At 43.5% G+C, this 254,688-nt stretch overlaps 4 protein-coding genes across 8 annotated transcripts; 3 read left to right on the forward strand and 1 right to left on the reverse strand.

Annotated features, from left to right (window-relative positions):
- The first annotated feature begins 2,638 nt into the window (after positions 1-2,638).
- On the forward strand, positions 2,639-18,745 carry C9 (complement C9). The gene is made up of 12 exons (XM_081929781.1): positions 2,639-2,790; positions 3,411-3,501; positions 5,087-5,231; positions 6,065-6,212; positions 6,791-6,929; positions 9,443-9,667; positions 12,340-12,580; positions 13,530-13,655; positions 14,406-14,587; positions 15,777-16,005; positions 17,132-17,320; positions 18,616-18,745. Exons 1-11 carry the CDS (start codon positions 2,714-2,716, stop codon positions 17,296-17,298), a joined length of 1,770 nt encoding a protein of 589 aa, XP_081785907.1. The 5' UTR covers positions 2,639-2,713; the 3' UTR covers positions 17,299-17,320; positions 18,616-18,745.
- An 8,626-nt stretch (positions 18,746-27,371) lies between these two features.
- FYB1 (FYN binding protein 1) lies at positions 27,372-87,964 on the forward strand. Of its 3 annotated transcripts, none has more exons than XM_081929658.1 (19): positions 27,372-27,470; positions 37,492-38,623; positions 43,677-43,833; positions 53,754-53,791; positions 55,345-55,364; positions 56,786-56,832; positions 57,602-57,713; positions 60,800-60,956; positions 61,336-61,480; positions 62,146-62,168; positions 62,947-63,016; positions 64,850-64,993; positions 65,780-65,811; positions 67,415-67,484; positions 74,252-74,357; positions 77,889-78,051; positions 84,987-85,020; positions 86,410-86,444; positions 86,588-87,964. In XM_081929658.1, the coding sequence occupies exons 1-19, from the start codon at positions 27,468-27,470 to the stop codon at positions 86,608-86,610; spliced, it is 2,511 nt and encodes an 836-aa protein (XP_081785784.1). In that variant the 5' UTR covers positions 27,372-27,467; the 3' UTR covers positions 86,611-87,964. The 3 variants fall into 3 exon arrangements, with proteins under 3 accessions (XP_081785784.1, XP_081785785.1, XP_081785786.1); XM_081929659.1 differs by having other exon boundaries at positions 65,783-65,811; XM_081929660.1 differs by lacking the exon at positions 64,850-64,993.
- A 9,499-nt stretch (positions 87,965-97,463) lies between these two features.
- RICTOR (RPTOR independent companion of MTOR complex 2) lies at positions 97,464-160,791 on the forward strand. 3 transcript variants are annotated; one of them, XM_081929542.1, is made up of 39 exons: positions 97,464-97,572; positions 97,773-97,820; positions 107,888-107,985; positions 111,750-111,814; positions 114,033-114,164; positions 114,929-114,992; positions 117,396-117,522; positions 117,914-118,083; positions 118,584-118,651; positions 119,058-119,125; positions 120,803-120,885; positions 122,645-122,732; positions 125,117-125,207; positions 125,313-125,379; positions 125,493-125,573; positions 127,338-127,438; positions 130,149-130,311; positions 130,661-130,762; positions 130,854-130,900; positions 132,266-132,401; positions 133,795-133,842; positions 134,402-134,604; positions 135,650-135,776; positions 136,328-136,492; positions 136,970-137,046; positions 137,151-137,229; positions 139,063-139,172; positions 139,756-139,843; positions 141,649-141,741; positions 144,060-144,166; positions 144,840-145,069; positions 146,836-147,865; positions 149,319-149,499; positions 150,363-150,447; positions 150,674-150,913; positions 151,215-151,373; positions 151,940-152,063; positions 154,469-154,607; positions 154,705-160,791. In XM_081929542.1, the coding sequence occupies exons 1-39, from the start codon at positions 97,524-97,526 to the stop codon at positions 154,771-154,773; spliced, it is 5,202 nt and encodes a 1,733-aa protein (XP_081785668.1). In that variant the 5' UTR covers positions 97,464-97,523; the 3' UTR covers positions 154,774-160,791. The 3 variants fall into 3 exon arrangements, with proteins under 3 accessions (XP_081785668.1, XP_081785669.1, XP_081785670.1); XM_081929543.1 differs by having other exon boundaries at positions 134,405-134,604; XM_081929544.1 differs by lacking the exon at positions 133,795-133,842 and having other exon boundaries at positions 134,405-134,604.
- A 1,160-nt stretch (positions 160,792-161,951) lies between these two features.
- On the reverse strand, positions 161,952-212,347 carry OSMR (oncostatin M receptor). Its single transcript, XM_081930097.1, has 19 exons — positions 211,921-212,347; positions 207,319-207,436; positions 196,315-196,393; positions 192,877-193,082; positions 188,921-189,080; positions 186,041-186,295; positions 185,065-185,197; positions 183,701-183,840; positions 178,978-179,117; positions 176,669-176,834; positions 175,175-175,251; positions 173,270-173,492; positions 171,738-171,923; positions 170,156-170,257; positions 168,827-168,988; positions 166,919-167,086; positions 166,284-166,368; positions 164,266-164,314; positions 161,952-162,901 (listed from the first exon to the last, which is right to left on the reverse strand). Exons 3-19 carry the CDS (start codon positions 196,382-196,384, stop codon positions 162,467-162,469), a joined length of 2,757 nt encoding a protein of 918 aa, XP_081786223.1. The 5' UTR covers positions 196,385-196,393; positions 207,319-207,436; positions 211,921-212,347; the 3' UTR covers positions 161,952-162,466.
- Between the last annotated feature and the right edge of the window lie 42,341 nt (positions 212,348-254,688).

Consider the following 254,688-nt stretch of genomic DNA (forward strand, 5'->3'; position numbering starts at 1 on the left):
GCATTATTTTTAGCTCTCCTACCCCGCTATTGGGGTCCAAAGAACATTGGATGCAGTCCACAGGATGCGGGCTTAACTGACAACAGCAGTATGCTTCTATTGAAAATACGGCTCTCAGCTAGGTTCTCGCTGCTGCCTCAAACTTGGCGTAAAGGCTTGCAACATAGCTGGTGGTACAACAATTAATATTTGGCTTAGACATCCATATTGCTGTGGGAATCACAAGGTTCTCTTTTTGAAGCATGTTTCCTGAGTACTCTGCACTGCTGGGGATTCCCTCCTCACCTTCCCTTTCGGCCCCAAAAGCTTCGCTCTAAGCTACAAAAAAAATTGTTCGAAGTTGCTTCCCCAGCTACCGAGTTCAGGATGAAGTAAGTGTCATAAACAACCAGCTAGTAAATGTTTAATTTTTCTTTTGATTGGACGTGATTGCTGAAGAATCGAATGTCCCTCTGTATCTCTGAAAAGTAAACAATCTTGCTCCAAACAAGGGCATATTTAAAAGGGACTTTGTCAAACCTTCTGTACAATCAAGTTAAGCTTAAAAAGGTAAAGGGACCCCTGACCATTAGGTCCAGTCGTGACCGACTCTGGGGCTGCGGCACTCATCTCGCTTTATTAGCTGAGGGAGCCGGCGTACAGCTTCTGGGTCATGTGGCCAGCATGACTAAGCCACTTCTGGTGAACCAGAGCAGCGCATGGATATGCCGTTTACCTTCCCGCCAGAGCGGTACCTATTTATCTACTTGCACTTTGATGTGCTTTCGAACTGCTAGGTTGGTAGGAGCAAGGACCGAGCAACGGGAGGTCACCCCGCCGTGGGGATTCGAACCGCCGACCTTCTGATTGGCAAGTCCTAGGCTCTGTGGTTTAATGCACAGTGCCACCCGCGTCCCTTAATCTTAAGATTAGTACAGAACTATTCCTGCAGAAGTATGCAGGTATGGCACAGTGACTCAGAAGGGAAGCCAGATCTTGCAGTGCCTTGAACTCACTCTGATACTCTGTGGTGGATTTATGGCAGGCTTCCTCAGACTTGGCCCTCCAGATGTTTTTGGACTACAACTCCCATGATCCCTAGCTAGCCAGACCAGTGGTCAGGGATGATGGGAATTGTAGTCTCAAAACATCTGGAGGGCCAAGGTTGAGGAAGCCTGATTTATAGCATCTCAAATGTGTTTTCATTGGCCTCTGTGCCACGTACAACTCCCTCTTGAATCAAGCAAATGCATGGATCCTGCTCAGCGATGCTCCAAGCCCCACCAATCTAACCTGCCCACCCTCTTTGGGGTGGTGAATATTCCACTAACTGTGGCACATTCTAATGTCTGGTTTCAGCATTTGTGTAACTCTGGAAGTGTATACTCAATTCTGACCAAACTAAGCCTCCTGATACTGTATGTATATTGCTCTAGGAGACTGACTTTGGTTAGAATCAAGTATACACTTCCAGAGTTAAATATATTACTTCTGATAAGTGAGCCTCCATGGTAGCTAGAGGGCTGTGAAAATTTGCATCCCCAGCTTTTTAGACTCTTCTCCCCATGTATTAAAGGTAAAGGACCCCTGGATGGTTAAGTCCAGTCAAAGGCGACTATGGGGTTGCAGTGCTCATCTCACATTCAGGCTGAGGGAGCCAGCGTTTGTCCACAGACAGGCTTCCAGGTCATGTGGCCAGCATGACTAAACCGCTTATGGTGCAAGAGAACACCATGACGGAAACCAGAGCACACGGAAACGCCTTTTATCTTCCCGCCGCAGCGGTATCTATTTATCTACTTGCACTGGCATGCTTTCGAACTGCTAGGTTGGCGAGAGCTGGGACAGAGCAATGGGAGTTCATGCCGTTGTGGGGATTTGAACTGCCAACCTTCTGATTGGCAAGTCCAAGAGGCTCAGTGGTTTAGACCACAGCGCTACCTGCGTCCCCATGTACTGTCTGAAACCAAAGGGGTGCATCAGTTGGCTGGTGTGATTCCCACTTTCCCTCCAGCTTTCTTACCCCACTATAACTAGCAAAAGGTTTTGGGCTGGCTCATTGAAGATCCTCTCCTTGTTTTGTCTTAGGTGCCCAGGGTGGTCAGAACTTAATGGTAACTGATAATCCTGGTGCCGCACTAGGGACTTGTGAAATGCTCCAGTTAAGTGGTCTAACTTGTTTTTGGGTGTGCCTACTGCGTTCTTTTTTTCCGCATTCTTGCAGAGGTTCCTGATGTGCTTTGCTTTGTTCTCTCCCCCCCCCCACTTTGTGCATAAGAACGTAGGGGGCTGCCTTACATCAGTTCCCCCCAGCTCCAAATTGTCCAGGCTGACTTACAGGCAGTGGGTCTGCAGGTTTTCGGATGCAGGGGATTCCCAGCCCTACCTGGAGATGCCAGGAACTGAACCCAGGACCCTCTGTATGCAAAGCACACACTCTGACCCTGAGCTACCGCCTTATTGTGTAATGCATGGAATTGGAGAAAGGAAGGGCAGGTGCCTGGGCTTTCTCTTCTACCCTTCTCTCTGCCTGGGGAATGCCCAGACCAGCTGATTTTCCAAATTCTTCAGTGTCAACAAACTCCAGGGTGCTTCCCGAAAGTCAGCAGCAGGCTCTGCCTCCTTTTGGCAGGGGTTTTTGTTAGTTTTTCTGCTAATCAATAACAAAAAGGAAAAGACAAAAAGCTTCCCGTTTGGGTGCTACGGTTTTGGTGTCGCAGTCGACAGCAGCACCATGAAAACTTTACTGCCTCTTATAGCGGCACTGTGCATCTTAGAAGCAAATGGCTTTGTCTCACCAGGGAGGAAAAGGTAAGTGGACTTTAAAATGAATACGTAAATTAAATAAACCTGTGTCGCATTTCCCACAGCAAATGTAGAATTTGCTCTGATTACTCTTTGGAGCCTGAAGTTAGCGAATCTGAATGATTTCCAATTTCAGCATCAAGGTAGTATATGAGACCGCAGTTCTGCATATGCTTAGATTGTAATCAGCACCAATGAATTTAGTGGGAGTGGCTTCCAGTTCAAACATGAAAGGAAGATCCACTGTAAGGTTTCCCAGGAAGGAACATGGCTCTTGGGATGAAAAAAAAAAGTCCTGCATTTTGGACTGCCCAGTCTAGTTTTGAAGATAGAAGCATCATAAGAAAGAAGAGCAAGTTCTCCATCAGTGGTGAGTGCCTGGAGAGCAGACTGAGAAGGCGTCAAGTCAAGTCACCTTGTGGTCGCAGGCTTCCCCACTATAGCAAAATGGGCTGCACATATTTCTGCCTTTGCTTCTGTGTCCATAAAAATCAGCATATGCAAATATATGTCCCTTTTCTCTTCTCTTTTGGGGCTTATTTCCCCCCCTCCCCCAATAACATTGCTTCTGATTTTTAGTTTACTGAATAGTACTGCATAAAAGCATCTTCTTGTTCTATACTAAGAGAGCGAAGAGAAGTGGACGTCAGGCCCATCGATTGCTTGCTGAGCCGCTGGAGCGAATGGGGACCGTGCAATGCATGTGCGAAGGAAAGAGTAAGTCATGGGTTTGTGACTGATAGCTCAGGAGGCTTTTGTTTGAAACAATGTGTTTTAGGGATAAGAATGTAAGATTAGCCTGAGGATCAGTGGCCCACCCAGTACGGCATCCTATTCTCACAGTGGCCACTCAGATGCCTGCAGGAAACCCCTCAAGCAGCACCCCGGCACAACAGCAATTTCCTCCTGCAATTTCCAGCCTCTGGGATTCAGAATAAATGGCAACTAGTGCTTTCCATTGATAGCCTTATCCTCCATGAATCTGAATTTGTCCAGACCTCTAGCAATGGCACACTTTAGTTTAGCTTGTTTTGTTATCTGACTGTGTAGAGCCACTGGATAATAATGAACTTAGTGGTACCAACCATAATCCGAATTGGAGCAACAATAAGGTACAAATTATTAGGGCTGTTGATATTTTTACCTCAACACAGGGGTTAGACTCTGTGATGCATGCGCCTTTTCCAAACCCAATGTTCCAGTCCTATCCTCAAATTATCTGGCAATGTAGTCAGCGTATATTTGGTGGATTGTAGCACAAAGAGTGCCACCTACTGGTGCACTGCACTATACTTGTAGAAGGTTTCTGTGTACAACAGTCTGCATACTGGATGTTTCTACAGCCCTACCGTTAGGCGAGGTGAGGCAGCCACCTCAGGCAGCAAATACTGGGTGACAGGTAGTGATAGGGAAGTTTGCCTTGTGCTCCTTGAGCTGGTCTGCTGCCTTCAAGTATGCCAAAGGACACTGTCCCTTTGCCACTGTTGAAGTAAAATTCAACTCCCAGTCCAGTAATAATAATAATAATAATAATTTATTTTTATTGTTTTTTATTGTTTTTTTATTTTATTTTTTATTACCCTACCCATCTGGCTGGGTTTCCCCTGCTACTCTGGGCGGCTCTCAACAGAATATTAAAAACACAATAAAACATCAAACATTAAAAGCTTCCCTAAACAGGGCTGCCTTCAGATGTCTTCTAAAAGTCAGGTAGTTGTCTATTTCCTTGACATCTGATGGGAGGGTGTTCCACAGGGCGGGCGCCACCACCAAGAAGGCCCTCTGCCTGGTTCCCTATAACCTCACTTCTCGCGGTGAGGGAACTGCCAGAAGGCCCTCAGAGCTGGACCTCAGTGTCCAGGCTGAACAATAGGGGTGGAGACGCTCCTTCAGGTATACTGAGCTGAGGCTGTTTAGGGCTTTAAAGGTCAGCACCAACACTTTGAATTGTGCTCGGAAATGTAGTGGCCTTCTGAATGTGGAATATGAGGGCAAGGTTCCATCTTGTCCTTTGCTTTAAGCAGCAAAATGTCTTCAGGCATTAGCATTGCAGAAAAAGTAGTCATTGGTATTTTCTAACCAGGCATGCCTATTGATCAAAGCACCAAAGAATGGAGACTCCATTGTGGAGATGCGATGAGTAGGCCTCCCTTTAATTTTGTGCATAATCTGCCCCCTAACCTCCCGCTTAGTTTCTGCCAGAGTTATTTGGCATGTACAAAGAATGTACATCATTTCCTGGCTGCTCAGCCACACTAGTCCTTTTGAGCACCTGTAATTCTTCTTCCTTTCTTTTCTAAAGTATCGCTCGAGGAGTGTTGTGAGGTTCGGACAATATGGAGGGAAGCCATGTATTGAAGCTCTGGGAGACAAACAGTTCTGCCAGCCAGACACCCCCTGCCCTGAAGAGCTACCAGATTGTGGCAATGACTTCATGTGTGAAAATGGTATGCAGTTCTTTTGCATTATTCTTTGAAACTGATTCCCACGGTGGATTATATTGGAGGTCATTAGTTGCCCATCACAAGGCACCATCTTGCCATGATTTAGCAGCTCTCAGAAATACTCTTACGGAAGTCCCTTCTCATACGCATTCACCTGGTGCGTATTTCACCTGGAAATGTTGAGCTCGTTTTCCTGATTGTAATGCCAGCGCTTCTGTTCTGTTTTCTAACATTCCTCTCACCCCTAGAGTGTTGTGTAATTGTGGCTTTTTGGCCAATGTTGCCCTAATTTTCATTCACACCAGAGGTCATAGTGCCACACAACAGTCTATGTTTTTATTGATTTTCCAAATTTTAGCAAATCCACCCCAAATGATCCCCACCCCCATGCAAACAGCAGAAAAGAATTGTATGTTGGTATACCACCCCAAATGTTGTCACTTCACTCCCACAAATAGGGTTTTTTGTTTTTTTCTGGAATCAAGTGACATGAAAATTAGCTCATAGTTCCTTGAATTGGTATTGTACCTTTTTTCTGCTTTGGTTGTCACTCCTAATCAAGATATCATCATCATCATCATCATCTATGCCACTCTTCATCCTCAAAGGACAATTATACATGTGTGTGTGTGGTTGTATTTGTTTAATGTCTACATTTTCACAGTGACAATTTTTTAAATGTTGAAAGGGTAAATCAGGTTTCCATTTCCTTTATGGTCAAAAAATCCACCAGTGGCACTGGGGGAAAACCCAACTAGGTTTGGTTCAAGCCAAAAGACTGAAAGCAATAAGAACTGTTTAACAGCTAGAGATACTGTTCCTCATTCTACACTTAGGACACTGTATAAAGAAAAGGTTGGTGTGTAATACGGAAGACGATTGTGGAGACTTCTCCGACGAAGACAATTGTGAAGGTAATCCTCGTGCACCCTGTCGTGACCGTATAATTGATGTATCAGAGGTTGGAAGAACAGCTGGCCGTGGGTAAGTTCTGGGAAGTTATTGGGAGAATAATGGGAGACGTAGCAAATCTATTGGCAGGGCCGACCCTACCATTAGGCAATTTGAGATGCCTACCTCTGGTGTTAGCTTATGAGGAGCAGTGGCAGCAGGTCCCTTGCCTGTTCCTCATGAGTCCCGTGGTCATTCTGCTCTGTTAGAGGGCAGGTCTCTGTGTGCCATGGCACGTGCCCAGCACTCCCTATGATAGCTAGCTTGCCCTCAGTTGTGATAAGGATGAATTACAGCTGTAACTCAGAAGTTGAACGGAATCCACTCCAGAAGTCTGTTCGACTTCCAAAACGTTCGGAAACCAAGGCACGGCTTCCGATTGGCTGCAGGAAGCTCCTGAAGCCAATTGGAAGCCGCGTCAGGCATTTGGGTTCCAAAGAACGTTCACAAACTGGAACAGTTACTTCTGGGTTTGCGGCGTTTGGGAGTCAAAACATTCAAGTTACAAGGCGTTTGTCAACCAAGGTGCAGCTGTATATTTGAATGGTATAGCAGGTTTTAAGTGACAAAGATCCTGGAAGACCCTAGTTTGTTGTGCGATGTTGTTACAGTGTCAACATTCTGGGCATGGAACCGAAGGAAAGCCCGTTTTACAATGAGTTTTACAACGGAGTCTGCGACAGAGTCCGCGATGGGAATACTGGAATATACTATCGCAAGCCATGGAATGTTGCTGTGCTCAATTATGACGTAAGCCCCTTTGTGCAAAGTGGAGAGAGTGCATTTGATTCCATGCTCGCATAGCTTTATCCAAAATGCATATGCCTCCTGTACACTGTTGTAAAATGCTACAATCTGATGCTTCACACTGACTGGAGTCCTACAGGCAATGCTAATTTGTTTCCGGCCAGGGTTTTTATTTTTTAAAAAGTTGTTGTTGTTTACCAATAATATTGCTGCTTTATTGTTTTAGTAAACTGCTTTGAGGTTTTCCATAATCAAGCGGTAAACATACATTTAATGAAATGAAATTTAAACAAAGGGGTGAGACCTTTGCATAAGGTAAAGACATCCCTGCCCCGTCAACCACCCTCCTGGTGCATACACAAACAGAAATGAATCTGACACTAATAAAGCTGTGCTGATGTGAACAGCTGGGGGAAAGAGCTGTGCAACACACCCAGGGGGTGGGAACAAATTTGCCGAGCTCTAAGGCTGTGATAGGGACGCAGGTGGCACTGTGGGTTAAACCACAGAGCCTAGGACTTGCTGATCAGAAGGGCGGCAGTTTGAATCACCTCAACGGGGTGAGCTCCCATTGCTCGGTCCCAGCTCCTGCCAACCTAGCAGTTCAAAAGCATGTCAAAGTGCAAATAGATAAATAGGTACCACTCCGACAGGAAGGTAAACGGCATTTCCGTGCACTGCTCTGGTTCGCCAGAAGCGGCTTAGTCATGCTGGCCACATGACCCAGAAGCTGTATGCCGGCTCCCTTGGCCAATAAAGTGCGATGAGCGCCGCAACCCCAGAGTCGGTCACGACTGGACCTAATGGCCAGGGGTCCCTTTACCTTTACCTTTTAAGGCTGTGATAACCACACTCTTGCACACACAACTCTGCAACGGTATCAAAATGGTTTACAAACTCTGAAGGGTCGCTTTCACATGAAATGAGACCTCCAAACATCATTAATTCTTTTGTGTTTTGAGTTGATACCCTAATCTCCAATCACTGCCACACTAATAATGATAATCATAATTTTTTATTTATACCCCGACCTTCCTGGTTCAAGAAACCGGGCTCAGGACGGCTAAGAACAAATTTAAAACACTTAATTGATGCTACCAAAAAAACAGGATAAAATACGGTATAAAGCGTAAATAACAATAAAATCAAAAATCAATTTAGGGGGGAGATCCATCCAATAAACGTTACATGATCACCAGGGCTAGCTGGCTAAATTAGTCCTACTTGCCAGTGAGGAGACCAGGGGAGAACCAGCTGTGGGATTCCAGAGCGGGCAATCCTCACAAAATGGGGAGGGGGAGGGAAGGAAGGGGAACAAAAGATCTGGATACTAAAGCTCTGGATAGGTGTATTGTTTTCTGTGAGGCTTCTCCAGAACAGAAAAGCAGCACAAAAGGCTTAAAAGCGAATCAAAAAGTTGTAGACAATGGGTGTTTCGCTCTCGTCTTCTTTTGGTCCAATGAGCTAGACGTCAGTCATTGCTATGGCTAAAAGGTAAAGCACTGAAGGAGGCTAATTTCTCACAAAACAATTGAGAATAGCATCTGCACATTTTGTATTATATCTCAGGTATTACAGATGCTGGAATCTAGGGGGTTATGGCTGATCTGAGGGCAACCAACCTATTATTCCCACCACTGGGGGGATGCCCATGATTCTACAGATATATTTTAGTTTTAAATATTTTATTAAAACTCGTACAGACTGATAACTCATGTTTTTAACTTGTCGGTGGCAGGAATTGTTTATTTGTTTATTTATCAGTTCTCCCCCACTCTGCCCCATCTTTCCCCCCTGTTTTGTTTTGGATCTTCTATGTTTTTGTTTTTACTTTGGGAATATGCTGGCCTTTGCTTATATTTGCTTTTGCAGGCAGATAAATGGGTCATTACAACAAGTGTCCAATTGTTAGGGTTTAAGCCTCGTTTTAAATGTATTTGGCTTTTCAGTGTGTTTTAAACTGTTTTTAACTATTCTATGTGCAAACTGCCTTGAGAGAGTGGTTTAGAAAGCTATTAATAAATTAATAAGAATAACAAATAAGCAATAAAGTTGGTGTGAAATAATATAGATAGATAGGTATAGTTAGATTAGAGATAGATGATAGATAGATGATAGATAGATGATAGATAGATAGATAGATAGATAGATAGATAGATAGATAGATAGATAGATGATAGATAGATAGATAGATAGATAGATAGATAGATGATAGATAGATAGATAGATAGATAGATAGATAGATAGATAGATAGATGATAGATAGATAGATAGATAGATAGATGATAGAACTTTCAGAGGAAATGTGGGGACAAAATGAACAAATGAATGCACTTTATTTTAATTAATGCGCTTTTCTCTCTGTCCTGAATCTGCTGCTGTACATTTTCAATTATTGGCTCTAAATTTCCAATGTTATAACAGAGAGTGAAAACCATTCCTTCCATTGGGCTGCATATATTCCAGGCAGATTGCCTACTAAATTGCCTGCTATATATTTTTTTTCTCTTTCTAAGACAAAAGGAGACAAAAGATTTAGAAATGAAGTCTACGAGGACCAGGTGTCGGCAGTAAAGGAAATGTTCAGCGAAAGGCATAGGTCTGCTCACTCTAGCTTTTCTCTCAAATTGACGCCTACAGAGGTAGAAAATGCCACATCCGTCGGCTTCAGTTTGAGCACGAACACAGATTCATCCTCCAATGAAACTCTACATAAATTCTTAAAGGATTCTAAAGGAAAGGTAAGCTATCCTAAACAAACAAACAAACAAACCCAAAATGGAGAGCCCTTCTGTGTTATTTGGGGGACTTGATATTAGCTGTTAGGAGTGTTTTATTTATTTATTTAGCAAAACTTGTACAGTGGTACCTCAGTTTTTGAATGTAATCCATTCCGGAAGACCGTTCCGAAATGTTCGAAAACCGAAATCTCAATAACCGACAGCTAGGCCTCAGGATCTTGCACTCAGCGGAAGCCACATGGCATGTTCGACTTCCGAGGCATGTTCGAAAACTGAAGCATTTACTTCCAGGTTTATGGCATTTGAAAACCGAAATGTTCGTCAACTGAGACGTTCGAAAACTGTGGTACCACTGTATACGGCTTAAGATACGTTTCTGCGTGTTTTCCTTAACAGTATAAAATATTTATTCAAAAAGCAATAAAAACAGACTTTCTTTAAAAAGGAGACACAATGAAACAATCAAAATATAGATGAAATCAACAGGTTTTTTTGAAGGGATACATGTGAAACTGACCACAGATCTATCCCTAGCTTAAAAAGTCCCAGGAAACAGAGCTGGGTAGAATATAGTACCTACATTTTACCATTAAAATGGTACTGGTGGCCTTGCCCCTTTTCCTGCTTTTTAATACAGATTTTATATTAAACTTTTATATAAAATTAATATTCTTTTTTTAAAAAAAATTGTTTTAGGTTATTGTGTGACCTATTTACTTTACTATCTCATTCCTCCCGATCAGAGAGAGTAGGTTTCATAGGAGACAACTCCTCAGAGCCGAGGTTCCTTCAAGCTCCTCCATTAAAATATTTGAGGGGGCTGGGCACCCCCAAAGTTGATGGGCACTGCCATTCAAATGCACTGCATCTTGTCATCAATTATGTGCACAGGGCTTGCCTGGGCTCTCCCAATATTTTATTCAAGTTAGTATTTCAGTAGGTTCCAAGTCCCTCCAACCTATGGTGTGGCTGCTAATCTCCCCTAATAGTTTGAGGGGCCCAAAAAGGTTTCAAGGGGTGAGCTGTTTCCACATTCATTTTTGTTTCATCCTCCTTGGATATGTATGCAGAGTTTTTTGAGTCAGTCCACGTGGTTCCTAATCCCCTAGTTGAGGGGGTCCATTGAAACTAAGTTTTGTTTTGGGGAGTGTAAGACCGTCCCTTCCACCCTGATGCTTAGGAATATGTTTGGAGCCCTTTCCAGAAGCGTGTTTGTATATATACCAATGAATCTTGAATGAGGAATAATGTGAAAGCTGTGGAGGTTTCCATCAACCTCAGCAAAATTGTCTAATGAAAACAAATTCCCTGCCACTTTGGGCCTTTGATAACTGTAAAGCAGGTGGGAATTCACCGGTGAAGCTTCACCAGGCAATATTTAATTTCTATAAAACCCTTCATCCAAAGATCACAGGGTGATTTACAATATAAAAATACAAACCATAATAAGACATGAAAACAATAACCCATACCAGGGTGGGGGGCCGGACTATATTTTAAAGGAAAAAAATGAACGAATTCCTATGCCCCAGAGAATTACCCAGAGATGCATTTTAAATAAAAGGAAACATTGTACTCATGTGAAAACACAGTGATTCCTGGACTGTCCATGGGCTGGATTGAGAAGGCAATTGGGCTGGATCTGGCCCCCAGGTCTTAGTTTGCCTACCCATGCCATATACGCATAGTTTAAAGGACCATAGTTTATTTAATTGGCCAAAGGCCTGGGGAAAAAGGAACGTTTTCACTTGGCACCTAAAGATATGTCAAGAAGGCACCAGGTAAGCCTCCCTGGGGAGAACATTCCACAAGTGGGAAGCCACCACAGAAAAGGCCTGCTCTCGTGTTGCTGTGCTCTGGACCTCTCACAGAGGAGGCACATGAAGAAGGGCCTCTGATGGTGATTGCAGGGCCCAGGTCAGTTTATATGGGGAGGCAGTAGAAGCTTCAACCATTCTGCTTTAAAGAGGAAAGTCGAAGAGGGATGGTTGGTAGATGTGACTTCTGGGGCAGCATTCTAACATGCTACCTGTGATGGGGAAAGGGGGCTGCTTGTGCGTAAGCGTTTAAAGCCTCCAAGCTTTACCATCAGTTCCTAAACTTTCCCAGTCCGAGGAGCCATGGATGCGTGGCTACCTCAATCGCTGGCAGAATCCGTCAGTGGGCGTTTCCGGAATTTACTCCAACATAAGAGTTCCTTGACGGAGACTCTTCTTCTAGATTCTCTGCGTGACAGTTTCCTCCGTGGAGTGGGCGTCCCCAGCGGAGGTCCTGAGCCCTCCCCGCTATTCTCACTGGAAACATCTTGGAGCCCTTCCTCTGATGGAGTTTCTGCAGGAACTCTCCCTCTCCCCCTACTGGTTCCTTCCTCCGCATCCAAGGCTCTCCTAGCCTCCTTGAGCCCTTCCACCACCTGACTCTTCGATGGCAGTTCCCTGGCACTACCCTTATTGAGCACTGCAGGTTTTAATTTTGACAAGGAGTCAAGCCCCCAACAAGTTAACCCACTTGCGGAACAATAGTGCTTGAAATCCTTTCCAAAGGGAGGGTGTCATCAAACGGAAGACTTCCCTCCATAATGTCGGACACATTGTCACCCTAGAGATGGGAGAACATCTGGTCCTCTCGTTTTCCCAATGTCAGACGGTTAACCCCATCGTTCTGCATTACAGCATCAAATATTTTTTCACGTGAAAGGAAACATCGAACTGGGAACCTTTCAAATGCGAAGGCGTGACGTCCGCCTGACCGACACATTTCTTGAAGATGTAAAATATCTGCCCAGTGCATATGACAAGGGAGAATATTTTAAATTTTTGGAAATGCACGGAACTCATTTTGCACAGAAGGGAACGGTTGGTGGGAAATATGAACTACTGTATGTACTGGACAACCAAACAATGAGAAGTGAAGGTAGGAACTGTTTCATTAATTTCAGAGGCTATACTCCGATCCAATTCAGGCTGGGTGCTACCCTATCTGATAATAATACTGAACTATGGACAAAAAAACCAAACAAACTAGCAAACATACTTTGACATAACCAATATCTATGGCAATAAACTATCACAAAAGGAATAATCCAAAACCGATAAGTGATCATTGGTCTGTTTGTGCAGCCTAAAGCAATGTCACTTCTTGTAGAGAAACCAGCAAACCAATCAGCTGGTGTTACCTTTGATGTATTAGCAAAGCTGGAATTTCCATCACAAGAGCTGAAAACTCTTATATTAGACTAGTCCTTAATTGCAAAATTGTGACTAATGTAATATAAAGACAGGAGGAGAGAAAAACATAAAAAATGTGGCATTAGTCATTATGACAGGGACGCGGGTGGCGCTGTGGGTTAAACCACAGAGCCTAGGGCTTGCCAATCAGAAGGTTGGCGGTTCGAATCCCCGCGATGGGGTGAGCTCCCGTTGCTCTGCCCCAGCTCCTGCCAACCTAGCAGTTCGAAAGCACGTCAAAGTGCAAGTAGATAAATAGGTACCGCTCCGGCAGGAAGGTAAATGGCGTTTCCGTGTGCTGCTCTGGTTCACCAGAAGCGGCTTAGTCATGCTGGCCACATGACCCGGAAGCTGTACGCCGGCTCCCTCAGTCAATAAAGCGACATGAGCACCGCAACCCCAGAGTTGGCCACAACTGGACCTAATGGTCAGGGGTCCCTTTACCTTTACCTTTAGTCATTATGACATGACTGGATATCACCCATAAATGAAAACGAAAAGGTCTTTGCTGCTTTTTCTTATGAGTACAACTTGATTGCCTTTCCAAATATAATTTAATGGTTCAAGAAATTTGTTAATGAGCCTTTCCCTCCTTCCATCTTTTATTGAATGTCTGTTTTTAACTCTGTTTGCAGGAGTCACCGTTGAAGACATAAAAGCTTGCCTGGGTTACAATACAGATTTTGGTTTAACAGCTGGCACATTTGACGTCAAGCATACCAACAAAGGGAAAGACTGCAAAAGTAGTAAGATTAGAAATGGTAAATATATCTATATATTTAAAGGTTTATGTTCAAAATACACAAAAAAGGGGACTATATATTTGGGGACACCCACTTCTGAAAATTTCATGTCCAAGCTGGCAATGATGGTGGCAAATGTGCCCCTGTTGCAAAGGTGGCCCTGTGGCAAGGAGGTGCACTTTCAACACTCATTTATCTTGACATCATCCATTCCAAAAGAAATTTAAAAGATGAGTAAGTAAAGTGATGGACTATGCTGAATCAGCAAAGTTAACAGCTAAAATAAGAGAACTTAACAATGACTGTTTTATGGAACAATGGAAGCCTTTTTTGGATTATTTAAAGAAATAATATAATATGATGAATTCACGAGCAGGATTTGAACTATTTATTGCATTATGGTTATGATATAAAAGGGCGCAGCAAAGGAGTGGAATAGAAAAAAACAACACCATGGAAAATGGGATGGGAAGTCAATAAAACCAAATAAAAATTTATAATGTAGTGAAACAATGTGAAATTTGTGGAAATTTAATCAAATACATTTTTTTTAAAAAAAAGACATTTTAAAAAGGAGATTGCACAGTAGCACAGATTTGAGTGTCCCACAGTACATATGTTGTCATGAATTTGGCAAAAAGGGGGGGGGGATTTTTTTGCTGTTCTGGGCCCTTCCAGATGTTTGTCTGCATAAGAAAGTCAGAATGATGGTGAGACAACATCCCGAGGGACCTTGGTCCATCCTTGTCCTGTTTCTTTCCTCTGCAGAGGACAACACCAATAGCAACGGAATTATCCACAATGTGATATCTCTCGTTCATGGAGGGAAGACTGAAGTTCTGGTTAGGCTGAAGGAAAAGCTGTCGCGAGGTCACAGCGTCGTTGATGTGGAAGACTATGTCCAGTGGGCAGCGACCCTCCCTGATGCTCCCACAGTGATACAATACGAAGTAAGAGGGTTTTCCTCCTAAACTGATGCGCATATTGGTATGTGGGAGAGCAGACATGGCTCATCCCTGGATGCGCATCGCCCTTCCCTTCTCCTCAGATCTATTATTTTATGAGCAGGGAGGGGTAATAAACGCCATTCCTCCTCATCTTGACTCTGCTGCAGTTGGTGACCAAGTGCCTTGGTTTGTGTGCAATGTGCTGGGTGCACAAGTAAAAGTGTGTGTGTGGCAACATCTGCTTTTGACCACAAGCACCACTGGCATGCGCATCTTCAGACGGTTGGCCAAGAGCGGCTAAGGTCCTTAGGCCAAAATATCAGTCACCCCTGCTGTAAATGCTGCCCCCTTGAAATAATAATAATAATAAAATTTATTTGTATTCCACTCTCCCGAGCCAAAGCCAGGCTCAGAGCGGCTAACATCATATAAATAAGACAATATGCATAATACAATATACAATAAGCAAATAAAATAACATTCAGCATTCATTAAAACAATATAGAATAATATTAAATATCAGCATTTCAAAATTAAACAGAAATCCACTCTACAGTTACAATAAGTAATTTCTAAACTCCAATCAATAAAACAACAGCAAACCACAGTGCACAACATAATATAATACAAAATGAGAAGCAGAGATTGGAGGGTGGGGCAAGGCAGGTGGAAAGAGGCCTTGCCTGGTGGAGTCTCTCCCCTCACAGTTATTCCTCCAGGAACAGCTTCCTTATAAGGAGACCCAGGGCCAGAGGGTGGGGCAAGGCAGGTGGAAATAATAATAATAATAGTAATTTATTATTTGTACCCCATCCATCTGGCTGGGTTTCCCCAGCCAGTCTGGGCGGCTTCCAACAAAGATTAAAAATACATTAAAATGTATCACCTTTACTTATTGCTGAACCATGGCGAGTGAATAGGCGCGTGTTATGTTTCCAAGGTAAGCACAATTTTCACCTGAATATAAGAGCTAAGGAATTTTAGGTACTTTCCGTGCTAGGGTATTGTGAAGGAATTGGACTTTGCTGTCCGAGACTCTGTTTTACCTGAGAACACCCTTTCCTCACATGGTAGAGAACTCAGAGTAGCTAAGAGGAGGCTATCACAAATGTCAGAGAAGCTTTGATCGTGCTTGTGCAAAGAGTACCGCTGCTGTAACAAGTTGGATTAAGGTATTTGCATTTCTTTGCAGCCGTACCCAATTTCTACTCTCATACCGGTGACGATACCCAACTCCACCGTAAAGAAGCAGAATCTCGACAGAGCTGTGGAGGACTACGTTGCTGAATATAGTGTTTGCAAATGCCAGCCCTGTCAAAATGGTGGCACTGTCATGCTGTTGAACGGAAGGTGTGAATGCGGATGCACCCCTTACTTCAAGGGAGAAGCCTGCCAGATACCCACAGAGTTTTTTTCACCAGGTCAGCAATAGATCAAGAATTGAGGGTTCATTTCTGTATTCTATTCAGGACAAGTGAGCTGCGATGATAAAGCCATTATCCCACCTAACCCTGTACTAGGCTTCTGCTCATACAAACAGTGATAGAATTTTTCCTGGACGATGCCACTTAAAATGCAGGGTAGTGGAATTGCATAGTTTAATACACCTGCAAAAACCCCTTTGCACAGAAAAGCAGGCGTTATGAAGAAAATAGCTTCCTCCAAGATATTCTCTGGGCCTTCACATCTCTAAACCTGGAACCAAGAAACTCTACCAAACTGGTGGAAAGCAGAAGGGTTGGGACACAAGGCTTAGGGCCCTCGTATTTACGGGACCACCTCTCCTTGTATGCCCCGCAGAGGACCTTAAGGTCCATGAACAACCATAGTTTAGAGGTCCCGGGCCCTAAGGAAGCCAGACAATCCTTCACCAGGGCCAGGGCCTTTTCAGTTATGGCTCCGACCTGGTGGAATGCTCTGTCTCATGAGACTAGGGTCCCCTGGCCTCCTCGCTGGCCCAAGTAGGACCAATTCAGCCAGCTAGCTCTGGGGATTATCTAATGCTTATTTTCCCTAAATTGATTTCTGAATTTTGAATTTGTTATTCATGTTTTTATACTGTATTTTATGCTGCTTTTACAATTAAGTGTTTTAAATTTATTGTTAGCTGCCTGAGCCCGGTTTTTGAACCGGGAAGCGCAGGGTATAAATAAATTATTATTATTATTATTATTATTATTATTATTATTATAGCGGAGAAGTTGGGGTTCCAGAGGCATTGGCCATTGTGTCACGTAGAAAAGTGCCCTGGGGGAGGAGTTGTGAGGGAAAGGAGCAAGTGGTGGGATGGGTGCAGCATTCCTCTCCTGCCCAGCCCTTCACTTAAAACGACACCCTGTCCTATTGCTTTGTAGCTGTTCTGCGGAAGCAGAGATCCCCTATCCACCTAAGAAACACCCCTATCCCAAATTGCACGCTGAATGACCATTTGGGCTTACAGACACGAAGGCAGTTACTTCAATATCGAAGTAACTGCAATGCAAGTTGGTTTGTTTATTGTTTTGATGTTAAGACTCAAAATATTTTCCACTCCAATCTTTAATTCAGTCGCAACTGGCACCGATGGGGGCTGGAGCTGCTGGTCTACCTGGTCGGCTTGTGTGCAAGGAGAACGCACTCGGAGAAGGCTGTGTAATAATCCTGAGGTTCATGGGGGCAAGGACTGCGCAGGAGCTGACTCGGAATCAGGCTACTGTGCTGCTGACATTAAATAATGGTGTAGAAGACGCAAAGCAGGTTTGTAGTTACGGTACTTAGTGGGTGTAATAAATAGAAGTCCAACTTGGGTGGGGCAGGAAAATCCCCCAGATCAGTATGCAAGAGGAGAAGATTGTTCCACTGGGCAAGCAGAAATGCTTGTGTTGACAGAACATCTGTGTTACCACAATGTTGAATTTTTATTGTGGTTATTACAGGGCAACCACAAATTACCTTCTAGGTCATGAGTGGGGTACCTTGAGCCCATAGGCCTCTCTCATGAAGCCAGGGGCAGACTTGGGTCTTTCACATTTCAGCAGAGTTCCATGCAAGGCCAAGCTCTGCGCCCAGTGTGGAGAAACCAGTAAAAGGTAAAGGGATCCCAACCATTAGATCCAGTCGTGACCGACTCTGGGGTTGCGGCGCTCATCTCCCTTTATTGGCTGAGGGAGCCAGCGTACAGCTTCTGGGTCATGTGGCCAGCCTGACTAAGCCACTTCTGGCGAACCAGCGCAGCGCACGGAAACACCGTTTACCTTCCCGCCGCAGTGGTACCTATTTATCTACTTGCACTTTGATGTACTTTCGAACTCCTAGGTTGGCAGGAGCTGGGACCGAGCAACAGGAGCTCACCCCGTCGCGGGGATTCAAACTGCTGACCTTCTGATCGGCAAGTCCTAGGCTCTGTGGTTTAACCCACAGCGCCATCCGCGTCCCTGTGGAGAAACTGGTAGCACTGCCCTAAACCTGCCCCTAGCAAAACCTCCCAGGCGTTCCCATTTGGCTCTCAAAGCCATTTCAGCCAAGCCACTTGCCCCTTACCTGATATCATGTAATGTAGGCTTTTAAAAATAAAATACCACATGCAGGAGGGAGGGATGGCAGCCAACAGCACCCCCTTTTGGAGCCATCCACTCTGCACACAAAGAGCCCTTGCAAGTTTTGCCCATTGACTACATAGGTTGCATCGAAACCGTACATTTAAAGCACATTCAACACACATGGTTTCCCCAAAATTCTGGAAACTGTAGATTTCCCTTTGTGGAGCCGTAATTCCCAGCACCTGTACCAAGCTACAGTTTCGGGGGTTCTTTGGGGAAAGTCATGTATTTTAAATGTGCACTGAATGTATTTTAAATGTGTGGAGTGGATGTGACCTTTGCAGCAACTTACATGTGTAGAATTTTGACTATGGTGTCAAACTCAAGTTATCTGGAAGCCACCAGCCTGCTTTGACATTGCAAACGTAGGGGATCTCTGTGCATTATACCGGCCACTCCTGCACTGAAGATTCTCCAGTTAGTTGATCTAGCTGACTGTGTGTCTTTTCACAGGTGTTTGATAGGAACACGACACAACTGGAATGACCCTTGGATCTCCACAGCAAAGTTCAAGCTGCCAAACAGATTTGAAAGATAAGCCAGAAAACCTTGGAACCTGGTGTTAATTTGTTTTCCTTCCTTCCTTCCTTCCTTCCTTCCTTCCTTCCTTCCTTCCTTCCTTTCTTTCTTTCTTTCTTTCTTTCTTTCTTTCTTTCTTTCTTTAAAGAGTTGAAAATAAATTTCAGCTGATGACTGGCTCAGCACAATACATTTGTATTATTTATTGCTGACACTTTTGTATTAAATTTGCTCCAAGTTGCTCAGTGCAGGGCTTTGATACATTTGTAAAATCATTTATATTCTACTTTTGGGGCCCCTCAAACAGTTCTCATCCAAGCAAAAAAGTAATACAACAGAAACCAATGAAAATACAATAAAACTGAGAACAGAATAAAACAGTGAAGCATAATCACCAAGGAGAGACCATGGATTTAATTGTTATTACTATTCTTTTTCGCTGACTAAATACTAGGTGGAAGTCTGAACAGCTCGTTTAAAAGGAGGGAAGCCTGACAAACCTCTTTAGTAGGGGTAGGGAAGCTTTTCCAAATTGAGGGCCACATTCCTTTCCTGGACACCTCTTGAGGGCCACATACTAGTGGTGAGAGTGGTCAGAAGGAAAAACAAGTGCAGCAATAAATGCCAGTTTTACCTTTTTGGTGCTCTCTCGCACACCCCTTTCTATCTTCCATCAGCCCAAGCAAGAGACATTACCAGAGTGCAAGGACACATTCCAGCAAGGCAAAAACACTGAGGTACAAAGCAGGAGAGTTCCATGGGCCGGACTGAGCGTTCTGTAGGGGCTACATTGCTTTCCCGGTCCTGTTCCCCACTCCTGCTCTTTAGAGAGGGAGTCCTATAACCTGAGTGCTGCAGTAGAGAAGTCCTACCTCGTGTCCCAACCAAGTGTGCCTGCAAGTGAAGTGTTTTCTTCCTCAAACTTCTGCAAACTTTGGGGTTCTTTCAACCCTTCTGTTGCCTCCCTCTCTTGTCTGAGCAGCACCTTTTTTTGCCATATAAGGACAGGCACTCAAAGAACAAATTTGCTATTGGTATATCAGATGCTATCTAGTTGGGCCTTTGAAATGGTTCATTGTTGGGAGGAAGAGGAAATAAGAATCTACAAACAGGGAAAGAACCTCTCAGCCTGCCTGAGAAATTGCAATGGAGGATGTTTGGGAGAGAAGTTTTAGGTCAGAGAGGAACAGAGAACCTGTGGCTCTTCCGATGTTGATGGACCACAACTCCCATCACCCTTGACCATTGGCCATGGTGACTGCAGGTGATGGGAGCTGGAGTCCAGCAGCCTCTTGAAGGGCAACAGCTTAACTATCCCTGCTTTAACATAGCAAAAGCCAACTTTCAGTTGCTTCGTTTTTATCCAACTTCTGTGTTTTTTCCCATCGCTAAGTTTAGGCAGGCATTTTGCCAGCGTGGAAGATGTTTTCTGCCCACTTCCTGGTGCCATACAGACGGCAGCTCATTAAAACACCATTCCCACCAATGAAGTCCCTGAAAAATCCCACTGAAATTTGCAAAGTTATTTAACAGTAATGGGTTTGTGAATTGTTCAGCTTAGCTGAACAATGCTGACATTGGGCAAACTGGGGAGGGGGGAGTAGGGTGGGGAAGCAACCCATTCAGTAAGAAGACTGTAGCATCATCTACATCAAACGTTGGACATGAGTCACACTCACTGACATGCTTGTTGAATGTCTTTCTTATTTTATTTGGCTTTTGTTTCCTTAAAAAAGCCTTAGTGACCAGAAGTACTGTCCAGCTGGGATTAAAAATCTGGCATCTTCTTTCTCTTAACAAAGTAGCACTTTGTTTTTCAAATACACTTGTGAGGGTGTGGGTCTCTTAGGACGAGTCAGTGTGTTGAATGACTTTGCAGAGTTAGAATTTAAATTAAAAGTTGGCTGCCTATGAAAAAAACACACAACATTGACAGGGTTTTGTTTGTTTTGTTGCCGACTTCCAACTTTCCAGAGTTCCAGAGGTGGTGCTGGGCAAATATGGCTTCCATTGGAAAAGAGAATCCCACAGAAGACTTAAGGATTTTTAAAAATCTGCCTGATTTGCAAATTTTTACAGATGGTGCACAAATGCAAACATAGGCAGCTGCCTTATAGTGAGAAGGGATGTAAGATGGCAGCGATTTTCATTGTGATATGTATTCATCACAATGAGTGCTGTTTCCTTTCTGCTGCAATTCGGTTTCCGCCAAATACTACGTTATCTACAACCCAAGCTTAGGGTATTCAGGAGCAGGTTTGGGACATCAAACTGGATATCGGAGATTTTATTATCCTCCCATGTTTAGCTGTTTGTTCTTTGTAATATTTATTTGAAGAATTCAGAAATAACACTTGTTTGCACATATACTTTCTTAAGAACTGTCAGGGAGCCCAGGTCCCCCAGCCTCACTTTGTATTAAACACTGCTTTAAGTATCTGAGGCAAATGAGTTTTGCCTGCAAGTGACCAGGCAAAAGTTGTACTTCTTTCAGTTTATTGCTTTTTACAAAAAGCGTCTCAAAGTGACTCCAAATACATCAATGCAGACAATAACAAACATTAAAGGGGTTTATCCGAAGTAATCTATTACCGGTTTTAAAAAATGTCTTTTCCATTTGCAACATGAGCCACCAGATACAATCAAAATTGCTTCAAAATCACATTAATGTCCAAATGCCAGGAAAAATGAAAATGTATTTGATTGGCAAAGAAATTTGTCAAATCAGGTGCCATTCTGTGGGAAGAGTGCTCCAAAAACAGGGGGCTGGCACTAAAAAAAAAATTAACTCTCTTTATCTAATTTGATTCGATTACAGGTAACTAGCAACACATTTAACTTCTGCACATTCAACTTTACACACTTGGCCAAAAAAAAGAGAAGGTGGAAGGTACATGCATCCAGAAAAAAAGATTTTGGCAATCCCACCTGCCATTGAAAATTGTGTTATTTGCAAAGCTGTGTTGATTATATATATGTTGCAGATCTTTTCCTGCCCTAGGACTAGCAATTGCTTAAGGAACATAGACCCTGTCCCATAAGATAAGCTTTTCCCATCTTTCAGAGTCACCACACATTCCTCAATGGAAAGATGTGCCCCCATCTATTCCCCCCAGCTATTCCCCCATAGAACCTTCAGACAACAAATAAATGCATCACAGCGATGTGCATAGTGTTAAACTTTGTGCAATGCATTGTGAGATTTTTGCTCCATAGTCAGTGCACTCGTGGCAGGTGTCAAAGAGAGAGAGAGGAACACTTGAGGAATGTGATCTTGTGAATTCTGATAAGAAATGTTCTGATCCAAACCTCCCAGACTAACATGTGGGTCTAGACTTCAGCTGTCACACTTTCTGAATGTTTTGACACCAGTCTTCAGCTCAAAAGAAACACCAGAATACATTTAAAGTCTGTGTGCATCTAGAAATGCATCTAAGAACTGCATATTTTTGAGAGCAAAGATTTGTGTGCATTTTTTTAAAGTGTAGATTAATGAATAAACGGGACTAAATGAAAGTGTGTCAAGCCCTGGAAATAAAACTGATTTGCCATCTTCCAAGGTTTTGAGCCCCTCTACCTAGATCTTCTAACCCATAGCTTAGTAAGAACCCACTGGAAAAATGGGGCTGGGGAGATGTTAGAACAGCTAAATTGGGAAAGCAGAAGCTTGTAGAAAGAAGAAGGGAAGGTATCTGAGATGCATTTGTGGTCTGGGGAGGAAGAGGGAGGAGAAAGGGGAGCTGCCTTCAACAAGAAGCTCTGGTTCAGCAAAATGCTTATAAATTTTCATGATCACTTAAAAAACAACACATGCACAGACTGATGTAGAAATGTAGAGAATTAACTTAAGGTTAGGGTGGGAAGCTGGGAGAAACCAAAATTAACAGATCCACCCATTCCTCCATCAGGATACTATGGACTAGTTAGAAAAGACTATCTTAATGCAACCTCTTGTTTCTTTTACTTCCTCTGTCTTGAAAACCCCCCAAAGAAGTCTTGAACTAGAAACTCTGAAGGTGGCTCTGTATTTTGCTAAGGAAGGGTAACCACTTCTGCATGCCCCAAGCTTAAAGGGGAAGTAAGCGGGAAGTTCAAATTTTGGTCCCTTTGCTAGCAAGACCAGAGGGCTTGGTAATAGTATGTCTCAACCCTCAGTTCAATATCTGAAGCTCTTAGCCAAGGGTCAGTGTTAAGTTGTGGGTGAACATATCAGACGACACAGTGATTCTTCAAACAGCTCTTGTTTATTCACAGGCCAGGACAGAACTGAACTGAAGAGTTCAGTAAGCCTGCTTATGTAGAGCTCCAGTACAATGTAACTGTAACAATTTTCTAAAACTATCCAATCATTGAACGTTACTTTCGATCCCTTATTTGCATAACTATCTACAGTATTCCCCTGCTGGCCCAGGGTGAGAACTTCAGAACATAACAGTCAGCAAACTTTTTCAGCAGGGGGCCGGTCCATTGTCCCTCAAACCTTGTGGGGGGCTGGACTACATTTTGGGGAAAACATATGAACGAATTCCTATGCTCCACAAATAACCCAGAGATGCATTTTAAATAAAAGCACACATTCTATTCATGTAAAAACACCAGGCAGGCCCCACAAATAAGGGAGATGCATTTTAAATAAAAGGACACATTCTACTCATGTAAAAACATGGTCTGTATTTAGAAGGCAATTGGGCTAGATCCGGCCCCCGGGCCTTAGTTTGCCTACCAATGCATCTAGCAGATGGGGAGCAAAGGAATTAAATGGGAGGTGATGGAAGTCTGTTAATGAAGTCTGTTAATTGAGGATGTGTGGGGCTCCCAGCCTCTTTACCTTGCAGAGAAGTGATGGGAGTGAAATCCCCTTTTGTTACAAGGTGTGTGTCAAACAGTTGGGAAAGCACCTACTCCCAAGATTACCTTTGCAGGAACTCCGGGGTGTGTTCAGTTCACAGCAAGTGTGTTCCTCCCTGCTTTGTCAGTTATCCATCTTCCTGACCAACATGGAAGATTCAGACAGGACAGCAGCATAGCTGTCAAGCGTCCCTTATTTGGCGGGACAGTCCCTTATCCCAGGGCCATGTCCCGCTGCTGTCCCTTATTGATGATGTCGCTTAAATAAGCTACTGAATGTAATGGGGCCCTTTCTATGTCCAGCTGTCCTTTGTCAATAACAAATTGTTGCTTTTTTTGTGTTGAATATATGCTAGATGGTAATTTATAGGACCTAATAGTTATCTAAAGGCATTTGCACGCAACAAAATATGTATTTTATCAAAGTAATTGTTGATCCCTTATTTCGGCTGCTGATCCCTTATTTTCGAGGCTGCTGGTCCCTTATTTTCAAATCTGTAAGTTGACAGCTATGGACAGCAGGCAGATATGACCTTCCTTTTGCATGGGACCAGCTGAGTTACAATCCTCTTTCCTTTTTGCCTTAACCGCATCTGTGTCCAGTCCCAGAAAGGGGACAGACAGTTTGGCAAAACAAACAAACAAAACCCCTGGCCCTCCAGATGTTCCTGGACTACAATTCCCATCATCCCTGGCAATCGGGCAGACTTGCCAGGGCTGATGTGCGTTGTAGTTCAGCAACAACTGAAGGGCCCAAAGTTCCCCATTCCCACAACAGAAGATGCCTCAAATAGATGATCTTTGAGAATCTAGGGCATTTTTATTTTTTTACCTTTATCTGCTCATCTGAAAACGAACCAGCATACAAAAACCTTCTCAGTCACTCAGCAACCAGTTCTTCCTGGAATTGCTTGCAAACTGAGGTGGTTATGTTTCTTTCTAAAACTTTTCCCTTTGATACTAAACTAAAATAGCAGCTGCTGCTTTCCTCTCAGAATTCAGACTCTGGCTCACTACAGAGACCTGTTTCTGTAGCTGTCTGATAAATCTGCAGTATTTACCCGCACGCATACAAATCAAACTGTTAGGCCGTGATTTACCTCACTTAGAAGTCCCCAAATTGAATGCAAAATATGATGCACTTCCACTTTGAAGTCCAGAGATTTTGACTAAATATGCAGTGAAATCCAAATCACGGTAAGCTTGGCAGGGAAAGGGGATGTTTGCGCCACACAGCAAAATGCTACTGAAGTGGGAAATAACTTTGTGGGGGGAAAGCATTTTAAGACTGCTTTTCCAGGAAAGAAAAACCTCCAAAAGAAATCTCACAATCTTGTGATATCTGGCCTAAAGGGAGTTCTCTTGCACCTCTTTTATTCCAAGTGAGCGCTTGCAGAGAAATGTCTTCGGGATCCTCCAGATTGGAAAGGTGTTGTGTGTGTGTGTGTGTGTGTGTGTGTGTGTGTGTGTGGATGTTCTCTGCAGCATGTCTCGACAAATCATACCTTAATTGTAAATTTATACTGCACCATATACAAGGGGTGGGGAGTGGGGGTGGGGAATGAGTCAGTTCACATTTAAGTGCGAACTGACCTGATTCCCACTTTTGAAAACAAATATGCAAAATTTTCTTTTCTTTTCTTTTTTAGTTTTTATTGTTAAAATAATTCAGCATTAATACACACATATTGCAAATATACAAGCCTCATTGCAAGAAGTGAGGCTACAGGGAACCAGACAGAGGGCCTTCTCGATAGTGGCGCCCGCCCTGTGGAACGCCCTCCCATCAGATGTCAAAGAGATAAAGAATTACCTGACATTCAGAAGGCATCTTAAGGCAGCCCTGTTCAGGGAAGTTTTTAATATGTAATGCTGTACTGTTTTTAACACTGATTGGGAGCCGCATACAAACATACATTTTATACAATCCTTAAAAATGTTCAAACATACCTACACTCAATCCCACAGATAATTCCTTTTCCCATCACCATCCACCACCCCTCACCCTTTGTGTTAGACTTCCAATCTACTCAATCTACTCAATTGCAATTTCTTTCCACTTCTTTTACTTTCTTTCACACACCTTTAACCTAATTTCATGCTTCTTTTTCTATTACACATTGTTATCCATCTTATTTAGTATTTCAGTATTTTAAATGGAACTTGTTTATTATAATAAGAGTTCTGATTTTTCGATATGGTTTTGCAAGTATCATTTAAACACCTTCCAGTCCCTGTCTATCCTCTCTTTTGAGATCCTTCCAATTTCTCCCATTGTTTTGGATATATTGTAGTACTCCAATAATTTGGCAAGCCACTCTATTTTTGTTGGTATAATACCACTTTTCCAATTTTTCACAACTGATAGCCTTGCGGCTACTGTTGCATATAAATATAATGTCTTGTCTTCCCCATATACAAGGGATGGGGAGTGGGGGTGGGGAATGAGTCAGTTCACATTTAAGTGAAAACCAACCTGATTCCCACTTTACAAAACAATATGCGAAATTTTCACTTCTCCAAATTTTGCAGTGCAAATAATGTGTACAAAATTGCATATACTGGTGTGCATAGATTAGTGAAAATATCATAAAAGATGCATTATGCTATAGAAAATTGCTTTGCAGAAAAGTATATACAGTGGTACCTCGTGTTACATACTTAATCCATTCCGGAGGTCTGTTCGTAACCGGAAACTGCTCATAACATGAGGTGCGCTTCCGCTAATGACGCCTCCTACTGCTGCCAGAGCGTGACTTCCGCATCCCGGGTCAAAGTTCGCAACAAGGGGCATCTACTTCCGGGTTAGCGGAGCACGTAACCTGAAGCATTTGTGAAGGGGGTGGTACGTAACACAAGGTACCACTGTATTAGGAAAGACAAATGTGTATATTAGGAGAAATGCACATTAAAATGGATGAATTTTCATAAGATTTTTTTTTTAAAAAAAATGCAAATTGATGTGGAAATGTGGAGAACCAAGCTTACAGTAAGCCTGGAAAAATGAGAAACTGAGAGCAATCACAAATGCCAGACTGTCCACACATCCTTCTGCTTCATTAGTTGCTCTATTGGGCTGGTGATTGACAGCTGCTGGTGGTGAGCAGCAGATGATTTTCAGTAATTCCCCCCCAAAAAGCTCAACAACTCTGGGCCATCTCCCCCCTGTTTTCTGCATTTGGAGTCCCCCGAAATAGGGGTTCTCTTATACACGGAGGGGGGGTGTTATACACGGGAAAATATGGTAAATCAACTATCCTGTTGCAACTCCTAGAAAAGCAAGACAGAATAAACAAAAAACGGGAAACATGTGCATTAATATAGTGCTGGAGATTTTCTAGTTATTCGTGTATTCTCCCACCCATCATGGCTGGGGCAACCCAGTCAGATGGACAGGGTACAAATAAAATAAAATAATTACTATTACAGTGGTACCTCGGGTTAAGAACTTCATTCGTTCTTAACCTGAAACTGTTCTTAACCTGAAGCACCACTTTAGCTAATGGGGCCTCCCACTGCCGCCGCGCCGCCGGAGCATGATTTCTGTTCTCATCCTGAAGCAAAGTTCTTAACCCGAGGCACTATTTCTGGGTTTGCGGAGTCTGTAACCTGAAGCGTCTGTAACCTGAAGTGTATGTAACCCAAGGTACCACTGTATTTGTTTGTTTATTTATTTCCCAGTTCCTTTGCCCCTCCAGCACTACAGGGCATTTTCAGGTTACTGCTACAAGCCGTGCTAGTTGCCGGATCAAAATATGCAAACTAAGGATTGCACTTGTTTGGTTTTTCCTACGAAGGCTGGATTAGAAAAGAAAAAAACAAGCCCACTTCCTATTTTCAAAGTGTTAACCGTTCCAGGCAAAAGGACAAAGAAAAATTTCCTCTTCTAACACTACGTTCTTCAGCAGGCTTGTGATCCCACAAAGAACTTTGTTGTCATGGTAAGTGCAGACTTTTCTAATTTTCATCAGTTTCGCTGAAATAGTTATTAAAAACTAAAGTGATAAGACAGCTGTAAGACTGTTTTGCAGCAGCGGTCATGAGTGGCTGATGTATGCGTTTTCGTTTCATATCTTTGAAAGGGCAGCTGTGTAGCATTCTAAGAAACTCTTTTAGCAAGACCAGCCGATCAGGCTACACGCAGCTTGTGATCTATTGAGCCAAATGCCGTCCGTCAGCCACAACCTGGTGCCTCACCTGCAGAAGGTCCATGGCTCAGTGGCTGAGTGCATGTTTTTCATTCAAAAGGTCCGAGTTACAGTGTCCAGCATCTATAGGCATGGCGGACAGAGACTGCTATCTCTGAAACCCTGGAGAGCTGTCGCCGTTCAGGGTAGAAAATACTGAACTAGGTGGGCCAATGGTCAGAGTTGCTGCATGGCAGTTTCCTATGTTCCTATGACAATGCCTTTCCTTTTCTTTCTGCAGTTTGAGACAGGCTGCACAAATGCATTTCTCAAGAGCCTGGTGGTCCACCATGCTTACGTAGCTGGTGGGCTGCACTCGTCTCCATAGATCACAAGTTGTAGATAAAACTGAGTTGTGTTGTGGTTGGAGGAGGGGCAGTAAATGTGCCCTGTAGATGTCCTGGACTGGAACTCCTATCAGCCCCAGTCAGGATGGCCAATGGTCAGGGACGATGGGAGATAAGGTCTACAACATCTGCAAGACACCATGTAGGCTACCCATGGGTTAGTGTTGGGCTAGGAGTATGGAGTTCCAGGTTCAAATTCCTACCTAACCATGAAGCTCATGGGGCAATCCATATCCTCCAATTGTCCCTATTTTCCAGGGCCAGTCTCAGAATTACAAGAGCCTTCCCAGCTTCTGATTCGATACTGGAATGTTCTATTTCCCCCACCAGTGCTGCCGCTGCTGAGCTCAGGGCAGAAGATGTCCTGAGCAGTGGCAGCTGCGAGGGAGCACCCTGTTGCCTCTCCTTGGCCTCCCCATGACTGCCACTGTCAGCCTCCTCCCTTGCGCATCTCGCAGCAGCTGCTGGAGAGCAGGCAAGGAGGAGGAAAGGCTATGGTTGCCGAGGCCTGGCACTGGCCCCGAGGTGCAGGCAGAGGACAGGGTCTGGGTGGAAAGAAAGAGCGAGCAGAGCAAAGTACAAGGAGTCTAGATTTTTTAAAAAAATGCTTTGTGCGTCTGCATCTAATCTTGCCCCTTTCTAAAATGAACTTATTAGTGTGCATGGTTTTTTCTTTTCTTTTTGCAAATCTACCAAATAATTAAATAAAATAAAATTGAGATTAAGAGGTTTTCTCAGGCTGGTAGAAGGTGTGTGTGCCCGTGTAGTGGTGAAAGAAACGCTCTGCAGGGGTTGGGACGACAAAACTGGGAGGTCGAGGAGGGTCAGTTGTGAGGAATGCTGGAGGGTCTGGGTGATTGTGGACTAGGATCTCTCTTCCAGCCTAACTCACCTCCCAGGGTTGATGCTGAGGTAAATGATCTAGAGCAGGCGTGTCCAAAGTCTGGTTCCGCCCGCCCCCCCATTGATTTAATCCGGCCCCCATGGCAGTATATGTCCTAGGGTAAAATCACAACAACTTTGGTCAGGCCTCCCACAGCCGTCTCCAGTACAGTACTGTTTTATGTACGGATTGTTCTTTTCTGGGGTTGAGGCTTTGACTGGATCGAGAAATTGTCTGTGGACCTGCGGTCTTCAGACCTTCCCCTGAAGATCCTAATCAGCTCTGCATCTCTTCCACCTAACTCTGGAAGTTGAGAAAGAGTGATGTAACTTCATGCAGTGACTTCATGCAGTGATTCCCTCTGTGTGTGTGTGTCCTTGAGTGTGTGAGAGAGACTCTTATCAGTGTCCACCATAGTCTGTGCTTAGCAGAGCATTATAGAGAACCGCCAACGGCCAACCATTGAACCAGCATATTGTAGGAAGGATTGCAACATGGGCACGCATCTTGCTCATAGCCAAAGTGGCCTGCTTATGCACCATACATTCAAAGCACATTCCCAGCTCCTCCCTCCAAACCCTGGGCACTGTAAAGGATGCTGAGAATCATAGTTCTGCAAGTGGTGAACTATAGTTCCCATGTTTCTTCCCAACGTGCTAGAAATGTGCTTTAAACGTATGGTGTGTGTACACCTGTGGACATTAGGTAGGAGATGCATGAACATCTCTTTTAAGGAATCAAACTGCAATTTATGTCTCCCCTTCCCTAAGAAGGGGAAGAATGGTCTTCCCTCATCCACAAGAATAGCCAGCTTTGATAAGTAGGGAAATACTTTTTTTAAAAAAATAAATGATAAGGACTTTCTTGCCAAAATTGTTGTATTTGATCTCTACTGGCCCTTGAACTTCAGCAGCAATCTTGCTTTTACAGTGAAATAGCATCAGATAAGAACAGCCAGGGAGATCTCAGGTGTGGCGAAGCCCCTGTTTCCAAGTTGTTTGCAGCCTGCAGTTGGGTTTCATCAGGTTCTCAGAGCCCCCTCCTGCCTATCAGCTGCACAGCAGGGAGCAATTAAGAGGTCAAGGGGGCTTTGATATTCTGCAGTGTGTGCAGTTTAGACATCTTCCTCTGCAGGTTTTTAAGCCTTGCTTCAGAAGAAGATCAAAGCAGGAGGGAAAGCATTTCAGCAGAGAGGTAGTCTTGGGTTCCTTACAAATATGCAAAAAGTGCTCATGCATTTTGCAATTGTATGCATGCAATTTTCAGGACGAAATTGCACTTTGAAACGTGAGGCTTTCTATAGATGAAAGGAGAGTGGGCACTGATGTCTTTTGCACTCTGCTGCTGGGATCCCTGAGCTCTTTTTGCATTTATTTATTTATTTATTTATTTATTTCAGTCAGTGCAGGGAAAGAGTATTGGAAAACATTTTTGACAAACTTTGTTTTAAAAGAAAAACTACTTTCACATTTTTAAAAATTCCATTAATTCAATGTATTTAAATGTATTCAATGTATTTAAATACATATTTAAATAAATATTTTCTCTAAAATACTATTTAAATGCTTGCTGTACTTCAGAAGGCATATTTAAATATGTGTTCAAATATGTACGTGCTCTAAAAATAAAATAAAAAATTAGATTATTTTTGTAAACCACTTGAAGTTTTTCTTACAATCAATGGGCACTTACATTTCGTTAAATAAATTAATACATAAGTATTTTCTCTCAAAATACACATGCATAGTTTGGGATATTTAAACTGCTAAGGATTCTTGACCATATGTAGATTTGTCCCTTAACCTGAAAGGTGAGGGTGAGGTCATATCACAGAGAAAATCAGAGACAAAATTACCCATGTATCCCTGTGAGTCACCACATTTGAAAAGATGCCTTTTTAATGTGAAGGGGCATTTTTGTTAATATTTACTGAGGTTGAAAATTGAAAGATAACACTTAAACCAATAGGAAGATCAAGCAGGTGACACTACAACAGCACATTAATAGGTTTGCGTCATTGGGTAGAATAAACTCCTAAAACATTCAACTCAGTAGGTTGTATCCAACTCAATTGTACTCAGAGCAGACCTGTTGAAACTAATAGACCTAATTTCAGTCCTGTCTATTCATTTCAATGGGTACTCTTGAGTAGGACTAACATTGCACACAACCTTCTGCGTTGTAAACCAGTATGGCATAGTGGTTAAGAGTGCCAGACTAGGATTTGTGAAACCAGGGTTCAAATTCCCACTCAGCCACGATGCTTATATGATATAGAAGTGCCCCACTGGAGGTTTACGTGATACTTCAGGCAGTTTGTTTAAATCTACTTTGCATTTGCTCAGAGCAGGAAGCGGATTAGCTGTGTGAATTCATGGCCATGGGCAAATGTATTGCACAAATAACTGCACAGATATTTTACATATGCAAATTTAAGATGGAATAGAAGGTACAGCCTTGTTCTGGAATGAATGGGCTTCTTAACAACATGTCAGGCAGAGGACTCTGGAGGTAATAATACTTAATATCTGTGTAGCACTTTTTTCCTTGAGTGATCAAAATAATGCACATGCACATAATCTCAGGAATCATTACAACCGTTTAGCAATGCAGGCCAGCTCTGTTTCCTCTGGAGATTACAGATGGGGAACTGAGGTGAAGGCCATCATCGCTTACCTAAGGCCACCTGGTTAATTCATGACTGAGGAGAGTTCATGTACACTGGATAATCCTACATAAGTTTCCCTGTGTATTATTCTCCTCAATTACTTTTACATCTTGATATCCAGCTAAATTAAACGCGATAAAGTAGAGTGTGATCATATCACATTAGTACCTGTTATCCAGCTATCCCTATCCTGTAGCAACAAGTCCTATTTTCTGGAAGCTCCTTCAGATAAATCATGGTTCTGGGTTTTACCTTGGTGGGGCAGGGAATGCCTTCTTAAAAAAAAAATGTTAGCATGTTAGAGAAAAGGTGGGATGTATATAAGGTAAAGGGACCCCTGACCATTAGGTCCAGTTGTGGCCAACTCTGGGGTTGCGGGGCTCATCTCGCTTTATTGGCCGAGGGAGCCAGCGTACAGCTTCCGGGTCATGTGGCCAGCATGACTAAGTCACTTCTGGCAAACCAGAGCAGCACACGGAAACGCTGTTTACCTTCCCGCTGGAGCAGTACCTATTTATCTACTTGCCCTGGTGTGCTTTCGAACAGCTAGGTTGGCAGGAGCAGGGACCGAACAACAGGAGCTCACCCCGTTGCGTGGATTCGAACCACCAACCTTCTGATCAGCAAGTCCTAGGCTCTGTGGTTTAACCCACAGTGCCACCCGCGTCCCTTGGGATGTATATAAACCACCTTTATATATGGACAGTAACTAAAGATTCTGCCGTTTTTCACTCCTTGGGATGGGTGCCCCTTGGATTCCACTGCCTGAGCTAGCTGCTTCCGTTTGCCTCCTGGATGGGCCGGCCCTGCCCCCAGGCCACATCACTCGCCAGCCCTGCTTCACACCCTCCTTGAACTCTGATTTACATTTGTTGCTCTCCTCACTTTGGTCTCTGACCCCAGCCACCACTGGCATGTGGCCCTTGGAAGGTTTCCAGAAAAGAATGCGGCCCTTGAGCCAAAATGGATTCCCCACCCCTTCCTAACAGTAGGGTTAGCCCTGGTTGCAGCACATAATAGGGAGGGGGGCTTGAGACTGGAAGTGGGTAGGGGGAAGCCAGTCCCTAAGTGTGTAGCCTTTTGAAAGTTTAGCCAATGAATGCTAATAAAAATGTAACTTCTTCTGTTGGGTATCTCCTAGGTTCAAGCTATACCACACTCCTAATCTAGATTTAGGCCCTTCAGTTACTCCTCAGCAAATAAAAAATACAGAGCTGTAGAAACATATCACATTTAATTTGACCCCTATTATGTGGGAGAAAATGGCAACTATCATTTGCCAAGCTCTTTTCCATTCATACAGTTTGTTGTAGTCAGTAACAGAAACATCTCAAGAAGTTCAAGGCAAGGTGAGGAGAAGGTTGTCCCAACAGTTCTCTCCTGCCATCTCCAGGAGCTGATGGTTACTGTGCTCTTGGCCAAAGTGGCCTGCTTACGCACCATACCTCTTCCTTCTCTCAAGGTGCCCCAAGAATTGTCTCGTGAGTAGACATGGTGGCAAAAGTAGACTTGCTTCAGCCAAGCTTCATCCGATTGTCGTTGAAAGCTACGAGGAAGTATAGCCTTGGGACATCCCAGTTTGAAGGATGGAGGCCCAAATCACACACTTGTAGAGAGTCCTTTACAAGTGTTAGCTCCAGAACTTTAGCTGGTTTGTAAATAAATGTACCCCTAGTCCTCCTGGCAAGGAAACCGCAAGGCTTGCTTAACTGTTAGCACACACTGAATATTTTTGTACGTTCTCCTTCTGTGACAGTAAAACAGAGGTTGAGAAAAGAGAGAGAAGTTCGGCAGTGTTGGCTAATGTTTCATCTTCCTCTTTCCTTGCCCTTTATTCTCTCTCTTTCATGTCAGCTGATGTAGGGCTTGAAGGGGAAATAACAGTGTGTGAAAAGCCTTAATTTGACTAGTAAAGGACAAAGAGAATGATTCAGGGTGGCAGAAAGTATTGCAACAGCTTCGCATTCTTTGGAGAATGGAGTGGTCTAGGGTAGCTTTTGCCAAGCGGGGGCCCTTCTGTATGATCTTGTCCTTAGGTTATTTTACAAAGAAATGGCTTTTTGGAAACTGAACGTGCGAACTCCTCTCCAACTGTCTTGTGTTTGGTCTGTAGCTTTTTAGTAATCTGTTGATTCCGTTTGTCTGAATCATACACACAGAGAGAAAAAGGACCTTAGTTTTCTCCAAAGGCAAACAGCTCTTATTTCTCTTTTCAGGCCATCATAGCCAAATAATGAAACCATATGCAAAACCCAGTAGCAAGACAATGGTATGTTGTCTTAGCTGTAAAGCAAGCCAAGGCATGCAAAGTATAGCAGAAAAGAAACATCTAAGAAGATATCTGTACATAATGGTAGAAATGACAAAGTTTCTCATAACTGGAAAAAGAATGAAGAGCATGCAGATCTATTATTATTATTATTATTATTATTATTATTATTATTATTATTATTGAGCCCCATCTGGAAGCAGTTAAGCTAATATCTGGCAGTTGTATTGGGCAGCTATATAGGTTCTTCCATTCAAAGGGCAGACAGTTAATCAAGCCAGCTATTAAGATATTTGCTTCTAAAAACATCGCCCAAATGCTCTACGGGGCTGAGATATGTGGAATTGGCTTCAAATCTGAACTAGAGGTTCTACAAAATAATTTTTTGAAGCAAATTTTGGGGCTTTCCTTGTGGGACACCAGCTGCCCACCTCAAAGCTGAGTTGGGCCTTGCGTTGCTAGCAGCCAGAATTGATTTAGCCCATCTGAGATACGGGCACAGGCTAAATGCCTTCGAGGATCATACTTTAACTAAGCTCTGCTTCCAAGGAACCCTGAACAGAAGTATTCCATGCTGCAACATTTTGTTGCAGGCCTCCCTTGGTTGTCCCTACTGCAGGAACAGTGTGTGTGCTAAAAAGGAACAGTGTGTGTGCTAAACAGGAACAGTGTGTGTGCTAAGCAGTCCTGCGGGGACATATCTCTACCACCTTGAAATGCTCAAAATTAACTCGTGGCTCTAAAAATACCAACACATTATGAAATAAATAAATAATCCTAGGATCTAGCCCTAAATGAAGCCCTAAATACTGTAAATGAAGAACTGCAGCCTTTTCTTGTTCCAGAAATCACATGGACTTCGCCTTTCTTTCTGAAGGCACATGAATTCACATACCAGTTCCTTCTTCTGTTCCCGCTTAAATATCATGCTCAGCACTCTGCCTCAGTTTGGAGACATTTTTTAAAAGCTTTTTTCATGAAAACTCACCAGTATTTAAGTATGCATTTATTTTAATATATGCATATGGGTATGCAGTTTTGCATAATAGAATGCATTTGATGTTATTTTCACTAATACATGCATTTGTATGTGTATTTCCCCCTAAATTATATGCATTTTTGCATGCATTTTGATTGGTTGGAGAACTGCATCGCAAAATTCGGAGAACTGCAAATGTTGAAGATGGCTGTGTTTCAGTTCATGCACTGCTTCGGGAAGTGCGAATTAAGTAAAACCGAACTGAATTCTCCCCCAGTACAGTGGTACCTCGGGTTACATATGCTTCAGGTTACAGACTCCGCTAACCAAGAAATAGTGCTTCAGGTTAAGAACTTTGCTTCAGGATGAGAACAGAAATCGTGCTCCGGTGGCGCGGCAGCAGCGGGAGGCCCCATTAGCTAAAGTGGTGCTTCAGGTTAAGAACAGTTTCAGGTTAAGAACGGACCTCCGGAACGAATTAAGTATGTAACCAGAGGTACCACTGTACTAGCTGCTGCTGCTGCTGCTACTACTACTTTTACTACAAACAAGAGCCAGTGTGGTCAGTGCTTAGAGTATCGGATTATGACCTCACTCAACCATGAAGCTCACTGCCAGTCACTGCCTCTCAGCCTAACCCTGTGAGGATAAAATAGGGAGGAGGATAAGTATGTATGCCACCTTGAGTCCTTGGACTAAAGATAGGATTAAAATGGAATTTTAAAAAATTATAATCGGAATAATAATCTAGCAAACAAAGCTATAGCTATACTTACCTGGCAAGGGAGATAATCACGAAGGTTGGTTTTCCCAGGGTGACGCTCACTCAGTGCAATCCAGATGTGCTCACCTCTCCAATGCAGGAAACCTGATGGCATAATCTGCAAATAAAAACAGAAAGTAATGTAAAATCCTAAAGTAGGAAAGGCATTGCGTCAGAAAGTGCCAGTAAAAGTGTTGCAGGGCAGAGCTGGCTATGGTGGTGAAGACGATGGTGATGGGTGGAGGGATGCCAGCAGTTTCCAAGGTGAGAAATGAAAATGCAACAAGAATGCCCCTTAGCACCATAGCTATAGATTGTTGCATGCTCCCCACTTCCCCTAGTGTTAAGGAGGTCCAATTGCAGCACTGTTGAGTTCAGTGTTCCTCCCTTCGGATGAGGGAGTCCTTGAGCTTAACAGCACGTTTGTAATGTAGGCTTTTTTCAATCACAGATATACAGATAGAGCAGGTTTGGTCTGCTACTCAGTTCCTCTGCTCTGCCATACTGTACTTTGCTGCTGCTTACAGACAGACATCCATCTGCCCACCACCTGGTAACTCCTCTTCTTGTCACTTTAAAATTTCCTATAAATCCAGTACCATTTCCTCAGTCTGTCTGAAATTTCAGAGCTCTGATACCTTTGAGGAACAGGAAACTGTTCAGATAGAAAACACCAATGTTACAAGCAACAGAAGCCTACCTGGGTCACCTATCAGTGGCATGGGATTTATGGAAATAAATGAACTAGCTCCAAAACAATAATAAAATGAGTGCAATTGTGATAAAGAAGGGCAGCATTCATCTAGGTTTCAGAGTGGACCTGTTGAGACTAATGGACCTTAGCTAGCCATGTTCATTAATTTCAATGGGTATGCTATGAGTAAAAAAATTAGTTGAATAAATTAAATGAATTACACTTTTAATAGTGGAAATGAAAGGTGTAGTGAAATGATTTCTTTCCCCCTCGCAAACTCCTGTTTACTTTCTCATAAATAAGTGAATGGTTGTGGCAAAAGTCAATCGCCCATGATTCATTGTCATGTTCCAACATTTACATGATTTCTAGACTGGTATAAATAGAAACCTCGCAGGTCTTAATGTCTCATCCTTATGAGGTCAGCCTGATTTGATAACTCTTCAGTTGGCACATTCTCTTGTGCTTCATGGATCACTCTGCCTTGAAAATCGACAGGTCCGTGTTTCAAAACGGGATGAGTGTGTGGCACATGCTGACCTGCACATTCATCGCCCCACAGGGCTTTTATGTCAAGCCTCTGACTTCATGCTTCTTAGACTGGTTCATGTTTCAGTCTACAGTGCCAGTTTACAGCTTGCGACAACCTACAAGCATAAGAAAGTCAAAAACTCTCTGCTGCAATCAGCATGTGTGCAGGGTTTGTGTTGTTGGGTAGCATGAAATGTGAGGTAAGGAAGGCTTGAACTCACCTCACAAGGCTGTAAGGATGCCAACAACACATGCACTATGAGAGGACAGAACTGCTGGGTTTAGCAGTATCACTTGCTACATACATTTTAGGTCATAATATCACTTCTTTGTTCCGCAAATACGTTGGGAAGGGGGAAATTTCAGCAGACATAGCAAGGCCAGATCCAGTCAGCAAAACTGCTCGTCTGCAGTAAACGCCTTGAAATAATACTTTAACCACAACGAGTATGTAGCAAAATGTTGAACGTCTTTAGCCATACAGGAAGTTGAATGCTGAGATATCTCTAACCAATCAGGAGCCTCACAAGCCTCAGACCAGGAAACCCTTTCCAAGTACAGTATATGCGAACGTTGCTGCAAAGAACTTCTCACTCGGCTTCTTCATCTTTTTTTTTTTAATCTTCTTTGTGCATTTGTAGGATGGCAAGACGAATGTGAAGTCCATCATGGCAAAGTTTAGCAACAACCCAGCCGGGGAGGTTGACAGCCGGCAAGGCAGAGTAGCAGGACAGCCGTCTTTGGTAGCGAGGGCTGCATTCGAGAAATTTAACCACCTGGAAAATGCCGCTGCACCTCCCAGACCCAGCAACATCCACAAATCTCCATCTTTTAAACCACCTTTGGGCACCAAACCTTCTGTTCCTGACACATCGGACAAAGACCCAAAGCCACCCCATTTGAAGAGCAATGCAGTGGCCAGCAAGGTTGCTGCCCTGGCGCAGGCAGCTAACAGGGAAACGAATGAAAAACCTGGATTTCCTAGGCCTTTGGGTCCCAAACCTACTGACGGACTGAAAGCTGAATCCAAGCCATTGTTCCCAAAGCCTCCTGACAACAGATTGCCTGGTTCCACCGCACCAAAAAATGAACTCAGGCCGCCGGGGCTACCCAGGTCGAATTTTAAACCTGAACCTCAAGGAAATGAGACAAAGCCTGTGTCTCAAATGGCGGCTGGATTTAAAGAAAAAATAATCGCGGCCTCGCAGGAGAATGACTCCAAACCTCCTTTTCTGAAGCCAGCCCTTGGGAAGAAACCAGGTCTACATCCTGTCCCCAATGAAGAGGCTCCCAAGAAATATCCCTCCTTGAATCCGACTTCTCCAAGCCCACTAGGCCTCAAACCCAAACCCAACTCATTTCTAATGGCCAAGGATGCCGAAGGAAAGAGAGACAATGGGGTGGATTCCACAGCCAGCCCTTTCCCTGGTGTAGCCTTGAGACACGTCGCTGACAAGAGCAGCCTGTCTCCGGCCCTCCCAAAATCTTATGAGCAGCCGGGCAACGAAGAAGCAAGGCCAAGTGTGGCCAAGAATATTTTCAAAGTCTCTCAAGAGGATTCTGGGTCAACTTCTGGAGCACCTAAATTCACTGGTCTGCCCAGGGCGACCACGACAGGACCTTGGGATAGTAACTCTGAAAAAGAAGAGAAGGACAAGAATTTGCCGAGACGGAAGGCAATCCCTCCACCAGTCAAATTAGGTCTGGCCCCGCAGAAACCCAGCAGACCTCCAACGGTGAACCTTGAAAAATTCAGGAAATACGCCGAAGAAAGTGAGTTATTCACCCCCTGTTTGCTATTGGTTTTATGCAAGGTGGGAAAAAGCTCCTCTATGCCTGGGGGTGGCATAATAATAATAATGAGCCATGTAAAAATATTTCCCCAATACATCTTGTACTCAATTGTGTTTTATTACGTAGTAGGGAATGTTCCATTGTCACTGATTCTCTCACTCTGTTGATTACCTGGAGCTTTTGACTGGGCTATGCTAGATATTTATTTCATTTGTTTACCAAAATGCATATACTTCTTGAATTGTAGTAAAGGAGATGGGTGCAATTCTACCCTGATTGCACTTTTTAAACAGGGGAAACAGCATCCACAGAGCTGATTGGGAGAGGAATGTGTTACCCTTTCCCCATTTGCCCTTTCCCACTCCAAGCTGCCCCCGGGGACTCTCTCACCTTGTGAAATCCCTTCTTAATGTGTGTTCGCCTGCACTGGGAACTTCATGAAGGAGGAAACCCTGCTAGACATGGCGATTTGGAAGGATGGAACAGTAACAAGAGAAAAGGTTAAGCCCCTACTCACTCTATGCCAACACCCCCTCTGACTTTCTGATGCCAAATCATCACTCTGGATATTGCTTTTCCTGATTAGAAAGCAGTTTTGAGGAAAAGTTATATGCATTCAATGATTTTTTTTCAGGCAGAAAGGGGCTAAGTAGAACAGTGAAAGGTGGGGGACACAGCCTAGTTTCTCACAAAAATGGAGAATAGTATGCATACATTTAGACTCATATCTCAAGTTCTACGAACGCAAAAAAACTCTGAAAAATGGGGCTTCTGGTCCATGTGGGGGTGGAGGGTGCAACTGTCCCTCTCCTGCACTTGTGGATGCCCATGTATGCCTCTGCGTGTAATATATAGCCTAGACCACCAGCAGGAAGGCTAGAGGTAGATATGAAAAGTCCAGTTATGTTCATTCATCCTAAGGGTCAGCAGGGTGGGGGCAGAGGGGAAATCAGTATACAGTGGTACCTCTGGTTATGTACTTAATTCGTTCTGGAGGTCCGTACTTAACCTGAAACTGTTCTTAACCTGAAGCACCACTTTAGCTAATGGGGCCTCCTGCTGCTGCCACGCTGCTACCATGTGATTTCTGTTCTCATCCTGAGGTAAAGTTCTTAACCCGAGATACTGTTTCTGGGTTAGCGGAGTCCGTAACCTGAAGCGTATGTAATCTGAAGCGTATGTAACCCGAGGTACCACTGTACAGCCTTTCTGAACCTGCCCCTTTTTGGAATTAAAACAGGAAAGTCTCAAAGCTTTCTCATGTAGAAAGCTTCCTTCATGTTGAAAACAAAAGTAAACTAGCACATCAGAAAGAATTTTAGGGAAGGTTGCCACAGGGATTTTGGATGTGTGGAAACATTTAAATAATGCCACCCCCCATCTATGTTCTGAACTGGTGCAGTTCCAGAAGGATCAACCATCTGCCTTTTCCAAATTTGTGAACCCCTATTTTACTGCTTCGGACTTACAGCAGTCTAGGTGGCCACAATATTAGAACTGAAACCAGGACAGAGCTCCTGTCCCAGCGATAGCTGAATGGCAAGTAGAAAGCTGGCCAGTTTAACATTCCCCCATCGTTGCACCTCCATAATCAGGAACACCTGTTGAATGCCGTATAAATGCAAGCTACTCCTTATGCTAACTGTCACTTTAAGCTTCCTATTATTTTATGCTGCATCATTATCTCAAATTGAATGCACGGAACTTGTTGTGTTCCTCCCTAAACTTTCACTTTCAACTTCTTGTTCTTAGTTTTATTTTATTTTTACTTTTTTCGGACACTTATTACATAACTTGCTAGGCTTCCTGTTGAATCGCTTTCTATAATATTTCTTAAAGATTGTTCTTTTTGTCTATTGAGGGGGAAACATACAAATTCACTTTACCAAAAAGTGCGTTCCTGGATGCTATTCGCCCCAGGAAGGGGGGGGAAATGGGCACTATAATTATTTTTAAACATCCATCACCATGAAAGATGCATAGCCTCACTTTTGTTTTCACCATTATAACACTTTTCTGCTGGTTTTAATGCATGTGCTGTATAAGTCGCTTTTGAGTTAAGAAAAAAAAAGCAACATATACATGCAATTATGAATAATTTAAATATCTATTTATAAGTGTACTGTATTTCTACATGTGTAGCGTATATATGTTGCTGGGTTGCTATTTTTCTTTTTTAAAAAAAATGCTAGAACTAAGTCTTCCTGTATTTAAATAATTTTTATTAACTATTTGTAAGAATCTGTTTTTAAAAATATGGTTATTAATTGATTGGAGTTAACTTTGTATGCACATTAATTTTGCAGGTAAATATATTTAAATAAAAGATGAGGGAAGTGGGTGGATTTTGTGTTTTAATTGTGTGAGACGACTGCTCTTCCCTTGCTTCTTCTGTTGTCATGTATTAAGTTTGAAATTGTTTTAACTTTACTGTTTGTCTTGCCCCTGTCTCTTATGTATCTCTATTGCTTTCTCTCAGCTCTCCACCTTAGTCTTACCACACATTAAATACTAATCTCACTTACTAAACCCCTTATGTATGGATCTTTGGCACTTTAAATACTCAGCTGTCTCCTTTTCGTCCGGTTTTAAGGAAAGCTTATCTCTGTCCCTTGGCATTTCCTCCTTGATGTACGATTTGATTGCTTTTCATTTTACATTGATATTGTATATAGTCTTTGCCGTGCTCCATCCCAGACACCAGGTCTGACAACAGCTTATGGGATCAAGCTGAAAAAGAACAGGGAAGGGTTGAACGTCATTGCGTGTCGAGGTCCCCAAAACACCCCAAATAAGAACAAAATGACACTTGATTTTTGTTTAAGGTTTTTGGCATAATTTTGGCCACAACTTTATTAAAAATACAGCAATGTGAGTGGTTGCTTAGGCATTGGTAGCGACTAACTGACCCCGCACGGTGACAGCTCTGACATTCGCACCCCCCCCCGTGAAGTCAGAAAGGGTAAGTCACCTGGGGAGAGAGACGGGACTGGGAACCATGCCCTCATCTCTCCCCAAATGCTCCCAGGGGCTCTTGTGTGGCCCTAGCCCCTTGCCAGGGGGTTCGGACAAAAGCATGGCGAGCCCCTGGGTTCCTTTAATGGAAAACCCTTGCAGCAGCAGCATTTGGAGGGGCAGGCACAGCCAAAGTCATACCCCTCCACCAACCAATTCCCAAACCAATGCCTAACTGCAACCTTACGAGTTGTGACGATTTGCTACGCGGTAGGCAAAAACCAAATGGCACCAGCCAATCAGCCAAATGGACAAAATTCCTACCAGGCCCCTGCCCCAAAGCAGACGACCCCATGACACGTCAAGCAAACAGCCTAACATTAGGGAGGGAGGGAGGGAGGGCGGGTGATCCGAAGCACGCAACGAAAGAGGAAGCTTGTCACTGCGTGCAGTGTATTTAACAAACAGGGCTGTCAATCAATTTTTTTAAATGATATTTATTGAGATTTCAAAAAAGGTTACAAAAATAAGAAAAAAATAGGAAAAAGAGGCAAGCAAAAAGAAAATACAAAATACAGAAAAAATAAAAACAATAAAAAAAATCCATCTTTCTATAATTTATCCTTCATTTGCTTATTTCCCTGACCTCCCCACACCTCCCTTTTTTGTATTCCAGTTCAATTGGTTAATTCAGCAAATCCTTTCCCTCTTCATTTTTATCTTAATCCTTTATCTTAATATATTATAACTTTACTTTCTCGCCTATTAACGATCCATTTTCACATGCTCCTTAGCATTACTGCTAAAAACCACTTAATTTGATTCCAACAACATTCTAACATTCTTTAATTTTACAATATTTCTGTAAGTAGTCTTTAAATTTCTTCCAGTCTTCTTCCACCGACTCTTCTCCCTGGTCTCGGATTCTGCCAGTCATTTCCGCCAGTTCCATATAGTCCATCAGGGCTGTCAATCAATAAATGGCAACATATAAATCTCCCCAGTAACAGCCCGCCCCTGCTTAAAGATGGCCAAACTCTTTTGCCCAGCAACAGTGAGGTGTCTTGTCAGCCCCCACCGCAACACGTGCTCTCCATGAGGGAGAACACGCTTTGCTCTATTCAAAGTCCCCTACAACTGTATTAAAGTAAAAAATAAAAATGCAGGGAGATCCAAATCATTGCTCTTTCTATGGCACATGCTCACACTTATATATAAGAGTCGCAACAGATGCCAGTTACCAGCACTGAAAGACCTACATCTAGCAAGATGGCAACGAAATACAGGCGTCTGTGTTTTAAGTAGCATGCAAGAAAAAGGAAACTTCTGCAGATGCAGTAGGAAGTGGATGTTGTTACAATTAAGCAATTTGGGAACTTTTTTATTTTTTAACAAACACCGATGTCAAACATGCACCTACTAAATTTCCCATGGTAAGCTGCTGTTGTTTTAAAATCAAACTGCAAATCGCTGTGGGAATGATTAGACAACTGGAAGAAAAAGAGAAAGCGGGAGAAACTGAAATGGATAGATTCGACCTTCCCTATCTATCCTTCATGCAAATTGCAATGCTAGGTTCCTCCTGTGTTTAAAAATGGAGCTCCCTGTGATTTCCCCCTTAAATATTACAATGGTAACTCGGGTTAAGAACTTAATTCGTTCCAGAGGTCTGCTCTTAACATGAAACTGTTCTTAACCTGAGGTACCACTTTGGCTAATGGGGCCACCCGTTGCCTCTGCACGATTTCTGTTCTCATCCTGAAGCAAAGTTCTTAACCCGAGCTACTGTTTCTGGGTTAGTGGAGTCTGTAACCTGAAGCATCTGTAACCCGAGGTACCACTGCATAGTGGTACCTCGGCTTAAGTACTTAATTCGTTCCAGAGGTCCGTTCTTAACCTGAAGCACCACTTTAGCTTATGGAGCCACCTGCTGCTGCCGTGCCGCCGGAGCATGATTTTTGTTCTCATCCTGAAGCAAAGTTCTTAACCTGAGGTACTGTTTCTGGGTTAGTGGAGTCTGTAACCTGAAGTGTCTGTAACCCAAGGTACCACTGTATAACTTTTTCTTCCCTTGCAGGCTCCAGCAAACCCCATGCGGCAGGCTTACCCCCTGTACTTCCACTGCCTGTTTCGACCCTGCATACCGCCACCCAGCTGCCTCCACCGCCTCCTCCATCCGCTTCCCATCCATCAGCACAAGCTCCGGTACTTCCCCCAAGAAACATCAAGCCCAGGTATGTCTCTGTGTAATGAATGTGAAATCTGCGTGGGGGCAGGGAGGAGGTTACATTCTGCTCTCATTTCACAGGGAACGAGATTGCTTCTGATCTCACATCTATTGAAGTTTCTTCCCCATACAGTCATCCTGAAGTACCTTGTCTTTGGCACTCATCATGTCCCTTGTTTTCTTTCGCTGCTTTGTGATGAGGATGCTATCCTTGACATGGTCAAGGGACACGGGTGGTGCTCTTGGGCTTGCCGATCAGAAGGTCAGCAGTTCGAATCCCCATGACGGGGTGAGCTCCCATTGCTGTGTCCCAGCTCCTGCCAACCTAGCAGTTTGAAAGCACACCAGTGCAAGTAGATAAATAGGTATCACTGTGGCAGTAAGGTAAACAGCATATCCTTGAACCCTAGAGGCCATGCAAAAGCCAAACTAGACATAATGCACCAGTAGCCGCCACATTTCTTTAATCATCCACCTCTGGACCCCAGATGTTTTTGGACTACAACTCCCATCATCCTCAGCCAGCTAATGTATTTGTGACTATATTAAAAAAATGGGCATAAGTGATTTTTATGCAAATGATCACCCTCTTTCCCCTCTTCTATAGTGATGCTTAAGCAGCCTCCCTATTCATGCCAAAGATGGGTGTGTGTGTCTTTCCCCCCCCCCACATGAAAATGTAAAGCTAAACATTTCTCTGCCTTATCTCCCCATAGTTTGTCACCTGAACTTACTGGCAGTGAGCAAGGCCAGGAGAAAAATAAATTCACTGGGCAAGTGAGGACAATGCACAGAGGAAGGAGAAAGTGTTATGCCCCCTCGTTCACATCACATTTCGTGTTAATATACTAACAATGGAGTCAGGTGCAGAGTAATGATGGCTTTGTAGCCAAAACATGGCTACTGGAAAACAAAAGGGAAAGATCAGCATGATCAGCATAATGCCAAGGTTTGCAGAAGTGAAAAGGGTTAGGGAGGGGAAACACTAGGAGGCAAAAACCTTTAAAAATCAGCCCAGAGCACTTCAAACTGCAACATTTTATTGCAGGTCTCCCTTTGGTTAAAATAAGAACCACAACCCCCTCTCCTTTACATGTGAATATGTGATTCTAGAAGAAACACATGATCAAATTAAGGTGGGCACCATTTTTGTCTAGTTTGGCCCTAGGGAGAGATGTTCTCAGTCGGTATTCTAAGTACAGTGGTACCTCGGGTTAAGTACTTAATTCGTTCCAGAGGTCCATACTTAACCTGAAACTGTTCTTAACCTGAAGCACCACTTTAGCTGCCGTGCCGCCAGAGCCCGATTCTTGTTCTCATCCTGAAGCAAAGTTCTTAACCTGAAGCACTATTTCTGGGTTAGTGGAGTCTGTGACCTGAAGCGTCTGTAACCTGAGGTACCACTGTAAGGGTCAAAGATAAGGCTATGAGGCCAAAGTTTTCTCCAATCGCAGAAGAACATCCAGCCAGGAAATATGAGTTTTGAGAAGGCATTTGAAGGGAGAGAGAGAGACTAAGAGAGACACAATCTAGTGCCTGGCTTTTTATCAATAATCCTCAGGCCTGCTTCACGCATGCGAGATCTGAAATGGTAGCTACTTGAGAATGCAGATGTGCATACTTTATGGCAAGCAAGTCCTGTGATATATAGCTGCTGATCAGGTGATTTTTACTTTGCAATAGTGTCAGGGTTTCTGGGAGAGAGGAGGAGATGACAGAGGAGACGGAGAGCGAGTGGGAGGAGGGGCAGAAGGATGAGGAAGAAGATGACGGAATTCTAAGGGAATCCACGAGTCTGAGCAGCGAGTCAGAGGATTCTCAAAAGGGGGTTACCTTAATCAAGCAAAAGGGAGGAGAAGGGAGAAGCGGAGAGGAGCCCAGTGGAAGACAGACGCAGCAAGAGGCGTCTCAGCTGGAACGGAGTAAAGGGGGTGGAGTCGTCAGCCTCTCGGAGGGAGCAGGATTAGGAGAGAACAGAGAAAGGGGGTTGGAGCAAGGTGTTCAGCCGGAAAGGGTGGAGAGCAGAACAAAGGGTGGTGTAGCGGTCGAAAGAAAGGTCAGGAGCAACGTACGCGCGCCAAGTTCAAACGTAGAGGCGCGCGGAAGTGGAGAGAGCTCAGGGGAGGAGCCCGGCCCCAAAGCCAGAAGGAGGGGGGAAGAGGCGGCAGAGGATTCAGCCTCAGGCGAGTCACGGAGAGAGGGAACCCAGGGGGGCAGGAAGACCCTGCGGAAAAGAAAGGAGAGGAAGAGGTGGTCTAGAGCCAGGCTATTAAGTTGGTGTGGAAGAGGGGAGGAGTCAGAGGGGACTTCAGCGGTCTAACGTGACAGACGTACGGCCACGATGCTGAACTGTACGAGAAGCAGAAATCTTCAATAAACTTTTCCTGTAAATAAACTGCAACGGAGTGAGGTCTCTTGTGAGCTGGGACCCGTCCTGGGTGGCCGTGACAGTAAGTCCCCTCTCAGAAAGCAAAAAATTTTTTTTTGCGAAGCTCACGAACGGGAGCAGCCATGAGCGCTGAGGAGCAGCTGGTTGCACTGCGGGATCAGGTTACCGCTCTCACATCGGCAGTCATTGCTTCGCAGAAGAAGAATGACGACTTGGAGAAGACGTGCCAGGATTTGCAGGCAAGGTGGGAACACGCGGACAGGGCGGGGGCCCCAGGTTCCAGAGCGGAGGGCATTGCGCTTGGACGGAGGGGGGGTGCCCTGGTTCCGCATTTTAATGGCAACTTGCAAGACTATCCCAATTTCAGAGCGGACGTCGTATATGCACTGCATTTACTCCGTCACGATTTTAAAGATGAGGAGGAGAAAGTGGGGTTCATTGTTTCGCACCTGCATGGGGAGGCCAGGGCTTGGCTACGCAATCTGTGGCGCGAAGATGGACCGGCCCGTCGCAATTCAACTGCGTTCATCAAAGCGATGGATTCTTGTTTTCAATCCTCTGTGGATGTGGACATTGCGCGCCGTCAAATGCACGGGCTGAGGCAGGGGAAAGCGACTGTGCGCCAATACCACTCTAAATTTTTTGCATTGCTCACCGCCTTAGATTGGCCAAAGGACAGTAAGCCGGTCAGAGATCTTTTTTGGGAGGGATTGAGCCCCCCCATCAAGGATGAGATCGCTAGGGGGGACAGACCCCAGACCCTAGAAGACGTGGTGCACCGGGCTTTAGCTATTGGAATTCGACATGAGGGACGTCCGTGGCACGAGGAGGACGGGCCCCAAGCGCGTGCGCAAGCGAGGACTCTCCCTTTTGTGCACAGGGATTTCAGCCGTGCGCACCCCTCGCCAATGGGGAAGGACAGCGAGGAGCCAATGGAGATTGGTGGTGCTAGGGCTCAGAAGCCATCCCAGAGCCCTGTCCCTGGTGCAGCCAAAGCGAAGCCTCCTAGAGGAACCAGGAAGTGTTACATCTGTGACAGTGCGCACCATATGGCGAAAGAGTGCCCCCAGAGGCTCCAGAAGCACACTGCAGCACTGGCAACTGTAACAGCAGAGGTGCAACCAGGGGAGCAGCTTCAGGGAAACGACAGTGCCTGGCTGGAAGCAGAGCTACTGGGGCTCAGCCAGGCGGATCTGTAGACAAGCCCCCAGCATCACTGCAGAGCGTGGACCCTTTGCCTCCCAGACCGGCAGTTCTGCTCACAGCAACACTCCAGTTGCCTGATGGGGGACTCCTCGAGGTTCCAATAACGATCGATTCGGGAAGCAACGCCGACTTCGTGGGACTGCAGTTCGTTAAGCAGCACAACATGGCGCTCCTGCCTGCAACGACGCCTCTAAACGTGGTCACGGTAGACGGCAGGAAGTTGCTGGGGGGGCAAGTGGTGCAGCAAACCCCTCCCATGATGATGCAGATTGGCAACCATCGAGAACTTATTAGTTTCAATGTCACCCACTTATCGGACACACCCATCGTGTTAGGCATGAGTTGGCTGGAGAGGCACAGTCCCGCGGTTGCGTGGTACCAGCGGCAGATCACCTTTTGTTCATCGTATTGTGCTCAGCATTGCTTTCAGACCGATCAGGGAGGAGAAGCCGAGCAGCAGTTGCATCTGGGTATGGTGCAAACAGTGCCTCACAAGTACCAGGACTTCTTGGAGGTTTTCTGTGAGAAGGAAGCTGACAAGTTGCCGCCTCACAGACCTTACGACTGCGCGATTGATTTAGTGCCAGGGGCGCAACTGCCTGCTGCCAAGCTGTACTCCATGTCGGAAGACGAGATGCAAGAGCTTCGGGAGTTCATAGACCATAACCTCAAGCGAGGTTTCATCCAGGAATCTAAAGCAGCGGGTGGCAGCCCTGTGTTCTTTGTGAAGAAGAAAAACACGCCCCAAAAAAGGCTTATAGTGGATTACAGGTTCATAAACAGCTTGACTAAGCCCAAAGCTTTCCCCATGCCCAAGATTGACGACCTTTTAGCGACCGTCAGGAGGGGCAAGATTTTCACCAAGCTGGACCTACGTGGAGCTTACAATCTCATCCGCATCCGGAAAGGAGATGAGTGGAAGACCGCCATGTTCACCCCTCTGGGCACATACGAATACAGAGTCATGCCTTTCGGTCTCCAAAATGGCAGCCACGTTTTTCAAGCATTTATGCACCACGTGCTAGCAGGTCTCCTCTACAAGAAGTGTGTCTGCTTTCTCGACGATATCCTGATTTTCTCGGAATCGCCGGAGGATCACGATAAGGACGTGAGGGAGGTCCTGCAGAGGCTGAAGGACCACAGGCTGTACGCCAAGTTGGAAAAATGCCAGTTTGATGTCAGAGAGGTTGATTTCCTTGGCTACAAGTTGTCCGACGAGGGACTGGCCATGGACAGGGCTAAGGTTCAAGCGCTGTTGGACTGGAAAAGCCCTCGAAATCGGAAAGAGGTCCAGAGGTTCATCGGCTTTGCCAATTTTTACCGCAAGTTTATTAAAGGTTTTGCGAACGCGACGGCGGCTATCACTGACACCCTCAGTTCCAAGAAGAAGAAGTTCGTCTGGACCGAACAAGCGGAGCGGTCCTTCCGGACGCTTAAAGGTCTTTTCGCCTCCGAAGAGCAGCTGCTCCACGTGAATCCCGGCAGACCCATGCGGGTAGAGACCGATGCGTCAGACAGAGCGGTTGGGGCCGTTCTTTTGCAAGAGGATTCACAAGGCAACTGGAGACCGGGTGCGTTCTACTCCCGGAAGCTCAGCAAGACGGAGCGCAATTATACCATATGGGACAGGGAGTTGTTGGCCATTCATGCAGCTTTCAAAGCGTGGCGACACTTCTTAATAGGAGCCAAGCACACGGTGCAAGTCCGCACGGATCACAAGAACTTAGAGTATTGGCGGACGGCTAAGTTACAGACCCAGCGACACATGCGCTGGGCGGAGTTCTTTGCGGATTTCGACTTCAAAATAGAATACATCCCAGGAGACTCCAATGTTATTGCAGACGCGCTGTCCCGAAAGCCGCAATACTTGGAGGAAGCAGCTCCAATCGCAGCAAAGCACATTTTCGCACCGCAGGCGTGGACGTGCGCTACCATCGCAGTCGACCTGGACGCGGTGCGACGCGCGTTGCAAAGGGATCAGTTTGCACAGTCCAAGATGGAGGAGCTACGCGGAGGGTCGCGAGACAACGATGAGTTTCAATTGCAAGATGGACTTTTGACTCGTAAGGGTGCCCTTTACGTGCCCACCGACGAGCTTCGAGCCAAGGTTCTGCAACAATTGCATGACGCCCCTAGTGCAGGCCATTTCGGCAAAGAGAAGACGATGGAGTTGGTGGCTAGAGACTTTTGGTGGCCCCAGATGAGAGGAGAGGTGGCGGACTACGTCGCCAGGTGTGATATCTGCCAGAGGTCCAAACCAGTGCACCAGAAGCAGGCGGGATTGCTAGAACCGCTGGAGACACCGCAGCAACCGTGGGAGAGGGTAGCGTTGGACTTTGTTACAGACCTGCCCAGCTCCAGAGGTAAGACGGCGGTGTTAGTGGTGGTGGACTTGTTCACCAAGATGGCGCACTTCATCCCTTGTGCCAAGGTGGCGACGGCAGAACAGACCGCAAAGCTCTTCATCGATCACGTCTTCAGAGTGCATGGACTTCCGCAGTCCGTCTTGTCCGACAGGGGGCGCCAGTTTGTTTCCACTTTCTGGCGAAAGCTTCTGGGCATCTTGCACGTCAAAATCAACCTGACATCGGCGAGGCATCCACAAACCAACGGTCAAGCGGAGAGGGTCAACGCGATCATGCAGCAGTACCTGCGGTGCTACGCCAACCAGCGACCTGCGGCGTGGGTGGACTATCTGCCGATGGCTGAATTCGCCTACAACAACACGAAACACGCATCCACCGGGGTGACGCCTTTCTTCGCGAACAATGGCCGTCATCCCAGGACCTTCCCGAGATTTGCGGCACCAGGAGGGGGGGGGCCTCAAGATGCCGACCAGTTTGCAGCGGAGTTGCAAGAGGTGCACGAGGAGCTGCGGAGACATTTGGAGCTGGCAAAACAGGCGTATAAGGTGCAGGCCGATAAGCACAGGAGGGCGGGAGAGGACATCCAGGTTGGGGACTGGGTGTGGTTAGCAGCCCACGCGATGCCGGCCAGGTCATTGGCCAAGAAGAAGTTAGGACACAGGCAGCTAGGGCCATATCAAGTTGAGGCTAAGATCAATCCGGTGGCTTTTCGTCTAGCCCTTCCGGAGGGTTCCAGGGTGCACCCGGTCTTTCATAGGTCAGTGCTCACTCCCTACAAAACCCCACACAGGTTTCAAGAGTCAGGAGCACCCCCAGAGCCACGTAGGAGGGCGCCTGAGAGGGGGGAATCGCCAAGACCAGAACCTCTTAACGAGGTCACAGAGATACTGGACTCGAGATGGGGGGAGGAGGGAGTTGAATATTTTCTCGCCAGGGAAGGCACTCCGGCCTCTGCCAATAGCTGGGTGCCGGGTTACGCGTTGGACGAACCCCTGTTGAAGGAGGAGTTCCATGCACTTTTTCCGCACAAGCCCATGCCCGAGGAGTATTTTGATGATTGGCTTTTCACGCCCACTTTGTCGGACAGCACGTTCGAGGGTTTCTCCTCGCCCGAGGGCCATACGCCCGAAACAAGCCCGACCAGGGATCCGAGACTGGGGGGGGAGGAGACAGGCCCTTGTTGGTGGGTGGATCAGCCAAGGGAGGCATGGAGTCAGAGATGGATGGTAGGTCCTTGGCAGGCAGCGCCAGGAGAAACAGTGATGGAGGAAGAGACTGTGATGTCTTTGGGTGGGGAACCCGAGTTCGAACACACATATACGGAGCTGCCAGAGGAGAACGTTGAAGTGGACAACCTGTATCCTGAACCGACCCCGGAAGAACCACGTTTTCCTCAACCTGCACCCGGCGAGCGGGAGGGGGGAAGGGGGGGCTTCGAGGGGGGGATGGATGTCAGGGTTTCTGGGAGAGAGGAGGAGATGACAGAGGAGACGGAGAGCGAGTGGGAGGAGGGGCAGAAGGATGAGGAAGAAGATGACGGAATTCTAAGGGAATCCACGAGTCTGAGCAGCGAGTCAGAGGATTCTCAAAAGGGGGTTACCTTAATCAAGCAAAAGGGAGGAGAAGGGAGAAGCGGAGAGGAGCCCAGTGGAAGACAGACGCAGCAAGAGGCGTCTCAGCTGGAACGGAGTAAAGGGGGTGGAGTCGTCAGCCTCTCGGAGGGAGCAGGATTAGGAGAGAACAGAGAAAGGGGGTTGGAGCAAGGTGTTCAGCCGGAAAGGGTGGAGAGCAGAACAAAGGGTGGTGTAGCGGTCGAAAGAAAGGTCAGGAGCAACGTACGCGCGCCAAGTTCAAACGTAGAGGCGCGCGGAAGTGGAGAGAGCTCAGGGGAGGAGCCCGGCCCCAAAGCCAGAAGGAGGGGGGAAGAGGCGGCAGAGGATTCAGCCTCAGGCGAGTCACGGAGAGAGGGAACCCAGGGGGGCAGGAAGACCCTGCGGAAAAGAAAGGAGAGGAAGAGGTGGTCTAGAGCCAGGCTATTAAGTTGGTGTGGAAGAGGGGAGGAGTCAGAGGGGACTTCAGCGGTCTAACGTGACAGACGTACGGCCACGATGCTGAACTGTACGAGAAGCAGAAATCTTCAATAAACTTTTCCTGTAAATAAACTGCAACGGAGTGAGGTCTCTTGTGAGCTGGGACCCGTCCTGGGTGGCCGTGACAAATAGCAAATTAGAAAAAGGAAGGGCTGCGATGACGTTGCAGAACATTTCTGAAAACACATGAAAAGCTTCTCTCATAGACACATACATCATTTTATTTGCCTGCTGTCTTTCCATAGTTCAAACCATGCTCAAGGCGACTTACAACATGGAAAAATGCAAACATAACAAAAGTAGTCATAAACCATAAATAAAACATCAAGAAATACACAACCAAACAGAACAATTTCTGCATAAATTATGATAAGATCTTAAATAAAGATACAAAAAAATAATATAAATAACAGCAACAACCCGCTCCCCCCCCCAAAAAAAAACCCCATAATTGGTTATCCAGCCTAAGAATCTTTTCAGCAATTTCAGCTTTTGTAGCTGGAGTCAGTCCGGACCACGCCATCCCATGCCAAGTCTGCAAGACAGGGAGCGAATCTTCCTGGACTCACAGCCAAGGACTCTCACACATTTTGATTGCAGGGGAGCACAACTGGGGAGAATGTTATTGCACTTGTAGGCTTCCCACTGGCATCTGGTTGGCCACTGTGGAACAAGATGCTAGACTTGGTGGACCTTTGGCCTGATCCACCAGGCTCTTGTTATATACTTACACACATGCAGTCACTCACATATGCCTTGCTATATGATGCTATCTGGATGCATGGAAGAGCAGGATTGCATGTTGCTGAATGGCCTCAATGGATTCAGTATATGAAGTCCAGCACCGAGGGCCTTCTGGCGGTTCCCTCCCTGCGAGAAGTGAGATTACAGGGAACCAAGCAGAAGGCCTTCTCGGTAGTGGCGCCTGCTCTGTGGAATACCCTCCCATCAGATGTCAAGGAAGTAAACAACTACAGTGGTACCTCGATCTAAGAACAGTCCTGTTAATGAAGGATTCGGGCAACGCACTCCGCAAAACTGGAAGTAGGTGTTCTGGCTAGCTAACTTTGTCCCAGAAGAGAAACGGAAGCCAGAATAGGCCAGAAGGAGCCTGGGTTTCACTTTCTGTTCCTCCTTCTGGTGTGGTGGTCAGTACAGTGGCACCTTGGTTCTCAATCGTAATCTTTTCCAGAAACCGGTTCAGCTCCCAAACCTGTTCAAAAACCAAGGCATGGCTTCCAATTGGCTGCAGGAGTTTCCTGCACCCAAGTGGAAGCCGTGTTGGATGTTCGGCTTCCGAAAAAACATTCACAAACTGGAACTCTTACTTCCGGATTTGCGACGTTCGGGAGCCGGTTTGTTCGGGAGCCGAGCTGCTCAAGTACCAAGATACCACTGTACATAGTATGCTTAAGTGCTAAGGTTTTGTCTTATTGTAAGTTTAAGTTAAGTCTGCTGCAGCTGGATTTCTTGTGGACTGTACCAATCCTGAAGATGTTGGATTGTGACTGTAAAGCTCATTTGCCTTCAGTAGTAAAACAAAAAACAAAAAACCAATCTGCTGAATGAAGTTAATTGCTGAATAAAGTTATTATTAGGAATCCTGCATCGTGTTTTATGTTTTTACTCTGCTAACAATATGTTGGGGTCTGCTCTGGATCAATATGGAGCAGAATTCATTGCATGGAGGAATGGGGAAACCCAATTTCATTAGAGGGTGTTCTTGTCCCAGCTTCTGTCAACTGAACCAGCTGAATCTGGCCCATAGGCTTCATAAACCTTCTCTGATGGGTTGGCTTTCAGTCAAAAGAGTGTTACGGGAATTGCAGCTGCATCTTTTTTCTCTTTGAACCTGTTCACCTTTTTCTTTTCATAGGGACAATGAAGAAAGCTATGATGATGTTGAGTTTGGAGGTAAGGCTAATCCATTTTTGTTAAGACAGGCATTAGAAAATTTATAAGTGGGAATTGCAAGAAAGCGTTAGAATGTGGAGTGCTCCTGTTTGGGTGCCAGCCACCCCCATTTCCACTATACTCCATTCCCTTCCACTGTTTTCCATCCATGCCCCCCATCCATGCTCAGTCCTTATCAGACTGGTTTTTGGGAGAGGCTTTTCCCCTAGTACTTCTGAGAACCCAGGAGTTCTTGGCCAATACCTCCTGTTTGTGTGTGGATGGTGCCATTTTGGCTATATAAGGATAACTTATCTCCCTCAGCCCCCACCCACCTGTCAATCCCCTGGTGGTGTCAGGTGACCCAATTTTGCCTGCATGGCATGAAATTAAACTATGTGAACAAAGTCACAGCCCACAAAGTGCCAACAAACAGCTGGTTGTTGGGGCTGGCAAACTCTAGTACACAGACATTGGCACAGGGCTTTGCTGGCACCACTGATTGGCAGTCATATATGACATGAGGTGCAGTGAACGTGGGCATAACTGACCTAAATGACTTTATGGCCCAAATGCCACAAGATGGGCCTGGTTTTCCCACTGCTACTATATAGGATGACGGTGATGGCTGCTGCAATATGGCCTTATGAATCAGGATGTCCTATAGACCTATATCATTACTCCCTCCTCCCAGGTAACCCTAATAACACTGTATTTCTGTGAGGAAGAGCTGGGGATCTCCTAACAGAAAATCCTGAATATTCATACACCTTGCCCAACTACAATGCCTAGAATTCCTTGCAAAAAGCCATAGCTGTTAAAGTCTAATAATAATAATAATAATAATAATAATAATAATAATAATAATAATAATATAGCAGTCAAAGTGATATAAATGTATTGATAAAATACAGATATTGAGAAAGTTAAACAAATAGTATTTATACAGAGTATAATTTATAATGGTATAGCATGTATATATAAACCTTATGCCATGTATTTAATACATAACATAATATATAGTTGGTTTTCAGTATGTAGTCAGAAGGGGGGAATTAAAATCATGTTGTGGTGTTTGAGGTGCATACTATAGCACAGGCTTCCTCAACCTGGGCCCTCCAGATGTTTTTGGCCTACATCTCCCATGATCCCTAGCTAGCAGGACCAGTGATCAGGGATGATGGGAATTGTAGTCTCAAAACATCTGGAGGGCCAAGGCTGAGGAAGCCTGTGCTATAGCAGATAAGCAGCGGGCACGAGGTATATTTATCTGCTACAATTTCATTTCAGTTTTGATCAAATATAGATTATGCCATATATTTAGTTTTATGTGGAAAGATACTGAGCACTATAAATATATGGCATAATCTGTATTTGAATTAGACAAAAATTCTCACAAGTCAAAATACCCAACTTTGTCCTAGGCAACGCTATCCTTTGCCCAACATGTTTTGTTTAGAGGGCAATCTATAGATTTTCTACCCTCTTATTATATACGGATATGATTATATTATATACAAAATCTTCCCTGCAACAGAAAATTAACAATCAATGTTTGCCTTTTGATTCTTCAGGAAATGGGGATGCAGATGAGGTCAGTATCACCATTCACAACATATATACATGCAGCACAAGTCTCTTTCATTAACACCCACTTTCATGAATGCAGTGGGGTGCCGTGGGAGGTTCTGTTACCGGTGTGTCTGTGGAAAGGAGGGAAAGGGAGAGAGATTGTTTCATTTGGATATCTGCATTGGGTTTTAATATCTTAATGTTTTGCATTATTTAATTATTATTTTGATTTGGACGTTTCATGCCCTGGGACCTTAATGTCGAAGGTGGGTGTGGCAATCACACAGGGTCCCTGGACGTTTGATGGTCTATTGATCCCTGTGCCACCACTGTGATTGCTTTCCCGCTGCCACCAACCCGTTTCTCTTGGGTACACACGGAGTCCAGACAGTTGTTAACATTAAATCAAATAAGCAAGTTTATTTTATGAGCATTAACAAGGTTATGGTTTCAGGTAATTTTTCTTGTCAGTTTCTTAATCTTAGTTTCTTTACTGACCTATACCTTCCTAATAACTTCTGATTATCCCATCTGTCTATCTGACTCCTCCTAACAGTTTCACTCACTCTCACATCAAAACTAGACCAACCCACAGACTTATCCTCCCTCTTCCTTCTCCAACTCCCAACTAACTTCCAAATAACACCAACTCTAACTCTAACTCCTCCCCTTGGGTTCCCACTCATTTAACCCTTTCCTTATGACCCACCTAGGAGGGCAAACGCCACAGTGGGTTATAAATCAAAGAAGTGATCATTAATAGTAATAAGCAGTGAGAACATTCATTTGTCACTGGATCAACACATCTTAATTTGGGTACACAACTTGTGACCCATAAGCCAAGCAAGGGCCGCAGGACATGGGCTATGGTCTTCCACAGGGTTGAGGAACACAGGTGGTCTTCCACAGGGTTGGAGAACTACAGAGTTCTCCAGATGTTACTGGACAGCAACTCCCATCAGCCACAGCCAGCATTGCCAGTGGCCGGAGATGATGGGACTTGTAGTCCAGCAACATTTGGAGTGCCACAGGTTCTCCCTAACCCCTACCCCAGTCTACAAAGAGTGCCTGATGGCCTTGCTCTGTTTGTAGTCTCTGGAAGGGCTTAGCTGAAAGGAGATTGTAAAGGACTACAATGAATGGCTCAGGGTGAGTGAGAAGTTGTTGTGGCAGTAGATGCAACTCAGTGACATTCATGTGTTCATTATAGCCAGAATGAACACTTGGAAATGGCTACGGTCTGGGCAATATTTGATATTCCTAAATAGCTAAATGGTCAAGCTCTAAAGAAGACCTTATTTCATACAACAAATTGGATTTGAAATAATGAAATGCCACATACAATTTGCTGTCCTAGTACTAGTCTTAAAAAGAAATTGTGGCACTTGAACTACGTTATAATTTCCCCTTTCTCATTCATTCTTGTCACTTTTTTCTTTGTAGAGTCTCAACAGTGAAGGGGAGACATATGAAGATATAAACGAAATGAGGTAAGAAATATGCAGCTCTCCAGATATGGTGGTTCTCTGATTATCAGGATCCCATAACTGAAGTGACAGAGACAAAGTGACAAAACATAAACAGAGTAAGAGGACCTGAGAGTAAATAGCAGATAACACCATTGCATAACCGTGGACAAAAGATCCAAAACCTGAATTTGCAGCTTTATCATCTTCTAGGCCAGGCCAGAGCTAGCCAACATGTTGTCCATCAGAAGTTTTGACCACAGTTCCCATCAGCCAATATCGTCAAACAGGGATGATAGAAGTTGCTGTCCTGCAACATCTGGGCTAGATTGAGAAGGTATTGGCTTGGATCCAGACTTCGCTTCCAGCAGCAGAAGAAGAAGGAAGAAGAAAAGTGGCTTTGACTTTATCTCCCTTGTAGCTTCTAAAACTCTTCTCCTAAGGGTTTGTGGGCACTCTGGAACGGTGTAGGAGGGCACCAGCAAAAATTGATCTTCCTATGCTGGGCAAAAGATTCCTGCATTACAGAGGGGCTGGTGGACTAGGTGACTCCCATCGTCCTTCCAACTCTACCATTCTATGATTCCAGCAGGCTCTAAAGGTTGGGTCAAAGGCCTTCTGTACATGGAAGGAGCTCTTCCATTTGTGGACAGCTAAGCTTAGATCCAACCCAACGGCAACCACTGAGCACATGGCTCCTGATATGGTCATCTTTCAAGAGAAGTGAAAGAGGCCCAGATGTTTGTCCTCTGCTGTTTCTTGAGTTAAGTATCAATCACTTTTTATTTCACAGACCTACATCTAGAGAGGATGAAAGGAAAAAGGAGAAGGAAGAAAGGAAGAAATCAGAGAAAGAACAAAAAGAGAAAGAGAAAAAAGAGCAGGAGATCAGGAAGAAGTTCAAAGTAAGGCTTAAACTAGCAATTTATTTTTAAAAAAACTTTAATGAAAACAAATACATTATCCTTTAGCATTGTTAAAGATACTCAGTTTGTAGAGATGGGGGATAAATTTACAGGCGAACCTATTTAATTTGCACTTCCTGAAACAGCAAGCAAACTGAGACAGCCTCCCTTCAAAATTTGAACTTCTCTAAATCTTGCAGTGTAATTCTCCAGAAGACTAATGTGTGAAAAAAATCTACGGTATATACTACAGTAAAGAGAAGATATAAATGCATGCACTAGTGAAATGAACATTAAAAATGCATTTTATTAGGGAAAATTGCTTTGCAAAAATGCATACATTAGGGCAAAATTACATACAAAAAGGTGAGCATTAGGATAAATTTGTACTAAAATGCAGGTGAACTTCCATGGGACTATAATAATAATTGCAAACTGATATGGAAATGTGGAAAACTGAATTTAATATTAGAAAAAAATAAACAGGTTTTGCCTATCCCTATCTATTTGACCCTTTTGCTATTTTATTTGAGTGCAAACCTTTAATAATAATAATAATAATAATAATAATAATAATAATAATAATTTACTGTTTATACCCCACCCATCTGGCGGGGATTCCCCAGCCACTCTGGGCGGCTTCCAACAAAATATTAAAATACAGTAATCCATCAAACATTAAAAGCTTTGCTAAACAGGGCTGCCTTCAGATGTCTTCTAAAAGTCTGGTAATTGTTGTTCTCTTTAACATCTAATGGGCAGGCGTTCCACAGGGCGGGTGCCACCACCAAGAAGGCCCTCTGCCTGGTTCCCTATAACTTGGCTTCTTGCAGTGAGGGAACCGCCAGAAGGCCCTCGGCGCTGGACCTCAGTGTCCTGGCTGAATGATGGGGGTGGAGACGCTCCTTCACGTATACTGGACCAAGGCCGTTTAGGGCTTTAAAGGTCAGCACCAACACTTTGAATTGTGCTCGGAAACATCTGAATGAAAGATTTGGAGCTGAGCATTCATGTCAAGAAATTTAAAGCATGTAGTTGGAACTAGCAATCCTGAATTGCAACCCACTTCAGTGGCAAACAAGTTGTAACTGGTGCCTGTGAAGGCACTCACACACCCTGATGCTTTGCAGTTCTGCTCAGATGTAAAGCCCATTGACGTCAACAGTAGTCTTAATCAATAAAAGGTAAAGGTAAAGGACCCTGGGATGGTTAAGTCCCTTCAAAGGTGACTATGGGGTTGCGGCACTCATCTCACTTTCAGTCCAAGGGAGCCGGCATTTGTCCACAGACAGCTTTCCGGGTTATGTGGCCAGCATGACTAAACTGCTTCTGGTGCAACAGAACACCGTGACGGAAACCAGAGCGCACAGAAATGCCGTTTATCTTCCCGCCACAGCGGTACCTATTTTTCTCCTTGCCCTGGCATGCTTTTGAATTGCTAGGTAGGCAGGAGCTGGGACAGAGCAACAAGAGCTCACCCCGTTGTGTGGATTTGAACCACCTACCTTCTGATCGGCAAGCCCAAGAGACTCAGTGGTTTAGACCACAGCACCACCCATGTCCCCTCATCTTAATAAGCAAGTGTGTCTAGGAGCTATGCTTTGACTGCTGTTTATTTTAAGTTCTATGTCTATAACAATCAAATGTGTATTGAAAGCTTAACAATTAGCTACAAGCAAATTATCAATGACTGGTTAGACAATTCTCAGAAAATTAATTCAGATGCATATAAGTTCTGTAGCTTCTTAAAGAGGTATTACATGGGAAATATTGGCATCACCAATTCAATTAGTAGAACTCATATTACAAAACCCCTAAGTAGAACTTGCCATAGCATTGATCTGATGTGTTCCCTTCTCCATTGCAAGTTGATTTCAGATATCTTTCATACCATTTCTCATTAATGATCAATGAGGAACACTTCCGTTTTCCAGCCAAGGTTGTTTTTGCAGACTTGTGTAACAAGAAGATAATGCTATGCATTAAAAATAATAGACAATTGCCAATCTTTAATTTTAAAGAATCAAATACTGAGTCCTTAAAGGTAAAGGGACCCCTGATCATTAGGTCCAGTCGCAGACAACTCTGGGGTTGCAGCGCTCATCTCACTTTATTGGCCGAGGGAGCCGATGTACAGCTTCCAGGTCATATGGCCAGCATGACTAAGCGAACCAGAGCAGTGCACGGAAACGCCGTTTACCTTCCCGCCGGAGTGGTACCTATTTATCTACTTGCACTTTGATGTGCTTTCGAACTGCTAGGTGGGCAGGAGCAGGGACCGAGCAATGGGAGCTCACCCCGTTGCAGGAATAGGAACCACCAACCTTCTGATTGGCAAGTCCTAGGCTCTGTGGTTTAGACCACAGCACCACCTGGGTCCCACTGAGTCCTTAGTGTCTTTATAATTCCATTGCAAAAATGTCTGAAACAGTGATGGGGAATGGTTACGGATAGGTAGCCGTGTTGGTCTGCCATAGTCAAAACAAAAAAAAATCCTTCCTGTAGCACCTTAAAGACCAACTAAGTTAGTTCTTGGTATGAGCTTTCGTGTGCATGCACACTTCTTCAGATATCTGAAGAAGTGTGCATGCACACGAAAGCTCATACCAAGAACTAACTTAGTTGGTCTTTAAGGTGCTACAGGAAGGATTTTTTTTGTAGTGATGGGGAATAGCAGAGGTTGAATGTGGATCTCCAGTCCTCTCTACTTAGCATCAAGACTCAAATCTGCTCAGGATACATGTTGTTTCCCTGACTGACACTTCTTTGTGCCCTCAAATAGACGTGATTGTGATAATGCCTCTTGCTTGCCTCTGACTTCTGTGCATCTGGAATCAAACCCACTATTTGATTCTGGTCCTGCCTACCATGGACACATGGGAACCAGAAGGTTGGCAGTGAGGAAATGCAACCCTTAGGCTGAAAAAGGTTCCTCACCCGAGGTCCCAACTCCAATTTGTCAGTTGTTGTGGTTTGTCCATGCCCATTTCCCTCTCTCTCTCCCCCTCTTTCTCTTGTACAGTATTAATCCTGACCATATCTGTAATGCTGAATTTGCACCCATTTCTTATCCTACTTCTGTGTAGCTCGTGGGCCCCATTGAAGTCATTCACCAGGCCCGAGCTTGCACAGACTTCAAAGGAGGGAAGAATGACCTGACGTTCAAGCAAGGAGATAAAATCGAAATCATCCGCATCACTGACAATCCAGAGGGGAAGTGGCTGGGAAGGTCAAGAGGCTCCTGTAGGTATAAATTATGCAAATTTAAGTGAACTTATTTTAATATGTTTAATCAGAGTAATTTATTCTGATCAGAAAATTTGGGTTCACTCACCATTTGGAGTATTTGAAATGTCGCTAGTCTACAATTCTTGACCCTTGAAGACGTATCAGTATATTCGTTAAAATACTTGAAACCTGCACAACAAAGAAACGAATGGCAATTTGATTTTTAAAAATTGCACACCATGCAATGAACACCATTGTATATTGCACAGTGGTTTTTAAAGTGTGTGTGTGTGTTGTTGTTGTTTTAATGCAGCCCTTATGATGTCTTGTTACAAAGTTTAAAAGAAAACAGCTGCATCTTAGTCATGAAATGTGTTGGGCTTTTGCTTTCTAGATGGCTACATTAAAACAACCATGGTAGAAATAGACTATGATTCGTTAAAGCGAAAGCCACGGCCTTCTGTCAACATTCAACTGAGGCAACCAGACAGTGACCAGGAAGTGTATGATGATGTCGGGGAACAGGATAGCGTCAGCAGGTATGTCAAAAGGGATGGCCACACCTGTGTCCAGTTCTAGTGTGGCTTGCAGTGCAATCTAGCCCACCCTTCATCAGAACAGGAAGTGATGAGGAAATGGTTGTTTAGCATTAGTAAGGTGAACGTTTATTGTAATTTCTTAAAATGAAGTTAATCTTACATTATTTTTAGATTAGTAGTGGTCTATAGGACAAGGTGGTACAGGGAAAGGAACCCTGAACAGTTAAGTTCAGTCCTCGATATATTTCTGGACTACAACTCCCATCAGCCCCAGTCCGCATAGCTAACTGGAAAGGATGGTGTGAGTCCCAGCAAGAGCTGGAGGACACCATATTGGCAACCCCTGACAACAGGCCTGATCCAGCAAAGCAATTGTTACCTTATTTATTTATTCATGGATTATCAGTTTGAATCACCTTTGCCATTTTCTAGGCAGTTACCTGGCTTTATGTGGGTTATAGAATATTGCAGACATTTGGGTGTGGGGGGAAAACATGGACTTTTCAGTGCATTCGTTTATGTGTGTATGTTCTTTGGATGTAAGTCCCACCATGTTCAATGGGGCTTACTTCCAAGCAAGTATGTTAAGAACTGCATTATTTATTGCACTGTCTTCTCCTTTGACTTCAACCATTTCCCCTCCTTTTGTTTTCTCATGGCCAAAGTGGAAGTCAAAGTACTGCAGGAGGTAAGTTCTGCTGTTCCTATCTATCCAGATTTTGAGGTTTGTGGGTCATGGGGCCCATCTTTTAGCTACTTCCTAAGGTATCAGTTGGGGTATGACCAGGGTTTGTGATATCTACCAGCAATCAGCAGACAAGCCATATATAGTCAAAGAAAAATAACAATCCCCAAGCCTTCATACTTCCTCCTTCAATATTCATTTCTAAACCAATCCTGTAAGCACCAAGGTCAATGCCACTTTCAAGATTAGCAAATCAAAGATACAACTTTTTGAGAATCTTCCCCTCCATCCCTGGTCCCTCCTCAGCACCAAGATGATCCAGAAAGGCTTGTCCTCCTGATAAAGCAAGAATGGTAAAGCCATGCTCTCCAGAGGTTGTTGGACTCCAAATCCCACCAGCACCAGCCAGCATGGTCAATTCTCAGATATGAGGGAAGCTGTAATTGAAATAGTGCAAACAATATCTCCTGGTTTTTTTCAGTAGAAGCAGTACATACCATTGAGGGTTGTTGTTATTATTGACATAGCTGTCAACGTTTCCCTTTTTTTAAGGGAAATTCCCTTATTCCGAATAGGATTCCTCGCAAGAAAAGGGAAAAGTTGACAGCTATGATTACTGATAATTTCAGTATTAATGTTTTATTTTACTTTATGTGCATTTTGGAGGTAAGTAGCCTAGAGACAGTTTGCATTCGGCGACATAAACTGAAAGAATAATAATCGAAGTAGTAGTGATAATACTACTGTACTCTGCTTTTGCCTTTTTAAAATTTTTAAACAGGATTCCCTCCTCCTCCTCCCTCTGACGACGTTTATGATGGGATCGAGGGCGATGATGATGCACAAACAAGGTAAGCATTAAAAGCCAACAAAATAATGAAAAGCAGATGGAGAATTCTTGTTTAGTTCTTGTTTAAAAGATTATCTCATAATAAAAATATTAGCCCTTGATTAATGCATGATAAAATGGTATCAGCTGGGTAAGGAGTGTGTCTTACAAGGGTGTGGAGATAATGTTTTTACCATGGAATTAATTGCTTTGGGTGTTGTTTTAATGAGTCTTTACTGTTTTCATCTCCTTCACATGGATTCTATTAAGGCATAGCCTTTTTCAACTTCTTTAATTCTCAAGCAGAAGCCAGTAAGCCAGAATCTGAAGCATGGACAGATGTTTGTGTGGCATCAAAACAACGGCACATCCGACTTTTTAGATCCTAGTTATCCATTCATTATATATTCACCCTCCATAGAAATCCACACTGATGCTGGTGAATTGTTCTGATCCTGGGATCACAGATTAGAGCCATAGGACAGATCGGGAGGTCCATGTACTAAGAACTTGGTCCAGCTGTGTTTGTATGAGGCTCACACTTCATGCTGTTGCAAAATTTGGGTGCCTCCCCCTCTCTCTGCTGAGTGGTGACAAAGAGCCCAAGGGGTTCCATGCACTCACCCAGGGTCTGTGGCCCTTTGGAGAACTGAGACACGGTGGAGACAGTCGTAGCTTTAATAAATATTATTTATTCGCCTATTTACACCTTCGGAAGGGGAAGGGTAGTGCTGTGGATTAAACCACAGAGCCTAGGACTTGCCAATCAGAAGGTCAGTGGTTCGAATCCCCGCGATGGGGTGAGCTCCCATTGCTCGGTCCCTGCTCCTCCCAACCTAGCAGTTCGAAAGCATGTCAAAGAGCAAGTAGATAAATAGGTACTACTCCGGCGGGAAGGTAAACAGCGTTTCCGTGCGCTGCTCTGGTTTGCCAGAAGCGGCTTAGTCATGCTGGCCACATGACCCGGAAACTGTATGCCGGCTCCCTTGGCCAATAAAGCAAGATGAGCGCTGCAACCCCAGAGACGGCCACGACTGGACCTAACGGTCAGGGGTCCCTTTACCTTACCTTTATTTACACCTTCAGTCTGCAAGGAGGAATTCCAGATCTTACAGCATGTTCCTTTCAAGAGGGGCTTGTACCCCACAGCAGTGCTTGTACCCCACAGCCAACCACCCTCCTTCCTCCTCCTTCCTCCCATCAGCCCTTGCTCCCAGACTCCCTTTTCCTGTCACCTCAAATGTACAGTTTCCTGGCAACCTTTCAAATCCCTATATCCTTCACACCTCAAGGCAGGGGGAAGGAGTTCTCTTGTATTGCAAATGGACCTCTATTGTTCTTTGATGGCCCCAGCTCAGTCAGGTTGTTCTGCATAAGCTAGCTCAGGAATTCCTCTGCAGCTTGTATTCTCCCTCCATATCCCAAACAATCAAAATCCTAGCCTTTATCTAGGATTTAGGGGGCTTAGCATTTAAATTTATAACAATACGTTTGTTGCAGCAAATACTGGTGTGGTTGTGTGTGCTGTGGTGGTGGTGCCCTGAGATGTTCTCCTAAAGAACATCTTTGCCATCCTGGTGTTTTCTGGACATTTGGGACTACACTCCCCATCAGTCCCAGCCAGCACTGGCATACTGGCTGGGACTGATGGGATTAGTAGTCCAAACCAGTCAGAGGGCACCCGATTGGCAAAGGCTGTCCTAAAGAATGCAAGTATGAATGGACTTGAAGGTCCTTTTTAATTTTTTGGGCTGTTGTTGTTGCTGCTGATGTGAATCCAATGCCCCAACCCAAAGTCATTTCAAATATCTTGTGTTTCAATCTGCAATGTGATAATTGCATGCATACTCCAAAGGTCTGTGCCACATGGTGAAGATAAGAGTGACTCCTGGCCCCGTGGGCTTTTGAAGAATCTGTTGAAGGGAAAAGATTTCCCCAAGAGAAGTATACGAGAGGCAGCAACTAAAATCAATGTGACAGAAGATAATGGAGGTTCCTCGTAAGAGACTGCTGTGAAAGAAAGAAAAATAACCGGTTCACTAAAACTAATAGCTAATATACGTGTTGATCATGCGCTACTAACAGCTTCTCACAGCAGCCTAACCAGCCACATAATCGTACCACACAGCAAATAACCAAAGCTATGAAACCACCACATCCCTTTTCAAAATTGGGCCATGCTCTGTCCTTGAATACCTCTTAGCTTAAGTCATAGGTACCTGTTTGCAGAAACAGCTTCACCATGAAGCGAGTTAAGATGGCCAACTCAGGTGGCATTACGGGTGGCAGAGTTGGAAGTAGGCAGATCTGGCCCATGGAACAAAATCTGTTGGCTTCGTGCGTCTCCTATTTATTTCAGTAGGATCTGCAGAAAGAAACTTTCTGGTAGAGCATGACGCATGATCATCAATGGAAAGTGGGGATTTCTCAGGATTCTACCTCAGGGACCTAAATGTTTTCGGCTGAAGCTATGTCTGAAAAGCTAGGTCATGGCCCAACATCTGTTCCATTGCTGGCAATTTTGTTGATGTGATCCAGTCTTACCCATGACAAACAATTTATAATTTCACATATTTAAGGGACAACAAATTAGTTGCAGTTGAATATGTGAAGGAAAGCACACCCACACCCCCTTTCCTTTTGTTATCCAAGATAAAGTGGCTTCAACAATTCTTCCTTTTGTTGTGATGTACACAGCCTTATCCCATAATTGTTTATATCCTGGGATAGGAACTGATCATCTGATTGCAGTGCTTAATGAAAGTTATTATTTGTTTGTTTCTAGCAGGACTTCTTCAGCAAAGCAAATAGGAAAGGGTAAGTAATAAGATCAAAAACATGAATCAATTATTAAGCTGTGTTTGAGTTCCTATAATCCTCAAACAGAAGCTTCCTTCTACACAAAGGCCTGTTTCACACATGTTGTGGTAAACCAGAATATAGGACAAATGTGAAGATTAGGATTAGGATCATGAACCATGATCCTATGTTTGGATGACAAAACAAGTCAAACCTTGGTTTAGTTGCTAAGGATGCAGGAAACATTTGATCCCGTTTGCATTTGAAGACAAACCTACCCAAAGTGTACTTTCCAAAACAATATGTAAACTGAACTACGGCCATCTTTGAAATTTGCATTCTCCTGAGCTTTGCAATGCATTTCTGCACCCAAGTAATGAAAAATGCAATTTCCGAGGTAAAGTATGAAAAAATGCATATATTGAGGGAGATAACATACGCAAATGCATTATATTAGGCAACATTATTATTAATCAGTGTTGTTGTTAATGCCCTTCATCCTAAAGTCCTAGGGCGGATTACAACAATTTAAAAAACTGCTTGTAAGAGTTTAAAAACTTAGAATAAAAAATACACTCACAAAAATAGGGTGGCCTTAAACATATTCATCGCAGGTATCAAAGGACAGGGTAAAGAGGTGAGTCTTTAACGTTCGCCAAAAACTGTATACAGTGGTACCTCGGGTTAAGTACTTAATTCGTTCTGGAGGTCCGTTCTTAACCTGAAACTGTTCTTAATCTGAAGCACCACTTTAGCTAATGGGGCCTCCTGCTGCTGCTGCGCCACCGGAGCACAATTTGTGTTCTCATCCTGAAGCAAAGTTCTTAACCTGAAGCACTATTTCTGGGTTAGCGGAGTCTGTAACCTGAAGCGTATGTAACCTGAAACGTATGTAACCCGAGGTACCACTCTAATGAAGTTGGCCAGATGCACCTCCGTGATGAATAGGAGTTCCACAACTTAGGGGCTGCTGCAAAAAATGCTTTGGGAGCCATCCGTCTGAGGGTGGGAGACAAATCCAGAGGCTCCCCTATTCTAATCCAGATCCTGAGAGGCTATGTAGGGAACGAAGTTTTATTTGGTGGTCTATATATTTGGGGCTTCCCAGTAGTGATGTATGGAAGTGAGAGCTGGACCATAAAGGAGGCTGATCGCTGAAGAATTGATGCTTTTGAATTATGGTGCTGGAGGAGACTCTTGAGAGTCCCATGGACTGCAAGAAGATCAAACCTATCCATTCTGAAGGAAATCAGCCCTGAGTGCTCACTGGAAGGACAGATCATGAAGCTGAGGCTCCAATACTTTGGCCACCTCATGAGAAGAGAAGACTCCCTGGAAAAGACCCTGATGTTGGGAAAGATGGAGGGCACAAGGAGAAGGGGATGACAGAGGATGAGATGGTTGGACAGTGTTCTCGAAGCTACTAACATGAGTTTGATCAAACTGCGGGAGGCAGTGGAAGACAGGAATGCCTGGCGTGCTCTGGTCCATGGGGTCACGAAGAGTCGGACACGACTAAACAACTAAACAACAACAATATTTGGGGCCTGAGTTGCAATGATGATATATTATTTTTCATTTAAAAAAAACAAACAAACAACCCACCGCTTTCCGATTTCAGATTCTGGAGACAGTGATGTCTATGATGATGTAGAGCCAACTGACTTCCCTCCCCCGCCAAAAGAACTTAGGTGAGTAAACGTATAAAACAAGGATGTGTGCAATGGCCTACTGAGGGATGGGGAGACGCTGATCTGTTTGCTGCTACTCAAGGGCTTCATGACACGTGTTATAAGTGACAGGATTCACAGCTATGGTGCGGGTTTCTAGAACGGGTCAACAAAATTTTTCACCAGGGAAAAAGTCCACTGTCCCTCAGACCTTGTGGGGGGACCAGACTATATTTTGAAAAGAAAAAAAAATGAAAGAATTCCTATGCCCCACAAATAACCCAGAGATGCATTTTAAATGAAAGCACACCTTCTACTCATGTAAAAACACGTTGATTCCCAGACTGTCTGCGGGCCGGATTTAGAAGGCGATTGGGCTGGATCCGGCCCCCAGACCTTAGTTTGCCTACCCATGTTCTAGAACTTTAAATACTAGATACAGCCTAGGATGAAGAGAGGAGATTGAAACTTCTCTTTGCAACTCTGCAACCCCTGACACTTAGAAAGTTTAATTTGCTTTAGTTTATCCTATTGTGGTTTTATCTTTTTATTTTTGTACGCTTTAAATTGTAATTGTGGATTTTTAGTGATGATTTTATTGTCTTGTGGTTTTTTGGAAAGCACATTGAGGGTTCTCCCCCCTTACAATCAAGCAGTATGTAAATTTTATGAAATAAACAAACAAATAAACAAATTTTATGAAACAAATAAATAAACAATACAAAGTATTAACCGCTCTCAATCTTAACCTGATAACTGCCATTTGTCCAGATTTTAATTTGTCTGAATTAATTTTAAGATGTATTTTAATTAATAGATGCCTGTTTTTATGTATACTGTGTTATTTATATGATCTTAGCTGCACTGAGCCTGGCTCCGGTCAGGGAAAAAATAAAATTTATTATTATTAAACTGCGATCTTGGTAAAACATGCCCTCTGCCACTTCGCTGTGATTTATCATTAGAAAATCGCCTTCTGTTGGGTCAGTGAAAGTTCCTGGCCCATAATACTAATTGCCTTGAAGGGGAGGGAAAATTTAAATATCTGTTCCATGCTGTCAGGGAACTGCCATCTAAAGCGCCGGGGGCGCAAAGGCTCACTGAGGTTGAGAGAGGAGTAGCAGCGGAAGAGGGAACCAGTAGAGGGCGAGCAAGAACTCCAAGGGAAAGTGAGTCGGAGGGATGGCTCAGAGACACTTCCAGCGAAAACAGTGGGGAGGTCTCAGGACCTCCTATAGGGACACCCACACCTCGCCGGAAACTGTCACGCCGAGAGGCCAGACGACGTGTTTCCGTTAAAGAGCTTTTATGTTGGAAAAGATTCCGAAAGCAGCCACTTTCGGATTCTACTAGTGATTGACGCAGCCATGCTGGAGGGGCTCCGTCACAGGCAGAGGTTTGAAAACCTGATCAAACTCTGAGGGACTTGCATTTTACGCACAAGCAGCTCATCGTCCCATCACAGCAATCCGAAAGTCACCGAAAGCCAGCTTGTGCAGGGAGAAGCATCATGAGCAACCCAGCCGGAACCGGAGGAGCAGGAGCAGCTGGAGGGGGTCCAAGCCTGGAAGAAAGGTACAGGGCGTTGGAGATCCAGTTGGCGCTGCAAACGGCGAGGCTTGAGGAGAGGAGGGCTCAGGATGCAGAAAAGGGAAAGGAGAAAACCACCCCGCTCGCCAGAAAGGTACCAGGATTGGTGCAGAAATTCGGGGGGGATCCCAGGAACTATCATGCCTTTAGAACAGAGATGCAATACGCTCTAAACTTGCAGTTTGATGACTTCCCCGACGAGGAATCGCGAGTGGCTTTTGTGATTGGCCATCTCGAATCCGGGGCGAAAGATTGGGTTAGACCCCTGATGGCAGCGAATAATGAGATCCTAAAGGACACGAGGAAGTTTTTTCGTGCCATGGACCTGATGTTTTCCAGCGATATTGAGCAGGGGGTGGTGCGAAGGCAGTTAATGGCTTGCCAGCAAGGAAGCAGATCTGTCCGTGAGTACTGGACTGAATTTACTATGCTGATTCACAAATTGGGGTGGGACCTATCGGCGGAGCCCATCCAAATGCTTTTCGAAGAGGGGCTTTCTTCAACCGTCAAAGATGAGCTTTCCCGGGGGCCCAGGGCGGAGTCTATGGATCAGTTAACCAAATCTGCGCTGTCCATAGGAGCGCGCCAGGAGGCGAGGGCTTTGGAAAAGCGGGAAGGGAAAGGAGACCGTTGGAGGGAGTTCCGCATTCCAGACATTCCAGAGCCACCTTTCCCGCCGGCAGAGCCGATGGAAGTTGGAACAGCGCGGGCGCGCGCAGTTTCAAATCCCAGTGAAGGGCGGAAGAAGGAGGGAAAGAGCGCCAAGAGATGTTATCTCTGCCAACAGCCAGGGCACTTTGCCAGAGTCTGCCCACAAAGAAAGGAATGGCAAGGGATGGCAGGAGCTGTTGGGGGAAAGGAAGAGGAAGGCAAGGAGCAAGTAAAAGCCAACGCCTGGCTGCCACCGTCGGGGCACAGCAGCCAGGCCAAAGAGCAGTGAAAGTGCCCACGCCGGAACCTCCCAGACCCGCTTTAGTGATAGAGGTGTTACTAGAACTGCCAAACGGACACCCACTAAAGATCAAGGCGCTTTTGGATTCAGGCAGCTCCTGTAATTTCATGAGTAAGGAGTTTGCAGCTGAGCATCAGATACAGGCCATCCCTTTAAGTAACCCCTTGCAGGTGACTACGATTGACGGCAGAGAGCTGTTGGGGGGAGAAGTTAGCCAACAGACTGTCCCGATGATAATGAGGGTGGCAAGGCACACCGAACAGATAGCGTTTAATGTGGCCATCCTGGGAGGAGCGCCCATCATTTTGGGGATGAGCTGGCTGGCGCTACACGATCCGCTAGTGGGCTGGCATCAGAGGGTGGTCTCCTTTGGGTCAGCGCATTGCCTAGAACACTGCAAGGAGGGGAAGGTTTCGGGAGGAGACAGAGTCACCCTAGCCGGGATGGAAGTAATGGACAAAGGGAAGGTGCCCCCGCAATACGCAGATCTGAGCAACGTATTCAGCGAAAGGGAAGCAGACAAACTGCCACCGCATAGACCCTTTGACTGTCAAATCAACCTACTCCCTGGGGCCCAACTCCCAGTAGGCAAGCTGTACGCCATGTCAGACAGGGAGATGCAGGAGCTGAGGGAGTTCATTGACAAAAACCTGAAGCGAGGTTTCATCAGAGAGTCCCGAGCGGTGGGGGGCAGCCCAGTGTTTTTTGTGGACAAAAAGAACACAGACAAACCGAGACTGGTGTGTGACTTTAGGGCCCTCAATGCAGTGTCGGAGCCCCTGGCTTTCCCTATGCCCTGAATTGATGACATTTTGACCAGAGTAAGGAAGGGAAAGATTTTTACAAAGCTGGACCTGCGGGGGGCGTACAATCTGATACGCATAAGGAAGGGAGATGAATGGAAGACCACCATGTTTACCCCTTTGGGAGCCTTTGAATACCTCGTTATGCCCTTCGGTCTACAAGGGGGCTCCGCGTGTTTTCAAGCTTTTATAAACCACGTTCTGGGACCTTTGCTCTACAAGAATTGTGTGGCCTTTTTAGACGACGTGTTGGTGTATTCGGAAGATGAGGAACAGCATGTGAGGGACGTTCGAGAAGTGTTGGGCAGGCTGCAAGCCAACCAGCTGTGGGTGAAACTGGAGAAGTGCCAGTTTCATACCAAGGAGGTGGAATTCCTGGGGTACCGCTTGTCAGACAAGGGATTGGCCATGGATCCAGGCAAGGTCCAAGCGGTACTGGAATGGAAGACACCGAAGACCAAGAAGGACGTGCAAAGATTCTTGGGGTTTGGGAACTTTTATCGGAAGTTCATCAAGAACTTTGCCCACTTGACGGCGCCCATCACCGACTGCCTCAGCAGCAAGAAGAAATTTGTTTGGATGGTAGAGGCGGATCGAGCCTTTGAAGAACTGAAAAGGGCTTTCGCCTCGGAAGAACAACTTCTGCATGTGGATTTACGAAAACCCATGAGAGTGGAAACCGATGCATCCGACCGGGCGGTAGGGGCGGTCCTTCTTCAACCGGGGAGGAGTGCGTCGGAGTGGAGACCGTGTGCCTTCTTCTCGCGGAAGCTGAATAAATCCGAGAGGAATTACACGGTGTATGACAGTGAACTACTTGCCATTCACGAAGCATTCCGGAGGTGGAGACATTTATTAATTGGGGCACAACACAAGGTGCAAGTGTGCACCGACCACAAGAATTTAGAGTATTGGAGAACAGCTCGAGTGCTCAACCAACGACAAGTGAGATGGGCACAGGAATTCTCCAAATTCAACTTTGAAATTTGTTATGTGCCAGGCCCAGAAAACGTCAGGGCGGACGCGCTCTCACGCAAACCAGAGTATTGGGAAGGGGAGGGGGTGATCGAAGAGAGACATGTCATCCCTGAGGACCGCTGGGTGTGTGGGGCGGCGCTGGTGGGGCAACGAGAACTGGTAGAGGAAACGGAAAATGATGAATATGCCCAGGATAAGCTCAGAGGTCTCAGGGGGGAGGGCGAGAGTCCCGGAGGTTTTGAGGAAAGAAATGGGGCATTGTATTACAAAGGGGCACTGTATATACCCGAAGGTGAATTGAGGGGGAGAGTACTCAAGCAGTTGCATGATAGCCCCACGGCGGGACATTTTGGACAACACAAGACCATGTGGTTGGTTACCAGGGAATTTTGGTGGCCTAAGGTGAGGGAAGATGTAAGGGAGTATGTAAGAGGGTGTGACCAATGTCAGCGAGCCAAAGGGGAAAGAAGGGCGCCGGCAGGGTTATTAGAACCATTACCCACACCAGAACGGCCTTGGGAAGCGATATCAATAGATTTTATGACGGATCTGCCAAAGTCCAAGGGGAAAACAGCCATCATGGTAGTAGTAGACCTGTTAACTAAGATGTGCCACTTTGTAGCATGCTCACATGCAGTCACAGCGGAAGAAACAGCGAAGTTGTTTGTAGAACACATCTTTAGGTTGCACGGGGCTCCCTTGAGGGTGATCTCAGATCGCGGCAAACAATTTACTTCCAGGTTCTGGAGGAAGCTCATGAGCTTGCTGCACGTGGAAGTCAATTTTTCAACTGCCCGGCACCCTGAAACCAACGGGCAGGCGGAAAGAGCAAATGGCATTCTTCAACAATATCTGAGGTGTTATGTCAATGACAGAGAGAACGATTGGGTCGAAAAGTTGGCGTTGGCAGAATTTGCCTACAATAATGCGGAGAATGTGTCCACAGGGATGAGTCCCTTTTTGGGTAATTACGGGTGTCACCCCAGGGCATTTCCAGGGGAAGGAGGGGAGAGATGGAGCGTCCCAGCGGCTGAACATTTTGTAGAAGAGATGGAAGCGATCCATCATCAGCTCCAGCTCAACTTAGAAAGGGCTAAGGCACAATATAAGAAGCAGGCAGACAAGAACAGAAGGGAAGGTGAAACCATAAGGGTGGGGGATCAAGTGTGGTTGTCAACCCAAGGGTTGCCGTTCAAAGGGGGTTGTAAGAAATTGAGGCCCAGAAGATTGGGACCCTTTGAGGTCATTCAGCAGGTCAACCCGGTAGCTTTCAAACTCCGATTACCCAACCACATGAAATTGCACCCAGTGTTCCACAGGTCGTTACTGTCACCATACAGGGGGGGACGTGAAGGGGAGTACGTCAGGGGACCAGCCCTGGAAGAGAGGGAACGCCGCAACCATGTAGCGGAAATCCTCGATTCCAGGTGGAAGGGAAATCAGGTGGAGTATTTGGTGGCGTGGGAAGGGGAACCGGAGTCAGAAAACACCTGGGTAAGTGCAGAGGAAGTCAATGACGAGGTTTTAACAGAAACGTTCCACCAAAGGTTCCCGAGGAAACCTCAGCCGATAGCAAGGTTTAGGAGGGAGTATTTCGGCACCACCGATGAGGAAGAGGAAATGGAAGGGTTCGCGGAGTCGGAGTTGGAAGAGGGAGTGGACTCCGATGACGAAGATTACCGAGAGAGTAGGAACAGCAACAAGTGGAGGGAAGTGTTCGCGACGTCGGAAGATGAGGGAGGTTCTTTCAGGGGTTTTACCTCCTCACCGCCAGTAGGGGAGGAGACGGGAGGGGGTGAAGGGGGCCCTGGAGGGGAGGTGGATGTCAGGGAACTGCCATCTAAAGCGCCGGGGGCGCAAAGGCTCACTGAGGTTGAGAGAGGAGTAGCAGCGGAAGAGGGAACCAGTAGAGGGCGAGCAAGAACTCCAAGGGAAAGTGAGTCGGAGGGATGGCTCAGAGACACTTCCAGCGAAAACAGTGGGGAGGTCTCAGGACCTCCTATAGGGACACCCACACCTCGCCGGAAACTGTCACGCCGAGAGGCCAGACGACGTGTTTCCGTTAAAGAGCTTTTATGTTGGAAAAGATTCCGAAAGCAGCCACTTTCGGATTCTACTAGTGATTGACGCAGCCATGCTGGAGGGGCTCCGTCACAGGCAGAGGTTTGAAAACCTGATCAAACTCTGAGGGACTTGCATTTTACGCACAAGCAGCTCATCGTCCCATCACACATGCATACTGCATTCTTGATGAAATCCTCCGCCACATTTGGTGCTTAATTTTTTTTCAAAAAACCTAACCATGTCATTAACAAAAGGTTAATTCATTATTTAATTAATTAGCTTGTCCTTTGGCTAGGCTTTAATTGACAACCAGTAAAATAAAAACGTACCTAATCTTTATATTGGCGATCTTGATTTTTCTTCTTCTTCTTCTCCTTCTGTTTTGCAACCTGACGCTTTAGCATAGCGAAGTCCCTGAGCATTGCGAGAGCCAGATCAGATGACCGTGATTCGCAGAAACTCAAGAAGATGGAGAAAGAAGAGAAAGAGTTCCGAAAGAAGTTTAAAGTAAGACCTTGTTTTCATAAAATTGTTTCTTAAGGCAGCGGAGCTAATGGCATAAACCAGAGCAATAAAACTATGCGAAACACTAAAACAGCATAAAACACCAATCAAAATGAGAAACATGTCCAATTTTGTGAAATTGCCAAAGCCACAAATCACATTACAAGCCTTAATGAGGTTTACCAAATAAAAAATAAAAAAAATTCTAGGTTTTAGCTCACCTGCCTAAAATTAATTTGGCAGCTGCCTGTCTTGATAGACAAGGGAATTGTGCCTCTGGGGGTGAAGTCAAACTGGACCGAAGTGACCTCCCCGGGGTGCAAGCCTGGGCGGTGTATACGGAGGTGTATGTAAACAACAAAAAGTAAACAACAACAAAACCAAGGCGTCATCCGGATGACCTGTTTATATAGAATTTATCCTGACTTTAAATTCTGGATTTTTAACTCTTTTAAATTCTGGATTTTAAACTGCTGGAACCCGCTTTGGGACCTGCTAGTATAATAAATCCAACGAAAACAAAAGCAACGCCAAATGAGGCGGCTTTCTGAATTTAAAAAGGTTGAGCTTCTGCCATTAGGTTATGGCCATAAATATTCAGTGTGCACCCCGTCAAACTCAGTGTGTTTTACTTCCTTGTGGACTAGATTTTTAATTTAAAATGTTACACAATGACAAGAAAGCTTTTATGAAAATCTGTTTGGGAGAATGAGCATTTATCTTCACTTCCCCTGGGGGAAAATGTGTGAAAGTGGTGCACTTCCCCATTCTAAATACTATCAATGAAGCTCATTATGACTACGAGGGGAAGTTATTGGTTGTCTCAGGAGAGCATTTGAGGGCTGGATCCAGAGGAAGTGCAAACCGTACTGTTTAGATGGTTGCATGTCATTCATGTAGCACCCTCCTGTGAACAAAACCAGGTACAGTATCCATAAGTGTAGGTCTTGCATTCCTGTAGGCCATACCTTTTCACTGGGTGACCACTTGTGGACCTAAAATAGGCATACCTGTGCAGCGGCGTAGCGTGGGTTGTCAGCACCCGGGGCAAGGCAAGTAATTTGCACCCCCTAACCCCTAACCTGCCGCAGCTGCCAGCTTCTTCTTGCTGCTGCCTGGTCTGGTCTGGTGTGGTTCTCTCCTGCGCTCAGTGCTGCCCTGGGCGGCCGCTGCGCTGTCCCTCCCCCAGATAGTCCCTCCCCCTCTCTCCGCACCGCACGCCTGGCACCCACCCCCTCCACAGTGGGCGGCGATCCGGCGGCTCGGATTGGATTCGCACAGCCAGCACTGCAGTGAGAGAGAGTGAGTGAGCCAGGTAGGGGCAGAGAGCTGCGAGTGCGGGCGCCCCCCCAGATGTTGCGCCCAGTGCGGCCGGCCCCCCCTGCACCCCCCACGCTATGCCACTGTACCTGTGTAAAATCCAATGCATGTGGGACTGTATTGTGCGGTCAATTGAAGACCCTCACTGGATTTAGCCTCCTCTTTCCACAGTAGCCAACTAGGGGATTCCACAAGCTGGGTGAGTGGGCAATAACCCTCTCCCAGGAACTGCTATCCCAGAGACAAAACACCTCTGGCATACCCTCCAACATTTCTCTGATGAAAATAGGGACGTCCCATCCACAATGATAATGTTAATATTTATACGCCACACATCTTACTGGGTTTCCCCAGTGTAACGATCACACAGGGTCTCTGGACGTTTGATTGTCTATTGATCCCTGTGCCACCACTGTAATTGCTTCCCCGCTGCCACCAACCCGTTTCTCTCGGGTACACATGGAGTCCAGACAGTTGTTAACATTAAACCAAATAAACAAGTTTATTTTATAAGGATTAACAAGTTTATGGTTTCCGATAATTTTTCTTGTCAGTTTCTTAATCTTAGTTGCCTTACCAGCCTGTACCTTCCTAATAACTTCTAACTAATTATCCCAACTGTCTATCTGACTCCTCTTAACAGATTCTCTCACATCAAACTATCCCAACCCACAGACTTATCCTCCTTCTTTCTCCTCTAACACCTGACTGACTCCTTAACAACACTAACTCTAACTCTAACTCCTCCCCTTGGGTTCCCACTTGCCAATCACTCCACACTCATTTAACCCTTTCCTTATGACCCAGCATGATGTCACCTAGGAGGGCAAATGCCACACCCAGCCACTCTGGGCAGCTCCCAACAGAACACTAAGATTAAATCTTCAAACATTAAAAAACCTTCCCTAAACAGGGCTGCCTTCAGATATCTTCTAAAAGTCAGCTTTCAACATATATAAAAGCACAATAAAGCATTAAACGTTAAAGAAAACTTCCCTGTACAGGATTGCCTTCAGACGGGGTTGGATAACTCCATAAAGGTAAAGGTAAAGGTACCCCTGCCCGTACGGGCCAGTCTTGCCAGACTCTAGGGTTGTGCGCCCATCTCACCCAAGAGGCCGGGGGCCAGCGCTGTCCGGAGACACTTCCGGGTCACGTGGCCAGAGTGACGAAGCTGCTCTGGCGAGCCAGCACCAGCGCAGCACATGGAAATTTGTCTAATCCCTTTCTAAAACCAGCTAAGTTGGTCGTCATCCCTACCTGTTTTGGTAGTGAGTTTCCATAGCTTAACTATGCACTGTGTGAAGTAGTATTTCCTTTTGCCTGTCCTGAATCTCTTCACCATTCGGCTTCCTTTGATGGCCCTGAGTTCTATTACGATGAGACAAATGGGGAAACTTATCTCCATGCACTTTCTTGGCACCATGCATAACTTTCCACCCCTTTGCCATTTTTCTAAGCTAAACAGTCCTAAACCTCGAGGTGTTGCTCCATCTCCATGTTCATTTCAGTTGCCCTTTTCTGTACTCCCCCCCCCAGCTGTTCCACATGCTATTTAATATGTGGCAAACCCCTTGCTATTTTGTGACTGTTAAACACTTGCACTTTTAAGAGCATTATGACCCAACGATGGGACAGGCCTGCTTTGTGAATGAGGACAGAAGTCATATTCTTTCACTTCCTACCAGGCATAAGGGCATTAACAACCATGGAATCCTCTCTTAAAGCCATCCAGGTTGTCTTCTTTCCCAGCTCTGTCCTTTGAGCATCAGATTTCTATAGACTCCAAGCCAGCCCACTGGGTTTTGTTCTGGCTCACCTACACCAACAATGCCAATGAGCTCAGTTTCCTTGAGATTTAAAACATAGCTTGAGCGTGTCTTGTGGGAGCCAATGTGGTGTAGTGGTTAAGAGCGGTAGACTCGTAATCTGGTGAACAGGGTTCGCGCCTCTGCTCCTCCACATGCAGCTGCTGGGTGACCTTGGGCCGGTCACACTTCTCTGAAGTCTCTCAGCCCCACTCACCTCACAGAGTGTTTGTTGTGGGGGAGGAAGGGAAAGGAGAATGTTAGCCGCTTTGAGACTCCTTCAGGTAGTGATAAAGCGGGATATCAAATCCAAACTCTTCTTGTTTGTAAGAAGAAAGTGTGGTTTTAACTTTGCGCGTAATGCTTTTTTTGTGTGTGCAATCAAATTTTATTTTGATTTTCACAGTATGAAGGTGATATCCGAGTTCTGTATACTACAACCATATCCCGAGCACCATCTGCTAAGAAGAGAGGCTCAAAAGACTTACAAGTGAAGCCAGGAGATTCGGTTGAGGTTATAAAGAACGTGGATGATACTAAAGTCCTGTGTAGGAATGAAGAGGGGAAATGTAAGTACCAAAACATAAGGACAACTTGCTTTATGGTACACAGATAGCAAGGTGCAGGGGCTCTTTATGTGTCCCAGAACACTGGGATCTAGATAAACATTACAAGCGATTGCCCCAAATCATGTTCAGATTAGTCATAGAACTTACTCTGAGCAACTGCTAACAGAACCCTAATTTCCCCTATTATTTTTTATATATCCTTGCAAAAATCCTGCATATTTTCTTCTATCCAGGGCATGCCTTTGAAAGCAGGTTCAAGTAATTCACTGTAGAATTAAATAAAACACTAGCTTCTGAAATTAAAGCCACAAAATACTGTTTAATGCACTTTAGTGCTGTTGATTTTACTCAGTCCACCTTGACTGAAACCATGTTGCCTAAGTGACCTGCTAATAGTTTCAGTGGGTGCATAAATAACTGCACAATTAATATATCATGCATGTGCATCATAGCTGAGGGAGTAAGCAAGAAGAGACAAACATAAGCTTTCTCTAATGAGAGATTATTTCTGGGCTGCAAGGCTGGAAAACCATTGGATTCTAGAGGGCTGCAACCAGCCTTAATAGGGCTCTGATCTGATCGTCGTGTTAGCAATAGTAGTTGTGTTGCTGGCTAGATCACATCCAGAACTATCAATAAAGACAGTTTGCCAGGATCTTTGTGCATAGAAAAGCCAGGTTCCAACATTTTGTCAGGTTTCAGTGTCTCTAAGAAATGACCGTATGAGTGAAGCTGTGCAGGTGAGAAGGAACAGGACTACAGATAAAGGCTTATACTTAACTCTCAGTGGATGGGGTCACTAAGAGCAGAGAATAGGCTTAGTCTCCAATGTCAATGTCCAATGTCGGGGTGCGGGTAGCACTGTGGGTTAAACCACAGAGCCTAGGACTTGCCGATCAAAAGGTTGGCAGTTTGAATCCCCGCGACAGGGTGAGCTTCCGTTTCTTGGTCCCTGCTCCTGCCAACCTAGCAGTTCGAAAGCACATCAAAGTGCAAGTAGATAAATAGGTACCACTCCGGCGGGAAGGTAAATGGCGTTTACATGCACTGCTCTGGTTCACCAGAAGCGGCTTAGTCCTGCTGGCCACATGACCCGGAAGCTGTACGCAGGCTCCCTCGGCCAATAAAGCGAGATGAGCGCCACAACCCCAGAGTGGTCCACGACTGGACCTAATAGTCAGGGGTCCCTTTACCTTTACCAATGTCATTAAATGCCAAATTAAAGTGCTAATCTGTTGCAGTGGAAAGTGTTGGATAGCATTTGCTTGATGCAACACAAGTTGCATCCGCACTATACATTTAAAGCTTATTTATACCACTTTAACCGTCATGCCTCCACCCCCCGAAAAATCCTACAGCTCTCAGGTGCCTTAAACTATGTTTCCCAGGATCCTTTGATAGAAGCCACAACTGTTGGAAGTGGTATAAGGCACATAAATAAGAATGAGTTATCAATAAATACCTAACGTTTTTTCTAACTTTCCAGCAAACCCTGTGCAAACATGTCTGAATGAATAATCAATAAACAGCCCACAAGACCTCTTCTTCTTCTCTCTCCCCTTCTCCTCAGTGAGAGTATGGGTTGTGGAATGACAGGAATGTGGAGTGGGGCTTCTGACCTTTCACTTTATCTGCCTACAAATGTCTTAGAAAGGGGGAAGAGGTAGCATTCCCCTGAGGACTCACAAAGGATGTCCGGTCGCTTCTGCCAACAACAGGATATTTTGTGAAGAAGGATAAGGAGTTCCTCCCAGTGTCTTCCTGGGCAAAGATTCCTCTAATGCAGATTATAAAATAAAGGCAAATTTCCTTTATTTTTCTATATATCCAAGAATATATATATCCAGGCACGTTCAATTTCCATGCAAATTATTGAGACTCTCTTCCCGCAATGCACAAACCCCACATTTATGTCCAAATGTGTATAATGAAACTGTGGCAATTCTCATAATTGCTGTAACCTAGATTTTTATGAATTTATATATATTTAAAATATGAGGTGCTGCTATTGGATTTTGCCCTTCTTTTCGTTCCCTTCAAAGCAGAGCAGCCATACGAGAGCAGAAAACTATTTAAAATCCCCCCCCAACCAGACATTCTTCGCATTTTTTTTGATAGTGAAACTAATGACAGATGATGTGGCTTGGCTATCTTCAGAACAACTGAGCAAACTCCACCCTCTCTCACAAGGCCTGAACATCTGCCTTGTCAGCTTCCACAGAAATTGTCAGCAGCTGAGGGGGTTCATTATTATTTCTGGTTTCGTATCCCACCCTTTCCCAGAGGCTCAGGGTAAAATACAGCATTTGAAATCTTTTAAAAAATAGTAATGATAACCATAACCAATCCCTGAGCCATCGCTCAGCCAGTAAAATAGCTAGGAAATAAGGTTGCAATTTCCAGCTTTTTTGCCCGGCCCTATTGTTAGGCAGTGTGTAGTGCCTGCCTCAGGCCACAGATACTGGGAGATGGGGAACAGCAGGGATGTGATGGAGGGCAGAGCTGAGTGTGCAACATGTGGCCTGCCCTGTGACTCCTAAAATCCCCTCCAAGCCCGCTGCACCCAAATGTAACCAAGGATGTTGTCCTGTTATGTGTGTGTCGAAGTAAGACCCAGCTTCTGTCCATGAAATTCTCAGGGAGGTCGCCATTTTGTTCCTTCCTCTTGGGTAGCAAAATGCCTTGGGAGCAGCTGTACTGAAATATACTCTGAGTCGAGTGTGGATTTCATGGTTTTTATTCAGCTCATAGTAGTGATGAATGAAAGTTTCCCCAAAATATCTGCTTTATATACATTAGTTACACAATGGGCTGCACATGATTGGCTAATTCCGGGATTCTCCTGTAGGCCAATCAGGTTGCAGATTCACTTCCACCTGGAGCTGGATTGGGTGGCTCCTGCAGACCAATCATACTGCTGCATTGTTCTAGGACCAATTGGACTGCTGCATTCTGAATCCTATTGTTCTAGGACCAACCAGACTGCTGCATTTTGGATCCTATTCAACTCAGTACATAACATGTGCTTTGCTTGGGCCAAACTAAACCTCATGTTAAATGTGCACTTGCATTTAATGTGAGCTTCTCCTTCTAACTAATAGGCATGAGGCAATCAGGATTTGGACAACAACACCCAGAGAAGGAGATTTAACCTTTTAAAAAAAATATTTTATTTTTTACCAACCACCAAAACACAAACAGTGAACACCCCCTCCCAGGCAGCTGATACATTGGGTATACAATATTCAATAATATACATATTCAATAGAGCCAGTGTGGTGTAGAGAGCCAGTGTGGTGTAGTGGTTAAGAGCGGTTGTCTCGTAATCTGGGGAACCGGGTTCGCGTCTCCGCTCCTCCACATGCAGCTGCTGGGTGACCTTGGGCCAGTCACACTTCTTTGAAGTCTCTCAGCCCCACTCACCTCACTCACCTCACAGAGTGTTTGTTGTGGGGGAGGAAGGGAAAGGAGAATGTTAGCCGCTTTGAGACTCCTTCAGGTAGTGATAAAGCGGGATATCAAATCCAAACTCTTCTTCTTCTTCATTCAATAATAAGATATTCAAATCAACCATATGTACACTTCTATATACCTTAACACTCCTCCTTCCCCATGTTTTATTTAACTTTTAACATTTTAATTGCCCGAAATTGTTCACACCTACTCAAATAATTCAATATCTTCTCAAACCAATCCTCCTCTTTCTCACTGACCTTAAACCCTTTCATTCTATGTAGCTTCACAGTTAGGTATTCTAAAATTATAATATCATTCAGTTTTTTCCTCCATTGGTTCACCCCTAGCTCTTCTGCATTTTTCCAGTTACTCACTATAACCTGTCTGGCTGCAATTACCATCAATTTTACCCATTTGCATTCCTCTTTAGTTTTTAACACGGTACTACTCAGGGTAATAAGAACCATTAATTTAGTTATTTCCACGTTCCTTTCCACAATTCCCGATATTTCTATACCAATCTGTTTCCAAAATTCATTAACTAATGAACAATCCCACCACATATGACTGCACGTTCCCAGGAGGTTTAACCTTTTATCCCAGCTCTTTCCCCGGTGAAATATTCCACACAAACGGAAGCAGCTTATAAGCTGTGGGAGGGAGCAAATGCAGGCTGCGAGGCTATCCCAGAAGCCAGAACAGCAAGAGGGAGCGGAGGCTTTGCGCAGCTATCCCTGGCTTTTGTAGGAGGTGGGGGAAGGGACAGAGCACCACCTCCCAGAAAAGCCCCCAAGAGCCACGCTCCCTTTAAAGAGCGTGCGGCTCTTGCAGGATGTGGGGGGAAAGCCAGGAGGCTTGCTTTCGCTGAAGCCAGGAGGGCAAGAGGGATCGGTGCGCACCGATCCTGCTTGCTCTCCTGGCTTCAGGGATAGCCCCGCAAGATGGAGGAGCGCTCCCTCTTAGCTCAGGATGCTTTGCATTGCTTTCTTATTTCTTGTTTTCCTCCCCTAAAAACTAGGTGCGTCTTATGGTCCGGTGCATCTAATAGAGCGAAAAATACGGTAGTTCCACTGGGGCACATTTGACTGCACATCCCTCTCTTCTCCCCATGAATGCCCCTTGTTCTGTGGGCTGCCTGTCCCCTTTGGAATAGATGGAGGGGGGCATAGGGAGAGGAGAGGGCGGGGAAGTTGCATAAGCGGAAAATCCTTATGCTAGAAGAACTACTCTTTTGGATACTTTCCCCCATGACAATCCAGTTTATAACCCCCTGGAAAAAAACTTGCACCATACTTTGTACTCTGTTGCATTGTAAAGACTCATATGTAGAGTTCTGGATTTCAGGGTTTGCTAATGTGGGTGGGAAGCAGGCATTACTCATGCAAACCTCAAACAACACAAACATCCCAGGGAGCGGGGCATGTTTAGCCTGGAGAAGAGGAGGTTAAGGGGTGATATGATAGCCATGTTCAAATATATAAAAGGATGTCACATAGAGGAGGGAGAAAGGTTGTTTTCTGCTGCTCCAGAGAAGTGGACATGGAGCAATGGTTCCAAACTACAAGATAGAAGATTCCACCTAAACATTAGGAAGAACTTCCTGACAGTAAGAGCTGTTTGACAGTGGAATTTGCTGCCAAGGAGTGTGGTGGAGTCTCCTTCTTTGGAGGTCTTTAAGCAGAGGCTTGACAACCATATGTCAGGAGTGCTCTGATGGTGTTTCCTGCTTGGCAGGGGGTTGGACTCGATGGCCCTTGTGGTCTCTTCCAACTCTATGATTCTATGATCCCAGTGGCTTTTGGTTCTTTGGGTAGTGACAATATTGCAATAACCACTTCACACAAAAAAACAAACTAACATGGGTTGTCTTTCAGGGACTTGCCAGCTCACACTCAAGAAAGACATCCTCCCTAAACAACACAATGTGATTTATATATTTTGTGCGGCCTTGACACTAAAAATCGATGATTTGCTCTGAAAGGCTTGCTAATGGCAAAGATTATCTTGATGCGAGACCGGAAAGGAGAATAGAATACATTCGTTATGAGCTCATTTCCCCAAGGGAGTTGTCCTGAAGTTGTGGTATTGTCCCTCCTTTAAGGGGAAGTCTTCCTGTCTTGAAATGAATGACAGGAACTCAGGTTTCAAAGGCCACCGAGGGAGTTCCATTATCAGGTTCAGAATGTTTGCCTTGCTGTTTTCAACTGCTGCTGTGGAGGAAAGAAAGTACAGTATCATTCATTCTTCCTATTTTTTCCAGATGGGAAACTGAGTCACAAAGGCTGCAATGTGCAAGGCAAGCATAGTCCTTTGAAAAGTCACTCTGAAAGTTCTGAAGGAAACAGGCCGTGGAATTCTGCCAAGGCCCTTAGCACAGTAGGAACATGACAGACAGATTTTATTTTTGTACCACAGCAGTGACAGCAGTGCAATTGCTGATTCTCACTTCCATGCAGGAGAAAGCAGCCTTGCTGCAGGGCACAGAATCCTGTCCCCCGTTTTTAAAAATCATTCTAGCGCTGTGGATGACGAGAACGCAGCCTGCAGAGCAACCAAAGATTGGGGAGGAGAAGGGTTTTTTTAAAAAAATTACTCAGCGTTTATTAAGGTTTATGATAGCAAGTTAAAATATTTCCAAGCTCAATAGGTGATGGTATAGAATACCCTTGATGTACATTTCTGAAAATGCCTGTCGCATCCATTCAAACTTGTCCTGTTCTAGACAGTTTTTGCTCTGGCAGACAGATGCATGAGTCTTCAGTACACTTATCAGCACTGAATGTGCATTTTCCTTTCCAAGTTTGCAAAACCATCAAAAGAAAGAGGTCAAAGAAAGTGCAATGCATTGCTGTGGGGATGGAGGAACATCTTCTGTCCCTTTTTGCAATGAGAATCATTGCGCAGCATCACTTTTTCACTTTGAAGGGCTGTATCCGGGGCTTTAGGCTGCTCGCATGTAGAATTGTGAGTCACTGGTAAGTTGTCAGTTACGAAATGCAGCGGAGGCTAGTCCATCAGGTTGCTGCCCCACCAAACTTGGTCTGCTTGCGTCTTGCCAGGGGTGGCTATGCCTGTCATTAGCGCCACCTACTGTTGGTCTCCCTGCCTTCCACCCTATCAGACCCGACGGCAGCAGCCATCACTGAGAACAGCCCTTTGAGTGATCTCGGGACAACGATGGTAAAATATAGAAACAAGCTTCTGAATGGGTGGTGGTGAGGTATTCGCCAATTTTTATTTCACAAACCAGTGCTTTATACCTCCTATAATATGCACCTACGATCTTCCTTTCAGATAGCAGGGTGTCAGTTCCAGCTAAATGACAACACATTTCACAGGGTAGGGGTAAAATCCTAGATGGCACATGTCCTTTCTGCATTATCGTTTTCACCTTCCTGCCTCGTGGTTTTCTTTCAGCTCAGAAGAGTGATACCAGCTTCAGCTGATAATAACTATGTACCTATTATTTGATTTTACAGATGGTTATGTCCGGAGAAGCTGCATAGTGGATGAGTAAGTGCAATGTTTTCATCTTGAAACTTTTTATAATACAGTATTGTCAAAGCTAGTGAAACAGTTTTGCTTCCCAAACAAGGAACACACACACACTCCGGCAACACTATGTAAATGAAGACTTTCCCATAGAATATTGCTAAGTTGTTCCTCTGGAAAATTTCACAGAAACAAAAGAAATTATCAGAATTGAAAGCCAGGTGTTTTTCCTGTTGATTTTTTTTTTTAATAGGGATAGTGTTAATCATCACTTTCATTGTTTATTGGCATAATGTATTGGGTAAAATCCACTCAGAATTTATCCTGTATTGAAATGAACAGCATATTCAATGCAATAGCTCAGTTGGTAGAGCATGAGGCTCTTAATCTCAAGGTTGTAGGTTTGAGCCCCATGTTGGGTGAAAGATTCCTGCATTGAGGACGCTTGGGCTAAGTGACCTTCATGGTCCCTTCCAACTCTACATTTCCATATTCAGTATGTCTTGCCCTGCACCTGTTGACCTGTTGCCCAATTCCTCCTCCTCCTCCTCCTCCTCCTCCTCCTTCTTCTTCTTTTCTTCTTCCTCCTCCTCTTCTTCTTCTTTTTCATATGCTTTGTCTTAAAACCATTTAAATGGTTTATAAAACAAATTAATACCTTTTTAATATATACCATACTTTTCCGTGTATATGACTAGGTTTTTTACTCTAAAATAATGTTTAAAAAATGGGGGTCGTCTTATACACGGGGGTTATCTTCCCCCATTTTTATAAATTTGCGTCCCCCAAAATAGTTGTCATGTTATACACAGGGGCATGTTATACACAGAAAAATATGGTAAGTTGAGTTGCAGTGGGATCTGATTCTAAGGGTTCATCCTTTTTGAGGTTTAATGTTTAACTATGTTTTTATACATGCTGGAAGTTGCCCAGGGTGGCTAGGGCAACCCAGTCAGATGGGCGGGGTGCAAATTATTATTATTATTATTATTATTATTATTATTATTATTATTATTATTATTATTATTATTTATCCACACTTCCACTTGACCTGCATTTTGATTCTTTTGTGTACCAATTAATTTCCCCCCGGGTCTGAGAGCTTTCCTCATTGTTCCATGGCTGTGCCTTTTGAAAATATGATCTTACCCATTGTGTAGGATCTTATCAGATGCACAGAAAAGCCAGAAAAGAGAGGCTTTGCTTACCTGAGCTTCAATTCAGGTAAGCTTAGATTTTCTCAAGGCTCAGCCATGGAACAATGAGAGAATGGACCGTGGTCAAATGGTCCAGTCTCCATGGAATATAGTCGAATGAGCCGTGCTTTTCTATAAGGCAGCTTCCTCTGTTCCTAATATATGTGAAAGTGACTAAACCATATGATTTCCTTTTTTCTTTCTAAACTTACAGTGATGAAGAAATATATGATGATATCGCTGATGAGGGTACGTTACACATGTCCAACAGAATTGTAGTCATTTGGGATTGAGTAAACAGAAGTATTTTATTTTGGTTGTGTTCTTTTTATAACAAGGGTAGGCATTTTTCATACTGTATTTACATTTACATTTCTCCCCCGCTCCCACAGGCTGCATATATGACAACGATTAGCTGTGGATTTCCCTTCAGCCTGAGCTTCATCTACTCTGAATCACCAAGTGGTTGATGCAAGAGTGAAATGTATTCCTCACATTGGTTGTTGTCTGCATAGGTACAAAGATTTGGTTAGGCTATCTCGCCAGCTTCTGGACTGTAAAGCAGGTCTCACAATGAAGGCATTGCAATGTTGGTGGGACTATTTTCCTTGATCAGGTTGAGAAAGCAAATCTCCAAACCACTTCCCTCTTCCACCAGTATGGTGAATATTGAATTATTCAGGCAACCACCCAGTTCTCATTTTGCAAACTTATTTTGTTTGTTTCCTCAAAGCATACACTTCTAAAACATTTCACAGATGAAATTAGTCACACTTCTGTGTACTTGCTATACCCTGTTCTCACACCTGAAGCATCCTGGGCCTATTACAGCTCTTCTCTATCCATTATACATTGTGTTCATTTGCTCACCAGTACCGTACTTTTCCGTGTATAAGACAAGGATGTTTTTACTTGAAAGTAATGTCCCTGCAGATGATGACAGCAGTCACAAAATTAAAAGACACCTGTTTCTTAGGAGAAAAGCGATGGCAAACCTAGACAGCATCTTAAAAAGCAGAGACATTACCTTGCCGACAAAGGTCCATATAGTTAAAACTATGGTTTTCCCAGTAGGGATGTGTGGAATTGAGAGCTGGACCATAAAAAAGGCTGATTGCCAAAGAATTGATGCTTTTGAATTATGGTGCTGGAGGAGACTCTTGAGAGTCCCATGGACTGCAAAAAGATCAAACCTATCCATTCTTAAGGAAATCAGACCTGAGTGCTCACTGGAAGGACAGATCGTGAAGCTGAGGCTCCAATACTTTGGCCACCTCATGAGAAGAGAAGACTCCCTGGAAAAGACCCTGATGTTGGGAAAGATTGAGGGCACAAGGAGAAGGGGACTACAGAAGACAAGATGGTTGGACAGTGTTCTCGAAGCTACTAACATGAGTTTGACCAAGCTGCGGGAGGCAGTGGAAGACAGGAGTGCCTGGCGTGCTCTGGTCCATGGGGTCAGGAAGAGTCGGACAAGACAAAACGACTAAACAACAACATTGTTTAAAAATTTTGGCTTGTCTTATACACGGGTAGTGCTGAGGGGGGATGAGTGATTGTTTGGTGCCACAAGCCAAAGATTGTCAACGGAGGTAGTGCGAGTGATTGGTGGCTGTGGAAATGGCTTTTTTTGATTTGCTGTTGCAGTGGCAATTGGGTGGGCGATAGGCGGCTGTCACTGGCGAGCGGTCAGACATTTGGTGACTTTTGCGTTGCATGTGATAGGAAGCATTGTTCAGGCAGGTGAGTGATTCTCAGCAACCCCCCCCCCCAAAAGAAGCTCAACAACTCTGGACAATCTTCCCCCATTCAGTCGCTAGCAGAATCCGTCAGTGGGTGTTTCTTGAACCTCTTCCAGCAAAGAAGTTCTTTGACGCCAAGTCTCCGCCTACTCTCCCTGCGCGGAAGTCTTCTGCGCAGGGTGGGTGTGGGCAGCGGAGGACCCGTGCTCTCCCCGCTGGTCTCCGGCGAGGAGTCCTGGAGCCCCCGCGCTGATTCCCCCATCTGCCCCCCTTTATTCCTGGTGTTATGCTGATTTCCTTCCCCAGCCGATGAGCTGCCTCTCTCCCTGCTGGGCCCTTCTCTAGCATCGCCTAGGAGCCTTGCCTCCGCCTCTAGCTCCGATGGCAGTTCCCTGACACTGCCCATGATAATTTGGTTTGTAACAAGAACTGAACAATCTTGCAACAAGTTCTCTCCGAGTGCACTTAACCCCCACCCACTCTTGCCTTGCTAGCTGTCTTGTTGCATGAAACAAAGCAGTGTGATGGCTTTTTGCATGCATGCATATTAATTTGCATCACACACATAAAATGCTCTGGCATTCTAGGCTCTAGAGATAGGGACTAAAGCCTGAAGAATTTTAATGCGGTTCAAACTGATACAAATCTTAAAACACATCCCCAATATCTCTCCAAAAGGTTTCAAAATAAGGACAAAATAGAGACAGTTTTTTCACCTCCTCCCACAAGAGCAGACAGGTAGTGGAGAAGTAGGGGCTGTTCTGCTAAATATTGTTGGAGAATATGCAAATATTCCTCTGTGAAGGTCTGCATGGCCCCACGTCCTCTTACTTGCTTTGATCTACCTCTCCCCCCCCCCCAAAAAATGAACACTTTGAGATGGACCATTGGCTTTTTCAACTTCTAATGCACTTTGCGGGGTGACTGGGATGGAGGAAGGACCTGGGCACTGTATTGTTTATTTGAACTGTTTATATCAGTCGTGCTGCAGAATATGTGAGAAAATACTTCATACACAGTTCAGTCTCCATCATAAGAGATTAGTCTCATATCAAAACATGCCTGTGGCTTTGCTAGTTGACAGAAAAGACTGGGCAGCAATACTTGTTCAGCAGACAAAGACCACACTACTTTGAGTGACAATGAACGTCAAAGTCTGCACAACGGAAATTACAGGTTTTTAGTAGTAAAGGTTGCAAGGTGATAGGGGTGCGTTTGCATCCATATGCATAAGTGGGTGCCATAATTAGCAGTAATGCTGATCAGGAGAGAAGGGAACAGGGGGGGAGTAGGCATCATGTATTTAGCCCACAGCTTCCCTACCAACAGCCGATAAACCGTTTTGCCTTTCATGGGACTGGGAATACCTGTTCAGAACTGGCGTCTGGGTCAGATGACAAACCACACAACACGCAAACACACACGGAACACAACTGCATGCAGTTTCTCAGTGTAGAGATACATGCGCTGAAGTTCCTTGCTGACTCAGAGTGACAGAGGAAATGTGCCACCCTCACAGATAACCAAGGGATATATTTTCTAAAATTAACTTATTGTGCTTGGTACAAAACAAAACTTCTGTGGGGTGTTTTCATTGAACAATCATGAATGTAATTTATGTCGTTTTCAATCCTTTATTTTATGCTGCGTTCTGAGATTCCAGCCTTGGCACCCATCACTTAATTATAGTAGCATCTTGTTATGCTAATATATATTAATCTTGTGTTTTTATACTCTACATATTTTGTTTTACATTTTCTCATGCTTTGGGAAACATTAAAGATTTTATGGCTTTTCTAAACTCCAGCATTCTCCTTGTGCATTTCTTCACTCTGTGCTCACCCATAGTTAAGGCATCTTATTCGTTTGTTTTGATTATGAAACGTATTTCTAACCCGTCCTCCTTCTGCACGGATACTAGGGTGTGGCACTACACATAATATCAACAAGCTGCACAATTAAAATTATGACACAGAAAAGAAAAACCCCACATCGCAATAAACAGAGATAGCTAAAAACAAAACAGCCGCAGAGTGGGTCGAACAGTAAAACCCTTCCAATAGCTTAGCCATACAGTGGTACCTCGGGTTAAGTACTTAATTTGTTCCGGAGGTCTGTTCTTAACCTGAAGCACCACTTTAGCTAACGAGGCCTCCTGCTGCCGCCGCGCCACTGGAGCACAACTTCTGTTCTCATCCTGAAGCAAAGTTCTTAACCTGAAGCACTATTTCTGAGTTAGCGGAGTCTGTAACCTGAATCGTATGTAACTTGAAGCGTATGTAACCCGAGGTACCACTGTATTTGTCAATACTTCTGGAACATCTGGCAAAGCCATCCTGAAGAAGAAAAAGTAGAAGACAGAAGTTCAATAAGTATGGCTGGCTTGCCCGCTAAAGGAAAGCACTATTTGGAATGGAAACATGGCCGGGAATGTGGAGTGATATTGCTGTCTTGTTCCATCACAGCTTGAGGCTCACAAGGGGAAGGTGACAGCAGCAGAGCCATGCTTGGTCCAGGCATAGCCTGTCAGAACCCTGGACAGAGCACAGTTGAAGGTGGTGCCTGGAGCATTCGCACCCACACAAGGGAGAGCTGTGCCCTTAGCACAGGGGAGGGGAACCTCAGACCCCGAGGGACAAATGCAGCCTACCTCTGCACACCACTCACGTTCCTCCCCAGGTCACATTCACCCTCTGCTGCATCCCTCAATGGCCCAGTTTCATTGGGCCCAGTCCTGGTGAATTAGCTATGGACGTTTTTAATACTCATCCGACTGCAAGTGCACCAGGATGCAAGGACCAGGCCAAGTCATCTCTCCTTCGATTTAGAATAGGGTTTGATTTAACTCTGTGGGTTTTTCCAAACAGTTAAAAAGAGCAGTTATTTCCAAGCCCAATTGTGAGCTCATAATGATGAAGGTCCCATTGCATTTTCAACAACATCACTGGGAATGCAACAGGGTCCCGCCCTCTGTGAAACCAGCTAATGTCACTGAGCTTTCTGGCTCCTGCAATTTCCTGGCCACCGTATTTCCGTACGTTGCAAGGTTGGAAAGGATTTTAAATGAAAGCCAGTCAACAAACAGCCTAACGACACTGTAATAGATTAATAAGAACATCAGTAATGTTAATGTTTATTGATGCAGAGAAAGCCTTTGATAATGTTTCTTGCAGTTTTATGAAACAGAACTTGTGTAATATGGGGGTCGGTCAAATTTTTTTAAAATGGTATTAATGCAATTTACTTTGAGCAGAAAGCAAAACTTATAATTAACAATGTGGTCTCAGAAGAAACTAGGATTGAGAAGGGAACCAGGCAAGGGTGCCCACTTTCCCCCCTGCTTTTTATTTCTGTCCTAGAGGTGCTGTTGAATGTGATAAGGAAAGATGAGGAAGTTAAAAAACATGAGAAGGGTCCTCCTGAATTGGGCCAAAGGCAAATCTAGTCCAACATCCTGTAGCCATCCAGATGCTTATAGGAAGCCACAAAACAGGACCCTCAAAAGCATTCTCTCCACTTGCGGTACCCAGCAATTGGCATTCAGAAGCTATGGCAGTAGAAATTAGCCACAGATATACTTATCCTCCAGGGGACGCGGGTGACACTGTGGGTAAAACCTCAGCGCCTAGGACTTGCCGATCGCATGGTCGGCGGTTCGAATCCCCGCGGCGGGGTGAGCTCCCATCGTTCGGTCCCAGCTCCTGCCCACCTAGCAGTTCGAAAGCACCCTTAAGTGCAAGTAGATAAATAGGTACCGCTTTATAGCGGGAAGGTAAACAGCGTTTCCGTGTGCTGCTCTGGTGCTGTTTCGCCGGAGCAGCTTCGTCACGCTGGCCACGTGACCCGGAAGTGTCTGCGGACAGCGCTGGCTCCCGGCCTCTAGAGTGAGATGAGCGCACAACCCTAGAGTCGGACACGACTGGCCCGTACGGGCAGGGGTACCTTTACCTATACTTATCCTCCATGAATTGCTCCAATCCTTTTGTCAAGCCATCCAAGAGAATGGTCATCTAGCAGAAGCAAACTGCATGGTTTAACTATGCTCTGTGTGAATGAATTCTTTCCATCTTTTTTTCAAAGTGGCAGATACAAGGCAGATCTCCGTGTCTGAACTAACTTCCATGGGAAGCGAGTCTGAGAAGCAGGCAAATAGTGGTGGGAAGAGACAAAGTTCTAGGACTAGGTCTTGTTGATAAAATAAAAATGGACAAATCAACAGGTCTAGATGGCATACAGCGGAGAGTTTTTAACCCAATTATTTTTCCTGATCTAATAGAAAACATGTATGTTTTTTTCTTAAGATCAGTCTGCATACTTGAGGCCTGGAAAGTGTAACAACAATTTTTAAAAAAGAGATCTAGAGGGTATCTGGGAAATTACAGATCAGTTATCTTAACATTGCTCCAGGAAACCCAGTGGGATGCATCATTAAAGATAGGATGTAGACGAACAAGTCTTGCTGAAACAAAATCATTTGTAAGAACTCAAATCATTTAGGGTGGCACCACCTGAACTTTGGAACTGACTGCCTATTGAGGTCAAGCAGTCACCTTCACTGTACTCTTTTTGGGATCTGCTAAAAACATTTTTGTTTAGACAAGCCTACCCAGATCCCTAGAAAGTTGAGGTAATTTTAATGTTTTAGTATTTTAACTTCTGTATGTTTTAAAGTACGCCTATGATTTCCCCCCCTTGATTTTCTTGTTGATTTCCGTGCCTTTTTGCAAACCACTTTGAGGTTTCTTACAATCAAGCAGTGTATAAATGTTATGAAACAAACAAGCAAACAAATGTGTTTACACAAACTGCACCAGTGGCATCAAATGGGTCAGGTATATGTTTCAGCCAATAATGTTTGGTGATGTTGAGAAGTCCACATGGATTTTGTGAAAGCTTGAAAATTAGACCCGTTACCTGATTAGGGATTAAAGAAATGTTAGTTGATTATTTTATACAAGCTGTATATTAATTTATCAGTTAAATTCGCATATGCATCAAAACAATATTTCTGAAATGAGAAAGGTCCAAGCAAGTTAAGACTAAACTAATGATCTTAAACTAAACTTTTCCATTATTTTGTAGTGGCTCCTTCTTGTGTGGGTTTGGAGAAAGACTTAACTTTCCATTAGGGATCCACTCAGTGCTTTTTTTTCCTGGGGGGGGGGATGCATACCCTTAAACATTTTGTGAATCTTTGTACTTTTGTCCATTTATTGTATTTATTTTCCCGATTTGAACGATAAAATGGTGTTCAGTCAAAATGAGAGTACCCATAAACATTTTTTTAAGAAAAAAAATTGCTGGATCCACTTATTTCCTTTGTCCAACTTTGTACACCGTGTCTAAACATGCAAACACTTAGCAAAGCTGCTGTGGGAGTGCATTCACTGCAGTTCTCCCCAGAGTCCAATTTGCAGACAAGTGTCATGTGAGTTTGGGGCAGAAGCTGGCTATGCATTGCACTGCTTGGCTTGTGACATCGCAAGCCCACAGTGGCAAGTCTCCTCCCCACCCCCTGTTGAGTTTTGCAAAATGCAACAAGCAAACGGTGAATTGGCTAAGCTTGCATGTGGTTTAAAGAAACAAAAAGGCCGCCAACACATATGACCTATGGGACAGATATGAGTTTTCATTCAGTGTTCAATTCATTGACAGATACAGCTATCAAAACAATGGTAAAGGACAACTAGGCGTTAGGCTTTCTCCATGGGAAGTGGGATAGGGGTGGGGAATTCCCCCTTTTAAGTAACATCAGTATGGACATGTGTCACTCTGGCCAAACAGATTTTTGCAAGTTTCTGAAACAATATTAAAACTCTTGGAACATTTTTACTAGAGGCAAAAGTGGAATAAGCAGAGATATATTTTTCCAACAACTTCCAGCTCTTGGGGGGAGAAAAAAGCATTTTAGCTGCCTTAAATCTCTGTGTTGGAAAGTAGAAAAACAGTTTCAATACTGTAGTCAGGCACAATTATTCTGAGTGTCAACAGGAAGCAGATAGTCATTTTTTCAAAGAAAAACCAGTGACTTTTCAGAGTAAAACCACACACCCCATAAAGTGTGAAACTGCACACACTATTTGTTAAAAGTTGTGAATTGAATTTAGTGCTTTTCATCTGGGGTTTTTAAAATGCTATTGGCACAGCACATAGGGCACATTACACTTCACACAGCCTTTAAAATGTAAATTTAAAATGCTTTTAAAAGCAGACTAACCATTTGTCATGTATGATAATGACTTAAGATGCAATGCTGTGCGCAGGTTGTTACTTGCACTCCTTGTCATGGATCCCCTGCAGGTGGCATGGATCCAGTATTTAATCCATATTTTATGAATGTCCCCTTAAGACTGTGGTGCCTTGAGAACATGTTCAAAGAAGCCGGAGACTACCAGTGTGGATACTCCCGCAGGGGTATTAAAAAAAACCCTCTACTCACTTCAGGGGCATAGGAAAAGGGGGTGGGGCGGCGGTTCGCCCCAGGTGCCATCATGGAGGAGGGGTGACAAATTATCAAGGAACAATTATTGCCCTACTAGGGCGGTTCATAGGGATGTGGGCGGTTCACAGAGCCTAGGGCTTGCCGATCAGAAGGTTGGTGGTCCGAATCCCCGTAATGGGGTGAGCTCCCATTGCTTGGTCCCTGCTCCTGCCCACCTAGCAGTTCGAAAGCACGTCAATGTGTAAATAGATAAATAGGTACCCCTCTGGCGAGAAGGTAAACAGCATTTCCATGCGCTGCTCTGGTTCACCAGAAGCAGCTTAGTCATGCTGACCACATGACCCGGAAGCTGTACGCTGGCTCCCTCAGCCAATAAAGCGAGATGAGCGCTGTAACCCCAGAGTCGTCTACAACGACTTAACGGTCAGGGGTCCTTTACCTTTACGGTGGTTCATAAAAAACTTTTTTTTTAAAATGCCTGCTCCAAAGGTCATATCTTACTGCACTGGGGATTATATAGCTACATATGAAATTTCATGCATATCAGTTAATATCTTGACCCTCCACGAAAATAGCTGTTTACTTGGCTGTTTTCCTATGTCGTGAAGACTGAAATTTCAACAAAGCATGTGCCTTTGCTAGACTCTTTTCAGGCACCTGCTAAAAGCATTCTTCTTTATGCAAGCATACCTAGATGCTTAGGAAGTTGAAGTAATTTTAATCTTAATATTTTAGCTTTTGTATGTTTTAAAGTAGGATTGTTGATTTTTCTTGATTTTTACTGCTGTGGTGTTTTTTTGTTTTGGTAAACCACTTTGAAGGTTTTAAAAATAAATAAATGATAAATATATATAAAATAACACAAGCCAAAGCACAATCATCCTGTAGATTTAAGTATCTGTCCATAGTCACCTACTTGTTATCAGAGGCTCAGAATCCACATTCCTTTCTAAGAAAATATGAAATAACATAAAACCATTTTTGCAGGCAAAAAAAATTTAAAATCAATGTGGGGGGGAGGGTGATAAGAAATTTTCCGCACCGGGTACCACCTGACCGTCCTAAGCCTCTGACTCACTTATCCTTTGTCTGAGAGAGGGTCATATGGATATCATTCCTGCATATATGTTGGGCAGTGGCCATTTAGATCTTCAAGCGTGTTGTAGGAATCATCTCTTTGAACAAATAGCACAAAATACAGAGATGCAGTGGAGTGTTATTCCCTCACCATGAAGTCACTGTCCGCAGCCAATCACCAGCGTCTGTTTACAGCAGGGATGTGGAATCCAGGGCAAAATGTGGCCCTTGACATTTCTCTTTCTGGCCCTCAGAGCTCTCCGCAGGCCATACCCCACACTGCCCTAAAGCCACTGGGAAACCGACACAGGGAAGGCATTAGAGGCACCACACCCACTTGAATATTTTTTGTAAAGGCCTTTCACAGCAAAGAGCTGTTGTTTTCCTTTTATCATTTCTGCCATGGTGAAATTTATTTGCGTCATTCCTTAATTTGACATAGCCGCCCAGAAATATTCCCTGGGTGGCTTAGCAGAAGCAAAACAATGTTTAACAGAAGTATAGTATTAAATCCAACATTTTTGTTCCTGGATAAAAATGTGCGGCTCTGCCTGTTTTTGGATGCCAAGTGTACAGTGGGACGGTGGAAGAGCATTCTTTGTAGGGGATACGACATGCCCACAACCTGTACTTTCCTGAAACAACTGAAAGGCATTCTTCTCCCCTTTTGTTTTGATGAGCTTTTTCAAGTGGGTTTTAGGTGTTCATTTTTGTACCAAACAGCTCTGCCCTAGGGGTTCATTGTGTATCGCTTTTAAACCATTTTCCAGCACCGTTTATAAAGCTGATTTTAACGTACAGCCACAAATAGCCTCAAGAAATTATTAATTTATTTATACCCCACCCTTTCCCCTGACAGGGACTCAAGGTGGCTTACAGTTAAAAACATAAAGTGATATTTAGACATGTTTAGAGGGCAGTTCATAAACAACTAACAAGAGCAGACATTTAATATGAGTTTTGTTGGGGGAGGTATGCGAGAACCTTCTAACCCCTGGAACTAGTGAGTGTTAAAATAGAAACCAGGCAAGCTTCCCATGTCAGGCTGATCGCCTGGGTCATTAAGCAAAAAAAGAAAAGGGGTTAGTCGTTAGAAGGATAAGGTCATACCCAACAACATTTCTGAGATGAAAATAGGGACATCCTACCATACCCTCCAATATTTATCTGATGAAAACAGCGGCATCTTAAGGAAATTGGAACATTCCGGGATCAAATCAGAAACCAGGACAAGTTCTGTAAATACAGGATTGTCCCTGGAAAATAGGGACACCTGGAGGGCCTGCAAAGCCAGAATTCAAGGTTATGTTGCAGTGATGTGACCTAGAAGGAAAGCAGCAAACTGTAGGAAAAGTCAGACCAACAGTTTGGGAGCAACGTTTGATTTCTGTTGGAATCCAAGACTGCAACTATCGGGGGCGAAAAAGCCACTTATGCGTTGATGATGTGAACCCCTCCATCGCAGCCTGGGGTTGTGTAAATCAGTGTTTCCCAAAGTTGGGTCTCCAACTGCTTTGGGACTACAATTCCCATCAACCCTAGCCAGCAGAAGCAGTCGTCAGGAACGATGGGAATTGTAGTCCCCACAAATAAGCAAGAGCCCCAACTTTGGGAAACCTTGGTGTAAATAAACCAGGCATCCAAAGGACACCACAGTCTCCGCTGCGCCTCATTCCCCAAAGGAAACGGGAGTCTGTGGTGGGGAGGCGCCAGGATCAATTGGAATCTCGCAGCAAATAGGTTCCCACAAGGAGCAAGCCGAGGGGGCACAGCCGCCTGCCCCGAGGAGAATACAAAGGCGGCGGCGGCGGCGGCACCCCACCCCAGGGCCTCAACAACGGCCTCACGGGCTGCCTGGCACCGGGAGTGTGCCGCCCGCCCTTCCCTTCCCACGGCTCCCTATTCCTCGAGCGAGAGCGCGCGGCTGCTGACTACTCGTGAGGGAGGGCGGCCAGGGCCGGCCTCCCGCGCGCGGGCAGTAACTAGGCAAGCCGAGCGAGGCGGCTTCCTCCGCTCTCTCGCGAGATCGGGCGAGGTTTCCGGTGTTGTGACTGCGGGGCCGTAAACATGGCGGTGAGTCTCCGCGCCCGCTCGCTGAGGCACCTCCGCATTCGAGGTGAGGAGGAACCCCCGGGGGGTGGGGGGCTCGGCCTGCGCTTCGGCGGGGCGGCGGGTGGGTCGGTGCCCGGCTCCTGCCTCCCCCTCCCCGGTCTCAGCATCCCGCTCCCTCCGGCCGCCGGGCTCAGCCTCTTCTCTCCTCCTCCCATCAATGACCGAATCTCGTTTTCTTTTCTCCCCCTCTTCCCCACCGCCCAGGCCGGAACGACAGCGGCGAGGAAAACGTCCCCCTCGATCTCAGCCGAGGTAATGGAGCGGGAGGGGGGCAAAGCGGGGTGGGCACCCTGGTGGCCAGCGCCTCCCACCATCCCGCCCCCCACAAACTCCACATTCTGGGGGGTGTTTTCAGAATGGGAGCGAATGGAGTCGGGGGCTCAGCGGGGAGAGGGGAGTCCTTTCCTGACATCAGGGTGGGGGGTCCCCTGAGCTAAGGGGGGGGGAATATGTCTTCCTCCCAGCAGCCGGTCCCCAGCAGGAGGGAGCTGGGAGAATACTTGCTCCAGGATGCGAACATTCCTCCCATGCCCAAAGCAATGCACATTTATTTAGGGGATTAAGCCCCATGGAGCTCAGGTGGGGGTGTTAGATTGGGAATGAAACCCCTTTCTGTTCTGCGGGTCTTCCTGGCAAGCATGGGCTGCAAGGGCTAAATGATTAGATCTTGTTTTCATTTAAGATAATAGTAATAAACAGGATGATAGGCTGCTAGCTGAAGCATGGTTGTGGAGCATCTTATGCAAGGTTGGTCTTGAAGACTGTCAGGGTCCCTTCCATGCTCCTCTGATTCTTCCTCCTTGAAATGGGGCTTTCCTCTTTTTTAAAAATGTGTATTACAGGCTTAAGTGCTGCACTTCTCTTTCTAACTAGAGAGGGTGAGAGTGAGAAAGCAGCATCCGTTGTCTCTTCTCGCTTTCACCCTCGTTTTTTTATCACTTTGGCCAGGAGGAGGAGAGGTGTTCCGTTTCTGTTAGCAGAAATAATTTGACTTTGTGTTCAAATCGTGAGAGTGGAAAAGAGAATTTGAGGAAATGGTGAAAAGCAAGTAGTTGGCTTTGGAAAACCACAGGGCCCACCGGGCAAGCACTGGAATCTCACCCTTCATGTGTTATGGGAAGAAGAGAAATCTTAAGTCACAAGGGGAGATGGCGAAGTCTCACTCTGGTGAGCTGTTTCCTGACACATGGGGGAAGGGGAGGGGGGGCAGGAAAACAACAAGCAGCTGATGGATTATTGGCAGGTATGTTGCTCTCTCCACCCCCTAGACTTGTTTTGTACAGCTTGCTGTGCTGCAGGTTCATTATTTCCCGTCTGCTGGCTGCAGATGGGGCTGTTAGCAGCGTTTGAGCTTTTCAGAGCTTGGGCATTGATGTAGCCAGCAGTATGTAAATTCCAGTGGTCTTTCCAAATCCGGTTCTCTCCTACATTCTGCTTGCAAATTGATTCTGTGTTGTCAGTGATCTGCTTGGAAATAGTCCACCACTAGCCAGAGTTTGTAGATACTTAGGGTTGAACTCATGACTGCCTGTCCCTATAGGCAAGCTGACTTCTATTATACAGTGGTACCTCGCAAGACGAATGCCTCGCAAGACAAAAAACTCGCTAGACGAAAGGTTTTTCCGTTTTCGATTTGCCTCGCAAGACGAATTTCCCCTATGGGCTTGCTTCGCAAGACGAAAACGTCTCGCGACGTCTAAAAACAAAGACATGTTTTGTTTATAAAGTTAATTTATTTTCCCTTCAGTTTTTGAACTGCTCTTTACAGTATGTGTGACTTTAAAGAGCAGTTAATAAACTGTTGTTGTACCAAATTTGGCTTTGTTTAGACCTTTTTTGACCATAGGAACGCATTAATTGATTTTCAATGCATTCCTATGGGATTTCGTGCTTCGCAAGACGAAAAATTCGCTAGACGACAAAAATTGTGGAACGAATTAATTTCGTCTTGCGGGGCACCACTGTACTTGGATATAGATCTTAAGACAAGGTGGCAGTTAGAATTCTTATCACAGTGAAATTTTTGAAAAACAATTTGGATGCTTTGTATATTTCCCATAGGGGTTTTGTTTTTTTACTTCAATTACAGGCATATACAGAATAAATCTGTACAGAGGTGTAGCATAATATGCTGCATATATTAACTGTTAGTGCACTGTGTAAAGAGAAAACAAATACCAACAAACTTTTCATTGCTGCATTTTAACAAAAATATGTTAAAATATTAAGTTTATGTTTTTGATGAAACAGTGAGTAGATATATTCGGAAGTATTAAGAGTGCTGCATGTTATGGATTCCAGATAATTTGTACTGCAAAATAGAAATATATGACACCATATATAAGTAGACTGGGTATGGTACTTATAGAAGTATGTAATTGGTGCTTTTCCACATGAAAATAAGGTAGCATTGAAATAACTGACAAAATAGTGTGTGGTAAACATCAGGCCGAAAGCACATTTTGAAATCTATAATGTTTCAGTGTCATATTCAAGGCCCACTGGAGGCCAGAAGTCCCCCAGTAGGAAGATACCACACTATTCATTTGATTCATGTGTTTTCTCTATTTGAATGTAACTAGAATAATGTGAGACTGGAGTACAGTACTGCTGTGGTAATATCTGAATTAGCACTAGAGTGAATTGGAAAATAGGTGTTGAAGAATTGTAAGAGTTAAAATTCAGTGTTGAAATTCAAAAGAAGATTGTTTTTAAAAAGCTTGTTCTTACATTGCAGTTTGGTGTTTGCCCAATAAGCATATTTTTTAAAAAAACAACAACACTGTTTTGTGCTATGCTGGTTACTGTGTGCCCATTTTCTACATTACTGGGAAAATACATATTTACATATTTATTTATGAAGGTCCTAAGATGCAAGTAGCATCTAGGGCAGTCTTTGAGCTTTCACTTCAATATTGTTTTTGTGTTACTTTGGTTTGTTGCATTAGGAAATTCAGCCCATGGCATCGGCATGTTGTAGTTGCCAGTTCCGGGGACACTAAGAATTCCTTTTTTATCAATGGCTTTTTGTTTTTCTTGTGCCCATGCAGGCCTGCTTGCTCCCATATTATGTTAGATCTCCTCTTGCCACAAACAGATAGGTACATCAGTTTAACTGTATGTGATATAGAATTGTAGAAATTCACATATTTTTGTTATCTTGTCTATTTCTTCAAACTCATTTGAGAAGATTAATCTGAATATGCATCCCCTGGGAAATAGATGAATTTATTAAGCATCCTGTGATGCCATACCAGTTCTAAAGCCAACCTATGGCTAGTTAGCATTAATGTTGTCCCTTGATATTTGAAAGTGAACTCTGCTACTACCTGTGTTTATACAGTCAGCTCAGTGATCCTTGGATAACAGCCCCTAAACTCATTCCCAACCTCTGATCTGTTTTTACTTTCAAGAGGTGAATGAGAGGTTGAAGTAAGCTAAAAATGATTCAGTGGCACGTGGCAGGATGAAAAGCTTTCGGCTTGTCTCTTCTCCTTAATCTCTGGATAAGTAATCCATGTAAACAATAGCCAACTTGTAGCTCTCCTAGATGGATAGAACTGAGTTACGACACTCACGCTCTGGAAATGGTGGTAGCACATCCACAAGTGACCTGAGCCTTTTGCTATGCTTCTATGGTTTTGTTGCTCAAAAGGAGAAAAAACATCTTTATTCTGTAGTCATTTATTGACTTTATTCTGGGTGGGCTCCCCTTTCAGTAACTTATTTAGATGAGACTCCAAAACAGGAAAAAGGATGCGAGTTACTTACACATTTTCTTTCTACTATTGCATGCCATGTGAAAAGTCATCTCCAATTTCCTGCATAACTTTGACGCGCATAGCTGAATGCAAGTCATGACCAATGCAGTGTGGTCTCCCAAGTCCCAAAGCAATCAGTGTTTATTGAGCCCCTGGTTAGCTGACATGCCTGATTGGTGGCCTACAATTGTCTTTGTGGATCAAACGTTTTCCAGCCCTGCTTGAAAGAAACACAATAACTTTTGAATGACTGAGAAATAGTCAAGGGCAGGCATAGGCAAACTCGGCCCTCCAACTGTTTTGGGTCTGCAACTGCCATCATCCTTAGCTAACAGGACCAGTGATCAGGGATGATGGGAATTGTAGTCCCAAAACAACTGGAGGGCCGAGTTTGCCTATGCCTGGTCAAGGGGAAAGTTTGGGATAACCACCTCTGAATACTGAATGTGTAAGCAAGCTCCAAACTGCCCATTTTTATTCAACATCCCAAAAGCTTAAACAGTTTATAGAAGAATTGAGGATCCCTGCTCTTAAGCAAAAAAACATCACAGTTTAAATGGATAATTGTATCAATGCTGAAATAACATGTTTTTTAATTAGACAAACATACTGAACCAAAATACCTATTTGTTTACAACAGATGATAAATAACATAGATGAACCTGGTAATATATATATAAAAAGATACCAAATGTTTCAAGACATTTCAACCTCAAAATGTCATTAGTGGGAAATTGTACAATTTAAAAATAAATCTCTACATGCAGGATATTATAGAACCCAAACATTTTGATTAGGTATGGATACTTATTTCAAAAGTAGGAAATATGGGGCCCTTGAGATGTTGTTGGACTCCAACTCTCATCAGCTCCAGCCCGCATGGCCAGCTGTTAGGGATGGTTACAGATATGGAGTGCCACAGGTCCCCCACCATTAATTTAGTTTATTAAATCACATGTTATTGTATACTTTTTAATTTAACGTCTTGGATTGGTTTAGTTTGGTTTATGGTTAACACTAGATCATATTTTTGTTTTGTTGAATTTATCAAGCAACATCCTTGATGTGAACATGGATGATTGCTACTGAAATATGTAGGATTTCACAATTTGTGTATATAAATTTGATCACTTGGATATCTGTCACATCAGAACATTAGTAGGTACCTTGTCCAAATATAATCATGAATATATACAGTCTGGCATCATAAGTTAAAATCCTGTTAGTTGCAGTGTGGGTTGAATGCTTCTTAAGCCTCTCAAAGTTCAGAACTTTCATGATGGATTACATTAAGAGTATGCTATGTTGCAAATGAACTATTGTTTTATGTTGTGAAATATCCTGTTAGAAACAAAAATCCAAAGAAACTGTGGGAAAGATTCTACAAATGTGGTTGCCTTCAGAGTCTTGGAATCTCTTTCTGACAACAGACTGAAATATCTCTCTTCCTTCCAGTTCTTTGTGCCTCACAGAAAACTGGGGTGAATAGGGATGTGTATCTTACTTTATGTGGTCTGCTACCGTCTGGAATCCTGTGTGCATGTTGGGAAACCTGGAGAATGTTCTCAGCAAGCCAGAATATGTGAACTGATAACTATAGTGATATAATTTTGAATATCTTAGACTTTTTCAAGTTTGGGAAACCTGGAGAATGTCCTCAGCAAGCCAGAATATGTGAACTGATGACTAGAGTGATATACGGTAATTTTGAATATCTGAGACTATTTCAAGTGTTATTGATCTCAGTTTAATATTTAGTAGCATTGGTTGTCAAATTCTTTATTAGAGAAGACATATTATGATGTGGAAGACTTCGCCTTTTCCATTCCTTTCTACTCCTTTCACCTGAAGCAAACAACATGTCAGCTTTACTGGGTCTTTGGCCAGCATTTTAAAATAAGTGTTTTCCATTATACAGTTCGCATTTTTTAACACTGATATGAAGATTACTCTTGTTGAGGGCAGAGAATTTAAATGCTACCAAAGAAAATAATCTTCATATTTGTAGACAGTCCTTCCTATGAAAAGCTCATTGGGGTAGTCAAATATCATCTGTACAACAGTCCTCTGAGGTAAGCTAGGTGGGTAAAAGGTAATATTATGTCTGATTTGGTATTTGAACCAAAGTTCTATTCCAAGTTGACTACTCTGCTCAAAGAGTAATCTTTGAATATAATGTGTTACAATGGAATACATGCACACACACGAGTTGGATGTGGACAAGTAAATTAAAGCTGAATCCTGAGATGTGTTCTGAGTTATTGAGTCTAGGAAGTGGGAAGACATCATGTTCTGGCTGTGTTTGCACTGGGAGGAAGGAGCAGGTCTGTAGTTTTAGGGTTTTCTTGGATCCAAAGCTGTCACTGGAGGCTCAAGGAGGCTTGGTAGCTAGCAGTGTTTATTTCCAGCTTTGGCTGGTTCGCCAGCTGTGGCTTATTTTGAAGAGAGATGCCTTGGCCATTGTATTCCACATTCTGGTAACTTCCAGACAGGTCTATTGCCATGTGATCTACGTGGGACTACCCTTGAGGACTATTGGGAAACTTCAACTGGTCCAAAGTGCAGCAGCCAGATCACTGGCCAGGGTTCTATTTTGAATTCTTATAACCTCCATTTTAAAATACCTGCACTGGTTGCCAGCTTGTTTCTGGGCCCAGTTCATGATTCTCACATTAGTGTTTAAAGACCTAAGCTATTTAGGCCCAAGTATCTGAAAGACTTCCCAGAAGAGCTGAAAATGGTTCTCCACTTCTGGCTTAGAACTTTTGGCTCCATTGCATTCCATAAATATCTACGCCATTGGGTAGCTAAGCTGGTAAGTGTGCAATTGCCTATTTTGTGAGGGAGTTGTCTGTTGGAAGAGGCAACACCAATTCTCTTCACATGCCCTCAGTATACACACCAGAGTAGTTTGAAAGGAGTCTACACCCCCCCTAGCAATTGGTTAGCATCTCCAAGACCCGCCGCTCTTTCTCTTAGATGTTAGAAGCTTGAATTCCATACTTAACCAAATTAATGATGTAAAATAATAAATGGAATACAGTGGTACCTTGGGTTACATATGCTTCAGGTTACATACGCTTCAGGTTACATACTCCGCTAACCCAGAAATAGTGCTTCAGGTTAAGAACTTTGCTTCAGGATAAGAACAGAAATTGGGCTCCAGCGGTGCAGCGGCAGCAGGAGGCCCCATTAGCTAAAGTGGTGCTTCAGGTTAAGAGCAGTTTCGGGTTAAGAATGGACCTCCAGAATGAATTAAGTACTTAACCCGAGGTACCACTGTATAGACTTATTATTTATAAACATCCATTGTTAATTACTAGATATGTGCTACTTATATGAATTTCAGCATAAATGTCCAAGTAATTTTGAATTCCACCAGAAGGAGTTTGCAGATAAGTGCTACTCTGACTCCCAACTTGATTTTATACAGCTTCACCTTTCTTTAAAATTTAGGCATATTTAACTTGAAAGCTTATTTAAAATTCAATGGTGGTTTCCCTAATTGATACAGTAGTGGTTTTGCTCAATACCAAATATTTTTCAAGCTCCTTTTCTCACCACTTCTCAACCTTTAATGCTTTCACACAGTATAAATGGCCTGTTCTGGTTTTCTTCTAAGTTGTGTAACTTTTGTGGCATAGCAGGACTGATAATGAGATTAAGCAGGCATACAAATATTTAATACTGTGTAACTCTTACTTTGGTTGCTGTTGAAAGATTCTGGATTTTCAGACCTTGTGGAGAAAATTTCGAAAATATAACTGCATTCTTTTTTGTGTAACTTTTGAAATACAACCAGTGCGTGTTTCAGGATTCTTTGCAATCTGAAATAGATTATATATTTTAAAAAGCAGGATGTGAATTACAAGGAAGAGTGAATAGCAGTTTACAGCTGGAGACTATGATTAATCACAGGAGTATTTGCTCACATAAGTGTGTTGAAGTGGCCAGTCCTGGCTCAGCACAAACTGAAACCAGGAATCCAGGTCCATTTCATAACAGGCTTTAAAAATCAAATATACGCATTCTTTCTCTTCTGTATGCATCCTCATATACATATTGATGATACATGTTACACACTTGCACTATACCACTGTCTGGAAGATGTTGGAATACAAGAGAGTAGCAACCTATAATTGGAATTTATTAATGAAAGAAGAAGAGGGCATTGTGGGATGGAAAAATAGCGATAGTGTTTGATAGGAATCTGGGGAGGTTGTACTACTGCAGCAAAATAAAAAAGTTTATTCTGCATGGGAAAGCTCTTTTATTAAATACAAATATATTTGTGTTTAATATCTTTAATAGTTCTAGTTTATGAGAAAATTGCTTCAAGAACCACAAGTTCTGTGCTTATTGCAAAATGTAACTGAAAAGCATGTATAGTGCCTTGGTTATTTAAAAAAATGTGTATAGAGGATATCATTGGAACAGCCTTTCTCAACCTTGAGTCCCCAGATGTTGTTGGACTACAACTCCCATCTTCCCTGACCTCAGGCTTAAGAACTCCACTCTCCATCCTGCTGCAATCATGAGGAGGAGATTAGTAGTTTTCACTTCCTTTTTCAACTAACTGCTGTTTAGGACATAAAACTGTGGTTAGTCTACACTTAACTGTGGTTTAGGGCAGTGGTATGGACCTTCTGAGTTTTTTGGACTCCAAGTCCCATCAGCTAATGATTATTCCTAAAGAAGTGATAAATAGCCATATTACCTGCCCATCAGCTCTCAGATGCCACAACAGTTCTCCTTGGCAAGTGGTTCTCCAGGATCTTCGGATAAAGTCTTTCCATATGCTTGACCCTTTTGACTGGAAATAACAGTCTTGGGGCCTTCTGTGTGGAAGGTATGTGCTCTGTCCTTTCTAGTTATGAGCCTTTGATAATGAAAGGGAGTAACGTACAAGCATTAACATTCTCGTACGAATTTGATTTGCCCCATCTCTTCAGGTTAGAATTGGAAAATAACGCTTTGCTTTTACATGCAAGCTGGAATTTGTTTTTCTCCAGGATGTGCTCATGGTGGGATATGAATTTGCTGTGATTGGTTTTTCTTTTTCCCCCCCTTTCTCTGCAAAAGCTGTGGGGGCAGACTTCATTACTGAGGTATGCCAGACCTCACCATAACATGCCACATACACTTTGAAAGGTTTCTCCCCAGTGATTTTTGTGTCAAGAGTGTTTATTACTTACCCAGAGAAGGAGAACATCCTTAGTTTTTGCTTGACATTCTCATTTGACCACGTTAGACCAGGTTTCTTTTCAGGAACCTTATTGAGGAAGTATCTTGTTTTTTTAATTCATGAAATCAAACATTCTAGAGAAATCTTTGAGACACTATGATTTGGTACTTGAGATGCAATACGAAATCACTTGTACAGCTCAAAGCTTTGAAAGCTAGGGTAGCTGTCACCAATATTATGCTGAAAGCGCAAAACAAAGGAATAGGAATCAGTCAAATTACATTTTCAGCGATGCTAAATTATAGGGAAGCAGTTTGTTCCCATCTATTATATGCCCTTGAAATTAAAGGTTATAACAAACTGTTAGTGGTACTTATATGCCAACACTATTCTCTTTAATCTTGTGCTTGTGGTTTGTACTACTTGATCTTGAAACGGGATGAAATGTTCTCTAGAATGGTCCCCCCTGGTAATCCTGAGCTTCTCAAATGGGATATGTGACAATCTATTCCTTCTCCACAGTATGATTTCCTCCACCACCATATTCCGGTATGCTGTTGAAGAAATTTCAACTACAGTAGTGGCATTTGATGGCCTTTGCTACAACACTTCCTGAAGGTGATATCCAACTTTAGGCATAACTACTAAAACCAGTTGACACAAGTCCGTTGATTTTAATGAGTCTGAGCTGAGTATGACAAAGGTTGGATATCACCCTGAATACTTCCACTAAAATACCTGCTGCTCCATAGTAATTGACCCCTTTCATGCAAAAAACACTGTGTAAAATCATAAAACAAAGAATAGCTCCCCTAAAGTTGGATAAACTCCCTAATCCAAAACTGGCGCCAAACATTCACAAAGGTGCATGTTGAGATATGTTAGAAAATAGACCCCAGCATTCTTCACTAAGTAGGTATAATCTTCAGCAGAACCTTAGGCTGCTTCATGAAATTTTCAACCAAATTGAAAAAAAGCTTCATTTGACACTTTCAGTAGTGAAGCCTGTTTAACATATTGGGTAGTCCATGTTTGTTACTTACAATTACATTGCTAGTAAATGCCCAAATGGTGGGTCTTCCAGCTTTGGAGAGCTCTAGCTGGAATTCACCCTTTGGGTATGATCCAGACACTTTATGCAAATTAGGTTTGGGTACGTCCTCATTTGGGCCAGGAAACAGAGACCTGTATTTTTTGAGAAAGAAATCTCAATTAGCCTTCGCTTCCCTCCTGGTCTTTAAACTATTAGCCTGCTGCTATCAAAATGTTTACAACTTCCTTAGAAGCAGAAATTGATTAAAGAAAGACAGGATAGGTAGTATAGTAGTTGCTTCTCTAATCTGTGCCTACCAATACTTTTTTCTTTCTTGTAGACCCTTCTGATAACCTGAGAGAGATTCTCCAAAATGTGGCCAAATTGCAAGGGGTTTCAAATATGAGAAAGCTAGGCCACTTGAATAACTTTACTAAGGTAAGAATTTTTATAATAGTTAAAGCATTTGTTTTGTTTTTTTTTTTGCTTTTGTTTTTTTGCATCATGCCAAAACAATTGATTCAGTTGGAAAACTTGTGAGTGAATGATGTAGCGATGGGATGATAAAAGTGATGAAGGGAAAGTGCTTAAAAATCACTGTATCCGTTCATTAATGTTTTGCTGAATATTACTTACTTGGTCATCACAAGCTTTGTGCTACAGGAACTTGAGCCAGAACTTTAATGCAGTGGGTGGTATTCAGCTACATTTTACTCTGACAAGGTCCATTGAAAGTCATGGACCTATCTTTTTAAATTTCAGAGGGTCTGCTCTGATTACAATTTAGTTGAGTAGACTTCTATGCAGTGAAAGAAATGGTTGAAGTATCTTTGATAGAAAAAGTATTCGTCATTTTGGATATGGATGGAAATAGGGAAAGACGTGTATGGAAAGACATGTAACAAAAGAACCAAAAGAAAAGCATATTGAAAAATATGTACAGTACATCAGAAGTACATGATCTTAGGAATACTATTTTGGATAGAGAGATTGTATAAATGAACTGCCATTGATATCTATTTTATTTCATTGGTTGTAAACTGCTTTGAGTTCTGTTATGTTGTTTTACCTGCCAAAGTCCTTTCTTTTCCATCAAACCTTTTAAGTGGACATTTTAATTCTAGTCTGTACCTGCACTGAATTTGAGTTGCATATACATATGATCGTACCTTGGATCTCAAACACCTTGGCTCCCGCACGATCAAAACCCGGAAGTCAGTGTTCCGGTTTGCGAACTATTTTTGGAAGCCGAATGTCCAACTGGGCTTCTGCGGCTTCCGATTTGCTGCAGGAGCTTCCTGCAGCCAATCAGAAGCCACGCTTTGGTTTCCAAATGTTTTGGAAGTCAAATGGACTTCCAGAACGGATTCCATTCGAGTTCCAAGGTACGACTGTATTGTATATGCCTTGTTAATGCTTTGAGATGTTTCATGGGAAGAGATTCATAAATGGAATTAAATAAAGTAATGTGCACCACATTAAGACCAGAAATATTGAAGTTTGGCACTCAAGTGTAATTGTGCTAGCTGCATTTTTGGAAATTACGTTTAAATAGTGGAAAGGGAAAAGTTTGAAGTTTTATCCTTTTAAGCAGTAATCTCCTCAGACACTTTCACTGAATGCAGACCACTACCTTTTTAGAGTTTCTGTGTGATGCAGTGGTTTGACATATATCCCAATAACTAAATCTTCTATTTAGGGGAAAGACAGAGGGAACTAGTGATATGATCGCTAAACCATGTGAGTGTCACACACTTGTGTCTCTCACTTGTCATGATTTCACTGGATCAAGTAACAGGCATAGCTGACTGCTGACCAACAGAACTTAAATAATATTTGTAGAATTGCTTTAGCTCATTTTGACAACATACCTAGCAAGCAGTTGAGTACCTAAAAATAAAATTAAAAAATGTTTGGTCCCTTTCTCCCAAAATGATCATGGGATGGGGGGGAAATGGACGTAATGGCAGAAAGCTGGAGGTCATTTCCATGCTATGAAGGGTCATGAGGAGATGGGGAGCTTCCCTAATTCTTCATGCAGTTTGGGGGAGTCATTTCGTGTACTTTTGTGCTGGCGGGGATACATTAATTCCTTATTGTTTATTGTATTCTCGTTATGGATGGCCAGGCAATTTACATTAAAAGCAGAGTTGTTTCCCCCCCAAAATGCCCGTTGTCAGAAAAAGGAAACCACAACAAACCACCTTCATTAGGAAGGTTTTTTCAGTTTCTTTGTGGCTGTGTTTTAGTTTTTTATTTGCAAAAAAATAATAATAATCTGTGCACATGCTGAGTCCTTCAAGAAACCTGTTACCTTGTCTGTGGGTGGCCCTGTTTTGCTATTCTGCTGTTTGGCAGGGGATCAGGAACTGCAGTTGGAAGGAATGATAACTTTTCTCCTTTTTCTTTTCACGGTGGCAGCAGCAGTAACGCCTGATAGTTCTAACTGTAAGCCACTGTTTATGTGATGACTCAGCCCTGTAGCTTGAACCATGGCTAGGTGCTATCCTGGAAATTTTCACACTTAAAATGTAGCTTCAGTATTAGTGTGGCGAAATGGTAGAGTGTTGGACTAGCACTTGGGAGAGCAGGGTTCGGATCCCCACTCAGCCCTGAAGCTCACTGGGTGACCTAGGGCCAGTCACCATCTCTGAGCCTCATCTACCTCCTAGGGTTATTGTGAGGATGCAATGGGGAGAGGGAGAACCATATGCACTACCTTGAGCTCACTGGAATATAAATGTAACAAAATAGAAAAAAATATACAGTGGTACCTCAGGTTACATATGCTTCAGGTTACATACTCCGCTAACCCAGAAATAGTGCTTCAGATTAAGAACTTTGCTTCAGGATAAGAACAGAAATCGTGCTCTGGCGGCACGGCGGCCGCAGGAGACCCCATTAGCTAAAGTGGTGCTTCAGGTTAAGAACAGTTTCAGGTTAAGTACAGACCTCCGGAACGAATTAAGTACTTAACCCGAGGTACCACTGTATCTCTACACTAAAGGTAATATTTTTTGTATTTCCAACAACTACTCAGAATGCGTTGTACATGCTAAGCATTGTCAATAAGTAACAGTGAGTTCACCATATAGGTTTTTAAGATACCATACTGCCTTTTTGGTTATTTACTGGTTGTAAACTATAGAGATGGGGAACCTCATGCCTGGGAGTGGAAGGTGGCATTCCTGGCCTCTGTTTGACCCTTGGGATTCTCCTCAGTCTTATGCTCCCATCCCCTTGCCAGATGCCTCACCTTCAAGGAGTGCATTTCCCTGGCAGGAATGTGTCATTGAACTGTGATAATGCCTCTGGCTTGCCTTGATGGAGGGGTGTCTGTAGAAACCTCTGACTTTTATATGGCAGGAATGTAGATTACCACAGAAAGGTAAGACTTAACATCTGTTATTCTGCCCACATTTTCCCCTCTGACCTGCCCACCATTGGCACTATAGAATTCAACCCTCAGGCTGAAGAAGCCCCCCCGCTGCCACCCACTGTTGTAAAACAACATCCCACTTCCCCTTTTCCAAGTGTTTATAGTAGGATGACACATTCCGGTGCCCCATGAAAAAATGTTTTCTTAAAGAGTACTTGCAGGTTAAAGTTTGTTTAGTGGTGTATAACCCAACCCGGATTTTTGCAGAGCTGAAAAAATGCTTTCCACTTGAATTTCACTTTTCTAGTTTCTATCCCTTTAAGATATTCTGCCACTTACCTGGAAACCTTTCTGTTAGAAGGTGACCTGCTTATCTGTGTTTTTAACAGCTGAATCATATAAAGCAATCTTTATCCCCTTGCCAGCATATGTTTATAGATGTATAAACTAACGTGGCAGCAGTGAATTTGCACTTTTGCAAATGTCGAGAGTGGCAGAGGTTGGCTCCATGCACTTCAGAATGAATAGTGCCGCAGAAATAGATTGGACAAAGATGTGAAACTATTGTCATGAAACTAATTTCAGTCATTTGAATTATCAGCATATTTTATTTAAAGTACTTATTTGTTTTTTAAAAAATAAAGGTTTGCTAAAATGCAATAAGATCATAACACATCTTTCTCTTTCGGCAATACCTTGAAAAGAATTGCTTAGTTTGGTTATAACACCAGAAAGAGTTTTTAGTAGCTGTGGATAAAAGTGTGTTTGACTTGTTACAGAACTCCTTACCCTGCCAGTTGACATACACATTTTTTACTTGCAGCTTCTTTGTAATGCTGGTCATACTGAAGAAAAGCTAGGTTTTACTTATGAAAACATCATCATATGGTAAGTCTCTCTCTTTTTATTTTGGAGCATTATTTGGACCATTCATGAATGATAAGCTAGTGTTTCTGTGACTGTTGTTTCAATTGTAAGCTAAACAGCATTTTGGATGCCAATGTGTTGAGGTCATGATACAGATTGTTCTGAGTATGTGGCAGGTGCTCTATCCATTGCAGAGTTCTTGATTCTGATAATGCATTAGAAGCTGAAGACCAGAAACATCTCAGCCATGATCAGTTCTTGTGTTGGAGGAAGGAGGTACTAGTCTAGGCTCTGTGCCCCTTTTGTCATTTCTTGTCCCTTAACTTCTACCCAGTAGCATTTTTTCTACGCAGACTTTGGTCATAGGGATGACCTGTAGAAATGCTTAGTGTGAGCCTGGTAGCTTGTCTCAGATGGCACAGACAGGCTGCTGTTTGCCAGGTTTTCTATTGAGTCCATCGCGTAGAAAATCTGTGAGCAATTTATCAACTGAGAAGTCTGATTTTACAAAGTTAGCTAAAGACCTGCAGGATTTCTTAAAACTATTGCATTGAAATTGTGTTAAAGTAATATGCTTAATATTTTATAAGCACAAATATGAAAGGTGTTTTTTTGTAGTGGTAGGGGAAAATGTCTGTAAAAATCTCTTACCCAGTGAAGAATCTTGAGATTCACAATACTATGGTGTTCTCTGTTAAGTTTGTGTATCAGAAAATATTATTTATTTTACTATTAGCATGGGCAGCAGTCCACATCTCATTTACTGCTAAATTCAGTAGAACCTGTACAGAATAACCCTGCTCCATTAAAATCAGTGAGAATTTAGCACTTGTTGTCTATAGCAGTTAAGTGGTATACAGTTGTACCTTGGTTCTCGAACGCCTTGTGACTCAAATGTTTTGGCTCCTGAACACTGCAAACCTGGAAGTAAGTGTTCTAGTTTGCGAACTTTTTGGGGAAGCCAAACATCCGACGCAGCTTCTGATTGAGTGCAGGAAGCTCCTGCAGCCAATTAGAAGCCACACCTTGGTTTTTGAGCGTTTTTGGAACTCAAATGGACTTCCGGAATGGATGCCATTCAAGAACCAAGGTATGACTGTATTGTAAACAAATAAAGTCATATATTACTTTCATGGGCAATGAAACCACCCAAAAGGTTATGGATCACTTCTGTGTGATCAACTTTCTGTTACCAATCACTACTTCAAATCTGAGTGCAGAATTATTTTTATTTTTGGGGGGGTTGTAGATGTGACATTGCAGCAGCTTGTGATAATTCTCGTGATAATTCCTAATATTTTAGCAATTATTTAATTTCTACTTTAGGTAGGGAAGTGGCTAGTGGACTGGATCCAGTTCCTACCCTACCTTTAATTATAATTTTCTAAAAGTGCAAATGAATCCAGAGAAGAGAAACTAGCACCTCCTATCTAATTATTGGTATTAAAGAATCATTACATTAACAGATTGCTAGAGCTATTATCTGTCTTTGAACTTCTCAACTAAAAATCCAGTTAATGTGTGCCAGCCGTAGAAAGAATGGATTCCACAGTCAAAGGGCCTAAGGCAGATAATTCCCTGAAATAGCTACAGAGGTAAGCAAAAACAGTCTGTCACTAAGCAGTGTGATCAGAATAGCTTCCCTAACCCTGAAAGTGGTGAACAATTGGCCTCTGTTTGTGCAAGCGGGACCATCCAGCTGAGCTTTTGAGAGCATAAGCTCTTTAGCATTGATTTTTTTTTAACCAAAGAAGCTTCAGAACAGGAAGTATTGGGCCACACACATTCCACACACCCTAGCCCAAATAATGACATCACAGGCTGAGATGGTAAGTATTGTTTAATATTCTCTCCACTGTTGGTTGGATTTTACAAATTGGCATTGGTGGGAGCGTCCGGCCAGCTTTGAAGTGGAAACCAAATTACTTATTACTAAGCTGTTGAAAACTTGGTGTTCACAGTTGTGTAACTATTTAAAATGAGGACATGCTCTTCATGGAAACAGGCAGTCTTAACTTACTTTCATTATTAATATTGTTTTCAGCAAGGAGAAGAAAATGCGAAGCAGTGGAGAGTTTTGCTTACATCTTGGGTGTTAAAATGTCTAACATGAATAGCTGCGTACTTAAGCATGGATCTGTTCCTGTCTCGCAGAAAGGAAGAGGGAGTCTGTTTTTAGCAAAAGGGACACACTTAATTATTTAAAGCCTGAGTGATTTTCTTATCATTTGCATTGTAGTTTGCGATTAGCTTTACTGAATGAAGCAAAAGAGGTGCGAGCGGCAGGGCTGCGAGCCCTTCGATACCTTATCCGAGACTCCAGTATTCTGCAGAAGGTGTTAAAATTAAAAGTGGATTACTTGATAGCCAGGTAATAATAATTTGATACTGTATTTGAAATCTTTTTCCTGATTTGGATAATGAATCACCATTTATATGACTCTTTGAACCTTTTCGTTTGAGCAGATCGCAACCTGTTACATTTAATAGATGCCTGCTTTGAGTGACGTGAAACAATAAGGGTTGTATGCAGCAGCGTCACTCAGCCGATGGTCAGGCTTTCTTTGACGGAATGAGGAGAAAAGAAATATTTAGCAGTTCCCCGCCCACCCTGCAGCCTCCTGTGTCTCCCTGCATTGCTCTGGAGGGGCTCCCCAGCTCTCTGGAACAGTTTTAGGAGGGGCAAGGGGCTTTAAGGTGAAGACAGAACCACTGAAAATTATTTTACTCCCTGTTCATTGATAGAAGCCTCACCACTAGCTGAGTGACCCCTGCTGGGTACAATCCCAAATGCACAACTTTTCAAAATAAACTTATTTTGAAATTGGAAATGGGAGAAACACGACTAATCTCTAAATATTGATTGCATAGCCTGGTTTTATTGAAAGATTGCCTCAAATATATTGTTGCATTGGGTTTAGCTGGTTGCACAGAATTGTAAATTGAGGGGCTTTGGTGCAAGTGGCTGTCTGGACTGTTTTGCACCAGTCATCTCAAGAACTTGAACCTTGCCGCTATATGTTCAAAAGTAAAAAACGAATATATCTGGGAAATGCACTGCTGTTTTAAAATACGCTACATTCTGCCACCTTGAACCCTAATTAAAGTATTTCCTCCTCATTTTTATGCTTTTAGGTGCATTGACATACAGCAGAGTAATGAAGTAGAAAGGACACAAGCACTTCGTTTAGTCAGGAAGGTATGGTCGGTAACAATAGTATAGTGCAATTTTCCACTGAATAACCCAAAACCAAATTGTGTATGACTGTGGAAGAAGCAGTGTTGGAAACACCGTGTTGCTATAATGTGTGAAATGGCTGGAGTATTGCAACTGTGTTGCAAATAGAGTTGTAAAAATAGAAACAGAGTGTACAAATGCAACAGCTACTTAGTATCCATAAGTTCCATGAAGACTGCCCGTGAGTAGGGCAGTTTACTGTCTCTTCTTCCCACTGTTGTATAGCCCAGTATGCTTTCCCATACAGGTAAGCCCTCGCTCTGTAAGACGCACCAGACCACAAGTTTTTGGAGGAGGAAAACAAGAAAAAATATATTCTGAATCTCAGAAGCCAGAACAGCAAGAGGGATCGCTGCACAGTTCAAGCAGCAATCCCTCTTGCTGTTCTGGTTTCTGGGATAGCTGCTCAGCCTGTGTTCGCTCCATAAGACGCACACATATTTCCCCTTACTTTTTAGGAGGGAAAAAGTGAGTCTTATAGAGCAAAAAATACGGTACATTCAAAACTACTTCTGTCAGTTCGATTTCCTTTTCACACTCAGTTACTGCAGTTATGTATTGAGCTATTAGCAGGTATTTTATCAGATAATAAGTTGTAAATTTGAACCTATAAGCCAAATCACTTAAAAATATTTCATAAGATGGAATTTTATTTCTATTATAGTTTTAGCATGCCAAATGATAAACTAATAAGCAATCTTCCTTTTTCAATTGTGTAATACAGACAAAATTTGTTAGTAAAAGAACCCAAGCTACAATAAGTGGTCACTTGTTTGTACTTTCCTGCCACCCATGATGAGCATAAGTTTGTTCGTGCCTTCAGTGCAAGAACATAAGTTCTTGTATTTGTGAAAGAGATTGCTACTCCGTTTCTAGTGTAATGGTACAAAATACAAATTAATTAAATGAAAATTTATCTTGTTGGTGGGAGAAGGGTGTAGCTTTTCCTTTGAAGTCTAGTCTGAAGGAGCTTCCTGTTACATGGTATCAGATGATGATTTACAAAGCAAGAGTTTCTGAAAAATTGTAAATCTTCCATTGTTGAAAGACACCTTGCAAATAAAGGAGATTCCTCCCTCCCATTCTGTCATAAGTAGGAAAGGAAGAAATTTGATGAGTTCCTATAACTGGATTATATAAAGGGCCACATAGTTCATTGCATTATAGTAGCTGTTCCAACATTTCCCATAGTAACTGGAAATTTCTTTGCTAGAGCAAAGCCAAAGTCTTACACCAGGCATAGGCAAACTCGGCCCTCCAGGTGTTTTGAGACTACAGTTCCCATCATCCCTGACCACTGGTCCTATTAGCTAGGGATGATGGGAGTTGTAGTCCCAAAACATCGGGGGGGGCAGTTTTTGCCTATGCCTGTCTTATACTAACCTTTCCCTAATTTAGAAAGCTGGGAAAACAGTGATTGGAGTATGCAGTGCTCAGCCTCTCCCTCTTTCCGGACAGTTATTTGTGTGATGTATATTCTACTCCACCTTCCTCCGAAAGGTTCTTGTTTTCCTTTGGGGGACTTCCCACAGTACTTTTGAAAAGTATTGGAGGTCCCTGAGACCTATGCCGATGTTGTATTTAAGGGGGAGAAACACCATGTGGTGGGGAATCATGCCTGCCCTGACTCGCTTCTGGTGCGCTTGCTGATGCCTGACATTCATGCACTTGAATGGGGTTGCATAGGAGGCCACACACGTAGGTCTAATGGGTGCAATCTTGATATTCTGTTTTCGTAGTGTATAAATTACATGGATTAGGCTTTTGCACATTGTGCTGTATGTGTGGAGGCCCTGATGCAAACATGACATCCATTGTGCCGATGTCATGCGGAGGCAGTATGGATCTGCATGATCCTTCCCAAATACAATGGCTGCATAGAGGTATGGAGACCCTGGAATTATTTGCCTTTCTAAGAAAATGCATGAGCCCTGCGCTGCTGTTTCGTTTCCAGCTTTGCCCCACAATTTATCTGCTGTGAATACTTCAGGACAGAAGGGGCCATTCTTGGTGAACACCATTTAGCCTTGCATTAGAAACAGCTTCTTGAGTGCATATCTGTTACTCCCTAGTTTAATTGAACCAGAAGGCCCTGAAGAGAAATCTGCATGGTCGTGCAGTAGATCCTTTATCTTAGTATGGCTTCTAACCTTTTACAGTACATAGCCATCTTTATGTGTTTGTCAAAGAAACTGTTTAAAAAGAATGTGGAAGCAAAAGAGCAGAATACTGAGCCCAAATGTGCAGGTGGGAGAAAGAGTTTGATACAAACATATAGCAGAACCATTAGCGTTGTTCAGTAATCCTGCTGTAATGTTGCAGTGACAAACCCATCTCTCCATTTCTTTTTGCATTTCTTTGCAGATGATCACTGTGAATGCTTCATTATTTCCTAGTTCGGTTACCAATTCCTTGATAGCCGTTGGAAATGACGGCCTTCAGGAGAGGGACAGGATGGTTCGAGCATGTATTGCAATTATCTGTGAACTAGGTAAGAAAGTTGAAAAGTATTATACTTTTGTTGCATATTTTAATTATGGACATTTATATGTCAGTGTTTTAATGGGTTTGTTTTATTGTGTACTTTAAGTATGGTGCATTTTTAATTATTTTGAATTTTAATAATGATGTACAATTGGTTTTGTATCTTTTATAAATGGATTAGAAGCCTATTTTGGCATTAATTGGTGAATAAGTAATTAATGATCCCCCCCCCGAGTATCCAAGAAAAGGAATTTACAATATATTTTGACTTTAAACAAAAAAGGTTTTAAGCTGAAATCTGAACATTTTCTTGATATGAAGCTTAACATAAACATAGAAATAAGATTAGATGAGAAATACGGTTAATTGGATCAGTTAATATCTTTCTCTTCTTTCAGCAATTCAGAATCCAGAAGTAGTTGCACTTCGAGGTGGTCTAAGTACCATTTTGAAAAATGTGATTGACTGCCAGTTAAGCCGTATAAATGAAGCTCTCATAACGACCGTCTTGCATCTTCTCAATCATCCAAAGACTCGACAGTATGTGCGTGCAGATGTAGAATTAGAGGTAGGAACTTCCTTTTCTTATACAGTCTTAGTGTATCAACACTGGTTGCATTCCAAACCCCACTTAACTGGGATTAAGCCCCACAGAATTCAGTAGAATTTACTGAACAGACATGCTTTGGGTTGTTGCCTCAATCCAGTAATCTGTATTATCCATATTTTCTTTTTAAACACACCCTTAAAAATAAGCCCTTGATTTTTAGTACTTTCTGCCAGGTCTGTCAACAAGTAAAAGTTGAAAACATGCAAAAAGATGCTGCATATATTCTTTTTCAAAGGTAAGGAATAATAGGTCGTTCTAATTGGATGTCTTCACTTTACTCTGCTTCTTGGTAATTTTGCTGGATGTATCTTTGTTAACGTCAGAAGCAAATTCTATTTTCTATATCACTTAAGAAATAACTACTTATGTTGGACTAGATAGTATTTAAAGGGTGGATAATAATAAAGATGTTATGGTGATAATGAGAATGACTCCAAACTTTTGTTTCCATACTGCAGCGGATATTAGCGCCCTACACAGACTTTCACTACAGGCACAATCCAGATACTGCAGAAGGACAGCAGAAGTAAGTCTCCATCAGCTGCTACTTGATAACACTGATATTCAAGTACTTGAACTTTCTATCCTGGACGAGGGCTTTTGCAAGCCATTCTCTGACTTTTGAGGGCACACTTTCATGAGTGATGCTACTCCCTGCCCCTCCAATATTGAGCACTCCATGTACCATTAAGCCATCTGTCCCATGCATGGCAATTTTCATTTTGACAATGAAAGAGAAAATGGGGGGGGGGGAGAGAGAAACCCATAATTTTCATATTGTAATTTTACCATACCATACCATATTGTATTCTTAACATTTAACAATTTAAAATTTAAAAATTGTCACAAATCAGAGATACCAATTTGAGTGTTTCATAAACACAACTCAGTTTAACATGGATAATTATTCTCAGCATTGTTTTTTATGGCAGGGAGGACCGAGAAGCACGGCTGTCTGCTAGTAAAATGGGAATTGTTGCAGCATTTCGATCGTGGGCAGGTAAGAACTTGGTTCAACCTTTAGAATGATGGCATAATTGGAGTGTGGAAAAAAGGTATATGTTACTGGAGGTGTATGTGTGCCTCGCGTGAAAATGGGTGGTTTACAATATTGGGAGATCTGCTTTTCGGGGGCCACATTTGTGGAGGGTGGCTGTAATTGTTCTGAATAACCATTTCAAGTAGATGCAACAAGAGGTGAAGTTTGAGAACTGATTGGCAAATTAAAAATGAATGAATTATCTGGTCAATTAAGTTATCAGGGCAGCTTGCAGTGAAATAAACATATTTAGGTCAATTTTAAAATAAAACAGCTGCAACTGCAAAGTTGAATCAACCAATACTGAATTGGGAGAAAAAGTAACAAACTCAGCCGATACAATAAAACCACTTCAGCTAACATTTAAAAGGCCTATGAAAATAGATATCCGGGGGGGGGGATTGAAAAGGCCATTTAGACACTAGACAAGCCTCCCCAAAGAGAACATTTCATAGATAGGGCACCATGATGGAAAAGTCACCTGCATTGGTAATCCCAGAAGGCTGTGGAGTTTGGAAAAGGGTTTTCATCTGTTTTAGTGCATGAGCCAGTATTGGGGGAAGCAGACAGTATATACAACTTGCTGCTGAAATTGGCCTTCTTATCACTGGATTGAAAGACAGTCAGTGTATTGCGACTTTTAAAAAAGATTCAGGAGGAGCTAGCATTACTAAACATATACAGAAGAAAAAATACTGCTGAGGAAGAACAAGTATCCGAATCAGTGCTATCTTGTTGATCTTTTAGAACTAAAACATGACAAAGTAGCTGCTAAAATATGAGCAAAATAAATTGTAGCAAGGGCATTAACAGGAAGGTTTTCGCAGCAACACAAAACCATCAGGGAGGTTTTGTGTGAGATGAATTCTAGGGAGAGAATTCCACAACCCAGAGGTAGCCTTAAAAAAGCCTCTCGTTCCTGACAAACACAACTCTGAAATTGTCTGGACACAGAAGATACTTCTGTAGAAGTTCTGATGGGAGGCTAAAGCTTTGTCGTTGGCAAGAAGACAAAAACAAAGGGAGATGTGGTAGAGGTTTATAAAGTACTTCACCTCACGACTGTGCAGTTCATTGCCATAAGATGTGGTTGTGACCATTATCTTAGGTGGCTTTGGAAAAGAGTTAGGTGCATTCATGGAAGTTCTAGGTCTATCAACAACTATTAGCCATGATATCCAAATGTTGTTTCTGTGTTCAGAGGCAGTGAACCCCTGAATACCAGGGGCTGGGAATTGACCATTGTCCTGCTTGGAAGCTATCATCTGGCTGCACTCTTGAGAACAAGGTGTTTGAGTAGAGAAGTTCCTTATTTGAACTTGCAGGATTCTTAAGTTTCAATAATTATCTAGTATGATTCCCATTTTTCGGTAGCATCACTATGGGCAAGATTATTATTTTCTTTTATTTCGTTGCTTCCTGGCAAAGGGAATCTGTTGCTCTCTTTGAGCTGTATTATGATGATGATTCCATGATAAAAGAAAGACATTTTGTTCATGGTCCTAGAAATCCTGTGAAGTTTATGCTGTGTTATTTTTAGACCAACTGTCTGTTGTTCAGCCTGTGGCAGACGTTTCCCACTGGGTGTTTGCACATGAGTTTGCCATCATATAATTATGCATTTTATTTTGTTTTTAGGCATTATTAGTTTATGCAAGCCTGGAAATTCCGGGATCCAGTCTCTCATTGGAGTGCTGTGTATACCTAATATGGAAATAAGGGTATGTGTTTGACTTCTACAAGATGGATTCCGAGGGCTTGTACAGTGGTGCCTCGCAAGACGAAATTAATTCGTTCCGCAAGTTTTTTCTTCTTGCGAGTTTTTCGTCTTGCGAAGCACGGTTTCCCATAGGAATGCATTGAAAATCAATCAATGCGTTCCTATAGAAACCGCCTTCAGACCAGGTCCGGGGACAGTCTGTCTCCTGACCTCTTCTGAAGGCTGGGGGGGGGGGACAAGGGCTTTTCTTCCCACCCCCAGCATTTTAAAAAACCCCGGGACAGCGGAGGACTTCTCCGCTGTCCGGGGCGATCTTAAAATGCTGGCAGGCGGCATTTTAAAAAACCCCGGGACCTCTTCTGAAGGCCGCCGGGGGGCGAAAGTCTTTGCTCCCCCCCGCCTGCCTTCAAAAGCCGTCCGGGATAGCAGAGAAACACGCTGCGTTTCTCCACTCTCCCGGGAAGGGCGGCAGGGGAGAGCAAAGACTTGCCCCCCGCCGGCCTTCAGAAGAGGTCCAGGACCTCTTCTGAAGGCCGGCGGGGGGCAAAAGTCTTTGCTCCCCGCGGCTGCCTTCAAAAGCCGTCCGGGATAGCGGGAAGCGCTTCCCGGCTATCCCGGACTGCTTTTAAAATGCTGGCGGTGGGGAGCAAAGCCTTTCGGCCCCCGCCGGCCTTCCTGAACCTCTTCTGAAGGCCGGAGGGGGGGAAAGGCTTTGCTCCCCACCGCCAGCATTTAAAAGAGGTCCCCGGAGATTTCCCTAAGCAAGCCCATAGGGAAATTAGTCTTGCGAAGCAACTCGCAAACGGAAAACCCTTTCGTCTTGTGGGTTTTCCGTCTTGCGAGGCATTCGTCTTGCGGAGCACCACTGTATGTTTGCTCTTTTCGTGTAGACAGATGTACAAATTCTGTTTTCTCAGAAATCACTCTGTGTGTATATATCTGTATTATTGGAGGTTGTGCACACATTGGCCCTCTGACTCCATGGCATGGCTGGAAGTAACTGTGGCTGGAAGTGTCACAAAGCTACTAATGTTCCAGTGCAGTCCTCAGAGGCTACAGAACCTCTCTCAAGAATGAGTTGGGGAGCTGTAAGTTGAGGAAGACAGTCACTTGGAAATAAGGGCAGGAGAGTCGGGATTAATCCTTCTTGGCTGCCTGAAGCTACAGTGTTGGAGCAGAGAGGGTAGGGTCTCTGACACAAGGAGAGTGACAGCTGACTATGGGTCAGATCTCTCTGAAGTGGCATCATCTGACCCAAATAATCATGAAACGAGAGCACGAGATAGGTTCTAGAGCAAGACAGTTAACAAACAAAACCAGTTGAGGGGTTTTTATACTGTTGGGATAACAGCTGGAAGCGTAAAGAGTGAATCTATATATACCCCTTAGTCATCTCATATTATTTGTAATATGTTCACTAGGCATCTGTGACTTGCAACAAGCCTTATTGCTCACTACAAGATATTAAATGCTAAAGCTGTATGAATGAGCAATGTTATTTTATTATGGTCATGCTTCCAAAAGGCAGAAGCTTAGGATGTGTCTGTAATGTTAAATTATTTTTGACAAGCTGTTGAATGCAACTCATGCTATGGAAGACTATTTTGCTTATTCCTCCTGTGCCCTCTGTGCCACTATGGGAAGAGGAGTGGACAGCTGTAGGGGAAAATGGTATCAGCAAAGGTCACCCCTCACACCCCAGTGTAAATTCATTAAATTTCTACTGGTTTTTAAAATTCTGTTCCTTTTTATGTTTATAGCGAGGACTGCTTGAAGTTCTTTATGATATATTTCGCCTTCCTCTTCCTATCGTGACAGAAGAATTTATAGAAGCACTTCTCAGTGTAGGTTAGTATTAAACTTGCGTGTTACTCTTCATTCATTGGGAAAGCTTATCACGTCCATTCTTGTAATGGCTTCTGCACACTAGAGTCCAGCAGCTCATTGCAGGACTTAGTCATTGGTACCTTACTTTAGAATTGCAGTAACCAGAAGCTTCTTCTCCGTCTAAACAGCAGAAATATGTCTGCCACTTAGCAACAAGGATTTTTGTCAAATCTCTGATGGAATACCCTTTCTCAGCACGGGTCTGGCAACACTAAATGCTTAACTTGTAGTTGAAGCCTGAGTGGCTTCTGAAACACCCCCATTCTCTTCCAGTTAAAAGGCAGTGCTAATCCAGATGATCTCAGTGCTGGGGCTGGGTTATATGTGCTCAGGTATCTGGGATCCAGGTTGTTCACTCAACATAATTTTAAACAGTTGCACAGGCTGCCATATGCTACAAGTTTTAGCAGAAGTGCTGCATGCTGTCAGAGAGCTGCCCCCACCAACAGTCTAGCTGCTGCTTTCCTCACTTTCTGGTGCTTCTGGACCAGACCCACGAGCAGCCCCACATAGAGCACATTGCAGTAATCCAGCTTCAAGTTTGCCACTGCCTTGGCCAGGCTATCCTAATCCATATATAGTCGTAGCTGGCATGCCAGATAAAGCTTATAAAAGACACTCGTAAACACAGATATCACTTGGATGTCTAATGATAAAGGTGTATCCAGGAGTACCCCCAGGCTCCTTCAGAGGGAGTACACCTCCATTCAGAACAGGCAGTTGACCTATCTTACGGAGCAATCCTACTCACTGAGCCTCCATCTTCCCATGTCTCCCACCCAGTTTATTGTTCCTCAGCCAGTCCACAATTGCATTCAGGCACTGGTTCTGGGCTTAAACAACTACTGCTGATGCAGGTGTTGTGGAGAAATAGAGCTGTGTGTCATCAGCATATTGATGACCCTGTGCTCCAGATCTTCTACTGACAGCTTCATATAGATGTCATTCATAGCATATTGTGGACTCCCTCTATTGATGAAGATTCCACTTCCAGGTTTAGTTATCAGAAAATTTAAAGTTAAAGAGGGTTTAACTTCCTTGCAAGGTTCCTCATGATTTCTCCCTGCAAGTATGCTTTATCAGCCTGGCTATCTCCTCGACACCAACAGGCTTCTTTTACATTGTGACTGATCTGTTGTTGCTTTTTGTGCATCTGCAGGTCATGTGTACACATGAACAATCAGCGGTAGCTGGCAAATGAGGGGAAAAGGGATGCCATAAAGCCAAGCAGCAGCTTGAAGTGCTTGCTGATTAATTCATCTGTTGCTTGGCCTTCATGGAATCCCTTTCCCCCCTCTCCATTAATGATTCCTGCAGTGTGCCCTTGAACATATGAAATGCAGATGGTGCAAACAGCAGAGAAAAATAAGAGCATAAACAATAGTATAATGAAGTTAAATAAGAGGTGGCAAGGGGCAGTGGTGCAGACAGATGCTAAGATTTTGTTTTGCAACAAGGCTGAATGTGTCATGCCTCTGCTCTGATATGCTCAGGCAGTCCCCACACTTCCCTGCACCACCTTTCCACTCTTATGAAGATGTACTGCTAAGAGCTGGGCTTTTTCTGGGTATTTCACTAGACCCCCTTTATTCCTGCCACCACCACAGATGCTATTTATCTGAATACTTACCCCTAATGTAGCCAAGAATGAGGCATGTGGTGTAATGAAACTAATTTGTTAAGCATAAATAAAAAGGTTTCAACATGACTTGCGTACATAAACACACGGCTTCAGTTTTCTTGCATTTACAAGAATGGCTGTTATAAGGTGGTTCCTATACAGTAAGCCTGCAACTTGTGTGCATTCAGCGTTTCACGCGTGGTAAAATTAAAGGGGAAAAAATGGAAAGGGGGCAGGGCTAGAAGGGGTGTAAGAAATCCACATCATCCCTCATATACATAGTCTCTCATCAGGGATGTTGCATTAAAAGAGAACCTTTCAGGTTCCTTCCAGCTCTCTGGTTCTGAAACCTGAAACATGTAAAGTTTTATTAAGGTGTGGGAAAAGTACATTTTACTTGCCTTTAGAATAGGTCCACCTTGTGTACTTTCATATGTCACTGACTTGTATGTCTTTCTGAGATAAATGTGAGACTATTAGTGCCTACTGTAATTTAAACCTGATACCATTTATTATATGATTAACTAAATGGTAGCTTATGTGTATTTATGTAGCTATAAAGCACACACGCTAGCATAGAAATCAAGAGGAACAAGCAGGAGACAAGGAGAGCGAAATAATAATACCAAATCAAAATGAAAGGTGACTAGGGATTATGGTACTGACATACTCCATTGCTCTTGTTAATTAAACTCAGAATTTTCACTCGATGGCTTTCTTGTAGATCCAAGCAGGTTTCAAGATAGTTGGAGACTTTCTGATGGTTTTGTAGCTGCAGAAGCTAAAGTTATATTACCTCACCGAGCCAGATCAAGGTATTTTGTTATCAAAAGCATTAATGCCATTTCTGTCTGCTTCACTTAGATAATATGAAAGAGAACATGAAGCTGATCTCTATTTTCTTTTGCACATTTATCTAGGCCTGACCTCATGGACAACTACTTGGCGCTGGTTCTCTCTGCTTTCATTAGAAATGGACTCTTAGAAGTACGTTCAGACTTTCATTTAAATGACAATTAATTAACTCTGTTGTAATAGGTTCTGGGCAAAGCAGAACAGTGAGATGGTTACAATAGAGTTTCACTTCTTACTTACTCCAGGGTCTAGTTGAAGTAATCACAAGCAGCGATGACCATGTATCCGTCAGAGCAACAATCTTACTTGGGGAACTTTTGCATATGGTAAGGAAGACTTTATTTCATGTACTGATTGTTAAATTCTTTACTTTGGGAATCTTCCAAGGATGGAAGAAAACAAAATAATTTTAAAACAAACATTTTACTTAAGGAAGAAGGTATAGTTACCAAATACAAAGAATACTCTGGTTCCCTGAAAAGTGTGTCCTTGCCCCAGTAAAAGATGCAGTAGGTCATAAAAAGGTCATAGGATCGTAGAATTGTAGAGTTGGAAGGTACCCCGAGGGTCATCTAGTCCAACCCCCTTAAATGCAGGAATATCAACTAGATCATACATGACAGATGGTCACCCAACCTTTGCTTAAAAACCTCCAATGAAGGAGAGTCCACTGCTTATCATGGGAGTCTGTTCCACTGCCAACAAGTTCTTACTGTGAGAAAATTATTTCATCTCCTTTCTTTTAACTTGAATCCATTGGTTTGGGTCCTATCCTCCAGAGCAGGAGAAAACAAACTTGCTCTATCCTCCATGTGACAGCCCTTTAGATATTTGAAGATGGCTATCATATCTCCTCTGAGTCTCCTCTTTAACAGGCTAAACATACCCAACTCCCTCCACTGTTCCTCTTAAGGCTTGGTTTTCAGAGCCTTGATCATCTTGGTTGCCCTCCTCTGCACACATTTCAGCTTGTCAATATCCTCCTTGTGTTGCCTAGAACTGGACACAGTACTCCAGCTGTGATCCGACCAAGGCAGAATAGAGTGGTTCTGTGACTTTTCTTGATTGGAACACTATACTTCTGTTGTTGCAGCCTAGAATAACATTAGCTTCTTTTGCTGCTGCATCACACCGTTGACCCGTGTGAAGCTTGTAGTCTACTAAAACCCCTAGATCCTTTTCACAAGTACTACTAGCAATCCAGGTGTTCCCCATCTTGAATTTGTGCAGCTGGATCTTTCACTTCCTTCCTGCTGCTATGATTCAAAACCCTTCTGCCTTGCTGAGAACTACCAGAAGGACTAGGGACTGTGTAAGCATGGCTCCTGCCCAGTCAAGTTTCCTGTAGACTTGTCTCAGCTATGGAAACTCGGCTAGTTCACTGATGGATCCTCACTTTCTTCAGTGCATTACTGGCCATCCCTGGATGGCTATTTAATGCTAGCTCAAGAGAGCACAGTCAGCTCTCATATTGGTTTACAAGCTCCATGTTCATCATTCATTATTTCTGCAGGTTGTTAATTTTGTACTTTTAGAATTAAGAGCCCCAGCTATAAAAGTCATTCTCCAGAAAAGCAGCTGAGTTAGTTTTTTGCAGCAAAAACAAGACTCTAAAGATTAATATTTTTTATAGCATAAGCTATAATAAATAGCTTACATTCAACTTCATTAGATGCATGAATCCACTGCTTGTTGGCTCCTTTAATGCGGTTTGCTAACTGATAATATCTCAAGGAAGTGGGTTTTCCAAGAGAATTGTTAGAAATCTTGTCTAAGCCTGCAACATATACAAGCAGTTAGCAAATGCTTTTTCTACAGTTGTCAAATTCAGTTGTTTGGAACAAACTTAGTTGGTCTCTAAGGTGCTACTGGACAATTTTTTAAGTTTTTTAATTTATGTCAAGTTCAGTATTTACTTTAAAAAAAATCTGTATTAGCTCAATTGTATCTGAAGTGGAAAGAGAAGGGAAAAGCAATTTCCTTTTGGCAGAGTTCTCTTTGTATACCATTCAAGTTAAATAGGTATTCATTGGGTGGGACCTGGGCTGTATATGAAAATGAAAATCTGTGATGTTTCTTCTCTCTTTCAGGCAAACACCATTCTTCCTCATTGTCATAGCCATCACTTACACTGCTTACCAACTTTAATGAACATGGCAGCTTCTTTTGACATCGCAAAGGAGAAGAGACAGTAAGTATACATTTTAGTAACCTGCTGAAGTTACCCTAAATTGGCATATCCAATTCAGTATAGCTGCACTTCTTCCGGTTTTCTAAATGGGTGGCTTTAGTGATTTTATATATTTGAAATTAAAAGCCATATTATCCAAAGAATACAGAGCAGTGGGCATGATAGTAAAAACATTTATCAATGGGTACCATGTCTGAAAGGCTTTCAAGATAATAAAAAAACCCCAGCAGAAACAGGACGAAGAGCAGGAAGAAACAAAAGCCATGAAAACAAGGACACAAGTTTCTCTTCTTCTTTTGGCTAATAAACTAAGCTATCTAATATGTACATTGTATGTACATAAAGTCCACCTTCCATAAAGTGGGGAAATTAAGAATTTTTCTTCACCCTGTGTTTTCTGTATTACTGATAATTAATCTCACTGACCTAGTTTACATGTAATGCCAAGCCAAGCCATTTAGGTTCCTGGAGTGAAGATTGTAGCCACTGACCTCCTCCCCCAGTTTGCTGCTTCTGTGCTACCCAGGGCTAAGCCATGGGACTAAGCCATGGTTTGGTGCTCCAGATGAACCACAAGCTATAATCAGGGGTAGTATTAAATTAATTCAAAGTAGGTGCATTGAAAATAATGGCATGGTCAGTTTAGGTCCATTCATTTCAGTGGGTCTACGTAAAAGTTAGTTGGATACAACCCCAGGGTTTGTCCGTGGTTTACTGCTTGTGGTACAGGGGAGACAGTCCACAAGCCCACATTTGGATGTAATGCTTAGGTTGAGAGGAGCACTGCAGCCATAACCTACACTTTGGGATCCTGCACATTTGTTCATTTGCGCTAAGCCATGGTTTAGCTTTGCATGACGTGCTCTCTGGGCCAGTGATTTGTGCCCAGTGTTACATGCAGAGACTTCTGTCGCGGAGCAGATTTGAGGGGACATATAGGTTGCTGAAAAGGAGAGGAAGGGGAAGTTTTGTTGCAGAAGAGCAAGTCCATTCCTTGTGTATGGGCAGTTTTGGATTCGACCCATGGTCTTCCTTACCAAGTGTGTTGACCTAGGCTTGGAAACAAACAAGCAAACATCCCAGAAAATTCAACAGTTAGCAGGTATCTGAAGAATTCAGGAATTCAGGCTGCAATGCCTGTATCACTAGAGGAGCTCTACCATTGATTTCCAAATTAGGATTTTACCCAAAATTACTAGCTGACAAATTTACTCAGGGATTTTGCTTCCTGTAAAACCTGAATATTTGTCTTGCCAAAACAGCTCTTGATTAAGACAGATTGTGCTTGTTTAAAATGAAAACAATAAGCACGGCTTTCTAGTTTTCTTGTTCTGAAGTTTTCATTTGTTTTCAAGTGTGTTGATATTTCTGTTTGGACTTTATGTGCAAGTCCTCAGAAACTCAGTACAGTTTAGAATATGTTCTGTGAAGCAACGTCCTGTACCCGCCAAAATTACAAGCCATTCACAAATTTTATTGGACACCCTATACAAAAACCATTCATGCAATGAGTGATTATGCCAGCTGCACTGGTTCAGTAAATTCGTAAGCCCTTTGGTATCTTTATTTCCTTTTAAATATATATAGAGAGAGAAAGAGAGGAAGAATTGTGATTCATAGTGTAAGGGAGATTTTGATATATTCAAGACTATTTAATCTGGTGTTTTTTATCATCTTTACCACTCATTTACATCTTCATAAGTTTTTCCCATTTAAATATATGTACTGAGAAAATACCTATTAGGAATCTATTGCAGTGTTCATGTAATTGATTTAAATGTTTCCCCAGTTGACCCCATTTTTAAAAAAACCTTTTCTTCATCAATACAAAAAAGAACTACTGCCATCTGACATGGTTACATAAAATCACTTTAAACTGTGGCCTAATCAATCTGTACCAAATTATAACTGATTTGGAACAATTGTAGAAAGAACAATTGAATGAATAGTTATTCTGACAAGTGTCAGGTAACATCTTGTAAAATACAAATCGCATGAGAAAGCTCATTTTATCATATACCTTGGGGTGTGGGGGTGGAATTCCAAATCTGTATGTAACAGAATGTTCCGAGTGCAATCACTATTTAATCCAGTTAATAATCTGATTTCAACTGTTTTTCCCCATTGAAATAAAGGTTGCATCTTGCTCAGATCAGTAGCAAACCTCTCAGTGGTTTTCATGGTTCTAAGTTATCTCTAGTCAGGTTCAAATTCTAAATTTTCCTTCTTCTTAAAGCCTGTGATCACGAACCAAGAAATGAAGTGATTACGCTTTAATGAATGAGTTGTGGTTTGCTCCAGAATGCCTGTGATAAACTTTTACAGCAACCAGTTAAGTAGTCAAATGGAATGTTTTCCTGTCCTAATTTAAAATTGGGAGCGCTCCTAAAAGGAACAAATTTAGGTTCAGTTTATATCTGCCTCAGATTAGTTTCTGTAAAAGGTCATCTCTGTCCAAGGTTGAGGCTTGGTCATGCAACCAGGAGCATACTGGCTCCTGGATGGCTACCCACCATTCTTCCTGTAGCTGTGACAGGCAGGTGCAAAGTGTGGGGCTGTGCTGTTCAGGCCATTGTTAGACTTTGAAGCCATCTTCTAGTGCAAAGATCCCTGGGAAATGCAGTTTAACTATATTTCACATCCTTTCGGATCCTTACTAAAGGCAGTAATCTTATAGAAAATTTTGACTGTCAACTTTTCCCCTTGGTAGACGGGCCAGCGCTGCACTAAATTGTCTAAAACGCTTTCATGAAATGAAGAAACGAGGACCGAAACCTTATAGCCTTCATCTAGATCACATTGTTCAGAAAGCCATGTCAACACATCAGCGAAGGGATCAGTATCGTGTGCAGAAAGACATCTTTATTCTAAAGGTAGTTATTTTACTTCAATGTCTGTGATTTTCCTTATTATTTTTGTAAACAGCAAATAATCTTTATTGATTTAAGCTGAATTTCCAAAATAAGAGTTGCTAGGAATTGCGAGTTTAAATGAAAACCTTTCATGGGGGGGGGGGGTAGGGTGGGGAAACTGTTGCACTAGAAATCTGTCATGGCTTCTGAGTGCAGAGAGAGAGAAAATGTGGGCACACATTTTGGTGGTGGTCTGTCTACAGTTCAATATATTTTAATAAACTGCAAACTTGTATATTACTTTCTAATGTCGATGCAAGTGTTGCAGCAGTTTGAACTTTGATTTCTCTTCTTCCTTCTGCTATTCAAGGATACTGATGAAGCACTGTTAATTAATCTAAGAGACAGCCAAGTTCTTCATCACAAAGAGAATCTTGAGTGGAATTGGAATCTGATAGGGACCATACTAAAGGTAAGCCGTTAAATGGCTCCCTAATTAATGTCTGAGGATTAAATTGAAATGAAAGGAAGTGGTCTTACAAAACTCTCTATCTATTTTGCAGTGGCCAAATATCAGCGTAAAGTTCAACAAAGATGAACAGTGGAACAGGTATTCATATTTATTAATGGAGGGCAGTTCCATTCTGCCTTGGCAGCTTGCTTTTCCTCCTACAACTGCTTCTGGGTGTTCTTGACACTTGTAAATTGTGGGGCACATTGTCTGTACAGTCGTATCTTGGAAGTAGAACACAATCCATTCTGGAAGTCTGTTCAGCTTCCGAAACGTTCGGAAACCAAAGCGTGGCTTCTGATTGGCTGCAAGAAGCCACAGAACCCGTGTCGGATGTTCGGGTTCCAAAAGAAAGTTTGAAAACCGGAACACTCACTTCCGGGTTTCGATTGTTCAGGGGCCAATTTGTTCTGGAGCCAAGGCATTTGAGTTCCAAGGTATGACTGTACTTAAGACTAGGATCCTCAGTCTCCTAGGTCTTAGTCCCACACTGTAACCACTACATCACACTGGCTTCTATTTGCTGGGTGTGTTTTTTCAAAGGTGAACTCATTCATTATTTGCTTTATGTTTTTTACCATCACTTGCTAAGAAATGTGACACATTTCCTGAAAAGGTGCTTGCATTTCTGTCTTTTCCCCAGTTACAGTTTTGAATAACCTGGCCTTTTGTGTGTTACGAATTAGAAAAGGCAATTCACTGAATTGAATTAACTCTCTTGGGGAAAAAGGACAGGGATGCCGATCTCAAGTTTCCCCTGCCTAATTGAGTAAGATGGATGGTTACAAAGAATATGACCTTTCTCCTGATGGCACCCTATTTATTGACTGCCTCAGCAAGAGTTGCTTCCCTGACACCAGTTTTTTTTCCTTTTAAGCACCAGGTCAAGACCCTTCTTGTTTTCATAGGTTTTAAAAAATTGTACTGGGTGCATCTCTCTGGTTCATGACATCTTTGGACCAAGTTTCCCAGTTACTAGTTTTATATTGGTTTTAGCTTCTGTGCATGAGCTGATTTTAGATTTGGCTACTGGAATTTTTATAATTGTTTTTAAAGTTTTTGTGTGTAAAGTTTTGAATTGTAGCTATATATTTTGAATGTTTCCATATATTGCACATAGAACTTAGTTAAATGGTAGCGTGCAAATAGAATGAACAAATAAATTAATAAATGCACATTGCTTGGGTTTTTTTGTATTAGGAAACTAATCTGCTCTTCCATCAGTAAACCAGTACAATCACAAGCAATACATAAGCTAGCAGCAGGGAGCAGGCAGGCTAGTATGGGAAGCGAATGTATTGACTTCACTATGACCCTATAATAGCATTTGCATTTAAGTACAGGTGCTAACATTTGAAAACATAAAGCCTCTTCGCCATCTCGTAGATGAAACAGTGTGGTATACACATTTGCCTGAAGCTTGCAACAAACTTTTCAGCACCTCATATGTCTGTTTAATGTTAGATTTATACGGCGACTGATGTATTTTTACAAGCCCAGCAGCAAATTGTATGCCAACCTGGATCTGGATTACGCAAAGGCCAAACAGCTCACAGTTGTAGGTTGCCAGTTAACTGAGTATCTCCTTGAATCTGAAGAGGTAAGATTCATTTTGTTTAGCTCTAAGTAACTACTAGCAGCTTCTTGTATTGTTGGCATTACCTTTTGGCGAGTTATTACCTTTATTGCATATTCTAAAAAATATTAGAAGATTCATTAGACCACGTTTGCCAGGTCTAAAGGAAGTGCAATTGGAACATTTAATTCAGGCTGGGAAATATGAGTATTTGCTGGTCAAAATCTTAGAAGAAGAATGGAGTTTATAAAAATGTATGGCTTATCCTGTTGATATATAAAGTTGGGGGAATGTAACACATTAGTAAGAGCCCTAAACTGTAGCAGTTCATTAATAAAATAAAAATGGCTTGATATCCCTGGAGTCCTTCATAGTCTTTACCCTGCTCCTTAACCTTTCACCGCAGGGCATCACTAGGTAAGCCGTAGTTACCCTCATCCTGATTGGCCAGTGAATCGCTAACTTTGACCAACTCAGTTAACAGAGCAGTAGATCTCTCAGTTTTATGGGAGGAGAGATCTAGCTGGTTACCAAGTCACTTCTCAGCCAGCTCCCAAACTCTGCCTATCCTCGCTGCCTAAACTCTAGAGCAGGCATGTCGAACCGGTCGATCTCCAGTCCCCCCCCCCCCCCAAAAAAAAGCTCAACAACTTTGGTCAATCCAATAGGTAGATCACTGCCAGTTTTTTATAGTGGGGGTAGATTGCAGTCTCTTGGGTGTTGGACATGCCTACTCTAGAGGATGAAGAGGTGCCTTTGGTGCCTTAAGTTTATTATTCAGAACACACAAGTATATCCAACAGTGTCGTTCAGCTGATGGTCAGGCTTAACATTAGCAGAGTAGCAGGGGAAGCAATTTCCAACAATTCCTTTTCCACCTGCAGATCCCTGTGCCCCCTAAATCTGCTCTGAAGGGTCTCCCAGTTCTCTGGAGCAGATTTATGAGTGGTGCTACAGGTTGGAGAGGTAATCACCAAAAATTGCACCCCTCTTCATTTCACTGAAGGAAGCCTTATCAGCTGAACAGCACCTCTGGAAACAAAGCATAGAGGATAAAATTGCAGCCCATTAAATAAACAAAGAAAAATGGTGGTTATAGATCCTGAGACTTGCCCTAGCTGGAATATTAATTCCTGATTCATCCCTTATGCACTGTAAGAGATCTATTATAAGAGGCAGTAGTGGATTCAGGAATCAATGTCAAAGTCTCCTCTACATTCCTTTGTCTACAAACCAAAGCAGCATGGACTCTAGGAAACATAATTAGTTAATTGTAGATGAAGACCACTTAGTGAAAAATCTAGCTTTCATATTTGTAGAGTTTTGCCTATGAAATTTACATGCTGGCCTGATAGGCTTCAGGATACTGGGAAGGGATGATACAGAGGTCAAATCACCATGCCCTTTTGCCCCTCAGGAAGGAAGACAGGAAGGAAAGAAGGAAGGAAGGCAGGTGCAACAAAAGGTAGATACAGACTTAAAATTATCTCAACTTTCTGTAGCCTAATGCTTTGCATTCCTAATTCTCTGTGACACATAAGGGGTAACAATTTAAAGGTGTTTGTCCTAGTCTATTTTCTTATTTTGTTTTTGTTTGACAAAATTCAGAAGCTGGTGGAAGAGGGAAAGGACCAGAAGGTGTTATGTTCACTTTTGTAAAAACCTGTTCTTGAGCTGCTTCACTCGTCACCTGCTAGTGTTAAGCGCTCACTAAACCTGGGACTGCCTGAGGCTTATTTACTCTTCTGACAGCTATAATCCCCACAGGAATTGACTTTTCAGCTCGTGACAAGATCATCTGAGGGCAGTATCACAGCAGATTCTCCCCACATTTCAAAGTTTACACATTTTGCAGCGTTTTCACAATGAAGGGTTTTCTTCTGGTTTTAATTTATTGGGTGCTTTTCAGTTTGATGGTTGCTTTCTTTCTCTTGTGCCCAAAGAAATGTAAATGGGTGTCTTTTTTTCAATGAGGCAGGGAAATGCTGCCAAAGGAACTGAAGTTTTTTTCTTTCTCTTTGAAGCAGGATGGACATGGTTACCTCGAAGAGTTAGTGAAAGATATTGTACACTGGCTCAATTCTTCTTCTGGACTGAAACCAGAACGCAGCCTCCAGAACAATGGGTTACTTAACACTCTTAGTCAGCACTACTTCTTGTTTTTTGGTACGCTCTCCTGCCAACCCCACGGAGTGAAAATGCTTGAAAAGTGTAACGTGTTTCAGTGGTAAGCATTATCTTCAGTTATAAGAATCTTTTGAACTACTCAGATCCTGGAAGTTTTAAAATGAATTCTTTCACTGTTCTTTAAATTTCTGTATAACTAGACGTGGTTAATTGACCCTAATTTTTACATTTTTTGAAAAAATAAAAGAAAAAGATAAATAGATTCCCAAAGGAACTAGGTTGCGTATACTGTTAAAAGTTGAATGAGCTCATCCAAACCATCTATATTTCATCTACATTATTAAGAACAGTACTAGATTCAAAAGTGTGCAATTAGATTTTATGAAAGTCACAGTACATTTTAAAAAGATAATATGCAGAACATTTCCCCAAGTTTGTATTTGTTTATAAAGTTTTTAACTAATCTATAGACCAAGCATGCTATCATTTTTCAGGAAAAAGAAAGCTTTCAATGTTGAAAGCTGGAGAAAACTCTCCAGCTTCCATTCAATAGAAATAATTTATATCCTATTTGACTACATGGGATTTTAGCGTAACTTCGCAGGGGGATGCAGGTGGTGCTGTGGTCTAAACCACTAAACCTCATGGGCTTGCCGATCAGAAGGTCAGCGGTTCGAATCCCTGCTACGGGGTGAGCTCCCATTCCTCGGTCCCAGCTCCTGTCAACCTAGCAGTTCGAAAGCATGACCAAAAAGTGCAAGTAGATAAATAGGTAACCCTCCAGCGGGAAGGTAAATGACATTCCTGTGCACTCCTCTGGTTTTGGTGCTCCGTTGTGCCAGAAGCGGCTTAGTCATGCTGGCCACATGACCTGGAAAAACTGTCTGCAGACAAATGCTGGCTCCCTCGGCCTGTAAAGCGAGATGAGTGCCACAACCCCAGAGTCATCTGTGCCTGGACTTAACTGTCAAGGGTTCTTTACATTTACCTTTTTTAGCAGGGGGAAGAAATATTCTTGGCCTGAAGAACTTAGTTTAAAATTTGATAACGGAGAAAGGCAACCAAAGAAGGGAAAATGGAGGGACTTTAAAAGTTAGTCTAATTCTCATACAGATTTACAATTAAATGTTTCCATCTTTTTCCAGTCTTCTTAATCTTTGCTCCTTGAAGAACCAGGATCACTTACTCAAACTGACTGTTTCTAGTTTGGACTACAGCAGAGATGGATTAGCAAGAGTCATTCTTTCCAAAATCCTAACGGCATCTACAGATGTAAGTGGCAACTCCTCTAAATGCCTACATTTTGAGGATTATATTTAAATGCATGTTTTCACAGGGTGGTGTTGGCCTAGGGAGACCTAGGTGTAAATACGTTTTTGATCTCAGCCCTGAGCTTGTGACTTTCGGATCAGTCGCTTTCTCTCAGCCTCAGTATAATCTCAAGGCAGTATATCATTTGCATTTAATTTTGATGGCTTGTTAAATGAATGGCTCTAGGTGTTCTGCATCAATGTATGTGAGCTAAAAGTAGGGAGAGGTATAGGTGCAGCCACACCACCTTGACCTTCTTGTGTTAAGTGGTAGGGTCTGAACATGCTTTAAAAGCCTCCTTCAGACTTTGCCGCTATGAGAATATTTTAAGTGGAACCTGCACTCTCATTGATGTTGGTGTGCTTGTGTGTATACCCCTGACCACTTCCCACATTGTGTATGTTCAAGCTGAGTGCTTGGAGAGAGCATGGATCTGGCTTTCTGTGTGCAAAATCTACTTTTCTCTACTGTATTTCCCTTGCCGTTGATTTGCTTGTTTACTTGCTTCATAGAGCTGTAGGCTATATGCCACAAAACACTTACGAGTACTGCTGAGAGCCAACGTAGAGTTCTTCAGCAACTGGGGAATCGAGTTACTGGTCACCCAGCTCCATGACAAGAATAAAGCCATTTCTTCTGAAGCACTTGATATCCTCGATGAGGCATGTGAAGACAAGGTGAGAATCCTGCCGTCCATTCTTAAAGTTACCGTGAATGAATACTGTTGTGTATCAGTTTATTGAGAAGCACGTCATACTTCTCATGCAATGGTCTTAGGCCTGGGCGATATATCATCCAGGACCTGTCTGTGATGTCGGATTCATTCAGCGGTATATCACTGGTGAAACTGCCACTGCTCCTGAGTCCCTCTGCTAGCGACTTCCTCCTGTGGGTATTGCTTGTTCCTCCCTCTGCATCTTTTAACTGCTCAGCTGAAGAGTGTACGGTTCCTGCTCCCCTCCGAGCAGTTAAAGGATCCCCCAGCCCAGCACTGGCTCCCACCCAAGCGGGGCAAGCACCAGGGATGGGGAGGCCTCCCCATTATTGTATATATTGAAATTTCCTGCTAATTCCTTATTGACGTGAGTGCCAGTGTAACCAAACTGATTTCCTGAGACATAACTGCCCTCCCACTCCCTGGCTCTCTCTTTTAGGCAAATCTTCATGCTCTTATTCAGATGAAACCAGCGTTGTCTCATCTTGGAGACAAGGGCTTGCTTCTGCTCTTAAGGTAAACACTAAATATGTTACTTCATATGAGAACAAACCAAATTAACTTGCATTTTCCTAATCGGTGAACATGTTTATAAATGGTATATGATGGTACTTTTTCAGGTTCCTGTCAATCCCAAAAGGGTTTTCCTATCTAAATGAACGAGGCTATGTGACAAAACAAATGGAAAAATGGCAGAAGGTACTTTTAAACAAATCCAGATCTCTCTGTGAAATTCATAACTTGTTATGCTGAGACTTTGCTTGGCTAAAGCCAGCCCTTTAGACTTCCCAAGAATGAATGTGCTAGCTCCATCCAGTCATGGCCCAGTTGTGTTTCTTCATTCAGAAGGTGAGATAGAGCCACTTGCATTGCTCTCAGGTCTGTGGACCTGACGGGTTTTTAAGGGTTCCTGAATTTAGGCATAGTGCTCAGCTTCATTGCATCTGGCAGTCCTGCTTTGGTTGGGCCCATTATGTATAAACTACTGGCATATGAGAACTGAAAAGTTAGGCTTACAGGCCTGATCCAGAACCGATTTTCCCACTGGAATTAGATTCTCTTTGGATAACTTTTGTTCAAACTGTACTTTATACAGCTCTGTATCTAGGAGGAAACAGCTCCCAGGGAGTTTAAGTTAAGAAGTTGCAGGAAGGAGGATTCCAGGTGTATAGTTGAAGATAAGCACTTGTGATGCTTTAGAGGAAAAGGACACGGGACAGATTTACAGAGAAAAAGCAGCAGGGAGGAAAGGCTAATCTTTGCCCAGAAGAGAAATGCCCACACCAGTTTGCTCTCACCCAGAGCTCCCTTTGGTTAGAAAATGTGGCTGCTGGAAATGATTCAACATAACATTTAATTTCAGCTTTTTTGAAAAAGGCTATTTGGGCCAAAATTTGAAGAGGAGAATAAATCCTTTGGCAACATATGAAATGACACTTGAATGTATTCGCTTACTAAATGGGGTAGCGATCTGCTCCATCATGGAAGAGAACTGTACAGAATTGCTATGGAGAGGAAATTCACAAGTTAGAAAAAGTAAATCCCATTTATATCAGACAGGTTATTCTGTAAAAATGAGAGAGAGAGAATGTTCTAGGGATAATAGGGTTTCAGCCATTTCCCAGTCTTGCCCATTATTCTAGAACAAAAGGCTTTGCATCATGAATTAATTTATTTATAGTTACAGATAGGTAGCCGTGTTGGTCTGCCATAGTCAAAACAAAAAAAAATTCCTTCCAGTAGCACCTTAAAGACCAACTAAGTTAGTTCTTGGTATGAGCTTTCGTGTGCATGCACACTTCTTCAGATACACTGAAACAGAAGTCACCAGACCCTTCTATATAGTGAGAAGGTGGGGAGCTCATCACAGCTATCTGCCAATCACCCATTCCCACCACCCTTCTGAGTAATACCCCTCCCCACCTTCTCACTATATAGAAGGGTCTGGTGACTTCTGTTTCAGTGTATCTGAAGAAGTGTGCATGCACACGAAAGCTCATACCAAGAACTAACTTAGTTGGTCTTTAAGGTGCTACTGGAAGGATTTTTTTTTTGTTTTAATTTATTTATTGCAGTGTGTTTAGACAGCTAAACATCAGAATATCCAAGATCAAGAAACAACAAAACACATAAAAGTAAAACTTCAAACATATTCAAAATGCTATTAATGGACAAATTAACGAGAATACAAAACTAGTAAAGATCAGGTGAAGAAAAATGGTTTTTTGTATATACCAAAAGCCCACAGTTGAAGGAGGAAGGGAATTCCAGAGAACTGGTGCCACAACACTAAAGGCCCTGTTCTATGTAGCCGAGCCACCAGGCATGTAAATAAATATTTTCATTCCAAAATAGCTTTCGCCTTTTAATCAAACGTTTGACTTCAAAAACCTGCAGTGGTTCCCTTGGAATTATGAAAATAAGGAGGTTTTCCTCATTTGGATCACAGTGTCGCATAGTACAGTAATATGAATACAAAAATCTGCTGGAGATTTCTCTCTCTCTCATGAGCTCTGTATCCCATCATCTTAGGAGTACAACTTAAAGTATGTCGATTTGATAGAAGAGCAACTCAATGAAGCACTTACCACATACCGCAAACCTGTTGATGGCGATAATTATGTTCGCCGGAGCAACCAAAGGTAAGCTAAGTTGCAAACGATCTTGACTGGTTTGCTAAAGCAATTGCTACATATGAGATGACTGTGTGACTGGTTTTTGAAATAAGGAGTAAAAATTGAAATACTTTATTGTCACTTGTACAACTTGTATACAGTGAGATTACACGAGCACCCCCCACTCAGCTCTCTTAGTCTTAATTCCCCTTGTTTACTGACGCACACCCACCAAACCCGAAAGTCAGTTGCCCTGTTGTTATCTTTTCATTCAGCAGCCTAACAGCCCACGGATAGAAGCTGTTCTTTCCCCTGTTGGTGCGACTAATCATGCTTCTATATCTTCTGCCCGAGGGCAGGAGATCAAGAAAGTGCTCATCAGGGTGTGAATCATCCCTGAGAATTTTCCTCACTCTACTGAGGCAACGTTCTTCCACTATTTCATCCAACGGATTCACGGGACAGCCCATAATATCTTGTGCTGTATTCACCACCCTCTGTAGGCACTTCCTATCGGTTGATGTCAAACCAGCGTACCACACCATGATACAGTATGAAAGGACACTTTCTATTGTTTACTATGCAAACAGACCATTTTTCTTTCTGGCAGATTACAGCGGCCACATGTCTATCTGCCGGTTCACCTCTATGGACAACTGGTACACCACAAAACAGGCTGTCATTTGTTGGAAGCCCAGGTGAGGAAATTTAATATACCTGATTCAAAATCAAGGTAACATTAAATACATTGCAGCCTTCTTGGAATTGCGCCGCCCCCCCAATTTGTTTGGTTGTTACTGGTTCAGGGTTGTGTGGCATATACAACCTCATTGTGAAATTTGTGGTTGGTTTTTTTCTATTTAGACTACAGAAGAGGAACTCCAAGGTCATGCGTGCATCTATGTTCTATAAAATAAGCTTACTTTGGCCAGGGATTAAATTTTCTCACTTAGCTGGAGCACATAGAAGACTCTTTTTCATGGATTGAAATAGTGAGTGAGATGTGTAGACTTTGCTTGCAGAACAGAAAGCAAGAGTTGTAGCCAAGGTAGCACTGAGTAAAATGTCCTGCTAGCACAAGGATTTTCACTTGTGCCGCAGGAGTCCTCCTCCCTGCATACCCCCAAAATTTATAATAATAATAATAATAATAATTTATTATTTATACCCCACCCATCTGGCTGGGCCTCCCCAGCCACTCTGGGCGGCTTCCATAAAAGCCAAAAATACAGTAAAATATCACACGTTAAAAACTTCCCTGCCTTAAGATGTCTTCTGAATGTCAGGTAGTTGTTTATCGCTTTGACATCTGCTGGAAGGGCGTTCCACAGGGTGGGCGCCACTACCGAGAAGGCCCTCTGCCTGGTTCCCTGTAGCTTTGTATCTCGCAATGAGGGAACCGCCAGAAGGCCCTCGGCGCTGGACCTCAGCGTCCGGGCAGAATGATGGGGGTGGAGATGCTCCTTCAGGTATACTGGACCGAGGTCATGGCTTCAAGTCCTACATTGGGCAAAAGATTCCTGCAATGTAGGCGGTTGGACTAGATGAACCTCATGGTCCCTTCCAACTCTACAATTCTGTGATCTATGAACCTTCTAAAGCAGATTGGTGGAGGGCAAGGGGGGGGGGAGGTTTGTTGGGCAAGTGGACTTAGATGCTGCCCCAAGTACTTTTTTGGTAATCCCACGGGAATTGACCCACAGAATCATGAAAGGCCCTGGATTCTGCAGTGGAACTGCTTTGGTCTGCCTGAGGATCCTATTGCCTTTTAGTCTTTCTACATTTTTATTCTATGAATATTGACTTCTGGGGTAGGGTGTCAAACACTGGTAGGTGGTGGTATCTTCCTCTGCCAACTGTCACCTAGCTGCAGCCATTCCATAAGGCTGCAGCAGAGAGAGAGAAGGGAGGCAGGGCCACAATATCAGCTGCGCTGAGAGATCAGAAACTTTTGGCACCTACTTTCCATGAAATGTTTCCAGCTGGAAGGGAATGCACTTTACAGCACACAACTTGTGCATGGATTTGCTTTTTTTTTCTTCCTTTCTTCATTCTGAGATGCTATAGCTAAGGACTAGCTGATTGGTTCTGAAATGTGCAAGATACTGCTGTTCTTAGCTTATGTGATCCAATTCTGAGTTGTGTCTTCTCAATTTTGAACTGAAAGAAGAAAAGAATACTGGCTTATTTTTATAGAATTTGAATTACATGTTTGTGTTTTTAAATATTTCTTCTTAAAATGAAAAAAAGAGCCTTATTTAATGACCAGAGCTGTTAGTGTTGTTCTGTATTTCTGCCTTTAGTTTTACCATTGGTGCTCTTGTTTAAATGGTTGGTGGTTTTTGAAACATTAGTTTTCAATTTTTTTATATTAAAAAAATTACTAAACCTATTTGTATTTTGCTATTAGCATTTATGTAAGTTTGAAAAGCAATTCAGCAGATTTGAAGAATGTTAAGCTTCACATTGAAGCTACTTTGTGATTGATCTTTTTATTCTTTAGAGTATTGTTCCTGACCTCAGTTACACTGTTCGTTCCCCCATGCTGGATAAATGGGAAGGGATTAAGCAGCTGAAGGCAGCTCTCTGGGCTCTGGTTAGTAAAAAAATAAAAATCCACCATGGTGTTTTCTGCATTTCTGCAACCAAAATAACAATAATGCTTCCCCCAAATATCTGTTTTTGATTTTTGGATGTTGCAAATTACAGTGGTACCTCAGGTTACAGAAATTTCAAGTTACAGACTCCGCTAAACCAGAAATAGTACCTCGGGTTAAGAACAGAAATCGTGTGGCGGCAGCGGGAGGCCCCATTAGCTAAAGTGGTACCTCGGGTTAAGAACAGTTTCAGGTTAAGAACGGGCCTCAAGAACGAATTACTGTATTTTCTGGAGTATAGGACTACTTTTTAACCCAGGAAAATCTTCTCAAAAGTTGGGGGTCGTCTTATACGCCGGCTACAGCAGCAGCTTCTGCAGCAACTCCCCACCAAAGGGCAAAACAAAAGCAGATTAAATCAGAGGACACCAAGCTCTCTAGATGAAGCAGAAATACGCTTGAAAATTGGCCCCAGAAGCCCCCCCCCCAATCACCAGCAACAGAATGACCCTAACTGCTCCCAGTAGTAGACCACGTGGTCCAAAATGGCGGCCTCACATTGCCTCAGCAACTAGACACGTGGCCGCTGCCTCAGCCCAAGCAGCCCCTGCAGTAAAAGAAAAGGAAAGGCTCACACCAATGGCAGGGAACCAACAACAGCAGAGTGCAGCACAGCCGAAGGGGCAAGCGAGGGTAGAAAACGGCTGGGAGGGGGAGGGAAGCCGATTATCAAGCCACGAGGGCAATGACAAAGGGAGCAGTTCGGACAGGGGAAGCTGAGAGGGGGAGGTGGCCGGGAACAGAGAAACACGGAAGGTTTTTCGCTACGAGGGCGGCAAAGTTGTAAAGCGAGAGCGGCAGTTGAGGCAACACTCCTCTCAAATGCCCTGCTCCCCACGCACAGCTATGGTCTCACCCACTGCCAATTGGTTCGGGGTGTCTGATAAAGGCTGGTTTGAAATGGCGCCTGTCAGCTGTTCCACGTCCCAAGCAAATTCCACAAGAGCGGCTCAACAAAAGCAGTAAAAAATCACCCCAAAATGCTTCAGCAGGTCCGACAAAAGCAATAACTGAGTGAAGTTCAGCGACATCCAGCGATTGAGGAAGCGAGCCAAAGAGGAAGCCCTCCAGCTCGCTCCTCTGTTCAAATGGACCCGGCAACGCGCCCCACCCACCCTGGCCACTGGGAAGTGGAGCGGATTTCCGAGCCAGACTGGAGACTGGTTTTTTAAATTTTTATTTGCTGTGCTTTGGAAAAGGGGTAGTCTTATATGGCGAGTATATCCAAAACTCTATATTTTAACTGGAAAAGTTGGGGGTCGTCTTATACGCCCAGTTGTCTTATACGCCAGAAAATACGGTAAGTTCTTAACCCGAGGTGCCACTGTAAATGTCCACAGACACAGTAAATAATTACTAAGCACTTAATACAGTGGTGCCCCGCAAGACAAATGCCTCGCAGGACGAAAAACCCGCTAGACGAAAGGGTTTTCCGTTTTTCAATGCGCTTCGCAAGACGAAGTTCCCTATGGGCTTGCTTCGCAAGACGAAAATGTCTTGCGAGTCTTGCGTTTTTTTCCCGCTCCCCCCCCCTTTTCTAAGCCGTTAATAGCCTTTTAGCCGCTAAGCCTTTAATAGCCGCTAAGCCGCTAATAGGGTTGCTTCGCAAGACGAAAAAACTGCTAGACAAAGAGACTCGCAGAACGGATTATTTTCGTCTTGCGAGGCACCACTGTACACGTTATTTCCCTGAATAATATAGATTTGTCTTGACTGCTAATAGTAGGGCATTCAGGATTTGATAATCAATTTTCAGTGTTTGAAGCCACTAGTCTTTTTCCTTTTAATCCAAATGATTTCTCAAATTGTAGAAGGTGAGGTACATGAGGGCATTGCATCTAAAGACAAAAGACTCTGCAATGTGGAAGGGAGCATATCAACCCAACCCTATATTTCTAGCCAAATTAACAATCATATTTGTGTGTGTGTGTGTGTGTGTGTGTGTGTGTGTGTGTGAGAGAGAGAGAGAGAGAGAGAGAGAGAGAGAGAGAGAATATAAAAGATTTAAAGTCATTTCTGTGAAGTTGGGAAAGTAGGTAGACTGTAACAAGGTTCTATTAAATTTTTTTTTTAAAAAAAGGCTTGAATTGGGGTGAAAGAGACTCGGCTGTAGGTAAAAAGAAATTTATAGCTTATACTGTATACAAAATATCTAAAGTTTGTTCATCAAGTTCTAACCAATACTCCTTTGTTATATGACATAGTATCAGCAATATCAGCCAATAGCAAATTTGATCACAAATTATTTACATTACAGGGTAATATTGGATCTTCAAACTGGGGTCTGAATTTGCTTCAAGAAGAAAATGTCATCCCTGATATATTAGCACTTGCCCAGCATTGTGAAGTCCTATCTATTAGAGGGTAGGTATAACATGGTTTGAAATTGATTTTTAAAGGGTTTATAGGATTTTTATTTTGCCCTGAAGTCTTTAAAATGATTCTATGCCATCTGCTGCTTCATTCTTTAGAAATGGTATATAATTTTAAGATGAAGAAAGGCACAACACCCTTTTTATTAAAAAAAAAAAAAATCAGATGACTTACTATTAAAAGAGCAAGTTGCTACTTACTATTATGTTAATAGATTTTCTGTGTGACATTAGTTTTGCAGCCTTATTTGTGGGTGTGGGTGTTTTGTAGTCATGATTTGTGGAGCACACACAGAAGATGGGAAAAAAACTGGATGTCTCCTACTGTATTGAGTGATAATTTTAAGTATTATAAGCATGTAGGGAATGAAATAACACTTATATCTGTTACATGCCTATCCCCTTAGAGAATAAGGCTGCAACCTTATCTAGGAATAAGCCTCCTTGAACTAAGTGAGACTTATTTCTGAGTAGACATGTACAAGATTACACCTCAGAGTTGTAGGCCAATTTACACAAAGGAATTGTATTTTTCATTTCACATGTATATTGACAGCACAAGTAACATTTCCTGAGGGGAGGGAAAAGAAGCTGGAGAAGTGTTTTGGTGGCCTGAATGTAAAATACATATTTGTTTGAACTGGATTTCTGTTTTATAAACATAGGACGTGTGTCTATGTGCTTGGCCTGATAGCCAAAACAAAACAAGGTTGTGACATTCTAAAGCATCACAACTGGGATGCAGTGAGACACAGTCGTAGGCAGCCTTGGCCAGTCGTCCCCGATGACATGGAGCAACTCTGCAACGAACTCTCCTCTATTCCCAGCACGCTCAGTTTGAACTCTGAATCTACCAGTTCAAGGCACAACAGTGAAAGTGAATCTGCACCGTCAAGTAAGTATGCACAGCAGTGCCAGCACAGCTAGTAAATTCCCTTTGGGGAAAAAGCAGATCATGGGTCTGGCCAGTGAAATCAATAGAATCGTAGAGCTGGAAGGCACCTCAGGGGTCATCTAGTCCAACCACCTACAGTGAAGGATTCTCAACTAAGGCATATATGATAGATGGCCATCCAACCTCTGCTTAAAAAAGCTCCAAGGAAGGAGAGTCCTCAACCTTATGAGAGAGTCTGTTCCACTCTTGAATAGCTCTTGCTGTTAGAAAGTTCTTCCTGATGTTCAGTTGGAATCTCCTTTTGCCTATCCATTTTGAGAAGGCATTAACTTTCTAATCTGAAGGTATTCTGTATAGCCATACCTCGGGTTACAGCCACTCCAGATTGCGTTTTTTCGGGTTGCGGACCGCTGAAACCCGGAAGTACCAGAACGGGTTACTTCCGGGTTTCGGCAGTCGCACATGCACAGAAGCGCTAAATCGCGCTTTGCGCATGTGCAGAAGCACCGAATCCCAACCCACGCGTGTGCAGACGCGGGTTGCGAACATGCATCCCACACGGATCACGTTCGCAACCCGAGCATCCACTGTGTGCTTAATGGATAAAGACGAGGTTTATAGAACGTGGCTGGGTATCCTTTGATAAATTCAGAAATGATTGGGCTATAGGGTGTCCAGAATGTCACTTTGCTGATCAGAGGCACTTTGATTCAGCTGAAAGCTTTCATCAGTGAAAGGAGGGAATTTCCACTTACTCCCCTCCCTACTATACTGTACAGTCCCCCAACCCTTTGGGGCAGATTGCAGCTGCTGGGGGAAGGAGAATTGGCAAAAACCTCACCCTCTATGTCCTGCTGGCAGAAGCCTCTGCTGGGTCTAAGTGCCTTCCGTCAACAGAGAGACATCACTGGGTAAAGCCCCCTTGGAGATTCTATAAAGTCTTTTTTTAGTTTCAGCTTCCAATCATTTTAGATCATGCTTTTATCTGGTGTAAATGAAAAAATAAAACACTGATTTCCTTTGCATAGAATTAGATCCATTTCTTCTCTAGGGTGATAGTATAAAAGTGAAGATAAAGACTGGACGTGAGAAAATTATTCCTTGAAAGTTAGAAACTCTGATTTAAGATGGAAATGGGAAACGTCAAAATATCTATTAGGATGTTTTGAGTATCACATTATATTTAAAGAGCAGGCTCGGGATATATTGGAGCTAATCAGAAAAGTCAGGTGTGGAGAGTAAATACTATCACCAACTAGATAATGTCTTGATATAAGAGAGGCACATTCATTTTAGAATTGATTTTAGCCTGCGGCTGTTGCTGGACCGCAACTCCCATCATTGTTGCCGATGTTGACTAGGACAGGTGGGAGTTGATGTGAACAAACACTGACCCCTCAACTACAGTATGAATTACATTTCCAAAGCATAGTTTGGCTCCTTAAGACCCCTAAATTCATGTTAAAAGGAGAAACTAAGAGCACTAACATGAAAATTTTGATTGCTCAAGAAGTGACTAAGTGTTGAGTACCATTGTTTTATTTCTTTTTTTAAAAAGGACAGGTTCTGCTGATCTTACATACAACGTTTAGTGGCACATAAAAGGATACTAAGCACATTCTCCCTATCTAAAATAGCCTTCAGCCATTACAATTCAGAAATGTACATGCAGTTGGCTTTCATAGACTTTTCAGAGCTAGTTTTAGTTACCAAATATTCATAGACCAAAAATATTTTAACAATGCAAGCTTTTATTTAAATTTCAGGTATGTTTATTTTGGAAGATGACAGGGTTGGCAGCACCTCTACCAGCACGTTTTTCCTAGATATATCTGAAGATGCAGAACAGAATTTCTACGACCGATCAGGACCCTTGAAAGATAAGGATCGCAATCCCTTCCCCTTCTTCACTTCAAGCAGGCTTGTGAAGAACCGCATTTTAAATTCTCTAACCTTACCTAATAAAAAACATAGGAGTAGCAGCGATCCGAAAGGTGGCAAACTCTCTTCTTCAGAGAGCAAGATGGGTTTGAGGCGAAATCGTACAGTAACTGAGCCTTCCAGCAGCATGGATTTTGCACGAGGCGAGGACTTCACCCCTATGTTCCGGGTGCCTAAAATCCACACTCTGAAACTAGAGACGTCGTTTGTCGGGAGCAGACACAGCGAAGATGCAGATAGCACTCCAAGTATAGGCGAAAATGACCTCAAGCTTCCCAAAAGCCTCGGCCACGAAAACCACCGGGAGAACGCCAGCCGGGAAAGACTGATAGGAGAGGTTTCTACGCAGACTCATTTCAAAAGCCGCAGCTTGAGTTTCAATACGGATACCACCACGAGTGGCATAAGTTCAATGAGTTCGAGCCCTTCGCGGGAGACTGTGGGCGTGGACACTACAAATGTAGACACGGACAGTGGGAGTTTAAGTACTGTGGTGAGTACCAAGACAGTTAAAACAATCCAGTGCTCAACCCCACAGCCTAACCACCTCCCCCTCTCAAAATCAAATTCTGTCTCCCTGGTACCGCCAGGGTCCTCGCACACCCTTCCTCGGAGAGCACAGTCACTTAAAGCTCCTTCGCTCGCCACAATAAAAAGCCTGGCTGACTATAACTTCAGCTACACCAGTTCGCGAGATGCCTTTGGGTATGCAACACTCAAACGCTTGCAGCAGCAAAGGATGCACCCCTCTTTGTCCCATTCGGAAGCTCTGGCATCTCCAGCAAAGGATGTGCTCTTCACAGACACAATTACTATGAAGTCTGGTAGTCTAGACTCTCGACTGACACCAAACAGGTAAGCACTTCTTCCTCCCTCAAGTTTTCTTCATGGCATAGCTAAGTAATGTTCTCACGATTCCAGCTGTTCAACAAGAGAAGAATTACTGTATTTTTCACTCCATAAGGCGCACCAGACCATAAGGCGCACCTACCTAGTTTTTAGAGGGGAAAATCAAGGAAAAAAATAGCCGCTTCTCCCAGAGCTTTTTGGGGCTGCTGGGGGAAGCCCGGGTCCCTCCCAGCCCCAAAGAGCAAAGAAGTCAAGACAGCGAGTGGGATGGATCCTGCTGGCTGTCTTGGCTTCTTTAGCCGTGCACAGCCTCTCCGGCCAGGAGAGGCTACGCGCTGCTATGGCAATTCCCCCACCTCCCACAAAAGCCCACAGGAGCCGCGCACCCTTTAAGGAGTGCACGGCTCCTGCGGGCTTTTCTACGAGGAGGGAGAAGGGACTGACTGGCCGCGTCAGCCCCTTCTCCCTCCTGGGGAAAAGCCCGCAAGAGCTGCGCGGAGCTTGTGTGTGGCTCTTGGGGGTTTTTCCTGCCTGCCACCCCCCTGCATTCGCTCCATAAGACACACACACATTTCCCCTTAATTTTTAGGAAGGAAAAAGTACGTCTTATGGAGCAAAAAATACGGTAGCCAGGAATTTTGGGTGTGACCCAAACAAGTTTAAATGTACGCAGAGGAGAGCTGCATTTACAGCCGACGCTTCCTTTGATATGTTTTCCATAGCTTCCACCGCCTAAGAGGCAAACTGCCGTTCAGTTTCAACTTCAGAGAAAGCTCCAGCTGCATGAGAATTCCTTTTTTCAATCAATCATGGCCTTCCACTTCAGGCAGTGAATTCCTGGAGCATTCCTAGCACTCTGATCAACTAGGCTTTAGGGAAAATAAGAAACTCGGGGCCTCCTTCCAATTGGGGGAGGGCTGTTGGATCCTGTCGTAAAAACTCCCAGTGTGGGGCTCAAACCCACAACCCTAACATTAAGAGTCTCATGCTCTACCAACTGATTCACAGTCTCAGTTCAGGAAGGGCTGCTGAATCCTATCATACAATCTCAGTTGCATTGAAAAACCAACCCTCCTGCTCAAAGCAGTTCACTCTAAAATAATAATTTTAATAATCAGGTGGGGGGGGGGGTTGGTTCAGAGTAATGGAAAGATTATCTGAACTATTTTCAAAGTTAGTTTCTGAATGAGAATGGAATACGAGAGTAGAAAATACAGATGATGCCAGTCTGGAACTGATCACAAATTGACCTCTTAGAAATAGTTTCTGCTGGGAAAGCCATTCATAACAGTATATGTGTTGCTCTCACAGTATGTCTTTCAATTATTAATAAACAGATAATATATAAGAAGGTAAACTGTATAATCATCCAAACTAGCCGTACTTTAAAAATGCTGTCTGTGTTAGCAGTTGTGATTTTCAGGTTATACTGACTTTGGTTCCCTTGATGCTGTTACAGGTTCATGAGAGCTTTAAGTTATGCATCATCTTTAGATAAAGAGGATTTATTAAGCCCTATTAACCAAAACACACTGCAGCGTTCTTCTTCGGTTCGTTCCATGGTGTCTAATGCTACTTACGGAAGTTCAGATGATTACATTGGGCTTGCTCTCCCCGTTGATATCAATGAAATATTTCAGGTATGTTCACTGTGTGTGTCTAAATTTTCATGCAAAACAACATCAGAATAATGAATCTGAGATGAAATCAGTTCATGTTCACGTGAGAGAATTTGGCATCTTAGATTCATTGTTCTAATGCGGGCATGTCCAACAGGTAGATCGTGAACTGCCAGTAGATCACTGGATGTCTGTGGTAAATCACTGGTAGATCACTGGCTCCCCCCAAAGAAGTTCAACAACTTTGGCTCCCCTAAAGAAAGCTCTGCACCCCAAAAATGGGGCTTTTCTCCTCCCTAAAAAAGCTCAACAACTTTGACCTGAACTCCCCAAAAAGGGGGTAGATCACTGCCTGTTTGTAGCTCTGTGAGTAGATCACAGTCTCTTGGGAGTTGGCCACTCCTGTTCTAATGAATATATCCTCTGGAAGCTACACTTACTCAGAGAAGGGATTAGCATGGAGTAATTTGCTTAACTTACTTGATCAACTCTAGCACGATTTTTTAAAACCCTTATTTGAAGCCTAAATCCACATATTTACTGGTTATCCATTTATTTCCAAATCAAAGCGTTAGTCATTATCATTAAAGCCCTATAAATGACTTAGGTCCAGGTAGTTTTGGGACTGTTCTCTCCCAGATCACCAGATCACCCTGCCCACTTAATAAAGAGACCTCCCTTTGTAAGGCAGATAATGTGTTTATGATTGGGTTTTACATTTTTCTATGTTTTATGAAAATGGATTTTTTCTAATGTAGGCTGCTCTGAGTAGTGAATTAGCACTCAAATTAAATGCTTGAATGAATGGCTATTTACCAAAAATAGAGGGCTTGTTTACTTTTCTAAAAATTCATCCGTATAATTTTTCACTTCAAATATTTCAGGTAAAGGAAACTCCTTATTTCCAGAAGAAGACCATGCCTTCACTTGACGAACGAGGCGCTAAAGTCTTTCCCCAAGATCCTGGAGGTACCTTTTCCTTTTCACACTCTTTTGTTCTACAGTGGAGTCTTCACATTTTTTTGAGCCTGTGGGGTACCTTTTGGAATTTTGTCAGTGCCAATTTATTTTTTTGCTGCGCTGACTAATTCTGTAGAACGAAATAATTCCCAAAAAGTCAGACACAGGGTTGAATGGCAAAAGCTGGTCTTCTGCCACACTTATCATTTATATTTCTTTGTCGTTTAATTGGAAGCCTCTCCAGGTGTGCCAAGTGGTTCTTCCGAGATGGTGAAGAGTCCCTTCCAGATGCTTCGGCAGCAGATCAGTCTTACAGAGATAATGAACACTAGCCGCTCGGATGCTTCTCAGTTCCTTGAAAGTATGGAAGACACGGGGCTCCAAGAGCACACAGAAGAGAATTGCCTTTATTGTGTCTGCACGCACATTTTGGGCTACCAGCAAAACAAAGTGAATTCTTCATATAGTCACACTGGTTAGTACAGCTGGGCCTCTTTCGGTCGGAAGTCTAGCCATTGCTCCTATTCACACACAAGGATATGGAGGCTTGGAGACCTGTTTTGGGCTTCTCATGCATCATGAAATAACTTTCCAGAATGTTTCATAGTCCTGAGACCCAGAAACCTACACTGAAATTTAATGTAGGGTGTCATATTCTGCGGGAGTTAACATGGCTATGGTTCGACAATTATAATTTATATTACATTAAATTATCTCAGCTGAAATGAAGCTATGTATTTTTCTTCTTTGTAAACCACTCCATGTGTTTTTTTCAGAATTTTCAGACATTCCTTATTCTGACTGGTGTGGAAAGCCCATGCACAATCACTTGGATGTGGTCCCCCATTCCTCAAAGTTTTCTGGGATTTCTGGATGCAGCGATGCTGTATCTCATGGCTCAACCAGTAGCACCAAGAGTACAGATATCGTGATAGGTAAGTGGTTTTGTCATAAGCATAACACCATGTGACTGTTTTCCTACCTCTGGTAAGAAGTCAGATACTTTCTTTAAGGCACTTGCAGCCTGATTCTGAACATTTTGCATGTCGGTATTGCACGAACATGCTCCTCCTCTAACTCAACTTAGGACTGCAACCTTTATTAGGTTTTTCCTAACATTACAACTGCCAAGTAGTTGAAGGTGATGCATGTTCTCTTAAGGGCCATTCAGCCAGCATTTTTCCACCTTCCCCAACATGTGCTCACACCCTACACCTCTGTGCATGGTGTTTTGGGCTGACACAATTCCTTCATGTTGTCCTCTGTTTCCCCCTATCTCCTTTATTGCATGTAGAAATGAAGGTCCAGACCAGGAGGATCTGTGTTTGTTTCTTCTTGCCCCTAGACGTTGACTCCATATGTAGTGTTGAGGCGAGGGAATAACATCTGAACGAGTCCTTGGCCTAATGGCAGGCATTGTAATGCATGTGTGGCACTTCTCAGTGAATAGGCATGCAACTGCCTGTGATTTTGATTCTGAAAAATGTCCTTTCCCCTCAAGGTGTAAAGTCAATCCCAGATGATACCCCTGTATGCCGCATACTACTGAGAAAGGAAGTCTTGCGATTAGTGATCAACTTGAGCAGTTCAGTAGGAACTAAAGGACATGAAACAGGTCTCTTGACGTAAGTAGCACTCTCTTCTCACTAAAATTTTAGCTTTCTGCAAATAGTCTGTCAGCTGTGGGTGAGGGAGGTAGAGGAAAGGGGGATAGATGTTGTCATGGAATTCTACTCAGTATTGATCCTGAGCCAATTCCAACAGCCTTTACCAAAGGTGTCATGGGCTTTGAAGACACTCAAACTCAGGATGCAAGGGAGAAACATGCTAAGAGGAAGGGGCACACTTGGCAAATTCACACCGTGATCAACTCCCGCCCGGAAACCAATGTCCCCACTGTGGAAGGACATGTGGATCCAGAATTGGCCTCCACAGTCACTTACGGATTCATTGTTAAAACTGTGTTTATGGAAGACAATCTTACTCGGCTACGAGTGATCGCCAAAGAAGAAGAAGATAGTTAGCAGAGTAAAAATTTAAACATGTTGCAGGATTCCCCAAAAAATAGACCAGAGGCAGTTGTAGCTTTACTGCTACTGAAGGCAAATGAGCATAAATGGTCACAAATCCAATACCTTCAGGATTGGCACTATCCATAAGAAATCCAGTTCCAGCAGACTTAACTTAAACTTACAATAACTTATAACAAGTCTAAACCTTAACACTAAGCGTACTATGTACAGAACACCACACCAGAAGGAAGAGAGATAGAGAAAGTGAAACCCAGGCTCCTTCTGGCCTTACTATTATAGTCATCATGACCTTGACTGAAAGAGATAACAGGACCAGTTTAAGCCAGCTGTACTCAGCCTCTCTGAAGGAATAACCCAAACATCAGGAACCTTCTGCTTGTTTCTTTCACACAGAGAAGCTTCCAGAACCCTCTTGAATTAATTAGAACAGGAAAGATCTCTACACATCAGATCAATACTTTCTGCACTAAGAAATGCAAACTGACAGATGTAGCCTCCTCAGGCTCCTCACTAATCCTTTGGAGTTGGGAAGAGTGGGGAGAAAGGATGTGGGTGAGCTCCTGGCATCACCAGCTCTTACCAAAGAGGACACAATGAGAATATGTTAGAAATCATTCATGCTGATTGGGTTGGAGGGAGTGGAGACTATCCCATTTGCCAGTTTAGAGTCGTAGATGGGTTTGTAGGCCTTGACAATTGTGGCAAAGCCTTCCTTTGAGAGATGGCATTGAAACTGTGACCCATCAGCCAATCTCTTAGCAAAGGTGGTTGCTGAACTTGGTTCTAGAGTTAATAAAATTACCGTATTTTTCGCACCATAGGGCGCACCGGACCATAGGGCGCACCTAGTTTTGGGGGGTGGAAAACAAGAAAAAATTATTCTGAACCCCCAAAGCCAGAACAGCAAGAGGGATCTGGCTTCTGGGATACCGTGTGGCTGTTCTGGCTTCTGGGGTAACCGCGCCAAGCCTCTTCAGGGCAGCATGATGAAGGCTCCCCCTGCCCAAAGAGGCTGCGCAGGGCTAAAGCAGGTTATACTGACTTTGGTTCCCTTGATGCTTCACAGGAGAGGCGCTGCGCAGAGAGGGAGAAGGGGCAGCGCCCTTCAGCGAAGCTGGAAAAGGAACAGAAGGAGAACCTTCTGTTCCTCCTCCGGCTTCGCTGGACAGGCGCGTTGCTCAAGGGGCGCTGCGCCTTCTCTCTCTCTCTCTGCGCAGCGCCTCTCCTTCACAGGAGAGGCGCTGCGCAGAGAGGGAGAAGGCGCAGCGCCCTTCAGCAAAGCTGGAGAAGGAACAGAAGGAGACCCTTCTGTTCCTCCTCCGGCTTTGCTGGACAGGCGCGTTGCTGCGAAGCGGGAGGAGGAACAGGAGACCCTTCTGTTCCTCCTCCGGCTTCCATGACAGGCGCGTCGCGGCGAAGCCAAGGAGCCTGCATTCGCTCCATAGGACGCACACACATTTCCCCTTCATTTTTGGAGGGGAAAAAGTGCATCCTATAGAGCGAAAAATACGGTACTTACCCATCATGCCTTCAGTAGCTGTATAGCCACCCAAGTGTGAGATACCAAGTTCATGCATTGTCTGTGGTAAGATTGTTGTGGGCGTGTTCAGTTCATATCAGATCTGCTTTTGACACAACAATGTCAGGTTAGCATTTGCAGCAGTTGAATCCAACATCTGGTAATGGGGATATGACCATCTTGGCAAAACTATTTCCCTGCATCCATCACATGTTGCAGTGATTGTGAGCATATGCCCTTTGAGGTTCGGATTAGACTCGTTTAAGCCTTTTCAGTTCCATATTTGCCTTTTCAGTCTGTATTTTTGTTCCTCTTTCACTTGAATTCAGATTGTTAGGTCCTGAGGTTTGACTTCATCGATTTGCGTGGAATATCAGATAGCTGCCTCAGCTTCCTTCCCTAAAGGTTTATGGTATTAGGTCTTGATGGAACAGTTAAATCATGGTGCATGAATTGGTTTCTTTTTCTTTCTGACTAGAATTAAAGAGAAGTTTCCCCAAGCATTCGATGACATATGCCTTTACTCTGAAGTGTCCTACTTGCTCGCTCACTGCACATTTCGATTACCATCCCGAAGGTTCATACAAGAGCTCTTTCAAGATGTCCAGTTTTTACAAGTGAGTTGAAGTGAAATCTAGCTAATTCTTGATAGGCTTCTAATACGACTTTTGTCTTTTATGCTAATTTACTAACATTCTGTCTCGTTACTTCCAGATGCATGAAGAAGCAGAAGCCGTACTAGCAACAAATCAGCAAACAGCTAACCCATCGGCTGAATCCTGACCCCTTGCTTTTTGTGGTGTGGTTAAATATGAAGTCGTCGGTAGCCTCAGATAATAACGTCTAATTGGGCGAAGAGAAGAGAAGCATTCTGGGTACAAGTAACAGAACCTCTCCTCCGTGAAACCTGCTTTCCCATCCATCCATCTGAGCCCTATGGGAATTGTTAAAACAATGAAAGTAGCAATTACCAAGATATGCAAGGAGAACGAAGCACTGAACACTTGCACAGGTTTTCATTTCACTTATTTTGAAACGCAGCATCATAATAATAGAGGACAGCCAGCGTGCAGGGACGTGTTGTACATGGTTGGTTTTTTTTACTTCCGTTCAGGACAGAGAGTGATGCCTTTTAAACCCTGGATCTCAGAGCATCTAAGGCTCTATCTCCATTGTCACCAATGGAGTTGCTCGGACTGTGGACGTCAGGGGATTAATGATGGCTTTCTGTGATATTTTTCCTAATCTTTGTGAAACACTACTTGGAGAATTTCTGATCTCTGAAAGAGGAAGAGAATCCTTAGTAACGTGGGGTAGTCTTAAGTTATTTTATTGTTACAACAGCAAAAATCCTTATTTGTGTTAGCAGTCGGTCTAGGTTTGTTGCAGTTACATGTGATAATGTGTTAACTGAACCAGTTAAGGAACTTCACTACAGTTTGATTTTTTTAAAAAAAGAACAAATCACTTCTCAGACCCCTGGGATCAGAATTTCCCTGTACATATAATAATGCATGTTGTTCGGTCGGGTTTTCTACATTAATGCTCATCTAGTATGTAAATTGTCTAAATGTAAACCTTTTAACAAGCATGACTTCCATCAAATAAGGGTGCATACTTTATCAAGAAAAACTAGGAAATATCTACCCATTGCTGCTTTTGATCAGGAAAGAGGCAAGAAAAGAAAAAATACCACATTCCATGTCTTTAATTTTTCTCCTTACCACTTGGCTTTGATTATTATACATGTGAAAGGTTAATTGCAAGATAATACCGGTAATGGTAGTGAAAAGCCTTAAAGGTGCAATGCAGAAATGAACACTCCTTTGCTTTAATCCATTGTTCTTTCACAGATCCTTTGCACAGATGATATGATGGTGACAATATATAGGTCAGTTCTCCCCACACCCTTAGTGCGATTCCTAAATTTCTAGAAGTGCAGACTTGAAACGCGTGCATCTTGTCCCCAGACCGAAAGACCCCCCCTCCCCCCGAATCAAATAACTTGATATATGCAAACCTGTACATACAAATGCCCAACCACTTTCATTACAAAAGGCTGACTGTAGTGGATTGAGGTTACTCTGTAATTTCTTGTGTATGAAAATAGTACAGCGGGACTGTACTGGCAATCATATTATGTCCATCCATCCCCCCCCCCATTAAACAAATTCAAAGATTTGCTTATCAAGGTGTAATTAGCTCAGTTTTGCATATTCCTTACTGCAGCTTAATCAGTGCACTAATTCTTTTTGTGGTAGGATTTTGTTCCACGTTATAGAACGTTAAGAATATTTGAATTTTTCATTACGCAATCCAATCTTGGTTAGGTTACCTCCACTGCCATTCCCCAAAAAATGGTTTTGCTCCACAACACAGGGAAGACTGCAAAGGTTAAAAGGCCAAACCACCTCTAAGAGTTCTGCTTTCCTTAGTAGGAGACTGGCAAGTGCTTACAGCTGAAATCTTTTTGTCAAGCTCCTTTTTGCAGTTCCTCGTGAGACCTTCTTTCACTTAAGCTCCTTGCCCTTCCTGTACAGGGCAGATGGAAGAACGAGCAGTTCTTGACCTCTGGAAGTTTTTGATACACAGCACCTGAATCCGCTTCTTTTTTCTTCTCCTCCCACACCCACCACGGTGGCTCCTCTGAGAGCATCTTCCCCATCGCACTATGGCTTAATTTTGCCAAAGCCTCTTTCTCCTGGCTTAATGAGCTCAGTGTTCAACTCCAGCATTGTCTACACTGCCATTCTAACCTGCCATTCTAACCTGCCATTGGGGAACAAGTAATTTTAAAGGAACAGGAGTTGTCTTGGTGGCTTGCTCATTTTCACCTCTTCTGACTTGATAATGACTTTGGTTTCAAGGAATGCGACACTGGATGGGGTTGCGGGGCTTGTAGAGGTTTTGAGATTCTTTCACATACGATGATGGCAGTGGGGGGGGGGGAGGTTGGTGGTGGGAATAAGAATACGTTACCAGGTTTTTGAAGTTACTTTCCCCCCATTTGTTGCCTTTGGAACTTGTTAACTGGAAGGTGACAGGAAGGAGCAGAGGGCCTGTAGAGGCAGTTGTTACCTCCCCACCCTTTAACCAGACGTCTTATTTTCCTTGAGTTGTAGAGGAATGTTTGGTGTGGCAGTGGAGGTTCCTTCTAGGAGTTGGCCATTTCCCCCTTTCTATAGTATTACTTGTTAAAACTGCTTTCATCGGGTCATGTGGCCTTCACTATAATTTAATTGGTAGAACCCTTTTAGGCCTATGTAAATGGAGTGTTCCCAGCAAAATTAATTCCCTCAGGTTTTTTTCCCCATTTCCATCAAAGCTCTTTGGAGTTTTGGGTGGGGGGCTTCAGCTGAATTAATGTCTACCTATTAACCGCATGGAATCCATTAATCTTATCCGCCAGTATTTACAGATATGGGCTTAAATACAACTACTTGGCAAAACCAAAATGCTAGCTACAGTAGACCAAATAGTGGTGTAAACCCCAAAGGAGTCATGTAGTACTCACAGTTAAAACAGGGGGGGAAAAACCCTGATCTAATACAGTAGTAGTGAACACTACCTCAGTTAGGATAGAGTAATTAAGACCTATAGATTGCTGACTCCAGCTGGAGTTAATTCATGAACTCTAGTTTACATTTCTGCTTCCAAGACAAAAGGTAGCTGAGGCTTTTTTAAAAAAATAAATCTATATTTAACAAAATAAATTGTTCAGGTGGTTAGGCTTTCCAACCCAGCTCTTAAAGAAGGGACATGAAAAACGAATAGGGAAAATTAAACAGTAAACTTGGATTGCAGCATCTACACCCAGAAAATTCACCACTACCTTTAAGTTCAAAGAACTCTGACCATCCTGACCATCACCAAGAAAACTGCAAAGTAACATCAAGTGAATTTTTCAAATAAATTTAAGGAAAGAAAACATATTTCCGTAAATGTTGAGGATGTAATAATGTCAGTACTGAGTGTTTCATATATGATACCTTGCGTTTACTTTAATTTGTCAATTAATTTGATGTGGCAGAATATATTCTGGAGTGTAACACAATGGGTTTTCATTGAAAAGCTGTGTTTTGAATTGAGTACTCCTTGGCCAGTCACAGTAGCATCTCATTCGGTTGTGTACTTGGACGACCTTTAGTCCATCAAGCCAAATGCAAAAGCCCTGAATTGTGAACTGCCGGCTGTTTGACAACCTCATGAGTCTCAGAGATACGGAAAAATCAGAGGGCAGCTGTATATATCTGGTCGGTTGCACTTGACTTGGAGGATTACGAATTCTACAGGGTAGCCTTAGGTGCTCCTGAACAGAAATTGGGCACCAAGCCAAACCATAGGAAACGTCCCCAGAAAAGGAAAATACGATGGCACTTGGGGAAACTCCCAGAATCACAGTTTGAATTATGTGGGTGGTGCGGACCATGCCCCCATACTATGTCCCACTGTTGCTTTTGCAGAGGGATGGGAACTGTGGGCTTGGCTCAGTGACTTCTAAGAGATCAGTGCATCCGATCCCTGTAGAAACCCTTGCGCCAAAGATCCCCCTTCTGACATTGTGAGGTATGTCACAAAGGAGATTCTAAGTGCTTCCGAATGGACCCTTACAGTGCATGGGGGACTTGTTTAGATGCATCTATCTCACTCTCATGCACACACACTGTCCTGCCCTACTTACTGCAGTAAAAGTTGGACGGAAGGGATTTTAAACAAGGATCCCAAAGTTCTCCAGGTCCTTTAGAGGGCAAGGGGAGCATGTAGTATTCCAAAAAGCTGCATTTGAGAGAACACTTTGAATTGACATCCTTTTTCTGCTTTTGTTCAATTCATTCCAAATATAACTCTGTAGGAGTTCTGTTTTCCCCACGACAGATACGTTAAGGATTAGATATTGGCTGTGACGCAGACTGTTAGATCCGAGTACCTCAAGTTCAGCACCTCCATTAATACATATGGCAGCAGCCTGATTGTATGATAGGCATAGAAAACCTTTAGCTGTTATTAATTCTCTATGTCTTTAAGAGGTCTGACCATCAGACAAAGAAGTGCTAGCCCCTTGCAATATAGGCTTGGATTCCGAGTCACATAAGCAGGTTGATTTCTGCCAGTTCCCTCTCCATTTGCCAGTGGCTCCCCCTTCTAGTCCCAAAGGCCCCTCCAACTCCCAGGAACTTATTTTTTGAAGGGGCAAAAAAGGGAAGCTGGAGGCAGGCAAGCTCAGATCTTTGAACTCAGTCCACAAAAGATCCAAGTCATATTGTCAGATGTGTGTCACAAGGCCCATACAGTCCTAAAAAGACCTTGTTCATTATATCCGCCATGTAGGCTGCTGCTAATTAGGCACCATCGGTTTTCATTCCTCTAGAATATTTTCAGTATTCTAGAAAATGGGTCGACGCGTTCCGAAGTTTGCTTTCTCCGACACATTCTAGAATACTTGCCAGGCAACAGAGAATGTCCTTCAGTAACTCTTCGAACAGCAGTATAAGGAAGAAATAAGATTCCGGAAGCATTTTGGTGGCAGCTCGGCTGCTTGCGTTTCTGGCAGCACTTTCTATATAAAGATTTTGCAAAGCTGATGCCCCAGTTGTGAAGTGAATGTAAGTTTCGGAGGGCATGGGGTCCGACCCAAAGAGAGGCACTTCTAAATTTAGGGCTTAACTCTGGCTGAATATTGCCTTAAACATATTGATCCTTTTCCCCCCTTTTCTTTTTTGCTTTTAATAGGAGAAAAAACCTCTTATTTTGAGATTGCCTTCTGTAACAATCCTTGTTACCCTACCCTTCTGCTTGCCCTCCTGTGCAGAAAAATGTGACAGTGCAGATGGGCATGTGTTTTCCAGTTAAATGTACCTCACTATTAAATGCTGGCTAGTGGTGATGGGAACATGGTAGAATCCCTACTAGAAATTTCCCTTTTCTAGAAATGGCAATAGCCCTGTATTTGTTTTTTGTTTTGTTTTTTTTAGACTTCTCAGCGCCAATATCCAGATTTGCTATGTAATTATCATTTTTTAATTCAGTCAAGAATGTGGTTTTTATTTGGATTTTTTCTTTTGTAAAATAGTTGGATAGCGACGCCACAGCATGCAGAAATTGCACTTTTTTTGCTTGACCTGCTTGTATAAAATAGACACTATTTAATTTGAAAAAATGTAATTTATGCCAAAAAAAAAGAAGAGCGAGAGAACTTGCCATTCTGCCACTGCATAGGTTAGATTAGCACAAAACGCAAGAAGTTTTGAGGGGGAGGGGCAGTATTTTGTAGGTGTAATTTGTGGGCGGGGGGCGGGGAGATGTGCTTCATTAGTGGCTGCCAGTAACCCAAACTATGTGTGATGTTAGAGATTATGTAAATTAATCATTCTGAGGAGTGTGAGAAGAGTGTATGAAAAACTTCAAAGCTCATTGTCTCCACCCCATGTGGTCATATTTCCTCTTATTTTTTTTTAGTTGACAAGCTGCTACATATTTGGAAGTTATATTGTTTGTAGGTCACTGAATGGACATTGAAATCTGATTTATATTGTATACCTGTAACATAGAAAGAAAGAAAAAGTATTTATATATTTTCTGTATGAATATTTCATTGAGCTGTGTATAATTTTGAAGAGGCTTTGTCCCCAATTGGATCTGCCCATCTGGATTCTTGAGCTCTTTTTTGTTTCTCTTTCCTTTTTTGGAGTTTTGTTTTGTTTTGTACAGTGTGTACAGTTCACATCTACGAACATTAAAAGCCTCCTGAAGCATTATCTTATCAAAGGGATGCATTGTTAATAAAATGGACTTTGAACTTGCTCTCTTAAAGTAAAACGCTTGATGTTTCACAATCTCCGAGCCCCTTTGCACCATTTGGTCTGCTGGCCAATCGCCTTACTGCAAATTTAAGCAAATACCCCTTTCGTTTTTGCAACTCAGGTTTGCCACTGAATTGAGACATTAGCCCTATTCAGATGTTTGTCTGCCAATGCGCGGCGGAAAGTGATGGAGGGTGGCAGGTCCTGTCTGTGTCCCTGCTCCCCTTGTAATTCTAATTTCATTGAACAACCAAGTAGAGTTGTTGATGTTTAGCATTTGTCTTGTCTTTTGACCTTTTATTCGCTGTGGCTTTCTCCCTTCACCCTTCATTTTTAGTTTCGTTTTAAAGCTGACCTGGAGTTTTCCTTTTGCCCACTAGGTGGCATTGTAACCTAATACTACGCAACTGACTTACCTGGGAGTCAGACCCAGTGGTCCATCTAGTTCAGTGTTGCCCACACTGGCAGGCAGCAGTCGCTCGGGATCTCAGACAAGGGCCTCCCCCTATCTGGAGTTGCCAAGCGTTGAACATTGGTCCAGATGCTCTACTACCCCTGAGCCACGACCACTTCAGCTGTAGCTGGGATAATGAATTAGGAAACTGAAGATATTCACAGTTCCTGCCTTATAAGCACAATGCATTTCCAGGAAATGGTTCATTAGGTGAGTGTTCATATTCTAATACAGGATTTGTTTGATCTCTCCCCCCTCCCTCTCCATGGTTTCTATCCGAAATCGCTACAGCCAAAGGAAATAGCAGGTTTGTCAGACCTCTCGTGCTCACTGATAGGTCCAACTTTTCCTTCTTTTTGATTTGTCTGATCTTGGTCCCCACTCTCTCCCCTTGGTTTCTGTTCAAAAATGGCCGATGGTGACCCACAAAGCACACAAAAAAGCAAGGAAGTTGACTGTACAGATAAGTGAATCTGTGGAGTGTATAGCAAGGTTTGGGCATAATTCTTCAAGTGTGGATTGGTGAATTTTCAGTTAGCGGGACCTGCCTGGACAGTACAGTGGTACCTCGGGTTATATACGCTTCAGGTTACATACATAGACTCCTCAGGAACCAAAAGATTGCCCACTCAGTGTCACTTCGCTCTTGAATTTTATGGGCATTTTTTTGCAACACATGGAAAAATGCTTTTGAAACTATTGAAGCCATAGCAGATTGAAAATTAAGCCATACCATGCTTCATTCCCCTGCCTTTGTGCTCAGTAGGAATTAAGGGTGGAATGGAAGAGAAAATGAAGAAAAAGTTGCTTCTTTCCACACTGACCAAAAGGAGCCAGCAGGGACCTGGGTGCAGCAGAGTAACTGCCACCAAATCTCTGCCGCACCGTAAGTTCGTGGCCTAAATGTGTGAACCAAGCCGAAAGCAGAAGAAAGAGCACTTGGCAAATTCTTCCAACGAGATGTGCTGTCCCCATTTGCACTATGAGGAGGAATGTTTGTAAGGATCACCACCTCTGTTTGTTTCCACAAAAGGTAAAGGACCCCTGGACGGTTAAGTCCGGTCAAAGGCGACTATGGGGTTGCGGTGCTCCTCTCGCTTTCAGGCCAAGGGAGCTGGCGTTTGTCCACAGGCAGCTTTCCGGGTCATGTGGCCAGCAGGACTGAACCACATCCACCTTCATTGACTAGGATATTGATCTAGAAACAGCTCCTGTACAGAGCTCAACAGTGTATAGCAGTTAAACACACCATTTCATCATCGAATCCAGGTGTGTTTGCTTTGGATTCTTGGGGCAGCTGGGGTTTGTAAACCAGTGGCTGGCTGGGTTCAACAGACCCCACACTGAGAGGCACTTCTGTTTGAGAGAGAGAGTCTAAATCGCCTTGACTGGTTCCTGGCGGGTGGCTGATAGCTGTGCTTCCAAAACCAAAGCGCTCGAGCGGCTGGTAAGATGTCAAAGGTAAGTTGGGTTTCTTGCCTGCTGCCTTTTGTGATGGTAGAGTCTCGCAACCTTGTAGTTTAAAGTAGCTCCAATTTTCCACAAAAATTGGAAGTGGAGGCTGCTTGCTGACAGGACCTGGACACGTTCCTATCAGCTGTAATTTGCTGGGAGGGGTCTCGCTTATTTCCATGGGTCCGGACTTCACCTGTGGAATCTACAGAAAGCAAGAAAATTAAAACCAGACTCATAAAGCAGAAGAAAAGAGCACTCCCTAAAAAAGAATGGGCTGGATCCAGGCTAAAGTGTTCTCCAGCCACTCCTTCCATTTCTGTGGTAGACGAGCGTGAATTTAAAACATTTGTTCCCCCTTCATTCTCATTACCTTCCAACTCACAGAGAGCAACTTGCTCAGGCAGCTTTCTGAAGTCAAGGAGGTTCCTTGTGCATTTTAAAGGCAAAGGTAAAGGGACCCCTGACCATTAGGTCCAGTCGTGGACAACTCTGGGGTTGCGATGCTCATCTCGCTTTATTGGCTGAGGGAGCCGGCATACAGCTTCCGGGTCATGTGGCCAGCATGACAAAGCTGCTTCTGGCGAACGAGAACAGCGCACAGAAATGCCGTTTACCTTCCCGCCAGAGTGGTACCTATTTATCTACTTGCACTTTGATGTGCTTTCAAACTGCTAGGTTGGCAGGAGCAGGGACCGAGCAACAGGAGCTCACCCCGTCAGGGGGATTCAAACCACGACCTTCTGATCAGCAAGTCCTAGGCTCTGTGGCTTAACCCACAGCGCCACCCGCGTCCCTCTTGTGCATTTTAGAACCCTAGAAAAACAAAGTTGAGGGAAGTATGTAGGGCAAAAGGAACACTGGGCTAGCATATTTGTTTCTAGAGCCCCACACACTATTGCCCAACACACTCGGAACAGTTAGGCATGTTTGAGTCCAGCTGGATGTGATATCAGTGGGACTTAACATGACTTAACTCTCATTGGATTTCCATTAAGGAAGAATGAAAATTGATGAAAATCTTGGAATATGCAGAGATGGCAAAATTGATGGCACTGACAAAAGGTATGATTTTAGAATCTTTTAAAGAAGACTGAAAAACCTTGTCTAGTCTATATAAAAAGTTATTTCCCATACGTTAAAAACCACAGTGGAGTTTGAAGTGTTTCTTAAAATGGAATTGTATGTAATTTGGGTTAGAAAACCAACATTGATGTTGGGTGAGGGGGAAGTCTCTAGTTTTGTTGAACTGGAATATAATTGTTGAGTAACAAATGTAACTTTCTGTATGGAAAAAAGAATAAAATATTATTATTGTTTTTAAAATTCAATTAAACAAAAGCATGACCAGCTTAGGGCTTGTAGCCAACTGAAGGGTACACAATGACTTTTAGCTGTGCAATGTAACTCCCTGCTCTAAATCTGCTCTGGGGGTTTGGGGGGAAACCCCGGAACAGATTTAGGGGCATGGTGGGCAGAGAGTCACATTGCACACCTAAAAGTAGTTGTGCCAGCCTCACTGTTTATAGAGTCCTCTACTAGCAGATTTTGATAGTGATTTTATCTTACCTTTAAAAGAGCTGCATCAGGATGAGGGATTTTCAATGAATTCTTCACACTAGAAAAGCAAGGGAGGGAAAAATAAGAAAAGAAAGGTTACTTACTTTGTTGCTTAAAACACAGCAGTGATAAAGTTATTTGTCGTGTCAAAGAACTAAATCTGCAGTGGTCTTCTGAGAATCAGCTGAAACGGTCAAATGCAGTTGGCGTGTTTGGCCACAAAGTTAGAAATGTACCTGCCCAGGTACACTGTGCACTAGCCTCCTTGCTCTGCTCAGAGTAGGTAACTGAAGTTACCTGGCTTATCAGGGGCAGCCTAAGCAAGTTTGTTTTGTTATTGTCCCACCTTTCCTCCAGAGAGCTCAAGGTGGTGAATGTGGTTCTCCCTCTCCCCATTGCTGGCCCAACATCACCCATGTGCCAGCCAGAAATTAACTGCTGCTGCACCACAACGGGCATCAAGCCTTGAAGCAGCACTTAAGACTTACCCTGTTAGGGTTACAGGAACTGTTCATTCTTACACTCCTGGGCCATGACCACTGTTCTGAACCATGCACATATATATGTTTACATCCAATAATCATCTCATAACTTAATAAGACAAGATATGAAAAGCCTTTGTGCATGTACATAACCCCTTTGCTTCAGCCACAGTTTAATAATAATAATAATAATAATAATAATAATAATAATAATAATAATAAAATTTATTTATATCCCGCCCTCCCCAGCCGAAACCAGGCTCAGAGCGGCTAACAACAGTAAAATAATACAGCATTCTAAAACCAATTCATTATAAAATCAGTTTAACCAGGTAGCCTCTAATTAACCATCATTTCTCATTTCATCTAAACCAGGGAACTATGGTTTGCAGCTGTCCAGGCTCTGTGCCATCTTCCCTTAGTGGCTCCCCAGCTGGTTCCTCCCCCACCCCCCATTCCTCTGCGTCCAACCAGTCTCTGACACCAGCTTAAAAAAAAACCAGGAACTCAAGCCGGCTCCAACCCTGGCTTGTACACAAGCTGGCAATTAGTTTTCCAGTTTGGTTGAAACAAGAAACCGTGGTTAATCAGAAGCTTCTAGGTTTGTTTGTTTATTCACACCACGAAGGGAAGAGCAGAAGGGCTGCACAAGCAGGTAGAAGTCCCATTCACCACACATTAATTCAAGATACCCTCGCAAGATTGAATGTATTGCCCTCGGCTGAACTTGAGGGACGATTCCTACAGATTCCACATGAAAAACGCTTATGTCCCTGTGGAGATGGGCATGCGCCACCGATTTGGTGCTGCCTTCTGGCTTGCACTCTGTATAAAGACTTGAGGAATGAGGTTATCACCCCTCTTTTATTGTTCATTCCGGGTGACCCAGCCACTGCCACAGTGTCCTTTCTCCTGGCAGATCAGGAGGAGCAGATGACAGCAAAGGTTGCAAGGTTATTAGCTGGGGCAATTGAAATAAGGTCCACTATTTAACTGATTCAGGACCCTAAAGTGTGTTTTATATAATCAACTTTATTTCTGTTCTTTGTATATTGCACTGCTGTTTTGTTGCTATGGCCGATGGCTGATGCAAATAAATATTCATTTCAAGATACAACACCCCAAATGGGGTCAGTGGGAAACCCAGAAAAGAGAATGATGCATAAAGGGTGAAAGGATCACTTAAGAAAGTGAGGCAGTAGCGGTTTGATGTACATAAGCACCTGTGTTATGTTTTTAACTTCATTGTTATCCCACTTTCTGATCCACTCACAACTGGGTCATTCTTATCTGAAGGGCACTGCACCAGCAGTATTATAATCATCTTTTAGAGAGATGGTATGATAGAAGGGAGAGCACATACACAACCCCCTCTACACTTTGAATGAAAATTCAGAGGAGGCCATGGGGGCTACAGAGCCACAGGACCTTCACTGGAAAGAACTGTACGTGTGGGGCCCCCCTACACATGAGGAGAGACCCTGACTGGACCAGGGTCCCTCCTCACATATAAAATATTAATTTAATGAATTGTGCTAAACTCACCATTCACTTTTCCAGATGCACACAGCAAGTAGGAGCACTGATGGTACAATCACAAGTGGCAGAAGATTCGGCAGCCACCCATTTTCTGTTGAAGAAAAAAATAAACAGTATTAGGAACAGATGCCCAGATCACCTAATGTTATTTTAGATTGGTTTTCAGTACCAGGGGGAAAAATAGGGCCAGATAAAATTCAAGGGAAATGGGAAGGGTGGTTGTGTAATATGCATGCCAGATGTGGAATTGACATACAACAGGCTTTAAGAAAGCAGATGGGAGAGATACCATGGTTAGAAACACTCAAAGGGAAGGGAGTCCAAGATGGAGGGAGTTTCTTAAAGGTGAAATATTGAGGGCACCAATGCAGACAAATCAGCCTTCCATATTAGGGCAGGGTTCATGACACATCAAACTTGTCTCCCGCTGTCACTCAATATAGGACAACTTCACATTGTCAAAACACAGCAGCTGATTAAAAATGACAGAATGCTCACAATTACCATACACATAAATGCCTTGTTAAAATACGCAAGTAACATTTAATCATCCAGCTAATGTGCCCAATGATCAGGGAACAACATCTGGAAGCCATTGCATTAGTTACCCCTGCTTTAATAAATTGACTATTAAAACTTACCATCATCTGAGGATGTCAATACTTGTCTGAAGTTCTTAGGGAGAGCTTGTGAGCCGACACTGTAAGCTTTAACTCCAACTTTGTAATGTGTGCTGGGCTCCAAGTTCCTCACTGTAAAAGTCTTAAGATTTGGATCTTCAATGGTATAGATGCAATGCACTGGATGGTCTGCATTCAAAAACAAAGGCAATGGCAGGTAAACAAGCTCCTTTCTTCATTCAAGCTCTTGTAGCCACCCAATATAGAAGAAATGAGGAGCCTGTGTATTTCGGACTCCAGTTCACATCAGCCCCAGTAAACCTGGCCAATGGTCTTGCAGGATGGGAGCTGTGTGGCTACAAGCTCATCATCTCCATAATATAGGGCCACACAAATGTAGATTTGTGTGTGCATACGATAGAAATCCGAATGAAAATCACAATGCTTTTTGCTGATGTTGGGCCACCTATTCAGCTACCAGTCACCAGGATCTGGCCTTGCAGCATCATTTATAACTGAGGTGGCCCTTTCACTGACACTGTATGAAACCATAAAAAGCACCTATAATACAGAGCTCAGTAGAAGAAAAATACATGCCAACTCAGGGCAAAACAGAAAGTAGATTGGCATCCAGAGATAGAACTCCAGATTGTTTGCAGTAAATAAGTAAGTTTTTTGAACTCCCAATGGTTTAACAGCAGCAACAGCGAAAAGACTTCCACCATCCTCAAATTAGACTGATCAGGGAGGTGGATAAAATCAGGACTGTAAGAGACTGTGTGATCAGAGGTGTCCTGTTTGTTCTAAGCCCATGCACACCCCACCCCTGAACCAAGACACAATTTTGTACCTGGGGCAGGTGGTAGATCTCTTGTTTCTAGAAAAACAATAACACAACCACATTTTTTCCCCTTCTACTAATTCCTAAATGACATTTGACATAGTAATTGTATGCTGCACCCTATTTGAGCATCATACTCATGTGTAAAAACAGTGTGTGAGTAGGACTGCACAGAGTACCCCCCTGATTCACCAAGTAAACCCTACCCTGGCAGCTGAGCATGTGGTGTAAACATTTGCAGAAGGGGGAGCATGGCAGTAGGGTAGCACTGTGAAACTGCCCCCACCTGACAGTGGTGTTTACCTGAATGGTGTGAGGTCAAAGAAATGCAGGATCAGGGCACAACATGGGCACACCAGGGGAGCTAATCTCACACTCCTGTCAGCGCATATGTGCAGCCCCGGACTCACTGTGACCTTCCACTGTCCAGAAAAGTGTTAGCAACACTGCTGTCATGGAGGGAGGTGTGTACAACTGTGCACACAAAGCAGTGTTAGAAACTGAGATATGAAAGCTAGGAGCTAAATGGCACCTTAAACCTAGGTTATGGGCACAGCAACGGACTGTCTAGGTGTGCTTTTTTATAACAAGAATACGAAGCTGAAAATTAATGAACTGCAGCTAAAATATTATGTTCATTTTTCACATGGTCTAGTCCTTCCCCTGCCAACCCCCCTAATATTCTTAAGAGGCTCTCTTCTTCAGTCTTCAGAGAGTAGTTGGAAGTGGGGAGACAGAAAAAGGTCCTCCTTTCCTTCCACTCTGCAGTTTCAATCTGAAATCTTTGGCGCAGTATTGCGCCCAGAGTTCAGAATCTGCTTGTGCTAATGAAATTCCCTGTCGCAAAATGTGCCTAGAACAATGAGAGTTTTGAACACTGACACAAAGCCTTCCATGTGATCTGGCACCCTGAGCAATCAGCTGGGATACATGAAGTCCTCTCAACGTGTTGGTCTTGTATGTGTGGACACAAAGGGAGGCCACACATGATGATGGGGAAGTGGCTACTTGGTACAGAGCTCCCCTGTTGGTTTTAAACATGGGTGTGTTGCCTGAATACAAGACGTTCTGGGTGTTGAACCAATTACCTGGAAGTAATGTGCAGTTTCCATGTTCCTTTTTCACGTAAACATAGTAACCTCTGATAAAACCTGGGTGGGTTTCATTGAGATGGTCAAATTCCCAAGTTAGGGTAAATGAATGGGAAGTCACTGTGTGTGTTTCCAGATTATCAGGTTCATGAGCTGGGTCTGGAAGAAAGGAGGTTGATAAAATGGTTATGTGCTTCTTGGACTGCTAATCTTTGACCTTGGCTCCATGGTCAGATTTCCATTTCTGAGTTTGCATTTTGAGAACATCACCAATTTAAAAGGAAACAAGGATATTGAGCTAACTCTTTCTCAGAAGTCCTCACTATCTTTAGAATTGTGCAAAATAGTCATCTCACCCCTGTTTCCCAAGACATACACACTCTAAAAAAAACAACCAAACTTAGGGTCAAATATCAGGATTTCACCTAGACCCTGTTTTTCAAGTTTCTTTCTGCTAAGAAGCTCTGTTGTTTTACAACATCAGCACCATACAGTGGTCTGAAGGCACACCATGCAGCAACCTGGCTGAAACTAAACAGGGTTTTTTGGGGGAGTGGGTAGCACATAGACTGGAGGCCACTTCATAGCCTCTTGCATACTAACTTGAGTTCAATGGGGAAAATGCAGGGTATAAAGGCAATAAATAAAGGCAATCTAGACAGCATCCTAAAAAGCAGAGACATCACCTTGCTAACAAAGGTCCGTATAGTTAAAGCTATGGTTTTCCCAGTAGTGATGTATGGAAGTGAGAGCTGGACCATAAAGAAGGCTGATCGCCGAATAATTGATGCATTTGAATTATGGTGCTGGAGGAGACTCTTGAGAGTCCCATGACTGCAAGAAGATCAAACCCATTCATTCCTAAGGAATTCAGCCCTGAGTGCTCACTGGAAGGACAGATCGTGAAGCTGAGGCTCCAATACTTAGTATGTGATTCAGCACATGCTTAAGTGTTCTACTGAGTGACCCAACTCCTTTGGACTTTGCCTCCTGTTATAATAATTACAGAGACTGTGGCCTCCTATTAACTATGTGGCCATGGGCACACTTTGGACATAGCCGCAGCTATTCTGGTTATAACACCAGGGGCATTGTTTGCCAAATAGCAGGATTCTCCACACAAAAACCTGACAGATATGTCTATCTTCTGTCCAGCAAGCAGTGTTGATACAAGTCACCATGCACATTGGAACATGTTCATTGCTTGACTTCTGAAAAAAACAGGGGGGCACAGTACTTACTGGGAACCACTGCTCTAGAACTAGTTTTCAGAAGACTTGTTCAGCACATCATTTTCATTGTAGTCAAACATCACCACTGGCTTACCTGATTCGTTAAGATACTTAGTCTTCTTTTCCAGTAAATGGGCTCTATCATCTATAGTCCCATACACCCGGAAAGTGTATCTCACATGAGATTCGAAAGCATCTGGAACATAATACATTTCAGGTAAGTATCTCTAATTAGAGATTGAAGTCAGATTGCATTTACTGAACAGAGCAAGCTATCAACTGAAGGATGTGGTATTTAATTAATGGAATGAATAGGAATGAGATGAAACTGAATGTGTTTTTGCACATGAAGAATTTGTATCCATTCTCCCTTCAGCTGTTTCTCACATTCCCCCATTCATATGCATAAATATACATCCAGTCTCATTATTATTCAATAAATGTATGCACCGTCTCATAGCATCAAGCCATCAAAGTGCAGCGTGCAAGACAAAATCAAAACACAAAAAACAGAACTTCTGGAACCAATCAAATTATTTCAGCAAACCCTAAGAACAATTAAACCATATTTTGATACTCTTAAAAAAGAATAAAACAATTTATGCAGATATATGGATGAAACAACAGCTGCACCCATTCCTGGACAGGGATAGCTTCTCCCGTGGTGATCCAGGGATCAAAAACCTCACATTTAGTTTACTGTAATGCACTCTGTATGGGGTTTCCCTTTCACTTAGTTCAGAAGCTACAGCTAGTGCAAAATATGAAACTGGAGTACTGAGTGGTTCATCAAAGTACACATGCATTACTCTTAGTTTTTAAGGATCTACAAGCCACACAGTTCACTTGGGCCTCTAATAATGATTGATTTGCTCCCAAACCAGTGCTATTTCTTTAGGAAAAGAGGTGCCAAAACTCACCATGAACACCTCCCTTGTTCTCTTAGAATGGCAATGGCACCCACCTGAGAGGTGCTGGAACAGAGTTCTGGCAAGTTCTGGCTGAAAATAAAGCCCTGTCCCAAACGATGTATCTGCTCCTCATCCAGCACAGACAGACATTTGAATTCTTGGACCTGGGAACCATCAACCCTTAAGATCTCTGTCTTCTCAGTGTTCAGTTAGCTAGCCCTCATCCAGCCTATTATTGCATCTAGGAAACAGTTCAGGACATGCTCCTGACTCAGATGTTACAGAAAAATACACTTTACTCCAGACCTTATGACCACTCCCATAGTAGATGTTAAATAGCATTGGGGAGAATATGATGCCCTGAGACACCCTGTAGTTAAACTGCCAGAAGGCAAATGCTACTCTCTGGAACCATCCCTATCAAGCCATCTGCCCCCCACCTATGGGGAAAATCCAAGGGAATACTGCAGTCAATGGTTGGTGTATGTGTGTATACATACACATCACTGAGTTATTGATAAAAATTGGCAGCTTCATCACTGTACCCCCATCTTTCTCTTGGAGAAAGTCATCCATCTAACCAGGCAAGGCCAATTCTGTTCCCAAGTAAGATCAAGAATGAAATGGATCCAGATAATCACTTTCTTCCAAGAGCAGCTGTAGCTGAACTGCCGCTGTGCTCTTGAGCAACAAAGTTATAAGAAGTTTCAATTCCTCTTCAGCTCAAGAATTAGTCATTCAATGACAATGGTATGCTGTTCCTACCATGTGTAATGAGAGCACTGGAGTCATTGGGGCCAAACTTCTTCCACTGAAAGTCACAAAAATGGGACTTAGGGTTGTTGCACCAGTCCACGACGTAGCCATCAAACCTGCTTTGAGACTGCCAAGCAATATAAATGCCATGTTCTGTGTTATTCTGTGTGTCTTCCATGCTGCAATTCATGTTTCCTGAAAAGCAGTATATTGTAGCATTAGTTAAGAGCTTTGAGTGCTATCTCATCCAAAGGACGCTGAACTTTGTAGTGTTGTCCCTGGAAAACTCAAGGAAGCAAGGCGCATAGCACAACATGGAGAGCCAAAAGCTGCAATCGCAAGTATTTTGCTGCATCAGGTTAGACAAACTAATGAGATAATGACCACATCTGAATGTCAAACTTAGCATGTGAATGAGCGACATTGAATCACAGGCTCATCCCTTTCTCCTACTCCTGTGTGGCCAGGAGCCAAATTTCTACAGCTTTCACTGCTGCTTCCTTTTAACCATGGTTTATCAGGTTGTCCAGAGAAACCGTGGTTAACATTAGCAATGGTTAGGTCAAAACACAGGTGAACAATCTATGGCCCTAAGGCTTTGGCCCAATTCCTGCATTTGACTAGGAAGTGAAAAAATAAGAAGAAAGGAGTAGCAAAGAGAAGGGGGCAGCAGAAAGAAAATAGGGGGGCACTTTTATTCACTTGTGATTACAGCACAGATTGCCCTCAAAGGAAATGTGGCCCCCATCAGAAAAATTGTTGCTGACTCTTGGTTTAAAGCAAACCTACTTGATACTTTTTTTCCCCTGAAGATAGCTTCTTCAAATTTAACCACAATTGACATTGAGTGCAGTTTTGGTTCCAGACAACACAGCAGGTTGTGGATGTTATGTGCTTTGGAAACAAGACCTCTCAAACTCTTCCTCTCAACCACTCAGGACAAGAGATGAGAGGGAGTGAATGAGGTGAAGAGGAAGCTGGGTTCATTTAACATCTCTGTAAACCACAGCTTGGCTCACACACATAACCAGTCACTAAATCTGTTACAACCCCATGTGTACGTGTAAGAGAAATAATACAAAATTGATTTTTTTAGCAAGGAAGTGTTACCCATCTCCTTGGGCTATGGTGGCAGGAGAAAAACCACACGATTTAGTATTTTAATGCACGGGATTAAGAACCCCACTTCTGAGTGAACTCCAAGACAGCCAGAAGCCCAATGTTTGTATTTGCACAGTCATAACAGTTCCCCAAAGGAAAATTAAAGAAGGTGGAGTTCTAGGTGTACAGGGGTTCTCGTACATTTCTCAGCAGTGGCGTAGCGTGGGTTGTCAGCACCTGGGGCAAGGCAAGTAATTTGCGCCCCCTAACCCGTGGATTTGCGCCCCCTAACCCTAACCCCCAGATGTTGCGCCCGGTGCGGCCGGCCCCCCCTGCACCCCCCACGCTACGCCACTGTTTCTCAGATCTGGTAGGCATAACATTATCTCATTGGGACAAAAGGAAGAAACACATACTGGAACAAGTTTAGCTGTACAAACCATCATCTTCAGCTGCCGAGATGGCAATCACAGCAGGATGAGATGCGTCCACAGAGTTCCTTGCCGAGACGCTGATTTTGTAAGATGAGTTACCAAGGGAAATGGTGCAATTATTCAATGTGGGGCTTATGTCACTGTGATGTGTTTCAGTAGGTTCCTCTAACTTTTCCCACAATATCTCATATTTTACAATTCTTCCGTGAGCATGGAAGTCTGGCGATGCCTGTTGGGAGGAAAACAAAACAATGTCCTTTTCTACAATGGGACCAAGTTACTTTTGTTGACTATCCTTTATACGAAATGTCAGTTTTTCTTTTGGTATTTTTGTCTTGAGAAATCAGAAGCTGCCAGTTGACAGCAGCATTCAGGGTGAAGCGACAAGACCAGTGAGTTAACTAGGCAGGCAGATTCTGGAACGACTCTCTTGCATAATGGCTTTTGAGTCTTTTTATTTTGGAAAGGGGGAAAAAAACACCCATATAAAATCCCTGCCCATTATCAGGGAACATGGTTCCATCCTGTTCTTTGAAACCAACAGCTCAAGTTGGGGAAAATTCCAAGGCTGTGTACCCACACCTGTGTAACTTTGCACCCATTGTGTTCCCATTGCTGGTTTGGAACCAGAATCTGTATCGATCTTATTATAATGATCCTGCTGTTATTTTTATTATTATTTATTGAATTTATATACCGCCCTATACCTGGAGGTCTCAGGGTGGTTCACAGAATAAAATCAAAATATAAGATCACAAAATATATAATTAAAATAAAAACAACAACCCAATAATTCTTCCACCCCCCCCAAACCCCCACATTTTAAAAGGGCATAGGATTTTAAAGGGAATTGTTCCTAATTAATTACTGTGTTTTGATGTGCTTCCCCGCTAAACCAGATTCAATCCAAATTAAGAAAAGTAATGACACCGAAGCCTTGCAAGCTGGTCAAGTGTACACAGCCTGAGTCAACTTATTTATCCAACTATCCCAGGACCAGCATTGGTTTTTGAGGACTGTAGGCAGACAATTTTCTCATTCCCTGCTACTGGATCCCTTTAACTGGAAATGGCAGGGATTACACCTGGGAAGTATCAAGAATTGATGCTTTTGAATTATGGTGCTGGAGGAGACTCTTGAGAGTCCCATGGACTGCAAGAAGAACAAACCTATCCATTCTTAAAGAAATCAGCCCTGAGTGCTCACTGGAAGGACAGATCCTGAAGCTGAGGCTCCAATACTTTGGCCACCTCATGAGAAGATAAGACTCCCTGGAAAAGACTCTGATGTTGGGAAAGATGGAGGGCACAAGGAGAAGGGGACGACAGAGGACGAGATGGTTGGACAATGTTCTCGAAGCTACCAGCATGAGTTTGACCAAACTGCGGGAGGCAGTGGAAGACAGAAGTGCCTGGCGTGCTCTGGTCCATGTGGTCATGAAGTGTCAGACACGACTAAAAGACTGAACAACAACAACAACGAAACCTGGGACCTTCCACATGCAAAGCATGGTCCCTACCAAACTATTGTCTCTCCCCAATGAGATGGTACCCAAGCTCCCATTGTGGAATTCTGGATATATGGACAGCACTAAGGGGGCAAGAAGATTTGCTTAGACTGGTGAAGCCTCCTGGCCAAGCTTACCTATCCTTTCCTTTTGTTAGGGAGCTACATTTTGTCAGGATCAAAGGTTCCTCTGACACTCCAGTTAACAAACTCCTTAAAAAATATACTAGTAATATCCCAGGGAGCCTCACACAATCAAACAGTAATGGAACAATGATTTGTAATGCACAATGTATATGTGAAGTACTTTATCTAAAAAAATAGTCTAAGCCTTGCAGTTTTTAGTTATTAGCAGTGGAAGGGGTGAAATCTCTCATCACTGGCTGCATGACCAGAAATACTTACTTTCCAAAATATTGTTATGCTACAGTTCTCCAAAGATGAGTGGGTGTCTCTCCAAATATCCAGTTGCCCTGATGGAGCTGTAAACCAAAGCACATAAAACAGTGTTATACACTGTGGAATGGAGTGCATATTGTAAAACTCAGGTGGGGAAAACAGCTGAACAAGGCTTCTTTGTCACTAGCTCCAACAAAAGATCCTAAAGCTCTTGGTAGTGTGTGCAGGAATAAACCTGAGTGCGGTTCAGACACACACCTTATAACAATGGACTTGGGACCTGGGAACTATTACAAGTACTCTAGATGTCCCAGTGGAGGAAGAGGGAGAGAAAAATCCTTGCTGCCACTGCTGCATTATGAAGTCCATGTGGAAGATTTGCAGTCAAATCTAACAATGTTAGTTAGTATGTGAAGGAGTTAAGGATCACAGAGTTCTAAATTGCTAAAGTAGGCTCAGTGATGTCACATCCCCTCTTCTCCTGGAAGGGAGGAAGTAAGGCTTGTTTCCTGTTCCTGTTATCTCTCTCTATCTCTCTCTCTCTCCACTACATATTTCTACCCAATAATAATGTTCATGCCTGCATTTGCTTATTGTTGCTGCTTAAGGCAATGCATGACTATAAGTATGTTTTAAACTTACTTCAGTGTGTGGTTTGTTTCACTGCAAAACAGCTTTATGCAGCTGAACACATTATTAAAAGAAGGTTAAATGACCTATTCCTATGCTTCTTTAATCTGTCTAACGATAGGATTTAAGCTCTGCTACTACGGCTCTTAGGGACACAGGTGGCGCTGTGGGTTAAAGCCTCAGCGCCTAGGACTTGCTGATCGAAAGGTCGGCGGTTCGAATCCCTGCTGCGGGGTGCGCTCCCGCTGCTCGGTCCCAGCGCCTGCCAACCTAGCAGTTCGAAAGCACCTCCAGGTGCAAGTAGATAAATAGGGACCGCTTACTAGCGGGAAGGTAAACGGCGTTTCCGTGTGCAGCTCTGGCTCGCCAGAGCAGCGATGTCACACTGGCCATGTGACCCGGAAGTGTCTCCGGACAGCGCTGGCCCCTGGCCTCTTAAGTGAGATGGGCGCACAACCCCAGAGTCTGTCAAGACTGGCCCGTACGGGCAGGGGTACCTTTACCTTTACCTTTACTACGGCTCTTTATGTGCAAGTCCCCATGGTTTTAAAACAGGTACCAGCCATTATTTTCCTTTGTTAGTTAACCCACACAAGTGGGTCTGTAGAAGACTAAATAAATTTACTGTATTTTCTTCCCAATGCCCATCATAGGAAGAAGGAGAGGGGGAGATTGGGGAGGAGTGGGTCATCTACTCCATACATTTTTTATTCTTTTGCCATTTTTCATTCTGCACATTCAAAAAGTGAAAAATCTCCCTTTTGACCATTTCCCCACAATTTTTGGAAAATGTGGGCAAACAGCATCCTTCAGTAGAGGATTATAAACCTGGTCACCCCAAACTTCTTCCCCACAACATGAAATCCTTACCAGCTTCATTTGTTGGGATAGTTTTATTTTCGCTCCATTTGCTCCATTTCCAAAAATGTCTAGCCGCACCACAGCGTACTTTTAACGTGTAGTTTGTAGACGGCTGCAACCCATCTAGGATAATTTGGGGATGTGAATCTTTACTGTACTGCACTGTAACATTTTTCTGCAAAACATGAACATTAAACATGGTTAGGGTCAAACTAAACCACAGAGCCTAGGACTTGCTGATCAGAAGGTCGGCGGTTTGAATCCCCGTGATGGGGTGAGCTCCCGTTGCTTGGTCCCTGCTCCTGCCAACATAACAGTTCAAAAGGACATCAAAGTGCAAGTAGATAAATAGGTACCAGTCTGGCGGGAAGGTAAATGGCGTTTCAGTGTGCTCCTCTGGTTTGCCAGAAGCGGCTTAGTCATGCTGGCTACCTGACCCGGAAGCTGTACGCCAGCTCCCTCTGCCAATAAAGCAAGATGAGCGCCGCAACCCCAGAGTCGTTCATGACTGGACCTAATGGTCAAGGGTCCCTTTACCCTTTACTTACAGCTTTCTATTGTTAAAAACCCTTTGTTGCATTTAAAATAACGTGTTATTCAATACATCCATCCACATTAGAAACTAATAAGATGCAGAGCTGGGCTATATCAAAAGGAATCAAGTTTCAACCAGGACTTTCGTGTTAGACCACACACTCCAACACTGGTCAGCAAGGAGTCCTAAGCTAAACCTGGCTATGGGTGGGACCTTTGTTTAGAACATGGCTGTGCTGTTGTTGTTCAATCTATATATTTCACAGGGTCTTTAAAGGTATAGAAGACTTGTTATGATGCGTGCTTATTTGCTTTGGTGGAAAGCACCAACTTTTTGTGCTCACAGCTTTAACAATGAATGCTATAAACACATCCATGATTACATGGAAGCCAGCCCAGCTCAATATAGTAGTCTCATTCACACATCATAATCAGCATTGGCTGGTCCACTGGGGCAAATGAGGCACTGCTCCACCAACCTCACTCTGTCCTCAGGCAGCCCACACCTGCCTGAGTTCTTTTTTTGCACCCAGTCTTGGCTATCAGCTTCTTCTTCCTTAGGCTCAGTGTTGCCATTGCGGAACTAAGTTGGGAGGAGGATGGGAGCAGAACTAGAATTAGTTGGCTTTGCTTGACGTTGACTGTGGCTCCACCTATTTCTGTCCTACTGGTCACAATGGGCATCCGTCACACCACCGATCACAGTAAGGCACAGTTTACGGCTTACAATGAACAAGCAGATGACTCCCACTTCTCTCCTTCCCTAACACAAGCAACCCACCCCCCACCCCCACCCCCCCGTGGCTTGTTGTGCGAATGCAGGACCACTGTGGTTAGTTCAGGAGAAACAAACAACCAGGAAGACAATAACATAGCTAGGCATCAGGTTGTGGTTTGTTTCAAGGGAAGTGACAGCAAATCAAATTTCATGGGCTATCATGGGTGCTTTAGTTGAGATTCCTGCACTGATTAGATGACGCTTGGTGTTCCTTCCAACTTTACAATGCTGTGATTTTATTTTGTTTCTATACTGCTTTATATTTTAAAGAAAAGAAGCGAAATCTCCCCTGTTGGTTCAGGGGAGAAGTGGCAGAATAACTCATTTGCTGTAAGCCATAAACCATGGCTTCCCAAAAACTTGGGAACAAGTGTTTTCCTTTGTAAGCATTCGCAGGAATGCACTATATGCCACATCTTGACACACAGGGATCCCTTCAGGAGCTGAAAGTTTTGTGCCACATTAAAAAAAACACAACTTTGCTTTTGCAGACTAATCTGGCTATTCTTTTTTTAAAAAAAACCATTGCATTTACTGAATTTTCACACAGAATACAGCAAGAACCATAACACTGTTAATGTTAAATTTAAAGCATAACAAATATAAAGAAAGAAAACCAAAACAAGTCTGTAAAATGGATGGGAGTAGGACCTTGACCAATACAGTGTTACAAATTCTTGCTTTCCCAACCACAGCTGCTTATGTGTGGACAGGGGACTTAAGTTATTTTCTTTTTTTACAACCATGTACAATAAAACAACACCAGGTTTCATAAAATTTGTATGCCTCTGAACCTTTTTTTAAAAGTGTACATTTTGTAAGTAAGCTTTTCCTTTAGCACTAGTTTCCATACTTCTTAAAACAATCATGCAAAAGATTGTGTCTAGTGTTTTCTAAGCTCTCCGCCATCACTATAGGTTGAGCAATTAACAGGAAAGCCACAAATGTTATGAATCTGAAAAAGACCACCACACATTTCTTTGTGCTAATCATGTTTGCATCTTACCTGTTCCCCATCATGAGAAGCACCATGAATTTCACATAACAGCAAGAGGGCTTCACTTATTTCATTTATCTGCCATTGTAACTGGATGGCCGTAGCGTTTGTATAAACTGCACGGAGTTTGTAGGGGGCTGCAGGATGAACTAGTTTGAAAAGGAGAAAGAAAAATTCTTCTTCTGAAAGAGCAATTCAGTGAATTTGGACAGTAAAAAAAATGTGCAATAATAACTCTGAATTATTTCAGGATAGTTTCATAGAATACCATGATAAAAACTGGAGATGCCTCTGCTGCAGTTTGTAATCTGTCTTGGAACATAAATTCAGATAAGAGGAAGTGAGAGTGCTACTGCTGCTATTTATAAATACAGTGTCTTTTTCTTAAAAAAATTTTTAGGGGTACTCTCATTTTCCTACTCACATTGAAATACTGCCCCTCAATGAAGCCAAACTGAGATTCACAAAATGTTTAGGGGTATGTGTCCCCCCAGAAAAAAGCACCATATAAATAAATATATGCTAGTAGATACTTGGTGGGTAGGTCTGCTTGTCTCAGTTGTATTTTGGTTCTGCTAGTAGCCATTATGGTCCCTATATGTTAATTGTTTTAGTTTTATGTTACTGTTTTCAGAAGGATAGCTTATCAAATTGTTCTGTGCTGTCACAATAGCTTTTTGTGTTATCTACTTGTGATATTTGTACAATGTTGTAAGCCGCTCCAATATTTCTTTGAAATATGGAGCAGTATACAGTGGTACCTCGTGTTAAGTACTTAATTCGTTCCGGAGGGCTGTACTTAACCTGAAACTGTTCTTAACCTGAAGCACCACTTTAGCTAATGGGGCCTCCTGCTGCTGTCGCACCGCCAGAGCACAATTTCTGTTCTCATCCTGAAGCAAAGTTCTTAACCTGAAGCACTATTTCTGGGTTAGCGGAGTCTGTAACCTGAAGCGTATGCAACCTGAAGCGTATGTAACCTTAACCTGAAGCATATGTAGCTTAAATCGTTGAAAGAAAAAAGGCCCAGTTATAAACTCGGGCAGCTCAAAATGCTTGCCCCAAAACCAAGCTGAACATTGCAACACACAAACATGCAACACACATACTTCTTCTCCAGCATAATTTTTAATTCAAGAAAAGTAAAAAGTCAACTAATTTCCCCTCTCTCCCAGAACCAACCTGCTTTTGCTAAAAAGGTGGGACAAGGGAAGAAAATAAGGTCTCCCTCGCTCATCTCAAATGCCAACAGGGCACTGAGCCAAGTTTCCCAGAAGTCCTGCTGTGTTTCCCAATATCCCCGGCATCGGGTTCACAGCTACAGCAGTACCAAAGAGGGAGAAGGGAGAAATGAGAGAGAGCAGGAGAACTAAGGTGAGGGAGCGAGCAGGAGATAGGTACATTGATCAGAGCATTTATTTGCTAATTTTGTCCATGAGTGTCAGCCTCAATCCAAATCAAGCCTGGGGAAAACTAGTGCTTTCAGTATCCATATCAACAGCTATTCTCCCTTGCATAATATTGGGTGGACCATCCCTTACAACAACAACAAAACCCCACCGCACCCCACCGATAACCTGGTACAGATCCTTCTGAAGGTCATGTCAACTTTCATTCTTAATATAAGTGAACTTCAGTAATAGTTGCAAGGTAGATAAACAAAATTAGATATATTAAGAATAAGTTTAATTATAATAAAAGTGTGTATTGGCAATAAGTATTATGAAATTGAAATATGGAATAGACGGGAGGTTGGGTCTTTAGTGTTAAGACCAATATACGTTATAATGTTTGCTAAGAAAATTATGTGTCTATAGTTATTCCTGTGTGTAATTTGGTATTTGTGTTTTTTTCTTTTTTCTTGTTGTATCAGTAAAAAATCTTAATAATAATAATAATATAGATGATATGCCTTGACTATTATTTTATTCATTCAGCAGCTAAATGTAGTTCACCCTACAGGCAACTGGGGGGGGGAGAATTCCATATTGTTCTTGTTTTGCACCCCGTTTAAGTTCTGGAGGCAATTACAAACAATCTTTATTACGGTCCAGAGACCAACAAAACATTACAAATCAATACAGAGTTCATACAGCCTACCTCCAGGTTAATCAAGCACTTTGTTTGGAATATTGGGCTCATTTGTTCTTTCAACCACCGATAAAAACTTTGCCACTGCCAAAGTTCTAGCTTTTGTCCGGTCTTCCAGTAGGAACCTGACATAGTGAGCCTCTGACTTTCCCGGGAAAGGCACCAGCAAGGGTAGTATCAGTTCAGCCCTGGCCTGCTCATACTTCGCACAATGTAACAAAATATGATTTATGGACTCGATGTCTTGAGCACACGAGCAAAGTCTGTCCTGGTAGGGAACTCCTCTCAACCTACCATCCAGCACTGCAGAGGGGAAGACATTCAGTCTGGCCTTGGTGAAAAGGCTTCGATAGTTAGGTACTGTCAGGTTTTTGATGTAAGGTGTTAACTCAAAGACATACCCATATTGAACTCCTGCTGCCAGTGGACTACAGACTGCGTGTGACCGAGATCGCAAGTCACTGTGTGCATTGTCCCATAATCTTTGCTTTAAAGCCTTTTGGGCGCCTTCATAGCCCAGGTAATACAGTTGGGGGGGAGACAGACCAATAGAGGTGGCTTTTTTAGCCATGGTTTTCTGCCATTTGCTGACAAATTCCTCATTGGTGATATGTTGGTACAGACCCTTCCCTAGATTAAACACTGAAATCCTGAGCCAATGTCTTAGGGCAGCCCACCATGCTCTAGCTGAAATTGGGCATTCACCAGCTTCCAACAGAAGTACGGAGTTGGGGACGCAGTTAGGTACCTGCAGCAGAGATCGTATAAATTTTGCCTGAAAGCCATCTAGCTTTGGCAGGTCCCCATTATGCCAGACATTTGCTGCATACAGGAGTTGGGAAACGGGCTTTGCGTTGAAAACCCTTAAGGCTGCTGGAACATATTTGCCGCCCTTTGTGAAGAAGAATTTATGTATGGCTAGCTTTGTAATCTCCGCCTTTTGAAGGGAGGTTTGCCAATGGTGCTTCCAAGATCTTGTATGATGGAATGTGAGCCCTAGGTAGCTGAAGTATTTTACCTGTTCGAGGTTATGGCCATCCAGCACCCATTTAGACTGGGAGAATCTTCTTTCGAAGACTAAGATTTTAGATTTTTCATAATTAATGGATAAACCATTTCCAGAACAGTAATCAGAAAATTTCCTCAACAGATAATTCAAGCCCGGCCTGGAACGCGAGATGATGGCTGCGTCATCAGCATACAACAACAAAGGGGTCCTTCTCATTCCTATTTTTGGAATGTGTCCATCTGGGTCCATTAAGTTCTCTTCTAGGTCATTTAGGAATAGGCAGAACAATGTGGGGGCCAAAATACAACCCTGTCTCACCCCCCTAGTCATCTCGATGCTGTTCGATAGCTGTCCCTGTCGACCGCATCGGACCTGCAGTTTGGTTCCATTGTACAGGGCTTTTATAAGAAAGAGAAGTCGTTTGTCCTGCAAGATCAGACTCAATTTGGACCATAGCTGGGATCTGGGGATGGAGTCAAATGCTGATTTCAGGTCCATAAAGGCCACGAAGAGTTTACCCTGTAGGTGTCTGGTATACTTCTCAGCTAGGAAGGACAGCATTAGACAGTGGTCTGTTGTTGAATGATTCTCACGGAAAGCTGCCTGGGCTTCAGATAGTATATTATGTTCATTTAGAAAAGTTGTCAATTTGCTACTGAGGAAATGGGCATATAGTTTCCCAATTATTGAGAGCAGGCTAATAGGCCTATAATTGGAAGGTACATTTGGGTGGCCTCTCTTAAAGATTGGGACTACTATAGCATGTTTCCAGCTATATGGTACCTTACCAGAGTTATTTACTACTGTAAAGAGTGCTGCCAGAAGCGGGGCCCACCAGTGCTGGTTTGATGTAATCACCTCAGCTGGGATAAAGTCTTTCCCCGGAGCCTTTCCGCTCTTCAGCTTCCCAATTAATGTATGGACTTCCTCCACAGTTACCGGCCTGGAGGCAATTAAGTTGTGTATCAGGCCAATGGCACATCTAGTCCAGAATCCTGTTCTCATAGCAGCCAACCCGTAAGGAAAGAGCAGCAGGAAATTTGGAGCTGGATCTTGATCACATAATGAAACTAGGAAATACCAAGGGGGCAACTCAGTGCATTGCAAGCACCGTCATCTCATGGGTTAAAATTAACACTAGCATTTAGCTTGGCCTTATCTCACTGGTAGAGCACCTGCTCTGCATGCAGGAGATCCCAGCTTCAAACCACAGCATCTCCAAGTAGCCCTTCTGAAACCCTGGGGAGCCCATGCTCTTCAGGATAAACAATATTGAACTAGATGGACTTGGTGCTCAGCAGAAGGCAGCTTTCTGTGTTCCTACTTCTTCTGCTTCCATTGGTAGCAGTAAGGAGTATCATCCTCTTATCACTTGGGAGCAAACAGAGCAGTGTAAAAGGGAGATATTTACTGAGATTTACCAATCTGGAATTTCAAGCTTGCCCAGAATTCTCTTTGTGCAAAAGAATTGGATCACCTAAGAGTTTGTTTTACCCACCTGGGGATGTCAAAGTGTAGCTTAATTTTTTGTTTAATGTTTTGCCCCAGCTGCAATATGCAGGAGCCTATTCTTTATTTTCAGACGGTGGTAGTAGGTAAAGTGTAACACCGATAGAGAAAATAAGCTCTTACCTCTGTGGGCTACATCAACAGTAAGATTGGTAAGTTTCTCTCCAATGCAATTTCTGGATGTCAGTATTAAATTGTATATGGTTTGCTTGCCAATCTTGAATGAACAGGATGTGGAAGAGGCCGAGCTGCAATTGGAAGAACTTTCGAGACATGGTGATTGACGTTTCGGAGGGGAAGAAAAGAGAGTTTATTGTTCTTCCATCAGAAATGGAATATTAGAGAATATTTGGGCCATAATAGAAGTGGAAATCAAGGTTTAAAAAAATGCATACATTTCCCCCACCCACCACCCACACCACCCCCAGTAGGGCATGTTGAATTTTTCAACTTTCAAATTCCAAAAATGAGGAGAGTTAAAATGTTGTAACTTTACTTGAGATTTCAATATATATTTTAGTTGAATTAATATAATTTAGTTTTGCTTGGTAAGTAAAATGTGTGTAAAAATGCATAGAAATCATTTTAAATGATTGCCAAGTACTTGCCGTTTATTATTATTATTATTATTATTATTATTATTAAGCATTACTTGACATTTTTAGAAGGTAAAATTAAAATTCTTTGGTTTTTCAAAAGCAGTTTATGTGTTTCTTCTTCAAATGTAGGCTTACCAAGCTAAATGTTGTCCAATCACAAAAAGAATAGCAGAGTTGAATTCCTCACACTCAAAAACATATTTTAAAGTCCCCTCACTTAAGAAGTTTGCAAAAATTAAGTTTCACCCCCTAAAATGACACACCCTCTTCCTCATCTGAGAGAACACCTACCACCTCCACAACAAATTCCTAGTTAGCACTAACTAGGTTTCCAGCGTGAAACCTAGTTCCAGTCAGGGCTCTCAGGGATGATGGGAATGGTATCTTAACATCATCTGGAGGGCTATAGCACTTACTGATCAGCACTTATTGTTCCCAATCCTAACCCTGCTGAAAGCCATCTAATTAGACTTTACTTTGATTTTGACCTGTTTTTAAGAGGTAATTTAATTATTGTTTGATTTTATACTAATGTTATATATTTGATGTTAGCCACCCTGAGCCTGACTTCGGCCGGGGAGGGTGGGATATAAATAAAAGTTGTTATTATTATTATTATTATTATTATTATTATTATTATTATTATTATTATTATTGGCCCCTTCACCCCTAGGGCACAAAGGTAAAGTGTTTCCTCTACCTAAGTCCTGTGTGCAAATAATCCATTTGATCCAACCCTCTGGTCATCTTCCAGGACACTTTCTGTCCCTGTAATTCATTTCTTCAACAACTCATTTCCTCAAAAAATGGTATACTATGATGGCTGGCATAACTGTTGCCACTTCCTAAGGATCTCTCCTGTCAGGATCAGGGTTTCAGAACACTTACCCATCAGACAAGGTGAAGTTTGCTGGACATAGCAACTCAGCATCCGTATTTTTAGCACCACGGGGCCAGGTACACTCTAAGTTAATCATGTCTTCTGTTTTGCAGGCTAGGTCTTTGTGTTTATCAGGCTGGTCTGTTGAAACAAGCCTGGGTTATAATGTTTTCATCTTTCATTTCATTCTTTCAACCACCTTTGAAAACAATTACTCTTAGGGTCAGCTGTGTGCACACCATCAACTGACTACCAATTTTGCAGATCCAATCAATCTGATCTGATATTTTTGCCACCTTTGATAGAGCCGGTCATGGTGACTTTCTGGATATTCATTTATTAGGATAATTTATATCATATCTTTCTACTTTGCAAACTTTCACTCAAGGTGGCTGATAATGTCCAAAGAACAGAACACTCATCAGCAGTCTTTTTAAAGCTGGAAACTGCATGGCAAATTATTAAAACACCCAATTCAGGCCCAAAAAACATGGGGAATTAAAAAGCACATGTGAACAAAACTCATCACCAGATGTAGGAACTTAACAAGACATGGGGCACAAACTGAGGTGTGACCACATAAACAACTCTCTCATTCTTCCCAACTTAACCTAGCACCCATCCATATCTTAGGGTGTGTGCAGAATGGGAGGAGGCAGTCCTTTGGAAAGAGGGTGAGGAACGTCAAATGTCTCTCCCCCTGGTCTTCATCTAGCCCACAGGACTCTCCTCAAGCCAGGCACACCAGTGGTCCTCCTCAAGTTCTCTTATCAGATAGAATGTGCCCTTGAACCTCTTGCTCAGAGGATAAAGAGAAGCTCTGGTCAGGAGGAAAGAAGGTTCCTCACTCCTGCTTTACGACATGAGCTCCTCTTCAGATATTCCTGTTACAAAACTTCATGAACCTGGCCAGGAAGTACAAAAAGCTGCTCAGGTGGACACAATCCCCTCCCTCAATGGAAACACCAAATATTTTCTGCTTACTGGTCACAAAGAGAGATGCACTTTCGGAATCACACCAGATAGTGTAGCCAAGTGCCGTGGAACGGGTAACATTTTTCAAAGTAACTAATACTCTTCGTTGCAGTCCAACGTTCATCTGCTTATCACCAAAATAAAAATTCGGCACACTCTTATTTTCTGCCCCAATGCAGCAATACTTGACGTCAGAACCCATTTCAATGAACTTATTACCCTCTGGCCATAAGAAATACCAGCGAATGTTTACGACATCCATCCCTGAACAAAGAAACAGGGGGCAGGGAGAGAAAGAGAGATTTGTTTGTACATATAATTGTGACAATGAAACAGGCACCCTTTGCGGCATTCCAGCCCTGCTCCGTAAATTAAGAGTTTTAATTTAAAAATAAAAAAAATAGTTTCCAGGGCAACAATCCCTACCAGATAATAAACACAACGAACACAATGAGGCTTACTTCTGAAGAAGTATTATAGGATTACGTTTCATTCATTGTAACTAGAACTCACTGTACATTTGTGTGTGACTTCATCACCACCTCAAAGGCTTCTTTCTATGAAAGCTCACGCTGTTAAGTACATAGGACAGTCCTAAAAGTTCTACATGGCTCTGAGCTTTTTGTGGTAAGAAACCAAACAACAAACCATCTGGAAGTTGTTGTTTCATCTCAAAGTTGTCTCAGAGGTTTCCTTGATACCTTTTGGGGGGTTGGGGAGAAGAGATTGCTCCCAAGTTGTTATTGGCATCCGTCTGTCTCAGGAGACAATGGAGTGCGCCTCTGGGGGCGAAGTAAAACCACTGGGGAATCACGGCGCCTGCTGTGGCTGCAGGGACAAGAAACTCATAACTGCTGCCTCCTGCATTGTTTTGCTTGCATTAGCAGCATCAAAGTGACCTCTCCTACACAAATCGGGAGTGGAGTCCCTAAGATGGTTGGATGGCGCCTTGCATACCTCCTTCTGGCTACTCCTGCAGCCAAGCTGGTGCCAAAAGTATTGCTCTGCTTTCCTTTGGACCACATCAGCGAGGCTGAGAGGGGGGTCATTATCTAGGCAACCCAGGACCTCTATGCTCACTGCCTAGGCTTGCACATGGGGAGGTCACGTTCAGTTTCATTTCACCTCAAGTTGTGCATTCCATTCTTTCTCTAGACAGACGGATGCCAACAACGTAATGGCTTTAATAGTTTTATATATAAAATTTCTGCAATGGTTGTTTTTGTTGTTGATGTTTTCATTCTTAGATTGCTTTGAGAGATCTTATGCAAAGCAACTCATAAATGGAAAAATAAATAAATATGAAGGCAATAAAGTGTTGCCATGTGCGCTATAGTTATTTAGCAAATGCCTTGGTACTCTATAGCAGGCTTCCTCAACCTTGGGCCTCCAGATGTTTTGTGACTACAATTCCCATCATCCCTGACCACTGGTCCTCTAGCTAGGGATCATGGGAGTTGTAGGCCAAAAACATCCAGAGGCCCAAGGTTGAGGAAGCCTGCTCTACAGTACACAATAGGTTAAGTCTAAGCCTCAGGGGGGTTTCTTACTTTATCGGTAGCGTTGCCGAGGCAGTGGAGGGATGTGGAGGCAAACGAAAGCAGAGGAATAATATATATGCATTTTTGTTATACTAACTTAGGCATGCTGTTTTGGAATTAGGGAGATGGGTCAAAGGCGTCATGGAAAACGAGGCTTTTGATGATGGATTTGAAAGAAGAGTGAAAGTTGGCATAAGTTGAGCTGACTGCAATTTCCTGTATTTCCTGCTACTTAATTATTTTTATAAGTATTTTGTGAAGAAACACCCACTGATCCCATGAATAGAAAGTGCATGTGGTAACGAAATCTTTGTTCGATTTAAAGGGGAACACAGAATGATGAGGCAGCATTTGTGAGCCATTATGGTTTTGCTGTTTCTATAAAAATAGAGTATTTTCATTCCAAAGCTACATTTTGAAATGACTCTAATTAGTCCTAGGGATGGAAGCAGTGTCAGAAGGAAAATGAATTTATATGGATTATATATGTGTGTGTGTGTGTGTGTAACTTTGTACTAATGTAAAATTTTTACATGCAACTGTATGTAATTTTTACATTTAAGCTGTCTGTTGTTGCTTCAGTTTTCTGTACACTGCTTAGAGATATTTTCAGTATATTGAGCAGTATAGAAATTAAATCATCAAGCAAGCAAGGAAGGAAGGGAGAAAGCAGATAAGATAGGTTCTATTTGCTCAATGCAAATTGAACACATCAACACTTCCCAAAAGGACATGAAAAATGAAGCACAAAATTATTTCAAAATTCTTCCAAAATCTTTGAAAATTCATGCTTCCTCGGATTCTGTAATGCTGTTCTCCAACGAAAAGGTAAAGGTAAAGGAACCCCTGACCATTAGGTCCAGTCGTGACTGACTCTGGGGTTGCGGCGCTCATCTCACTTTACTGGCCGAGGGAGCCGGCGTACAGCTTCCGGGTCATGTGGCCAGCATGACTAAGCCACTTCTGGTGAACCAGAGCAGCGCACAGAAATGGCGTTTACCTTCCCGCCAGAGCAGTACCTATTTATCTACTTGCACTTTGACGTGCTTTCGAACTGCTGGGTTGGCAGGAGCTGGGACTGAGCAACGGGAGCTCAACCGCCGACCTTCTGATCGGCAAGTCCTAGGCTCAGGGGTTTCACCCACAGCGCCACCCGCATCACTCTCCAACAAAATGTTTGTGTAAATGTGTAAATAAGCATGCCTTATATTTGGAGCAACTGCTTACAAAAATGTCCTTGCTATCTGCCAGGCTATAGGCTCTCTGTCCTTGCATTCAACAGTGATAATACAGTCCCCCCAATGGGCATTTTGCTCTTTCATACTTAAAGGTGACAATGTTTGCTCACCATCTGCTATCTTCCATGGGCTCCAGTCGCTCCAAACTTCAGAAAACCTCACCATGCTCCTGATCCTTACTGCATGAGCCACACACTCCAAGGGTATTTCAGAGGTCCAGTTCCATTGCAGATGTCTATTTGATTTACTGACAGTGGTCGTATAATTCTCCTAAAAAGCAGGCAATTGAAAAGGAAAACAGTGAGGCAATATATATCTTAGTTGAATAATTAGGGACAACTCTATCAGTAGAGCATGAGACTGTTAATCTCATGGTTGTGGGTTCGAGCCCCATGTTGGGTGCAAGATTCTTGCATTGCAGGGGGTTGGACTAGATCAGGCCAGTCCAACCTTTCAGACCAAATGGGTCTGAAAAGAGTACTTTGACACAGAACCCACAGGCAGGACAATACATCATTGCACAACAGGGGAGGCAGCAAGGCCAATATTTAAAGCCCACTCCAGCCCCCAGCTCTTGCACTGCCTTCCCAAAGAGATTGAGAAGGAGGTGAAAGGCTCTGGCATTGTCCTAGAGTCCTCCCACATCCTTCCCAAAGCTGGGAAAGCACTAACCAAGCACTAACTAAGATGGTTAGGACTCTGTCAGAACCCTCACATCGCCTTCCCCAAACCCAGTGCCTCATCTACCTGTGGGGGAACATCAAATGTTGCCAAGAGCTGCCCAAAAGGACACTGAGTGTGGCCCTTGGACCAGGAGTTGGACCACCATGGACTAGATGATCCTCATGGTCCCTTCCAACTCTAGAATTCTATAGATCATACTCTTTAGCTTATGAAATGTGCAGGCATCTGTATATGTGGAGGAGTCACCGTTCTAAAAATAATAATCATAGGGCTGTCTCCAATGTTGCATGAGCAGAACTCAAGCTTAAACAACAGATCTTTCATTATTCTGTATTCTTCCTCCTCGTCCTCTGCAGAAGCATAGCTGTCAACTTACAGATTTGAAAATAAGGGACCAGCAGCCTCGAAAATAAGGGATTTTCCAAACACAGGTATGTTCAACTTCTGAGCCCCTCCGAGCCAAAGGCAAAAAGCCCAGCCAGCAGCCAAGTGAAGCCTCAAGTGGTGGTTCCCACAGCGCAGCAACCCGGCAAAAGGGATGCAGCAAGGAAAACCACCATCACCTCTCTGCTGGGAAGCACTGAGCAAAGGCAAGTCCCCAGGCAACGCGGCTGATTTGATCGGCAGAAGGCATGCAAGCTCCACCCCCAGTCGTTCTTAGACTCCTTATTGGGTGAGCAACGCAGCCAAGCAACACAGTTGGAGCCTCCCTCCTCTCTGGCCGGCAGGGAGGGAGGGAGAGGAGCTGCTTCCTTTGAAACCCGGGAAATTTACGGGATATCATCAATCCAGGACAGCAGCGGGACACAGCGCTGGGATAAGGGACTTTCCTGCCAAATAAGGGATGGTTGACAGCTATGTGCAGAAGCCACTGTGCCTCATCCCTCTAAGAGATCAGGGAGACCTACCGCAACATTTTTGGCTGTGTTGCATGAGGTTGCAGTGCCAGGAGAGGGGGTGTCTACTGAACTTAAACATTGGCTTAAGATTCCTCCACTCAATTCCAGGCAATTTCTCCCTCTCTCACTGAAGCCCCATGTGACACAGACCACACTATTCAACAGATCTCCCTACAACAATCCAGGAATTCTTTCTAGTTTATTTATTTGTTGAATTTATATCCCACCTTTGGCCTCCATGGAGCTCAGTGTGTCTTACATGGTTCTCCTCCCTCCTCATTTAATTCCCACAACAACCCTGTGAGGTAGATTAGGCTGAGAGGCAGTGACTGGCCCAAGGTCACTCAGTGAGCTTCCTTGGTTTTCTTGGTTAGCCACTTTTGGTGAAAGATAACACTGGATCGCAAACTAAATGAATAAGCCTGAATCATTTCCAGACTTCCAAGTGAATGCATGGTGACTGTCAACATACACCAGTGGTGCCTTTTCAGTTTTCTGACTTTTGCAAAATGTGCCTGGGATTTGGCAACGTTCACATACGAGTTGAGGCAGTCGCTAATTTTGGATATTCAATAAAACTTGCGTAAGACCAATACGTTGAAAGCTACCTCCACTAATATCAGCTCGGTTTAGCAACTCGGTCAAAGATCTAGTCACACACACACACACACACAACTTATCTCTTATGTTCCACTTGTTTTCAGTTAGATAGGTTAGGCAGATAATACTTTCTACTTTGTCAGATTAAATGATAGCTTGAAGTGTGTGTTAAGTGTATTCAATATAAAGGTAAAGGTAAAGGTACCCCTGCCCGTACGGGCCAGTCTTGACAGACTCTGGGGTTGTGCGCCCATCTCACTCAAGAGGCCAGGGGCCAGCGCTGTCCGGAGACACTTCCGGGTCACGTGGCCAGCGTGACATCGCTGCTCTGGCGAGCCAGAGCCGCACACGGAAACGCCGTTTACCTTCCCGCTGGTAAGCGGTCCCTATTTGTCTACTTGCCCCCGGAGCTGCTTTCGAACTGCTAGGTTGGCAGGCGCTGGGACCGAGCAGCGGGAGCGCACCCCGCCGCAGGGATTCGAACCGCCGACCTTTCGATCGGCAAGTCCTAGGCGCTGAGGCTTTAACCCACAGCGCCACCTGCGTCCCTACGGTACCTTAAATTTCTGTAACAAAATCCACTAGATTTGCTTGACACCTCATCATTTCATTTATTGCTGGACTATTCGAAAGCAGGTCAAAGTGCAAGTAGATAAATAGGTACCACTCCGGCGGGAAGGTAAACGGCATTTCCGTGGGCTGCTCTGGTTCGCCAGAAGCGGCTTAGTCATGCTGGCCACATGACCCGGAAGCTGTAAGCCGGCTCCCTCAGCCAATAAAGCGAGATGAGCGCCGCAACCCCAGAGTCGGTAACGACTGGACCTAATGGTCAGGGGTCCCTTTACCTTTACCTATTGAACACTGGGTCTACTTTTAAAAGGACTAACCATTAGCTTAAATACTGAATTATTTTGATTATTTTAAACAACTTTATTCACAAAATTTACAGCCCATGCTTGATTATGTGCTAACAAAACCCAAGGAGAAATTGACAATGCCCTACAGACCTGGGTTTTGTTTGTTTGTTTGTTTAAAAAAATGTACACAGCTGCTAGCAATTTTGCATGGGGGTTTTGTTCCTGACCCCTGCTTGTGGAAATGCTCCCTGCCCCATGACACTCCTCCCTCCATTACACCCTTTTCATGCTGTGTTGATTGACATTTTTGGGTCACTTCTGGGTTCAGTGCAACGCGCATGTGGGTGATCGCACGTCTTTTGGAAATGCATTAATCAGCCATTGCCTGAATGTGAAAGCTTTGTTGTTCCTCAAGAGCAAATGAGGAAGGCAATTCTTTCATAAATATGCCTTCATATCCCAGAAAATAAGACTAGAGAAAAGATACTACAGTGGTACCTCCGATTGCGAACAGGAACTGTTCCGGAGGTCCGGCCGGAACCTGAGGTTTTCGCAACCGGAGAAGAAGCGGTAGACCGCTTCTGCGCATGTGCGCGTGACAGTAAACCGCTTCTGAGCATGCACGTGTGGTGAAACACTTCCGGGTTTGCCGCTTTCGTAACCCGAAGTTTACGTTACCCTAATGTAAGCCAAGGTGATTCAGCCCTTTTGCACTTATAATTCTGGGTATTTACAGCTGTTTAAGGAACTGGCTAAGTATTGTGGCAGCCATTAAGAATCCTGGGTTTCAACTCAACATAGAACAATAACTTTCCCCAGCCTATATTCAAACGTTTTGCTTTTTCTAATGCAGCCTGGTAAGTGTATTTTGAATAACAGGCATCGAAGAGAACACATATGTATGAGGCTTATCTGGTTTTCATAGGAACGTAGGAAGCCATCTAAAACTGAGCCAGACCGTTGATCCATCTAGCTCAGTATTAACTACACTGATGGGCAAAGGTTCTAGGCCTTTCCCACCAATACCTGGAGAGGCCAGCGTCTGGGAATTTCACGAAAAGTTGGGAAGTCAATAATCTTCTCTTCGGTTCGATTGACTTGGATATTAAAAACAAGATCTGTTTCAGAGTAGTATGCTTCAGAATCATCACCAACATCCCATTTCACTGATAGCTGCTGAAGACGAATGTTCATGGAAATCTCAAGGTTTCTAGGTTGAAACAGATTATGATCTAAGGGAGAAAAGAAAAGACTCACTGACACTTCAGGCTCTGTTGAACAGTCATTAGGGTAACATTTACCCAATAACAGTTCCATCAACTGTAGCATAGCATATACAGTGGTACCTCGGGTTACATACACTTCAGGTTACATACCCTTTAGGTTACAGACTCTGCTAACTCAGAAATAGTACCTTGGGTTAAGAACTTTGCTTCAGGATGAGAACAGAAATTGTGCTCCTGCGGCACAGCAGCAGCGAGAGGCCCCATTAGCTAAAGTGGTGCTTCAGGTTAAGAACAGTTTCAGGTTAAGAACGGACCTCCGGAACAAATTAAGTACTTAACCTGAGGTACCACTGTATTTGGGTACAGAACAGTAGATGTGGGAAAAGCTCACAGTAAGGTGGGCCCATTGCTACCTGGGACCTAAACGATCCCCCAAAGCCAATAGGATCCCCCAAAGCCTTAAGGAGCAAACCCTTGAATTTGCCTTTCCAAAATCCACACCTCCCCCTCCCTGTAACCTGGTACTTCTGCTTTGTGTAAAATAACTAAAAATCCCTGCACTTAAGGACACAGACACCTAGAAAATGTACCTCATTTGGCCTGAAAATATGCTTTACAGTGCAATTATTTACTTGTCTACTCAGAAGTGTGCTCCATTGAATAATAATAATAATAATAATAATAATAATAATAATAATAATAATAATAATAATAATTTATTATTTATACCCCGCCCATCTGGCTGGGCCTCCCCAGCCACTCTGGGCGGCTTCCATAAAAACCAAAAATACAATAAAATATCACACGTTAAAAACTTCCCTGAACAGGGCTGCCTTAAGATGTCTTCTGAATGTCAGGTAGTTGTTTATCGCTTTGACATCTGCTGGAAGGGCGTTCCACAGGGTGGGCGCCACTACCGAGAAGGCCCTCTGCCTGGTTCCCTGTAGCTTTGCTTCTCGCAATGAGGGAACCGCCAGAAGGCCCTCGGCGCTGGACCTCAGCGTCCGGGCAGAATGATGGGGGTGGAGACGCTCCTTCAGGTATACTGGACCGAGGCTGTTTAGGGCTTTAAAGGTCAGCACCAACACTTTGAATTGTGCTCGGAAACATACTGGGAGCCAATGTAGGTCTTTCAAGACCGGTGTTATATGGTCTCAGCGGCCGCTCCCAGTCACCAGTCTAGCTGCCGCATTCTGGATTAGTTGTAGTTTCCGAGTCACCTTCAAAGGTAGCCCCACGTAGAGTGCATTGCAGTAGTCCAAGCGGGAGATAACCAGAGCATGCACCACTCTGGCGAGACAGTCCGCAGGCAGATAGGGTCTCAGTAAACAGCTGCCCTGGACACAGATTTGACCTGTGCCTCCATGGACAGCTGTGAGTCCAAAATGACTCCCAGGCTGCGCACCTGGTCCTTCAGGGGCACAGTTACCCCATTCAGGACCAGGGAATCCTCCACACCTGCCCGCCTCCTGTCCCCCAGAAACAGTACTTCTGTCTTGTCAGGATTCAACCTCAATCTGTTAGCCGCCATCCATCCTCCAACCGCCTCCAGACACTCACACAGGACCTTCACTGCCCTCACTGGTTCTGATTTAAAAGAGAGGTAGAGCTGGGTATCATCTGCATACTGATGAACACCCAGCCCAAACCTCCTGATGATCTCTCCCAGCGGCTGCATGTAGATGTTGAAAAGCATGGGGGAGAGGACAGAACCCTGAGGCACCCCACAAGTGAGAGCCCAGGGGTCTGAACACTCATCCCCCACCACCACTTTCTGAACACGGCCCAGGAGGAAGGAGCGGAACCACTGTAGGACAGTGCCCCCAGCTCCCAGCCCCTCAAGACGGTCCAGAAGGATGTTATGGTCGATGGTATTGAACGCCGCTGAGAGATCCAGCAGAACTAGGAAACAGCTCTCACCTTTGTCCCTAGCCCGCCGGAGATCATCAACCAGTGCGACCAAGGCAGTTTCAGTCCCATGATGAGGCCTGAATCCCGACTGGAAGGGATCCAAATGGTCCGCTTCTTCCAGGCGTGCCTGGAGTTGTTCGGCAACCGCTCGCTCTATCACCTTGCCCAAGAATGGAAGATTTGAGACTGGGCGATAGTTGGCCATTGTGGCCGCATCTAAAGATGGTTTTTTAAGAAGCGGTTTAATAACCGCCTCTTTCAGTGGGTCTGGGAAGGCTCCCTCACAGAGGGAAGCATTCACCACCCCACGAAGCCCATCGCCCAGTCCTTCCCGGCTAGCTTTTATAAGCCAGGATGGGCAAGGATCCAGGAGACAGGTGGTTGGTTTCACTCGTCCAAGCAGCCTGTCCACATCCTCGGAGGTAACAGATTGGAATTCATCCCACTCAACTTGACTAGACAGAACTCTAGCACTCTCCCGCCCCGGCCCTGCTCCCACGGTGGAGTCTACTTCTTCCCGAATCTGAGCGATTTTATCTGCAAAAAACTTTGCAAAATCATTGCAGGAGAATATGTGGCCCGTACTGGGCCCCGATGTTACAGGTGGTTCCGCTAAATTGTGAACCACCTGAAAAAGTCTCCTGCTGCTGTTTTCTGCAGATGCAATAGAGGCGGTGAAGAAATTCTTCTTCGCCGTCGCTATCGCCACTTGGTAGGTAGGTACCTCAGTTTACGAACTTAAAGAAGAAGAAGAGTTTGGATTTGATATCCCGCCTTTCACTCCCCTTCAGGAGTCTCAAAGCGGCTAACAATCTCCTTTCCCTTCCTCCCCCACAACAAACACTCTGTGAGGTGAGCGGGGCTGAGAGACTTCAAAGAAGTGTGACTGGCCCAAGGTCACCCAGCAGCTGCATGTGGAGGAGCGGAGACGCAAACCCGGTTCCCCAGATTACATGACTACCACTTTCATTCCATTCCAGAAGTCTGTTCTTAAACTGAAACCATTCTTAAACTGAGGGGCACTTTCCCTAATGAGGCCTCCCGCCGCCACCAATTGGCTTCCGTACTTAGACCGAGGTAAAGTTCTCAAACCAGGACACTATTTCGAGTTTTGCAAAGTTTGTAAACTGAATCGTTCTTAAACTGGACTGTTCTTAAACTGAGGTACCACTGTACTATGGTACATACTCGTAAGTAAGTACTACCAGTTTTCTTTTTAAAAGCAGGAAATCACCAGTCCCAGCTGGTACACACACTTAAACACACATTGTTGCCTTGCTATATATGTACTATTTCTTTTCAAGAAAACAAGCATTCATATACATACCTTGATTTTCAAACAGGCCAGAATGCAATACTACATAGAGAACTACCATCCGAAACACCAAACGCTCCATTGGTTATACCTGAAAGAAACAAGCAAGACATTTCTTTTGGGTAAATCCTCTGTTTGGAATCACATTCAACAACCCCAAATTAATTTTCAAACAATGTAATAAAATAATAATAGTGAATCTGAATCACTGTCTGATCCTCTTGGACAGAAATAGGGTAGTCCCTGGGCTAATCCTGACCCTCCAGAGATCCAAACTGGCCTGGCCATTTTTACTTTAAGCCAGACGCACCCACCAATCAAGTGATGTCACCTGTCAATCATATGGTGCATTGCCACACCTTACCAGGGCAGCGCTGCAATTGATTTGCTCAGTTAAGCCTCCCTGAAAGAGACTTTTCCCTCAGACAGTTTTCAATTAGGAGCCAGAATATCTGCTGCTCTGGAGTTGTTTAAGGAGTCTCTGGCTACTGTGAGCAGAGGAATCAACTGCTGGATCACGCCAGTGGCACAACTGTAATTGAAAACTAATAAAAAATTATTACAGAGTAAAGCAGCCATGTTGAGAAACCTTAGTTCACTATCAACCATGCAGAATGTATAATAATATACTATATTTTTTGCTCTATAAGACTCACTTTTTCCCTCCTAAAAAGTGAGTCTTATAGAGTGAATGCAGGCTGTGCAGCTATCCCAGAAGCCAGAACAGCAAGAGGGATTGCTGCTTTCACTGCACAGCGATCCCTCTTGCTGGTCTGGCTTCTGAGATTCAGATTTTTTTTCTTCTTGTTTTCCTCCTCCAAAAACGAGGTGCGTCTTGTGGTCTGGTGCGTCTTATAGAGCAAAAAATACGGTAACTCCAATGATGCCAACAAGCAGGACTTTCTATCTATAAAAGCCACTGAATAAAATTATCTGATATTACCTTTTTAAAAAAAATATATAATGTGGTATTTATCTAGTTGTGTATGCTTTTTAAATTGAGGTTAAAACCAACTTTTTCCTGCTTTACTGTATGTGGTAAACTGCTCCTTTATGCTAGGCTGCAACCCAACCTAATTCATGTGTCCTGCACTAAGACAGAGATCAGAATGCAGCTCTTGGTCAGGCAGCAGAATTCTCTGGGTTTAGTAACACTGTTTTGGTTCAAAAAACAGGAACATAAAAATACATTTACAGGAATACCGTACAGCCCCCCATTTTAGGGAGAAATGAGTACAAAGTGTATATTGACCAGTTAAATGGGGTTTGACAGCTCATTAGCACAGATGGGCTTGTCGTGCCCTTACTTCTGCCAAAAGACCAATATTGATTCACTGGGAAGATAATACTTTTGGCCCCCTTTGATCATTGGATAGAAGATATGACAACTCTTGCAGCCTATGAATGGATTGCTTTTAGACACAGATTGTGTATGGATAAATATGATGAGACTTGGAATGCATTTGTAAAAATTATAATGACTTGTAAATAAATGTATCGGGACGCGGGTGGTGCTGTGGGTTAAACCACAGAGCCTAGGACTTGCTGATCAGAAGGTCGGCGGTTTGAATCCCCGTGACAGGGTGAGCTCCTGTTGCTCAGTCCCTGCTCCTGCCAACCTAGCAGTTCGAAAGCACGTCAAAGTGCAAGTAGATAAATAGGTACCGCTCTGGCGGGAAGGTAAACGGCGTTTCCATGCGCTGCTCTGGTTCACCAGAAGCGGCTTAGTCATGCTGGCCACATGACCCGGAAGCGGTATGCCGGCTCCCTTTAAATAAATGTATACTTGCTGGAATAATAGCATTACAGTGGTACCTCCAGTTGTAAACAGGATCTGTTCCAGAGGTCTGGCCGCATCCCGAGGAATTCACTTCTGCGCATGTGCACAGAGTAAAACCCGAAAAAATATTTGCCACATTCACATCCCAAAGTTTACATATCCAGAGGGATATGTAAGCGGAGGTATGACTGTGCTTATATACACATTATGGTATTGTGTCACAGTTTCAAGCACCTTTTTCTTTTTAAAATTTCTTTCCATTTTAATTTCTTGTCCCCTGAAAAAATTCAGTAAAATATAAGTATTCATTTCACAGGTAGAACAAGAACAGTTTGCAGTTCTAAACTTGCATTTGGCAAATATTTCCCTGATACAGGTAACTTCACAGTAATGTAGCAGTGTTTTGCTTTTGCTGTGACTGTTCTTGTTTTTATGAATGTCTAATGAATGTCAAGCGTTCTAAAAGCTAACCAAATACTTTTTCTAAAAATCAGTCATCATAGAGAATGTGGAGGAAGGAAGGTTCCTATCCAGAAACAAAGATGCAATGACCATACAGAGCTTTTGTTCTGGAATGTTTTGTTTCCCTTCAGACAAAAGTAAACCACGGAACCCATATGCGTGCACTTAATGCATAGCAGATTATGTTGGAGCTCCACTAGATTTCAATGTTTAATGGGCTGCTGTGTGATAGATTCCAGTAAGGACAAGGAAGGAGCAGCCAAATCTATTTGTTATTTGTTTCAATGCCAGATGTGTCAAATAGCACATGCATATAAATTACCCACTGGATGCAAATCAGAATGGCCAGCCAGCAAAGTAAGGTTCAACATTAAGATACAACATCCCATCTTCTGAATTGGTCCTGCTGATGGAAGTTAATGAAATATCTGCCAACATCAGCCTGTACTGGAAATGATAAGACAGTACGGAATACCCGGCAAGCATCCCAGAAAAATTGGGACATCTCATTTTTTATCGTGAAAGAACAGGGGCCATTTGGGTTGCTGTGATCTCACATGATTTTACAGTGTGGTCACACACACACACCAGTGCTTTCTCGAGGTCTGTGATCTCCCCTGGCAACCCCAAAACATGTGTTTTGGGGCATCATGCCTGGGGAAGCACTTTTTGGGGAGTGGGGGAACCACCTTGAGAGATCATGCAAGGTCATGGCAACTGAAATGGTCCCTGTGCTCTCGCAATAAAAAATGTGAAGATGGTGGATTATGGATTCAAAATGTTATGGTAGGGTATAGTATGGTAGAGTGGCTAGAGCATTGGTGGGGAACCTGTCACCCTCCAGTTGTAGTTGGACTCCCAAATAGCATGGTCAATGGTCAGGTATGATGTGAGCTGTAGTTCAGAAATGTCAAGAGGGCCACAATTTTCCCACTCCTGAGCTAGACTTGAGAACCAGGACCAGGGAGACTTGATTTCAAATTACTACTCAGGTGTGATGTACAGTGGTACCTCGGGTTAAGTACTTAATTCATTCTGGAAGTCCGTACTTAACCTGAAACTGTTCTTAACCTGAAGCACCACTTTAGTTAATGGAGGCTCCCGCTGCTGTTGTGCTGCCACTGCATGATTTCTGTTCTCATCCTGAAGCAAAGTTCTTAACCTGAAGCACTATTTCTGGCTTAGCAGAGTCTGTAACCTGAAGCGTATGTAACCTGAGGTACCACTGCATAGTGCTCACTCTCTCTCAAGCCCACCCAACAGGTTTTTGAAACTAGGAGAAGCCAGCACGCAGCACCCTGAGCTCTTGGGAGCTAGGATGGAATGTGATAGTTGCAAACATAAAGATAAAGGGACCCTTGACCATTAGGTCCAGTCGTGACCGAGTCTGGGGTTGCGGCTCTCATTTCGCTTTATTGGCAGAGGGAGCCGGCATACAGCTTCCGGGTCATGTGGCCAGCATGACTAAGCCGCTTCTGGCGAACCAGAGCAGCCCATGGAAACGCCGTTTACCTTCCCACCAGAGTGGTACCTATTTATCTACTTGCACTTTTACATGCAAGGGACGCGGGTGGCGCTGTGGGTAAAAGCCTCAGCGCCTAGGGCTTGCCGATCGAAAGGTCGGCGGTTCGAATCCCCGCGACGGGGTGCGCTCCCGTTGCTCGGTCCCAGCGCCTGCCAACCTAGCAGTTCGAAAGCACCCTCGGGTGCAAGTAGATAAATAGGGACCGCTTTCTAGCGGGAAGGTAAACGGTGTTTCCGTGTGCAGCTCTGGCTTGCCAGAGCAGCGATGTCACGCTGGCCACGTGACCTGGAAGTGTCTTCGGACAGCGCCGGCCCCTGGCCTCTTGAGTGAGATGGGCGCACAACCCCAGAGTCTGGCAAGACTGGCCCGTACGGGCAGGGGTACCTTTACCTTACTTTTACATGCTTTTGAACTGCTAGGTTGGCAAACGTATTCACTATTTTTTTCAGTGCATACCATAGCTCTCTATATTTACAGCACTTTGATGTTTCCACAGATGTTGCAACAGTTAAGCAGCTTCCTTTATTACTATGCCCCTGCACTGATTTGCAATAATGCGATAAATGTTGCAATAAATGTGGCAATAAAACAAAACCATGCATTTTAAAGAAATGGGATGTAGCAGGGTTACAAAACCAGACAGCTACATGTTTGATTAGTACACAGTCAGCCTCTGTCTATTTTACTGGTCAAGGGCATTATTAGGGCCAAGTCCCCAGGTCTTTTATGCTAGCCCCAAGCCCCAATGCACCTTTCCATCCTCTTTTAAAAACTTTGCTTACAGCTGAGCACAATGAAAAGCACAATGCTGATGAAAGTCCAGCCAACCACCAGCTTAACTTGCCCAGAGGCATCTATAAATATAAGTTAGCACATACAAAGGTCCATCAGAGCCTGCGGCAGCCTTTGATTAACTGTTGGGTAAGGCTGATTTGACCATGACCCCTGTCCCCTATGTAGATCTTCACTCACTCCCTTGTTCCCAATGTAGCTCTTTCTTTTCCTGCGGTAGATTGCCACTCACCCCTTCTTCGCTGGTGTATGCAGGGGCACCATTTTGTGGGTTTGCCTCAGGTGCCAAAACGTATTGGGCCGGCCCTAGTCATGGGTATGTATCACATGTCCCTTTGATTCCCTAGCAATGCCCGTTACCAATGCACAACCAGGGTTTGTGTCAATCAGAACAATCAGAACTGTGGTGGGTGTCACCCATGGAGGTTATAGCAGTGAAAAAAAGGAACACAGAAACAGTATGGCCCACGTATCAACAACTACTAATGGAAGAAGAGGGTGAGATAAGATTAAAACCCTATGAGGAGATTAGCAGATACTGCAATAGCTGGTTGCAATACCACCAAGTAGTTCATAGATTTAATCAGGATAAAAAGAAAGGCTTTGAAGAAAAAGTGTCAAAATTGCAAAGTGAATGAATACAACCTAAAAAAAGAGACCATCTCTAAATGTATAACTTGCTGTTAGAGTGGGAATTGGAGGATGAAGTAACCAAAGAAGTAATGATAAAGTGAGCAAAGGATTTTGGTCATACAGTCCAATTGGAAAATTGGGAAAGGTTGTGGAAGGTGCATATCAATTTCACAGCCTGTTATACGATAAAAGAGAATATGATGAAAATGTTTTACTGCTGGTACCTCACTCCGGAAAAAAATTGGCTAAGTTTTACAAAAAGCAGTCAAACTTATGCTGGAGATGTAAGAGGGAGGTGGGAACCTTTTATCATACATGGTTGGGATGTAAAATTGTAAGGAAATTTAGGAAAGAGGTATATGAGGAGCTGAAAAAATTATTCAAGATTTCGTTTGCCAAAAAGCCAGAGGTTTTTTTTTGTTAGGCCTAATATCAAATGATATTCCCAGAAATAAGAAAAATGTATTCCTTTATGCAACAGCAGCAGCCAGAATACTGATCACAAAGAACTAGAAGGGGGAGAAACTACCATCATTGTTAGAATGGCAAAGTAAACTCTGTGAGTTTATGGAAATGGCAAAATTGACGGCAACTATTGGAGCCCATTCAAAATCAGAGAATAATTAAAGAGTGGGAGGGAGTGAAGGAATATATGAAAAATATGGTTCTGGAACTGGAACATTAATAGATAACGTGTAAAACGTGCAGGGGTAAGCAAGGAAATAATAGAAAAATCAATTGAACAATGATTAAATTATAACAACACAACAAGACGGAAGTAGAAAAAAAAATGAGATCACACATGGGTATAGGGGAATTTGAAATATTATTTATAATATAAAAGCTTTAACATAAAAAATTTAACTTTGTTGTATTTGTATACAGCAAAGAGAAGTTTAGAGTAATATTTTTAACAATCATCATCATCATCCCATAACACACACACACACACATTCATGCACACTCTTTCTAAGGCCACATTGCTTTGCATCCCCAAGTATGAGCACAATCAACACAGTTTCTTCTACTTATGCAAAATTAATTCTAAGCCCCTGCCTTACCAGGATATGGAATTCCATCAGACTGGCAGTCACCAAGCTGAAAGTGCGAACCAGTGGGTAAATTGAGTAAGCGTGTCTGGTGAAAGCTACAGCTGGACTGTGGGCAGCACAGTAGGATGAGCCAGGAACTGCAAGCAGTGAGACTCAGCAGGAATCGGGAACAATAGACAATCAAAGAGTCAAGACAAAAGATGCAGGAGCACCCCAGAGCACATAGAAGCCATGCTGCTCAAATATGGCTGAGCCAAAACAAAGAACCTTTTATATCCCTTAATGCCCAGAGGGATTCAGGGCCAACCTAAGTGGGTGGAGTCAGCCCAGGGCCAGAAGGCTCTTTACTGAAGAACTACCTCTTACTGTTTACCAGCTAGGGGAACGGTACACAGATCCAGCAGATCTGGAGAAACCAACACCCAAGAGGTGCTGCAAATCCCAGTCGCAGCAAGCAGCAAACATCTGGCAAGCCTACCATCTCCACGCAGATCTGCCAGGTTCTTGCACCAAGTTGTGGCTGCAGGTTTACAACTTTTACAACATCTGAATGATCATATGAAAGAAGTAAAACAAACAGAAGGTCCCAGGAAGTTTGCAAGATTTTTAGTAGATGTATTATCAAAGATGAGAAACCTCTTATCCTTTTCTCCTAGAATGCCAGAAGCTAGCAGAGTTGAATTTTCCAGGGATAAGAAGCAAGCAAGCCAGCTCTAAAACAGACCCTTGTTTTGACAACTAAGGACAGGGGTGGTTCTTCCTTATTTTCAGCTCTTTTATTATTAAATATATCTATAATTTCATATGTCAATAAGACAGTTGGATCAGAAAAGTCAAAGTGAGCCCTCATATTTGTTTTTTTCTATTTATATTTGTCAATTGTAAGTGTCTTAGTCAAATCCTGCAAGTGACATCATTTCAGTACACTGTTTCTGTATATACATCATGAAAGGTTCCTAATCTTTCTTAAAGTCATTATTGTCCTTATTTTTGAGTCTCTCAGTTAACTTCGCCATTTCAGCATATTCCACCAACTTTTCTTGCCATTGTTCTTTCGTTGGTATTTCTTCACTTTTCCATCTTTGAGCTAATAAGATTCTGGCCACTGTTGTCACATACATAAATAATTTCTTCTTGTCTTTTGGTAGATCTTGAACTAAAGTACCTAATAAAAATGCTTCTGGTCTTTTAACAAAAGTTATCCTGAACATTTTTTTCATTTCATTATAAATCATATCCCAGTAATTTCTAATTATTTCACAGTTCCACCACATATGGAAAAAGGTACCTTCCTCTTCTTTACAAATATGAGGGTAAAATGTTAAGAAAATGTTAATAAAGTATAAGTTTAATTTCAATGTACAAGTTAAATAGAATTATAGGCAGAAGAAATGAATGTGTGATAAACCAGAAAGGGAAATTGGGGGAAGTCAAGGGGGGGGGGATATAGAAAATATAAAATGTGGGGGGTTTTTTATTTAGTATTGATTATATTAAAATATATTGGAAAATCTCAATAAAAATATTTATATATATATATATATATATATATATATATATATATATATATGCAGGTTTTGGTGTCCTCGGGTGTCTTCCCGTGTAAAAGTTGGGGTGTCTAGGCGACGTTTCGACGAGGTCTCACTCGTCATCTTCAGGCTGGTGCTTTCGGCTTCTTGTTACTGGAACAGAGCAGGATCTCAGTGTTTGAGTTCCTATAAATACTGTTGAGGGGGTGTGGTGTATAGCCTCCAATGTTCTGGGCAGAGAGGAAGTTCCCAGGCTAGTGTGCCTTTTCTTCTTTTGTTCCTTAATTACTTGAGGGATATCTTGAGTGATTTCTTGAGTGATATCCTGAGTACCACTTAGGTGGGTCATTAGGTGTGGATTAGTTGCTAAAGTCTTTGTGTCTTGACCTCTTGAACTTTGTGAAGAGTTTTTCTGAGAAGATGGCTGTACTGCACTTAGTTGTGCTCTGGCTTGGCTTCGTGTATAGGGGCGAGCTGTGGTTTTGTGGCCTGTGTCAGCCAGATCTGTGTAGGGATTGCAGGGGGGTGCAGCATCCGGAGGTGCCACCATGGTTTGGCTACTGGATGGTGTCTGTAATTTATCTGTGGAGAGGGTCTGGGTTTGGGTCTGGTGTGGTTGATTGGTGATAGCGTTCTGTGTGCCTCTGGATCTGGTGTCAGTTTTTGTGGGGAGGGCTAATTTCCAGATGTCTGGCAAGCGGGATGTGTCGTCACGCTTGTTCATGTTGTGAGGGTGTTTCTCTATCTCGATGGCTTCCATGATTATTCTCTTGTGGTGATGTTCCATGTTAAAGAGCCCTCCCCACAAAAACTGACACCAGATCCAGAGGCACACAGAACGCTATCACCAATCAACCACACCAGACCCAAACCCAGACCCTCTCCACAGATAAATTACAGACACCATCCAGTAGCCAAACCATGGTGGCACCTCCGGATGCTGCACCCCCCTGCAATCCCTACACAGATCTGGCTGACACAGGCCACAAAACCACAGCTCGCCCCTATACACGAAGCCAAGCCAGAGCACAACTAAGTGCAGTACAGCCATCTTCTCAGAAAAACTCTTCACAAAGTTCAAGAGGTCAAGACACAAAGACTTTAGCAACTAATCCACACCTAATGACCCACCTAAGTGGTACTCAGGATATCACTCAAGAAATCACTCAAGATATCCCTCAAGTAATTAAGGAACAAAAGAAGAAAAGGCACACTAGCCTGGGAACTTCCTCTCTGCCCAGAACATTGGAGGCTATACACCACACCCCCTCAACAGTATTTATAGGAACTCAAACACTGAGATCCTGCTCTGTTCCAGTAACAAGAAGCCGAAAGCACCAGCCTGAAGATGACGAGTGAGACCTCGTCGAAACGTCGCCTAGACACCCCAACTTTTACACGGGAAGACACCCGAGGACACCAAAACCTGCATTCCTGTACCCGTGAAAATCTACGAAAGCATATATATATATATATATATATATATATATATATGTTTACACACCCACACACTGAAAAGAAAAGTCAGGGTGAGGATGGGTGGACATAAATCCATAGCCCATACAAATAGAACTAATTGAATTCTACCGGCAGCACTGCCCAAAACTATCCCAAGGATCAACACCCTCAGTTAGGTTTGTCTCTTCATCCTGCCTACGCAGAAGTTATTAAGACATCATTTCATATAGGGAAACACAAATTTTTCTCTTGTTCATCTCTAACAGAACTTCTTATTGACTCTAGCAAATCAGGACCATAGGTGCACAGAGAAGGGGAAATTGGTTTCTAGACATATCACTGAGCATGCCTTATTTTTGCACACTGCCTAATATACAGAATCAATCAGTAGATTATATAAATACTGAAGACAGCATTTTATCATAAATGATACAGAAAGATACCAATAAAATATCAGCAAAACAAAGATGTGGTAAAATCTCATGAGTCAGGACACGCCGGCAGAAAAAAAGATAAGTCTTTAGGAGAGGCTAAAAGATAACCACCATTTCTGCCTCGTGAACTTCACATGAGCGCTGTTTTACCTCATGATTATGTGGTTACAGCCTGGGTCAGGTCCATTAGATCTCTGAGACCCAGTAAACTGTGTCCTCCCCCTTCCTCATGCTTGGGCCCTGAGCAGTTCCTTCCCCACCATCATTCCCTTGCTCAAACTGGCTGCTTAGGCTGCTCTTCAGTAAAAACAACAACAACAAAAAGCAAATTGGGAGATGGTTCTGAACAGTTTATGAAGTTAGGGCATCCGTCCAAGTAGCCTGCAGATGTCTGCACTCGCAGTGGTTCTCCAGGGAAAGATATTTCCCAGCTATTCTTCAGAATGCACAGTGAAGAGAAGCCAGGGATCCTACCCAGCATGGGATTAGCATGTAAAATGGAACCTTTTCCTTCCTTCCTTCCTTCCTTCCTTCCTTCCTTCCTTCCTTCCTTCCTTCCTTCCTTCCTTCCTTCCTTCCTTCTCTGAGCTCTGACTGATAGAGCTGCAATTTTTTTCCCCTGGGCTCCCCACTGGGCATTTCGAAGCAGGGAAAACATCCGGGAATCAAGGAGGTAAGGCTTCTCCCTTCAATTTTATACCCATGCTGGGGAAAATGTATACTAATACTGCATTTCTGCACGTTCTCAGGTTGCTGTTTAATAGAAAGCAGGTGCGTGGCAGAGGGAAAGCAAGGATGATTTAGTAGTCAATCAGATAAACGCAGGAATACAAAGGGACAGCTCAAGGTCCAATACAGATGTGAAGCAGGGGATCAGATCTCCTAAACTCCCCCCCCCCCAAAAAAACTGCGGGACTCCGTTTTGATCAGGGTGGTGCCCCTTCTCCCCAAACAGTTATTCTGATCCAAGTCTCCCTCCCCAAGCATGCTATTACCCCCCCGGGTAGGGAGTGGTAGAGAAAAAGACCACTGGGGGCACAAGTATATTCCCCACCTTCCCCAGAGGGGCCATTTAGACCATGCTAGGATATCCCAAACTTAATTCAAGAGGGGAAGAGGAGTCATTTTTTTGCTGCTGGGAGGTAGAAATCCTCCCCCCATCTAAAGTAAACAACTCAGAGACCTGCCAGGAGATTCAGATCTACTTTCTGCTCACCCCTGGCTTTAGGTCAAGGACATGGGATGGAAAGATAGCTAACACACCCTCCTGCTGTGAGGGCCTTGCTGCAAAAATAAAACATTGCTTGAAACAATGAAAAGAAGCACATTAAAAACCAAAAAGGCAACATACCTCGTCCCCGTGGTTTTCTCTGTGCAGCGGTCTTGCGTAACTCTCTCAAATGATCTTTTTGTCTTATCTGGTCACAACGTGCTTTGAGCTTCCTGTTTTTCCATTCTTCTTTTCCTTCCTATTCAGGGTAAAAAGTGTTGTTTTTTAATCCTTCGTGTTTTCTTGTTGTTCTTGCAAGTTATTGTTATCGTGAAGATTGTATGCACGGTGCCAAAGGAGTGCGTAAATGGGCCAGCGAGATCCCAGCAAAGGGAAGCAGTTGCTGAGGAAGAAAATGTGACGTTTCACAAACGAAAGTGCCCATCGATTATTTGCATGTGTTTTTCCTTTTCACAGTACTTCCTTTGATCTGAGGGATGTAACATAGGGAGGTCCCTTATACCGAATCAAACCACATCTCTTATCTACAGTGTGGTCACTATGGTGTTTTCAGACGTCCTTCTTGGCACCTGCCCAAAACTCCTCTGAATTTTATTTATTTATTTTAATAAGGATAGAGTGTTTTGGCTGAAAGGGGTTACCTTGTTTTGGGTGGGGCTCCCTGCTATTTTTCTGTCTTAATTTGTTTTGTGTGTGGTGCATAGGTGTTTTCCTTTGTTGTTCAATTGGGGGAGAGATCTGAGCATCACCACTTGTCGCTTTGTGAAGTGGATATTTTGGGGTACCCCACAGCAATTTCTAAGATTTCCAAATGTGTTTCCAGGCCCAGAAAGGCTGAGGCCTCCTAGCCTACGGTGGCTGGTAGTGAGTCTCTAGAGCTTCAGACACAGACTGGAATTTTCTGTTAATTCACTACCTGAGATTGAACTTGCAACCTTTGGCATGTAGAGCAAGTGCTCTGTCACTGAGCTAATTTGACCCAGAGTACAAATATGTATGGCTTCAGAACATAACCATTACATTAATGCCCAGGTGCATTTGTAAGCCTTCAATAGTGCACTACTACAATGAAACTAATCACTTGTTTTGCTCTAATCGGACAGTCGTGGAAAAAGTTGTGAAATTTATTTATTACCGTATTTCCCGGTGTATAAGATGACTGGGAGTATAAGACGACCCCCAACTTTTCCAGTTAAAATATAGAGTTTGGGATATACTCGCCGTATAAGACTACCCCTCTTCCAACGCACACCAAATAAAACCGGGAGCGGTTAGGGTCGTTCTGTTGCTGGTGATTGGGGGGGGGGCTTCTGGGGCCAATTTTCAAGCATATTTCTGCTTCATCTAGAGAGTGTGGTGTCCTGTAATTTAATTTGCTGTCGTTTTGTCCTTTGTTGGGGAGTTGCTGCAGGAGCTACTGATGTAGCCGGCATATAAGACGACCCCCAACTTTTGAGAAGATTTTCCTGGGTTAAAAAGTAGTCGTATACGCCAAGAAATACAGTACATCATTACACCTTCCTTTCTTCAAGGAGCCCATGGCCTTTCTCTACCCTCGTTTGATCCTCACAACAACCTTAGGCAATCTGAGGAAGACCAAAATGGCTCCCGGTTATCCAGAAAGCATCATAACTGACATAACACGGAAAGATTTGGAGAAGGGAACAGGACCAAAAGGCTTCTTGTATGCAAGTTTTTAATCCAGGTGTTCCTAGTTCAGGATAGGAACCTCTGTCTCCTCATATTGTTGGAAGTTCATCTTCCATCAGTCAGTCAGCAGTCAGGGATGACCCACTATTTTTGGATGGCATTCAGTCATGTTGTTTGTGGAATTCTCTCAGTGAGGCTAGCCTGCCTGACACCTTCAAAACGTATCTTTAGGCACCAGCAAAAACATTCACCCAGGCCCTGGGCTGATTAAGCAATCTATGTCCTTTTAAATGTGCCTTGGGGGAATATTGTTTTGTGTGTGCATCTCTTGTTATTATGTCATGCATTTTGTGTTTTTATACTGTGAAATGTCCTGTGATCTTTGGATAAAGGGTGGTGTATATAAAACAGCAGCAGCAGCAGCAAATTCGGGTTGCATAATTAAAGTTGATTTGGTGCTCTTGCAACACAAACCCACTTCCCCTCAAAATCAGTCTTTTTGCAACAAGGAAAATGACGAGAAAATGAACTGGAAAGCATAGGGTGCCGATTGCTTGACAAACAGCATATAACCTCCTTGCCAAAAAGACCTCTTCCCCATTTGTGACTCCTTGCAACTGGTATTCAGAGGCGTACCGCCTCCGACAGCCAAGGTAGAAAAGGTCAGTGGGTCTCCTCTCCAGTAAAGCTTAGCTGGATCTAGCCCATTTTGTTGAGGGTTGTGGTCGGACGTTGAACTGCAGCGAATGCACACACGAAGAGGCAGGGACCGTTCACAGAATCTTCTGTGAAACTGTTAGCTTTTGCATGACAGCAGAAAACCAAATCAACAAAGCATTATCAGCAAAGCCTCAGAGAAATCTCTTCTGAGAAATCGCAGTTCAGCCGTAGGTTACAAACGCCATCCAGCAGAATGGGAGTCCCCACTCTTCACGCAGAAGATCCCTGCTGAATCAGATCTATTTTGTGCAGTGGTGATTCTAGGCTTGGAAGCAGAGGCTTCTGGGAAATTTAAGTCATGTCATGTGGCATAGGAAGTACATGATCAGACCCTAGACCCCTGAATTTTAATAATAATAATAATAATAATAAAGCTGCTGTGCTGGGGCAGGGAAGCTTTGACTGGCACTGCAGGAGGAATGTGTAGCCAACTCCCACCAGTTCCACTTGTTCTGTGAAGTGAGGCTCAGGACCACGAGAAGCCTACTGTGCTCTTCCAGTAAACATATGGCCACTGACACGCCATAGACCAACGGCCGGACTCAGTATAACACAACCTGCTGCAACAACGACAACTTTCTCTCAGCACAAGACTTAGGAAGGCTCCCACCTGTTAATGGACTATGCAGAATTAGATAAACTAACAGGAAGGATTCGAAACCGGCGAGACCAGAAATTCACGGAAGACTGGAGTAAATTTACGGACTATTTGAAAAGTAATTGTGCAGAACAGACAACGTTTGTAGGGTTGCAAGAAGTTTTGTGAGGAGTATTATTAGAAGTATTGAAAAAAAATGGATAAGGGGGAGGATGATTTGTTAAGAGATGTAAAGGCAATATAAAGTTAAGAAATGCATAAGGAGTGGTTAAAACGGTGGATCATCAAAGGTGCTGATGGTAGTCCAAGAAGATTGTATAAGTGATAAGCTTTGTGGGACATTTTATAATTTATATGTTAAAATTAATAAAAAATATTATAAAAAAGGAAGGCTCCCACCTGTTAGGTACCTGCCTTCAAGGCTTTAAAGAGCAGAGGGCAAACCAAAATCTCTGCCTTCATCATAGAAGCTAACTCCTGGAGGCAGAGATCTCCTCTTCAGCCCCCCAATAAAATATTTGAGGGTATGCCCCTTAAGTTGAGGGGAATTCCCATTCAAATGGTATGTGTAAACCAGGTCATGTGATTGCTTATGCAGGGTGGGGCTTACCTCCCCCCAAAATATTGTATTCAAGTTGTCGTCTTCTTTTTGGGGTGATCACTCGTAGCCGAGTAAGATTGTCTTCCATAAACATGGTTTTAACAATGAGTCTGTAAGTTACTGTGGAGGCCAATTCTGGATCCACACGTCCTTCCATAGTGGGGACATTGGTTTCCAGGCAGGAGTTGATCACGGTGTGGATTTGCCAAGTGTTCCTTGCTCTTAGCATGTTCCTCCCTTGCCTCCTGAGTCCGAGTGTCTTTAAAGCCCATGACACCTTTGGTAAGGCTGTTCTCCAATTGGAGTGCTTACAGGCCAGTGTTTCCCAATTGCTGGTGTTTATGTCATGCTGGCCACATGACCCAGAAGCTGTCTGCGGACAAACGCCGGCTCCCTCGGCCTATAGAGTGAGATGAGCGCACAACCCCAGAGTCAGTCACGACTGGACCTAATGGTCAGGGGTACCTTTACCTTTATACTACTTTTAGATTTGCCTTGAGACAGTCTTTAAACCTCTTTTGTTGACCACCAGCATTACGCTTTCCGTTTTTAAGTTCAGAATAGAGTAGTTGCTTTGGAAGACGATCATCAGGTATCCACACAACATGACCAGTCCAACGAAGTTGATGTTGAAGAATCATTACTTCAATACTGGTGATCTTTGCTTCTTCCAGTACACTGGTATTAGTTCGCTTGTCTTCCCAAGTCATGTATAAAAAAATTCGGAGACATCATTGATGGAATCTTTTGAGGAGTTGGAGATGGCGTTTAGAAGTGGTCCATGCTTCACAAGCATACAGTAAGGTTGAAAGCGTACAGTAAGGTCATGGCAACCGAACAGCCCTGCTGGGTGAAGCCAAAATCTAGTCCAAGCAACAGTTTGTCTAATCCTTTCCCCCCCAAGCTGTCCATGTTGGTTGGTCGTCGCTATAACCTGCGCTGAGCTATAAACCTGACGCTGTGTGACCATTCAGAACTGCGACCCGATCGATTTTTGTCCCTCCGGGCTCACGAGCATCACCAGACAGGGAGAGAGAGAGGGAGAGGGAGGGAGGGAGGGAAGGAGAGAGACACGCTCTTGTTTTCAAGACTCCGGGTTAGGGGGAAAGAAACGAAGAGCGCGAAGCCCAGCAATGGAGGTGGGGATACTCACGTCGCCCGTGGGGCCCCCGCTAGAGGGTCGAGAAGAGATGGGGGAACCAGGAGATCTCGCTGCTGCCGCCAACGCGTGTCGCTCCCTTCCAATGCGCACGGGGGAACTTTGGAGGGCGCGGGGAGAAAAGGGTGTGGGAATCCCAACCGTGGTGAGTCAGCGCCCCACCCCCGTCCCCAACCTTTAACTGGGATAGAGGGGGGGGGGAGAATTCCCATCAGGAAAGTGGCACAGCGACCGGGACGGCGCGACCCGACCAAAGTTAGGGAGCAGCTGGTGTTTTTGTGGTGCCGGCCGAGAGAGTTCGCTTTCGGGTACTTTTAAGGCAAAGAGCGGCATCGCGAGGGAAGTTGCGCCGAGTTCGCTTTCGCTCGGCGGCGGCGGCAGCCTGGCCCGACCTCCTCCGCCCTTCCCGGCGTGAATCAGTCATTCTGGAGTTGTGGGGAAAGCACGTCTTTTCCACGGAAGCTGACCGGCGTCTGGCACTCTGCGCTCTTGCGAAAGCCTCGCTCGCCGCCGCTGCTGTGGGGTTTGGGGAGATTTTTTCTGTTCCCTCGTATACCGAATACGGAGGAATGTGGCACCTTCAGCAACGAAGCCTGGGCGCCGCGCTCCTGTTCTGCGCCCCAAGGCGTCCGCCGGCTTTCCCAACAATAAATTGCACGGGACACCCAAGAACTACGTCTGGTTTGGGCACATTCACACGTGCAATATAAATAAACTTAACAACAGCAGCAACAGCAGCAGCAACAGCAGCAGCAGCAACAGCAACATTATTATTATTATTATTATTATTATTATTATTATTATTATTATTATTATTATTATTACCCGCCCCTCTGGCTGGGTTGCCCCAGCCACTCTGGGTGGCTTCCAGCACATATAAAAACGTAATAAAACATCAAACAATAAAACTTCCCATACAGGGCTTCCTTCAGACGTTTTCTAAAAGTTGGGTATATTTTTACTACCTTACATTCATATATCTATATACACACAAACACGTGTGTGTGGTTTATTTATTACATTTATGTACTACTTTTAGCTTCCGAGGAGGCTCTCATCCTCACAACAACCTTGTAATTCTGGTTAGGCTAAGAGATGGTGACTGGCCCAAGGTCACCCAGAGAGCACACACACACATATGACATATTGTACCTGTGACCTTAGAGTGGACAGCAAGAGCATATGGGGTAAGGCTTCCCTTGTCTACAGCATCTTCTTTGTATGCTGCGCTTCCACAAAAAGGATCGTGCTCAAAAGTGGCTTACAGCGAAGAAAACAGGAATACATCACAAGATCAACCACCACAAGAATAATTTCATAACAATACAACAACACAATAGGTACCATAGCAACATACCGAAAACGTTTAAGCACTATCTCCTGAAGCTAACTCCTTTCTGCTTCTGGGAACAGTTTCTTCTCCTTAAAAAAAACAATAACAGATTGTGTTTCTGGCTCCAAATGAATGTTTAAGTGGATAAATGTATCAGGAGCACTTTAAACACTTACAGTGGTGGACAGCTCTCCTCCTGACCCATTGAGGAGGGGCAGAACCAAACACTACGAGTAGAATATGGGCAGGAAAACACGTAACAGGATAATGTCATAAGACAGGGTATGTGTTCCTACATGTCCCTAGGAAGAGAGGGTGAAACTGACACAGTGATGTCATTTTTAAGAGTCTTGTTTTACCACCTGAGTTGACTCAGACATCCAGGGGAGGAAAAATTGTTGCTGTTGTTAGATCTCCCCAGTCCTCTTTCAAATGTTTTACAGATTGTCACTTCTCTACTGTGTATTAATGCAGGGGAGGGCAGAAAGTAGATTGGGCTCTGCTGGAAAATCTTTGGATGATTTATGGTATGATCAGCTTGGGGAAGGATAGCCAATGCCGTGCCCTCCAGTTGATATAATCCAACTACATCTGCAGGACGGGACGCGGGTGGCACTGTGGGTTAAACCACAGAGCCTAGGACTTGCTGATCAGAAGGTCAGCGGTTCGAATCCCCACGACGGGGTGAGCTCCTGTTGCTTGGTCCCTGCTCCTGCCAACCTAGCAGTTCGAAAGCATGTCCAAGTGCAAGTAGATAAATAGGTGCCGCTCCAGCGGGAAGGTAAACGCCGTTTCCGTGTGCTGCTCTGGTTCGCCAGAAGCGGCTTAGTCATGCTGGCCACATGACCCGGAAGCTGTATGCCAGCTCCCTCGGACAATAAAGCGAGATGAGTGCCGCAACCCCAGAGTCGGTCATGACTGGACCTAATGGTCAGGGGTCCCTTTACCTTTTACATCTGCAGGACACCATGTTAGCTACCCTGTTTCCAGCATTTCTGGCTGCCAATTGCTTAATAATCAAATGACTTTCCCCACCAAAATCATGCTGCTGAAATGAAGAAAGTTAACCAGGATTTTTGTGCAAAAGGACTCTGTTCAGTTTTGGAAATAAATCCCTGGGCTCAGAATGTGCTCAGAGTGCACCCTGTTATGACTCTTGAGGCGAGCTCAAGTTGGTAGATTTTGGTGTTTTAGTAAACAACAACAACAACAACGATGATCCAACAAGGCTGAAGTCCAACCCCATATTACAGCATGGATATTAAGCAGATGTTGCATTCTAGAGTAGCAGAGAACCTAATATGACTCCTGCTGGATGAACCCAAGGTGTCTTTGTTTGCTCCAGCATCCTCTACTCAACAGTGGCTAACTGGATACCTCCAGGAAGTCCAGAAACAGGGCTTAAAAATAAGAGCCCCCACTCATTGTTTCCTCCCCTGAATTTGTTATTCTGAAGTACATGACCTCTGAGCATGGAGGTCTCAGCTAAACATATCCAGTAAACCTTTCCTCCATGAATTTGTCCACTCTCAATGTAAAGCAATGTAATCATGTAGCCATTGCCATATCTTGTGAGTTCAATTGTTTCAAGTTCAGTGGGACTTAATCCTAGATTAGACCTCAGGCCCATCTAGCCCAGCATTCTATCACCACCCCAATCCTCTAGGAAGCCTACAGAGCTGGACAGGAACACAATAGCATCTCCTGCTCACTCTCCCACTTATGATCCCAGCAACTGGTGTTCGTAAGCGTTAAAAAAGCACCAGAGAAATTCACAGGGAATGAGATTGCCAATACTACTAGCCATGATGGTTATAATACTCCCAGCATCTGAAGTGGTACAGACTTGGCTGAAAAAAGCTTTAGTTGAAAAAGAGGTGCTGGTGCTTGTGCATGCATGTTTTGCCGTATTTGTCCCCATCAAAAAGAGATCTGCTTTGTATCTCTCAAGGAGAATCATTTTCATGCCTTTAGTCTTTAAAGCACTCACATACTTGTGCTGTGATGCTGCTGCCAAGACCACACAGATTTGTTCAGAGTTATCTGCTCAAGGGCCAGTGGAGGGGAAAAAGTCTGTTGAGTTCCTGCTAGATGGCGCAGTAAGTCAATGCATTAAACCTCCCCAGTCACTGGTCCCGTTCGCGTTCCTGTAAATTTCCATAGACTCTTCCCATCCAGCAACATGATGGAGCAATTAAGGTTTTGTGATTCCCATGAAATGGGCGTTCCACCAACATTCAACAATATTAAAAGTGCCGACCTTCACATGCATATTCCGTACCGTACTCCTGCAAACTGCAAGAGGTTAAAGTGTCTGTTGCAGACCAAAGTCTTTAAGAACAAATCACATATGACCCCCCAAAGATTTCTGGATATTTTCAGAACACACGCAGATATTAATCCAGACAGGATTTTTAACAGGGGAGGGGAGGGAGAGAAGTTGGAATGAGAAATGTTTTGGACGAGGAGAAATTGTTTTGTTTTGTTTTTAAATAAGAGTGCAAGGCTGGCAAACATGTAAACAACAAGATCCCAAACCCAGATGTTCTTGATAGAGAGGAACTAGGATTTCAGTGGCGATTTCGGAGGAGGAATTCTGTGGGCAGAACGTATGTTTGGCATAGGACTGCTCCTTTATTATCCAATGCAACTATATACAGTACTATATACTAATCTCCACTCCTTTCCACATTCCCAGATTCCTTATGAAGTCTTTAGGTAAATAGTACTGATCTCTCTGAGTCATTTTCTGCACTGGGCAAGACTTTTTCTCCTTAGCAGTGTTCAAAGAACACAGTTTATGCACTGAGAGGGGGAACGAGGTTCCACCTGCTAGCCCCTGTGACCACACACCTTTGTGTTTGGCAAGCATGAGGAGGGACCCTACCTATGCAGCAACATATTCACATAGATGGGGTGGGGCTGGGACACATGGCTTACTAGCAGTACAAGTGAAAAGGATCTAGGGGTCTTGGTGGACCACAAGCTTAACATGAGTCAACAGTGTTATGCAGCAGCAAAAAAAGCTAATGCTATTCTAGGCTGCATCAACAGAAGTATAGTGTCCAGTTCAAGGGAAGTCATGGTACCACTCTATTCTGCCTTGGTCAGACCACACCTGGAGTACTGTGTCCAATTCCTGATGGCATCACCTGCGCAGCTAGTGACCTTCAGGATTTTCCTCTTTCTCCCTGGGCCACGACCTTCAACAGGAAGAAGTGATGAAACAACCACCTGTTCCCCCAAGATTCTTCAGCTTCCAGCCCAGAGTCTCATGTTGTTGTTTAGTCGTTTAGTCGTGTCCGACTCTTCGTGACCCCATGGACCAGAGCACACCAGGCACTCCTGTCTTCCACTGCCTCCCACAGTTTGGTCAAACGCATGCCGGTAGCTTCGAGAACATTGTCCAACCATCTCGTCCTCTGTCGTCCCCTTCTCCTTGTGCCCTCCATCTTTCCCAACATCAGGGTCTTTTCCAGGGAGTCTTCTCTTCTCATGAGGTGGCCAAAGTATTGGAGCCTCAGCTTCAGGATCTGTCCTTCCAGTGAGCATTCAGGGCTGATTTCCTTAAGAATTGATAGGTTTGATCTTCTTGCAGGCCATGGGACTCTCAAGAGTCTCCTCCAACACCATAGTCCCTTGCTATATGTTGAAAGCTGAGCATGGCAATATTATTTGTATCCGCAGAAGGAAGGGGTAGTGGGCAGGGGGCAGCGGGCTTATCTGGAAATCATACGTAAGCTGTTCTGACCTTTTCGAATGAAGAATCTGTGATAACTCAGAAATTATATGGGCCTCCTTCAGATGGCTTCTGGTGAGAGCAAAAGGAACATTGAAAGCTTAGTCTCCATATACAAAGTGCTTTGCTGGATCTGACCAAGGCCTGTTTGGTCCAACTTAAATGGGCTTTCAACAGCCGATACCTTTCCATTTCTTTCCCAATCCATTAATTCTCATGGTTGAAAAGCATTATGGTGTACTTATCTGGTTCACTTTCCTTAAATGCTACAATCCCTTTTCAGGATCTAATTATTAAATGTAATAGCATAAGAAGAGTCTTGCTAGATCAAACCACAGCCCCACCTAGACTGTTCTTGCAGCAGCCAAGAAGACAGGTGCCTATGGGAAGCCTGTTAGCAGGGCATGAGTGCAAACAACATTGAAGCATATGCTATAAATTAGGGCTGACTCCCAGTGAAATAGCAAACTTGTTTCAGGACTATTACAAATTACATATAACAAATTCTATTTTGGAACAAACTGTGAAGGTAAAGGGAACTTCCCTTCACCCTCAATATTTGAAGGCCTCTTACAGATAGGTAGCTTCAGTACTTTAGAATATCAGTTTCATGCAACATGTACTAGTAGCTCCCATTCAGAGACAGTAAAAAAAGGGAGAGGGTGAACACTAAAAAAAGTGAAAAAGTAAGGTGAACCTCAAGCGGATGCCAAAGAAGAAATCATTTATTCATTTAAAATACTTTTGGTTTTAACACATCACAAACAAGAATGAATGCATGCATTTGTTCATTCATTTAAAATATTTATATTTTTTTCTGTTTTGCACACCCACCAACTCCACCAACAGCTAATATAATAAAGTAAAAGAATTGTAAGATAATTATAAAACTACCAGGTGGTACCAGCTGGTGCCCGCCATCGCATCGTCTTGTGACCAGCCTGGCCAGAACTATACATGGTCAGGCTGGAAGTGATGAGTTATAGAAGCAGTTAGCATTCTGGTCTCCCCTGCAGCAACATAAAGAGCTGGGACAGCCAACAGGTGAGTTGAAATTCTGTTAGAAAGGCTGGCACTTGGAAGCTCCTCCCACAACGAGGAGCAAAACAGGAAAGGAAGAAGTGTTTGGATTTGATATCCCGCTTTATCACTACCCTAGGAGTCTCAAAGCGGCTAACATTCTCCTTTCCCTTCTTCCTCCCCCAAAACAAACACTCTGTGAGGTAAGTGGGGCTGAGAGACTTCAAAGAAGTATGACTAGCCCAAGGTCACCCAGCAGCTGCATGTAGAGGAGCGGGGAAGTGAACCCGGTTCACCAGATTACGAGTCCACCGCTCTTAACCACTGCATCACACTGAGCAGAATGCTCAGGCCTCATGCTCAGGGATTAGGGACTCGCCATGTTTCCTCTGAAGTCAAGAGGTAGGTGTGGGCCTCTGAGGATGCCTAACTCTGTTAGGAAACTCCCTCTCCCCTAGGTTGAGGGAAAAAAAGACGAAAACCAAAAGCTGAAAGCTGCATCTGGGGTTCCCAACCTTTTTGGGCTTAGGGGCACATTAAGAAACTTGTTAGCACCACAAAGCACCCATTTTAAACCAATTAAGCAGACAAGTAGAGAATGCAGCATGTATGTGATCTAGTCTTTCTCTCTCTCTAGTCTTTCTCTCCATGTGCTTCTGGAGTTTCTCAAAGAGCCTTCAATGGGCTCAGGTTAGTCTGGCAGCAATCTTGCTCCTGGAAGGATGGGAGTCCCTTCTTCCTCTTGTGGCACATCACATCAAGTTTCAAGCCATGATGCACCCTGCTTGTGGGACTGGAGCTGCTTGCTGTACCATGAAGGAGTTTTTGGCTTCCAGTTGACTAAGCTGGAGACGCTAAGTGTGAATGTGCACAAGCTAAATGCGGATTGGCTAGTCTCCACGTATTTTGTCAGTCATGCTGGTTTCATCCTGCCTTGTTTGTTTTGCTTTTGTGAACAACCCTACAACCCTATGAATCATAGCTGTTGAATCCGGACCTAACAAATGACTACAGTTTGCAGTCTAATTATAAGTTATTTAGAAAAGCAGCAGCTGGGTGTTTTTGCTTTTTTCCAGACTGGTTGACTGGAACCAGGAAATCAAGTCCCTTTCCTATCACCACAAGAAGAGCCTGTTGCTTATTCAGGATGAACTTGAAGGGGGATTTTGGTTGGCTTCCACCACTGCCTGCTGCATGATTTAGTGCAAAACAGGGCAGGGATGGGGAACCTGTGGTGCTCTGTAGGTTGCTAGACTAAAACTTCCACCATCCCTGACCACAGGCTATGATGGCTGGGGCTGATGGGAACTGGAGTCCAACAGCATCTGAAGGACCACATGTTCCTACTGCTGCATTAGGAAGAGTGAGGCAGCCAGCTGAGGTGGCAGGTGCTTGGTGGGGGCATGAAGGAGGCAACAGAGGAGAAACCCTTCGCCCCAGTTGTTCTTAAGCTTCCCAGCCCATTCACCTCTGTTGAACTGTCCATGTCACATGACCTGCCCTGTGTCACCTAGATTTCAGATTTGGTGGAACAAGCTGGCCTTTCTCAAGTGTTGGAATATAATTCAGCTGCCAGAGTGGTTAGTGCCTTTGCAAGCGGGAAACATCCTTTGCCTCAGGTAGCAAAATGTCTTGGACGGCAGCAAGAGCTGTAAAACTAAAGGTAAAGGTAAAGGTACCCCTGCCCGTACGGGCCAGTCTTGCCAGACTCTGGGGTTGTGCGCCCATCTCACTTAAGAGGCCAGGGGCCAGCGCTGTCCGGAGACACTTCCGGGTCACGTGGCCAGCGTGACATCGCTGCTCTGGCGAGCCAGAGCTGCACACGGAAACGCCGTTTACCTTCCCGCTGGTAAGCGGTCCCTATTTATCTACTTGCACCTGGAGGTGCTTTCGAACTGCTAGGTTGGCAGGCGCTGGGACCGAGCAGCGGGAGCGCACCCCGCCGCAGGGATTCGAACCGCCGACCTTTCGATCGGCAAGTCCTAGGCGCTGAGGCTTTAACCCACAGCGCCACCTGCGTCCCTGCTGTAAAACTACTTGCCCAATAAAACTTGGTTTGGACAAACCGGGCTCGTTGTGTGGTTCACAAATCTCAGGTACCCTACATCAGCTTTCCTGCCACCCCAAACATCCTCCAAGTGGTGTTTCAGGAGTTACATGGCTATTTTCTGACAATATTTTCACTGTTAGGAAAAACAGTGCATTTTCCAGAATGCACAACCCAAGGCACATGTCAGAGACTTGCAGATTTGAAATAGAGGCCTCATTGGCAGAAGCTGCCAGCCTTAAGGAAAGGGTCATGGCTCAGCGGTAGAGCATACAAAAGCATCTTCAAGTGCAGCTGGGAGAAATCTCTGAGTGAAACCTGCTGGTCAGTTTAGACAATGCTGAGCTAAATGGACGAATGGCCTGGGTCAATACAAGGCAGGTCCCTATATTCCTAAGTGTGAATAAGATCAGTCTGAGTGACTTGACACAGTTGCACTCGCAACTCATGCCATCATCTCATCCTTCCCGTTTAAGCCATCCATAACTTTGGCCGCACCCTGCCATGAGTACATGAATCGGAACGCCAGTTCCTGTGGCAGCCATCCACCCCATATGCTCACCACATGCTTGGTTGTCAATACCCTTCATATACAGGAGTCCCCCCCCCCCAATTACACAGAGGCTATGTTCTGGGGCCCCACGGCCATAAGCAAAAATTGTGCAAGTGAGGCGCACCCTCTGAAAAGCCTGTTTTTTCTTGTTCTCCAGCTCTCTCTTCCACTCTTTCTCCACGCAACTCTCTCTTCAACTAGAGTTGAAGCTCTGGGGACTGATGGAGGAAGGAGGATGTGCAGAAAAGCTGCTGAATTTCATTTAAAGAAAAAATGTGATGAACTTGGAGCTTTTTTCTGCTTGGTCAAACTTTCCCTAGATCTTTGCAGATAAACTAAAGGAAGATCAATAAGATTGGTGACATTCTTCAGGAGAATGGGAAGGTTGCAGACCTTAAAACTGCCGTTGGATCCTGCTAATTTTGGAGTCATATCATACAGGTAACATACCTTAGGAATTATTTTGGGAGGAAGTTTTTCATTTCGGCACGTCTTATTTTGGGGAAAAGCTTGTATCCTTTGGAATTGTTTGCAGAGTTTTGCTCCGGCACCCAGATCACATGATTTCTCTTCAGCAGGACAAGGCAGAACTCATCTGTGAGGAAATGAAACTTGAGATTTCTCAAAGCATTTTGGGAGGGGGGGTAATCTAGCAGTGTTTTAAGAAGGTTTTTCTTTGCATTGGCAATGCACCAACCTTACATATTCCCTCTGAATTCATTTCTATTAGCAAAGTCAACACAAGATCTTTCCCTAATGGATATTCTTGATCCAAGAATGTGCATGTTGGTGAATGATGTGCTTAATTGTTCACTTCTTCTAAAGGAGCTATCGTGAGTTGTCCATTTTGTGCTAAATTTCTTCTTGTTTTTTTAAAATTTAAACAGATTAGTTTTACACCAATTAAACAAGAACACAAAGAAATTTCACCCATCATTCACTACAGCAAATACAAAATAAATATTAATTTCACTTCAGCAATAATAATAATAATAATAATAATAATAATAATTTGCAAATTGCACTATAATAAAGAACAATAACAGAACAAACAGGTACAGATCTCTCATGTGTTGTGACAGTATATGATTGGAAAAAAGTGATAAGCACTGAGATCAGATAAAGAATAAGTAAAACAGCTGTTTGATATGGCCCTCCAAAACCCACTGTGGGTAGTGGGAGGTCATGAACTCTCAAGAAAAGTACTTAAGAAAGTCAGGAAAGGAAACCATATTGTGTCAAATTGTTTCCTTGATTGGGTGGGGGAATAGATAGAGGGGAATGTTACAATGCAAGAATAGCTGCTTTTTACTCAGTCAGATCATCAATCCTTCCAACCTGATACTATCTACCAAGAGTGGCAACAGTTCCCTGAGGTCTCAGACCATCCAAAGACATATTTCAGTCAAAGGCACTCAAGAAGGGTACAAAGCAGGACTGGAGACAGGGTGGTCTGAGTCCCTTGAGGGCTGCATTTGGTTCCTGTGTCTGATATTGTCTATCCATGCACTAACACCTCTGCCAAGCTAAGCAGTTGGATCCTTACCTCTCTTGCCCTGAGCTAGCCACTGTGATCCATGCGACAGTCACCTCCAGACTAGATTATTGTAACTGGCTGTACATGGGCTGCCCTTGAGACTGACCCAGAAACTCCAGCGGGTGCAGAATGCCACGGTGATACTCCTTACTGGATCCTCGCTGTGGGATCACATTCACCCAGTGCTATACCAGCTCCACTGGCTCCCAGTGGAGTACAGGATCAGGTTTAAGGTGCTGGTTTTAACCTTTAAAGCCCTATATGGCCTAGGACCCTCGTACCTATGGGACCGCCTCTCCTGGTATGTTCCACGGAGGACCTTACGGTCTTCAAGCAAAAACATCTTGGAGATCCCGGGCCACAGAGAGGTTAGGCTGGCCTCAAACAGAGCCAGGGCTTTTTCGGCTGTGGCTCCGACCTGGTGGAACACTCTGTCACAAGAGACTAGGGCCCTGCGGGACTTGACATCTTTCCACAAGGCCTGCAAGACGGAGCTGTTCCACCAGGCCTTTGGCCAAGGCACAGCCTGACCCCCTCCTTTGGCAATCCTCACAGAACTCTAGCCCAATAGATGCCATTACTTTGATTTGAACTGATTTTATAATGAACTGATTTTAGAATGTTGTATCATTTTACTGTTGTTAGCCGCTCTGAGCCCAGCTTCGGCTGGGGTGGGCGGGATATAAATAAATTATTATTATTATTATTATTATTATTATTAACACAGCACTCCTAACAAACTACAATTCCCACAGGGATTTCACCATTTTTGTGTTTGCTTCAGGCAGCAAAATGCCTTGGGTCAGCCCTGTCCATAGATGTCAAGGGCTGACCTTTGAACTCTTTGCATGCAAACCATCTGTTCTACTGCTGATCTGTTCTACTGTTGTTTTACTACTAATTGTACTGCCTTCTGTGCCAACTTTTAAATGCTGGAAACTTTTCTATTCTGCCAGGCCTATGCAGGCAATTAAGAGCTCGTTCTTCCAACAGTGGTTTATTGATGTTTGTGTTTAACTTTTCAGCTTTTGAATTGTTTTAAACTTTTGAACTCTTTCCTATTGTGTGGTTTTTAATCTTTCTAAATCTTGTAAACCACTTTGATATATATTTTTATGATTTAGCAGTCATAGAAATATTTTTTAAAAAATAAATAAATAAGAAAATTTTATGAAATCGTTTCACAAAGGCATGTGGAATGTAATTATCAGTTTCAGCATTCTTCTCTCACCTGCCAAATGTTGGAAGAATAAGAGCACTAGCTCTCATGAAGAAATATGAAAAGAAGGGAAGAAATTCTTCATGTCACTTTGGATTCTTCAGAAAGAAAGAAATGATTATATGTTGCTTAATAGGTGTGTGTGTGTGGTGTGTTGTTGTTGTTTTACAAATTCTCTTGAAAGGCACTGTCTTGAAGGTACACACATACAACTGTGTGATGTCAATGGAAATCTGGTTTGTCAAAGGCCAGTTTTAAAAGGGAAGTGACCGATAAAGAGGAAAAGATGAAAGAAGAGACAAAATGTACAACGTATAAACTCATTTTCTGTGTACTTAAAAAACACACAGAGAGAGGACCCTAGAGGAACTCTCAGCTTCAAAGCCATAAGGAAAAAGGTAAAGCTGAGAAAACAACAATGTCAAAAGGTATTGAACCATACTGTGTGCCCTGATTGAACTCAACAGATATCAAAATGTTTTAAAGGGGGATATGTTTAAAAATAGAAAGAAGATGTCTGCCAAGAAAAGTATGAGGGGCAATAATAATAATATTTGATTATTACAAAGAGTCTAAAATGATGTTTGGGACTATATGGAGTCAACATTCAAGCTGTACACAAGTGGAAAACTGGTTCTCTAGCTATTAGCTTTGCTCTGCTCAAGCAAAAAGAAAATTGATTAATCCTTACTGAAATCCAAGATTCCGCTTAAGAAGGAATTTTCAGAGGCATATTAGTCAGTTTGCAACTAGGGCACCGCCTGTAGTATACATTTAATGAAGTCATGGCTTTGTTTGTTAAGGGTGCCAAAGTTGTTACAAGTTCCTGGTATTCCTGCCCCACAAAGCTACAGTTTCCAGAGGTCCCTGGGAAGAAGGACTGACATTTAAACTGTTCTGAGAATTGTAGCTCTATTAAGGGAAATAGGGTCTTCCTAGCAGCTCTCATCACCCTTAAGAAACTACTTCCCAGGGGGACACCATGGCTGTTTAAACTGCTTTTAAGCTGCTTTAAATGTATAGTGGCATATACCTTTCATAGACTAAAGCCTATTTCCTCAGATGTATGATATTATGAGGTCAGCTTATTATTTTTATATGGATAGCCTGTGCAGGGAACCAAAGGCTGAAATTCCGGTCATAGAATGACATGGTCGTAGCCTGAACCATAACCAATATCCAGGTGGAATGCAGACAACTCTGAAATGTTGTCTGATACACCTCTGTTGTATGGCTATTGTTTGCGACTTTATCCCTAACCAGACCCAGACCTGCTTAGCTTCAGCAAGGGGTTGACACCCAGTGACTACAGACTATACCCTGCTAGCTGTCATAGTCTTCAGAAGATGGTTTCTGTTTATCTGCTTGCCTTTTTTATAAATAGAACTTGCCACGGTTCCTTCCTTTCTGTTGTCCTTTCATCCTGACTTAGAAAATCAGTATGTTGCCTACCCTTTAATCTTGTGGGTATTTGATACAGTCGTATACACAGCACGGCATTGTGGGGGACAGAAGATACCAGCCGCAAATCTACCTTTGCAAGTCCTGCTGGCGTTCCTCCCAGCCTGTCCACTGTCATAACTGCTGGACCACCCAGGAAGTCCCTGAGGAGGGGGCTTGTAAGCCCAATGGAGACCCTTTGCCCTGGAGCCAGCACTGAAGGTACTGTGTGAAAGCTAACACTGCATTATGCCTCACATAGATCAGGAGAGGGCCTTCAGAACCAAAGATACAATAAGTTTAATGCTACCTGAAACAAAGAATATTAAGGTGTAGATCTAGAAACAATAGCACATTTGCTAACAGCTGCAATGATCTTCCTTCCCAGAAGCTGGAAAAAGAACAGCACTCCAGATCTGGCAGACTTTGGACCACAGTAATAATGATCCAATTAACATATTTTAAAAGGGCCAGTGTTGGAAACTTGAATAAGTTTGTGGAAAAAATGGTCACGTTTATAATGCTCTGGAATGACAGTTAGTGGGACAATATTTTTTTTTAATTAATATTTTATTAATTTTTTCCAAAAGAAAAATAAAAGATTACAATAGAACAATAAACATCAAAACCCCAACAGTCACCAACATTCAAACAACAAAAAAGAAAAATCAAAACTCCGCCAAAAAACAGGAAAAAAGAAAAATATTACAAACCTAAAAAAAAGAAAAATTAACATAGAAAGGGGAAAAGAGCTCTTTTCAAATTCATATCCTTCATAACGTTATTTTCTTGACTTCCACCCGCCCTCCTTTAAAATTAATTTAGCAAGTTCATTCATATTTAATTTTATCCTTTAAAAGTTCCTTCACATATTGTATTATTCAAATTTTCATCCAATATCTATGCCTTATTTCATACTCTTATTTATCTTATTCACTAGAACCCCTTCGTTTCATTTCAATGTCCTCAACATTCGAAAATGTTAGTGGGACAATATTAAACCTTATGGAGCATTTCTATGTTCATTTTAATTTTTGTCTCCTTTTCTTCATACAGAAAGCTTCTCTATTTTCATTCTGAAAATTGCAAGACGTTGAAATTGATTGTGGAGAATTAACTAACAGGGTGACTTTGAGTGTATGGTGAGCCCAGGAATTTGTTTTCACTTACACAAAAACACACTCCCTAATTCTCACTACCACCAGCAGCCGTGTTAATCTCAGTAGCCTAATTTAGAAAAAAAGGGAGCCTTCTGATTGTTTTACTTTTTAAAAGAAAAGACAAGAGTCAGAATCCTTGCTGATCACTCAGAGATGCTGCGCCAACCTTGTCTTAGAAGTTTACGGTTAAACATAACCTAAAAAGGAGGGCATGATCCCTAATGCAAATTAAATTATAACTCGAAATGGCAGGGTATAATCTTAAGTACAAAACAGTATAATCTTAAAAACAAGGGCACTGTCATTTCCTGTCATGGAGAACCTCAACTAAATACAGCCTAACCAGCAAAAGTGCTTGGGTAAGTTACTGAGTTGCCAAGAGAGGTTTAACGTGGGAGCAGGCCAGCTATTCAGTGTTTTCCCAGACAGCCCCTTGGTAAGAACTGAAGACAATTCAGCTAGATGAGGCCAGTAGCCCGTCTGGTCTCACAATGGCCAACCAGATGCCTGCGGGAAGCCTGCTAGCGGGACATAAGGGCAATAGCATCCTGTCTCTGACAGTGGATACAGAACATAGCCATTCATGGCTAGAAGCCATTTATAGCCTTGCCCTCCATCAATTTGTCTCATCCTCTTTTAAAACCATCCAAGTTGCTGGCCAACTGTGAGAGCAAGCTCCACAGCTAATGCACAGCATTAAAAATACTTTCTTTTGTCTACAGTATCTTGAATCTTCCAATGTTCACCTTTGTTGGATTTCCATATGAGTTCTAGTGTAATGAAAGAGGAGAAGGCTGGAGGAGTATACAGTGGTACCTCGGGTTATATACACTTCAGGTTACAGACTCCACTAACCCAGAAATAGTACCTTGGGTTAAGAACTGTGCTTCAGGATGAGAACAGAAATTGTGTGGCAGCAGTGTGGCGGCAGCGGGAGGCCCCATTAGCTAAAGTGGTATCTCAGGTTAAGAACAGTTTCAGGTTAAGAACGGACCTCCGGAACGAATTAAGTTCTTAACCCACTGCAATCATGCACTTTGGACCGGCACAACCTCCCATGCACCCCACTCCTCACAATTTATTGACAAGAGCTGCTGCTTTGTGTATCTGTTATTAACTTAACCTAGTCTACTGCAGAGGGCAGTTGCAAAACTAAAAGGGGCAGTGTAGATGGGGCCTAAATTCAGATATTTGGACGGGGATGTTGGTGACTTGTGGAAGCCGGTGTGATGTATCACCAGAGTAAGCAGAGCCCCAGCAGAGTTTTCAGAGGTTTCCTGTTCCCAGAAGACATCTTCTTCCAGAGTCTCCGGTTAAGGGTAAAACTCTTCTCCCACACGGTTCAAAGTAACAAAGTGTTTATTGTCTCCAGACAAGAGAGAAAGCTAAACGCTATCTGCTATACATATGTACAGATCCACTAAGACTATCACCATGCTAGCTGAATGAAACCTACAGCCTCTTCCCCTGACTCTGACAGATTCAGAGTCAGATAGCATCAGGATTTGCAGGAGGACTTAATGAAAGCGATGTCCTAGAGATCATTGTGCCCATCTCTACATGGAAGGGTGAATGACTCAGCAAGTCATACACTCGATCTCGCTGGTGTTGCTATGGCGACACAGTGTACCTGGCACCTTTCTCTCAGAACATCCAGATGTGATGGTTGTGCTCCTCAAGGCATGAGACCAAGCGCTGTGCAATTTAATCCATTATTCGCATTACACTATTCTGTGAGCTGCCCTGAGATCTTATGATGAAGGGTGGTAAATAAGTCTAATAAAATAAAAATACTAAAATATAATAAAAGTACACCGACAAAGCAATGTGAGACCTGTCACCTAGATATGGAATGACTTCACTGGCCTGCAGCAATGTAAGTCCACTCTATTGGCCAACCTGTGGCCCTGCAGGTACCACTGGACAACTCCCAACATCCCTGACTGTTGGCCAACCCAGCAACAGGCCTCTGTCCTGAATTCTCCACAATGTGATAAGAAAAAGAAAATGGCAGAGAGGGGAAACGCCTTCTGTATGCAGCTGAGGTGTTGCAAGGGACATGTTGAGTTCAAAGTCAGGATAGAGGAATTAATGTAGGAATGGTTACGTGTGTGGAGAAAGTGTGAGTGGACTGGTCAGAAGGAGCTGTACTGAAGTGGAATTACGTGGTGGTGGGGAAACTGCCTGGCGTGCTTCTCAAATAATATCAGTCCTAAGTCCAGCATTACCATTTATGGCCTCATGACAAATTGTATCGTGTAAACATAATTGAGACTTGTTAACACTAAGGAAGAGGACCCATTTATCATACACAGGCTGTTGGCAGTGGAAGACTAAATTGCACATGATATATCAAAAGAAGGCATGTAAATAGTTGCTTCTTTCTTTTTGGTAATTGATGAATAATAAATTCACTTCAGCAATATGCCTGACTTCAGCTGGAGATGATGAATCATCTATTATATATCAGGCAGGGGGAGGGGGGATTTGGGAAAAGCAAATTCAAGGGTTTGCTCCTTATGGCTTTCCTTATGGCTTTTGGGGATCCTTAAGGCTTTGGGGGATCGTTTAGGTCCCAGGTAGCAATGGGCCCACCTCACTGCGAGCTTTCCCCACATCTACTGTTCTGTACCCAAATAGTAGTAGAGATGATGAGGAAGAGGATTCCTGTTGAAGCTTCTCTTAGGCACCAGAAACTATTTCAACCATCCTGAGCTCCAGGAACCTTGGAAAAGGTAGCTTCCACTATTCCTGATATCCCTAGCAGACACACTAGAAATCATTTGATATTGTTTTTGGCAATCCTTGCACATATAGATATTAGGCGCCATGAAACTATATCTTCCATGGAGATTCAGTTACAGATAGGTAGCCGTGTTGGTCTGCCATAGTCAAAACAAAAAAAATTCCTTCCAGTAGCACCTTAAAGACCAACTAAGTTAGTTCTTGGTATGAGCTTTCGTGTGCATGCACACTTCTTCAGATACAGATACTTCTTCGTATCTGAAGAAGTGTGCATGCACACGAAAGCTCATACCAAGAACTAACTTAGTTGGTCTTTAAGGTGCTACTGGAAGGAATTCCATGGAGATATATATCATCTCTTGGAGCCCAAGAGATGCTCTGTAATGTGCGCAGAAATTAAAGTGATTTAGAAATGGTTGTATGGAGGGAATCAGTTCTGGATCAGACTAGCAAGGGAAGGAAACAAAGGAGATCTGACCAGTTTCAGTTTTGTATACAGTTGGTAGCTGCACAGTGCCAAGCAAAGGTTGTTCCTTCTAATCTGGTCTCTGTGAATCATTTGTAATCTTGCAAATCCTACACATGCCCTGCTGGGAGGTGTTGCTGGCAGCAGATAGGTAAAAGGCAGTGTTGTGGGAGGGTGTGGAAAGGCTTAGCTAGGAATGAGGCTGAGTTTAAAGGAGTCAACTGAGATCCTATCAGTTTGAGAAGTTGAGTGAGGCTCATTCCAAATCAAGCAGGGGATGCTCACCTTGTAAAGACAGTCGACTTGCAACTCGCATGCAATTAACTTGACGATCGCAACATTACGTGCAGCTACAACCACACACATTAAACACACACAAGGTGGAGAGCTTCAAAGCTCTTTGTGGTGAGAGCTTTCGTGCTCTCCATATTGCTTATTGGGTTTTGAGAGTCTCTAGGGCTCTGGGAAGCTCTTGCAAGACCTTGTGGAGCTCTCCAAGATTTCTCAAGACCCTCTCAAAGCCTGGTAAGCAAGGTGGAGAGCTTAAAAGCTGTCAGCCTTGCATTGGGGGCAGGGGGGCCAACTTGAATAAAATAGGTTATGCTCTGCATAATCAGTCACAAGACATGGCACGCACAAACCATTTGAATGACAATGCCAATCCACTGGGGGGGTAAAAAGGGGGGGTAAAAAGACCTCAGCCCCTAGGATTTGGCTCCTATAATTGGGGGCAAGGTCTTCTTGGTGTGCTGGCTTCGGAAATGTAGGGATGCTCATGCAGGGTGAATCCGGATTTGTTCTGACTACATGTGATGTCAGGTTTATGCACAATCCTCAGAATGTAACTCCCACAGAAGCTGCAAAATGATTGGAACTTGAAAATGAATTTGTTGTACGTAGAGAAGGTTGCAGAAAATCTTCATAACAAATGTGGGCTGCTTAAAGGCTTGCGCATGAGATTCATACATCTAATGAAGTTGTTGTTTAGTCTTTTAGTCGTGTCCGACTCTTCGCAACCCCATGGACCAAAGCACGCCAGGAACTCCTATCTTCCACTGCCTCCTGCAGTTTGGTCAAACTCATGCTGGTAGCTTTGAGAACACTGTCCAACCACCTCATCCTCTGTCGTCCCCTTCTCCTCATGCCCTCAATCTTTCCCAACATCAGGGTCTTTTCCAGGGAGTCTTCTCTTCTCATGAAGTATTGGAGCCTCAGCTTCAGGATCTGTCCTTCCAGTGAGCACTCAGGGCTGATTTCCTTCAGAATGCATAGGTTTGATCTTGCAGTCCATGGGACTCTCAAGAGTCTCCTCCAGCACCATAATTCAAAAGCATCAATTCTTCGGCGATCTGCCTTCTTTATGGTCCAGCTCTCACTTCCATACATCACTACTGGGAAAACCATAGCTTTTACTATACAGACCTTTGTTGGCAAGGTGATGTCTCTGCTTTTTAGGATGCTGTCAAGATTTGTCATTGCTTTTCTCCCAAGAAGCAGGCGTCTATTAATTTCGTGACTGCTGCCATCATCTGCAGTGATTATTTAGCCCAAGAAAGTAAAGTCACTCACTGCCTCCATTTCTTCTCCTTCTATTTGGCAGGAGGTGATGGGCCCAGTGGCCATGATCTTCGTTTTTTTGAAGTTGAGCTTCAAATCATATTTTGCGCTCTCCTCTTTCATCCTTATTAAAAGGTTCTTTAATTCCTCCTCACTTTCTAATGAAGTACATGCTTGCTTATCAAAGCTCTTTAACACAATACCAACATGTTAGTCTTCAATGGTAGCCACCAGTAGGGATAATCCTAATAGCCTGGAATTGTGCTGTGTCTACTAGGGTTTGTGAGGAAAGAAAATGGTGATTGGGCCTCTGAGAAGGGAATGCTGCCTGCAGCAGCAGCAAAGACAAAGCCATTGCCATTTTTAAATGGTAACACACACACACAAATAGCATGTGGTGAATTCATCCCAAAATGGCCTCCTGTTTTGAGTCCTGACTTTTTGCCCACACCCCACCATATGCTGGAATTCAGCCATTTATTTACCTCAGTTCTAGAATATATAGACCAGGAATAGCCAACATGGAACTAAACTACATCTCCCTCATTCCTCACCATTGGCTATGCTGGTTGGAGCTGATGATATTTCAATATCAGAAGGGCATGAGGTTAGCTACCCCTCATATAGACCAAATATGGCATATTTTGACATATGATATGTGAAGAATTAAGAACAACAGCCCAAGCAGAGGGAGTGTAAACACTGGAAGTTTTGTAAATGACACCAGGAAGACCACATTGGGACAGGGTGTACAACTGTGGTCAACCATTTTCAGGAAGGTGATGGCAAACTGGAACTGGCTCACAGAAAACCATTTAAAGTGTCCAGACGGAATAAAAAGAGGAGACTTAATATTGTTTAGTCTGGCAAAATGTAAGCCGAAGGTGGACACTCACAGTCTCCGTAAATAGAGCTATGGTAGGAACATCGAGTGGAGTGAGAAAAAAACCTTCTTATATTAAAGGACAATTGTTGGCATGAGGGCAAATGCACATAAACAGGAAATCAGTAAATTTAGACTGGAAATTTAGAATTCCTTTACCTCTTAGGGGAATGGAAGCCTTGAATAGGTTGCCAGAAGGAGTGTCATGGTAACAAATCTCACTTATTTGGAGACGAAGCATGATTATTTTACGGAAAGTGTAGTGCGATGTGATTGACAAAATTGTTAAGACATACTGTATATATATAATTTCTGGTCAGAGGTTACTCAGATTCACTGTCTACATGTATAACTACTTTATAAATAATTGATAGATAGTTGTTCAGGGCTTACACTAATGTACCTTGGGTTATGCCTAGTAGCAAATACACAGCCAGTGCTGCTTCTGAAGAATTTACGTTGCATGTTTCTACAGTGAGGCATCAGACAACAGTCTGGTGGCTACATTCTGCACAAGCTGCAGTACGTAATGTAGTAGTCTAACAGGGCAGTTACCGTATTGGCCCGAATATAAGCTGCACCCAGATATAAGGACCACCCTTAAAATTGGAGGGGGGGGGGAGAAAAAAAGAAAAAATACCTGAATATAAGCCACTCCATTCCTCACAGCTCTGGGGGACTGCGCATGGGGCAGGGGCCACTTTGCCACTCTCCTGGTGCTGTTTGCCCTGCGCTCCTGGCTGTAAGATGGCAGATATAAGCCACACTTTAACTTTTCACAGTAGGAATTTGGGGGGAAAGTGAGGCTTATATTCAGGCCAATACGGTATTAGAGCGTCACAGCTGGTTAATCAGCTGTGAAGGGGTCTCAAGTAACAACACTGGATCCATGAATACCCCCAAGTTTTCTATTTGTTCCTTTAGGGGGAGTACCGCCCCCCTCAGTTCCTGGACACGGCTCCGTTTACCCTCAGCACATCCATATTCTCAATATCCAGTCTCAGTCTCTTCATCCAGGCCATTGCTACCTCCAGATGATGGTCCAACACCTGGAAAGGTGAATGACACCTGAATATTGAATGTGGGGAAAGCAGAGTCCTAGCATTTTGCAGTGTGTGTCTGTGCACATTCACATTCATATACCATTAAGCCAGTTTAATCTACAGCCCACATTTCACTTTTAAAGACTTAGGAGAAGCAACTGGGACATGGCAATTAGCATCTTCAGAACTCACGCTAACATATATATATATTTTAAGCCATTGCTCAAATAGTGTGAAAGATCAAACAGGCAATTATTGATCGAGAATGGGTACAAGAAAATAGCAGCTGGTAAACAGAATGTCATGAGATTGCGAGATGGAGAATAGGGGGGCGAGAGAAAGCCCTTTGTGAACTCACTTCATTAAACAGGGACATGAAGCGAAGCCACATGTTTGATCTTCTGCCAATGCTGTCCTTTAGTCTAGACTATCGTTCCAAAGAGCTCTGTTTCGAGATATTTAGAGAGAGCAGTGACCCAGGAGCTATCTTCCCACTGCAGGTTCCTGTGTGAAACTTTCTCCAAGGCTTGTGGTTCCTGTGGGCTGGATCCGAGATGTCTTGTACCATGGCTTTAAGAAGGCTAGCATTTTCAACTGTCACACCCACATTTACTGAGGATGATGGATTGCTTACCAGTACCAAGATGCCGCAGGGCCAATTTCCCTCGAAAATTAAAGTCGTATGTCAGGGCGAGCGGGCCAGAGGTTAGAAGAAAATCTCCATTCCTATGAAGTCCCCTTGGGAGCGGTGAAATCTCAGCCTCTGCTAGCAAACTTTGCTTCAGCATGCATAAACATCTTCCCTCTATGCATGGATAATTACTTAAGTATAATTCTACAAATATTTATATTACACAGAATAACAGGCTTCCCCATACACTGTGTGCAAATTTGGGTACTGGCTGCACTCCCAATCATCCTCTTTAAAGGCCAATCTCAAGATGGCCTTTTGCACCGATAGGGACAACTCTTGGAATATGAATGTTGAGAAATGGCTTCCCAGAAGAGAGGAAAGTTGCCTCTTACTCACCAACCAACTTTCCACTATGAAAAGCCAGATGCCTCAGGAAAGTGAGCAAGAATGTCATGATGAAAATCATTGTTATCTGTTGCTTATTGGGGAGAGATGACAGTTCAGTAGTAAAACATGTTTGCAAGAACAGTGAGGTTAGAGTTTGCAGGATAAACTTGTTTATAACGGTGTTTATTGATCATTTTAATTTCTTGTTTGGTGCGGTCAAGCAGCATATAAATTTTATGACGTAAAATAAATAAATAAAACCTTTAAGCCTCTTTCTCCCAGATACCACTTGCAGGCTCCACCAATTTATAGAGAACTTCAGGGCCTTCAAAGACCAACCCTCTGGCATTTGGATGGGCACTCCATTCCATAACCTCCCTTCTAGTGTGCTCCATGTACTGCTGAACTGTGGTGTTCAGTGGGGGGCATTTGGTTCCTCAGGGGAAGGCGCCCATGGTCAGCATACATGCTGGTATCTAGAGGTGGGGCTAGCCCACATATTCTCAGTCGCCCCTTTATGCATGCCTGAACAAGACTATTATCTTTCTGCATTCTAATCTCCCTTTTGGTTATTGTGCACATGTTGCTTTGGTGCTAGGTAAAGGGACCCCTGACCATTAGGTCCAGTCATGACCGACTGGGGTTGTGGCGCTCATCTCGCTTTATTGGCCGAGGGAGCCGGCGTTCAGCTTCCGGGTCATGTGGCCGGCATGACTAAGCTGCTTCTGGCGAACCAGAGCAGTGCACAGAAATGCCGTTTACCTTCCCGCCGGAGCCGTACCTATTTATCTACTTGCACTTTGACGTGCTTTCAAACTGCTAGGTTGGCAGGAGCAGGGACCGAGCAATGGGAGCTCACCCTGTTGCGGGGATTCGAACCGCCGACCTTCTGATCAGCAAGTCCTAGGCTCTGTGGTTTAACCCACAGCGCCACCCTCGTCCCATGCTTTGGTGCTAGTAGGGACTTAAATTAAGTTCTATGCAGATAGGGCTGATGGGAGCTGTAGTCCAAAGCAGCAGTTGAGGGAGGCTGCAGCAAGACAACAATGCATGTGTCAGAAGATTATATTGCATGCTTCAGAACATTGTCAGTGAGTTATTATAATCTGCCGTCCCTATAGCGTATTAAATTTAAGGGGTAGTAGCCAATGCAAGTCATCAAGTCGATCCATTGATTTCAGTGTATCTGCTCTGAGTATAATTTAGCTGAAAGATCACCCAAGTTTCTTCCTCCTTCCTTTAGAGTGCATCTCACAAATAAATAAGGTTCACTGATAAGGAACAGGTAGTACGTCTAGGAGTGATGCACATTACCCTTCTAATATTCTTTCGGTGACTTACACGCTTTACGCATTCATAGCAACTTTGAGCAATGTGTCATTAAAAAATGGGACAGCCCAGTGGTGAACTGAAAAGATACATTCCAAGACCTTTTACCAGCCTCCAATAAAGAGACTGATGTCTCAACACAGAGCACTCTTGTTTCAGCAAATATTCCCCATTCCTTGGCCTGCCATTCTTCACACACATTTCTGTGTGTTTGACCCATAAGCACATCCTCATCAGCCGACTTGCTTTGGTTTCCCCCACTACACACTGACATTAGGCAAGTCTTTTTCCCAGCAGCAGTAATTTCATTTACCATAAATTATTTTATTTGCAGTACCTTGGAGACATCCTAATGCTTTCATGTCATAAAAAGCTACTTCTTCTGGAATAGTTGGAAGCACGTCTTCAAAATCTTTTTTTATTTAAAATAAAATGCAAAGGAGACAAACAAAATAATTACACTTGGTAAGAAAAACCATCACATATATGTGAAGAGAAAAAGGCAAAGTGGCCTTATGCACTTTAATTGTGTGCCAGCTTAGGCAAAATCATAATGGCAATTTATAACTGTTAATCAATCAATCAATCAATCAATCAATCAGGGCTAGTTCTACTAAGGGTAGAACCATTAAGATGCGTTTTACTTTTTTTAAGAAATAAATGCATTAAGATTAACCAACATGACTAACTTAGATGCATTAATTTAAATGGGTCTACTCTGTGTTAGACTAGCACTGGATACAAAGCGTAGTTGTCTCCACTGTGTAGAATCCATGAATGTGCAAAACTCAACACCCAGAACATTAAACTGTCCAGATCAACCCCTGCAGAACAAATGATGCTGATGCTGATGATAATTTTATTATTTATATGCTTCCACCAAAATATTAAAACACAATAAACCAAACATTAAAAACCTCCCAATACAGGACTGCCTTCAGGTGTCTTCTAAAAATCGTATAGTTGTTTATCTCTTGGGATAGTAAAGGTAAAGGGACCCCTGACCATTAGGTCCAGTCATGGTCGACTCTGGGGTTGTGGCGCTCATCTCGCTTTATTGGCCGAGGGAACCAGCGTACAGCTTCTGAGTCATGTGGCCAGCATGACTAAGCTGCTTCTGGCAAACCAGAGCAGCACACGGAAACACCGTTTTCCTTCCCGCTGGAGTAGTACCTATTTATTTACTTGTACTTGCTTTCAAACTGCTAGGTTGGCAAGAGCAGGGACCAAGCAACGGGAGCTCACCCAGTCATGGGGATTTGAACCACCAACCTTCTGATCGGCAAGCCCTAGGCTCTGTGGTTTAACCCACAGCACCACCTGCATCCTATCTCTTGGGATACACACTCTTAAAGGAAACTCATGCTCAGAAATCTGCCACTTTCTCCTTGCAAATACCCATCTTCCAGTAGCTCCCCACCCACCCAATCCAGATTTCAGATGCATGATAAAGGCAAGCTTTGGAACTGTTAGGGAAGGTCAATAGACTAAAAGCCAGGAGGGGGGAATTCCGTGGAGAAAGCAGAGGCAGAGGTTAAGATCTCCTTCAACCCATCACTCCTTCGCAAGCTGCGCTGAAGCAGAGAAACAACAGCAAATGTTCGGATCATGTTCTGGCCAGATTCTTCTAAGTTTTCCTGGAAATAGGTTTTTTTAAAGAAGAAGAAAACCCCTAAATTCTTGAGAGTTTTTTAAAAAATAAACGCCTGAGAAATAGCCATACATATATCTATTATACTAGGGACTTTTTAAAATAAAAAAAAACACATTTCGCATGTCACACACTGAAGCAGTGACCGATGGGAATAGGTCTCACTGCTCTTTCCAGTAACAATTCTGCACTTCCCATATTTCACGTTCCAGAAGGAGCAAAGTTATTAGCCTTTAAAGGCGGCTGTTGCTCGCGTGACCTCCTGCTTCTTTGGAGGAGGGGAGGCAAATTAATGAGATCACTGCGAGGGCCAGTTCACGAAAAGCTCATTTCCATTTCCTCCTTTTAAAAAGGGACATGCTACTTGCAATTTTCAGGGAATGGTGGCTTTTTTTTTTTTAAAGAGATAATAAAGAAGGTTCTTAAGCAGGGCAAGAAATGACAAAAGAATGCTGTAGCTCTGGTTCGTTAAGATGTGCGGTGGGGGTTCAGTTCTGCCCCTATGATGTCACAGAGAGAGAGAGAGAGAGAGAGAGAGAGAGAGAGAGAGAGAGAGAGAGAGAGAGAGAGAGAGAGAGACCCAGAACCAGAACCAGAACCAGAACCAGAACCAGAACCAGAACCAGGACAGAGAGCTGGAAAAACATTTCCAGGGAAAGAAACCCCACCCATGGCCACCTCGCTATGATTAAGATCAGAAATGAAATGAAAGGAAATCACACACACACTGAAATTATAAAGAAATTCATCAAAGAAGGAGGCAGAAAAATGGAAGAGTCTTAGACTGAGGATGAAACCTACCGAGAAACTGGATGACAGATTTTGGCACAGCACTAATTCCAACAATAACAAAGTAGACAATTAAGTAGTCAGCCTGTCAGCCAATTACACAGCAGATGCAACATAAACAGAGGTGAGGGGGGATTCCAGACGATAGTGAACCTGAGTATTTCCATATGATTCAGCTTTCAAATACCTCCCTTGGTACTTAGTGGAGAGTACCTGACAGCGTCCTGCTTTCCTCTCATTGTTCCAGGGATCTAAATTTGCTGCAAAGGATATTTGTCTATGAGAGCGGTGTGGGGGTGGGGGGGGTGTTAAAATTCAAGTTCCCAAGAGGGTTATAGAGAAGAGTTTGGATTTGATATCCTGCCTTTCACTCCCTTTAAGGAGTCTCAAAGCAGCTAACATTCTCCTTTCCCTTCTTCCCCCACAACAAACACTCTGTGAGGTGAGTGGGGCTGAGAGACTTCAAAGAAGTGTGACTGGCCCAAGGTTGCCCAGCAGCTGCATGTGGAGGAGCGGAGACGCGAACCCGGTTCCCCAGATTACGAGACCACCGCTCTTAACCACTACACCACACTGGCTCTCACTGAAACACAGAGTTTCAGTGTTCGGATAGCTCCCTGCCATCTTTAGCACCTGTAAAGGTAAAGGGACCTCTGACCATTAGGTCCAGTTGTGGCCGACTCTGGGGTTGCAGCACTCATCTCGCTTTATTGGCCAAGGGAGTCGGTGTACAGCTTCCAGGTCATGTGGCCAGCATGACTAAGCCGCTTCTGGCGAACCAGAGCAGCGCACGGAAACGCCGTTTACCTTCCCGCCAGAGCAGTACCTATTTATCTACTTGCACTTCGACGTGCTTTCGAACTGCTAGGTGGGCAGGAGCTGGGACCGAGCAACGGGAGCTCACCCCGTTGCGGGGATTCGAACCGCTGACCTTTTGATCGGCAAGTTATAGGCTCTGTGGTTTAACCCACAGTGCCACCTGCATCCCTATAGCACTTGTAGCACCTGTAGACATCCCTTTTATTGCACATTCATGATGATTTGCACCCTTAATGCTATTGGGGCAGTCACACACAAGCCCACTTTCAATACTTTGTGCACCTGCTAAAGTTTTTGGTCATGCTGCTTCAGTGCCTATCCCATAGCTTCATGCTGAAATCCCATAATTTTCTATACCACCAGTGTTCAGGCTTTTATTTCTCCGGCTTTTGTTGTGCTATAGTCCCTCTGGACAGCAAACATGTGGCAGCATAAAGGAAGCATCACAGAAAACTAAGAAAGTAGAATAAATCCATCACCAATGCAATATTATCGTGTTAAGGACATGTTGCAGAATACACCTGCAATAAACACCAGTCTAGAGGGGTCTTCTACGGTATTCTGAAGTGAAATAAATTGTGCAGCCTAAGCAAAAATGCTTAACAGGTTCTGAATTTACATTCCTTGAGATTAGAGCTGCAACTAAATGAAATAATCAGTTAGATTAATTGGAACTGAACCAGATTCCTGCTGCTGGCCTTGAAGTTGATGGCCGTGGAAATGCATACCCTAGCCTGAGCCAGGATGCTCACAGATACCTTTCCTCAAGTAAAATTCACCTGAGAAATTAAGCTCAAACTCACCATGAACTGAACACCTCCCTTGTTCTCCCAAAAAGTGCCAGAATTGAGTTCCAGTGAGTTCCAGTGAGCTTGACCTCTTTTCTTTCAGCAAACATAGTACATGAGGTTTTTACCAGACAGCTTGGCTGTTTATGTCTGTGCCAATGCCTCAACGACTTATCCTCTGTTTTCTTTACACTGCCACTGTGCTGATTAACGTCTCGGTGAAGATCATTGTCATAACCCTGACACACTAGAACGTGGGTAAGCCAATGTCACCAATGACTAATGGCTCTGTATAAGGAGTCAGCTATTTAAAATGCAAACATAAAAAGTAGAAAAACAGATTAGATATAAGCCATGTGGAACTCAACAGAGAAAACCACAGTCCTCCAGGTAAAGCCTTCTAACTACCGGCTGAGTAAGTGTAGAAATATGGCAGTGTACAAATTAAACCAACATTCCTGGAGTATCATAGAATTGTAGAGTTGGGGGAACCAAAAGGGTCATCTAGTCCGCCCCCCTGCAATGCAGAAATCTTTTGCCCAATGTGGGACTCAAACCCATGACCTTGACTGTGAGAGCCTCATGCTCTGCCAACTGAGCTATCCCAGCTTGCTTGCTTCTCTGTTCCATATTGTTAGACCTGATGGTCTTAAAGAGTTTCCAAGGAAGGGAAAAATTGTTAGTTTTTGGTTTCTCTCAGTTTCCCATTTTTATAATCTTATTTCCATATCAGTTTGCAATTTTATTTAATTTTTAAAGTCTTTCTCAAAATTCACCAGCCTTTTAGTGCAAATTTCTCCTAATAAGACTCATTTTTGGTATGCAATTTTATCTAATACGCACATTCTTGCAAAGCAATGTCCCCATATATAATGATGTTTGTTATCTTCATTAATATATGCTTTTATAGATGCAGTGTTTTTGCACGCAGTTGAAGAGCTACATTGCAAAATTTGGAGGAGTGCCAAATTCAAATGCTGGCTCTGTTTCAGTTCACATGTTGTTTGTAAAGTACACATTAAGTAGGGCTTACCTTTAAATGCAAAATGAATTGAATTTCTCCTCCATCTCTTAAGTGGGTCACAAATCAAGTACAAAGCCATTGTATGGTATCTTTAAGGGCTGCCACTTCCCGTATGAAGTGGGTGATAATGCTTCATACAGTGTCACCTACCTGCCCTGGAAACAAATTGGTATGGACGCTTAAAAAATAGGCAGAATTGTCTTATCTTTCTGCAGACAGATCAGCAGTGCCAGATTTACATATAAGCTAAACAAGCTATAGCTTAGCGCCCCACTCTCTTGGGGGCCCCCAAAAAATTTAAAGGAAAAAAAACCTGGATGTACATCTCCAAATATAAGATAAAAAACAAATAAAATAAAACTTACATACAGCAACAGTGTTTTGTGTTGTGTAGGCTCCTATTTTGTTATGTGTAAATGGCTTTAGATATTTATTAGGTCCATAAATTACCATATAGCATATATTCAACACAAAAAACAGTGACAATTTGTTGTTGTTGACAAAGGACAGCTGGACATATAAAAGGCCCCATTGCCTTCAGTAGCTTAGGGCCTCATCAAACCTAAATCCAGCCCTGCAGATCAGTATGAATGATCGAAAAACAGGTCATCTGGAAACAACTGCTATTATTTGTTGGTTGCTTGGTTGCTTGCTTTTGTAAACCACCTTTCTGCCATGACACCTAAGCTTTACAATTTATAATATTAGCAGAACTTCAAGGTCAATCTAACAACACTGCCCAGGTTCACGATGGCTAAATGCCGCATCTAAGTGGATAGCCCAGCCAAAGTCTGAAGAACAAGTTGCTCAAACTGAAGAGGTGGGCCAGAGTTTGCAGACCAATCACCATTGGTCTCTGCCATCACCTGACTCCCTCAATGCCACACCCCTTTTGGATCTGCTGTGGTGACACTGGAATACAGTGGCGAGAAAGCAACAGCAGCCTCCTCAGCCTCACCCCTAGAGTCTCTCTGGTGCCTTTTGAGAGTTATGTGGCAGCTCTCGAATTGGTGTTGAGCTCTGTAAAACTTTTTTCAGGGAGAGGGGGACACAACCCATGCCCCAACGGTGTCTTTCTTTATATCAGTTCTTCTCCATTGCCCTGTGATATAGTTTTGTCCAGAGTTGCAATCGCCTCTGATAAACCTCTCTCAATTCTAGCCAAGCGAGTTAAAATCCTTAAATCCCATTGTTTTCAAAAGGCACATAGAACCCATCACAGGACTGCTGCATAGCTGGTTTTCAGCCCACTCCATTTCAAAGGACAGCCTTTGGTCTTCACCTCTCTGAGTGGTCACCAGCATATTTGTGGCGTGGAGGACTTAAAAAGTATCTTCTCCGTTTAGGACTTGGCTAATCAAGCAAAACCAGATTGATTTCAAGGTCTGTGAGCGTCAGCAAAGCCCTGTGCAAAGATCATCAGCAGGGCATAACACACCCACACCCTCCCCAAATAATAATAATAAAAGAAATAAAAGTTGTTATCTCTTGATGATGTGGAATGGATTGTCCAAGTGAAAAAAAGCTTCAGGGTGGCCATGGAATAGGGCACAGCAGAATGGGTGGTAGAAATCACAGAGGTGAAAGTTATATTCCCAGCTGCTGTATTATTCTGTCTGGCTTCTTCATGATACAGCTTTCAGCGTATTCGGCAAACACACCTATTTGCCTTTGACACCTGAGATGCATGCTTTGAGGGTGCACCCTATTCCTGTGACTGTAAGCCCCTCTTAATTCTGAATCTTACATTGTTGTAGCCAGCCTTGGGACTTGCTGAGGGGTGGCTAATAAATTTATCAACATCATCATCATTGGGCAGCCTCTTTAATGGCTGGTGTGCTGCTAGGGGATGAGGTTTCACACAACGTTCTCTGTGCTTTGTGGGGATGCCACACTCCCCCAACATCCTACCTACATCAGATGGAGATTTGCTTGAGCACCAAGACACACATGTAGTCAGCTTCCACATATGGGAGAGAAAGAGAAGAGGGGAGGAGGATTTTCAAGGCCAGCACAAATAAGGAGGGAAAGAACTCTGATGGGATGGAAAAACAGGAAAGCTTCAGGAACTGTCAGGGGGCTACCTGTGTCTGACCTGCAAGTATATATGTGCCAGGCTGCAGTTAAACTGTGGGTGGCACTGTGGCCTAAACCACCAAGCCTCTTGGGCTTGCCGATCAATCCCCATGACTGGGTGAGCTCCTATTGCTCTGTCCCAGCTCCTGCCAACCTAGGATCTAACACAACACTGGATATGGTATTTGGTGACAATGTTAATCTTATCCAGAGAAGACCCGTTGATCTCAAAGGTTCAGCTCTGTGACTAAGGGGTCCTTTACCTTTACCTTCAAACTGATATTTAGCCTTAGTCACAGAGCTGAACCTTTGAGATCAACGGGTCTTCTCTGAATAAGATTAACATTGTCACCAAATACCATATCCAGTGTTGTGTTAGATCCAGGGTGGGAAACTTTGGGCATGGAGGTCAAATATGGCCTCTGGGCATTTCTGTGTGGCCCTTTGAACTCTTCCTAGGCCACGCCCTCACTGGCTCCGCTTTCCACACATATACAATGTTTTTGCCTGGCTGGCTTGTGTTCTTGAACTCTGATAATGCCTCTTGTTTGGATGGAGGATAGAGGGAGATGTCTGTTGTACACATTGTACAATGGTAAAATTTACGTTTGTTGCCCTGTCTGCTTTTGCTTCTGGCTCCACCTGCTCTGCCACTGGCACATGGACCTCCAAAGGTTGGCCAGAAAGGAATTGGCCCTTGGACTAATAATAATAATAATAATAATAATAAAATTTTATTTATATCCCGCCCTACCCAGCCAAAGCTGGGCTCAGGGCGGCTAACAACAATAAAACAAGAGAACATTTCAAAATCATTCCATTAAAAAATTACTTCAAATCAAATTGATGGCAACCATTAGGTAGATTGGCAAAGGAGGGCGTCAGGCTGTGCCCTGGCCAAAGGCTTGGCGGAACAGCTCTGTCTTGTAGGCCCTGCGGAAAGATGTCAAGTCCCGCAGGGCCCTTGTCTCTTGCGGCAGAACATTCCACCAGGTTGGAGCCACAGCTGAAAAAGCCCTGGCTCTAGTTGAGGACTGAAACAAGTTCCTTTCCCTGGGCTGGAATTGTGGGCTCAGAATAGAGAGATGTGGGTACAACCCATTGCTCAGCCATAGAGTTTATCCAGTGATCTTGGGCCATTTGCTATTTCTCCATCTGAGCTACCTCCCAAGAGTACTGTGAGCATAAGTGGTAGGGCTACCTAGGTACTCCTGAGCTTCTCAGGGGGGAAATCAGGCAGAGTACCAAGGCAAGTAAGAAAGCTGGCAATCCTCAATGCTATTGCTCTTGGGTTTCCAAGAGGCATATGCTTGACCATGATGAGAAGAGAAGGCTCAATTTGATCTGATGAAGCAGGACTCTTTCTGTGTTCGAAACTAAGAAAAATAGTAATATGGCTTGGGGTGGGTTTTTTTTTATTAAGTCACAGTAAGTGGGAATAAAAGACATCTTTTTTTACAGATCCCACTTTTCTGAAAAAAAGAGTGGCCTTGAAATTATGTGCTCCCAGTTAACTGTGCAGCTCTCTGTTCCAAAACATGAGACGCAGCCAAGCTGGCATGCTGATGAACAGCAGCTTCCCTTCAAAAACAAAGCCAGGAACGAGATTCTGGCACAGCGCAGCCAGCAAAGTGCAGTTGAGAATGGTGGCCACGATCCAATGCAGAACTGAGCACGCTTAAGCCCATTGAAATCAAAGGGATTATCTGTGCCTGGTTTCTTCCAACCTGGACTGCGACCAATATACTGTATATATATATATATTTATGTAAGTTTTCAGGATGAATAAAATTGTTCAGTTAAGGTTTAGGTACAAGAAGAGACGCTATCGGTGTTATTGTGTCAGAAAAAAATAGCTTTTTTTAAAAAAAAAACCACACCTCCTTTTAGAGATTAAAGTTCTTTTTACATCCAGTTTGCAATGTGTTCATGATTTTGTTGCTAAGATAATAAAAATGAGTTTTTGTTATGTGCTTTTTTCTTTTTTCTTTTCTAAAGCCCTGTCTTTTTTCTCTTCTGATTTCCAAGTTATCATTCAGCCATTAAGGAAAATGAGTTCACCGGAGGTTGACTATTCAGATCCAGGCATGTGCATCTCGAGTTTGCTCAGGGTTTGCTTCTGCAAATACAAGTATAATATTTGCTTGGGTGTAGAGCTGTATGCCTTAGTTTAAAAGGTGAGTGGCAGGTCAAATGCACACCGCAACAGAAACACTTCGAATCAGCGAAAATGTAAAAGCAATAAAGTTGCATACGGACATAAAAGCATAAAATGGATAGCAAAACCAGCCAGTAAGGTAAAGGGACCCCTGACCATTAGGTCCAGTTGTGGCCGACTCTGGGGTTGCGGCGCTCATCTCGCTTTACTGGCCGAGGGAGCCGGCGTACAGCTTCCAGGTCATGTGGTCAACATGACTAATCTGCTTCTGGCGAACCAGAGCAGCACACAGAAACGCCGTTTACCTTCCCACCGGAGCGGTACCTATTTATCTACTTGCACTTTGATGTGCTTTCGAACTGCTAGGTTGGCAGGAGCAGAGACCGAGCAATGGGAGCTCACCCCGTCGCAGGGATTCGAACTGCTGACCTTCTGATCAGCAAGCCCTAGGCTCTGTGGTTTAACCCACAGCGCATATCACTGCAGACATAGGAGCATAAGAGCCAGTAGCCCATCTAGCCCTGTTCTCAAAGTGGTCAACCTGATGCCTTTGGAAAACCTGCAAGCAGAATCTGAACTCGGGAGCACCCTCCTCTCCCGCCATTTCCAACAACTGGTATTCAGAAGCAGTTCGGCCGGCCTCTGACCACAGAGGCAGAGCAGTCAATTTAGTGAAGTCAATATGCCATTACTTAATAACATGCCAAAGCACCTAATGGCAGGCATTCCATCGGGCTACAGAGCACAGAGAATATCGGGGGGGGGGGGGTTCTTTGTCAAAAGCCTGACTGAAATCAAGATACACTATGTCCACAGCATTCCCCTGATCCACCAAACTTGTGGCTTTAACAAAAAGAAAGAAAGAAAGATGAGATTTGTCTGGCATGACAGCTCTCAATATTCTTTGGGAGAAGCCATTTGTTTTAAATGTATGGTATGTACACAGCCTAAGTCTTTATCCTCTTCAGTGTGTCAGCCCTTCAGGTATGTGAAGAGTGCTGTCATGCTCACCTCACCCCAGTCTTCTTTCCTCAGGCTAAGCATGCTTCAATCTTCCCTCGCAGGGCTTGTTTTCCATACTCCGTTCACCTGCTCCATGCTCTTTCCCATTGACACTGCGGATACATTCATTTAAAGCATTTTTACTCCTTTCTTTGGCTGAAAAGACTCCCACAGCAACCTATAAAAGTCATTAGTCGTAAGACTTGCCCCGAAAGACATGACATACAAGGAAAAAAGGGTGGGGAGGGAGGAGGAGGAAAGAAAGCAAGGTCAGGCCCCATGCCTTACAGTTTTACAGTGACTAGGTGGGATGGTATCCTGAAGGAATGGATGCCAGTAGATTACCTTTGGGGGAGGCCCAATGCCTTCTGGCAGAGGTGATGGATGTTGTAAATAAAAATATGCCCTTTTCCCTTATGGGGTATCCAAGAGCCCATATAGAGTCCTTACATAGGTTCCCTATTGGTAGGAGAAAATAACAGAGGCCAACCAGAGACTATTGAGAAGCAAAGCAGCTAGTAAGCTTGATCTTTATTGATCTGTTGCAACAGGGTGCTCCCCTCACACGCAGGAGAGGAAGAGGACCCCCAAAATTGCTGTGCAAGGGCTTATAAAGACTTTTGAAATTCCCATCCTCTAGATCAAGACCACCCCCAGAAACATTATGCATTCATCACAGAAGGGGTGTAACCTAAGACCACCCCTCAGATAAGGGGGTCTAAAACAGAACATTTGCATGTTGTTTTCTCCTGTCCCTTTGTTTATTTCCTGTCTGGCAGGTTACTTGATTGGATTTCTTGGGGAGCCTGGGCAGTCTTGTAATGATAAGGCTCACACCCTTATTCAAACACAGATTAAGACAGGATTTGTGAAGGAAGAGACAATGGGGAGGCTTTTCCATTTTGACCACGCAGAGAAACATTTGCTCAGTTTAGGAATCAAAATGGTTCCAGGTTGGCTTTCCTGTGCTGATCTATGTACGTGTGGTTATGAACATTGCCATATATCTAAAACCATAAAATTCCTATCACATGGAATAGGCCTGATTTTTCAGCCAAAGAGAGGAGTAAAAATGGAGAGGTACCAGAGGCTGGTAAAATGGATGAGGTAACTGTTAGGCAGATTTGTAGCTGATTGATTGATTGAACCCAAAGAGTGCTCATTAATGCTTCCCCCCAAAAAAGTGACAAGTGGAGTGCCTCAGGGTTCTGTCCTGAACTTGTTGTTGTTTAATGTTTTATAAATGACTTGGATAAAAGAATCGAGGGGAAGCTCATCAAATTTGCAGATGACACCAAACTGGGATGGGTAGCTACAGCTGTCCAGCATCTAGGCCAGAGGTGTTTCCAAGACCTCCTAGCTGAGATCATTTAAGAGATATCAGGGAATGGATCTGTGGCCTCCTGAATTTAAAACATGTGGTATATCACTCAGCTATGTTGCTATCCCTAAAGGTAGTGTAGTAATTAGACTGTTGGACTAGGATCTGGGAGACCAGAGTTTGAATCCTTTCTCAGCCATGAACCTCACAGGGTGACCTTGGGCTACTCACGGTCTCTCAGCCTAACCTACCTCTCAGGGTTGTTGTGAGGATAAAATGGGAAGGTAGAGAACCATGTATGCCAACTTGAGCTCCTTGGCAGAAAAATTGGAATATACTGTATTTTTTTGCTTTATAAGACGCACCAGACCACAAGACGCACCTAGTTTTTGGAGGAGGAAAACAAGAAAAAAAATATTCTGAATCTCAGAAGCCAGAACAGCAAGAGGGATCTCTGTGCAGTGAAAGCAGCAATCCCTCTTGTTGTTCTGGCTTCTGGGATAACTGCACAGCTTGCATTCGCACCATAACACACACACACATTTCCCCTTACTTTTTAGAAGGGAAAAAGTGAGTCTTATAGAGCAAAAAATACGGTAAATGTGATAACTAACTATATGTTATTGTCACAGATGGGGTCTGTAATATTTGCTACTTCAAACCACCAAAGGCTAGAACAAACCTTACTTAACAAGATGTCATTTCTGTTACAAGTGAAATTATTTTTTATCATGCCGAAGAGCCATACAACAACATGGCTGCTGTCTAAGTTCTCTGCTAGAATCCCACGGAACTACTTTCTTCCTTGCATGTGCTCCCAAAATCTTTGATTTCTACTACCATTACAACAGGTTGTCTCAAGTCTGGAAATTGGTTTGTTTATTTGTGTACCACACTTCAGCAAAACAACTCCGAGAGCAGTTCACAATGAAGTTTTCCAATAATAAAACTAATAGAACGCAGCAGATAAAATAATAAATCATGCACAAAAGCAGCAATAGTGAGCTAAGATACCAAAGGGGGGGAAGCAGTAAGAGTGTACCCCAAAATCAATGAGGCTACCTCTTGTTAGGGCTCTGCAGTCATGTAATGGATAGAATACCATTTCCAAGTCTATTAATAATTAGCCAAAGTGCCGGAAGAGAACCTGGAGAGGCAAAGGAAAACAGATTAATTAAAAATTAACAGCTAAACACAAAGCCGATTCGTTCATAGTTAGTTATTAACTTAAAAACCAGCCCTTACTCTTGAGGAGACATGTGAATTGTTTTCTGCTGATGCAAATCCCTTTACACAATCATAGCATTCCAGATAACCATTGTTTTTAGGGCTGCCTTTGATATCTGCCCAACACAAACATTTAGCAAGCAAAGTTTTGCCTATGCTGGGTAGGAAACCTTTCATGCACTTAATTTCTATGTGCTACAGTTAAAGGCTCCACAGCATGTCTAAACCATTCCCAGCAAATAACTGCCAAACTCAGACCCTCCACATGTCCCTTTTTCCCAGGGAAAGTCCCAGATTTACAGAAGCCATCCTGGCTTTTTATTTGATCCCAGAATATCCTGCTTTTCCTTAAAGGTAAAGGCAAAGGTACCCCTGGCCATTAGGTCCAGTTGCGGAGGACTATGGGGTTGTGCTCTATAGGCCGAGGGAGCCAGCGTTTGTCTGCAGACAGATTCCAGGTCATGTGGCCAGCATGACTAAGCCACTTCTGGCAAACCAGAGCAGCGCAAAGAAACACCATTTACCTTCCTATCGGAGCAGTACCTATTTATCTACTTGCACAGATGTGATTTTGAACTGCTAGGTGGGCAGGGGCTGGGACCGAACAACGGGAGCTCACCCCATCACAGGGATTCGACCCGCCAACCTTCTGATCGGCATGCCCTAGGCTGTGTGCTTTAGACCACAGTGCCACCTGTGTCCTTAGGAGGTGCCTATTTTCATCAAAGAAATGTTGGAGGGTATGGAGTTATGCAACCCCCAAACTAATGAGATAAGTAACTATACAACCTTTAGAAGAAATCTGAAGGCAGCCCTGTATAGGGAAGTTTTTATATGTTATGTTTTTATTATGTTTTTAGATATGCAGGAAGCACCCCAGAATGACTGGGCAACCCAGTCAGATGGGCAGGGTATAAATAATAAAGTTGTTGTTGTTGTTGTTGTTGTTGTTGTTGTTGTTGTTGTTGTTGTTGTTATGGAATACAGTGTCCCTATTTTCATTTCAATACTGGTCCATTCTTCCAAGAACCTCATCATCCCCCTGCCCTTTGCCCTTTGAATGGGTTATACAACAGACAGATCTACCATCAAGTAAGCAAGAATTTGGCCTCCGTGTTCAAATGAAAACATGTATAATTCCTTAATTGAGCTCTCCAAACATTTTCTGTTTATTCAGCATGACCCTTCTTAAAGGGAAATTGTCACCTCTCATTTGGCACAGATATCTCTCTAGATCACTACATCTTGTGCTAGCAAGTTCCACAGTTTAATTCCATCAATGTCACCAAGAACACTCGTAGAACCCAGTCATGCAACTTCTATGCTCTTCTGCTTGCTATATTCTGTTTTCACAAATAGTTAAAGATTGTTCTTCTTCAGTAGGGAAGAACGGTTTGGAAAGCTGGACTATAGCCAGCCAGCAAAGGTGGTGCCCAGGTTTTGTTGCTGAATGCCAAGAAGGTGCCTTGGAGGTGCTCCAAAAGCAGGCGGTTTGCTGGGGGGAGGCACTGATATTGTTTAAAATACTAGCACTTTCCCATGGGGTGCTTGTCTGCCCTCCCTTCAAAGTCCTTATTAGGGTATAAACAGGATAATTTGGCACTGATTTAATGTTGTATGAAAATAGCCAAATGTGGGAATTGGCAGAGAAAGCAGCCACCTTAAGATTTTGTGCTGGCACGTTGGCAAGATTTGTGTGTGTCGGGCATGTCAACATTCCTAATAACAACTCCAGTTTTATTTTGACTGTTTCAATGTGCCAAACCAGCTCAAGACATTTTGGCAATGGGCAAGACTCTCTCCCACTCTCGCCACCCCCTTACCTCAAATATCAATGTGCAGCACTTGAAGCTTCAACACTAGCAACAGGAGACCATCCTCTGTTATACCTGAGGGCAGCAGGCTAAGCTACCGGGATGCAGGGCATAAGACACACAAACTCACACTATACACATCACTTTGTTACCATGTGCTTACCACTCCAAGCCTCTTGTTGCCCACTCAACTCAAAGCTGCGACATTTAATAGAACAACTAGACACATTTTCAATGCTTGCCGGAATGTGTTGGCTGTGTTGGCTGCCTCTCTGCCTGCTCCTTCTTTCAGGGGTGTTCCCTAATGATGCTGCTACCTGTGATGAGTTGGGAAGAAAAGGCAAGGCAAGGAAGACTAGCAACATGCAAGCATCACCTGTCTCAAACCCTGGAGAGCAGCTACCTGCCCATGTGGACCAACATGACTCACCTGTGGGCCTCTAGATAATGATGGACTACAAACTACAGCATTTCCTATGATGGCCAGGACTGATAGGAGATTTTATCAGGTTCCAACATCATCTGGAGGCCAATAGGTTAGCCATCCCTGGTGAAGACAATACTGAATTAGATGGACCATTAGTCTGATTCAGAATAAGGCAGCTTTCCATGTGTTTATGATTGTGACATCAGCATCAAAGAATGGCTTTTCTCTATGTGATACCCAAGGGTTAGTTCGGTCAAGGCAGCACGGAAGATTCTTAATCTCAGGGTTTTGGGTTCAAGCTCCACATTGGGCAACAGATTCCTGCATTGTAGGGGGTTGGACCACGACCCTCGTGGTCCCTTCCACTTCTACAGTTCAATGATTCTATGAGTGCATCATCACAGGTCTATTGTTGTAAACAAAAATTGCCCTTTTCCCTTATAGGGTATCCAAGAGCCCATATAGAGTCCTTACATAGGTTCCCTATTGGTAGGAGAAAATAACAGAGGCCAACCAGAGAATATTGAGAAGCAAAGCACCTAGTAAGCTTGATCTTTATTGATCTGTTGCAACAGGGTGCTCCCCTCACCCGCAGGAGAGAGGAGGAACCCAGAAAAATGGCACACAAGGCCTTATAAAGACTTTTGAAATTGCCCCCCTGTAGATCAAGACCACCCCCAGAAACATCATACATACATCACAGAAGGGGTGTAACCTAAGACCACCCCTCAGATACACCACACCTACATCACAGAAAAGGCAGTCTAAAACAGAAATTTGAATGTTGTTTTTCTCCTGTTGTTGTTTATCTCCTGTCTGGCAGGTTACTTGGTTGGATTGCCTGGTGAGCCTAGCCATTCTTTTGTAATGATAAATACTTAGTTCCTGGGCCATGTCACAGGCTCACACCCTTTTCATATCTTAAATGTGCCCTTAAGACAGGATTTGTGAGGAAAGACACAATGTGGAGGTTTCCCACTTTGACCTTGCAGAGAAAACATTTGCTCAGTTTAGGAATCAAAATGGTTCCAGGTCAGTCTTCCTGTGCTGATCTATGTACGTGCTTGGTTGGTACGCTTATGAACATTGCCATATATCTAAGACCTCAAAATTCCTATCACACAATCAGCCTAAGCATTAACACCTACCAAAGGAATCACGCATTCACCTATGTTGTCAAATACCAACCATGAAGTTTCACAATGAGGTTTATCCATTCACATTTCACCTCTGTGCTTGCAAACAGTTAACAGGAATATGTCTGAAGTTAAAGATATCTCTTAAAAAAAAAGTCATCGGAAAGAAAACCAACAAGTCCACGAGATCCAACAGGCTCAGTGGAGTGCCGTTCTAATGAATCCCCATGAAAGGATTATTAACTGCAGGCTGTGGAATGTGGCACTTGGGGTCCTTGTAGAGCTCTCAACTACAAGCAAGTAAATAAGCATCATTCTTGAGAAGCTGGCTTCAGTCCAATTGCAGAGAATGAGAATTTTAGCAGTGGCTTTGGAAAGGCCTGGAGATGGACGTATATGGAAGCCAGTAGCACTTTTGGGTATAGGCAAACACACAGTGAACCCCAGTGTACCAGCATATAGTCACAGACCCTCCACGTGTCCCTATTTACCAGGGACAGCCCCAGATTTTCAGAAGCCATCTCAATTTCTGAATTGATCCCAGAATATCCCACTTTTCCTGAGGACGTCTCTATTTTCATCAGAGAAATGTTGGAGAGTATGGAGTTATGCAACCCCCAAGCTAAGGAGATAAGGAGACAACCTTTAGAAGAAATCTGAAGGCAGCTCTTTATAGGGAAGTTTTTAAATGTTTAATGTTTTATTGTGTTTTTAGATGTGCAGGAAGCTGCTCAGAATGGCTGGGGCAACCCAGTCAGATGGGTGGGGTATAAATAATAAAATTATTATTTAAATATACTCAGAGTCGAGAGTGGATTGCACGCTCTTTATTCAGCTCATAGTGGTGAGGAGGAATAGAAGTTCCCCCAGGATGTCTGTTTTATATACATTATTTACATAATGGGCCCTACGTGATTGGCTAATTTAGGGATTCTCCTGTAGGCCAATCAGGTTGCGGATTCACTTCCACCTGGAGCTGGATTGGGTGGCTCCTGTGGACCAATCAGACTGCTGCATTCTGAATCCTATTGTTCTAGGACCAATCAGACTACTGCATTTTGGATCCTATTCAACTCAGTACATAACACCCCTCCCCTCTAAGTTTTAGGATCCCATTCAACTCAGAACATAACAATTATTGTTGTTGTTCTTATTAGTATTATGGAATACTATTTTCAGTGAAGAATACTGGTCCATTCTTCCAAAGACCTTATCATCCTCCTGCCCTTTGCCCTTTGAATGGGTTATACAATCTACTACCATCAAGTAGTGAGCAAGAACTTGGCTTCTGTGTTCAAATGAAAACATGTATAATTCCTTGATTTAGCTCTCTAAACATTTTCTGTTTATTCAGGATGACCCTTCTTAAAGTGAATTTGTCAGCTCTCATTTGGCACAGATATCTCTCTATATAGAAATGCAAATATAGATCTATAATATACCCAACGTATTTTACAATACTTGGGCAGTTGCAAAAGTTTTCAAGAGGGAGAAGATGGATATATTTGAACTTTTCAAATATATACCCCGTGCTTCAGTGGCCATCCCAAACTGACAAACAACAACAAATGAAATGTTCTCATTTGTGATTAATTGGCCAAGTTGCAGAGCTGACTTTCAAGTGCCAAGTTTCATATGGCAGAAGGCATTGGCTTGCTTTTAGGGAGTGTTGCACAGTGCCAGAAAATTGAAAAACAGCAACAAGGATGGGGTGGGAGACAAATAAAACAGCCAAACAACAACCCTAAATTGAGAAATAGTTGCTAATAACAATGTGTCAAAGACAAGGCTTTTCCCCCTTGAAAAATAGGTACCAGTACTTGCCATGAAGTTGTTACAGTAAGTGTCGCGCTTTTTAACAAAACAACAACAACAAAAGAGGTGCCGGTATTCACCATGAAGTTATTAAAGTGCTATACTTTTTAACAACAAGCACCCCCTGAAAAAAGCACTGGTGGAAGATGGAATCGCATGGATACAAAAAACAAAATACATTTAGAGAGTGGTGTTCAGTGAAGTCTTGCTCAGAACGGAAACTAATGAATGTGACTAACTTAGGTTCGTGAATTTTCATAGGTGTACTCTGGGTAAAACATAGCTGACTGCCACCAAAATCTATTACATACATAAAACAACTTCAAAATGATAACTTTAAAAAACCCAATAGCATAGTCCAATGGCTAATGGATTCATCTCCATATGCAATGATATTGACAAACTGGATACATGCGGATATATAAATAAATTACAATGAAATGTCATGTGCAGTTGCACGACCCAAATTATTTCCAAAGCCAGTAACTGTAACCAGACATGTTTTGATTAATCAGTGTTCTTCAGTGGCACAAAAGGAATACAAAATACCAGTGAAGCATTTAGTCTTATCTAGTCATGCTGGCTATACTACCTCCGAAATGAGAGGTAAAGGTAAAGGGACCCCTGACCATTAGGTCCAGTCGTGACCGACTCTGGGGTTGCGGCGCTCATCTCGTTTTATTGGCCAAGGGAGCCGGCGTACAGCTTCCAGGTCATGTGGCCAGCATGACTAAGCCGCTTCTGGTGAACCAGAGCAGCACACGGAAACGCCGTTTACCTTCCCGCCAGAGCGGTACCTATTTATCTACTTGCACTTTGGCGTGCTTTCGAACTGCTAAGTTGGCAGGAGCAGGGACCGAGCAAGAGGAGCTCACCCCGGCGTGGGAATTCAAACCGCCGACCTTCTGATCGGCAAGTCCTAGGCTCTGTGGTTTAACCCACAGCGCCACAGTGTCCCTGAAATGAGAGGTAGTATGCCTCTAAATGACAGTTTCTGAGGACCTTGATGACATCACTTTCTCTTCCAACTTGCACTCATCACATGCAATGGGATTTCTGCTTTGCTGCAGTTCATTGCATTACCATATTTTTTGTCCCATAGGACGTTCCTAGTTTTTGGGGGGGAATTTTTCCCCCTTTATTTCCCCCCCAAAACCAGTTTGGGGAAACTGAACCAGGTCAAGGAACAGTGGGATGGCGGCACTGCGCGTCCTTGCTGTCCCCCGAGCTTGTGGGACTGGCCGATGTCTGCCCGGCGGGGGGGGCGCTTGCTTCAGGGCGCCCCTCGCGCCGGGCGCCAGGCTGCTATCCGCAGCATGGGGAGCCCTGCGGGGAACTCCTGCAGAGCTCCAACACGCTGCGGATGTCTGCCTGGCGGGGGGGCGCTCTGCTTCAGGGCGCCCCTCGCTCCGGGTGGCAGACTGCTATCCGCAGCCTAGACAGCCCTGCAGGAACTCCCGCAGGGCTGCCTGGCTGCGGATGTGTTCCCGAAGCATTGGGCACTCTGCTTTCAGCGCGCCCGGCGCTCCGGGAAGCAGGCTGCTATCCGCAGCCTAGACAGCCCTGCGGGAATTCCCGCAGGGCTGCCTAGGCTGTGGATGTGTTCCTGAAGCCTGGAGAGCG

This window comes from Podarcis melisellensis (assembly GCF_964234715.1).
Source record: "Podarcis melisellensis genome assembly, chromosome: 11".
In the NCBI taxonomy this organism is placed as follows: domain Eukaryota; kingdom Metazoa; phylum Chordata; class Lepidosauria; order Squamata; family Lacertidae; genus Podarcis; species Podarcis melisellensis.

Bases quoted from the DNA above. Each gene is read 5' to 3' on its own strand.
- C9 (XM_081929781.1), top strand. From the start codon at position 2,714: ATGAAAACTTTACTGCCTCTTATAGCGGCACTGTGCATCTTAGAAGCA. The intron at 5,232-6,064 runs GTATGCAGTTCT...TTCTACACTTAG, and splicing joins TGACTTCATGTGTGAAAATG to GACACTGTATAAAGAAAAGG. The intron at 9,668-12,339 runs GTAAGCTATCCT...TCTGCATTACAG, and splicing joins TAAAGGATTCTAAAGGAAAG to CATCAAATATTTTTTCACGT.
- OSMR (XM_081930097.1), bottom strand. From the start codon at position 196,384: ATGGAGCGTTTGGTGTTTCGGATGGTAGTTCTCTATGTAGTATTGCAT. The intron at 167,087-168,826 runs GTAATTGGTTCA...TTTTGAATGCAG, and splicing joins AAACTGCACATTACTTCCAG to ACCATCCAGTGCATTGCATC. The intron at 166,369-166,918 runs GTAAGTTTTAAT...TTTCTTCAACAG, and splicing joins ATTGACATCCTCAGATGATG to AAAATGGGTGGCTGCCGAAT.
- RICTOR (XM_081929542.1), top strand. From the start codon at position 97,524: ATGGCGGTGAGTCTCCGCGCCCGCTCGCTGAGGCACCTCCGCATTCGA. The intron at 137,230-139,062 runs GTACTTTTAAAC...CCATCATCTTAG, and splicing joins AAATGGAAAAATGGCAGAAG to GAGTACAACTTAAAGTATGT. The intron at 150,914-151,214 runs GTTAGTACAGCT...TGTTTTTTTCAG, and splicing joins TTCTTCATATAGTCACACTG to AATTTTCAGACATTCCTTAT.
- FYB1 (XM_081929658.1), top strand. The intron at 55,365-56,785 runs GTCAGTATCACC...TTTTCTTTGTAG, and splicing joins GAAATGGGGATGCAGATGAG to AGTCTCAACAGTGAAGGGGA. The intron at 78,052-84,986 runs GTAAGTACCAAA...TTGATTTTACAG, and splicing joins TAGGAATGAAGAGGGGAAAT to ATGGTTATGTCCGGAGAAGC.